The sequence below is a fragment of the Trichoderma aggressivum genome (assembly GCF_033847375.1).
Source record: "Trichoderma aggressivum f. europaeum strain CBS 100526 chromosome Unknown scaffold_030, whole genome shotgun sequence".
Lineage (NCBI taxonomy): Eukaryota > Fungi > Ascomycota > Sordariomycetes > Hypocreales > Hypocreaceae > Trichoderma > Trichoderma aggressivum.
This window is the reverse complement of record NW_026946396.1, coordinates 195,442-446,858: the sequence shown is the minus strand read 5'-3', so window position 1 is coordinate 446,858 and position 251,417 is coordinate 195,442. Positions and strand designations below refer to the sequence as shown.

The 251,417-nt window shown below is 50.9% G+C and overlaps 69 protein-coding genes across 69 annotated transcripts in view; 34 read left to right on the top strand and 35 right to left on the bottom strand.

Annotated features, from left to right (window-relative positions):
• Positions 1-10,849: 10,849 nt before the first annotated feature.
• On the bottom strand, positions 10,850-12,109 carry Triagg1_7176 (uncharacterized protein; the record flags this gene model as incomplete). Its single annotated transcript, XM_062901882.1, has 3 exons — positions 10,850-11,607; positions 11,669-11,795; positions 11,876-12,109. 3 exons carry the CDS (start codon positions 12,107-12,109, stop codon positions 10,850-10,852), a joined length of 1,119 nt encoding a protein of 372 aa, XP_062753998.1.
• A 1,475-nt stretch (positions 12,110-13,584) lies between these two features.
• On the bottom strand, positions 13,585-14,336 carry Triagg1_7175 (uncharacterized protein; the record flags this gene model as incomplete). The annotated part of the gene is made up of 5 exons (XM_062901881.1): positions 13,585-13,629; positions 13,699-13,892; positions 13,954-13,996; positions 14,056-14,234; positions 14,330-14,336. The coding sequence occupies 5 exons, from the start codon at positions 14,334-14,336 to the stop codon at positions 13,585-13,587; spliced, it is 468 nt and encodes a 155-aa protein (XP_062753997.1).
• Positions 14,337-15,260: 924 nt separating this feature from the next.
• Triagg1_7174 (uncharacterized protein) lies at positions 15,261-17,431 on the top strand (the record flags this gene model as incomplete). Its single annotated transcript, XM_062901880.1, has 4 exons — positions 15,261-15,530; positions 15,597-16,686; positions 16,791-17,304; positions 17,371-17,431. 4 exons carry the CDS (start codon positions 15,261-15,263, stop codon positions 17,429-17,431), a joined length of 1,935 nt encoding a protein of 644 aa, XP_062753996.1.
• A 1,732-nt stretch (positions 17,432-19,163) lies between these two features.
• On the top strand, positions 19,164-19,895 carry Triagg1_7173 (uncharacterized protein; the record flags this gene model as incomplete). The annotated part of the gene is made up of 1 exon (XM_062901879.1): positions 19,164-19,895. The coding sequence occupies one exon, from the start codon at positions 19,164-19,166 to the stop codon at positions 19,893-19,895; it is 732 nt and encodes a 243-aa protein (XP_062753995.1).
• A 4,220-nt stretch (positions 19,896-24,115) lies between these two features.
• Positions 24,116-25,013, top strand: Triagg1_7172 (uncharacterized protein; the record flags this gene model as incomplete). The annotated part of the gene is made up of 2 exons (XM_062901878.1): positions 24,116-24,522; positions 24,605-25,013. 2 exons carry the CDS (start codon positions 24,116-24,118, stop codon positions 25,011-25,013), a joined length of 816 nt encoding a protein of 271 aa, XP_062753994.1.
• Positions 25,014-28,873: 3,860 nt separating this feature from the next.
• On the bottom strand, positions 28,874-30,004 carry Triagg1_7171 (uncharacterized protein; the record flags this gene model as incomplete). Its single annotated transcript, XM_062901877.1, has 1 exon — positions 28,874-30,004. One exon carries the CDS (start codon positions 30,002-30,004, stop codon positions 28,874-28,876), a length of 1,131 nt encoding a protein of 376 aa, XP_062753993.1.
• Positions 30,005-31,220: 1,216 nt separating this feature from the next.
• Positions 31,221-39,228, bottom strand: Triagg1_7170 (uncharacterized protein; the record flags this gene model as incomplete). The annotated part of the gene is made up of 6 exons (XM_062901876.1): positions 31,221-32,114; positions 32,174-32,494; positions 32,552-37,870; positions 37,922-38,518; positions 38,573-38,986; positions 39,040-39,228. The coding sequence occupies 6 exons, from the start codon at positions 39,226-39,228 to the stop codon at positions 31,221-31,223; spliced, it is 7,734 nt and encodes a 2,577-aa protein (XP_062753992.1).
• A 570-nt stretch (positions 39,229-39,798) lies between these two features.
• Positions 39,799-40,644, top strand: Triagg1_7169 (uncharacterized protein; the record flags this gene model as incomplete). The annotated part of the gene is made up of 4 exons (XM_062901875.1): positions 39,799-39,840; positions 39,889-39,907; positions 39,954-40,034; positions 40,091-40,644. 4 exons carry the CDS (start codon positions 39,799-39,801, stop codon positions 40,642-40,644), a joined length of 696 nt encoding a protein of 231 aa, XP_062753991.1.
• Positions 40,645-41,167: 523 nt separating this feature from the next.
• On the top strand, positions 41,168-42,962 carry Triagg1_7168 (uncharacterized protein; the record flags this gene model as incomplete). Its single annotated transcript, XM_062901874.1, has 5 exons — positions 41,168-41,362; positions 41,428-41,559; positions 41,613-42,385; positions 42,444-42,737; positions 42,797-42,962. 5 exons carry the CDS (start codon positions 41,168-41,170, stop codon positions 42,960-42,962), a joined length of 1,560 nt encoding a protein of 519 aa, XP_062753990.1.
• Positions 42,963-43,606: 644 nt separating this feature from the next.
• Triagg1_7167 (uncharacterized protein) lies at positions 43,607-46,805 on the top strand (the record flags this gene model as incomplete). Its single annotated transcript, XM_062901872.1, has 4 exons — positions 43,607-44,473; positions 44,853-44,993; positions 45,069-45,638; positions 45,711-46,805. The coding sequence occupies 4 exons, from the start codon at positions 43,607-43,609 to the stop codon at positions 46,803-46,805; spliced, it is 2,673 nt and encodes an 890-aa protein (XP_062753989.1).
• A 973-nt stretch (positions 46,806-47,778) lies between these two features.
• Positions 47,779-48,576, top strand: Triagg1_7166 (uncharacterized protein; the record flags this gene model as incomplete). Its single annotated transcript, XM_062901871.1, has 1 exon — positions 47,779-48,576. One exon carries the CDS (start codon positions 47,779-47,781, stop codon positions 48,574-48,576), a length of 798 nt encoding a protein of 265 aa, XP_062753988.1.
• A 1,694-nt stretch (positions 48,577-50,270) lies between these two features.
• Positions 50,271-51,774, top strand: Triagg1_7165 (uncharacterized protein; the record flags this gene model as incomplete). The annotated part of the gene is made up of 3 exons (XM_062901870.1): positions 50,271-50,676; positions 50,746-51,282; positions 51,350-51,774. The coding sequence occupies 3 exons, from the start codon at positions 50,271-50,273 to the stop codon at positions 51,772-51,774; spliced, it is 1,368 nt and encodes a 455-aa protein (XP_062753987.1).
• An 889-nt stretch (positions 51,775-52,663) lies between these two features.
• Triagg1_7164 (uncharacterized protein) lies at positions 52,664-53,773 on the bottom strand (the record flags this gene model as incomplete). Its single annotated transcript, XM_062901869.1, has 1 exon — positions 52,664-53,773. The coding sequence occupies one exon, from the start codon at positions 53,771-53,773 to the stop codon at positions 52,664-52,666; it is 1,110 nt and encodes a 369-aa protein (XP_062753986.1).
• Positions 53,774-54,761: 988 nt separating this feature from the next.
• Positions 54,762-57,121, bottom strand: Triagg1_7163 (uncharacterized protein; the record flags this gene model as incomplete). The annotated part of the gene is made up of 5 exons (XM_062901868.1): positions 54,762-55,392; positions 55,455-56,295; positions 56,355-56,740; positions 56,804-57,020; positions 57,082-57,121. 5 exons carry the CDS (start codon positions 57,119-57,121, stop codon positions 54,762-54,764), a joined length of 2,115 nt encoding a protein of 704 aa, XP_062753985.1.
• A 2,396-nt stretch (positions 57,122-59,517) lies between these two features.
• On the top strand, positions 59,518-64,095 carry Triagg1_7162 (uncharacterized protein; the record flags this gene model as incomplete). The annotated part of the gene is made up of 3 exons (XM_062901867.1): positions 59,518-61,111; positions 61,171-61,265; positions 61,324-64,095. The coding sequence occupies 3 exons, from the start codon at positions 59,518-59,520 to the stop codon at positions 64,093-64,095; spliced, it is 4,461 nt and encodes a 1,486-aa protein (XP_062753984.1).
• Positions 64,096-64,744: 649 nt separating this feature from the next.
• Triagg1_7161 (uncharacterized protein) lies at positions 64,745-65,752 on the bottom strand (the record flags this gene model as incomplete). Its single annotated transcript, XM_062901866.1, has 3 exons — positions 64,745-65,079; positions 65,162-65,494; positions 65,575-65,752. 3 exons carry the CDS (start codon positions 65,750-65,752, stop codon positions 64,745-64,747), a joined length of 846 nt encoding a protein of 281 aa, XP_062753983.1.
• A 1,065-nt stretch (positions 65,753-66,817) lies between these two features.
• On the bottom strand, positions 66,818-67,498 carry Triagg1_7160 (uncharacterized protein; the record flags this gene model as incomplete). Its single annotated transcript, XM_062901865.1, has 1 exon — positions 66,818-67,498. The coding sequence occupies one exon, from the start codon at positions 67,496-67,498 to the stop codon at positions 66,818-66,820; it is 681 nt and encodes a 226-aa protein (XP_062753982.1).
• Positions 67,499-68,658: 1,160 nt separating this feature from the next.
• On the top strand, positions 68,659-70,692 carry Triagg1_7159 (uncharacterized protein; the record flags this gene model as incomplete). The annotated part of the gene is made up of 5 exons (XM_062901864.1): positions 68,659-69,330; positions 69,399-69,631; positions 69,716-70,261; positions 70,327-70,452; positions 70,512-70,692. The coding sequence occupies 5 exons, from the start codon at positions 68,659-68,661 to the stop codon at positions 70,690-70,692; spliced, it is 1,758 nt and encodes a 585-aa protein (XP_062753981.1).
• A 2,019-nt stretch (positions 70,693-72,711) lies between these two features.
• Triagg1_7158 (uncharacterized protein) lies at positions 72,712-74,440 on the bottom strand (the record flags this gene model as incomplete). Its single annotated transcript, XM_062901863.1, has 2 exons — positions 72,712-74,199; positions 74,258-74,440. 2 exons carry the CDS (start codon positions 74,438-74,440, stop codon positions 72,712-72,714), a joined length of 1,671 nt encoding a protein of 556 aa, XP_062753980.1.
• Positions 74,441-76,661: 2,221 nt separating this feature from the next.
• Positions 76,662-77,908, top strand: Triagg1_7157 (uncharacterized protein; the record flags this gene model as incomplete). Its single annotated transcript, XM_062901861.1, has 3 exons — positions 76,662-76,684; positions 76,760-77,367; positions 77,463-77,908. The coding sequence occupies 3 exons, from the start codon at positions 76,662-76,664 to the stop codon at positions 77,906-77,908; spliced, it is 1,077 nt and encodes a 358-aa protein (XP_062753979.1).
• Positions 77,909-78,148: 240 nt separating this feature from the next.
• On the bottom strand, positions 78,149-78,772 carry Triagg1_7156 (uncharacterized protein; the record flags this gene model as incomplete). The annotated part of the gene is made up of 1 exon (XM_062901860.1): positions 78,149-78,772. One exon carries the CDS (start codon positions 78,770-78,772, stop codon positions 78,149-78,151), a length of 624 nt encoding a protein of 207 aa, XP_062753978.1.
• A 527-nt stretch (positions 78,773-79,299) lies between these two features.
• Positions 79,300-80,321, bottom strand: Triagg1_7155 (uncharacterized protein; the record flags this gene model as incomplete). The annotated part of the gene is made up of 3 exons (XM_062901859.1): positions 79,300-79,723; positions 79,781-80,100; positions 80,160-80,321. The coding sequence occupies 3 exons, from the start codon at positions 80,319-80,321 to the stop codon at positions 79,300-79,302; spliced, it is 906 nt and encodes a 301-aa protein (XP_062753977.1).
• A 1,874-nt stretch (positions 80,322-82,195) lies between these two features.
• On the bottom strand, positions 82,196-83,371 carry Triagg1_7154 (uncharacterized protein; the record flags this gene model as incomplete). The annotated part of the gene is made up of 2 exons (XM_062901858.1): positions 82,196-83,251; positions 83,336-83,371. The coding sequence occupies 2 exons, from the start codon at positions 83,369-83,371 to the stop codon at positions 82,196-82,198; spliced, it is 1,092 nt and encodes a 363-aa protein (XP_062753976.1).
• A 1,327-nt stretch (positions 83,372-84,698) lies between these two features.
• On the bottom strand, positions 84,699-85,933 carry Triagg1_7153 (uncharacterized protein; the record flags this gene model as incomplete). The annotated part of the gene is made up of 3 exons (XM_062901857.1): positions 84,699-85,019; positions 85,079-85,343; positions 85,398-85,933. 3 exons carry the CDS (start codon positions 85,931-85,933, stop codon positions 84,699-84,701), a joined length of 1,122 nt encoding a protein of 373 aa, XP_062753975.1.
• Positions 85,934-87,237: 1,304 nt separating this feature from the next.
• Triagg1_7152 (uncharacterized protein) lies at positions 87,238-89,085 on the top strand (the record flags this gene model as incomplete). The annotated part of the gene is made up of 1 exon (XM_062901856.1): positions 87,238-89,085. The coding sequence occupies one exon, from the start codon at positions 87,238-87,240 to the stop codon at positions 89,083-89,085; it is 1,848 nt and encodes a 615-aa protein (XP_062753974.1).
• A 343-nt stretch (positions 89,086-89,428) lies between these two features.
• Triagg1_7151 (uncharacterized protein) lies at positions 89,429-90,333 on the bottom strand (the record flags this gene model as incomplete). The annotated part of the gene is made up of 2 exons (XM_062901855.1): positions 89,429-90,091; positions 90,238-90,333. The coding sequence occupies 2 exons, from the start codon at positions 90,331-90,333 to the stop codon at positions 89,429-89,431; spliced, it is 759 nt and encodes a 252-aa protein (XP_062753973.1).
• A 527-nt stretch (positions 90,334-90,860) lies between these two features.
• Positions 90,861-93,119, bottom strand: Triagg1_7150 (uncharacterized protein; the record flags this gene model as incomplete). The annotated part of the gene is made up of 4 exons (XM_062901854.1): positions 90,861-91,829; positions 91,879-92,194; positions 92,301-92,877; positions 92,939-93,119. 4 exons carry the CDS (start codon positions 93,117-93,119, stop codon positions 90,861-90,863), a joined length of 2,043 nt encoding a protein of 680 aa, XP_062753972.1.
• Positions 93,120-94,412: 1,293 nt separating this feature from the next.
• On the top strand, positions 94,413-96,741 carry Triagg1_7149 (uncharacterized protein; the record flags this gene model as incomplete). Its single annotated transcript, XM_062901853.1, has 5 exons — positions 94,413-94,457; positions 94,735-94,972; positions 95,038-95,228; positions 95,287-95,398; positions 95,456-96,741. The coding sequence occupies 5 exons, from the start codon at positions 94,413-94,415 to the stop codon at positions 96,739-96,741; spliced, it is 1,872 nt and encodes a 623-aa protein (XP_062753971.1).
• A 1,044-nt stretch (positions 96,742-97,785) lies between these two features.
• On the bottom strand, positions 97,786-98,919 carry Triagg1_7148 (uncharacterized protein; the record flags this gene model as incomplete). Its single annotated transcript, XM_062901852.1, has 1 exon — positions 97,786-98,919. The coding sequence occupies one exon, from the start codon at positions 98,917-98,919 to the stop codon at positions 97,786-97,788; it is 1,134 nt and encodes a 377-aa protein (XP_062753970.1).
• A 299-nt stretch (positions 98,920-99,218) lies between these two features.
• On the top strand, positions 99,219-100,285 carry Triagg1_7147 (uncharacterized protein; the record flags this gene model as incomplete). Its single annotated transcript, XM_062901850.1, has 4 exons — positions 99,219-99,244; positions 99,304-99,449; positions 99,569-99,771; positions 99,935-100,285. 4 exons carry the CDS (start codon positions 99,219-99,221, stop codon positions 100,283-100,285), a joined length of 726 nt encoding a protein of 241 aa, XP_062753969.1.
• Positions 100,286-100,341: 56 nt separating this feature from the next.
• On the bottom strand, positions 100,342-102,643 carry Triagg1_7146 (uncharacterized protein; the record flags this gene model as incomplete). Its single annotated transcript, XM_062901849.1, has 4 exons — positions 100,342-100,581; positions 100,640-100,810; positions 100,873-102,472; positions 102,525-102,643. 4 exons carry the CDS (start codon positions 102,641-102,643, stop codon positions 100,342-100,344), a joined length of 2,130 nt encoding a protein of 709 aa, XP_062753968.1.
• Positions 102,644-103,288: 645 nt separating this feature from the next.
• On the bottom strand, positions 103,289-104,392 carry Triagg1_7145 (uncharacterized protein; the record flags this gene model as incomplete). Its single annotated transcript, XM_062901848.1, has 6 exons — positions 103,289-103,346; positions 103,408-103,535; positions 103,597-103,902; positions 103,968-104,136; positions 104,204-104,213; positions 104,284-104,392. 6 exons carry the CDS (start codon positions 104,390-104,392, stop codon positions 103,289-103,291), a joined length of 780 nt encoding a protein of 259 aa, XP_062753967.1.
• A 1,470-nt stretch (positions 104,393-105,862) lies between these two features.
• Triagg1_7144 (uncharacterized protein) lies at positions 105,863-106,902 on the top strand (the record flags this gene model as incomplete). The annotated part of the gene is made up of 2 exons (XM_062901847.1): positions 105,863-106,192; positions 106,249-106,902. 2 exons carry the CDS (start codon positions 105,863-105,865, stop codon positions 106,900-106,902), a joined length of 984 nt encoding a protein of 327 aa, XP_062753966.1.
• Positions 106,903-107,852: 950 nt separating this feature from the next.
• Triagg1_7143 (uncharacterized protein) lies at positions 107,853-108,707 on the bottom strand (the record flags this gene model as incomplete). Its single annotated transcript, XM_062901846.1, has 2 exons — positions 107,853-108,496; positions 108,551-108,707. 2 exons carry the CDS (start codon positions 108,705-108,707, stop codon positions 107,853-107,855), a joined length of 801 nt encoding a protein of 266 aa, XP_062753965.1.
• A 2,377-nt stretch (positions 108,708-111,084) lies between these two features.
• Positions 111,085-112,775, top strand: Triagg1_7142 (uncharacterized protein; the record flags this gene model as incomplete). The annotated part of the gene is made up of 2 exons (XM_062901845.1): positions 111,085-111,145; positions 111,202-112,775. 2 exons carry the CDS (start codon positions 111,085-111,087, stop codon positions 112,773-112,775), a joined length of 1,635 nt encoding a protein of 544 aa, XP_062753964.1.
• A 1,147-nt stretch (positions 112,776-113,922) lies between these two features.
• Triagg1_7141 (uncharacterized protein) lies at positions 113,923-115,481 on the top strand (the record flags this gene model as incomplete). Its single annotated transcript, XM_062901844.1, has 2 exons — positions 113,923-114,171; positions 114,342-115,481. 2 exons carry the CDS (start codon positions 113,923-113,925, stop codon positions 115,479-115,481), a joined length of 1,389 nt encoding a protein of 462 aa, XP_062753963.1.
• A 612-nt stretch (positions 115,482-116,093) lies between these two features.
• On the bottom strand, positions 116,094-118,807 carry Triagg1_7140 (uncharacterized protein; the record flags this gene model as incomplete). Its single annotated transcript, XM_062901843.1, has 3 exons — positions 116,094-116,934; positions 117,023-117,600; positions 117,662-118,807. 3 exons carry the CDS (start codon positions 118,805-118,807, stop codon positions 116,094-116,096), a joined length of 2,565 nt encoding a protein of 854 aa, XP_062753962.1.
• A 2,254-nt stretch (positions 118,808-121,061) lies between these two features.
• Triagg1_7139 (uncharacterized protein) lies at positions 121,062-122,618 on the bottom strand (the record flags this gene model as incomplete). The annotated part of the gene is made up of 5 exons (XM_062901842.1): positions 121,062-121,089; positions 121,164-121,831; positions 121,901-122,179; positions 122,303-122,334; positions 122,411-122,618. 5 exons carry the CDS (start codon positions 122,616-122,618, stop codon positions 121,062-121,064), a joined length of 1,215 nt encoding a protein of 404 aa, XP_062753961.1.
• A 2,578-nt stretch (positions 122,619-125,196) lies between these two features.
• Triagg1_7138 (uncharacterized protein) lies at positions 125,197-125,705 on the bottom strand (the record flags this gene model as incomplete). Its single annotated transcript, XM_062901841.1, has 2 exons — positions 125,197-125,349; positions 125,445-125,705. The coding sequence occupies 2 exons, from the start codon at positions 125,703-125,705 to the stop codon at positions 125,197-125,199; spliced, it is 414 nt and encodes a 137-aa protein (XP_062753960.1).
• A 949-nt stretch (positions 125,706-126,654) lies between these two features.
• On the bottom strand, positions 126,655-129,610 carry Triagg1_7137 (CAZyme family GT2; the record flags this gene model as incomplete). Its single annotated transcript, XM_062901839.1, has 4 exons — positions 126,655-126,722; positions 126,773-126,872; positions 126,937-129,447; positions 129,497-129,610. The coding sequence occupies 4 exons, from the start codon at positions 129,608-129,610 to the stop codon at positions 126,655-126,657; spliced, it is 2,793 nt and encodes a 930-aa protein (XP_062753959.1).
• Positions 129,611-132,350: 2,740 nt separating this feature from the next.
• Positions 132,351-133,690, top strand: Triagg1_7136 (uncharacterized protein; the record flags this gene model as incomplete). Its single annotated transcript, XM_062901838.1, has 4 exons — positions 132,351-132,605; positions 132,715-132,766; positions 132,820-133,188; positions 133,251-133,690. 4 exons carry the CDS (start codon positions 132,351-132,353, stop codon positions 133,688-133,690), a joined length of 1,116 nt encoding a protein of 371 aa, XP_062753958.1.
• A 2,949-nt stretch (positions 133,691-136,639) lies between these two features.
• On the top strand, positions 136,640-137,977 carry Triagg1_7135 (uncharacterized protein; the record flags this gene model as incomplete). Its single annotated transcript, XM_062901837.1, has 2 exons — positions 136,640-136,691; positions 136,755-137,977. The coding sequence occupies 2 exons, from the start codon at positions 136,640-136,642 to the stop codon at positions 137,975-137,977; spliced, it is 1,275 nt and encodes a 424-aa protein (XP_062753957.1).
• Positions 137,978-142,041: 4,064 nt separating this feature from the next.
• Triagg1_7134 (uncharacterized protein) lies at positions 142,042-142,993 on the bottom strand (the record flags this gene model as incomplete). The annotated part of the gene is made up of 2 exons (XM_062901836.1): positions 142,042-142,650; positions 142,889-142,993. The coding sequence occupies 2 exons, from the start codon at positions 142,991-142,993 to the stop codon at positions 142,042-142,044; spliced, it is 714 nt and encodes a 237-aa protein (XP_062753956.1).
• A 6,475-nt stretch (positions 142,994-149,468) lies between these two features.
• On the bottom strand, positions 149,469-150,275 carry Triagg1_7133 (uncharacterized protein; the record flags this gene model as incomplete). Its single annotated transcript, XM_062901835.1, has 1 exon — positions 149,469-150,275. One exon carries the CDS (start codon positions 150,273-150,275, stop codon positions 149,469-149,471), a length of 807 nt encoding a protein of 268 aa, XP_062753955.1.
• Positions 150,276-157,041: 6,766 nt separating this feature from the next.
• Positions 157,042-161,561, top strand: Triagg1_7132 (uncharacterized protein; the record flags this gene model as incomplete). Its single annotated transcript, XM_062901834.1, has 2 exons — positions 157,042-160,486; positions 160,543-161,561. The coding sequence occupies 2 exons, from the start codon at positions 157,042-157,044 to the stop codon at positions 161,559-161,561; spliced, it is 4,464 nt and encodes a 1,487-aa protein (XP_062753954.1).
• Positions 161,562-162,456: 895 nt separating this feature from the next.
• On the top strand, positions 162,457-163,413 carry Triagg1_7131 (uncharacterized protein; the record flags this gene model as incomplete). The annotated part of the gene is made up of 1 exon (XM_062901833.1): positions 162,457-163,413. The coding sequence occupies one exon, from the start codon at positions 162,457-162,459 to the stop codon at positions 163,411-163,413; it is 957 nt and encodes a 318-aa protein (XP_062753953.1).
• A 229-nt stretch (positions 163,414-163,642) lies between these two features.
• On the bottom strand, positions 163,643-164,587 carry Triagg1_7130 (uncharacterized protein; the record flags this gene model as incomplete). The annotated part of the gene is made up of 2 exons (XM_062901832.1): positions 163,643-163,993; positions 164,096-164,587. 2 exons carry the CDS (start codon positions 164,585-164,587, stop codon positions 163,643-163,645), a joined length of 843 nt encoding a protein of 280 aa, XP_062753952.1.
• A 960-nt stretch (positions 164,588-165,547) lies between these two features.
• On the top strand, positions 165,548-166,415 carry Triagg1_7129 (uncharacterized protein; the record flags this gene model as incomplete). Its single annotated transcript, XM_062901831.1, has 3 exons — positions 165,548-165,577; positions 165,617-165,683; positions 165,733-166,415. The coding sequence occupies 3 exons, from the start codon at positions 165,548-165,550 to the stop codon at positions 166,413-166,415; spliced, it is 780 nt and encodes a 259-aa protein (XP_062753951.1).
• Positions 166,416-167,242: 827 nt separating this feature from the next.
• On the bottom strand, positions 167,243-167,467 carry Triagg1_7128 (uncharacterized protein; the record flags this gene model as incomplete). Its single annotated transcript, XM_062901830.1, has 1 exon — positions 167,243-167,467. One exon carries the CDS (start codon positions 167,465-167,467, stop codon positions 167,243-167,245), a length of 225 nt encoding a protein of 74 aa, XP_062753950.1.
• Positions 167,468-170,483: 3,016 nt separating this feature from the next.
• On the top strand, positions 170,484-171,650 carry Triagg1_7127 (uncharacterized protein; the record flags this gene model as incomplete). Its single annotated transcript, XM_062901828.1, has 3 exons — positions 170,484-170,702; positions 170,813-171,130; positions 171,222-171,650. 3 exons carry the CDS (start codon positions 170,484-170,486, stop codon positions 171,648-171,650), a joined length of 966 nt encoding a protein of 321 aa, XP_062753949.1.
• Positions 171,651-172,268: 618 nt separating this feature from the next.
• Positions 172,269-175,178, bottom strand: Triagg1_7126 (uncharacterized protein; the record flags this gene model as incomplete). Its single annotated transcript, XM_062901827.1, has 7 exons — positions 172,269-172,420; positions 172,481-172,963; positions 173,029-173,275; positions 173,355-173,482; positions 173,563-173,786; positions 173,878-174,616; positions 174,845-175,178. The coding sequence occupies 7 exons, from the start codon at positions 175,176-175,178 to the stop codon at positions 172,269-172,271; spliced, it is 2,307 nt and encodes a 768-aa protein (XP_062753948.1).
• Positions 175,179-177,207: 2,029 nt separating this feature from the next.
• Triagg1_7125 (uncharacterized protein) lies at positions 177,208-178,104 on the bottom strand (the record flags this gene model as incomplete). The annotated part of the gene is made up of 2 exons (XM_062901826.1): positions 177,208-177,613; positions 177,692-178,104. The coding sequence occupies 2 exons, from the start codon at positions 178,102-178,104 to the stop codon at positions 177,208-177,210; spliced, it is 819 nt and encodes a 272-aa protein (XP_062753947.1).
• A 2,596-nt stretch (positions 178,105-180,700) lies between these two features.
• Triagg1_7124 (uncharacterized protein) lies at positions 180,701-181,673 on the top strand (the record flags this gene model as incomplete). The annotated part of the gene is made up of 3 exons (XM_062901825.1): positions 180,701-181,115; positions 181,172-181,344; positions 181,398-181,673. 3 exons carry the CDS (start codon positions 180,701-180,703, stop codon positions 181,671-181,673), a joined length of 864 nt encoding a protein of 287 aa, XP_062753946.1.
• A 1,424-nt stretch (positions 181,674-183,097) lies between these two features.
• Positions 183,098-184,636, top strand: Triagg1_7123 (uncharacterized protein; the record flags this gene model as incomplete). The annotated part of the gene is made up of 2 exons (XM_062901824.1): positions 183,098-183,549; positions 183,610-184,636. The coding sequence occupies 2 exons, from the start codon at positions 183,098-183,100 to the stop codon at positions 184,634-184,636; spliced, it is 1,479 nt and encodes a 492-aa protein (XP_062753945.1).
• A 1,048-nt stretch (positions 184,637-185,684) lies between these two features.
• Triagg1_7122 (uncharacterized protein) lies at positions 185,685-187,105 on the top strand (the record flags this gene model as incomplete). Its single annotated transcript, XM_062901823.1, has 2 exons — positions 185,685-185,856; positions 185,943-187,105. 2 exons carry the CDS (start codon positions 185,685-185,687, stop codon positions 187,103-187,105), a joined length of 1,335 nt encoding a protein of 444 aa, XP_062753944.1.
• Positions 187,106-187,566: 461 nt separating this feature from the next.
• On the bottom strand, positions 187,567-188,512 carry Triagg1_7121 (uncharacterized protein; the record flags this gene model as incomplete). The annotated part of the gene is made up of 2 exons (XM_062901822.1): positions 187,567-188,022; positions 188,081-188,512. 2 exons carry the CDS (start codon positions 188,510-188,512, stop codon positions 187,567-187,569), a joined length of 888 nt encoding a protein of 295 aa, XP_062753943.1.
• Positions 188,513-189,800: 1,288 nt separating this feature from the next.
• On the top strand, positions 189,801-190,247 carry Triagg1_7120 (uncharacterized protein; the record flags this gene model as incomplete). Its single annotated transcript, XM_062901821.1, has 1 exon — positions 189,801-190,247. One exon carries the CDS (start codon positions 189,801-189,803, stop codon positions 190,245-190,247), a length of 447 nt encoding a protein of 148 aa, XP_062753942.1.
• Positions 190,248-190,395: 148 nt separating this feature from the next.
• Positions 190,396-191,898, top strand: Triagg1_7119 (uncharacterized protein; the record flags this gene model as incomplete). The annotated part of the gene is made up of 1 exon (XM_062901820.1): positions 190,396-191,898. One exon carries the CDS (start codon positions 190,396-190,398, stop codon positions 191,896-191,898), a length of 1,503 nt encoding a protein of 500 aa, XP_062753941.1.
• A 391-nt stretch (positions 191,899-192,289) lies between these two features.
• Triagg1_7118 (uncharacterized protein) lies at positions 192,290-194,414 on the bottom strand (the record flags this gene model as incomplete). The annotated part of the gene is made up of 4 exons (XM_062901819.1): positions 192,290-193,544; positions 193,598-193,822; positions 193,944-194,105; positions 194,395-194,414. 4 exons carry the CDS (start codon positions 194,412-194,414, stop codon positions 192,290-192,292), a joined length of 1,662 nt encoding a protein of 553 aa, XP_062753940.1.
• A 2,193-nt stretch (positions 194,415-196,607) lies between these two features.
• On the top strand, positions 196,608-201,758 carry Triagg1_7117 (uncharacterized protein; the record flags this gene model as incomplete). Its single annotated transcript, XM_062901817.1, has 5 exons — positions 196,608-196,724; positions 196,829-197,143; positions 197,199-197,338; positions 197,547-200,577; positions 200,670-201,758. The coding sequence occupies 5 exons, from the start codon at positions 196,608-196,610 to the stop codon at positions 201,756-201,758; spliced, it is 4,692 nt and encodes a 1,563-aa protein (XP_062753939.1).
• Positions 201,759-219,425: 17,667 nt separating this feature from the next.
• Positions 219,426-223,988, top strand: Triagg1_7116 (uncharacterized protein; the record flags this gene model as incomplete). Its single annotated transcript, XM_062901816.1, has 2 exons — positions 219,426-220,757; positions 220,848-223,988. 2 exons carry the CDS (start codon positions 219,426-219,428, stop codon positions 223,986-223,988), a joined length of 4,473 nt encoding a protein of 1,490 aa, XP_062753938.1.
• Positions 223,989-224,427: 439 nt separating this feature from the next.
• On the bottom strand, positions 224,428-228,030 carry Triagg1_7115 (uncharacterized protein; the record flags this gene model as incomplete). The annotated part of the gene is made up of 3 exons (XM_062901815.1): positions 224,428-227,558; positions 227,613-227,837; positions 228,009-228,030. 3 exons carry the CDS (start codon positions 228,028-228,030, stop codon positions 224,428-224,430), a joined length of 3,378 nt encoding a protein of 1,125 aa, XP_062753937.1.
• Positions 228,031-229,969: 1,939 nt separating this feature from the next.
• Positions 229,970-230,843, bottom strand: Triagg1_7114 (uncharacterized protein; the record flags this gene model as incomplete). The annotated part of the gene is made up of 4 exons (XM_062901814.1): positions 229,970-230,052; positions 230,107-230,315; positions 230,392-230,596; positions 230,666-230,843. 4 exons carry the CDS (start codon positions 230,841-230,843, stop codon positions 229,970-229,972), a joined length of 675 nt encoding a protein of 224 aa, XP_062753936.1.
• A 1,266-nt stretch (positions 230,844-232,109) lies between these two features.
• Triagg1_7113 (CAZyme family GT62) lies at positions 232,110-233,630 on the bottom strand (the record flags this gene model as incomplete). Its single annotated transcript, XM_062901813.1, has 6 exons — positions 232,110-232,258; positions 232,325-232,459; positions 232,514-232,594; positions 232,656-232,703; positions 232,762-233,390; positions 233,458-233,630. 6 exons carry the CDS (start codon positions 233,628-233,630, stop codon positions 232,110-232,112), a joined length of 1,215 nt encoding a protein of 404 aa, XP_062753935.1.
• Positions 233,631-234,921: 1,291 nt separating this feature from the next.
• Triagg1_7112 (uncharacterized protein) lies at positions 234,922-236,154 on the top strand (the record flags this gene model as incomplete). Its single annotated transcript, XM_062901812.1, has 1 exon — positions 234,922-236,154. One exon carries the CDS (start codon positions 234,922-234,924, stop codon positions 236,152-236,154), a length of 1,233 nt encoding a protein of 410 aa, XP_062753934.1.
• A 4,288-nt stretch (positions 236,155-240,442) lies between these two features.
• Triagg1_7111 (uncharacterized protein) lies at positions 240,443-241,786 on the top strand (the record flags this gene model as incomplete). Its single annotated transcript, XM_062901811.1, has 3 exons — positions 240,443-240,503; positions 240,557-241,397; positions 241,471-241,786. The coding sequence occupies 3 exons, from the start codon at positions 240,443-240,445 to the stop codon at positions 241,784-241,786; spliced, it is 1,218 nt and encodes a 405-aa protein (XP_062753933.1).
• A 545-nt stretch (positions 241,787-242,331) lies between these two features.
• On the bottom strand, positions 242,332-244,051 carry Triagg1_7110 (uncharacterized protein; the record flags this gene model as incomplete). Its single annotated transcript, XM_062901810.1, has 4 exons — positions 242,332-242,445; positions 242,515-242,598; positions 242,678-243,399; positions 243,451-244,051. 4 exons carry the CDS (start codon positions 244,049-244,051, stop codon positions 242,332-242,334), a joined length of 1,521 nt encoding a protein of 506 aa, XP_062753932.1.
• Positions 244,052-244,630: 579 nt separating this feature from the next.
• Triagg1_7109 (uncharacterized protein) lies at positions 244,631-246,279 on the top strand (the record flags this gene model as incomplete). Its single annotated transcript, XM_062901809.1, has 4 exons — positions 244,631-244,875; positions 244,938-245,423; positions 245,487-245,724; positions 245,785-246,279. The coding sequence occupies 4 exons, from the start codon at positions 244,631-244,633 to the stop codon at positions 246,277-246,279; spliced, it is 1,464 nt and encodes a 487-aa protein (XP_062753931.1).
• A 3,005-nt stretch (positions 246,280-249,284) lies between these two features.
• The window catches only part of Triagg1_7108 (uncharacterized protein), a gene marked incomplete at both ends in the record, with an annotated part of 6,919 nt that continues 4,786 nt past the window's right edge, over positions 249,285-251,417 (top strand). The window contains 3 exons of the mRNA XM_062901808.1: positions 249,285-249,356; positions 249,425-249,503; positions 249,569-251,417. The exon at positions 249,569-251,417 is cut by the window's right edge and continues 4,786 nt beyond it. Of these exons, the coding sequence (XP_062753930.1) occupies positions 249,285-249,356; positions 249,425-249,503; positions 249,569-251,417 (2,000 nt within the window). The remainder of the gene's footprint in view (positions 249,357-249,424; positions 249,504-249,568) is intronic.

Below are 251,417 nucleotides of genomic sequence, written 5' to 3'. Positions count from 1 at the left end.
ATAAATTATATATATAATATAAAAAACTATTTAATAAAATAATATATTATAAAAGTAATAAACCCTTATAATAATTAAAAATAAATTAATAATTAACTAAAGTCTATTATAAATAGCTATAATAACTAAAGGTAATAAAAAATTAATAGTAATTATTACTAAGATAATAGCTATTATTATAAAAACTTATAATCCTAATATTATTAGCGCTATAAAAAAGGTTTACTAAAGCCTAAAGAATAAATAAAGCAAAAGAGAGTAACTTAATGTAACTGCGCTAGATACTTATTATACTAGTACCCCGCCTAGACAGCAAGATCAGTGTTATATACTGCTAGTTAGTATACTATACTGTGTAATAGGATTATAGTATTATACTTACCCCTATATATAACCTTAAACTTACTACCTTTTCCCTATATATTCTCTTACTAATCCTTTTTTTAAAAAGATTAAGTTTAAGTTTTCTTATATTAAAATATTTACCTTAATTACTATTTATTTAATTTACCTTATATTTTATAATAATTCTTAAACTTTTTAAAAAATTACCTAGATAATAATTATAATAACTTTTTACTTAGGTATTACTAAACTAATATTATAAAAAAAGTATATTATTATTAATTCTATTATTAAGGTTATATTTATATAAAACCCTTTTTTTATAAAAAAACTTAATTTTATATATTTTTAAAGGGATATTACTATAGTAAAAGTAATAATTATATAATTTAAAATATTATAAAATTTATAAAAATAGTAATAGTAATTAATAATAATAGTTTTTAAAAATATAAGTTTACTTAACTTATTAAAGTAATATAAGTAATATAAAAGTAACTTTTTTTTTAATAATTATAGAAAAGTTTATATTAAGAATATTTAATAAATAATTATTAACGCTAACTTATATACTTAAGATAAGTAATTTAATAATTTATATTATATTTTTAATAATATATTAAAATTTTTTTAAAAAAATATAACTAAAATTCTATTAAGCTTAAATAATATAAATAATAATATTTATATAATTTAAAAATAATACCTTAATAAATAAAATAAAAACTAATAGTAATAATATAGTAATAATTAAAAATACTTTAAAAAATAAAGTAATTTTTTTTTTAAAAAAGCTATTTACTAAAACTTAATAATTTTAAGTATATTTAAAGCTACTTAATAATAAAAATATTAATTCCCTTAGGAATTTTATATTTACTTAAATTTACTAAAGAAGTATTTTTTTTATATTTTAAAAAAGTAAAAAACTTTTTTTTATTATAAAAAACTTTTTTTTATATTTAAAAATAAAATTAAGTAATAAAATAATAAAGTTTTTAAAACTAAAGAAAAAATAATTACTTTTACTATTTACTACTAAAAAAACTTATAATATTAAGCTTTAAAAAAGAAGCCTAAGGAAAGTTATTTTTTTTAGCTAAAATTAATACTTTACTTATAAAAAAAAAACTATTATCCTTAATATAAGTTTAAAAACTAGTTCTAATACTAAGACTTTTTAAATAAGTAAGTAAATTTTAATAATATTTTTATTATATTTACTTTTTAAAGTAAAACTAATTTATAAAAGTTATAATACTTTATTTACTAAAGTATTAATTATTAAACTAATAAATATTTAAACTAAGGCTTAAGAAAAGAATATTAATTAAAGTAAATACCTTTACTATAATTAAAATTATATTTTTATTTTAAATTATAAAATAATTATAAATTACTATTATAATTTATAAGTAAAAACCCCTTAATATTAATATAAATTTTAACTTATATATAAAGGTAAATATTATTAATAAAGTTTTTATATAATAATAAGGCTTTTAAAAAATACTTTTTTTTTTTTTACTTTATTATTATTAATATTAATAATATTACTTTTTTTTATTATTATATATAAAAGGTTTTAATTATAATAATTAACTTCTAAGGGATAATATATTAATTTACTTAAGTTTATTTAGGAATTAATTATAATTTTTATTTTTATAAAGCCTTAATTTTTTTAAGGATATTAATAATTAAGGATATAAAAATATTTATTTACTTTATAAAAAAGTAGTAATTTTCTTATTTAATAAGTATTATTAAACTAGTTAATACTTTTTAATTTTACTAAGTTTATAAATAAAAAATATAAATTTTTTTAATTATTATTTTACTTAATAAGCTACTATTACTTAATAAAAATAAAAAATTACTTATAAAAAAAGTTATTAAACTTTTACTAAAACTTTATAAATATATTAATATTTTTAATAATATTAATTTTAATATTTTATTACTTTATTATAAAATTAATTATATTATTAACCTACTGCCTAATATAAAGCCCCCCTATAGAATTATTTACTTTTTATCCCTAGGGAAACTTAAGAAGCTATAGGAATATATTTAAGATAACTTTAATAATAATAAAATCTAATTATTAAAAAATCTTATAAATATTTTAATTTTATTTATTCTAAAGAAAAATAAAAAGCTATACTTATATATTAATTATTAAAAACTTAATAAAGTAATAAAAAAAAATTATTATTTTTTTTTATTAATATCTAAGATTTTTAATTATATTAATAAAGTAAAGTATTTTATAAAAATTAATATAAAAAATACTTACTATTATATTTATATTAAGGAAAAAAATAAATAAAAAACTATATTTTATATTTATTATAATTATTTTAAATTTTTAATAATATTTATAAAGCTTACTAATACCTTTATTATTTTTTAATATTATATTTACTAAGTATTATATAAGTTACTTAATATTATTTATATAATATATTTTAATAATATTTTTATTTACTTTTATATAAAAGAGAAATATATAGCTTATATAAAATAAATTTTAAAATAGCTATAAAAAGCTAAACTTTATATTAAACCCTTTAAGTATAATTTTTATATAAGTAAAGTTAAATTCCTTAAGTTTATTTTATTAATAAAAAGATTAGTAATAAACTTTAGCTAAGTTAAAACTATTACTACTTAAAAAGCCTTAAAAATCTATTAAAAAGTTTAGGTTTTCTTAAGGTTTTATAACTTTTATTATTAGTTTATTTAAAACTACTTTAGTATTATAATTTTTTTTACTATTTTAATAAAGAGAATAAAAAATAAGAAAAAGCTAGATAGCCTAAAGCTAAACTTTATTAAAACTTAAGTATTTTAATAATTAAAAAATACTTTTTAAATTATATTATTATTATAGTATTTTAACCCTTTAGCGCTAGTATATATTAAGACTAATACCTTTAAATTTATAATAATAGGAATTTTATTTTAATTTAATATAAAAAGGCACTATTACTTTATAACTTTTTAGTTTTAAAAATTTACTAACCTTAAGTTAAATTATAAAACTTTAAACTAAGAAATATTTATAATTATAAAATTATTTATATATTAATAATACTATATTAAAAAAATATTAAATTTTATAAAGGTTTTATTAAATTATTATAATTTATAAATATTTATAAAATAGTTAAAATTATTTAAGTAATAAGCTTAATAATATATATACCTTTCTTTATTTAATTTTATTATTAAGTATAAGTTTAAGAAAAGTAATTTTATAAATATATTTTTAAAGTAGTTTAATTATAAAAGTAAATTTTTTATAAATATATACCTTTTTCTTAATTTATAAAAAAAAATAATTTAAGTTTAATTTATATATATAAAAATATATAATTTTTCTTAAATAATATAAAGTATTTTTATTCTTTAGTTTAAGTATAATAAAACTTTTTTATTAAAATAAAGACCTAGAGTTTATAATTAACTAAAAAGTAAGCTTAAAAAAGTTAATTAACCTTTAACTAAAGGGGATAAAGGTAAAATTATACTAATACTTAAAAAATTAATAAACTAAATTATAAGGATAATTAATTATAAATAGTTATTTACTTAATTATTTATAACTTAAAATATTACTAAAGAAATAGTATATAAAAAGTAAATTATAAAATTAACTTTAACTTTAATTAAATTATTATAAAATAAAAACTTAAAGTTTTAAAAGTAAAAAAATTTTAAAATTAAGGTAAAGTAAAAATAATTAGTTAATATATAGTTTATAAATATATTAAATATATTATATTATTATAATTAAATTTTTATTTTTAATAAAAGTAATTTTAAAAAGGAATTACTATATATTTATTATAATAATCCTTTTATAAAATATTTTAGTATTAACTAAATACTAGACTTATTATAATATAAATTTTATTAATATTATATAAACTAAGATATAAAAAATTATATTTATACTTATATAATTTATTAAGGGAATATATTTAAAAAGTATAAGCTATATAATAAGTTTAAATTTTTATTAATTCCCTAGGGACTTATATAAAAGTTTTTAATAGATTTTATTACTAGGTTATTATTAACTAAGTTTTAAGAAAAAGAAGTTAATATAATTTTAGTAATTATAAACTATTTTATTAAACTTTTTTTATTTTATTTTATATATATTATTATTAACTTAATAAAACTTATTATTTTATTTTATAAAAAAGTAAAGTTAAGGTTTAGTATACTAAAGGGTATAGTAATAAACTAAAGATTAGTTTTTATAAGCTAGTTTTAATTAAACTTATATTTTATATTTAAAATTAAGTAAAAGCTTTTAATAATATTTTACTTATAAATTAATAAATAAATAAAATAAATAAAGTAAATACTTAAGTATTATTTATATTATTTTATAAATAAAAAATAAATAAATTAGCTATAATTATTAATTATAATAACTTATATATATAATAAAGCTATAAATAATTTTATAAAAGTATTCTTATTTTAAGTATTATTAAGCTTTAAATTAGAATTTTAGAATAATATTAAGGATAGTACTTTAGAAAAGAAGATTTTAAAAGCTTAGGAAAAGATTAGTAAATTATAGTAATTTTATAAAAAAATAAAGATTTAATAATAAATTACTATAGAATATTAGGTAATATATTATAATAATTATTACTAAGAACTTAAGTTATATAGTAATAACTTAGTGGGATTATTAATAAAAAATCTAAAAATTAAGAAAAGAAAAAAAAAATTAATATTTAAATTTATTAAGCTATTTTAAATTATTAAAAAAGTAAGAAAATAAGTATATTAACTTACTTTTCTTAAAAAATACTCTTAATTTTATAATATATTTAATATTAATTTTTTAAAGCTATAGGTATAGTAAAAAGGAAATATAACTAAACTATTAATAATACTAAATCTAAAGGACCCCCTTAATAAATAAAAAGTAAAAGAAATAAAATCTTATTAAAAAAAAAAAGATATTACTTACTTCCTAGTTAAATAAAAAGGGTAATTAATAAAGTATAATTAATAAATCCCTAAAAAAAATATAGAAAACTCTTAAAGCTTAATAAATTAGTATTATATAATATAAGTAAAAAGAATTTAAAATACTAAAAAAGTAAACTTAAAAATAGGCTAATAAAATTAGCCTTAAAAAAAATAAAGGAAAACTTAAATATTAATTTATAAAAAAAAAGTAACTAAAAGGCTTTATAAAAATTACTAAAATTTTCTAGCTTATACTTAAGACTTTTTTAATAAGGCCTAAGGCTACTATAATATATTATTAAAACTAACTTATACTTTTTTAAAATTAAAAAAAAAATACTCCTTATACCCCTCCTATATTTAGTTAAAAAAACTTATATTATTTACTAAAAAATTTAAATAAACCTTAATAGCTATAACTATAATAATTTACTAAAAAATATACTCTAAGTTACTAATATTTAAGTAAAATACTTTATAATACTTCTATTACTTAATTATCTTTTTTTAGTATTATATTTTTATATACTTTTTAATAATAGTAAAGGGCTAAGGTTAAGTAATATATTAATAAAACTTTTATAAAAAATTAAAAATATTTAAGTATTTATAATAGGGGGTATATATTATATAAAGTAAGGAAATTCTTATAATAAAAGCTATTAATATTAAATTATTAACTAATTATAAGCCTTAAGGCCTTTAATAATAATTTTCTTTAAGCTTAAAATTTTATAAATAGTATAATAAGTTTAATTAAGGTAATTAAATACTTTATATAAATTTACTAAAACTATTATAAATCTTATATATTATATATATAAAAACTTAAGGCTAATATTAGCCTTATTAAGGCTGCTTAACTTAGTTATATTTATATAATTAATAAAAAAATTAAAAATATTTAGTTATTAATATAATTAAAAAGCTATATACTTAAAAAGGGCTAAAAAATTAAACTAAGGTAAATTATTAATAAAAATATAATAATTCTATATTTTTAATTTTTACTTATAATATATAATTATTTTTATTATAAATATATTAAAAATATTATATAGTGCTAAGTTTAAACTAAATATAATTAATTAAGGTAAAAGTATTAGGGTATTTTCCTAGGGGTTTCTTTAGCTTATTAAAGTTAGTTTAAAGGCTAACCCTAAAATAATATATATATTATAATTTATATATAAAAAATTATATATAATATAATTCTTACTTAGTAAAAGTATTTATTTACTATTTCTTTTTAATAATATAAAATAAAGCTATAATAGTAATAATTAGGAAATAAAATAAAGTTTTATTAATAAAATATTAGTAATTTATTATTATAATAATAGATTTTATATTAACTAAATTAAATTTAGTAATAAAGTTAAAGAGATATAAGAGGTAAGAGAGAGTAGGAAAGGAATCCTTAAAGTTTACTTAAGAAAAATAAAGTAAAGTATATACTTTAATATATTATAAAAATAAAAGCTTAAAATTATAAAATAATATACTTTACTTAGTAATTAGTAAGGTATAGCCCCTTACGTAAATAAATTACTAAGGCCTAGCTTTTTAAAAAGGGGGATAAATATAATAAAATTATAGTATTATACTTACCCCTATATATAACCCTAGACTTATTATTTTTTCCTTATATATTCCCTTATTAATCCTTTTCTTAAAAAGATTAAGTTTAAGTTTTCTTATATTAAAATACCTATCTTAATTACTATCTGCCTAATTTACCTTATATTTTATAATATAATTATAATAATAAGTTTATAAAGTAATTAATTATAAATAAATATTAAACTAATTAATTAATTAAAAATAAATTATTAAAACTTTAAAATAAGTTATAACTAAATTATTAATACTTATTAATAATTTAGCTTAATTAATTAAGTATATAAAAGTTATATTTATTATTAAGAGGTTTAATAAAGCTATAATAACTAAGTTAAAGGAAAACTATACCCTAGCCTTTAGTTTAAAATCTAAAATTAATCTATAGCTTAACTTAATTAACTATAGTTAACTAAGTTAAATTTTAAAAATTTAAGTTATAAAGTATAATTACTAATTAAGGTTTAAAACTAAACTTAAAATATATAAAAAAGCCTAAATAATAAAGTTTAAGTATAATATAATTAACTTTAAGCCTATAACTTATAGTTTAATAACTTAACTAAACTAAATAAGCTAATTATTTTATTAGGTTATAAAAGGCAGTAATAATCCTACTTAAAAATAAATTATATATATAACACAAAAGATTACTTAATAAGACTATATACCCACTTATAATAGCTATAACCTAACCTTAATATATAGTAAAATAGCTAAGCAAATAACTAAATTTATAATTAATAAAATTATAGACTTATAATTAAAAGCTCTAAAGAAGGAAAAACTAAAGCTAGGTAAGGCAAAGTATAAGCTAAACTAGCTAAAGGGCACTAAAAACCCTAAGCTAGGCAAAGGGATTAAGAAAATTATTAAAAAAGCTAATAAAATAATATAAAGGCTTTTTTATAATTAGTTTCTTTTAGGCAGTTTATTCTCTATACCTAGGAGAGTTAATTAAGTATATAAGTTTACTTTATATTACTTATTAAAATACTTAAATAATTAATTATTATTATAACTATAGTATTTATAATATAATTAAATTAAAACCTAAATATTTATTTTTATTTATATTAATTAATAATAAAATTACTTATTTACTAACTTAATTACTTTACTAATATAAACTATAGAATTATTCTAAAGTTTATCCCTTAGGAATAGCTAACCTATATTAATCTATAGGACCCAGTTTATTATAAATATAAATAAAGGAGATTTTCCTAAGTTTTCCTATATTAGTAATCATAAATTAAACAATAATAATAAGTTATTTAAAGCTATTTATACTTTATTATACTTTTTTACCTTAATTACTAAATTAGTAATAAAACTAACTACCCTATAGTAACCTTATAGTTTTATAATTATTTAATAACTTAATTAAATTAAATAAGTTATTATATTATTTTATTAAATTATAAAAAATAATAATAATTTTTAAAAATATAATAAAATTATAGGCCCTAAAGGGCACTATAATTTATTACTTATTATATAGGCTATTATAAAGGGAATCTTAGTATAAAATACTAATATTATTAATTTTTTAATTATTAACTTAATTAATACTTTTTTTAATTACTATTATAATTATATTAATATTTTATAAATTTTCTAAAGGTTATAAGTTTAAATTTAACTTAAGGTAGTAGTAAAATTAGCCTAGTTAAACTAAAGGCCTTTTTAAATCTTTTATATTAAGCTTATAAATAATAATTTTCTAAGGGTTAATATTAGCCTATAGGGCTAATAAGCCTAAAATAAAATATTTTAGTTAAGTTATTAAGCTAGTTAAGCTAGTATACTTAGGTAAAATACTTTATATTTTTTATTATAAAGTTATTAAGTACTAGCTTATAAAAGGGGAGGATAATTATAATAGGATTATAGGCCCTAAAGGGTATTATAATTTATTACTTATTATATAAGTTATTATAAAGGGAATTTTAATATAAAGTATTAATATTATTAATTTTTTAATTATTAGCTTAATTAATACCTTTTTTAATTACTATTATAAAAAATAAATTATATATATAATATTTTTAAAATTAAAAAATTACTTAATAAAATTATATATTTTAATTACTTTTTTTTATATTTAAAATTAAAAAAAATAATTTTTATAAAAACTTATAATAATTATAATTTAACTTTAATTTAAGTAAAATAACTAAGTAAATAACTAAATTTATTATTAATAAAATTATAAATTTATAATTAAAAACTTTAAAAAAAAACTAAAGCTAATTTAATAAGGATCCTTAATTAAGTCTGTGACCAGTGGTTAATACTAGCTAGGATAAATAACTAAGCCAGGCTTTAGCTAGCTTAATAATATAAAATAAGGAATATTTCCTTTAGCTAAATAGAAAAAATTAAAATATATTATTATAACGAAAATAACCCTAGCTAAGACAGCGGCTTTATTCTAGTTAGAACAAGGCCGCGGCAGCTAGATTAAATAATGCTGTAATCTTATTCTTGCGCCGTGGTCCTTATAGTGGCTAGACGAGCTAGGTAGCTTATAAAGGTGTTTAGGTGTTAATAGCCCAGTTTAAAGGTGCGTTCCCTAGCTGTTAATAAACTAAGTAAAATAAAGTATAAGCTAAATTAACTAAAAAGTATTAAAAACCTTAAGCTAAGCAAAGGGATTAAGAAAATTATTAAAAAAGCTAATAAAATAATTATATATAAAATTCTTTTTATAATTAATTCCTTTTAAGTAATTTATTTTTTATACTTAAGAGAAATAACCTTTTTATAATTAAAAAATAAATATATAAAAAAGTATATTATAAATTAAAATTTAGTTTTAATAAATTAATAAAATTATAAAAGGGCTTAATTATATAACTTTTATATTTTATAAAAGGGCGCCTATTATAGTTACTTAATTAATTATTCCTTTATAACTTAATAATAACTTTTAATTATATTATTATAGTTTACTTTATAATTAAATTCCTTATACTTTTATTTATAAAATAATTTATATTTTTTATTTATTAATATTTAATAAATTATATACTTTTTTATATATTAAGTATTAATATTAGTAAATTATAAAAGTATATAAGAAAATATAATTTTATTTAAAAATAAACTATTTATTTAACTTAGGTATTACTTAGGTTATACTAAAGGGCTATTTATATTAAAGTAATATTAACTTAAGTATTTAAATAAAGAAGGGAATCTAAAAAACTAAAATTCTTATTTTATATTTGACTATTATAAAAAAAACAATTAGTATAGTATTTTTATTATGGTTAGTTATATGGATTTTTTTTTCTTTTGGCAGTAAGGGTATTAAGGGGAGAGGAGGGATTGGAATAAGCCAATGATTTTTTTCCAGATTGCCCCTTTCCTTCTTACTTTCTAGATCAACTTTTGTTTTCTTTCTTCCTTCCTTTCTTCTTTACATTCGTCTCTACGTGACTTTTATATCTCCTTTTTGATCGTGCTCCTGTGGTGTACTTCTTTCACTTGGCTTTGTAATAAGCTCTCTCTCTCTGTCTCCTTTGTACCCACGACACTTTGTTCACTGGACGACGCTTTTTTGTTTCATTCTTCACTTGACACGTAACATCATATAAAGCTAATCGAGGCAACACAATTTGAACTTTTTTTTTTATTCATGTGTGGGTAAATAAGTGTGCTGGTGGTATCTTCCCTCCCTCTTTCCACGGTAAACTTATCGCAGCACAGAGTCTGCTGGTTTTCTTGCTCTAACCTTTACGCCTCCCATGCTTGATAAATATGTGTTGTTGTTTTTCAACCACTTGTCCGCCACATCTCCTGTTTTTGCTCTCCTTTCTCTCTTGTACATTCGCTGGATTTTTCATCGTTTTTGGATACTAAACATGGTCATTTACTGAAAGAACTTCTTGTACGCGGCCTTCTCCTTTGCCGCCTTGGCAGCGGCCTTGGTTCGCACGGCGTTGAGCTCGACGTTGACTGCGGAGTCGTTGGGTGCCAGCTTGTGTGCCTCCTCGAGATCCTTGAGGGCCTCCTCCTCGTCCTTCTGACGGACGTTGGCGAAGCCACGGCGGTAAAAGGCCTTTGCCCGGTCGGCGGGGCTGACGCCGGCAATGGCGAGGGCAGAGGTGGCGCTGCGGACGGCCTCTGCCCAGGCCTCTAGCTTGAGGTGCAAGAGGGCAGCGTTGTTGTTGAGGGAGAAGCGGAGGGCGTCGAGCTGGGCCTTGCCTTCGGGCCAGTCATCCAGGTCGGGCTCCTCATTAAGGTACCGCAGGCCCTTTTCGTACTTTTCGAGGCCGAGGGTAATGTTGCCGGCCTTGAACGCCTTGTTGCCATAGTCCTTGCAGTCTGAGGCAATCTTGTGGGTAGTCTTGGCATCGGGGGGCGTGGCGCAGTCCTCGGGGAAGTCTTCGTGGGGATCGCCCAGAGCATCGGGCTGCTTGACGTCGGCGCTCAGGGCTTCGTCTCCGGAGAGCTCGCCACAGTCGGCGATGACGGCGTCGCGAGAGGGCCGGTCGCCAGCCTCGGTGCGGACGTTTTCGATTTGGCGGACGATGGACTTGCCGTTGAGGACTTCTCCAAAGACTACGTGCTTGCCATCGAGATGAGGCGTGGGGACAGTAGTGATGAAGAATTGAGAGCCGTTGGTGTCTGGGAGAAAACACATTGATTAGAACGAGCTAGGGATCACATGGAGAAAGAAACAACATACTAGGGCCGGCGTTGGCCATGGATAGCAGGAAGGGCTTTTCATGCTTCTTGGGGAAAGCCTCGTCCTCGAACTTGGTGCCGTAGATGGATTCGCCGCCAGTGCCGTCTCCAGCTGTGAAATCACCACCCTGGAAAATCTCACGTTAGAAAAGATTGCACGCAGAGGTCGTGCGACCGGAACAAGAGAGCAATGTAGGTTCGGTCGTACCTGAATCATGAACTGCTTGATTACTCGATGGAAGACGGAGCCCTTGTAATGCAGGGGCTTTCCTGACTTGCCCACGCCCTTCTCGCCAGTGCAGAGAGCACGGAAGTTCTCAGCCGTCTTGGGCACGAGATCAGAGTACAGCTCCATGTTGATTCGGCCAAGAGGCTTGCCTCCAAGAGTGATGTCGAAGAAGACGCGGGGGCGCGCGGCCTTGGTCTCGGTTTCGGAAGCCATAGCGAGAGCTGCGGAGAGAAGCCGGATGTATTAAGGGGGAGAGAATTCGAATTGGAGGAGTCTGGGGAGTGGCGGGGAGAGACAGGGAGAGGGAGAAAAGAGGTTTAAAAGCTGGGCGAGTCGTGGAACGGGAGAAGGAAGCACGTCTGCCTGCAAAGATTCCTTGGGCTTCTTTTTCCTTGGAGATGACGATGCGGGGTCGAGCTAGCGATGGGAGCTTTGGCCAAGCGAGGCGGACAGAAGCGGGCTGGAAATTTGGGAAGAATTGAATTGCGAGAGGAAGAGAGAAAGATGGTGGAAGAGGGAAGAGGGAGAAGAGAAGAAGAAGAAAAATCAGGTTGATGGAGAGGAGATGGAGAGGAGAAGAGAGAGGGGAGCTACCAAGCTACATTTACAGTACCTAAGGTACATGGAGAGAGCCATGACCGGACCTGACCAGACCAGAGGCAGCCAACAATCAATCACTCCATCAATCACAATCACAATCAATCGATACCTCACGGGATAGTACCTGCTACCTTGTGCTATACGGACCAAAGTACCTGATTGGGTTGTATTGACTGGATTTTGCCTCAATTCTTACATTACTCTTGGGCTCGTGCTAGCCTGGAGCTCGTACCTGTAAGCCCAACTACCTTACCTAACTTGCTGCTGACATCGGCTCAGGTGCATCAATCAACCACTGCCGGTGCCCCTCCAACGCTTCCCGGCTCAACTGCCCCTCCATCGGGAGTCAGGCATCATTCAGTGCTTGCAGTGGGGATTCGCCAATCATTGATGGTTTTTAGTGGCAGCGTTAGTGTCCAGCCCCCGCTGCCGTGGAAGTTTCTAGCAGAGGTGACTGGCTGATGCTTCTGGGCCGCAGCGCATTTGCATGGATGGATGCGATTATGGATGATGTACATGCGGCACACAAGACACCTACCACCACATCAGGCCGGGCTACACATAGGTAGGCTATACGAGTACAATCAATGAGAACTGCTGTACAGTACAAGGGAGCAGCATGTGCATAATCTACAGTAGCTATAGCATCATGCTCGTGAGTACTAATGTACTACATGCATCGGTACATGTATGCATGGGGGTAACCTTGTCACCAACAACTGCGGTGCAATTACCCACCACATAGCATCAGTTGGGTGATTAGGCTCACGATGAACAGCCCCGTGCCCGAGCCTTGAATTGTATCTTCTCTATCCATCTTACCTCTGTACGGATCAGCACTCAAATTTGAAGTCAATGCGAGTCGTCAGTCACCTGTCGTTGCCTAGGTAGAACCAACATGCCTCCATTGAATAAATCATCATCAGCTGTACCCCGGCACCTGTTTAGGCATCAAGTACCCCAATCGCTCCATGTTGCCATCCTGTATCCATCTCAAACAAGGCAATCCATATAGTCTATAAACTGTATTGAATTCTATCCCATTCATCGTATGCGTCGTGCCGCCATCATCGGGCTTCACCTTCACACTACCTCTCAGACACTGGTGCGCCGGCTTGGAGCTCCAAAGTAACCTGTCAAGATCAACCGACATCAGCATCAACCATGAGAGACTGGCTCTGGCCCAGCAGTGAGTGACTTACCGGTCCATCGTTAACAAGGGCAACCTCCATCATGGCCTGGAATTTACCGTCCTTGACTCGGTCCACCTGGTACATGTCCTTGACCTTCTGGACAAAGTAGTGATACAGCCGGCTCGCCTCTTCGGGATTCGCCGCGCCGTGAAAATCTGGCTTGGTGCCCTTCTTCGTCTTTGCCAACAGGGTAAACTGAGATACTGGATATTTTGTTTCGTCCATGAGCTTTGGAACATGAAGCAACTCCGCATTATTACTCACCACACAGAACCTCGCCCTCAATGTCTGTTACACTCCTTTTCCACTATCGCCAATCACCGCCATCAGCTGTGTCTCACACTCCAACAGGGAGCCTTCACTTACTCGTCCTCCGTCTTCGTCATCCCAAAGCTTCATCTTGACAACCTTGTTGGCCAGTGAATCAGCCTCCTTTTCTGTGTCACCAGGCGCAACCGCTGCAAACACGAGCACGCCTCGGCCAATGGACGACACAAGCTCTTTTTCCACCGTCACAGACGCAGAGAGCACACGTTGGATTATTGCTTCACATTGCAGGTATTAGATGATATTGTCATGCTACTGTAACTTGTGTACATGGAATCTTGTCCAGAGAAAAGAGAAGCATGGTTTTACCTACCCTTCATTGTGATAGCCGGTGTCGGAACCAAGCGCCTTGTGTCACCAGAAGCGCAAAAGGCTGGAATGCTGTAGAGGAAGAATAGGGTAGAAACTTTAATTCGACGGCCTTGCTCCCCCTCACTCAGCGTCAACCAAAAGAGAGACAGGGATATTTATCCACTGGGCGGGAAATATCGTTGAAGAGCACAGATACAAAAGAAGGAATTCTGTGGCGAGACCGGCGAGCTCTCGACGCCTTGGGAGAACAAGATGCCTTAATCACTACATATAAATGCCCTGAATCGCGTATCATGGAAGTTTGTGTCATGTGAGTAGCGGCGTAGCCACTTATCAGACATCCCACATGGCGCAAGTACCCATTGATAGAGTCAATTGAGTTTAATGGAGAAGACTCCATTCAATTCCAGAGGTTTATGTACTTAAAATAGCCAATTGTATCATCCGAATATTTTTTAATCGATAATCGAATTCAAACGGGGTTATTCCAAGTTTTCAATGATTTTCCGTCACAATCCTTGTTCCATCGGCTAATTGCCGCACAGCAATCGATACATGCCACCTGCTAGCCCGTGCAGCCTCGCGACTTGGCCTCACCAACTTCAATCTCGCACGTCCAACGCTTTCAAAGGCTTTCCCAGCTCAATATCGCCACCACGAACGTCTGGACAGCGTTCCGGAATCCCTCTCGAGACGGCCGACTCTGCCACTTCTTTGCCGCGCACTTGTGCCTCGCAACTGTCACGTGGCGCATGCCGGATCCCGCCTGCATACCTTTGGCCATAAAGGTTGCCCCACGAAAACGGACAGAGTCTCGACCTCCCATCTGACGAACTCTCACTTTTGCAGGACCGCTGCGAAACCTCATAGGCACAAAGCATAACCGGAAAGGACGCCGCTCGGGCTTTTCTCCCCCTCCCCCTCCCGACAAAATGGCGGCGAGGAAGCTACAACAAGAAGTCGACAAGTGCTTCAAAAAGGTGGCGGAAGGCGTTGCCGAGTTCGAGGCCATTTACGAAAAGATTGAGCAGTCAAATAACCCGGCCCAGAAGGAGAAGCTGGAAGACAACCTCAAGCGCGAAATCAAGAAGCTGCAAAGACTGCGCGACCAGATCAAAACATGGGCCGCCAGCAACGACATCAAGGACAAGGCTCCCTTATTGGAGCACCGCAAACTGATTGAGACTGTTGGTGGACCCCCAGTAATGTTGGGCATTGATGCATGTTCCGGCGCATACTGATGTACTTTTTTCTCTCTCGCCTTTTAGCAAATGGAAAAGTTCAAGGCCGTGGAGAAGGCCATGAAGACGAAGGCATACTCCAAAGTGGGACTCGAGGCCGCCGCGAAACTGGATCCCAAAGAACAGGCCAAAGTAGAGGCGTGCGAGTTCTTGAGCAACAAGGTCGATGAGCTGGAGCTACAGATCGAGACGTTAGAGGCCGAGAACGAATCCATACAAGCCACCCTGAAAAAGGGCAAGAACAAGACCGCCCAGGAGAACCGCATGGCCGAGATTGACCAGATCATCGAGCGACACAAGTGGCATCAAGGCAAGCTGGAGCTGATCCGGAGAACGCTGGAGAACGGAGGCATCGACACCGATCAGGTGGAGGGCTTGAAAGAGCAGATCAGCTACTATGTGTCCGACGGCATGAACGAAGACTACATTGACGACGAAGAAATCTACGACGAGCTGGACCTGGAGGAGGAGGAAGGCGTCTTCGGCATGAACCAGGACATGGAGAAGAACTCATCCCAGGACACCCAATCCATACAAGACGACATCCACGATCTCGAACCGCCGCCCAAAGCCAAGAAGGCCGTCAAGGACACCGACTCCGTGGCGTCGTCGACGCGGGGGAAATCGACGCAGTCCAAGTCCCCCTTACCGGCACTGGCGACGCTGCATACGCCGTTATCGACGATAGGGAACGGGGGAAGCGGCAGCCCTGCCATGAAGCCTGCTTCCATCCCCACAAGGCCGGCAGGGGAGGGGCTCAAGTATGCATCTGCCGCGGCCGCAGCGGCCGCCAGCGATAAGAACAACGTCGGCATTGCTCCTCTGCCACCGCCGCCTGGCTTCAACATGGGCATCTCGCCGCTGCCCCCCGCGCAGTCGAGGACGAGCGCAACCAACTCCCCCGCCGTCTCGTTCGTCCAGCCCGTCCAGGCTCCAACGCCACAATCCTCCGAACCCAAGCAGCCCGCGCCTGTGGCTGCACCGGTACCGGTACCGGCTCCCGCACCCGTGGCCAACGAGAATGCCGAGCCTCCAAGTACGAAGCCGACGAAGAAATCAAAGGCATCAGGAAAGCAGCCGGCTACCTCGGAGGCATCGCAGTCAGATTCTACCAACGGTAAGTTGTTGAAGAGACAAAATTTGATTCATCTCCATCCCTTCATTGACCCCCATCTCCACCTCCATCGTCGTCTGGCGTCTCTGCTAACAGTCCAAACGCAGCCCCTCATACCAACGGATCCACAAACGGCGTCAAGTCTATTACGGAAGAGCGTGAAGAGGAGTCCATCTACCACCTACCTGCATCTTTACAAGACCTCGTTGACTCGTATGAGACGTCACGAAAACGACCGTACCAGCCTTTGTCGCAGTCCACTCTGAGTCTTATGAAGTCGAGCCAACTCAGCTATCCAAGTGCTTTCGAGGCCGACATCCCGAGGACGTATCGCCCTGACCTACCTGTGCCGCAGACCGGGTCCGGGTTCCCCACGCAGCCATTGCCCATTTTCGACGACCCTCGGCTTTACTCGAGGATAGATCCCGACACGCTGTTCTACGTATTCTATTACAAGCAAGGAACAGCACAGCAATATTTGGCTGCAAAGGCGCTGAAAGACCAGAGCTGGCGGTTCCATAAGCAATACCAGACATGGTTCCAGCGACATGAGGAGCCCAAGAACATCACCGAAGAGTTCGAGCAGGGCACTTACCGGTTCTTTGATTATGAGAGCACTTGGTAAGACTACCTCTCTCGCCTATACCCGAGTTGAACTTGAGCTAATCTATATACCCCCTACAATAGGATGAACCGAAGAAAGGCAGACTTCAAGTTTGCTTACAAATTTCTCGAGGATGACATTTAGGACAGCTGTTGGCTTTTATGATGGGATGCACGGGCTAGGCTGGGACTTTGATGTTGTTTTCGCTTTCGTTTCCGTGACTTTTCCATGAGGGTTATTTCTTTTCTTCTTTTCTTTATGGGAGTTCTAAGAGAGCATCATAGTAGCCGCGAGTATGCGCTACCAAAGTTGGGTTTCTCAAACGGGAATAACTAGTGCCAGAATAATCCATATGAGGCGGCCTTTTTTCCATCCGCAACGGGAGTTTGTTTGCCCTTTTTGGCTTCTCTTCCTCCTTCACTCTTTGCTTGTTAGAGTGTGAATGATTCGGCACCTGTGGATAGAGTTTTGCTAGGATACTAACCGTGTTGATATAGTAACAGGGATCCCATGCACAGCACTCAAAAAGGGACTCGAAAGCGGATAGAGACGACAGCTGAGCTCGAAAGCTGAATGGTTCTCATAACAGCAGTTGACTGGGGGTTCTCATTAGCCCAAAGGCATAGTCGTGCGCTTGGCGGCAGAAGATGGGCTGGTGGCACTATATCGAGAGATACGAAAGTACGACGGCCTATCTCGCCCCCCCACAGAGTCTCGCCCCCCCCCAAGAGAGTCAAGATGCTTGCCGATGCCTATCCCGAAGACCCTCGCTCGCGATTTCGGGATTTAGAGGAAGCGGGGAAAAACGTACGGGAAAAGGGGGGCCTGAATGCTACTGCATCATGTATGTCGAGGCATGACTCGCCAAAGTATAATCTCACCACGAGCAAGTGGAGATGTGGTATGTGCGCTCGCATCGCATCTGTGTGCGTATGGTATGTGTGTATATACATTCCCCGATATCTGATCCGCATATTCCATGTTTTATGCTGTCAGCGTCCTAGATCTCACATCTGAGATATAGTTTCCCGTTCGCGTGTCATGTCCACTGCAGGTACGGGCCGAAAGAAGGCTGTACGAGTACATAATGTGACAGAAGGGAGGGTGATGGGATCCACATGTCATCGAGATGGCATATCGGGAGCTAGTTTGTTTCGAGGAACTGTTTGTTGTTTTATATGTTTTTTGATTTGTGTGGGGTGTTGAATATTGGGCATCTCGAGGTTCAACTATTCTAGAGGCGGTTCATTATCAGCGATGGGTTCATGTGGGATGAGATACTGAGGGGTTTGGTGAGTGGTATTTTCCGTACTAGTTCTCTATTGAGGTGTTTGGATGGCTAAACTTGTGTGTGTGTTGATGTCTGTTTGGGTTGGAGTTGGTTGGATGTCCTGGCATGGTAGCATCCAGGGGGGAGAATTGTGGGTATGATGGAGGATCGTACGATGAAGGCTAGATCTGGCAAACGGATGCGATGTACTTGAGTACATTGGGAACGTTTTTCTACATTGGGAAATCCTGCTATTGGAGACGAAACTGTAGAGTTCCGAGATTCTGTTTGCAGAAAGGGGGGGGGGGGGTTCCAATGGCAACTGCTGTGATTCACTACAGGATATCTCTTCCGTTTGGTGTTGAGGACTGGATGAAAACGTTTTGTGGCTGCTGTGTTTGCGTCTGTTTTCGTTTGCTCGATCCCAAGAGGATATAACTCACATCTTTTTCTCGAGTCCATGAGGCGATGAAATTTCTTCCTACAACCACTTTCACTACTCTCAAGAGAGATCACAACCTGAACCTACTTCACGGTGAGTACATTGCTCTGCTGCAAAGAGATTTTCCACAATGGCTGATTTAATGGATTAGGATCATTGCAACGATGGGTGGCGAATCCAAGGCTGTGTCGTGGCACGACAACTCGTACAAGAAGAAGCAGAAGACGGGCTCTTCCGCCAATCAACAAGGAAAGACGACTCCAACCTCGACTGAAAACGAGAACAACTCTGACGAGAACGCTGAAATCACGGACCCCAGCACCGTCAACCTCAAAGCCAACGTCTTCACCAAGGTCGCCAACACCTTCACGCTGCTCTTCAACAAGGACAGCAGCCGCTACGACCGCCGCCCCGAGGCTCCCGTCGGATGGACCACCACGGGCGAGCTGGGCTGCCTGCGCGCCGAGCAGGATGCGCAGTACGAGCTCATGGAGGAGCTGGAGTCGAAGATTGAGCAGCTGAAGAAGGAGGTTGAGCAGCAGAAGGTGCTTATCAAAGCGTACGAGACGAGGGTCGGCCAGAACGAGGAGTATCTGCAGCACTGCATGCATTGGATCAGCATGGCCCAGATCTTTGGTGACGTGCCTGTTTCCAAGGAGAGGATGAACTGGAAGGCTGGTCGAGACGCGGCGCTAGTTGGGCCCGCTGAGGATGGTGATGATGATGATGATGATGGCGATGATGACGATGCTGGCGGTCGTGACGGAAGAATTGTTGAGGGTATCAACGGTGCCAAGGAAATCAAAGATATCAACGATACCAGAGATGCCCAGGATGGAAGGGCTGCCAAGGATGCCAACGTCTTCAAGTGCATTCACGCAGACAAGGCCGTCTAGAACCGGCAAGGCTTGTCCATCTCGGATCGAGCGCGGAGGTTACTGCGGAGGTCACGGGGGAAACAAGGCAGAGACGAAGACGAGCCTTTTTCATTCGTGGTTTGTTCGGGTCACTGCCGGATGCCACCACACCATGCAAGTTCGTACAGTAGCACGCAGGTAGCATTGCATTACGACCAGGTATACAAGTAGTAGGCCAATTAGCCTGAAAGGAAAAGAGAGACTAAAACATTTGCAGTCTTCCAGAACCGCCCAGATACTGAAACCCACGTCATAGCGTCGGCCGTACTCGCTGTTGTCCATTAGAGTCTGATACAGTCTAGTACATCTGCATCTGCATCTGCATGGTTTGTTATGGGTGTTTGTTAGTTATTGCCGGTTTCTCCTAATTTGATCAATTAAATCAAACCTTGTTTTTTCATTTGCTCTTTCCCATTCCCATTTTCCGCCAGCGCTTGCCGAATGCTTCCTTCACTTGCCGTCATCCAAACCGTCCTAGCGCTCTGGGAAGGCGCAACATCGTGCATCCTGTCAAAATTTGTTTTCCACTTATCGGAGGTCGAGCCCCCAAGATTGCTGCTCCTTGCTGGATTGGAAGATTTTTTTCTTTCTTTCTTTTTCCCTTTTTTTCTTTTTTGCTTCTAGCTGCCAACCTTACTTATGATAGTCGGGCGTTTCGGGGGGAAGTTTTCCGATGCACCTTGATGTGCTATTTTGCTCGTGCTGCTCTTTCAGACCGCCTCCGGTTACATGGCACGGCTTCGCAAGCTGTTTCCTCGATCGATATCGTGGCGTGCCCAGGTTTATTGGCGGCTGAGGGCTAACCTAATGCTAACCTAATATTGATGCTGATGGATATGCTGATGCCCGTTGTCCCAGCACGGCATAGCCAGCAGAGTTCACACAAGGCAAAGTCTGGTGCCTCTCTTCGGCCGCTCACAAACCTCCATTTCTCCGGCATTGAGCCCGGGAAAGGACTGGTGCGTTGTCGGCTTCAACTCTCGGGAGGCGGCCGGAACAGTCCATCGGCTTCGTCGCCCATCTGATAAGCTTCGGCGCACGAGGCAGCGGGCAGATCATGTGTGGTGTTGCCGCTGTAAGTCTAGGTTTGCGAGATCGCCCCTGGCAATGACTGTCCTGGCCTGGTCTTTTCCTGCAAGACGGTTGATAAAGGGGCTAGGTGCAGGTGATGAATTCTCCCCCTGTGTTGCTCTGCTACTCGTCCGCCGCCCGCCCAGGCCCATATCACCACCCATGACGGCAAGAGTTTATGCCCGCCTGTGCTAGTATGGCTTGCCAGGCCACGAGAACCAATCAATGGGCACGCGCGTACGCAAGACTGCATGACGATCACCCAGGCTTGCTTCGGAAACACTCCTGATCTACGGCCAACCACCCCCCAACACCGAGGCATGCCGTTGTGATGGCTTCAGACTGCAGAAATTTCCTTGGTACTTTGGCACGCCACGTTGTAGAAGGGTGGGGGACATAGCCTGTCCGCTTACCCCATTACTTGCCCGGCAGCACGAATAGGCATTCAACAGACACATTATTAGTGACGGCCCCTTGTTTAGAGCCCGAAATGAGAAGGAAAGAAAAAAATTCCATCCAGTTTCGAACCCGTACGCCCGATGAATAACGTCTTACACATATCAGCCATCTCGGAGCACGCCGACAAAGAAGGTTCAGTCATGAGTGATGCTCTCGACGAAGAAGCAGTCTAGAAGAGGAAAAGAATGGTGGTGATATGTGTAAGTGCAGCTCTTGGCTCACAGTGCCAACCGCGGTGGTGCAAGGCTCGAGAGATTGACTTCAACCACACCCTTCTACGAGATGTCGGGTCATCCTGCATCATGTCAGAGATGGGGTACTTTGCATTGCACTGCAGTGCTTCATTGCTTCATCGTTGTATCATCGCTTCCCGGAAGCCCGCTCTGTTGCAACATCGAGAGCTCAAGGTGGCCCAAGCTCGGCGCCGGCAGATGTTATAGAGAGCACTTTCGAACCGTTGATTCAAGAGACAGCCGCTCGTTTGTTGCGGCAACCCATCTGGCGCCTACTCCTCGTCTTGTAGTCCCACTGGCGAGCTGCAGTACGACCAATATTTGATAGACAAGCGTCTTTCTCGGGACATCACCACACCAGGTAACTCGTACCTGGACTGGCGCCACTGCACACACCCCCTCCCGAGGCCAACGGTTATTGATCCATTATTGGCTCGCTAGTGGAACAACATCTGTTGCCGAAAGAACTGTCCAGCCGCTAATACTGGTAGCTGCATCTTGAGGCTCACGACCCAGGCCCCTGCCCCCGTGCTGGCCCTTGGGATTCGGGATTCGTGAGCTGCATGCTCGCACATAAGGTGGGGGTTGAGAGGCCCCAGAGGTACTTTTCTTTGCAGCCCAGGCTTTGTGAGGACATGTGCTAACCCCTACGTAGACTAATCATTTTACCCAAATAGGATCGTTCCATTCAGAGGCATGGACTTGTTGCGTGCTCAGAACATCTGCCGAGCTGGTACAGAGCAACACATATCTTTGGAACAGGGTTACTAGCCATCCGGTCATCTTGAGCCGTGTTGGTGGTTGCACTTCTCGGTCTGCGAACACGACGTTATACTCGTATACCTACTTGGGACGACCTTGTGGATACACCCGTCAAGACTGCCCGCGTTTTGTATGCATGGTTTTGGAATCGCAAACCTAGACCTGGGTGCCTTTTCCCTCCTTGCAACGGTTTTCTGTATCGTCTTTGGCCTCGCTGGCCAATGGGCGTTGAGCAACAGACAGATGCCTAGCGTTGCCGAAAGAGCCGAGTCTGAAGTTTTCACGATGAACACAGTGACCTCGATCCTCGCTAGTTTTAGTGCCCGGCAACTCTGCAGTCGCTCCACCAACTGCTGTCCTGGGTGGGCAGGCCAAGATGCCGAATTCGAATGCCTATGCTGTATGCAACATTACGCATTGCCATCATTGCTGATAGTATCGGATAAGAAGGGGCAGGCAGGGGGGTAAACCTGGGAGTGGAACTCCCCAGCTGCTATGGCGGAGTCTGTGCTGCTGCCAGTTTTGAAAAATCGGAATGACCCTCCGGCAAATATACACGACGTCCTACACGACATCCTCGTACTGTAACTCGATACTAGCGGGATAAGAGTCCAAGTCACCACGTTGAGACAACAAACTAGCACCACGGATGGAAGTGTCGGGTTGGATTGGATTGGCTTGGCTTGAAAGCCATTGCCAGCCATGGTTCAGCCGCACGGGCTGTCAAAATCGCGAATTAGGATTAATTGGCAACTCCAGCAACGCCGGATGCGGGAACAGCGAACTCAGAAATAGAGGTCAAATGGCATTAGCCACATGGCATTGGCCCAAGGTCGCGTTGGCTTTTGGAGGGCATGTGGCTGCCGAGATGCTGCGTGAGAATAGAGTGCGGCCTGCTTCATGGATCTTCTCTCGGCTGTCCCAAACGGTTTCCAGGGTCTGACCATCCATCTCCACATGGCTCTGACCGTTCTGCATGTCGCACAGCGTCCAGTCCCTGCCAAACCTACTATACTGGGCGGTACATTGCGGAGTCCGGTTTGACACCAAGTTTCCAGGCCCGATACCTCGACTTGCTTGGACGCCCCTCTGCAAAGCTGTGTATCGACTAGCGACTTAGTGTGTACTGCTTCTCTACGTCACGCTTTGGAGGAGGTACTTCTGACGAGCGCCACGTTTGAGACCCATTTCCGCCCTGCCGGGTTCCATAGGCGGTAAATCTAGATAGCTTCTAGAAGCTTGGCACAGATGTTACCCCGAAAGTACGAGGTTCAAGGTTCGTTATCTGGGTTGCGTCGAAATAAACACAGGCCTCCCCCCTGGTCACGCCCAGATTGGCAGGCCTTGCAAATAGACTACCCGCTACATCGTTCCCTCGAGCCATTGGACTCATAAGCCACCGACTGCCCTCGTCTCTTGGCTCTCGGTGCCGCCCTACAACTATTCCAATTCACATCCTCATCTGTCTTTTACTGCTTCCAAGAGTCGCTGCTTCGACTTACTTGGCAATTGGGTTCACCCACATATACACTACACACTACACAGCTTCACCGGACTTACACAAGCAATTGCTTGCCCCAGCTGTCCAAACCCAACAGGACGACAAGCAGCTCGGCCTGTTTTTTTAGCCATTGTTTGCTCCGTCATTGACGTACTGTGGTATAACCGGACACCATGACCGATGAACTGCAGCTCAGCACGTATAGCCAGCTCTGCATCGAGGCTCGGCTGTACGACGAGAGTCAGACGTATGAAGAGGCGCAGCTGTTTGAAGAGAACCTGCCATATGGCGACTGGTTTTCCTTTGACGCCAAAGACTACAATTCCATGGCAGATGTCCCAGAGCTCTGCGATTCACAGCCTCTGTCCCAGTACGGGGGCTCAGAAATGGGATCAGAAGCGAGCTCCCCCGCATCGCCCATGTCTACAGACTCCTTCTTCACACAGCAGACCTCGCCGACCCCCAGCTTATCTTACCTCCCGCCTTATGCAAGCGCCAGTACGCCTGCGACGTCTGCTTACAGCAGCCCGGATGCCACTCCCGGCCTGGAGGTGACCTCGCCAACAGTTGAATCGCCAACGTAAGTTGTTCCTTGTGCATTGGGGAAAGGGGGGGTAAAATGGCCAGCAGAATTTTGGTGTGGTTAACCGATTTGAGCATAGATTTGCTTCGAGTGGCCGTGACTATCCAGTATGCTGCCTCCACCCCGGCTGCGATGCGAAGCCCTTCAAGCGTCGTGCCGATCTGGACCGTCACTACAAGCACAAGCACGCTCCGTCGTCTCAGAAGGACTCGTATCATTGCGATTACGCCCGCTGTGGGCGGCGCCGAGATCCGTTTCACCGTCGCGATCACTTCCGCGACCACCTGAGAGACTTTCACAAGGAGGACATTGAGAAGCGTGGAGTGGCCGCCAAGGAAGATTGGTTCGAAGGCCGCAATGCTTCACACACCTGGTGGCGATGCACCAAATGCCTGAAGCGAATCTACATCAGCCGCCATGGTTACGAATGCCCTACCTGCAAAACATCCCTGCAAGCGAAACGAAAGGAGATTCGCCGGCGAGAGTAACGAATTCGAGAGCTCAGAAGCAGAAGGGCCCAAATTCGTACTCGGGGAACAGGTGCGGTTCAGTTGAACCGCACCCGGCGTCATCAAGCACCGAGCACCCCTGTCCCCCTACCTCCTCCCTCTGACTACATGCATCCACATCCCACCAAACAGCAGCTGAGCTTGGATCCGTCAGAGTTTTCGACTTACATCTGCCGACATATTATTAGAGCGGTTTACTTCCCAAAGAATCTTACGAATGGGTGTATTTTTACCAGGTCATTTTTTTTTTTACACACACGTTAGCCTGTGTTATTTTTTTTCATGCAGGCCGACCCATTGGGTACAGTTGCTATACAGGAAAGATACCTACCTAGTATTACTTACTAGCACAAGCAAATGTTGAAGTTATCAAAGTCTCTCTGTCTCTCTCTCTCTCTTCTACTCCGAACTGAGTGCGGAGAAATGGCTTGCTTTGGTACATGCTGCGACGTGTCTCATACTTACGCGAGAGTGCCACTACTGCTCAGGCTAACAGTATTGCGACATGCCTCGCTCTCATCAGCTACAACAGCCAAGTCTCCGCCTTAGCCTTTCAGCTGCCAGCTTTGTGGCTCCGTTGGAGCTTCATGATCCCTCTCCTCACCCCTCCTGGCGTTGAGATTGTCATCTGCCGAGCTTGGAACACCGAGACAAAGTACAATCAACCAGAGGTATGGTTACATGGTACAAGATTGGGCAAAAAGCGGGGGCCATGGCTGAAGAGAGGGCCTGCGAATGATGTTTGCACACAAATGAAAAGAGAGAGAGAGAGAGACAAGAGGAAGAAAGAAAAAAACCGGGACTAGGGATTCATTACACGAAGCTTGCATCGCTAGCGTTTGAGCTGGCAGCCTCGGGAGGAGGACATTCTCGGAGTGTGACTGGACAGGACGGACTTGCGCCTAGGGGGGGTGGGTTTTACTATTACTGTATGGCTGGGCTGGGCTGGGCTGGGCTGGGCTGGGCTGGGCTGGCAGCAAGGTTATCAAAGGCACACACCATTGGCTTTTCGGGGCTTGATGGAGATGGAGATGGAGATGGGCGGACAGCCTATTGGACAGCCTTTACGATGTGCTCGATGCGGGATAGATGCCCACATGGACATGGGCATGCATGGGCGTTTCGGTTTTTTTTCTTTCAATCTTTTGGTTATTTTTGTTTTGGTTTTCCTTGGTGCGGTGGCTTTTGGGCAAAAAGGGCTGAATGGTGAGAAGCTCCAAAGAGCTATTGATTTTTTTTTTTTTTAACCATACCATATGCTTGGGAGTCCTTATTCTTGGAGGGGAGGGAGGGATAACGGCAACCCATTCTTCTTTGGCCAAGTCCTATCTTTGTATCTACATACCTACACAAAAGTTGTCGGCGATTCTGTTTTACTATTCTTTTTTGTTGTTTTTTTCTCTAATGGATTTCCTATTTTGTTTTCTTCATGGGGGGTTTTTTGGCGGGCTTTTTCTTAACCCCCATCCGAAATAGACTAGAACACACAAAAATGCACATGCACATCACATCATCAACCCACGGAACAAGCACAATCTCGCGACGTCACATCTAAAGGAATGCAAATGATGCGATGATGAGCTTTCCTTTTCGACGGGTATCGGGGGCTCGGTTTCGGTTCAGCAGTGGCGGCTGCGTTGGTGCCGGGTTAATATTGGCACGAGAAAAAAAAACCGGGGGAGCGCCCCCCCGGAGCTTCTTCAACGGCCTTGCTGCTCTATTCAAGTGGGAGCTCGGTTTCGGCTTGCCTAGTCTCGATGCGAAAAGCCTTTTTGGTTATCAGAAACACACGCAAGGCACCAGACGGCTTGCTTGGTCTCTCGTGGCCAGTCTCTCACTCTCATTAATTTGCTTCCCTGCCTTGTGCGGTAAGAGAAAGGCCTCCCCCCCCCTCCCCCCATCCCACCCCGAATCCCCTGTGCACCGTTTCATTGATCCCTCCCCGTCCCGATCAATTCCCGTGAAAATTCCTCCTCCAATCGACTTTAATCTTCTTCCCAGCTATAGCTCACCTGTCAACTTAGCCCCCATCATCATCCCTCGAAGCCCGGTTGCTTGGCGCCGCCATAGCAAAACTGACTTTGCACCGGCGCACAGCTTGCCTCGCTGCATCGGCTCAAACCCACGAGAGCGACGGCGCCCATCGCGTGGCATAATCTAGACTTTTGCAGATTCGCGCTTCTTAAACTCTGTGCTTTTCCCGCGTCTGCTGTAGTACACATTAGCCCAAGACTTGTTGTTCCATCGTGGCCGGTTGGCTGGCAGCGTTGGGTTGGCCAGGGCATTAGGCTCGTCGCAGGCGGCATGCACCCAGGCCTTTTGGGGCTGGACCTCGGAGCTGAAGTCAAATGACACGATACAGGATAGGCCGGCAAAGTTCCCTCTGTCTCTAAGGGTCCTGGTGCAGTAGTCTTGCTCCTTTTGCCGACCGTCAGGCAAGTGAAGTGCATACCTTCAAGGGACTTTTTGGCCTGGACGACGTGGTGGCATTGGAGAAGCTCTGCAGCGTTCAAAGTGCTGCAGCCACGTGTGCACTAACAAGCGCTTCCTACACATGTCTGACAGCAACGTGTGCAGGGTCATTGTCCACGGTGCTTTTCTTCCTCTTGTTGTTGTTTCTTCTCGGGGAGCTGCCGTGGAAAGCCATAGGACGAAAGGGAAACAAAACTTGTTGATCTCTGACCTAGTTTTGCCTGATGCCTGTGTTGCTTCGGTACCATGATAACTCCTCGCTTGCAGCCGCCAAGCACGAGGCAGGCTTTACATCAGGAACTGGCTTCAGCTGAAGGACGCCACTGTGATTTGGAATTTGGAGCTTCCTGCCATCGCGTGCGATGTGCGCTCTAACAGCTATTTCTTCATGACCCTTCAGCAGCCCAAAGTGGCTGGTGATGGCTTCAACGGCGAGCTTGGCGCTCGCTCCTCCGGCGAATCGATAGGCAGGGTTGGGCTCGTGAAAACCACCTGGCCTTCCCGGACCAGGACAAGACCAAGACCCCGCGATCCATCCAATGGAGCTGGTGGCCATTCAGCCTCCCAAGGCTCAGCGCCCAAATCTACCACCGGCGCTTTGTTCGGCCAGACACACACGGCCTGCGGTGGATGACAGCGAGCCGTCGGGGCTCTGGCGCCGGAACCGCGGTCTTCGGCACGTGGTCCTGGATTGCCTGAGATTGAGCCCAGATGGAACTCCACCTTGCCACTCGGAACGGCGGCCGGTGGAGAATGGGCAAGGGAGCTTGCCGCTCTGTCGAGTCTCCGCGAAGCGTCAGAGTCGCGGTACAGCACGGTCCCGTCTCGTTGGCATCACATCGCTCGTCCATCCTGAAGTCATCATTTCCCATCCAAGTCCATGGCCAGATTCTCACCTGCTCTTCATCCTTGCCGACGGGTGGCCTCAATCCCTTGACCCCCACTTCTTAGCTGCGCTCGTCTGAGCACGTCGTGGTGCCTTTGCAGCTTCTGACCGCACTAAAATTTCGGCAGTTGTGTTTTTCAACTTCGTGTGGGTCTGCTCGTCCCTTTACATGTGGTTTTCCGTATCACCCCCCGAGCGCTGATGCTGTTGCTTGTCCACCACTTCGGCTATATGCTTCGAAAGGGTATATGATACGCGATTTGTGGTCAATCCTCCGCCAAAGTGACTTTCGGCATATCATCTAGCCTCTGTGAATGGGTGGAAAAAATCTGTGTCGCCGGCGCGGTATCGGCATCCTCGCGGTTGCCAATCCCTGGGCTGCTATCAAGCACGAGTGATTGTTCCATAGGACTCAGTCAAAATCTGACGGTACCTGTAATTTGGCCTCGTTTTTCCGCTGGCACTGGGTTAACCCTGGCTGTCACCCCAGCCACTGCCTCCAAAGCCGTTCATCCTCCGTCTCGCCTTCTGGCGTGATTTCGACATCACCAACCTGTACGGCTATGCTGCCCGTAGACTCAATTTCGGACATTGACGATGGCTTTTTTGCCCCTCCACAGGCACAATCTAGTAGCGGGCGCTGGAATTCTGCCGAAGGCGCCCCAACGATTTTCTTTGGTGAATTGCACACATTTTTACGTCGAGCCGCTCTGTTCCGGCATGGCGACGACAGTAGCACATCGCTGCTCGTACTCGGCGGAGAAAAGCCTGTAAAAGACTCGCCGGTAATGTAGGACGCATCATTGGCACCTCCTGGCCGTGTGGTGTGCCTTGTTTGTTCGGCTTCGGGTACGATGCTTTGGTCTGCCGAGCCATCACCGAAAGTGGGATTTCCGATCGTTTTTTGGATGGTATCTTGGATAGATTTTCTGGTTTCACTCCATCGAAAATCTTGACTACCGATACGTATTCTTACCGACCTTGGGCTAAGACAAGGCGTGTTCTGGATCACCTTTCTTTCTCTTACGTCTCTCTGTCTGTCGAATTTCGACCGGAGTTTGTGGTGTCCTCCGAACGGTTTGTGCTGCTGATCCAAGATATGCCTCGAAAGGGATGGACGCTCAAGAATCTGCCGCGTGGGCTCCTTCGCTGAGAGTTTCGGCAGTTTGACTTTTGCAAAACCTCCCTGTTGCAAAGTTCTCCGACGCTCATTTCCCAGATTAGAAGCACCCATGGGGTGATTTTCCAATGACGGGTCCGGCGCGGGAGATTCACCTCTCTCGCCTGACGAAGCAAGTAATGGCAGTTCAGTCACATCTGCTCGCCATGGTTTTGACGGATCATCCAAGCTTCTTGATGCCTCATCCGCAGCGCCTGTGGGTTTACTGATCGGCATGAATGATGGAAATGCTACTTCTCCTAGGCTCGTGGTGGCTTCCGGAGGTGCATAATTGGGGATGAAATTAGCTGCAGAGAGAGGTACAGGGCTCGATTTTGCACCCTCACGCTGTCGAGAGCGGGCCTTGGCGAAGTATTCCTTTTGCCGTGCCATTTCCTCCTTCCAGCCCTTTCCCCGGCGGTGCCGAGAGAGATTCCCCCCCATCCAGTTCATGCCGATCCGTGACAGAGGAAAGACTTGGCGAGGCTTCGGCGGGTGGAGGTGAATACGCAGAATACGCAGAATATGCAGAGGATCGAGACGTGGCGGATGGAGATGGAGAGGGAAAGATGAAGATGGCAAGCTGCAGGTTTGAAAGTGCAGTGAAAGAACAAGGTACGAGAATGACGTTGAAGCAGAGGAGGAGCAATTGTGTTGAACAGACCTGCTCCAAGTCATGTGTTTGGCAAGATGCAGAGGCAGGAAGCAATCCCAACCATCACAGCATTCCCAACCTACCCCTGATACAGTACCTAGTACTCAGTAGGTGCTTCAGGTGCCTGTGCTCTAAGGCGTGTGTCCTAGGAGATACATGTACTCGGATGTACCTGCAAACTTGCTGGACACGTTAGGACATACTGGGGTGTCTTTACATGCAAAATAAACAGCACCTAACCAACAATATCAATTCTCCACCTGCGGTTAATGTCAATATGGTACACTATTTCGATGTTTTGTTTTCGAGAACCGATGTGGTGTCTCTGGAGCGGTGGCGATAGAACGAATAGATACAAGGTATCAAAGCGGGACTGAATTAAATGGTTGCATCTACATCAATGACAGCGCCTATCTACCAGGATAGCATCGTATTTCAATCATGACTATAGATTAACATGGCCGTTTGTACATATTCCTAGCAATCTATGGCGAGATATCCATTGCAAGACAATTTGCTCTTATCCACAGACCTCGTCCATGAACACAGTATGATAACACAGTGTTGACCAGCAGCACTGTATGAGCACCCTAGAAATGCACGCCCTGCTTCTTCTCCCGCTTCTCCTCACCCGTCTTGCCTCAACCGAAAAGCTAGACACTCGCCCGCCGTTATCAGAGTGACTATGCCCTTTGAAATTTGAAAGTCATTCATGTTAGTGATGGTTCACTGGAAGGCTGCAAGGACTTTTACCGCCGCCAAGATGAACTGCTGTTTCAGCTTCAATCACTGCAAAAGACAGTACAGACGGGAAGATGTGTTAGAATATGTGCTTCTTTGCTCTAGACCGACCTCTTTTTCAGCTTCAGCCACATTCTGAATCAAACATATCAAGGCTCGTCACATTCACAGGGGTGCTCGTAATGTGGCTGTGTCCGGCCTTGTGCGAGTATCGCTACATGTATGTAATCATCATATGTTTCCCAAAGTTAAGATCCATGACATTAATTAGCTCTAGTCTTCCGCCTCTTGTTCATCCAACTCGATCAAAGACTTGTCCACAAACTTTGTCTTGGCTGCAATCTTCAAGCTCAAACCCGTAATGGTACTTCCTCCCATAATGTCAAACACCGGCACATCTGCGTGATAGTCCCGGAACAACCAATACCTAATCACCACCGCCACCAGCGAGTCCACTCCATACGTGTACAGCGGCTTGTTCACATCAAGATCATCTGGATTGATGCTCAGAACCTTGCACAGCTTAGCCACAAAAGCGACCCGGATCAGTCCAGCCGCCTCATCGAGAGATTTCGCCGAGCGTAGAGCGGCGATGGTCTGCGCAGTCAGTTCGCGCTCTTGGTCGTCGCCGCCCAGCGCAGCCGAGTTCTCCTCCCTGTTGGCGATCTGAAGGTGGCTGAAGAACGGATCCTTGAAGTAGTACGGCTTCTCGAGACCCTTGGCGCGCATCAAGGCGGGATTTTCGATGCCGGTGACTACTTGGCACGTTATGGGAGTCGGACGAGGTGTGCTGGGGTTGACGCAGTACTCTATGATGGCGAGGAACTCCTCTTCGCGAATGCCCATGAATCCCCATGCGCTTAGGTTGTTGTCAATCTCGGCATTGCCACCCTCGGCCACGTATCCAACAGAGAGGACAAACCCGAGGTCGATGGCGATGGCGTGTTGACCTTGGCTAACTCGATGGTGTGCCACTGCATCTTGGAACGTGTTGCCTGCAGCATAGTTCGCCTGGCCACGAGTTCCGTTGATGCCAGATGAGGAAGACAGGATGACGAAGAAATCTAGCGAGTCCGGCAGCATGCTGTGGAGATTCCAGGTGCCTGGAACTTTGCTGCGAAGGGGCTCTTTAAAGTCATCGTACGACATGTTTTCGAAAGTCGAGTCCTACAGACCAATGTGAGAAACAAAATATCACCAGTCATTGCGAATGTCTCAACACTTACTCGTAACACCATGGCTGATTGTATGCACCCTTTGATTGGTGGCATCTTCCGTGCGCAATCCTCCAACACCGCAGCAAGTTCAGTGGCGTTGCTCACATCACAAGCATAAATAGCTGCATTCACGCCTCTCTCCCGCAGCTCCTTTGCCATCGCTTTGCCCTTGTCACTGTTTGGTCCTGATCGCGAGCATAGAATCACATTCTTCAAGTTCTTGTCAACCATCCATCTCACCATGCTCCGAGCAAGGCCTCCAAGGCCACCTGAGATCAAGTAGGATGCATTCTCATCAAAGTATCGTGGTATCTTCATCGGAGGGAGTGCCTTGAAAGCAAATTAGCATGTTACCAGGAGAAGAGGGGGGTTCGTCTCGAGACTTACCGGTACGACGTCGCCGTCATGAGGTTCAAGGATAATCTTCCCGATGTGCTTGGCCGCCTGCATGAATCGGAAAGCCGCCTCCATTTTCGAATATGAAAAGAGATTCAAGGGTTTTGCAGGAGAAATCTTCTTCTCCTTTGCCAGATCCATAATCTCTCTCAAGATTCGACCGACCATGTCGCGATTGTCCTTGAGGACCACGGCGACAGATGAAAAGGTAGCGCCTCTAGCGAACACACTCATCTCAAGACGCCTGTTCAGATCAATATCTCGCCTGCCAATCTCGACGAATCGACCCGATGGAGCCATGAGTTCCCATGACTGCCGAAGTGCTTCTCCAGATAGAGAATTGAGAAGAACGTCAACGCCACGTTGGTTCGTCAATCGCATGACTCCTTTGGCAAAGGAAAGGTCTCGACTCGAGAAGATGCGGTCTTCTCTGATATTGTACGTCTCCATCAAGAAATGTTTCTTTTCCGCCGTGCCGACAGTGACAAAGATTTCCGCGCCAATGAGCTGAGAAAGCACAATGGCCGCTTGGCCAACGCCTCCCGCGGCAGCGTGGATCAGCACACTCTCGCCCTTTTTCAACCTAGCCAGCTCGAATAGGGAGTAGTACGCTGTCCAGTAGACGAGCGGCAATGCGGCGGCTTCCACAAAGCTCATATGCTCCGGAATCCTCTGGAACAAGCGAGCATCGTCCCTGTAGAAAGTTCGGAATGTTCCAACACCGACGCTGCAGACCCTATCTCCAACCGTGAAGTCACTCACATCTTTGCCAACCCTGGTTATGACACCCGAGCATTCATTGCCCAGCCAAGTATCGCTAAGCTGGCCCATCGCGATCATCACGTCCTTGAAGTTGAGTCCTACAGCTTTGACTTTGACCTCTATCTCATTGGGGCCAAGTTCAAAGCCATATACATCATCGTCTTTGAAGTGAAAGGTACTCAGTGTTCCCGGAGACGAAATGTCCAATTTCAGAGCTCGGTCACCCTTGCTAAATGGGAGAGGCTGAGTCTCCGGCTTCGCGTACAAGGAGGTGAAGGTCTCAGCAAATTGATCGTCGTGAACCAGTCTGGAGATGAAGAGGTTTCCGTCCTTGACCGCATACTCATTCTCGGTGATTGCAGGCGACGTTGAGAGGCGTATGTACACTTTGGTGATTGAATCCGCTGCCGACTCCGTGGTCACATCCTCCTCCAAGTCAAGCCTGACAAACCGGTACCCTTCGCGCTCAGCCCTGACATTGCGTCCAAAGCCATTTGACAGTGCAGACAGCGGGTTTTCCGTCTCAAAGGTGCCTCCTTTCGTGACCCAGACTATAGCTGAAGCAACCGCAATCATGTGTTGCAGGTCTGCATATTCATCCTCTTTGAGCTTATGAAGCATGGTGTCATGGAGCTCAGCAACACATATGACTGGTTTCCTAGCAATGTCATGCTCCCTAATCGATGTGAAAGGCAAGATAGTGACTGTTTGCCCCTGCTTCTGCAGCCTATCTTGAACTTCTGATGCGAGGGCCTCCTGCGAGTTGCCAGGGGATGTGACCACTACGACATCTGTTCCGGAGACTTGACTGTCAGGCATATAGGTACTGATCAGAATACTAGCCTGGTGAAGAATAGGATCTTCCATGTCCTTGATAATATGGTCGCAGGCCTCAAACCCGTGGCGCTGGAGCAAATTATTCCACTCGTCCGCAGTAATGGTCGGTCCCCATTTCCTGTTCTTCTCTTTGGACAGCCACCACCCTGGAAGCAGGCCGAAGAGAAACGGCGAGCGTAAGAGGTCCTGGTTCGTGATTTCCACCAAGATGAGCTTACCGCCCGGTTTCAGCAACTTTTTGGTGTTTTCCAATGTGACGTCCAGTCGCGCGGTGGCATGCAAAACGTGAGACGCGACAACCACATCGTACTTGTTGAGCTCAAAACCTTGCTCCACTGGGTCGTTCTCGATGTTGAGAGTCTTGTATGTCATGATGTCGATCCAGTCTTGGAACTTCTCTTTCGCCTTGTCGAAGAAGCCGCCCGATATATCCGTGTACATGTACCTGGCAATCCTCACCATTCCGTCGCTGCTAAGTGCGTTGAGGATGGTCTTGGTGGCAGAGCCAGTGCCAGCTCCAATCTCGAGGATATTCATGTCTGGATTCTTAAAGGCGGCCGTGTCCAAGTAGGTGGCAAGGTGTTGATGAAGTGTCTCGCTACCAATGGCGAACTCGTAAAACCGGTCTAGAAGCTGATCTTCGGCCAACAGCTCCAGGAAACCAGTTTCTTGCTTCAGGATCCGGCCCAGGTTTCGACCAATCCTCGTCATGGCTTGACCGTCCACTGAGGACGCTTCAACCTTTTCTTCTAGTGCGGCTCGGTCAACCTCTTGCTCTTTACCCTGTCCAAATCTCTCCACCTGGAATCTCATCCAGCTGACGTATTTCTCCAAGTGTGGCGGCAGATTTATGCTCGAGTCCTGCTCCAAGGCGGCAAGCGCCTCCTTGATGAAGCTGATGCCCAACAACTCCAGGTCATGCGTTTCAGTTGTCCAGTCTTTCTGTTCTGCGTCTCCCGACAGTCGAATAAGATGTTTCGTGTCAACAAAGTCTACGTCTGGCTGCCATGCAATGTTGAAGGAACCAACTTGTCTGTTTTGTGTCGCTTGGGGTGCCGTGGAAAAGTCCGCAGAGTGCACAACTTTCGAGACAGAGTCTCTGAGGATAACCTGAGGCGATTGGCGAGCTTCGTCCATGAGAACACCCCAGCCTCTGGCCTCTCGGGCACTCATCCACCTTGCGTTACCATAGCCCGCGAAGCTGTAGTCTGCCTCGGTAGATATTGAAGCTGAGACCCAAAGCTTCCCGATGAGAGTTGGTATGATGGGCTCGTCCAAACTTGCAATGCCACGCCCCATGGCAGGAAGCAATAGTTGCAGTAAGTTGTCCAGTGTAATTGGGTGGATCACGGGCTGGTGAAAGTACCCGTTTGGCATGATTGCCTTTAAATCTGGGTTCTTAATGTTTCCAATGGCTTCATTGTCTTTGTCAGTGTATCTGATGTTGTGGATCGCCCTGAACGTCGGACCGTACTGCAGCCCAATGGATTCGTAGTGATCGTACATCTGTTTCCGACCCAGCTCTTTCTGGCAACGAGTCTCTGCGCCTTTGACGAGCTCTCGGAGCTCCCGCGCCTCAGCTTCAGCTTCGCTTTCTTTACCAAGGGAATCCGTCGGCTGGGTCTCGTACTCAACGGAGACGAGTCCACGGCAATGCTCACGCCATTCATATTCTTCGCTGTAAGAATATACGTGGAACTCATTCCATGTAGCAGAGCCTCCGAAGCTGTTATCACCGTGTGGCCGCATACAGAACATTGTCTCCACGCCGTCGGCTGTTTTAGGTATTGCCAGAGCTTGATGAAGAGTTATCTCGCGTAACTGGTAGCCAGATATTGTCCGAGTAACATCAGCAAGTTGACGCGATGCTTCGATGGCCATGACGAGAGATGCCGCAGCTGGATAAAGCACCACGTCCGCTATCACATGGTCCACAAGCCAAGGATTCTCAGAGACCCTGAGGACATTCCGCCATTGAGGCTCGAGAGGATTCCAATCGGAGACGGGCGCACCAAGGATATCGTGACGTGGGAATTTTCGGAACCGAAACCCCTTGCTCATACGGCTCTCGCACCAGTACTTGTTCTCATGATTCCACGCGTAGCTTGGTAAGTCAACAAGCATTTCCTGAGAGCCAGGATTGTTGATGAATTGGAAATCCAGTTTCGAGCCGTGCTTGTAAAGGTTTCCCGCCAACTGCAACGCAGTTTCTACCGCTGACCTGCTCCGAGATAGCATCGAGAAATACTGCATACCCTTACAGCTGCTCTCTGCAGCCATTGTCTGCTTCGTCGGTCCTTGTAGCGCCGAGTGTGGCCCAACCTCGACGAGGATATCCAAGGGGCTATCTTGGCTGCCAATCGTGATTCCCTTCTTCGTCGGCCGCTGCGTGCACATGGCCCGAGACGAGTGATGAAACAGGACTGGGGAGACCAGATTGGACACCCAGTAATCCGGTGTCGCAACGGACGCCTTGTCGGCAATGGTCCCCGTGACCGACGAAAACATGTCGATCTTGTTCCCCTGGCCGGACGATGCAAAGTCGAGGGTTTCGAGTTTGGCCCTGTATGCCTCTTCGGCTCTGTTCATGTATGGAGAGTGATACGCAGCCTTGACTTGAAGCTTGCGGGAGAAGATGCCCTCTTCATCGAGGAGAAGCTTCAGCTTGTCAACCATGTCCTCGTCCCCCGAAACCGTGACATTGGTAGGGCTATTTACGCATGCGACGACGAGTATCTTGTTGCTTTCTTCGAGTCTTGTGATGTACTGAAGCGTCACTTGTTCAGATGCTCCGACCGCCATCATTGCGCCAGTGTTTGTTATGCCCTCGGAAGACACCACTTCACCACGGTAATAGGCTATGCCCCAGGCACACTCTCTGCTGATAACGCCTGCTGAGAACGCTGCAGCTATCTCTCCAGACGAATGACCGACGACCCTCGACGGCGCCAATCCCCAGCTCGAAAGCAGCGCCACGAGCGCCACTTGCAAAGCCGTGGAAAGAGGTTGGCTAATGGCCGGATCGTGAATCCTAGTTGTGTTTTCGTCATCCAGGAATGTGTCTAACAGGAACCACGTGGCGCCTAGAGATTCTCGCAAGTAAACATCAGCTGCCCTTAAGCTGTCTGCAAAGATGGGATATCTCGAGTACAGAGCTCTTCCCATGCCTTGCCACTCAGCTCCCTGGCCCGTGAATATAAATCCAACATTGGGCTCTTGACTAGAGCGAATGGGCTTTGGTAGAGAGCTGTCCATTTCCTGGACGAGTTCATCAACTGAACTTGCCACCGCGAAAGACTTCCAAGGCAGGGATGTTCTCTTGGTAGAGAGGGTGTAGGCAAGCCTCTCCAGAAACGATGTCTCTCGTTGTTTGTCGGCGTCGTCCCGAAGGAATTTCGAGTATTCCTTCACCACTCGTTCTATTCCCTTTTGATCCGAGGCAGACCACAAGAATAGGTTCGCAGAGGAGAAGTCCGTACCATTCACAGCAGTGCCATTGTGCAAGTCGCCGTTTGTATGCGTTCCGTTGATCCCATTCAATGGGCCACCGGGATTTGCAACTGTGTTGTGCCGACATTCGAGCCTGTGCTGCTGCAGATAGTGGTATGCATCGTCAAGAATGACATGAGAGTTGCTGCCTCCGTAGCCGAAAGAATTGATCGAGGCCCGCCTCAATCCGCTGCATGGCCACGGGGTATTGGACGTGGGAAACTGCAAATCATGTTAGTAAGATTCTATTCATTACTCAGTCCAAATTCTTACCTTGAGTTTCCATTGCTTTGCTGGAATCTTCGGGTTGATTTTCTCCATCCAAATGTTAGGAGGGATATTGCCAGTCTCCAACACCATAATGGTCTTGATCAGCCCAGCTAAACCACTTGAACCTTCAAGATGCCCGATGTTGGATTTGATTGCCCCGACGATGAGTGGTTCGCCGTCATCCTTTGTTCTCGCCTCAGCAAAAGTCGCTGCTATGGCTCCAGCTTCCAGAGGGTCACCGGCCGCTGTGCCTGTACCATGTGCTTCAAAGTATCTGGTTTGCCCCAGCTCGAGCCCAGCTTTAGCATATGTTTCTCTAATCAAGGCCCTTTGCGCTTCTTGACTTGGAAGTGTAATGCCTGGTGTGCGACCATCTTGGTTGACGCCTGTCCCTCGCACCACGGCGCGAATTGTGTCGCCGTCACGGATGGCAGCGGAGAGCCTTTTTATAATCACCGCCCCAAGCCCTTCGCCTCGAGCGTAGCCATTTGCGCGGTGATCAAAAGAGTAGCACTTGCTATCGGGGGAAAGGAAGCGCATGGCTGTTGAGGGAACCATCTGGTCGGGATTGTAGAAGAGATTGGACCCTGCTACGACTGCCTGTGAGTGTGTGATTAGTGAAGGCATCGTTACGGACTACTTGGTGGCTCTGACCATTTCTGCTTCCTCATGTTGCAGGCTTCGGCAAGCTAGATGGAAAGCTGTCAAGCTGCTCGAACACGCCGTATCGAGACTCATGCTGGGACCCTTGAGATCATAAAACCAGCTGACTCTGTTGGAAAGCATCGCCATTCCATTGCCCGTTGCCTGATATGCCGAAAGATTCTCCGGGTCTCGACCCAAGAGTCCTTCGTAGTCGCGAGTAAAAGCGCCGACATAACACGCTGTACGCGAAGACACATACTTGCTCATGGGAATGCCCGCATTCTCAAAGCCTTCATAGACGACCTCGAGCAGCAACCGCTGCTGCGGATCCATCGTCTTTGCTTCATCGGGGGAGATTGAGAAGAAAGGGGCATCAAAAGCTGATATATCCTGCTGTAGGTAATGACCACCTCGAAAGTTCACCTGCGTTGCGTTTAGTCAACTCCAAAGCGCCCCCAAATACAGGTTTTACTTACGGTACCGCCGTGATCGGCGTTTGGGTGATAGAATGCGTCGACATTATATCGGTTTTTGGGAGTTGGTGTAAGAGCCGAGCGCCCATCGCATAACAATTCCCATAGACCTTTGGGGCTTGAAGCGTCTTGAGGGAAGCGAACTGAGAGGCCGATGATAACAACGGGATCGTCATTAAGAGGAGCATCCATCTGAAGAAGAACAAATATAAACAGGACACTCCACTGAGACTAAGTGTGAACTACAGATAAGAGGATTAGAGATGGTTTCCTCGGACTCAAGCAGGTTGGTTATAAGTCAAGTGAACTATCTGATGTCTTTAAACTCGGAGTTGTCTAGAGACCGCAGTACTCTGGTTGGACGGCTTGGAATACTCCGTACCTTGTCAACCACTCCAGGCGGTCTGAATTCATCTAGTGCTTACCAGCTCCATTCCGCTTGTCAAGCAATGCAGGTACTGTGCTTCTAGCGTGCGAGTAGTTATCATATATCTCACAAGTAAAGCCTGACTCTAGATAGTAATGTAACATGAACGTTTGTTCGGATCAGCACCAAGTACACAAGTGCGCTCAGGAGCGGTGAACACTGCAATCAACGCTCTAAAGCCACGTATCTAGTGATTCTCGCAAATACTACATTATTACCCCTAGATGATTATAATAGCAGCAGTTTGAGATCTACTCGTAATCTACTAGTTCGTGTCTCTCAAAGGGGAGAGAGACTGCTGAGATTAGCAACGATACCTACCCAGCGGGAACAAGATGAACATCTTGTGCCTACACGGAACAGGAACTAATACATCGGTGAGGTTCATCACATAATCTCGTGGGTGATTCTCTAACAAGCAGCAGATCTTCCAACTGCAATCTGGTAAGTCTTCAATGGCAAGTCCAGAAAGCCTGTTCTAACCGATTAGCGGCTCTACGACACGAACTCGAGCGAGATGGCATGTCCTTTGAATACGCGCAGGGTGGCCTCCGATGCCCCGTGGCAGAAGGTATAAGTGATACGTCCCATTGCTCGAAGTCAAGCTCACAGACCGACACATAACAGAGATAGCGGGCATGTTTCCAGACGTGTCCGACTTTTACACGTACTACGACCCACGAGAAGCTGATACAATCGTCGAAGCGGAAGATCAACTATTGGAGATGCTGAGGGAGCGGGAAGGACAATTTGACGGAATACTGGCCTTTTCCGAGTCCGCCGCGTTGGCTGCTGCTCTCATCATCCGGCATGCTCGAGAAAACCCATTCAAAGCCGAGGGGCTTTTTCGATTTGCCATATTCATATGTGGGCTGGCTCCGTTTGATCATGAGACACTGGGCGTTGCTGGAGGTCCTTTGGCGTCCAAGCCAGCGCGAGTCAAGCCGGATGACAAGAAGTCTGCGGAGGAGCACCTCATCAACATTCCCACGTACCATGTGATGGGCAGCGAAGATGAGTTGTATCCGTATGGGTTGGCATTGTATAACTGCTGCGATCCTGAAATGGCCATCAAGACGATCCATCGGGGAGGACACGAGATACCCAGCCAGGTGGAGCTGGTGAAGGAGATGACGAGAAACATCAACGCTACCATTCAGCGAGCAAATTTCATGTGTTGATGCTGATACTGTACTCGTACACAATTGGTGGCAAATTGTCGGTGCCTTTGACATGACTGATAATACCATGTCGTATTGCTTTAGTACATACTTGTAGACTACTACCTTACTTACCTTATTGAGAGGTTCTTCCCTTGCATCGTTTGTCTAGATGATAGATCGCCATGATGACGTGAGATTCTTGTGGTTGGGATCGGGATGTTGTCAAATCTCCGAAGGGGTAACGAACGCTCGATTCGGCAGCTACCTTATTAGACGAGAGGCTAGAAATCTTCTCTACCGAAGCTAATATAAGGCCAGGATTCATTTGGACCCTGAGGAGCCTCACCGCCCAAGGACCGGGTTGCCTTGGCCGTGTAAGTCTCGTTCGTATTTCCGCTTACAGTAGATCCATGTGATTATAAGGTCATACGTAGAGTTAAAGTAAAAGTACGAGTGCTGATTGGATTTGACATTCAACCTTGGTAGCCTTCTCAAGCAGAGCGACGAGTGTATGGCTACAGCACATATCTTTCTTGGGCCGATGATGCTCAACGAGTATTCAGTCGTTCTGCCAGTCATTGTCTTGTGCCTGTCGCTGTATCTTGCAACAAGAAAGCAGCTGTCTCTGCCCGCGGTCGGTAGATTGACCTCGCCCGGTCTTTTCGGATTCTGGTTTCCCGGCGTGGTTGCGAATATCCTCAGCACAAGGGAAGTCCTAGAAAAAGGTTATAGAAAGGTGTGCCTTTGGCTTTGAAGCTTTGTACAATTCGAGTTGGGATCTGGGCTCACCCGTTTTCGCAGTATAGTCTAAATGACAAAGCATTCTTTATTCCACAGCTCGAGGCAAACAACATCTTGATCCCACCAGCGTGGATCAAAGCATACAAACGAGCTCCAACGTCCGATTTGAGTTTGGATGGAGCAATTGAAGATGTGAGACAACCTTGCTGCCATTGTACCCGATCCTCGTTCTAACCCTTTTGAAGAATCTTCAGATCAGGTATCTTCTCGGCCCTCAAATACGACAAAACTCATACCATATCGAATGGACGCGCGACAGCCTAACCCCCCTCATGCCGTCCGTCTTGGACTGGCTGCACGAGGAAATCGCAGACTGTTTGGACCAGGTTCTGGGCAAAGACAATCATGACTTGCATAAAGTCAAGATCTTTCCGTTTTCGCTTTCTCTGAACTGCAGAATCGCGGCCAGAATCGTGGTGGGAAAGCCTTTATGCCGGGACGTCAAGTTCCAACATCTTTGCGAGAAGCATTCCCAGCTGCTGGTTGTGCTCAGCATGATTCTCAAGCTTCTTCCTGACTGGTGCAAGCCTCTGGTCGTGAGAATGTCGCCTTTGCGGGGGGTCCAGCGTCAAATTACCGACTTGATTCGACCATTGGTGCTAGAAAGCTACAGAACGCTGAAGCAAGGTGATCAGCATTCTAAAGGAACTGCGAGTGAATCACCCGAAGGCACTCGGCAATCATTGATGGATTCTCTTGTTCGCACGGCTGTGTCGAGGACGCCGTCTCTTACTGTTGAGGAGGACATTGTCCACGAGATTACTATGCGATTTCTCAGCATCTTGTTCCTCTTTTCGGGGAGTCCGACACTAACAGTTGCGAACATGGTTCTCGACCTCGTCAGTGAGCCACGAGAGCTATACTTTGATGCTCTACGTTCCGAGATGACGTCTGTATTCGAAAAGTACGGCGACAGATGGACGTTGGAGAATCTCAAAGAACTTGACCTCACAGACAGGTAAGTAGGCTGGGGCTGCCTCGAAGACTTCAAGCACATACTAACAAGGTCTATATAGCTTCATTAAAGAGTCGATGCGCCTACGTCCAGCAGCTTTTACCATCGCCGGCCGCAAAGTCATCAATCCTCGGGGATACACTCTCCCAGATAACTCAACCACCGTGCCGTTTGGCTCCTATTTGACTCTTCCCATGTACCCCATACATCACGATCACGACCACTACCCTCCTCGAGCTGGACACGGGTCCGAATTTGATGGTTTTCGATTCAAGGGTACGGAGAATAACGAAGCTGTGCCACTTGTGGGAAGCAGTGAAACATTTCTGTCCTGGGGCGCCGGCCGTCACATCTGGTAAGCAAGTCTTTTTCCTCTTCAGCGTCGGAGTTCTACTTTTAACATGCTGTTACTAGTCCGGGGAGATTTGCAAGTGCTGCAATACTCAAACTGTGCCTGGCTGAACTCATCCGAAAATGTGATTTCAAGCCTCGTAGTCGGATAACCGATGTCACGTTTGCAAATATCTATGTACCGAGCAAGACATTGACGGTCGAGATGAGGAGGCGAAACTCGGAGTGAACATAGAGGGCATCAAATTAATAGACTCTAGTATACCTTGGTATCTAATATCTAATGTATAATAAAACAACTGTCAAATTGATGGGCAACGAAGTAAAGGGGAGAGCTCCCCGCTGTTAGTTTAGACAACCACAGACTTGACTAACATCAATACCAGGAGACAAGTAGAGTTATATCGGCTTCACTACACTTTCTCCGACCTGAGAGCCGTCCTCTGTATTGAGGTTTGCAGCGTTTGTACTCCTTCTCTCTTAAGCTAGTAGCAGACCCGGCGGACTTTTTTCTTTCACCCTGTTACGAGTATCAGTTCCAATAAGCACTAGAATATAGCAACACAATGCATAGACCTAACACCGGCTTTTTGCAGGGTTGTCTGCCCGCTCACCTTGGGGGTAATATCGCCGACATGTAGCCTGCATATGTCCTTTGAAAAGTGATTGACGAGTATGTTCCCCGGCGTGGCGGTGTAAGTGAGATGAATGGAACGTCTCATTACAAGGCCCAGCACATCCGCCTTGATAAGTGCCTCCCCACCGCAGCCAACAGTTGCTGGTAATACATGAATGGATTCCGTATGACATATGCCGTCGTGAATCAACATCCTTACGATTGGAGGTTTGGTCGACGACACACTACCATACGCTATGGCTGCGGTTGACGTTGAAACATTCACCACTGGCCAGATCGGCCTATGGAACGGAACACAGGACGGCAAGGATGGCATCGTCGACTACAAGAACGGGCAAGCAAACGCCGAGACGAATCTCCTGTTTCCACGAGACGTGAACATCACGGTCCAGGACATGCGACATCTGCGTCCTTCGCCGCAACTCATGACGAATGGATATCAGCTCATCACAAGTCCAACGGCCGTATCGCAGCAAGACTTTGAAACCGCCGATTCAACGACCAAACACGTAATCGAGAGCGACTATTACGAGGAAGTAGGCAAAGTGGTTCGAGAGATGACACAATGCGGCCATGTGTTCCCGTACAACTTCGAGACTCGAAACCAACAGGCCAAAGTGCAGGATTACCTGAGAGACGCAATAGACCAGCCAGGACCGCGCCCCGTCGCCCACGTCGACCGAGATCTACCAAACGCCATTGTATCGCTGCAATGCGCCCTGGGCAAGGAGAAAGCCGACGACCTCTTGAAGCGACATAAACGGTGGGCGCAGGTCAATCTCTGGAGGCCCATCGGCCGCCCAGTCGTCAAGTGGCCGCTCGTCTTTGCGAACCACGATGCGATTCCAGACTGGGACTACGACACGCACATGGCACGCGTCTACAGCGTCAACGATCCCCGGATTGCCGACCGAGGGGGCAAGAGTCACAACTGCATCTTGATCGACGACGAGCGATACGCCTACCACTACGCGAGCAACGTTGCGCCGGAGGAGGCGCTGGTGTTTTTCTCGTTCCATTCGGATCCCAAGATGGTGCTGCCGCATGGAGCGTTTTGGGATGACAAGACGCCGGATGATGCGCCGCCGAGGCGATCTCTGGAGGTGCGATGTTTTGTGTTTTTCGATGATGATGTGGAATGAGGAATGAGGAGAGGATGGACTGTGTGGAGGTGATTGATGGCTGGATTATACTATAGTAGATGCAAGGTGGAAGCGGGACTGAAGTAGACAGTAGCAATTGCTTCGATGACAGCGCCTGTTTTCCAGGACAATGTCATTGTTTCATTACGACTATATGTAAATTGAAATGATTATTTATACGTAATTCTGACAATTCATCTATTGCAAGACAATTTGCTCTTCTTATCCATACCTACAACTTCATCAATCAATACAGTGTAGAATCACAGTGTTATTATATTACACTGTATAAGCTCCAGTGGCCACCTATGACGAAGGTCCCGCTAACCAACGGCGACAGGCACCGCGTATCGTCACCAGCAAAAGAAGAGCTTCAAAACCAACTTGCAACAGCTGCCTCTACCTCGACGAATTGGCAATGGCAGACGCAGATGAAAAAGAGCGCCAGAAGCAGGAGAAGCTCGCCGCCGCGAGGAAGCGCGTGAGGAATCCCGCCTCGTTTCCCAGCTCTGTCCATCAAGGTATATATGTTGGCTGACAAGGAAGGCTTCTCCAGGTCGAGCAAATGAAGAAGAAGAAGAAGAAAGATGCGTCCTCCACGAAAGCAGAGCCCAAAGGCGAAGCAGAGGCATCCGCTGCCGACACTGTTGAGGATATCTCGGAGCAGCCCCAGCAGAGCCAGGCCGATGACAACGCCATCGCAGACGACAAGGCTGTCGAAGATGACAAGGCTGTCGAAGAGCCCAAAGTCGAAGAAGAACCACGGCCTGAGGAAGAATCCAAGGCCGAGGAAGAACCTTTGGAAAAAGCCGTCGACTCGCCCCCCTCTGACACACCATCCCTCGCGCAACAATCAAAGCTCAGGTCCACCTCTTTCCGCGCCGGCTCGATCGTAGGTCTAGGTCCAGGACCAATGTCGCCCGGGCCGTTCAGTCCCGAGGGCGACACGGCCCCTGATATCTATAGAAAGCACGTGGCTAGGATAGAAGAGCTGGAGAAGGAGAACAAGCGACTCGCAAAGGATGCAACCGACTCGGAGAAGAGGTGGAAGAAGGCAGAGGAAGAATTGGCTGATTTGCGTGAGTCTGACGGCAAAGAAAGCAAAGATGGTCAGACGGAGAAGCTGGTATGTGACAGAGAGAAAGAGAGTCATCGCCTATATGCGCAAGGGCTTACATACTTACTAACGGCGTCGTAGAAGGAGGAGATTGCGTCTCTGCAGCGGCAAAACTCTCAACTACAGCAGCAAGTGTCTCGCACCTCTGGCCACGCACATCGACAATCAGTGTCAATAAACTCTCCTCCTCCGTCACTCCAGGCTGAGCTGAAGGCCAAATCAGACATAATTGAAAACATGGAAATCGAGATATCAAAGCTCAAGGCTCGTGTCGAGCGGCAGGAGAGCGGGGCATCGTCAGAAAAAGAGCAGATCACCGCACTCGAAGATAAGCTTGCCCGCGCTGAAGCCGCAGCCGGTAAAGCTCAGCGTGAGCTGCAAGACTTGAAGAAGAACCTCGAGCGGACCACCGAGAAGGCTGTCCGCGAAGGCAGCGAGCGAACTAGCGCCGAGACAAAGGCCAAGACGTTGGAACGCGAACTAGACGAAGCAAACAAGGCAAAGGAGGAACTAGAGAAGAAGGTCGAGGCACTTGACAAGAAAGTTACAACATTGACTACGCTGCATAAAGAGCAAGACGCACGATCGCAAACTCTAAGGAAAGACAAGGAGAAGGCAGAAAGCGAGGCTCAGGAGCTACGGTCCAAGGTTGAAAAGCTGGAGAGCGAAAACGCCAAGCTTGCAAGCCGCAAATCAACAGAAGGCGGTGGCGGCCTCGATGACGAAGGCGTTGATGAGCTCGAGGACGAGGGCAGGCTCAAGCTCGAGAAGAAGATTCGCAGCCTCGAAGCCGAGATTCACGAGCTTCGCAGCGGTGCCTGGATCGAGAGACGGCGCGAGATGGAAGCCACCAGTCCAGGGTTCGACGACGTAGACCTCTCGGGCAACAACCACCCTCCTGCGCACAAGAAGGGCTCGACGGGTGGCATTGGTGATTTTATTGCACATGGCCTGAATGCTCTGGCGGGAGGAGGTGACGATGAACTGCTGGCTGATGACGATGTGGAATTCGATGAAGAGGCTTTCAGAAAGGCGCACGAGGAAGAGGCCAAGAGGCGGATAGAGAGAATCAAGGAGATTAAGCGGTCGCTGAAGCATTGGGAGGGATGGAGGCTGGACGTTGTGGATGTGCGGAGAGGCGGAGGGCAAGGGATTGGAGATATATTTGACATTTAGTCATTAGTTTCTGCTCCGATTTGAGAATACGAATAAACAAGGACAAGTATATGTCAAATCTTGAAAACCCCGGTTCAGTAAGATGCTATACCCAATAAAGCTCCTTGATCAAAGTGGCACAGATGGTTCAAATTCCAGCTGATCAACCATACAGCAGGAGTCGCCCATGAATCCATCATTATTTCAAACCAGCCCAGTTCCACACGACCATGAGGATAAACAAACAGCCTAGCCGCAACGACTAAAGATGGCAAAAGCCGCGATTCATAATACCGCTGATGCCAACCCCAAGACTCGCAATTCCAATACTATAAATAACGCAGGCTTCTTAGCGAACTCATCGAAGCGGGATGAGCAGCGGCAGCGGCGGCAAATCGCTAACAACCCTGCGCCATTGATAGTGTTGTGATTGCGAGTCGTGATGTTGGAATCATCGGCATCCCATTATCAACAGCTTCTTCCTAGTATTGGTCGTTGCGGAGGGACTGGTCGTGCAAAAAGTGTCGGAGGATGCAGATGCAACTTTGGTGTGTGAGTGCAGCTCGCGGCCTTTTAATACCTTGATGAATGAGCGCAATGTGACTCATGGAACCACTTGTGATCCTTGCCGAACTTTAATGCTTGTGCCTATCGACGGCTGCTGAACTCTATTGCTTGGGTCCGGAACGAGAGTTGGTTGAGTCATTGCCGAATCTAATGAGCTAGGCCGACAAGACAGTTGGCTTTTGATATCGCTGTGGTACTGCTGACGAGTCGTCCTTTAAAGTCATCATGCTCGAAAACTCTACGTTAGTACCTGTGTAAAAATGTTGCGATGGGAATTGAAGTGCATGTTGGATATGCCAAGTGACATCATCGGCCGTGTAAAATATGTAAGCGGGGAGAGGAGTAAAAGCTTCATTCAACTTTCATCTCACAGTTTCCCATCTCCACTTTGCGTGGCTTTTTCTCTCCCACCTTCAATCCCCAAGCAATGGCAGCATCGGGCCAAAAGACGTTCCTCATCACCGGCGCCGGGCGGGGCATCGGCCGGGGCCTGTCCCGGATCCTGCTCCAGACCGGCCACCGGGTCTTCCTCCTGGACAGCAACAAGGCCGAGCTGGACCACACCGCCGGGCTGCTGGCAAAATCGCATCGGCGCGGACAAGACTTCGAGACGGCGCTGTGCGACCTTCGACAGCCGCGGGAGATTGGCGCGGCGGTGCAGCAGGCGGACAAGCTGTTTGCAAGCCGGCTGGATTGTCTGGTCAACAACGCGGCGTACACGGGCGGCGTGGGCGGCACGAGCCTGGCGGACATGACGCTGGAGGAGTGGAACAAGAGCATCGAGACGAACCTGACGGCGCCGATGCTCATGACGCAGGCGTGTCTGGGGATGCTGCGCGCGGCAAGGGGCTGTGTGGTTCACGTCTCGTCCACCCGGGCCGTCATGAGCGAGCCCAACAACGAGCCCTACTCGACGACAAAGGCCGGGATGCTGGGCCTGGCGCAGAGCATGGCGGTTTCTCTGGCGCCGGACGGCATCCGCGTGAGCGCGGTGCTTCCGGGCTGGATCCACGTCTTGAACGAGAGCCGCGAGGCGGATGAAAAGGGCGTCAAGTGGGAGGACGGGTTGAGCGAGGCGGACATGCGGTGGCAGCTCACGGGGAGGGTGGGAAAGGTCGAGGACGTTGCCAAGGCGGTGCTGTATCTGGCGGAGAGCGAGGGCGTGACGGGGGTGGAGATGGTGGTGGACGGAGGAGTGACGAGGAAGATGGTGTATCCGGAGTGATGGACATGTGGACAAGATGCGGGTGCGAGGGGGGGGGGGGGGGGGGATTTGACAGGTTTACGATGGTGGCACAATATCATCTCATGATGTTGGAGGAGCAGAACCAGGCCGAGGCAAAGCAACTAGCCAAGTTTGTGGTGCAACAGAAGATGCGAAACAGCGTGCAGCAAGCAGGCCATTATGACGACGGCGGAAGACTCGGTGCTGCTTCCCCCTTGCATTGCCTCGCATCACTTTACGCGAGAGGAGGAGGGGAATTTAAAGCACGGCTGCATTGCTGCCATCTCCAACACAGGACTTCCTCATTCGACATGCGACAGGGAACCCCGCACGCGCTACACGGGCTGGTGTGCTTGTTTAGAGCAGCTGGTTATTTTGCTTGGTCGCACGACTGAGCCCGGATAAAGGGAATGTGTGTGGTGGGTGGTGCATTGCGCGAGTTTGGGGGGAGAATCGGGAAGTTGGAGAAGAAGAGGACAAGTTGGCGTTTATGGTGTTTTGAGCCTCACGACAAGAACAACAACAACACGAGCAACCGTTACTCGCCTGTAAGCTGTGCTGCCTTGTACTGTACTTGCTATTGACGTCAGTTGCTGCTCCATGAGGTATTCAAAGACTGGCTCCTATATCGGCGTCGATGGAGACATGCCCTTTCAAAAACCCACGCCTCACCCTGCTGGAAGCAAGTAATAATAAAATCTTGTCGAGTTAGTAATGACCCGTCCCTTGCAGTGGATCCTCCAGCTGTGGGGGAAGACACACACACACAAGGACAAGGACAAGGACAAGGACAGGCGTGAGAAGACGGAGAAGCTGGACTTGGAGTAGTAGTCCGATGCCAGGCGAGGGGGGAGGGAGAGAGACAGAGAGAGAAACACCTCAACTCGCTTGTTCCTCAAGTTTGCTGTCCAAAAGCATTGGCATACTGCAGACAATACCGAAGCAGCCAAAGCATGAAAAAGATGTTGTAATTAGTAGTTCATAGTAATACCGAGCAACATCAGCGTCGCCGTAGTGAAATTATGGGCTTCTCATGGGTCCCAGCTCCGTTGTTCGGCGCCCATCATATCGATACCAACTAATTGATAACAACGATTGCTTCTCTCTTCTCTTTTTTTCTTTCTCTCTCTCTCTCTCTTATTCCCGGTTCTTCGTTTGGCCAAAAGGGTATGCGTCACACAATTAGACATATAAACCCCCATCGAATCCCGTCCATCCTTTGCTAACCTCGACATTTCTTCCTAATTGAAAGTCGATCTCCGTTCGGCTCCCCGCGCGTTCTCCGATCCGGTTGCTGCACCCCACCTTTTTTTTTGATCGCATCGCATCGGCTATCGTTTTGTGCTTTCGGCTTCGCCACCAAGATAAACAGCTTGGGAACCACAGCTTGGTCGCAACAACGCTTCCGGTTTCGCCTTTGATATACGCGCTGTCGCGAGACAGAACCAGCTCAAAGCGAATCGTACCAAGCAAGTTTACATCTTAAAAAAAGAAAGCCAAAAGAGGAGGAATACAAGCAACCTCTGTGGCATCTCCCGGCTATATCATAGATCGTCCCGCTATCGGCTTCAACCTTTGCGACACTTACCTCGGGAAACACGCCCATTATACCGAGCCTCTTGGGTCCCAAGGCTAAGCAGCCTCTATATCATTGAAATAACCCATTCGACATCCACGTCTTCTTCTCGCCCACCATGAGTGCAGCTCCTCGCCTCCTCGCCTCCCTCTCCCGCCGCGCCGCCCTCCGTCCTCTCCAGCCTCTCCGACCTCTTCGATCCTCCTTTGGCGCCGTCCAGACGCTGTCCGTTGCCGCTCGCACCATGGCCACCGCAAGCAAGATCAAGGTCCAGAACCCCGTCGTCGAGCTGGACGGCGACGAGATGACCCGCATCATCTGGCAGAGCATCAAGGACCGCTTCATCTACCCCTATCTCGACATTGACCTCAAGTACTACGACCTGGGACTCGAGTACCGTGACGAGACAAACGACCAGGTCACTCTGGATGCCGCCGAGGCCATCAAGAAGTACTCTGTCGGTGTCAAGTGCGCCACCATCACCCCTGACGAGGCCCGCGTCAAGGAGTTCAACCTCAAGCAGAGTAAGTTTGCTTTTCTCTTAGAACTCTTGTAAACTCGTCTTATAAACTCGTCCAACTCAATGTTTCTAGTGTGGCTCTCTCCCAACGGCACCATCCGAAACGCTCTCGGCGGCACCGTCTTCCGCGAGCCCATCGTCATCCCCCGCGTCCCCCGTCTCGTCCCCGGCTGGAAGCAGCCCATCATCATCGGCCGCCACGCCTTCGGCGACCAGTACCGCGCCAAGGACCTTGTCGTCCCCGGCCCCGGCAAGCTGAGCATGGTCTTCACTCCCGAAGGCGGCAAGCCCCAGGAGATTGAGGTCTTCCGGTTCAAGGAGGGCGGCGGCGTCTCCCAGACCCAGTACAACACCGACGACTCCATCACCGGCTTCGCCCACGCCTCGTTCAAGCTGGCCTTGGACAAGAAGCTGCCCCTGTACATGAGCACCAAGAACACCATCCTCAAGAAGTACGACGGCCGCTTCAAGGACATCTTCCAGGAGCTGTACGATGCCAAGTACAAGCCCGAGTTCGAGGCCAAGGGCATCTGGTACGAGCACCGTCTGATTGACGACATGGTTGCCCAGATGATCAAGAGCTCCGGCGGCTACATTATGGCACTCAAGAGTAAGCATCCCCCCCCCCTGGATTCATAAAATGAGCTATACTGACTGACTTTTTTCCTCTCCCGCAGACTACGACGGCGACGTCCAGTCCGACATTGTCGCCCAGGGCTTCGGCTCCCTCGGCCTCATGACCTCGGTCCTCATCACCCCCGACGGCAAGACCTTTGAGTCCGAGGCCGCCCACGGCACCGTCACCCGCCACTACCGCGAGCACCAAAAGGGCCGCGAGACATCCACCAACCCCATCGCCTCCATCTTCGCCTGGACCCGCGGCCTCGTCCAGCGCGGCAAGCTCGACGACACCCCCGACCTCGTCGCCTTCGCCGAGAGCCTCGAGAAGGCCTGCGTCGACACCGTCGACGTCGACGGCATCATGACCAAGGATCTCGCCCTGGCGTGCGGCAAGACTGGTCGCGAGGATTATGTTACTACGAATGAGTATATGGATGCTGTTGAGAGGAGGCTCAAGTCTATGCTTGGCGCTAAGCTGTAAATCTGGGATTTTTTTGATATCTTGGTTTACTTGAGACGATGAGCGTGATTTTGAAATGAAGAAGAAGAAAAACACAATAATCAAAACCTCTATTATAATGGAGAGAAAAAAAACAACACAGGAGATGATGTATAAAGGGAGGGGGACGAAATGAGCGCAATTGTATACCACTATGTATCAAGTATTTCGATAGAGATGTCATCGTACATAGAATTGTTTTGTTCAAAGACCATTTGTCGAGATGTCTAGGAATAAACCACAGCGTCGAAGAAGCAAAAAAACAAAACCATTCATCACAACACGTCCAATATTATCGTCTCACTTTCGTGTATTAAAAAAACAACATCCATCACTTCGCTTCATATGCAGCGCAGCCTAATTTCTCGTAGTTTAAATTTCTATTTTTTTTTTTTTTTTTACTAGAATACATCTATTATTACCAACACATTCCAAGTTGTTAGGGAACAAAAAAAAAAAAAAAAAGAAAGAGAAAAAAGAAAACGGCATGAAGAATTACACGTCAAGTAAAAATCCATCCGACAGTTCCCCCCTTCAAAGAGGACATCCAAACACATCCGCCCTTCCCCCTAAAGCCCGAGGTTTCCATTGGCCTCCCTCCTCCTCTGAGTCTGACAAATGCAAAGGTTGGTTCTTCTTGGTTTTGGGAAAACAGAAAAACGTCGTCGCTTTGTTTCCATGCCCTTGGCAGGATAAAAAAATCCGCGAAAGAGAGAGAGAAAGCAATTCTGATTCCTTCCAGACGTTATGGATAGAGCCGAGACCAGATAACAGCATAAACTTTTCATCATGGTGCATACCCTTATGGCTGCGCAAATAACCATGTCTCTCAAGTGCGTAATCCCCAAAGGAATAATCATCAGGGAACTCCTCATTCGTCTTTGCTCGCTGCCGCAGCGTCCTTCTTGGATTTACGCGCCGTTGGCGTTGCCTCGACATCGCTCTTGCGCTTCTTCTTGGTCGGCCGGCTTGAAGACCCTCTAGGCTTGTATCCGGTATCGTCGTCCCTCTTGCGCTTGCTGCTGCGGGCCGCGGGTGTCGCTCCGAAGTCGCCATCGTCGTCCATGCTGGCATCGCCGTCTCCGCGCTCAGCCGCAGCACTGAGCCGCGCAGCCGCGCCAGCCTTCTTGCCCTTGCCGCTGGCTTTACTGCCGCCACGCTCGCCTTTAGCACTTCCGCGTGGCTTTCGCGCGCTGGCGTGACTGCTTCCGCCGCCAGCCCCCGTACCAGCCCCCGCAGCCTCGTCGTCGCCGTCGCCATGCGTCTCTCCGTCTTGGAGGAAGATCTTTGGTGCATGTTTCCGCAGCCAATTTGTGACACTAGTAGGGTTCTTGGTCTGAGGATTTGAAGGGGGACGCGCAATGGGGTGGGCGAGCGGCGCCATCGTGGGCAGGGTCGAGTCAGGGTCGATTCCGGTATCGACGAGGTAGATGTAGTCGTCAATATCGTCGGCCGAGAGGAAATGTGCAGGATGGGACTCGCCATCGGGAGCACCCAAGTCGGCAATGAACGAGGATTTGGTCTCTTTAGCCGAATCATAAGTCGAATGAGGGATGTCGCTGAGCATCTGCTCGAGTTTCTTCATGGCAGCCTCCTTATCCTTGCTGCGATCACGGTCCATGGGCAAGCAGAGGGCGCCGTCGTCTGAGGGAGGCTTGAGAGACAGGTCTATCCGTCGGTCTGGGGGAATCTGCGGAGAATTGTTGACTTCGAGAAGAAGGTCCAGTAGCCGGCTGCAGATAGCAAATGACGGGTTAGATTCGTGGAGACCAAGGACAGCAGGGAATTGCACATACTCATTCTCTATGGCCAAGCGCTTCACCGTGTTGGCGGCCTTGGCCTCTTGCTTGTGCAGCTCCTCGCACTCGTGCATCTTGTTGTCGAAGACGATACGCATCTTCCGATACTTCTTTTTCCACGACTTGTAGCCCGCTGGCCTCCGCTCGGAGCCGCCGTCGGCTTTGGCTGGGGAATCAGCCATCGCGGCGGCTGGATGGGGGTGGATTGGCAGGGTTGATGAAGCTATCGTGAATGCGGTGCGGAATGCGCGATTCCGGCGTGTGTTCAAGAGCAGTCGCGCGATGTATCCGGAGCAAATGGGTTGTTAAAATGAACGACTAATAAATTCGTAGCAGGCCCGAGAAGAGACGTGTTGGCCGATGGCATTGACGATGGAAGAGGAAAAGAGAAAGGAAGAGAGAGAGAGAGGTCGTTAACGCATTATGGACAGGAAAGAAGAAAAAAGTGGGTGGTAACGAAAGGAAGAAGCGTCAAAGGAGGCTGATGGGAAAGCAAAGGGGCGTTCGGCGCGATGCTGTTCGTTAGCATCAACTCATTGGATCAATCGACGGACTCGATCAAATTCTGGGCAATCAATTTTTGTCTTCCGACGCGCTGAAGGTTGGCGCTACTGGCGAGCGCTGCAGGTGCTTCAGGGCCTGCACAGGCACTAAAAGGCGCTGTTTCAATGGACGGCATTTCGACGCAGCTCGTGTCATTGGGGCGATGCCAGGTTGCAGTAGCGTCCGTTGGCCAATTCAGTTTTGGATCAACAGCTTCCAACGGCGCGATTACAGGGTAACGAAGCAAACATTGATTTGCAGATGACCAAGAGACTGGATTCACACTTGATGATTCCATCAGTAATGGGTATGACGAGTTGTTACGCGTGTCAATTAGCAGGTATTTGTTGGATTTTTTTTTTTTTTTTTTTTTTTTTTTTTTTTTTCACATTTACATCTTCAACGCAGACAACGATCATTGCTTTGAACCTTACTTCTTTCTTCGTCGGCTCTTCTAATATTATTCATCCATTACTGTATATGCTTTACATAGTGCCCACCAACAAACCATTTTCAACCTGACATCAACTGACCCGCCATTGGAACTGTTTCTTGTGCCTGTCATTGTTTTTTCCCGTTGCTCTCCATCTGCCGTAAATGCAGCTCATCCCAACCCCGTCTCATCAATCACGATGAGACCTCCTTGCCCAGTCTTTCCAGCTCTTCGCTGATAAATTGTGAAGCGTTAATCATCTCCGTGCTGCCATATACTACCCGCTTGCGGGCACGATCCCCGCTTGTTCTGCTAACCCACTCGTGTAGGTTTCCGTATTCCTCCATGCTGCCGCCGCCAACTGTGAAGACGACTGCTTCACTAAAGCCCTGCCGTCGTTGTCCAAAGCTTGCTGTTTGGCCAGCTTGCGATCCCGGGAGGCCGCCCGGTGCGCTTCCTGCCCCGCCTGATCGGACGGCGCTCGGTGGTGGCACGGTACCTCGCGCATTGGCAGAGCGAGGATCAAAGTACAGGTAGTTCTCCGTCTTGGCGATCGCCGAAGATGAGGCCGTGGAGGGCTCCATGATAGACTCGACAATCTTGGTAATCGTGAGGTCACGATCCGCTGGTAAAAAGTTCTTAACTCCGCTAATCAGAGAATCAAAGTTTGATGTTAGGCCAGATGGGACGCCAGTCTCCTTGAGGCGGTCTGTCAAGCGGGAGGAAATGGAGGAAAATCGACCAAATAGGTCGGACGAGGCGGCCTGCTGGTTGGAGTTGTTGTTGATCGTGGTCAATTGTGTCATCTTGGTAGTAGCCCGCACCCTGATCCATCGTTAGCGAAACAATCTCGTAACCATACTTGCCATAAGCCATCTATAACTTACTGTCGAACGTAGGACAGGGATGAAACATCTGCACCCGCTGCTTCCAGAGCCTTCTCGAACGACTCGAAATCGGCCCGCCCGACTTCTTGTTCCGTGCTCAGGAACCAAATGATAAACAGCCGTAGCTTGTCTGTAGGCTCGTTGCCCTTGTTCTCGTCCTTGATGATTTCCAAAATCTGAGCCTTTGTTTGCTTCATAACGTTTTCCTCCGTCTGGAAGTAGTTGTCCAGCTGTCGATCCTTGATACCAGATAATAACGCCGCCAGTATGTTCATGTGCATGTCCAGAATGCTTTTACGCTCCCGCATCTCTGGCAACAATGTTATCGCGGCCTTGAGATGTTGTGCGCTTGCACTCGTATCGTTTTGCAAGTCTTCCAAGCTCGACACTCCCGTCGTCTTCGTGATGGCAGCAGTCTCCTCCTTATACTTGGTTAATTCTGCGTCGATGTCCTCTGCCACCTGTGGGAACGGGACGCCGGCATTCTTGATCCAAAAGAAGTCGTTGGCGGTCAAGTCGTAACCCTTCTTTGATGTGCCCCTGGCGGGGTTGCTCTCGTCAACCGGTGACTCGATTGTGATGCGGTTAAGTTTGATAGAGAGAACATCGTGGACAAGAGACTGATATGTCCATGAATGCGACAACATGGGTATCAAGTCAACGTTGCGGTCGAGGAGGATAAGTACGGGCCTGGAGCTTGGTGTGCCGGCTGCTGTAGGTCGCGCGTTGGAGAATAGGTTGTCTTTTGAGTTTAGAATATGATCTCGGAGTTTGCGGTCGAGCCGTTGCGCAACCATCTCCGCGGCGGCACCTTTGGGGCAGCGAATGATTGGAATGACGCCTGTAACGATGCAAGTCAATATACGGATCCTCGCAATGTGCTCAATTGCCTCGACTCACCCATGGTCACCACGACGCTGAAAAGACCACTGACAATCCTATCCACCACCGCGTCCAGCTCGGCATCGCTCGTCTTTGCACTGTTGAGAGCCCAATATGTGTGCTCGTTTTGCATCCCCAAGCTGAAGAGATCCGGCTCGGCAACAATAAAGTTCAGATATTGGTCAAAAAGCTGCGCAATCTTGTCCGATGTCCCTGCTTCAGCCGTTTGTGTGGCGAATTCTTCCAGTAGGACTCGAGGGAGAGAGGACAGGAAGTTGACGTAAGCCGGCGAGTACAGTCCCTTTTGTAAATCTTCAGTCATGAGCTGCAGGTTCCGCGCATTCGGCTCGAGCAGATATATGACTGGGACGTCGGGTATGGGATATCGCGGAGTGCCAATATGCCTGCGTGGCGAGCAATTAGACGTGGTCTCGCATTGGCGTAGACATCAAACATAGGGAACTAACATGTGCATTGTCACTCCCATAGAGCGCAAGTCGCTGACGCGCATGACACTGCTGATGACATCTCTACCAAGGTCATCGAAGACGAGGACTTTCCAGATGGGGTTCCCTTCAGCGTCGAGGATCGGGGCAACGGGGGCCAGCAATCCGTTGGCATGGGCTTCTTCCGTCTCGCTCGACTCGATGGTTTCGTTGAGGTTGAGGATCTTTTTAAGAGAGGCTGCGGCACACCGGATTATCAGAATTGGACGTTGTCCACCAGACTAACTGAACATTCTCACCTATCTGGCGATCCCGCAGAGAGTTTGATTTGGACGCCATGGTCGGAGAGAGCTCGAGTTGTCGTATTTAGTAGATACGTCGGTACGGGGAGTACTCTCGACTTGGGAGGCCACGCAATGGGAGACGGCCGAGGACTCGCTCACTGCTCCACAACTATGGCAGGATCAAAATCAATCGTTGGTACGCATGCGCATGCGATTTCCGAGCACAAAAGAAGAGGAATCCGCAGCCAACTGGAGTTTGCGCCGATTGTTGAGCAGAGTCTGAGCTTGAGGCCACGATATCGAATTACCCCCCCAAAGCCAGCTGCGAAACGGAGCTCTCCCGCTATAACTGCCCCCCCGGCAGGTCACTGACTTGCACGCTAAGAACTGAACACTTGCTCTACTCGGTAGCTGCTGCTGTGGTCTGTCGCGGACCGACTGAATGGCCGAGCTGCCCGTCCACCTTGGAACCTTCCAAGTGGAGCTCCACTATGACATGCCCCCGGCAAAGTACGAGTACGATTCCGGGCGCGTGTTGGTGCCTGACTTCTGGGGCGGCCAGCCAGCACGGCTTGTCTACCAAACACGACTTTTTACAAGCATTGACAACGCTCCGTCAACATCAATCTCCCGTCTCCATCGGGTTGCGACACGTCCAGCATCGGTGCCATCGAGGAACGGCGTGTCTAGACCTCTGGTGCTTCGAGAAGAGGGAATTCGCGACCAATAACTCCCGCGACGGCAATTTTCTGTTGTTTCCCACCCCCCCTTACTTTCCTGGTGCGTCTTGCACGGCTGGGACAGGGCGAGCTACATACGTGTTCGCCTCCGGATAATACTGTAAACACCTGGCGGCAAAGGGGGCCATGAAGCTTCTGTTTCTACCGAGTACGAGTACAGAGTAGGCTGCGAACAGGATAGAAATCTGCTGCGTCAAGTGCAGCAGCCGCAGGGTATGCCCACCTCCTCCTCCAATCCCCTCCTCCAGCACTCCTTTCCCCATCATGCAAGCCTCTTCATCTTCTTCCCGAGAGCGATTTCTTTCCATCTTTCTTCTTTCTTTGCCTGCGCAAGCGTCTGTCTGGTGTTGGCGCGGCCTTGATGTTTGGAGCGACCCTCTTGTATCGCGTGACGGCCATGATCAAAATCCATGGGCCGCGCTCTCTATAATCCTTTTGTTACCATTAAAATGCGAGACGTTGAGCAAAGCGACTTGCGCGGCCTCGGCCTTGAAATGGTGTTGGGACATGGGCCTCTCTGTAAAAAATCAGGGAGCTCCCAGCTGCCAAGAGGGTGTGTTATCGTTGAGGCCTGACGAGCAGTGTTCCGCCGTGCCTGCATCCTAGCCGCGCCCGGGTCTAGATGTGAAAGGCCGCGAGATGTCGGCAAGGCGATTAAAGTACCGTGCTGGCTGTTGCGCCTTGTCGCAGCCCATCGGCAGGTTGCCAATCACGCGACGCCCGCCTTGGGCTGTCGTGGCGGCGTCACTTGGAGGCTTTGGGGATGCCTCTTGTCACAACCGGGATCGGGACATGCCTGCGCTCCGTCTGTCAGCACTCCGACCGGCATTTTAAAATGGGAAGGGAAAAAAAGAGAGAGGGGAGAAAACAAGAAGAGCAAAAGAGGCTATTTCGAAAATCATCGTCCAATTGTTTTCGATCCACGCAGCTCTTTTTCTTTTTTTCTTGTTCTTAATCCGCCTGGCGCCTTGTCACCTTGATGGCGGCACACATGCTCTATGTTTGCTTGCCTTGCCGATCCTTGGCTAGCGACGGCGCTCCACCCTCTGCCTCTGTACGAGTACTGGCAACTTTACCTTTGCATCAATTGTTTCGCATCGAATTGCGCACTGGCGGTGTCGTCTCGCCATTGTTCTGCTCATCTGCGTCATACCGCCGACAGCTTCAATTTTCTTTTTCTTGTTTCTTTTTCTTGTTTCTTTTCCCGCATGAAGCCATGACAATTCTCTTCTACTTCATTTTTTTCTCTGCAAAATGCTAACCCACCCTCTTTTTTTTCCTTCAACAGAACTCGCCCTACCACCCCTTGTCCATGCAAATTTGCCCTTTCCGTACTAGCGCTCTGCTGCCGAACTCTGCCGACAATCTTCCGCTAGGCCTCGAGTGGCTTGTGCCAAGTACTGTCGCACATCAACTCTTCGGGTGAGTACTTGGAGCTCTGGTTGCACCGCCTCACTTCCCCCCTGCAGCACTTCTGCATGAACGCCACAGCCACACCCACGCGACATTGGCAGCTCGCGTTTCCAGCATCGACGTCACATTAACAGACCAAACTTCCCTTTGTTTTCCCTTGAATACCTTACCTGCCGGAGTAAACAGAACCAATCATCTCCTCGGTTGCTGATGGAATCTTAATAGCACTAGAAACTGATCCACCTGTTTTCTATGATTTGCGTATGTTGCTGCCTGTACCAGATATAATTGTCCGAAAATGCAGTCCTGGTCCGGCTCCGGCCAGAATGGCGCAAATGACGGGCATAATTCCTGGCAGTCCGGCTACACATATCAAAACCAAGGCAACCAGTTCGATCCGAACCAGGCCTGGTCACAGCCGGCAACTGAGCAGACTTCATACTCGCATTTAAATCAGCAGGATCCATCCACGTCCAACTTCTTTGAAGCGTCCCACCAGGGAAATGCATTTCTTGCCGGAGGCCTTCACTCCGCCGCCTCCAGCCAAGCCCCGTTCCATGCTGGCCATGGCGCTCTTTCTTTGAACCAACAGTACTCGCAGCCGAGCCAAGATGTGATGGATCCTGCCTTCAGTAATATTCACCCTGATCTATATGGGCACCAGCCAAAGGTCAACCTGGGCGGAGATGGAATTGGCCACATGGGACAGGTTCAGAGCCACCCGCACACGTCATCTCAGTTCACGCAACATGAGTTTGCCTTTGCTCCCCAGAATGAGCAGCTGTACGATGCGGCTGTCCCGTTCAACCGCCAGCCTCAGCAAGTATCCCAGCCAACTCGTCAAGGAAGCCACACTCCCGTCCAGCAGTTTGACAACTTGCAAGGCGGATATCCCCAGGGCCATCAGTTCAGGCAGGCACCACAGTCAGTGCCGGTTCAACACCAACAACAGCAGCCATATCACCAGGGACAGCCCTTCCCGGCTGCTGTTGGTGGACAGGGTGACCAATACCAGCTGAATAATAACATGGTCTATCAGCAGCCAAATCCTCAGTATAACTCGCAGCAAGGATACGCACCTCAAAAGTCAAATTCATATGCTACACCCCCTCAGGGCACGCCCGTACAGCAACCGGCGCAGCCGCTTCAGCAGCCTTCCGCAGCATCCTCCAGCCATCCGACGCTGGCGACGAATGCCAGTGCTGCGCCAGGTATACAATATGGGGTATCCCAGCAGCCGATTAATAGCGGCATCGCAGCCACCTCTGCTGGGGCTCCTTCCATCGCCCAATCCGTGATGGATGGCGCGCCAAAGAAAAGGAAGCGCATGACGAAGAGCGCTGCCGAGCCGATAGTTCTGGAGCAGCCGGCATATCCCATGGATTTCCCAGTTGATGCTGTTGCAAGAAGAGGCGAAGAGTTCGAATTCCTGCCCGTTCCTGTACCGTCAGAGGAAGAGGCGCAACTCATCGCCCAGTTTGCGAAGCGGAACAAGGCTGCACAGATCAAATATCCTTCGATTAATGGACTTCCACACCTAGTTTACGATGGGACTATCAAAATTCCAGGTACGAAGCTGCCAAGCACCATAAGCTCTCTTCCTCCTTGTCTCTCACGTGTAGCTAACATCCTTTTCCTTCACACAGCACCCAAGAGCTATGACAAGTTGACTCCCTGCATTGCGCTGCCGCCACGCCACGACGGTCCCGCGATCCCCGAGCTTGGATACCTGCCCTGCGAGATTCAAGGCAAATTTAGTATTCAATATCGGCCGTCTGCAGAAAAGGGCGGTTTGGACGAACGACGAGACGAAGCAAGCCAGTTACTGGATGAATATGATGGCTCTATGATGGCTCTCGGTAAACGCAGACCAAAGTACACGGAGTATCCACGTATGTTGAAGAGAATCTTGCATTTTTTGTGACTGTACACGATACTAACTTATCTACAGATGCTTTTAAGGAACAGTTGAAATCTGACGAAGCTTCGAAGAATAAGGCGGAAAAGAAGGCTAAGAAGGAACAGGAGGATGACCGAGCGAAGCCGGTATGTGTTTTTCTATTGCAGAGCTGAATGAATCTATGCGCCGCTAACAATTCTCTAGATCCGTTCACCCATCCGCCCAACTGATCCTGCCGAAGCCGCTGCCTGGGATGCCATTGGAATTGTCCATATTGAGGCCTCGGTTGCTCGTACAAATGCTCTCATCGCTGGAAGAGTTCAGCAAGCGGGCGAGTTCTTTATCAAGCTCCGCGGCGAAATGAACAAGGCCAGGTTGGACGTGGACGCTGCTGTTAGGAACAAGGTGCCGGATGCCGAACTTGCAGAGCTCAAGAACCAAGCAGAGCAGAAGAAGGAGGCCTTCTACCGCGCTCTGGATGTCACCATTGAGCATGCCGACGACAGCGTCTTGGATAACCTAGGAGGTCACCAGAAATTGGTTCTCAGTCTTGTCAACGCCATGATTTCGTCAATCAAGGCAGGCGACTTCTCCGGGAAGCTCCCCAAGGCATTACTGGAAATTTTTACTCATTTCCGCATGACAAAGAAGATTGCCGAGACGACGAATTTTGAAACGGTTAGAAAAAGGTTCGAAGACAAGGGCGATGATGAGGTCAAGGAGATGGCACGCGAAATCGCCGCGAATATGAGAAAGGTCACCAAAGCTGCAGAGTCAGAGACGGCCACGGGATACACCGGAACCTCTGCAGCTAGCAGGGCTAAAGCTGGCGTCAAGCCATCTACAGAGGCTCCTTCAGGCAAGCGAGGTCGAGACGACGACATAGACTCTCGGACCGTGAAAAAGATTGCCGTGGAGCCCGGCAACAGCTCTCTCAGCAAGAAGCTGGCCCAGCCAAAGATTCACCCGCCAGCCGCATCGAAAATCATTCCACCCAAGGCGCCCTCGTCGATACTACCTGGTAAAGCACGACCTGTACCAAAACCGGTGGTCAAGTCAGAGGCAGACAGTCCATCTGCGTCTAGTGATGATAAGAGCAAGATAGACGTCAAGAAAGCGGTGGCAAAGACGGAAGCTGGCAAGCCGGCTGTTAACAAAGTGGAAGCCAAGCCTCTCGCCCAAAAGGCATCTTCGACACAAAGCGCCAGCGCCCTGTCGGGAATCGCTTCTCTGCTCGACTCCATCAACGCTCCTAAAGCGACAGAAGCTCTTGTCTCGGTGGTAAGAGAGACTAGGGAGTCTGATACACCAGAAGCGCCCGAAGAAAAAGCCAAACGACTCCGTAAAGAGGCTCGTCGAAAGCTTAGGGTCAGCTGGAAGCCTGAATCAGAGCTTGTGCAAGTCAAAATTTTCCACAAAGACGACGAAGAAGATGAGGGCAGGGAGAGTAACATGATCCGAGACGCAGCTGATGACCGCTCCGAGGGTATGGTTCTAAAACAGCGCGCAAACGTGGAAGAGGACGAAGATGACGACGACATTCCTTACCAGCCCTGGTTGGGACCGATCGAGATGGACTTTTCAGTACTGGCCGACGACGTACGGGGTAAGAACTACGTTACGCGTGGCGGCACTGTGACTTTCACAACCGATGAGCAGCAACGAATCGCAGAGAGGGAACAGAGAGAGCTCATGGCCATCTACACCGACATTGATGATATTCCTCCAACGCCTAAGTCCCCTATTCCGGAGACGGCAACTACGAATCCCGAAGCCAAGACTGGCTATCTTCCCCGAGAAGATGCCAAGTATGAAGAAATCCAGCTTAGATGGCGAGATGAACAGCAGTACGGACTCGATGAGGCGCTACGCTCTGCTATGAAGCGGCTCGACGCCAAAAATAGTCCGTCTAACAAGCTTGACTCTATTCTCGGCCGGCTTCAAGGAGGTGTATCGTCGTCATCTGCACCCTCCTCACAACTCGTATCCTCCGTGCAATCCCGACAGACGTATCACCAGCTCCCGCTTCTCTTGGGCCCCCAAGCCGAGGCACTTGTACTTGCAGCGCTCGAGTCGGATAAGACCAAGGCTTGGCGCGACACCAACCCTGTTCAATACGGCGATACTGTGCGTCCCTACAACTATACCGACCCTACAGTACGACTCAATGGAAATGCGGTCGAGAATGCTGCGAGGAGCTTGATTAGCAAGCCGTTTCCCGCAACCGCACCACCAGACTGGCTTTCGTTTGATCAAGAAAGGGTCAGGGAATGGTGGTTTGGATATAACAAGGAAGTGGCGGTCAGACAGAAGAAAGGAGAAGAAGCACGGGCAAGAGCTGAAGCTGAAGCAAATGCGCTTAAGATTGCCGCCGCTACTGCTGCCGCCGCTGCCAATCCCTCGAACAATGTCCACGCTCAAGACTGGGCGGCGTCGCAGTTTACCCAGCAACAGAATTACGCCCCGTACATGGCACTGCTGCAACAGATGACTGGCGGGCAGCATCAAGCCGTTCCCCAAGTTCCATCGACAGTAGCACCAGCGCCATCCCAAATCCCCGACGGCCAACTACAGTCGATCCTCGCAGCCATCAACCAGCCTCAACAAGCTGCGGCGATGCAAGCTGCGAGCATCACCAGCTACCTGAACCCAAACGACCCCTCGTACCAGCAGCTAATGATGCTCACTCAAATGGCACAAGGCCAGCAGCCGCCTCCTCCCCCACCACCACCGCCATCATTTGGCCATGGGGCGGATCGAGAGAGGGAGCGAGAGCGAGAGCGAGATTGGGATCGAAACGATAATTCGAGAGGAGGCGAGAGAGGAGGCGAGCACGGAAAGGAGGGCAGGAAAAAGAAGGGCACGCTGCCACCCCATAAGCCTGCTAACAAAGCTCTCATAGGAACCAAGCCATGCACTTTCTGGCAGCAAGGCAAGTGTGCTCGAGGTGATAAGTGCACCTTTAGACACGGGTGAAGAGAAGTCTGCAATCTGTTTTTTTGTTTCTCTCTTTTTTTTTTTTCAATTTCTCTTTTCGTCATTCTATCAAGGGACTGTGCCGAGGCACATACAAAGCAAACGTGGCATAAACGCTCGAATAAGTTTATCATGGACAGCGGGATAACTGGAAAATCTTGAAAGGCGTTGAAGTTTAGAACGGTGGGGGAATAGGGCAACACTTGTTTCAACAAAAACAGTTTGGGCGTACCTGCATGCCTGTATATTAGATATGAGTCGTCTTATTGCAGAATCCTCGGATATTCTTTGTTAAAACACAGATATATAGTCTGTGCATAGGGAGCAGTGTTCTTTATGCACATGGCTTTTATTCCTAAGCCACGCGTAAAAAAAAATGCATCATGATCAATCACTTGGGTTGGAATCCAAAAGTATATTCTGTGAACAAATCGTAAGTCTATGAAGAGTTGTTTATGCCAGTTATGATGAAACAAGTTTGCTATATTCCATTACGTTTCGACTCTTTTTATGGTTTTTGATGTGAGTAAGAGTAAATACGCGGGTTTCATCATTATAATGAACCGTAGATGAGCGCAACTGTTTTCACGTGAACCATTTCATGTCAGATGCTAATTATCCGTTCCATCTCAGTCGTCTTTCTTTCCTTTTACTCAGCAGCCTCCATCTCCGTATCCCCCGCGGCCCCAGGCCTCTGCACCAAGCCCCTGAGGCTCAAGTCGTAGACAATGTCCTCGACCCTCTTGACCTCGTACTTTACGCCGTCTGCGCGCTTGCGGATGATGTCGTTTTTGAGGTTGAGCAGCTGAAACCCGGCAAAGAGGTCCTTGACGAAGGCGCTGATGGTGAGGGGCAGCTGGAAGTCGCCGAGGGTGACTGCGTTTGTGGCGAGGCGGGAGAGGTCCTGGGTGAGGTCGACGAGGGAGAGGAGGTATTCTTCGATGGTGATGTGGAAAGCGTCGCGGTCTTTGAGGTTGGTTGGGACTTTTTTTGGGGGGGTTGGGTTAGTTTGTGAAGGTTTTTTTTTGGGGGGGGGGGGGTGAGAGAAGAAGGGGGAGGGGTTTACTGGAGAAGATTGTGCCGACTTCTTCGAGGGTGAGGAGGCGGCCGATTTCAGCGGAGGGTGAGGATTCGGATTCGGAGGTTTGGGATGGGAAGCCGCCTAGCCAGGCAGTGTAGATGACTGTGCCGATGGCGTGCTGCATTGAGCGCGACCATTTCTGGTTGTATCTGGAAGAAGGGGGAGTTAATTTTGGTGGTTCATTGTGAAGAGAGAGAGGGGGAGAGGGAGGGAGAGCGAACTTGTAGTAAGGGTGCTGGGAGGCGACGGTGTTGAGCTCGCTGATGATGGCGGCTTCTTCTTTGACGGCGGCCTCGACTTGAGAGACTAGCTGAGGGTCTGCGAATGGCGAGTTAGTATGAGGTTATGATGCCGTGTTGAGATGGGTATGATGATGATGTGATGAGGGAAGCATTTACAGCGTGAGCGAGGCGTTGAGTGGACTCGTGAGAGAAGGCCCTGAGCCGTGGCCACGACCCGATCCAGCCGCTGGATGAGCTGTGAGAGCGTGTCGCGGATCTGAGTTTCTTCCTCGAGCTTGGCTTCGAGGGAGGCGAAGATGGAGGGGTCGAGGAGAGCTGGCGGAGGGGCAGACATTGTGAATGCGAAGGGCTTGTGGTTTTGTTTTGTTTGTTTGTTTGTTTTGTTTGTGGTGAGATGGGCAAGGCTGAGATTTGGTGGCTTTGGTTGGGCAAAAGTTTTTTTTTTTTCTTTGTTTCTTTCGGCCCTCTCTATCTCTTTTGCTTAGTGGCTGGAGGTTTTGGGATCTGACTGGGCTTTGAGGATGGAAATACGGCGTTTCTCGCTACGGGTGGATTGATGGATGGATGGGAGCAGGATTTTACGGATTTGGGCGGATGGCGAGGCTGCGTCAAAACAAGGTTGCATCCATATTTTTGGTCACATCGCGAGGCTACAATTTGGGAGCACAGCCAAGCAAATCTACGACCCAACTTCAACCGCGTCACAGCACAAATATTCTCGGAAAACCATCTACGGGAGGAATCTCTTCTTCACCACCAGGGCAAGCCCCAGCAGGCAATGAAAAGAAAGATGGTTGTCGCGTCGCCTGGAGGCAGTGTAATACCAGGGACACTGTGGGCGGAATCATGTGCAAGCACAGAGGAAACCGCCCCAAAAACCAAAAATAAGAATAATCACGATTGGTCTCCTTAGAGACCTTTCAGAGATTAAACTGAAAAGAACAGATACTACACTTGATCTAAGCCAAAAGGCAAAGAGAGCTAAAGAAGAAAAGAAGAAAAAGGTTCTAAAAGGCGGGCGGGCGGCGAGGAGTTTTATAGCTGGGGAGGTGGGCGGTGGGAGGGGTGGGGCGGCAGAATGAGAATGGCAAAGCGGGTGGGGATTGGCTGGGTTGGAGCGGTTGGGGGCTGCTGCCTGGGACGGGCTGAGAGCTCCAAGTATCATTGTGAATTCTGCCTTGAATCTCTTGACTTCTTGTCATTATACGAACACAGAGCGGCACTGTCATGTAAGTACGAGTACGGTATCGGGGATTCTCGACTAAACTTTGAGACTTCAGTACCTCCCAGGTTATATATACACGCAGTGGATGGTAGGTATCTACTCAAGATTCTCGCCAGCCACTGTGGAAACCCGTGAGCTGTACTCCGTATTCACCATGCCGTGAATCAAGGGAGCTCAGAACCGCCCTGCCTCGTCTCCGATATTCCACGTTGGCCCAGTCAGTTTGTGACGGCCAAAGATCTCGACGGCGTCGCGCACAGTCCACTTCTTCCAGTTTGCGTCGGCGTGGCGGCCGTACCACTCCCTCGCAAAGTCCCAGACCTGCTTGATCGGACGCACGTCTCCCTTTGCGATCCCTCTCGCAACACACCATTCGTCCACCTCGGCCTCGTTGCGAAACAGCAGCTGGACCGAGCAGGTGTAAATCACATTGTCCCAGACGTTGGTCATGGGCACTGGAAAGTGAATCACGAAATCGTCCGTGTCCACCAGCTGTCCGTCCCGAGCTGTGATTGTCACTTCGTCGCCGATGGCGCCAGTCCGCGTCGTCAAAGTCGAGGTTCCGCCTGCGAGGTGCATCGCGCCGAATGAGCACCAGGCACAGTTTCCCCACCATTTGCGATCCCCCGAGGATACGATGCAGGTCGTGGGTGCTGCGGAGAAGGGATGGCAAACCCACACCTCGTCGGATTTGGGGTGTAGCACGACCCCATGGTATTCTGCCAGGGCTTGAAGGCCGTGCCTCGTCGTAGCTGCATCGCTTTCGAAGCGGGTGGCGATGTCGTTGACGGTGGGAGCACGTTGGTTCTCGAGAAAAGAGGAGATGATGAACTCGTGCAAGCTGGAGTGATCCATGATTGCAGGCACCGAGTATACTATATGTGGCTTCAGATTTTGAATGCTGAGGCTCAAGCAGAACTTGAATCACACGGAATGCCGGAAAAGGCCTCTATTACAAATTTATATACTCTGTATGTCGGTCGTGATATCACCTCGATTGGGTAGTGATCATGTAAGATGGCTGAATCAGCATGATTATATGATGGCGCGGGCCGTGGAAAGGCGCGCCCAAAGGCTCAGGAGAAATAGTCGAGTGGAGAGTTCCACTGCTTTGTACGCCATGTTGAGTAATCAAGAAATGAAGCTGTATGCTGATCTCAAGTGGGATGGATTGATTCCGTGAACCAGAAGGGCACAAGATATGTTGCTCTTTGCATGCATCTTGGATGTGCGAGATCAATGGCATCTTTGTACGGAGTACTACCTAGGTAGTATATAAAATGATACCAAGGCAGATTCAACAGGATGTGTGAATGTAAACAACAAATGCTGCAAGACGACAATGAATCAAGCAATGTTGTGATTTAGATAGTATCCCACTAATGATTCATGAAGCGAATTCACTTCAAATTGCGTTTCGCGGAGACATTGTTAGCCGCGGGACCGTTCCCTAAAGGCAGCAGGGAACATGAATTGATTCCCATATCACATTTAACCCCAATTTCAGTCATCAATAATGCGGTATTAATTTATTGTCGCGGAGATTTGGCATAGACGGGACCTAATGGCGGTCTGTGCCGATTCTTGCGGTGTTTCAAGGTTTTTACAACCAACTAGAATTGAGGTTATTCCCCCAGTTGGATCGCGAAGGGCGGATCCAACGGGTGTTTAAGGAAAACGAACGGCTAATTATAGCCTATAGCAGGTACAAACAGCGAGGCCATCTAACCAACCAGAGCACCGTGCTTCCTTAAACCACCGACAACAACAAAGACAACTTCAGGTCGTTATCAGAGCGAAAATGCAATACACTACGGGCTTTTATCCCAGTACCAGGTACTCGTACAGGTTGTTTACGGAGAGATTTTCCATTATAAATATGAAGCTATAGGCTATAGATGTACGAGTATATTAACTTGGCCTCCAACGTGTGTTGTTGTGTTTGCAACGTCAACACTCTTCTCTCCAAGAACCAACCTCTTTAAACGTCCAGAGTCTTGATAACAGCACTCAAGATGAAGGCATTTCTGCTGTTGCTCGGTATCTGCTCCGTCGTCACCCCACACCCGACGGCGGAACCAGCACTCACGACTCGAGACGAGGTTAAGCCAGCAGAGTTTGCCTTTGTTTCCATTGCTTTGCAGCCAGACGGCCGCCAACTCCTCGAGAAAACTCTCCATCAAGTCTCTGACCCCTCAAGCCCGCAATACGGGAAATACCTCAGCCGTGAAGACGCCAAAGCTCTGCTCCGTCCTCGGCAAGGCTCTACCGACACCATCAAGAAATGGCTGTCAAAAGCTGGTATTGCTGCTGATGATATTGAGACTGATGGACAGTTCATCCATGCCCGGATCAAGACCAAACAGGCTCAGTCTCTGCTGGGGCCCGGTTACAACGCGACTCTGGGTTCGCAGACGATCCCAGTCCCTTCTCTGCCAAAGGAGATTGGAACCCAAATCACGACCATCCAGTATGCTCCCATCGAACTGCCCCCGGCATTCCCCATCGACAATCTGCCTGTCGGAAGCCCGGACCCCAAGCCCGTCAACTACACAGAGATTCCCGATGATTTGGAGGCGTGCAAGTCGGCAATCACCCCCGGCTGCTTGAGAAAGCTGTATCATGTCGGTGATTATCGTGCGCGGCCCGAGGCAAAGAATCTCTTTGGTGTAGCTGGTTTCGTAAATGTAAGTCATATCAGCTTGAACATTTTACCATGTAATAGTAGAGAGAGATACTAACGTATTGATGTTAGCAATCGGCTCAATTTGATCAACTCAGCATTTTTCTCAACAACTTTGCACCCTATGCAGCCAACGCCAGCTTCTCCGTCGAAACTATCAATGGAGGGAGGAACCGTCAGGGGAACAATGAGTCTCAAGGGGAGGCAAACGCCGACATCCAGTACGCTATTTCGATGGGATACGACATCCCGGTTCGCTATTACGCAACCGGCGGTGAACTTCACGACCTTATCCCGGACCTGGAGTAAGTTTTGCTTCTCTTCTTTCGCGACCGCCCACTTCTACTCTCACCTCAAACGACTCTAGGCACTGACAACTACAACTATAGCCTACCTGATACAAAGAGCGACTCGCTCGAAGCCTACCTCGAATTCGCCAGCCACCTCCTAGATCTCGACGACGACGCGCTGCCCAAGGTGGTCACCATCTCTTATGGCGCCAACGAGCAGCTGTTCCCCAAGGCGTACGCCCAGCAAGTCTGTGACATTTTTGGACAGCTTGGTACCCGTGGCGTCTCCATTGTCGTGGCTTCTGGCGACATCGGCCCCGGTGTGTCGTGCCAGTCGAACGACGGCTCGAAAAAGCCAAAGTTTTTGCCGTCGTTTCCCGCATCGTGCCCCTATGTGACGAGTGTAGGCGCCACTTCCGGGATCAACCCCGAAACAGCAGCTAATTTCTCGTCCGGTGGCTTTTCCGATTACTTTGGCCGCCCGAAATGGCAGGATAAGAGTGTTGGAAGTTACCTCGAGGCGCATGGAAAGGAGTGGAAGGACTACTACAACCCTGCTGGCAGAGGGTTCCCCGATGTGGCGGCTCAGGGGATCAACTATCTGACTTGGAGTCATGGAAATGAGAGCTCATTCACCGGAACAAGGTATGTTGTTTCCTTGCCCTTCTTTTACACGCGAGGCACTCGGGTTGGCTGACATGAACATGCAGTGTGTCCGCGCCAGCCTTTGCAGGTCTCATCTCCCTGCTCAACGATCATCGACTCCAGAACGGGGAGCCTTCCATGGGATTCTTGAACCCTTGGATCTACAGCATTGGCAACAATGCATTCACAGAGTACGTCGGATCTGAGTCTCCCATAATACTTGAGAGTCATGCTAACCCGAGAGTGATAGCATTACCGAGTCCAAGTCGCTGGGCTGCGACGGCACCAGCATTTCAGGTCTCAAGTCGCCCGTGATTCCCAACGCAGGCTGGAGCGCCGTATCGGGATGGGATCCAGTGACGGGATGGGGCACGCCGTTGTTTGACAAGTTACTGAACTTGTCGTGCGTGAAGAACATGGTTAAACAATGAGAGAGGAATCGGACGGGAGTTTTAGTTGGGCGAAGCATCTGAAGTTGGTGTAACAGGACCTTCAGATGGCGTTGTCACGTTACTCTTATTGAAAGCTTTGAGACAGGCACATCTTGCTCGGTTGCCATTCTGCCGTGCATGCATACACACTTTTGGTTTACTGGATAACATACACATTTGCAAAGGCAATATGAGAACCACTGGGAGTAGTATCCAGAATACCAGCAGCACTTATGCCAAAGCCCCTCATCACCATTTGAGGATTCATTTCCCCAGGGATTATCGGGCAAAAGATGGCCAGAGGTGTGACGGGATCCATCCACGGGTGGATTTTTTCACAGCACTTTTAAGCCCTCCCGGCACCTTGTCTGCTTAATGTCGATGGGGGATCACGTACAACAAGGCTGAAGATGGAGGATCGAAAGAGATTAAGAATGCTGTGAAAGTGGCAACAGGGTGGCAACAATGACAAGAGTTGCAGCATGTTTCAGAAGACTAAAGATGCTGTGAAATAGCACGTCAACGGCCGAGTTCGTGATGGCGTGCAGTAGGACGGGGCGTGAGATGAAGCCCTCGGGTGAGGTTCAAAATGCTGTGAAGGCGATTCATCCAATGAAAAAAAAAGACTAATGAGGTCATGGGAATAAAACGGCTATGAAAATGGATCGTCTTTTACAGATCGGGTAAGGGATGTGAGGTGCATCATCTCAAAACGCCATGATCAGACTACATGTATCTAGTATACTCCGTACAGAGAGGACGGCAGAAACAGTTGGTTCCATCACCACTACCACTGAGGACAGAATCCGCAAAACTTGAAGCCCATGAGCAAAGAGAATCCTTACGAGGCAATCCATTCACTCGCCGTTCTACTAGCTGCATATCTATACGAGCTACGCATAAACTCCCACCCGTTCAAATAGATCAGTAGGCAATACAGCACTACATACAATGCTACAGATGGGCACTCTCTGCCACTCTCTCTCCTTTTTCCTAGTACCTCTTACTATAACTATATTCATCTAGTATCTGCTACTACAGCTTACACCCTGTGGTATCTGGTATTATAGCCATATTCCTCTAGTATCTGGCGTTATCAAAAGGCACCTTTACATTTGAGACATAGCATGCTGCATGGCAAACTGAGCAGTTGGCTGCAACATACCTTTGCATATTCTCAACCCAACAGCCCACGGCAAACCGCATTTCCCGTTGACTTTGACCAAACTCTAAGCTTCCAATCACGACACGCCACTCGCAAAGGTTCAACTTCACAGGGCTTCCCCCCCTTTTTTCTTCTTCTTCTTTCGCACCTATACTTCCCGGCGAGTCTGCAACTTAATCCTCTTCCAGTCTTTTTTTTTAATGTTCTTCTTATCGACTACAATCCCGCATATAAAGAGCCATCATGGACCCCCCGCCGCTCGAGGATAACATACGCGAGCTGATGTCGAATCTCGACGAGAGCCAACTGAAGAAGCGTTAGAAGCTTCGCAAGTCGACGAGTATTGAGGAAGACCAAGTGCAGGAGCTGCAGAGGCTGCACGAACGCCGTGAACTGGAAGGTCTCATCGAGATAGCCCAAAAAGCACCTCGCAACATCAATTATCTGATATGCGACAGCCTCAATAAACAGCCCGTTGATGATTATGTGACTGAATTCGAGATTCGAAGCGGCATTTATAGCCAAATTAGACATGTTGCGTGCATGTCTACATCCTGTAAGATTAATACAGCACTATTTGCAGTCCTCATGGTGGCCCCGGTGCAGTGTAGAAGAATAAATGCTGTTACGTTGGGCTGTTGGATGGCCTATTGAGGAAGCCGGATAATCACTCTGCGTTATAACAGACTCGAGTGTAAACAAGGGATGTTTGTTATGAGTCTCAAGGAAGTACTGTCAACCCCAGTCCATTTACACTCACTCATCCATTCACAGCGTAAACACAACGTCTTTAGGGTATTGATGATATCATTGTATCGTCATACGTAAACCATAGCAGCCAATATCCTTCAACCCTAGTTGGTGCCATTCGGAGCTGCCTTCTTCTTCACCTCAATCGCCGCATCGAGCGCATCCTTGAGTGTGTCAACCAAGTCCTCCGCATCCTCCAACCCGGCAGAGAGTCTTATACTTTCTTCAGCCGCACCAAACCCTTTGAACTCTTCCCTTTCCTCGGCCTTTTTGCCAAACATCATCATATTGTATGCCAACATAATGGTGACATGGCCGCCCAGGTGTGGGCTAGAGTAGAATCCGCACTTGTCATAAAACGCCCGAGCCGTGTCTACGCTCTCAAACTCGACGTTCAAGAGACAGCCGTATCCAGGATTGGGGAGTTCAGTGGTGCTGCGCCGCAAGAAGCGATCATAGTTGGCCTTGTCAGCTAGTAGACTAGGATACTGAACCCTGACTATGGGAGAATCATCGCGGCCAATTGTTCTGTGAAGGAAGGTTGCCATGGCTTCCGCGTTGCGGTTCAAACGGCGTGTACGCTGGAGGTAATCGTGTGAGTTGGCAAGCAACACCTTTGCATCGTCGGCAAAGAGCTCGTTGTTGTGTGACTTGGTAAATCGAGAAGAGAGTTCGTTATAGTGAGGAGAGAGAGGGTTCAGGATAATGGAACCGCCAAGAACATCAGCCCTGCCGTTGAAGGACTTGGTAAGAGAAGTAACGAGGATATCCGAATAGGCCAATACATCGACGTTTGCAAATCCCGCCAGCGTATCATCGAGAAGCAGCACAAACCCGTGTTTTTCAGACAATTTCTTGAGGCGGGGCAGGTCGGTGCTTTCCAGGGTCGGGTTTCCAGGAAACTCAACAATGATAAAGCTAATCTTTCTGCCTTCTTTTGTCTCTCCGTCGAGCCATGTCTCCATTTCGTCTAGGCCTTGTTTATCAACCTTGCCAAAGTGCTTGAATCCATTGGGGCTCTCCTCATGTAAATGATGGTGTGTGTTGTGAAAGACGACGCCAAGAACAACATTGGTTCCGGTGCGGTATTCCTGGATGAGATTTGTAGTGTGGAAGATGGCAGCCATACCAGTGGGAAAGAGGCGGATATCACTGGGTTGGCTCTTGACCAACTCTGGGTTAATAGAGGCGCGGTGGACGAGCTGGTGGATGCGCTCGCGGAGTAGCTGATGAGCCGGGCCATCAGGAGTGAAAGTTGGCTTGGGGGGGTTCTTGTAATCGTCAAATGGGACTTCAACCAAAGTATCGATGTTTTTCAACAGGTACTCGGCAATACGAATAGAGAGTCCAAGGCCTGGAGCTCCCCAGCTAAGCATGAGAGCTTTTGTGTGCATAGGCTCAAACAAGACAGCGTAAACGCGGTGGCCAGCCACATCGATGCACTTGAATGTTAGCTTATCAGGGCTAATGGCGGCCTCATCTCGGGCCTCGTTCTGGACATGACCAGCCGTAAAAGGCCACATGATGGGGTTGAGATAGAGCATGCAAGACTTGCCCTCGTGGCCTAGTCTCTTTGCAACCTCCTGGCCAATCTATATATGCATGGTTAAAAAAGTCGACCATGGTTGGCGAATAGGCTGTGAAGCTTACCTGAGCAGCGAATTGAGTTGGACCAAAGCGCGGATAGACGTGGACGATCCTGGCGAAAGGAGACATGTCTCCATCACGGACGCCCTGAAGCATATTCCATCCTGGCAAGTTGGAGATGATGCTGTACGGGGTCTGAGGAGGCGGCGCGTGGCCAAAGTCGGACTGTGTTCTGAGGACGACCATCTTGTCTGTACTTGATGGACTACCTACCTATCACCAGAGCGATCCTGAAGGAATGTGAGGTAACACAAAGATGGGGAGGTGTTTGAGCCCAAGGTAGCAATTCGGGGACATGTGTTCCTATTTAAACAACAGCAGTGCCCCCTTCACCTTGCATACTCCGGGAGAGACCAATCCCACGCTTGGTAGTTTCCGAGCTTATGCGCCCATAGCCTATGCATTCAGGGCTAGCGGACCAGCTCCGATACTCGTCAGACATACAGCATGCGGCGCTGCCCCAGTGATTTGTTGGCGCTAGCGCTGCTCGCTTGTGTGGCGGCTCACGTAGGATGAGTTGGGATGATGCTTGTGCTGTTTACAGCCGTCATCACCGGGCAGCGTTTGGCTGGCGGGGCAAGGCCAAAACGGGCTGTCTCGACTCATGTTCGGTGAAAGGGGCAAACGCTCAATCCACGTATGGATCCGACGTATCCCGCCACTTCTCTGTACAATTTCGCATTGGAGGCTGGCCGTGATTGGCGGGATGGAATGGAATAACTGTTAGCAGCTGTTGGTGGGGTGTGTAAGCTGGTGGTGAGACCGTATATAGCGCCCTTGCAAAACATTTCGACTAAAAAGGCCCATGTTAATATATGCCCGCAAACCCGGCGGCAAAAGTTCCGCATAAGCAAATCCCATGGCTCGAGAACTAGTGACCAGAAATGGAAAAATCTGTCGCGAACTGGTCCGAAAAGAACCCACATGGCTCTCGGAGTTGTTGAAATATGCGCCTGCGTGTGAGGTTTAGCTGAACGTCGTCGACTCGGAGATGTGGGCCGCTCCGTGCCGTTGCGAGCGGACCTTTGTCGAGTAAGCCCGCTCCGGGGTGCGGCAGTCAAGATGAATAAACAATCATCTCCGTAGTGTGAAGCAGGTCTATGACGGCTTGGAACAGGATGAGAGAAAAGTTTGAGGGATGGCGGTTGGTTTCTCACACGTGATTAGAAATCGAGAAGGGGGGCTGCCACATTTAGCAATGTAGGACTGCGACTTCCTTGCGATGCGTATGATGGGTATGCTTGAAACGGTTGTAGATAAGATTGGAATGGGCTTGGTGTATACGATAAGCAACTTCCGCATACCTAGGTAGCTCCCCTAAATATCGACAAATACAGTAGACTGGTAGCTGAGAAAGAAACAATGTAATTGGGATCTGATACGAGTATCGAGAAGCGCATCTCTCGTAGGCTGGGAATGATGATCGATAATGAAAGCTGGCCGCAATATAGTTCAACTGAATTATTTATGCTAGAAGGCCAACACTGCACAGAGACATATCTGTATGTTGCCATCACGTGAAACTGTCCATTCTCCGTCTTAAGAATTGAACCAACATACTGAGTTTGAGCAACGGCGATCACAAAATCTACCTGGAATATTACGGTCCATCATTGTTAATCCAACTCATGTCATTCGTCTTTGCTATTCTGGTGGAGATACGAACTGCTAATGAGCAGTTTCTATGTACACGATCCGAAGTGAGGACAAGGGCAGCATACCAAAGTCAAGAATACCTTAACTTTGACATGGACACAAAGACACATGTGAAGGGCATCCGCTATATAAGCATTTTCGCTACGTAGCCCTTTTCCCCCCCTTTTAGTAGTACATGCACTTTTCTCTTGTGATATATCCGAAATCAGGCCACAGTTTGTCTCAACGCTGTAAAATGGCGGCTTTGACACGACGACACCCATCCTGCCTAGTAGGCGCTTTTCCAAGCTCCAAACCAGCCCATCCGCCCTACTTACACCTTAGCCAACATGCAAGAGACCAAATAGTTTGCAAAAAATTAATAATAATAAAATTGACAAGCCTAGAGAGCCCTCACGACACCCTCTTCGCGACACCCCGTCAGGCCGAATGATTGGCCGCCTCAACTTCCCGATCTGCCCAACTCCACCCCCCGCATCCAAGCGCCGAGACTCGGAGGCCGGGTCTCCGTAGAGGGCAGACTCGAGACTCGCCGCATCAACAACTTGGAATTGACGATGGCTGCGTCATCAGGTGTGTTATCGGAGTGAGAGCTGGAATGAGGCTCAAATTTGGTGTAACGCTGCCTGTTGATTATATGCAAACATACATATATATGGCCGTGTTACAGAGCCTGCGATAACACCCATAAAAACACATCATCAGCCCACCTCTCACGACTTACACCCACAACGTCTCATCTCAAACCACCATGTCCGACATCATCGTAATCGGGTAAACCCCCCCAATCCCCCCTCATCCCTCCAAATCCCACACAAACTGACCAAAAAAATCTTTCCCACCCAATAGAGCCGGCGTCATCGGCCTCAGCGCCGCCCTCCGCCTCCAACAAGCCGGCCACAGCGTCACCATCATCGCAAAGGACTTCCCCACCCCCTTCGAAGCAGCCGACAAGCGCGCCCTCATCAACTACACCTCGCAATGGGGCGGCGCGCACAACCGCTGGGTCCTCCCCACGAATCCCGCCGAGCAGCGCGAGCACGAGTTTTCGCTCGCGACGTATCGCCACATGGAGGCCACGCGGGGCCAGTTCCCGGAGGCGGGCATTACGTTCATGAAGGGCATCGAGTACTTTGAGAATCCTCCCCCCGTGCATCGTGATTTGACGGTGGAGAAGGCGATCCAGCTCGGTCTCGAGGAGTTCAAGTTGTTGGAGAAGAAGGACTTTCCGGATGACAAGGTGGCCTGGGGGTGCGAGTACAAGACGTGGTGCGTGAACCCCATGGTCTACTGCTCGTTTCTTCTTCGCCGGTTCCATATGCTCGGGGGCAAAGCCGTGGCCATGGAATTTCGGAACTTGAACGAAGCGTTTCTTGTCAAGGCTGTGCCTGGCGTCAAAACGGTTGTCAACTGCTCCGGCCAGGGATTCAACGACCCAGCCGTGTTTCCCACAAGAGGTAAAGCCGTTCTTTCACAGAATCCTCACACATCTCTCCATATTCCCGCTTGTATACACATAAAAAAAGACACTCAAGCCTTACAAAATCTCTAGGCCAGACCTGCCTCGTCGCAAACCCCTGTCCCGCCACCGTCACCCGCCAAAACGCAGACGGCTCGTGGTCGTTCTGCGTGCCCCGAAACTTCCACGGCGGCACCATCATCGGCGGCACCAAGGAGCCCGACAACTGGGACCCGGAGCCCAGCCCCGAGACTCGCGCCCGTCTGCTCTCCACCTTCGCTGCCACGTATCCGCCCATCGTCGCAGATGGGCCTCTGCAGCCGCTGGGGGACATTGTTGGACGGAGACCGACTCGTCGTGGAGGGATTAGGTTGGAGAGAGAGGAGATTGCTGCTGATGAGATCAAGGGATTGGAGGATAATGAGGCGAGATCGATTGTGCATGCGTATGGCCTCGGTGGGAGGGGCTTTGAACTCTCATGGGGCGTGGCAGAGGAAGTATTTGAGCTTGTCAAGCAGCGAGTTTCTAGTCGTCTATAAATCGGCCGCTGCGCTATTCAGAAAGCAGCCTCCTCCCTTTTTTTTCAACATGTAATAATCGTACAATCCCCCGTTATCTATATCTGTACATGCCCCCGTCTGGTCAACTCATACTCAAACAAAAAGAGCCATCAAAGTCTTTGGCCCATGCAAAAAAAACCCTTCCTGCGCCAACATATATGAAAAAACGCCAACAGATATCACAGTTTTCTTCTTCTCTCTCTTTCAATCAGAGCCACCTTATTTCGTGCTAGCCTCGGGTCTTAGAGGCGGTATCTTCTCTCCTCGCTTCTCCATCTCTTTCTGCCTCGACAGCCTCACATCCTCCGGCAGACCCCACCACTCCCGCATGAACTCTTCTTGGGCCGCCGCCATCTTGGTTTTCCTCTCGCGCTGCCGCTGTCGTTCCATTCGTAGTGCGAACCATTCCTCTCGCGCGGCGTCCTGTTCTTCCTGTGTAGCGCGGAGCTTCATGCAGGCATTCATGGCGGTGTGTTCAGCTCGGCAGGCAAACGTGACGCTAAACGTCCGACCAAGGGCGCAATCGGCAAATGCTATTTGGCTCCTATTAGCAAAGGGGCTCTGTGACAGCTCCGAGGGGGATTGGTAGCAATTGGATACGAAAAGTGAGGGGCGATCATGCCACTTCCACGAGGGCTTCACGCTCTCTCTCAGAGCAGCCAAAGAAAGATTGCACAAGGTTATGATACCTTTGATTTCGTCGGCGCATTGTTTGCGCACCCTAGCATAGTATATATCTCGCACTTGCGACTCTTGCGAAGCCGATAAAGGCAGCGGATTCCGAGACGGGACGCCGAGCCGCTGCTGAGGGATGTTGGGGGTTTCCGCGGCCATCGTGGCCATTGAGGTGCGCAATCTCTAAGGCGCAATAACCAAGTAGCCAGTGAGGCAGGATTCGAGCTAGGGATTCCGTCGCTTCGAGAGTGGGCGTGGGTTTTTATGCAATGGAGGCTGGCTGAACCTGAGCTTGATCAGATCTCGAATGGTAATCGTCAAATGGGGTTTGAGCTGGGCCGATAATGTGGCAGAACGCTCACCGCCTGCCCACTTTGACTTACAGCGAAATCACCACAATATGTGCCTTTTTATTTTTATTTTTCGTTTACTGCGCTCGTAATTCACATCATTTCACACGAGATGAAACAAAAAGTTCAATTTAGAATGAATGTAATTTGGCTCTTAAGTAGCCCAAGATGCTTCGTTATATAGGTATCTACCGTGTTCCATCCAGTTCATTACGTTAACCCAGCCATTACCCCATGGGATATCCATAAACACATTGCGCCCCACATATCGTATACCCAACCTCATCTGCATCCCCAGACCCAAATGTTTGATTTCGTTTTCGTGTATGGATTGTTTATTTGGGACTAATAAGAAGTCTGTTGAGGAGGAGGAGGTGAAGCCGTATCATGAGAAGGCGCCTCGTGGTAAGTCTGCTGCGGCTGCTGATACTGCTGGGGAGGATATTGGTTATATGCCTGCGGATCCTGAGGAGGAGGAGAATAGGCAGTCTGGGGCTGGTAAGGAGACTGAGCAGGCGGGTAAGGGCTGACAGGCTGAGGAGGATACTGGTCCTGCGGGTATTGGCCCTGCGGGGGGTATTGAGCGTTGGGCTGAGCAGCACCCTGGGGTGGGATAAGCGTCTGCTGCTGCTGGGTTTGCTGATCTTGCTTAGGTTCCATGGCAATCGTCTGAACAGGGGCAGACTCATTGTCAAACAGGAATCGACCAGCCTTGCGGCCCTGGAGGAAGCTGATCAGAGTCCAGACAAAGGTTGCGATAAAGAGAAGCCTTTGTACTTGGTTAGCAAGAGATCGGCCAATGCAAATGGGAATTATTCAAACTCACCAGACCAAGGCTCCGAGGCCAGCGATGGCAGCAAGCATGTCACCACCAGACTTGAAGAGGATAACGTCGCGCCTATTGATGTCACGCTTCTTGTAGCATGTCTTGCTGTTAAACAAGCTGCCGTCGTCGAAGCAGCCCTCAACGCTGACACTGAAGCGGAACTGGGCGCGCTTGGCAGCCACGGCGGCAAAGGTTGCAAGCCAGAGGATCATCATGACACCGTCCAGGACGATGACGGCAACGACATGGTAGAATTGGTTCAGAGTTGGCAGCTTCTCGCTAAGGATAGCGTACAAGGAGACGATCCAGGTGATGATGGCCTGATTTGTTAGATGGTTTGAATTTCGCATTGGGAATAGGGGGGCAAAGAGTTACTTACAATAGCCAGAGCGAGACCTTCCTCGTCAAGGTAGGCATCATGCATCAAACGAGCAGCCAAGGCGAGGATGACGAGAGAGAGGAGAACCTGGAAAATACGGCAAACGAAGACCCAGAGGGGTGAGACCAGCACGTGGCCGGATTCGTTTTCAGGCTGCTGCATGATGGGCGAGTTTCTTTCCCAAGTGTGAAGCAAGTCACAATGAATGCTCTCTTGAATATCCTGGACGGTCAGAAGACGGGACTTTTACAGGGTGAGTCGAGTGAAGAGTCTGGCCTTACAACAACCGAGGAACCAAGGCCACCTCCGGCAGCAGGACAGCACGGCATTCTTATTGCTGCCGCCAACACTGCTAGAGCCATAGCCGAGCAAGTCCGCTTCAACCCCCATCTCCGCCACCGGCACGTCTATCAGCCTGGGAGCGGTCGGTGAGGCAGACTGCCGGGTCTTGGACTCCATCGCCTGTCGAGGTCGCCCCATTCTGCCCGCGCCAACGATGTGACTAGCTGTCTTGGTGCCCCCCTCGGGTTCAGCCGCAGGCCAGGGTGGTGTTTAGGTTTCTTGCTTGAGAGAGCTTGGACCAGGCTGATCAGGGACTCGGATGCCAGTCACTAGCCGTGCGGCTGTGGCAGCCCAAGGGCGTTTTGACGGCGTTCTGGGCCCGCATATGAAGCGTCTGTTTAGCTCTGATACTACGGTGTAATTAGGTGGCACAAGTGCCTGGCTGCAGTTGAGCACAGGATCGTGATGTGGAGCGACAAAGAAACCCCATCCCGAAGGCCTTGCACGCATCGATGCAACGGAGCAAATGGTGTGAGTGGGCGGAACAGAAATACGCAGACGAGACGCGGCAAAACGTTGAGGCCAGGGTGGGCTGGGTTGGAACATGTGGCTTGCATACGAATCGCTGGTTCTTAAATGAGAGTTGTAAGCCACGGCCTCGGATCAAGCTACTGGCGCCGCACAGATGCAGCCGATTTGTCAGTTGAGAGGGCGGGATGAGAAGACTATCGAATATCAGAAAAGAAAAAAAGCAAGAAAATACATACATACATGTAGAGAAGTGGCACACCTATTATTATCGACTCTCCCTACATACCTATTACTCGGCACAGTTACATGGGCGCTTTTGCCACCCCTGGCTTCAATCTTGAGGGCACGGCCCAGCAGCTGAGCCTGTGCCTGTGCCTGCGCTACCACCACTGGATCGATGTGCTTGTGTTCCGGCTTTTGCTTCCCAGCTTGGACAGAGTTGGCAGCTCGTGAACGGGGGTCGATCAATATCGCACCGATCGGCAGTGGGCGGGATTGGTTCCGCCGTCTTATGCCTAAGCTCTTTCAGCACGTGGAAGCGCGGGCCTTTGGGCATTGACAAGCAAGAGACAGATTGGGTCGTCAGATGTCAGGCAGGGATCCGCCGCGGAAAGCTGCGACTGTGACTGTGACTGTGACTGCGACCTTGTCCAACTCCTCAACTAGCCCGATCGCAGCTCACAACTCAGCCTCACTTTGTCTAGCGTCCTTTAGCCGCTTCTGTCCTGTTTGTGCGCTGTCCGACTGTTCGCCAAGGCTAGCATGATGGTGGTGCTACCGTATTGGCTGCAATTCCTACATGCTCGGGGATGAACTCCGTAACACCACATACGAGCAGGTACTCGTACATGTAGGAGCAGCGCTGCCATCTCTCAGAGGCCTGTGATAGCCGACGAGGAAATACATAGCCCAGGGGCGCTTCTGCGTACGTGACTTGACTGGCGAGCCGTGAATCCACAGCCAGTAGAGCCTCAATTCTGGGGGTTCCCGGTGGCCGCCGCTCGCTTTCAGCACTCGCATCACCACGCCATTTTCGCCTGGATCGAATAGAATGGAATTGATCGGTTTCACTATGACCACGCTTAACGCTGCAAGAATCTGCATTACTCACATTATTTATTGTTTTCCCCGGCTCTCCTTTAATTTCATTGAAATCTTTATTTTTAAACTTTTTTTGTGCATTGTGTGGTTTTTTTCCCCTTTTATCCTAGCACAATCATGACTTAGACCTTCTCGTTGGGTCCGGCAATCAGAATCTTGATAGCTTCCCCGGTCTTGACCTTTTGGAATGCCTCCTCGGCCTGCTTGAAGCTGACAATGCCCGTGATCAGCTTCTTGACGTCAACACGGCCCGTCCTGACAAGCTCAACAGCCAGTTCGTAATCTCCAGCGCCGTAACGGAACGATCCCCGAGCCGTCACCTCCTTCAGGCACATGGCCATGATGGGGAATGTGATCTCGTTCTTGCCCATACCACCTTGCACGTAAGTGCCTCCCATGCGAACGACGTGCAAGCTCGTCTGGATTGACGGCTCCGCGCCGCTGGCATCAATGACTACATCAGCACCGATGGGCAGGTCTGCAAGCTCCTTGATGGCCTGGGCGTTCTCCTCGGGCGAGACTCTCTGAGACACGTAGGCGTGCGTCGAGCTGAAGCTCTTGGCAAAGTCCAGCTTGGACTGCACAATGTCGACGCTGACCACCTTGGTTGCGCCGTAGGATTTCGCCACGGCGGCACAGAGCAGGCCCACGGGCCCAGCTCCCATCACCACAACAGACTGGCCGGGCTGGATCTGGGCCTGCTTCACAATGTGAACCGCCACCGCCAGCGGCTCAATCAGGGCGCCCTCCTGCAGGGACACGTTGTCTGGCAGCTTGTAGCAAAAGTCGGCTGGGGCCGCCCACAGCCCGGTCAGGGTGCCGTGGTATGGCGGCGTCGCGGCAAAGACCATGTCCGCGCAGAGGTTGTACTTGCCGGCACGGCAGAAGTTGCATCGACGGCATGGGTAGCCGGGCTCGAGGGCCACTCGGTCGCCCACCTTGAGGCTCTTGACGGCCGGGCCAACCTCGACAATGGTTCCGGCAGACTCGTGGCCCAGGACCATGGGGTCCTTGACAACAAAGTGTCCGATGGCGCCGTGCACCCAGTAGTGGACGTCTGAGCCGCAGATTCCCGTGTAGTTCACCGCGACGAGGACATCGTTGGGGTCGGAGATGGTGGGCTTGGGGCGCTCCTCAAAGGTGACGTCTCCGGGCTTGTTGAGGACAAAAGAAAGGTTCTGTTTTCCGTCGGGGCCAGCCGTCAGTTCCAATGCTCCATGTTCTCAACACCGATCGCCTCTCCACTGGGTGAGTCCTCTTACGCTGATGGCATCCTTGTTAATCGTCTGAGTCGCCATTTCAACGGTGCTGGAATTCACTGAGCAGAACGCTTTGGCGGGGTAGCTCTTTCAATTCAGCAAAAGATCCTCAGTCACAGTGACGTTGAAGCAAGAGTTGAGCGAGAAAGAAAATTCGTCTCGCACCCCGATGGCAATTCCATTATATACGCAAATCTCATCCCCGCATTGGGATTCAGCCATATGACAATTTCCATCCGCGACGAGTTTCTTCCCAACCGACGCCCCACGATGGCTCATTGGAGAGCCACGGATCACGCTGCCAGACCAGCCTCGAAGGACCCCGCGCCGTGCTACTCTGCGCGCCTAGTATTTTGGCAGAGGCTCCAGGTTCCCGAGCGACGAGGAACTTTCAACACTATTTGAAGTGCAACCCACAATTATAAGAGGACCAATGGCATTTTAACCGGTGACAATAGCCGCACCAATGGGAGAAGCGCTGGAGAATCAATGGAGATTTTGGTCCAGCGATTTCGGTGGTGTAGTTGGGCAGACATTGGTTTTTCTTCTTCTTGCTGAACCACGTGCTGTAAGAGGTCCAAGAGTTGGGATGGAGAATAGCATGACCATGGAATGCTTGTATGTGTTACGCCAATGATGTACACACTCGGAAGCTTTCCGAATGCTTTTGCCAGATGGATTTAATACCATCACATGCCCATATCATCGTATGAGATCAATCCTGTCTCTTGGGCAACACATCTGCACCCGATGTACACCTACCTAGTATTATGCCTACCCTGTAGCAAACAGCTCATTATCTTGGCCATTGACGGAGAGTGGCTCTTGATAGAGGCTGATATCTCTTCTCTATTTTATATCACTATCCGTGTAAAGTTATGAGTGAGAGTATCTCCCCAATCTGCGTCATAAGTGGTGGACACCGGCCACGATTCTATACTTTGCAAAATACTTCATTTCATGGATGCATATCATGAACTCATCCCTCAACCATTTTCACATTTACTGATACGGATAATAACTGGCACTCGCTTCTATGTATGAAGAAGGCGAAAGATATTGATTGGGTCGTAATGAGCCCAAATGGAGGGTGCCTCTCAACGATAGCCACAAGAGAGAGAAAAAGGGAAAGGGAGAGAGAGAGAACTTCGTGACACTTGTATACTGGAAATATTGTCACTTTGACGCACGACATTTTCCAAAAGAAGAGCTTGTTAAGTACTTATAAAGATGTAAATGCTTCAATATGCTTCTCATCACTGAGATGAAGTAAAATATCTCGCCCAGCAACTAAAACGCTTCTATACATCAAAACTCAGAATCGATACATATCGCCTTCACAACATAACAATCATCATCATCATCATTAAATAGCACGGTGCTTAAGCGGGATAAAATCTGGGTCATCAACAACCGGTACCCCCAATGTAGAGGCTACCTGTAGATCACCTTCATGTCGACAAAATTTTGCATCTTCACTGGAGGTATTGACTGATATATTAGAGAAGCACGTCTCGCCCATGGGCTCTGCCAGCATCCACGTAAGCATGATGAGGCCGTCGGCTGGTATGCTGCCGTCTTCTGTAGGAAATATAAGCTGCCGAGAGGCTCTGACTATGAAGTATCCATTTTCGGCGTGCATCTGCAATATGCGAGCTCCTGTTTCGTGGAAGCTCAACACCAAGACCTAAATTGAACGTGAGCCATGATATCACTAGGCTATACAAGTGTTTTTATCGCCCTTACCGGAAATGTATGGTGCTCGAGCCATGGAAATAGAGCAAGGTTTCTGCGGAGTATGCTGACAGCCAGTAACAATTCACTCCTCAAGATTCGATCATCGGGTACAATCGTATCGTAGGTGATGATAATTATATGAGGCACTTGTGGATTAGGTCCGTATCGGGTTCCGCCTTGATAAAGGAGCGTAGAGGTTGCATGAAACTCATTTGCTGGACCTGTGTAAACTTTCCCATAACCCGTGGCCCCAGTCGGATCTACAGAGTATAAACTAGTAGATGAGCGAGATTAGCATATGCCTTGGGCTTGATGAGAGCACACATACCGACTGGTGATCCACCATGGGTTCTGTTTTACAGTGCCACCATCAACCCAGGAGTCTGTCATCTGCCAGAGTGCATGGGCATAGTAATTGACACAGCAAATGTCCGGCACTCGATTTCCATTCTCGTCAATGACCCAACGCGACTCCTTTTCAGGTTCTGGCCATACTTCTCCCTCTTCGAGATATTGTTCGGCCAGCCATTTTGCCCATCTGTGGCGAGTGGGTTTGGAAAAGAAGAATCTCTTTTCGACGTCGATTGGGTCAAAGTCGTCAATGTTCAGTGGGGCACCTCGAATGACTCTCAGTTCCTCCAAATCCTCGTCGGACAACAGCGGTGTATCCTCTCGTATCTCCAGGCAGCGCTTCAGCCTGGTATACTGATCGTACAGCCGCAGATGCCATTCTAGCTGAATGTCAGGATGTGGTCGCGGCAAAGACCTGAGAAGCCTCCGGAATCTCGACGAAGAGCCGTATGAAGGACCGCCCCAGAGAAGCGCTATGTCATAAATCTCCGTGGGGCAGTTGTGCCAAAGCATGGCAAATTGTGGAGTAAAACGATGATGGAAGCCACCCGGTCAGGAAGCTCTTATCGAGCACGCCTCTTGGGAATATAAAGCTATTTGTGGAGTTGCAAGTCCGAAACATGCGGCAAAGTTCCAGTGGGTTGCATCTGTCAGTTCAATCGGCCAGCTTTGGGCGATTGTTTGATGCTAAAGTTGCTGCTAAATAAAGAGGCGGGGCTCTTCCTTGTATCTCCCGAAACTTTGCCTGTAATAAGCGGGGTAGCGCTGCCTGGAGGTACCTGTCGGAACTTGCAGGTTGCACGAGTTACTCAGGTCGTACTTGCCCAGACACCACACACGTGAGATATGGAAGGGGCCACCAAATTTGGAAGCCAAAAAGGAAAGCACAAAAGGAACCGAATACATCACCTAATCATGTCAAAGATCTGACGCGGCGACTTTCAATCTCAACTTCCATGTTTCCCTCCTTCAATCTCATCCCCCCCAAGATCCTCTTCTCGCTCGCTGCACGCCTGACAGACATTTCGCCCGCCCCAATAAATTAAGCGCCCTTCCTGCCGCGGCCAACGTGCTCCAGCCTATCAGAAACCCACCTCGATGCGACCAGACGCGATGCTGCAGGCAGTGTGAGTGGCCTATGGCGTTCGTCCAGTGCCTTCAAGCTTCAACCCACCCCTGCGTCTCCAGCGCTTAAGTACGCCAATGCAGTGTGATTTGGCTTCCCATTGGCCCGCCGGGGTATCGATGGCGTCCACCCTTCAAGATCAAGGTGCTATTTTGGGGCGCAGAGATCATGGTGCCACCCACTCTCTCTCTTGGTTCGCCGCGATATGTGCCTTCGCCCGTCAACACCGGCTGCGATTCTCATGCCGAGTCGACTAAGCCGTCTAGCCAAAGGCGCTTAATCGACTGATTCGATGGCGGCACCTTTTGGCTATCTGCGAGTAGTTGGGTCGCCGACCTCCTCCCCACCCATTCACAAGGCTGGCACACTTGGACAAGAGGAGTGCCTCTCTATTATATCTGGTCTGGTAGCGCTGTTTTTTCTATTCCTGCCCTTGCATAGTGTTTCTCTTGTTGTTGTTCTTTGTTGTGTCTGCTCTGCTGGTATCACGATGCGACGCTCAGCCAACAAACAATGAAGCCGTAGCATCTTGTCAGCGTTTGCTCTCACCCTTTGATACCCTAGGCGTTTCTTTGTTTCTTTCGGTGCTCTGGCGCGCCACTTCAACTCGATACCCCACGCCTCTTCCGTGAAGAAGGCCCTTCTTGGGCGCTGCGGGTGTATACTAGATACACCATCTCGTGCTTAAACAATGGCCTCACATCAGTCGTCTGGCAGCGCCAGCTTCTCGCTCTTCCCCAATCCCAACTTTTCCAAACCTCACCCACGCGGCCACCAGGCACCTCGATCCCGCCGCTCAGAGTCTCATGAGCGTCGAGCGGCCACGCCGCAGCAGCAACTTCAAGATAGTCGCGCTGCAACACCTGTTGCTTCACCCTCGCCGGTGCTTGCTCCAGTATCATCGCCGTCCCAAAATGGCCGACAGACTCCACAACAGAGGACACACACACCTCTAGAGTTCAATCCTACAATCGAGGAAGCATCAGAGGTTGTCTCAGACCGCAATGTTCTGCCAGCCATGAACACAGAAGAGCAACTTGATGGACCTGGCGAGGGTCCTAGTCGCCCACGATTGACCATCGAAGTTCCTAGGGATGGTGCACTTCCACCACCACCTCCGATATTCGTAGGTAATAACGTTCACCAGCCGAGAAATTCCATCGCCAAACCCCCTCTATTTTTCGACCCTCCCCCGTCTTCTCAACCGCCGCCCTTGCGATCCATGTTCCCAACATACAATCCGGATTTACCTTTGGATCAACAAAACTACGGCCCAACTCAAATGAACCCATCTGGCGTGCCTCGGGCTGTTGTCAGTCGCCAGAGCTACTATGAAAGTGCTGAACCTGCACCGGAGCAACCTCCGGCCAGAGTCCCCGTTCGCCCTCAAAACCCCCCAATCATTCCCGCCATCTGTACAACCGAGCAACTTCAAGATCTTTGGAAAGTCACAAACGGCTGGCAAGCATCTGGCTCTGAGGGCCGCGTTTACTGCTTGAAGTTGACCCAGCAGAAAGATGCCCCCGTTTATACACTCTCTTCCACCTCACAGCCTTTCTATAACCTCCGTCTGGATCCCACATCTGCATCAGCCTATGTATCACTAAATAGATACGATCCCAGCAAGCCCTACAAAGTTCCCAAACCAGCGTCAAATTCCGCTGCAAGCATTCTAAATGGTGTAATGGGTGGGGGCAATCGTTCTTCCGACGGGAAGTACTGGCAAGAGGCGCTGAATACAACCCTGGAAGAGGAATCTCGAAGACATTTTCCAAATGATGGCCTTACTGCTCTTCTCATGCCCTGTGCCGCAACAAAGATAGCCATGGATAGGGCAGGCGATCCTAGCACAGTTGCGGCTGCAGAGAGAGAGTGTGGAAGGCTTGTGTGGGATGACGATAGCGCAAGTTACTATTTGGTGCATCCGACACTGGCGACACCTTTCTGCCTCACAATTGAGCATTCTCCTGCCTGGTCTCGTGTTGAGTATACACTAGAGCACCATGAATCGCCACAGCACCTTGCCAAGCTGACGCGAGATGGTACTGGTAGTGGGTGGTTGGAAGTCGATACTGGTGTTGCGTCTAAAATCGAGTCATTTTATATTGTCGATGTGGCTGTTACGGCATTGCTTCTTGTGGCCGCCATGGATGATCGAAACTCGCCGAACACCGTTATAGAGGCATTCGAGGCACCGCCGTTACCAGAGCCTCCCAGACAATCACGAAGTCTCAGCAGCGCTCTGAGCCGACATCGTGACTCTGAAGATGGCAAGAAGAAGAAGGATAAAAAAGAAAAGAAGCGCACAAGGATGGAACAATTCGAAATCGATCTCGAGAGCCAAAATGACAGCCTGGGCAAGGAGCTAGGCAGGGCGAGCAAAAAGTCATCGGAGGACAAAGGGCCGTTTATACTACGAGCCATTGCCAAGCTGGCGAAGGGGATATTTAACTGTGTTATATGGATACTTACGATTGGGTTTGCATGTGTCAAGGGAGTTTTCAAGGTCTTTTATAAATGTGTGGGATCCAAGTATTAATACGACAATGCATCATGATTAACGATGATAACGAGCGACGGGAGTGCTTCTTTCAATGTAATCGTGAACATTACCAATCCACTGTATTTAAATGCGGAAATACCTAGTAGTATAAGCCTACCTCACAGTTATTTCGTGTTTTTAATGTCAAGAAACTTGTTCATAACAAAGTATAAGTAGAAGAAAGGCCGTTTTAAAAATCAATTTTCAGGATGATCTAACATCCGCATATATATACGCATTAGGACCATCTCGCAATTGCACAATATAATGCATTAACAGCGCTCATGATTAAAGAAGCCTCCATTTCTCCCGTCGTTCTCTTCACTCGCTCGCCTCACATCTACCGCTTCCTCTTCCGCACCATAATCTTCTTCCCTCTCCTCGTCGTCCCGCCCGAAGTGGCCGTCTTGGCCATCTTGGCGCGCTGGACCTCAAGCTGGGTCTCCGCGGTCCTGAGCGCCTTGACCTTTTTGCGCGAGTGCTCGAGCTTGCGCTTGAGTTGGCCGAGGTTTTCTGATCTTTCGAATGCTTCGTCTTGGTCTTCTCTTTTCGTGGTTTCGTCTTGGGCTGCTTGTAGGGCTTCGTCTCGCTCGTCTTCGTTGTCTAGAAACACGATTTTCCGGGGAGCGTTTGCGCTTGACCGCCGTCTTGACGAACCGTCAATTTCGTCGTCGAGATCAAAGTCGTCGTCGTCGTCCTCATCATCATCTTGTTCGTCCAGCTGATCCAGGCCCTTTGTTAAAACGGCCTGCTGCTCTAACCGCGCGAGCTCCTTGACGGCGACCTGCTTCATCGTGCGCACGTATCCCAGATCCTGCGTCTTGAGCAGCCGCACCGTGTCCTGGTCCATGCCCTTGTTGTTCCCGCGATCGCCCTCGACTCTGCCGTTCCACTTCCTGCCGACGTTGATCTTGGCGCCGGGGCCCTTGCGCGACATCATGCCGAAGTAGAATTCATCTTCGTTGCGCTCCGAGGCCTTTTCGCGGAGGGCCTTGAGCTGTGCCTTTTTCTGGTTGTAGTCCTTTGCGCGCTTGGAGTAATCCTGAATGTTTTTTTTTTTTTGCCGTTAGCATCAGATTCATCAAAAGCTTTTCTAAAGAGTGCTCCCAGGGTATAAAGATGGAGCATTTTGCTGTCTTTGTCTCGTACCTTGTGCTTCTCGAGGAGACCGAGGCGGCGGCGCTCCAGAGGTTGCGCACGCTCCCGATGGGGGCGCCGCTGAATGGAGTTTCGCAAAGACGACATCTCCGCAACTACTACGACGTTTCGGGAGAGATATTTGGTGGAAAAGGAGCGTTTTGGCGGCTTCCAATGCGAGGGCGTCGCTACGATCCGAAGAAAGCAGTGCTTGGAAGTGGCAGGGCGGCAGAATTTTTGAGATTTTTGGCGGTGAGAGTGGGCGTGGCTAGTGCCTGGTGGCGCCGTTGAACCCAAGAGTGGCGCTAGAGAAATGGCAATGATTCTGTTGTGTAAGGGACGAGCTGAATAAAATTATTAAAAAAAAATTTTTTTTTTCAAAAGACATAGCAAGAGATTGAAATTGGTTCATAATGCCATTGACTGGAATATATGTTATCTAAATGGTGTCGTGATTGGAAAGTTATTATACAAGATTTTGCGTCCAAGGCTTTGCACGCAGTGGTCATACAGTTCTCTCTTACATGATCGGTTCTTTTTTTCTAGATGCCGTCCTTTTTAATCAGTCATATGAATACTCTCGAGACGATCTCAGTGATCAAATTATTAGTGGTGTGGAATAGTCCACTCTCAACTTATGCAGATTTTGAGCGGAGTTGCAGGCCATATGGAGCAAGCTGCTCATTGCTGAGCTTGCTGGGTGACTGAACGAAAGGATCTTCTCCCTTCATAGTCTTCGGAAAGGCTATGACGTCTCGGACAGTCGGTGTGCCGGTCATCAGGGCCGCAAGGCGATCAAATCCGAGAGCAAAGCCGGCATGGGGAGGACATCCTGAGCGGAGAGCTTCAAACAGATGAGAAAAGTCTTTGATCCTCTTTTCAGTCATCTTCAAAACGTCCCGCATGATGAAATCTTGAACGTCGGCAATGTGGTTACGCACACTACCACCGCCAATCTCAATCCCATTGAGAACCAGATCATAAGCAGCGCTCTTTGCCTCTAGGGGATCGATAAAGAGTAGCTCTAGGTCTTTTTGGGAGAGGGGGGCGGTGAAGGGGTGGTGAGAAGCCGCAATTCCTGCTGCACCCTCCTGGCCAGGCTCACCCTCTTCAACAGGCTTGAACATGGGAAACTCTGTCACCCATACAAACTGGAGCGATCCTGGCTTACCAAGTCGTGGGGTTTCCATGTAGCCTGCCTCCACAAGTGCTTTCCATAGCAGGTTGCGGACATCTCCAATCCTAGTTGAGCCTGAGTAATATTGTCCAACAGGCTTCTCACGGGCTTGGAAGACAACAAGGTCTCCGTCTTGGAGACCCTCCTCTTCTGAAACTAGGTCCAGAACGCTCTCATATTCAAAGCCCAACGAAGAGAATCCGCACAGTGGCTTGCTCGAGTCGTGGATGAGAATTTGAGGTTTACCGTCTGGATTGTTTGCCAAAGAGGGAGGAAGTTCGTCCATAAACTTAGTAACGAATTTTCGCGCATCCGAGGGAGAGCAGCCGTTTAATGGCAATGTAAAGGCCTCTATAAGAGGGTTAGACAGATGGGTGATCATGCCAACAAAGTTGCGAAAAGGCTCAAGATCCGGTAAAGCGTGTATCTATGACACGTTAGTATATGATCAACATGGTTAGGCCTAATTGTCTCACCCTCAAGGGAATACGCAAGTCTGGCTTGTCAGAGCCATACGCCGCAATGCTCTCCGCAAAGGTAATATTGGTAAACTGATGGGCCACAGGTTGGTCTGCTGGCGGTGGAGTAGAAGGTATATCAGCAACAACTGGAACCACCTCTCCTCGAATCTCCTTGTAGCTGTGTGCAGGCTGCAGGGCGGCTAATGCTCCTAGGATGATATCGTTGATATCTTTTTGCACAGTCTCGGCTCCAGCAAACGCCCACTCCATATCGAGCTGGTAGAAGTCGTCAGTACCAAGTTGCCAGAAGATATCTTGAGATCCAACTTGCCTGTGAGAATTCAGGTTGCCGATCGGCGCGGAGATCCTCGTCGCGGTAACAGCGAGCCCATTGCATATAACGCATAATGCCACTGGCCATGAGGACCTGCTTGTACTGTTGAGGGCTTTGACTTAAAGCATAAGCGGTGCCCTTTTGTCGGGTAGGAACAAGAAATTCTCTGGCGCCTTCTGGCGTGGACTTGAAGAGAGTCGGCGTCTCTATATCGGTAAAGCCCTTCTGGAGCAAGCTTTGGTTGAGCATTCCTTTCAGCCATGATCTAAATTGAAGTCTGGCTTGTAATTCTGGGTGAAATCGGATCTGAAGATGTCTTTTTGTTGGCGGGAACTGGACTTCGGGCGTTACTATGAGATTTTTCGGAATGCCGTTGAGGGCACGTATGCTGTCAAGGTAGACAGTTCTCTTTGATGAGCCTTCACTGGCAGTGGACTCGGCGGCGTTTACAGCCTCCTGTTGCTTTATACGAATAAGCACGGGACTGAAAGCTGGAACCTGACGGAAATCGTCATGGGCTTCACTGTCTCTTTCTGAGCTAGAGCAGACCTGAATGATTTCACCGGATGGCGTGGTGAGATCTGCGAATGAGAGGTGTTTTGAGACATTGCGACTCTTGCCCAAGAATCCCACGCAGACGTCTTCCGACCCGGGCCCTAGTAATTCATCATTGGCCTCGTCTGTTGCAAGTCAGGCGTTTTTAGCTTTTAAAAAAAGAATTCTTGCATTGAAAAAGCTCACATTTATGCCAAAGATTTAATAAACTGGTGCGCTTTGACGAGCTTTCTGCCTCATCCTTGGCTCCCTGTGAGTAGAGTCGGCTTTTCCTGTAAATCACACGGCGTGGAATTGCTGCTGCAAAGGCGTTGATGCAAACATGACGACGCAATGTCAGGCTACGGGAACCAACAAGAGGCCCCATTGCCCAATATCAACCAGAGACCGGCATTCAACAATAGAAGTATTCAATGACTTGCGCAAAGAAATATGGCATGACTGACGCCGATAAGATAGAAGATGGACCTTTGTAGAGCAGCCGCCCAATTTCCCGATGAATTCCCGGATACCCCACGCCTGCACAGAGCTTTAAATTTCTGCCGGCGTTTGGCGAGCTAGAATTTTCTCTTTTCTTTTCTTCTCTATCCCTTCCATTCAAATAAACGTACGCGCCCCAAACCGCCGCGAGACTTGATGATGCGTGCAATTGCTAACTGAGATTGCAGGTGATGAGATTGCGTGTATAATATGATGCAGGAGCCGCCTTCCTGACCTTTCAACACTCTTCCTTCGGGGCTTCAGGGTTTGGGGGCGATGGAGGGCTGGTTCCATGATATGGGCGTTCGACACACCGACCTTGTTAATGCATCGGACGCGATGAAAAAAAGCTCTGATTTACAAAGAGTGGAAGTTTTTCTTTTTTTCTTCTCTTTTTGTCTGTTTGCTTGTTTTCTAGTTTTCCCCCTACCCATCCTTTGAATTTTGCGTTTTCTCGTTATTTGTTTGTCCTGTCTGGATTTCGCATTTGTAGCATCTTGCTTCTTGATACGGAGAAGGGCTTAGCTCTTATCGTGTCGGGATGCTGTCTGTAATAATTAAACAGAACCTGGTTCGTGTTCCTTAATTTGCTATTGGCAAAAAGAAATAAATATCCGTGCCGTGTCCCAAATTGCGCCTGAGTGGAACGTCATACGCACTGACTGATAGGTAGTATAAAAACAATCAATGCATCTGCCGTGTTTCGTGATCCCCTGCTGCTGCTGCTGCTGCTGGTGGTTGGAAAATAACCGGTTTCCATCCATGGCTAATAAAGCGGCCACTGTAGAACTTGCGCAGCCTTGCATATGACGCCTCCTGCACGGTTGAATCATGTACATACAGCGCATCTACAGTAAAGTCAATCGCCGTTAGTGGGTGACCTTCTCGTCTCCCTGCCCAGCCACCATATTTCCGCTGCTTCCGCCGCCACGTGCCGCAGCGCTCGGGGTATCGCCATAACCTCAACCCAACCCTCAGATTTAGCGGTGCCCAATAGCAATCCAATAGCAATAGCAATACCAGCATCCTCCCACCAACCCCAAACCAAAGCTCCGCCCGGCTGCCGGTTCGGCCTGACCTCCGTTCAGTCGCCCAACTTTCTTATCCACCGACGACTTGACGATTGTCCCTCAGCCGGAAGAATTCCCTCGAGCACGGCCCCCGACCACAGCTTGCAACCATGAGCTCCTTTGAGAAGTCCGTCAAGGGGGCGACCAAGATCAAGGTGAGTGCAGTGCGCCTCCAGCTCAGCTCAGCCCAGCCCAGCTCAAGCGTCACTGTTTGTTGGCAAGCAATGACGACGGCGACTGTTGTTTCTCTCTTTCTCTCTCTCTCTGCCTCTCTGCCTCTCTTGTTATGGGCCATGGGGCATCCATCTATCCATCTATCCATCTTTGGGCTCCCAGCACCAGGCCAAAACCAAACAGGGGAGACAGAAGCAGGGCAACCCCAAGGCAGACCAACCAGATGGCTAACCGCTCCTCGTCCATGTGCGCCTGCAGAATGCTCCCCCCAAGACCAAGTATATCGAGCACATCCTCGTTGGTACTCACTCCGGCGAGGCTGGCATCGCCGAGGTCCTTCGCGCGCTCCAGAACCGACTGCACGACTCAACATGGACCGTCGTCTTCAAGAGCTTGATGACGGTCCATCTCATGATCCGCGAGGGTTCCCCAGAGGCGACGCTGGCGTATCTTGCCCGACATCGAAACATGCTGGCCATTAGCAACTTCGCAGACGGTCAGTTCCAACTGAAGCCATCAAGAAGCCATGACCACACCAGGGAACTGACAGCGTACAAATAGCTCAAACCCAAGGCCGAAACATCCGCCACTATGCCAATTACCTCATCGAGCGAGTGCGCGCATATCGCGATACAAAGACTGATTGGGTGCGCGCCCCGGAATCAAGGCTGGAGAGACTCACTGTTGAGAAGGGCTTGTTGCGAGAGACGGAAGTCGTTCAGCATCAGCTTACGGCCTTGCTGAAATGCGATGTGCGTCATATTTCAAAGACTTCCTTGGTAGTGGAACTGAAGCTTACCCTTCTCGCAGCTCCTCGACCAAGAACCAGAGACCGAGATCACGATTGCCGTATTTCGATTACTAGTCCTCGATCTTCTACCTTTGTTCCAGGTCTTGAACCAAGGACTTATCAACATTCTTGGTCAGATTTGAGTACCTTTGCTGGATACTGAGTCCATTCTAACGTTGATTACTATAGGTCATTTCTTTGAAATGTCAAAGCCGGACGCCGACAGAGCGATGGAAATCTATCGGACTTTCACCAAGCACACAGACTACGTCGTCCAGTACCTCAGCACTGCCAAGCAGTGGCAGCATCATACCAGGGTTGAGGTTCCCAAGCTCAAGCATGCGCCCGTTAACTTGGGTCGCCAGCTTGAGGAATATCTCAACGACCCGGATTTCGAGATCCATCGGCGGCAGTACCTGGCAGAACAGGAGGCAAAGAAGGGCAGCAAGGGATCCAAGTCCAAGGCCACGAAGAGCGGAATCGACTTCCCCAAGGCGCCCTCCCCTGCGGCCAACAACCCGTTCCCGCTCCCCAGCAGCGGAAATGCGACTGCCAAGGTCGAATCGAAGCCTCAAGCTAACAAGGGACCGGACCCCGACCTCATCGACTTCTTCGACTCGATCGAGCAAAACCAGATACCGATGCAAGTCACCGCCCAGCAGCCTCCTATGCAAGTGCCCATTCAAGCTCAGGGGCAGGATTTGGCTTTCCAGACACAGCCCGTGGGGTTGGGCTTCCAGCAGGGCAATTTTGTCCAGCAACAAGGCTTTGTCCAGGGCAATGGATTTCCACAGCAGGACAATGGATTTATTCAGCCCCCCGCACAACTGCAGCCAACCATCACCGGCTTCAGCGGCTTTGGGCCACAACTGGGCTCTATCCCTCAGAACACTGTTGCCAATTTCCAGACCCCTATCCAGCAGCAACAACCACCCGTTGGTCTCCAGCCCACAGGTCTTCAACCCGTTGGCCTCCAACCCACTGGCCTCCAGCCATCACTTGCCGCTCCGGGCATGACCAATCCTTTCCGCCAGTCCATGCTGGTGGCGCAGCCGACATCCTCGTCATCTCAGCTGTCAACACCGACGTCGAGTACGCCTACCCTCAACCGCCAATCAACCAATCCCTTCGCCAGGTCGACAAACTCTCCAGGCCAGAACACGAGCCCTTTCCAAGCCCAGCCCGTACAGCCCCAGCCCACGAGCACCAACCCTTTCGCTCGCAACGTTCCCACCGAGGCTCCGGCGCAGCAGCAGCAGCAGCAACAGCTCCAGGATCAGCAGCAGCAGCAATCTTCGGGGCTTGCTCCACAGCCGACGGGTGTTACGAATCCGTTCCGCCAAGGCGCCTTTGTCAACCACGCCACCGGTATGGGCTGGCAGCATAATCAGACTCCGATTGGTGGCGGTATTGATCACATCCAAACTGTGCCGGTCTTCCCTCGCCCGGCACAGCAGACGCCCTGGCAACAATAAATTTCCTTTGCTCTTCAATATTTTTTGAATCATGTAAAGCTTTTGCGATCTGGTAATCTGGAATTTGTCCTTCTTTCTTTCATGGGTCTATTCGTTGCTACGGGGGGGGGTTTCCGCTTTTTTCTTTTTTTTTTTATATTACTCTTACATATCGCATCAAAGCAGCGAGGCGTTTATTGGCTTTTGGGTGTTTTTCTTCTTCTTCTTCGTCCTCTTTCTTTTTCTTTTTTCTTTTTTAAAGTCGAGGGGGGAGGATTCGGCCGTGGAATCATTATTACTAGTCAGAATTCTGGAGGAGTTATTTGTTTAGCATGCAAATTCACACAGCTTTTACTACGGGGTGGATGTCTTTTAGCGCACAAGGAAGCAGCAATCTGCTAAGAAGGTGAAGACGTGACGGAAAGAATTTGGGCAGACTGGAATGATCGGATTGGTAGCATCGCGTGTGTTGGGCAGAGGGTTTTCGTTTGGGGGGAGCGAAGGATGCAAAGAGTATTCGTTAGGTTTATAAATGCATTTTCTTCATGGAAGGGGGGCCAACTATCGTCGAGTTGGGGTAGTATTAATACTGTAGCGATATGCAGAGGAATCAAATACCTATTTACTTATAAATTCAACCATTCATCTGGTTACTTATGTCTAGTATCAACGTATATATCACTGCTTCATCACCTCCCAATATATTAACCAAGTGGCTAGGATAAAACTTGAGATGCTGGATGGCCAACTCTCTTTGAATAAGTTGTCTAGATATCTAGCTTAGTGTGATATGTCATGGTATCGACCCTGATTAATAAAAAGAAAGAAAGATCAACAAAACAAAAGCCCTCTTATCTCCAAACGCCTACCCATATCGCCTTGTTATAACTTCAGTCCATATGTGCCCCTCGCTAGCGCCTTGAAATGCAAAAAAAAAAAAAAAAAAAAAAAAAAAAAAAAATATTAATACTCTGGTAAAGGTCGAGTGAGTCGTTTGAAACCGGTATCTTGCAGTGTCGAGATGTTCTCAATCGCGGTAAGGGACAGCTCTCAAGAATTCGTTCCTCAAAATGGATCGTCCACGTCCATCTTCCCGCTCACTGGCACCGCCGCACCAGCCTCTAAAGAAGCTGCCACAGTTGCTTCCTCTCTGATATCCTTGTCTTCAGCAACAAACACACCCAGGCCAGAGAATGCCTCGAACAGAGCCCTCGTAAGGTACTCCTCGGAGCTGTACCCGCCCACAATGTAATCCTCCTTGGTGCGCGTAATGTCGAGCCACTCGCTCTTGTACTGCGACAGGTTCTCGCTGGCCAAGTCAACTCGCTGAGGCGCGAGATCCAGGCCGCCAAAGGGATCGTAGGGTTTGTCGTCCAGCACGGCAGTACGCTTCTCTCTCAGACCACGGATCGACAAGCCGCTGCCTCCCAGCGCCGCAACGGCATCCAGCGTGGCGTCGCGCTTCTGCTGTCCTCGTTTCTTGAGCAAGATCCGATCAACAGTCTCTTCGGCATGGCCAAGCTCTGCGTTCTGCAGCGAATTGAGCATCTCCTCCCGAAACCGCGCGGCATTGGCTCTCTCGTCGGCATCCTCCTGTAGTTCCTGGATACGGCGCTGTCGAGCAGCCTCTTGTTCCAAAGCGAGGCGTTTCTGTCGCGACTCGTCGGATTCGCGGGCGAGTTTGCGGTTGCGCTCGATCTCGGCTTTGTGCTGGGCCTCCCATTCGGAGAGCTGGACTTCGGCCTTCTTGCGAGCCTCGTCGGTTCCGTTGACAAGATCGTCGGTGAGGCATTCCACCATGTAGAGATAGTCGTTGTACGCGTCCAAGCTCTCAAAGTCGTCTTCGGCCTTGTTGAACACGGCCGCCACCCTTCTCCTGATGTCCACCTCCCGCTCGACGCCCAAGTCTCCAAAGAAAGCCGTCTTGAAGCCTCTTAAGCGGAGCGTCTTGTGACAGCCCGCATAGGGGCACTGGTTCGGACCGTCCTTGAAGATTCGCTCAACGCACGTCTTACACATGCGGTGGTAGCACTCGGTATTAATTCGGAACTCCATGTCCTTGTTGAAGTAGCGGGTGGTTTTGCACACGGGACAAGCTTCGTCTTGGTCTGCGGGCGGGAGAGGGGCGGAGACGAAGGAGGCGGAGGAGCTGGAGGCATGGCGCACCGAGATGGTGCTTGTGCCGCCTGTACGAGACATTGTTTCGGGTGTTGCGAGTTGTTAATGGAACCGCAATCTGAGAATGCGAGACTCGAGCTTCGAGACGGGGAGTGCAGATGGCTTGACGCCTGTCAGACACGGCGTTCGCGTCGGCACTGCGCAGCCAAAATTGATTCGTATGGATCGTTTATCTGGCTGTGGCGATATTCGATGCGGTCTGTGTCTTTGAATCAAGGACAATCGCCTTGGAGGCACGCGACGTGTAGAGGAGAGAGAATGGAGAGAATGATTCCAATGGCTGACAATTCATTATCGGCCGGATAGCTTTCCGCCCTTGCATGTTAAGCTTCGGGGGCTACTGGGAGTACGTAAGCAGGCTCCCCGCCATGTCATTGGCTTGCGGGCCTGTTTGGCGTCCTCCAGGCTCATTGTTAGCGCATCTGCCCCTCCAACGCAAGCTAAACTTCCACCAGCATCCATTGTCTACCATTACCTCGAGTTCAGTGCTTTGATATCACAGGCAACGAAGTCTTCACAAGCTTCACAGTGCTTTGCCATGGCTGACAAGGGTAAGTTGCTACTGAATTCACAGCTATGCTATCTTTTTCTTTCATCTCCATCTACTTCTCTACCTTGTGTCATACATCTTGATGATTCAAACAGCTAACAAAGCTGCGGCTACCTGCAGATCCATCCCCCGCTGAAGACGCCGCCGCGCGCAAGAAGGAGGCCGAGGAACAGGCTGCGCTGCCTTACAAATGGACCCAGACCATCGGCGAGCTGGATCTCTCCTTCAACGTCCCCGGAAACTTCAAGTCGAGAGACCTGGTGGTCGATATAAAAAAGCTGACGCTGACTGCGGGCGTCAAGGGACAGGAGCCCATCATAAGCGTATGACATTCCCTCCGCTATAATCATGATGCGCCATACTCGCTCTCTGCAAGATCGACCTAGACGCTCCCCTTTCTTCTTCTCCCTCTATACAAAGATGAAACGGAACGAGCCAGAATCTTTCCATCTATGTACACGTACTCATTCTGAGTGTTACCAACAGGGCGATCTCCCCCATGCGATCCGCGTCGACGACTCTACTTGGACCTTGTCCACCAACTCCGACGGCACCAAGAGCGTAGAAATACACCTCGACAAGATCAACAAGATGGAGTGGTGGGCACACGTCGTCACCAGCGCGCCCACCATCGACGTCACCAAGATTCAGCCCGAAAACTCCAAGCTCTCCGATCTCGACGGCGAGACCAGGGGCATGGTTGAGAAGATGATGTTTGACCAGCGACAGAAGGAGGCTGGCCTGCCGACCTCGGACGAGCAGAAGAAGATGGATATCCTTAAGAAATTCCAGGAGCAACACCCAGAGATGGATTTCAGCAAGGCCAAGATCCAGTAGGGCGAGGGGGTATTGTACAAAATAATGAATAAACAATTGGTTAACAACAAAGGGTATCATCGTGATTCAAGTGCCATAGCAGCCCGCTCTAAGAATGAGTTGAACTCCTTGACCTGTTTGAGCATCCCGCCCGTGAAGCTCGACGAGCTGGCTTGCTCTGATACGCGCGATACAAGCAGCTCGAGATTAGCCAGCTCGGCTTCCCTTTGTGCGGCTCGCGAAAGCTCGGGCGCCTCCCTGCCCTGTTCTACAGCAAGGTCTACGTCGTGCATGAGAGAAGATGCGTCGAGACAATACTGTAACACGCTCATTAGTATATGGAAGCTTTGTAACACCTTAATAAACAGGCCTTACCTTTGACTCTCTAGAATCGGCCTCGTGTTTGATTCTAATAGCATCCATTCGAAGAGCAACCTGCTCTCGCTCGGATTTGATACGCATAATCTCCTCCCGCAAAGCCATTCTCTCTTTCTGTACGTGTCGAACCCGCTTCCGCAGCGAATGCCAGTGGTTCAAGTGAATAGCCTAAGGACGCCTCGTTAGTAATTTCCTCATATGGTCCAGACTCGCATTTGCTCAGTACATACGTGTTGAAGGAACCGAGATTTGAGCTCCTCTCGGTAAGCCTCAATGGCTCGCGTCTTGATGCGATACTCCTTCTTTTTCGCTGGATCCTCTGCACTACCGGCCACCTCCTGGAGCTGCTCCAATGTTGAGGAAATCACCTCGTCGCAGACCTGAGCAAAAACATCAATTACGCTTTCTCCTCCATGATTGACGAAAGCCATCTCGTTCTGCAGAGGATCTATATCGTCATCCTCATGGCCGCGTTTCTTGTGGTTAACAAATCGCTGGACAGTGATTTCAATCGTCCCGCCGTCGCCCTCGCTCTGGTCGCTATGTCGCTTCTTCGCTTTAGCCTTCTTAGGCTGCGGTTCTTCTTGTTCATCGCTGGCATCTCGTGGCTGTGCTCCAACGCGTTTTCTCGGCTTAACGGGTTTCGACTTGGCAGTAGGTTGCTTTTGAGCAGCCGGGCTCTTGCTGGGCCGTCCGCGTTTTCTCTTAGGGGGTGTTGGCAGGACTGTCACCTCTTCTTCCTCTTCTTCGGCCTCAGTTGCTTCCTCTACATCTGGCTCGGGTTCCTCCTCTCGTTCTGATTCGGGCTCGGGTTCGGGCCCTAATTCCTCCTCTTCTATTTCTCTTGCATCCTCCAATTCCTGGGATCCCAGTTCCGGAGATGGTTCCCGTGGTAATCTCGCACCTCCCCTCTTTAGGAGTTTAGCCACTTCTTCCACATCAATACCGTCAGAGTTCTCTTGATCTTCTTCTTGCTCCTCTTGTTCGTCCTCATCTTGTGCCAAAGTGCTCTCCCCAATAACCAAGTCGGTAGCCTCGGCCTCGGCCTCCACAAATTCCTCTTCCTCATCTATTCCTGCTAATTGAGGCAAGTTATCTGACGACAGTTCATCCGCCAAATGTCTCGCATCGTGACCACCGTATACCCTTCCAGCTGATCTCTGCGAGGATCGGGCTGTAGCTGCACCACTGCGACGTCGCGCTTTATTCTTAAGGGGGGACGAGGGCATAGGAATCCCGTCATCGGATGATAACACGCCCATTAATTTCACGGTTGAGCTGAGCGTCTCGCTCATAGGTACCCGACGTCGCTTTCCACTTCCAGGTGCATCCGCAGGAGACTCTGAGACTTCTTCCATGATAATATCGGATTTGTGCGCCGGGGTAGGTGATCGCATAGGTACGGGCGATACTGCGCGAGGATGTGGAGGCAAGGTCTCAAGCTCGTCCTGAGCCTCTTCAACCGACTGACCGGCTGTCCGCACCGAACTTATAGACATTGGTACTCGATACGTCCTGCTAGCCTTGGGTGTAGGGCCGTCATCTTCGCCATCTTCTTCCATCGGCTCGCTGGGTAGAGTAGGCAGTTCGACCGGCGGCTCTATAGGCCGGGATCTGACCCGTCGTCGTCGAGGGGTGGAGCTCGATTTAGGCTCTGGAGGAGCTGTCGCATCTTTGTCCAGTCTCCTCCTCTTTGCTGAGGTAGTGGGAGAGTACTTGTTCCGGGTCGCGGGACTCGAGGCGGATGCGATAGATGATGCAATGGCAAGACCTCCTATGTCGAGGCTATTGATGTCGAGGTTGAAGGACTCGTCGTCTACATTGGCGCGCCTGCAGAGCAATAAGCGAACTGGCCATTAGCAGCTGTCAAGCATCAACTCACTGCGCGCCCCGAAGACGCTCATTCAAGCGGTCCGCGCGGTTTTGCCGTCCTATGTGCTTGTTAGAATGAAATCCAGATGGCGCAATGAAGCAGTTTTGGTGAGACACGCCTGTGGCCATCGTAAAGGCAGGGAGGGAATTGCGCTATACAGCCTCTACATGTGGGATCCGGGATTCATCTATCGGTCGGTGGATGGATATCTTCTTGCGCGGGTACGAAGAGCGCTGATTGTCGTATATGAAGAGAGGATTTGGAGGTTGCGATACTAGCAGATGCAAATCTGGGAGCTCCAAGCTGGAGGCGTTAAAAGTGGATTCCAACGGTAGCTTAGTAGGACGCGACTGTTTCGAGACACGCGTTGATTAATGCAGTGGGGATTCTCGACACGGTAGGGCTGGTAATCTTCAGGTATCTGTACATGATGAGACGCATAATCATTGCGTGATATAGAGTATAGATACTCGAAAAAAGAAACGCATAAAAGAGTAAAGGCATCTCGGTCATGGCACTCATCCGCCACGATGATTCCATTTTTCTGTAATCGTAAACAAACATCACCGTAAATATATATCCCAAGCACCTTTGATGATTTGACTTTAACACCTCGCACGTGGTATTCCGTCATTATCCCTGCAGCTATGCACCGGGCCCGCCGGTTATTCTGCCATCATTCAATGCTCCAGTCGGCGTCAGATGCCGACACTGTCTGTTGAATATCGAGAGGACCAACGCCTACACATGCCAATGCAATCCATATGGGCAAACTATAATTCTTCATCCGGTTTTTCAAAGGGAACCCATGACCTTGTCGCGTTATCGAATCTATGGCTAAATTAAATGTCAGCCGAGCTGCCTGGGTAAAGATAAAAGACTGCCAACATACCCGTGATACTCTGTATTAGTTAAAGACCTCTTCCCGTATTCTGCTTGCAGCATGTCCTCGTATCGATAGGGAATCTTGCAGGGCACTCCCTCAAAGGTCGTGTCTCGCAGCGGGAAGACATATGTATCCTATTGAGCACATCAGTGTCTTGTGAATGACGAGTGACCCAGAACCAAAACTTGTCCTTACGCGATATTCGTGGCCATATTTGTCGTACAAGACCCCTTGGCCCTCCTCATGATCCAGAGCATATCTTGCCGCAGTAATATCAATGTATAGCCCATTTTGCATATCGATCCACCGGGCATCGATGACATTGGACTTATCATCTTGATCTCGGTGAACGAAATACGGGTTGACCTCGAGCTGGAAGTAGCGACCTTTTTCCATCGTGCCGTACTTGTAGTAGTATATGGTCATGTTGTGATAGGCGGCTAGAAGATACATGTCTGCCTCTGTGACTTGGACATCCGCATCATAGTCCCACGGCATGACCTTGAGACTGCAGGTTAGAACGAGAAAGAACTATAATAAGTGTAAAGGATCCTAGGTAGAAATACCTTCTTACCCCACCACCATCCAAGAAGAGTCCCATGCATCAGCCATGTTTGAATGCCCAAGTCTCGGAAAGTTGCCAGATACGTCTGGACTAAGACTTTGATGGCCTCTCTCTGCTCTGGGTCTTCAAGTAGAATGAGAGAGTAGCGATCATCATAGTGAACATCGTAGCTGTCGACGATGTGTTAGACATGAAAGCAACGAAGACTACTTACATAGCCCTGGCTAAGATACTCACCGATTCTCATCTATAGGCGGCTCTCGTCAGTATATGGCAACTGCTGAGTAGCCGCGTCATCACTCATTTTATCCACTCACGGAAATATTTTGGCTCAGGAGCCTTGTTGGGTTTTGCCGGGGCAGCACTAATACCCCAAGCCAACGCTGTCCACGCGGCTGCGATGATAATGCTCTTGCAGGACTTCATTTTTGGGGGTTGAGTTGATACTCGTCGGTAGAGGCGCAACCTCTCTTCTTGTCTCCTCAGAACCCCCCCCTTTTGAACGGATTTCAGAAACACAAGAGAGAATATCAATTAATAAATCCAATCCAGGGTGGAACTGGTGACGCTTTGGCGTCGGCAATTCGATGCCGTGAAGGGGGACTAGAAAGCGACCACTCAGCAGCGACTGTTTCGGCAGCGGTGGGAAGAGTACATGGGGGTTGACGCGCGTATCGATCCTATTTGGGATGCTAAATAGATTGAAGATGCAACTTGGGGCTGTCGATGCGGCGCGCTGTTTGGGAAGCTGAAGAAGTCATGTTGTTGTTTGTTGATTTTGAGTCTGATAATTCCACCCTTTGTTGAAAGCCCCCTGGAACTAATTGACAAATTCCGGCTCCAGCGGTACCTACAGGTAGAGAGCACCGCTGTGGTGACATCACGCGACACCGGTTTTGGGCTCCCAAAGATGTACCTCTGGAAATGGGGCTCTACAGGTACAGTGCAGTACAGTGGAGGCTTTACACTAGCAGACCTTGTGCCTCAACGCCCTGTATGATGAGGCTGAGCCATTGCACAGACGCAGTCTGACGAGATTTGGATGTGAAGGGAGAGGGTTGGGAAACACTTGTCTCAAAATATCAAGGTGTATCATGTCGTAACATGGAAACATCTCCCTGGTAGGTACCTTGCGGGGAATTTCACGGGGAAATTGCCTACAAGGTACCTGTACTTAGCACTACTGGTTTCACTACTACGGGTTTCAGTACTGTACAGATCCAACCCTTTACTTTCAGATAGCAAAGCAAACACTCACGTGCAGCAAATGGCAAAGCATAACGTTTTCCAAGCCGTCACACTTTGAGAGGGAAATCTGACATTACGGTGTAAGTTTTGCACTGCCAAAAGATAGTTTTGTACCGCTGGATATAAAGCTTCGTCATGGCCATGGCTGAAAACGTTCAACAAACTCAAGGTACTTTGCGTCAAAGCAATCGACGCTAGCAATCTCAGGTACACGTTGCCCATACCCGTACGCAGCTACCAAGGCCGGCCTCGTCACAAAAGTGGGGCTGTGTCGTGCCTCCTGCGACTCGGCATCTGACGCAAGCTCAGCTTCAGCTCCATGCTTTTTCGGCTTCTCTCCTCGAACCTTGAGCATCTCCTTATTCAACGGGCTTCGCGATCGCCCGGATAGACTCGATGGTTTTCGTCCTATAAAAGCTCTTGACTTTGTTTCTTTCTCTGCAGTCTTCTCTCTTCCCCCCTTCTTGCTGCCTTGGTTTCCTTCCTATTTCGATCCTGAAGCAGCGGCGAGGCTGTGCCGCGAACCTCCATCATGGGAGCTTGGAATGTACGATTGATCCCCCAATCTTCCTCTCGCAACATAGTAGAGAATGATGCAGGCTGACTGGTGCGGCTCAGATCTTTCGCCTTTTGGGCGACATCGTCCACATGCTCTCCAAGGGCATCCTAATCTTCTCCATCCACAGAAACCGCAGCGCGGAGGGAGTGTCCCTCATCACACAAGGCCTCTACGCCGTCGTCTTCTGCACGCGATACCTCGATCTATTCAGAGAACAGTCGGCATGGAACGCGATATTCAAAGTGACATACATTGTCACATCCTTCTACATCCTCGGTGTTATGCAGTGGGTGTTCCCCCGCTCCCGCGAGCGTGAGGTCTCCTGGAAGCTTGGCGCCATTATCCTCTTTGGCTCTCTTGCTCTGTCTCCCTTTGCAATGTTGATTTTCGAGAAGAAATTCCGTTGGGGATTCTTGACCGTATGTCCTGGCCCGCTCTCAAAGTGGCATCGTCTATTTACTAATTGTCGTGATAGTGGATGTGGTCCTTCTCAGAAATCCTTGAATCCGTGTCTGTTCTTCCCCAGCTGCTGCTGTTGAGGCAGACCACTGTTCCGACCGTAATCGACTCGTTCTACCTCTTGGCGCTGGGATCCTACCGGGCTTTTTACTGCATAAACTGGTTCATTCGGGAACTCGATGTCAACGACAGGGCGCCTGATGCCATTGCCGTTATTTTCGGCATCATCCAGACTGCCTTCTACATAGACTTTGCTTGGGTCTACTATACGCGACAGCGGGTTAAGCTTCGCGGCGGCGGCGTGGTTGATGCTGATGATTTGAACCGTGGATGGTTCTTACACCGTATCTTTGGCAAGAACGCTCATACTGCCGACGACGAAGAGAGCAATGTGGCAGGCAACGGTGGTGGTCGCGCCAGGTGGGGATCTCGCGGCATCTCTGTCAGCGCAGATGAGGGTGTTTTGGACACTGGTCGACACGATGACGACGACGAGGGACTTCATGGAGCGGTGGACCCCGATGCCAAGATGCGCGACCCCGATGACCTGGCCAAGGCCATGGATGACGACGACGATGAGGAGGATACACCACTGCGTGCTGGGCAGAGCTCCTCTCGCTCGAACAACACGCCGCCAGGCATCCGGAGCGGGGACGAATGGGACGATTAAAGGAGCTGTGGTTTCCTGGATATCGTATATCTTGGTGAGATGTACACATTCGCGGTCATGGCTTCGACTCCCTGGGGATAGGTGGTGGCGGCTATTCAGCCGTTGACCGTTGATTTACACTGGGGCATTGTTTGGGATATTTTCCATTTGATTTGTGGTTTTGTATCTACGGGATTCACGGAGCTGTGGTGGGGAGTTGGATGACGAGAGGTTGGTTTAGTATCACTTGATTTCAATAGCTGGGCCATGTACGGCCAGTGGCATGAATGTTCGGAGTATTGCAATGGAATTTGTTCTCCCACCCGTGTTTCCGGGACTCTTTGAGCCGCGGGCCGTTGATTTGTTTGTCGTAGCCGAGAAAAAAACCCGAGAATAGAGGAGCACAAGCCAAGGGCCCTCGGCCTGGTAGTGGAGTCTCGGTACCTGTCCCGGGAGCGGAGAAAGACGGCAAGCATCCGTCTAGCTGGCCAAGTTGCACAGCAGGCATGTGAACGTCAGGTCATTTTCATATACTACAAACAGTAGCAGCATGCGCGGTATTAAAACTCCGATGAAAATTCAACGCCGGGGACTTTTCGTCACCCATATGTACACTATTCGCACACTACGCAGAAAAATAACCAAGGTAATAAGGAAAAAGAAAAGCCCAACACCAAGGGCGGAAGAAGACTCTCGGCAATTGCTCCGTCATGGGGTCCTCCTCTCTCGTCCCTTCCTCGACACGAACACAGTAACCCAAAAATAGTTGAAGCCCAAGGACGTCATGTTGTTTTCCCAACCCCACGTGTAAACTCCTGTTAATAGCCAAACCCGCAAAAAACGTTAAAAAAAAATAAAAAATAAAAGAGTCGCCGAATCGAGCAAAAAGCCAACCAAGTAATAATATCAAAAAAGGCTGTTGAAACAATAATAAAACGTAGGTATGCCGTGATTCAAACAGGGCGGGGCTTTCACCGAGCAAAGCGCTGTTCAAAGGCTTCGTACAGCTTGGGGCTGATCTCGTCGCTGCTCATGCCTTCGACTTCGAGCAGGACGCCCTTCTTGGCATAGTGGTTGAGGATGGGCTCGCTGTTCTCCTGAAACTTCTGGAAGCGTGCACGGTACGTCGCCTCGTTGTCGTCGGGGCGCTGGACGAGGGGTTCGCCGGTGACGTCGTCGCGGCCGGGGACACGGGGCCGGTTGAAGCTTGTGTTGTAGACGCGACCAGAGGGCTCGTGCACCCATCTGCCAGCAATCCGCTCGAGAATGACGGAGAAGGGCGTCTGGATGGAGACGACTAGGTTCATGGGCACAATCTTGTCGAGCGTGATGGCCTGGGCGACAGTTCGGGGGTAGCCGTCTAGCATGAAAGAAGCGTTGGGGTCCTCTGAAGCCTGGGGAATGGTGTGCTCGTCCATTTGGAAAGGCAGCGAGTTGAAAGCATCCATGGAGGCGCTGGAGTGAAATGAGCCCTCGGTTGAGGTTGCTTCGGCTGAGAGCGTCATGATGGGGGGTCGCAGCCAGCCTCGGGATCGAAGCTCTCCCGAGATGAGACGAAGCATCAAATCGTCAGCCACTAAGCCTCCCGCCTTGATGGTATTTTCAGCCATGATGCCTGATTGAGCGGTTAGCTACAGCAGCATCAAAGTCTTGTTTCTATCTTGCTCACCGAGGGGTGTCCTGTTCTTGACATTGTGACGGAGGAGGTCGCCGGTGCTGATGGCCTTGAGTTGGGGGAAGCGCTTCAGCAGCCTGTCGCTCTGGGTTCCCTTGCCCACGCCCGGCGCACCAACTAGGATTACTCGCGCTGCTCTCTTGAGTTGCATTGTCTATTTGAAGCCGAGATTGAAATAGGGACGTAGAAGAGAATCCTTTGGGAATGCCCAGGAGCTTCGGACGGCAAGGTATTTGAATGCAGACAGTTGCTGCGTAAGCAATGCCCGAAGACGGACAACGCGGAGCCCTTTGGGGAAACCTGGCCAACAAGGGAAAAAAGAAAAAAAAACCTTCTTTACGTAGAAGAGGGAATATCAGCCAGACGTGGCCTTGCGGTGACAAAAAAGGACGTATACGAGCTTTCTAGAAGGAAGAGAAAAGGAAAAGGATTATTATATAAATGTAACAGAAAGCTAAAAGGGACGGGAGAGGAGCGAGCGCGTGGGACGAAAAGGTGTTAATAATGTTGAGTGTTGATAATGGCCCGGTCTTTGCCCATGGCGGGACGGGCGGGGGGGAGCCCAGAACCGTTGAATGTGCGAGCCGAAGAAGCGCCGCACGGCGTGTGCAGGCAATCCATGGGCGCAATGGCACAGTTTCTGGCCCGGACGCGGCACATTGTGGGCGGCGTGGGAAAAAAAGATGGTGGGATGGGATGGATAATCTGATGGACATGCGATGGGACGTTCTCAACCAACTAGCCCCAAACTCCGGTTCGATTGAGGTCGAGGACACACGAGCTTGTTTGTGCTGGACCCCGCCGCTCCGCCCTGCAAATGCGCCGAAAGAAACGGAACACCCAGCGGTTGAGTGCGCTGAAAGTGCGCTGGAAACGGCCGGGCACGTGTGCTAAATCCGGGGACGAGGGGGTGCCTTGGCCCTGCTGCAGCGGAAAGGGTGGGCGCTAAGCGGCGACTTAGCCGGCGTCTGCCTGGTTTCATGGCGCCGCTGCCTGGGCGAGCATTCGGCTCAAAGAGCATCCTGGCCTGGATGGCAAGTTGTAATCTTCCCGTTTGGGGTTGAAAGCAGTAATTATCACAGAGAATTGGCTCTGCTGCCAGGGCGGACAAGACGGTCCGCGGCGGTCCGACCCCGAATGAGCTGATCGATGTCCAGGTTGAGGATATACAGGTATGCAGTCTTACAGGGACTATCAGGCACGATTACAGGTAATCAAGCCCCAGGTCGATGATGTATTAGACTGCTCCGTGTAGTACCTACTAATATATAACATGGAAGGCGGTGCCCCTACGATTTTCTGTTTACACCTACGGGCACCTCAGCTGATTGGACCGGATCCAGCTGCAGTGAATGAGGTGAATGTCCTGGGCTGTTGTTACTGTTACTGTTACTGTTGATACCAAGTGCCAACAGAATCAAAGTTGAGTCTTTTGCTAGATGCTAATTGGCCGTTGGCACAAGCAAGGCAGTGCATGGATGCTCTGAGACAGCCGTGCTTCACTTCAAGGTCCGATGGATCATGGGGACCAGTTCCCGAGCAATCTCCAGCAAAGAGCGAGCAACGCCCGACGTTGTCCAAGATGGGCCGGCCATATACGCTGTCGAGGGGCTGGGCAGAGCTCTTGCGAGTTTGAGTACTTGTATTAATCTATGCGCAATCCCCGTCACGGATTTGGCTTTGGAGCCTTTTGAAACCCGATTCGATCCATTGACATCTCGTTTGCCGCCTGGGAGTCTGATGAATAAACGTACCCTGTCACTATCAGGGATCGTATCCTCTTCACGCTTCGCAATCGCTGCCACAGCATGGCCATCGTCTGAGGCATCGTATGTTCACGCAACTTCATTGAGGAACAGGTAGGGCATCGACCATGAGCAGCCCAACGATGATTGTCGTGCATGTTCCTCCACGGGTGACGGCGTCTGCCAGCGTTTGCGACTCGTACTCGTACATGCATCCGCAGGCCCTCTCACAACCGATCATGGCACCCATCCCCCACGATTCAACGTACAAACCAGCATATGCTGCCAGCAAAGCATACATCTGCAGTACAGTGCATATTGCATGCATTGCCCCCAAGCCCGACGTGTCCGACGCCCAAAACGCCCAATTCAAAGGCAGCATCAAATCAGCGATCGCGACTCAGGGCACGTTATGTAATGCTACAGGCCCCTTTGACTTTTGCGCCAGGAGAGATTATGTCACGTGATTCTGCATGCCGGATGGCTTCAGCCCAATCGCCCCACGTAAACTCTGATCCAGCCAATGGCATGCCCGCATCCGCCTCTGACATGTGGCGCACCAAAAGCCAACGGCCGGTACGTACCTCCTGATCGACCCTGGTTCAAGGTCTGTTCCATGCCGGCCTGGGCCCATCGATATTCTTTCCTTCATCATCCCTCCATCCACCGGCTTCGACATCAATTCTGTCTCCTTCATCTCTGTTCTGCTCTCGTTGTGTCTTTGCTGTGTGTCGCCATCATCTCGTCGTCCGTGCCGTTCTGTAATTCCCACATCTGCTCGCAATGAGCGCCTCATCCAGCCTTGCCCGCAGGGCAGTGGTTCGCAACCCCCTGCTGGGCCAAGGTGAGATTATGCAAAACCCCTTACAGACCGCCATGGTTTCTGACATCTCCCCATAGCAAGAAACCTATCCCGAGGTGCATCGTCAGCTCTTATCACCAGACACATTGCTCGACAGACTCAGATCCCTGCCTTGGCCCTGCTGGTCCCATTGCGCCAATTGGGGACCGAACCTCATCGACCGGATGCGCCGTCTGGGCCGCCCCCCGGATTCAACGCCGAGTTGGCTAAGAAACCGCTGCCAAAGGATCCCTCGAGCGCTGCCAAAAAGTCCGGTGCAGAGGCAAATGCTAAAGATGCATCGGCCAATGCTACTGTTGCACAATCCGACAAGACCGCCGACGACGCCTCATTAACCGAACTGGCCGCAAGGAAGGGCGAGCTCTCCGGCCAAAAAGAGCTGGCCAAGAAGAAAGAAGACGAGGTCAAGTTGACAGTCTGGCAAAAGGTCAAGAAGGAAGCTCAGCATTACTGGGATGGAAGCAAGCTTCTTGCTACAGAGGTCCGCATCAGCTGGCGGTTGGCCCTCAAGATGGCCGCTGGCTATGAGCTTACCCGCAGAGAGAACAAGCAGCTTCGACGCACTGTTCAGGATCTCGGTCGGCTTGTCCCCTTTTCCATCTTCGTCATTGTTCCCCTTGGTGAGGCCTTGATTCCTCTGGCCTTGAAGCTCTTCCCCAACATGCTTCCCAGCACGTTTGAGGGGCAAAAGTCCAAGGAGGCCAAGGCTAGTCTCTTGCGGTCTACCAGGAAGGAGGTCAGCTCCTTTATGCGGCAGACCCTCAAAGAGACTGGTCTTCCCCTGAGCCAGGCGACCGCCACTGCTCAGAAGGAGGAGTTTGCCAACTTCTTCCGCAAGGTCAGGTCTACCGGCGAAGCGCCCACGGACCAGGACGTCATCAAGGTTTGCAAGATCTTCCGGGACGACATGACTCTGGACAATCTGTCACGCCCTCAGCTTGTGTCCATGTGCCGATACATGGGCCTCAACACCTTTGGCACAGATTCCATGCTGCGATACCAGATCCGTCACCGCATGCGGCAGATCAAGCGCGATGATAAGGCTATCGCCTACGAGGGCGCCGACAGCCTGACCGTCGCGGAGCTGCAGCTGGCGTGTGCCGCTCGTGGTATCCGCACGCACAGCGTATCCCCCGCTAGGATGAGGGCCGACTTGCAGACATGGCTCGACTTGCGTCTCAAGGAGGGTGTTCCCTCCACACTGCTGGTCCTGAGCAATGCTTACATGTACGGTCAAGGATCTGGCGAGGGCTCAAGCCAGATCGAGGCTCTTGTTGGTGTTTTGTCCTCCATTCCCGAGGAACTGTTCCACGAGATTGAGCTGGAGGTTCACAATGCTGAGGGTGCCGCCACCAACAAGCAGCGTCTTGAGGTTCTGAAGGAGCAGCAGGAGCTCATCGAAGAGGAGGAGCAGCAGAATCAGGAGAGCCAGACAACCGGCTTCGCCACTCCTCGTGATGTCGACGACATTGACGAGAAGGAAGAGCGACAGATGACGGCTGCTGAGAGCGGGCTCGAGAAGAAGCCTGCCGGCGAGATGGTTGATGCCGAGCTGGAGCAGATCAAAGCCGTCGAGGCCGAGCACAAGGCCGCTGCCAAGGAGCAGAAATGATGACGGGCCAGCAAATGTATAAAGCATAAAAAAGGAGGAAGCTCAAAGCACCAAAAAAAAAAAAGGTCATAAAGGAAACAAATTACGGCGTACACAAGAGCGCCGGCAGTCAAACGACATGTTATTCTTAGCAATTTCATATGTACAGTGGGTACCGCATACCCGAAAGGATAAGGGAAACATGTTTACAATAGCCGGATGATGAGAAACATGGGAACTACTTAGTTTGGGAGAGGGGGCGGCATAGACATCTCGACACACAGGAAACAAACAAATAGACTACGCATACTATTAATGATCTAGAGGAGTGAAGGCCAGTATAACTATCGGCTACCTGCCTATCTACTTAGCAGTAAGTACTACTAATCTACTACAGGGCACAAGGTACTATTCCAAGTGCACAATAATTCGAATATGAAGTACTGCCTCGTGTGACCGTTTTAAAGTGACTGATGGTCATACAGTAATCATCATGAAGCCAAGAATTAAAGAGTAGGGCCTTGCATACTTTGAAAGGGGAAAAGATGCAGGCTACCGTGCCAAGTTAAAAAGGGCTGTCTGTCTGGATGCGGCCGGGCTGTTGCGTCATCAGTCCCTTGCAGGTACCGAGGCGGCGGGAAGTGACTTTGGAGACGAAGCAGCACCTCGCAACAAACATGGACTTACAGCTTCAAAAGAGGATACACCTGGTTTTAAATTATTATTTTCATTGCCTTTTCGGCTCATTTAGTGTCTCAAATACCATCTGATACAGCACATAGATGACTGGAGTCTCAACGAGCCCCATCTTGTCCATGTACCCGAAACAAGCTGCAGCTGCTGCATGTACCTGCTAGGCACTTTGAGCCCTGCTAATTGCGCGCATCTTTCCACACCAACCGCCTGTAGCCCAGCTGCCTGTCCACGCCTCTCGACTAGCCTCAGACATACGCCACCTTTGAATCTCGACTCAAGCCCGCCGTTTCTTCTCCCTTTACTCACTCGCACCGCACCGCACCGCACCGCACCTCTACCGAAGCCGAGAGAGAAGCCTTGAATCAATTGCCGCAACATACGCCGTCAAGCATCTCTCCAGGCCCGCAACCCCCTCCCGCCAGGCGCAAAACTTCCCGGATCCCGAACCAAAGAGTCGTCTGATGCTTCGACCATGACGACGCACCACGACAACGACAACGACGACTTCTCCAACGTCACTTGGAGCGACCATGTCCACGACCAGGCAGCGCGATCTGCTGCCGTCGCCGCTGCCGACTCACCCACTCGCGCCATGGACGAGGCCGGAAACAGCTCCTCGGGGGGCATCGGCCGCGAGAAGCTCGAGTGTACCGTTGGGTTGCCCATCAAGGAGAATGACGGCACCAAGGACGCCTTTGTCTCGTATCTCGTCACTACTCACGTACGTCCATCTTCATCTACATCTAGTCGCGATTGCAGGCAACTCATTTTGGCTTCCACCATGTCTCTTCGTCTCCCCTCGTTACCCCGCCTCGCCTCACCTTGACGCTGTTGCGAGGCTATGAAATCGATTGCTGTTGAGTGATGCCTAGCTGACGATGTGGTCTTTAGTCCACGTTCCCGTCCTTCCAGAAAGAAGTCACCACCGTACGGCGGCGCTTCACCGACTTTGCCTTCTTGTTCAAGCAGCTGATGCGAGACTATCCGGCTTGCGCCGTCCCGCCCATCCCGGACAAGCAGCGCATGGAGTACGTCCGCGGGGATCGGTTTGGTAACGACTTCACCTCGCGGCGCGGCCACTCGCTACAGCGCTTCCTCAACCGCCTGTCTCTGCATCCGGTCCTGCGCCGGAGCACCATCCTGCACAGCTTCCTCGAGAGCCCCGACTGGAACGCGACGGTCAAGAGCCGCACGGCTCGCGGCAGCATAACGAGCGACCCTGGCGGCTCCAGCGGCGTTTTCGACAACTTTGCCGACACCTTCATCAATGCCTTTACCAAGGTCCACCAGCCCGACAGGCGCTTCATCGAGGTCAAGGAAAAGAGCGACAAGCTCGACGAAGACCTCGGTCATATCGAAAAGGTCATTGCCCGTGTGGCCCGTCGAGAGGGCGACCTGGAAACCGACCTTCGGGATCTAGCAGAGCAGTTCCAGAAGCTCATTACCCTTGAGCCAGGCATCGAGCCCGCCGTTCACGCCTTTGCCGCTTCCATCGAGGATACCGCAGCCAACCTCCACCAGCTCAAGGAGGTCACAGACCAGGATTACCTTGGCTCGCTGCGCGACATGCAAGCTTATTCGCTCGCTCTCAAGAACCTGCTCAAGGCCAGAGAGCAGAAGCAGCTTGATTACGAGCAACTGACAGAGTACCTGAACAAATCCACATCCGAGAGAGACTCTTTGCGCTCGGGCCACGGCGTCCCCAGCGGGCCGGGCGGCTTCATCCGCGCCAAGATTGAGGATGTGCGAGGCGTGGATCACGAGCAGGCCCGGCGCGAGCGGACCAGGAAGCTGGAGCTGAGAGTCGAGGAGCTCAGCACCGAGGTCGAAAACGCCCGCTTGACGAGCGATCGCTTCGACGACGAGGTCATCCGCGAGGTTGCCGACTTTGAGCGCATCAAGCGCATCGAGATGAAGGCGCAGCTCGGAGGTTTGGCGGATGCCCATGTCAAGTTCTACGGTGACGTCGCTGAGCTGTGGGAGTCTTATGTCATGGAGATGGAGAAGGAGGGTGTTGTTCCTGTAGCGTGAACTGTTTGATCATTTCCTTTTCTTTTCTTTTCTTGTGTGTGAGGCTAAAATACACTTTTGATGGCGGATTTGGCTGAGGCGTGGGCATGGCTTGACTTGGAACATGAAGCGTAGATAATGACGGGAGCCGACTAGGGGAGGGTCAAGAGCGTGGTGTATCGAGATTTTTCTGGGGCGTTTGGTAATACTATGGCGGCGTTGTAATAAAGAAGTGCTTGAGAAAAACAAGAAAATGAAGTGAACTTGTGAATGCTACCATGAGATGAATTGTTTTGATGGACAAATCTGCGATGACGTTTATACACTACGCTCATCGCCATTCAACACATCACTATATATACTCCGATCAAGGGCAAGACGAAGATGACTCCTGTTATATCCAAAGAAAGCCTCTCGTCTTTGACAAACAAGAAAAAGCAACGCATCAAGTCAAAATGAGTGATGGATAAACAGTAGCATGTAAGATACGACATACGAGATATAAAATATAAACCAAGCCAGATGAAATGTACTCCGTCTAATGAATACTGAAGCTTTCAATCAAACGTCCTTCCTCTTCCATGCAAGAGAAGAAAAAAAAGTCAAAAAGTTCAAATGAGCAAACGTCTATGTTCACCGCCGTAATCCTCGCTTTTCCTCGATATTGTCGTCATCACTATCTTCGCCAACGGCATAGTGCTCCGGCTCATCGGGATTATGGCCCGCCAACCTGTCGGCCGATCGATCCCTATACTGGTCAAACTCGTCATCGTCATCGCTCCCGCCCGCAAAGGCATCGTAGAGCTCTCCGCCGCGAGTCCGCCGGGCCTTCTTGCCCGCATTGGGGCCCTTCTCCGCGCTGTTCAGGCCTTCAGTCTCCTCCTCGTCGAGGAGCTCAAACTCGTAGTTGTTGCGGGAGTTGTTGCGGAGGCGGCGGCGGGCGATCCAGAGGTAGATGCCGAGGCCGCAGCAGAAGGCGGCAATCAGGCCAATGGCGCCATAGATCCAGATCTTGGCCTTGGTTCCAAAGGTCGGAAGCCAGGAAACCCACGATGAAGATGCGCTGGTCGTGCTGGATGGCTGAGCAGATTCCGTGCCAGGTTCGGCCTCGTGCTCGTGTGCGTCGGATGGCTTGTCATCCCCAGAGCCCTCTTGAGGCTTTGTTGACTCTGTGGGCTTGGCTCCAGGCTTAGTCGGTCGTACAGGGTGATCGGCAGGGTTCGTCACGACAGCTGCCGTCTTAGTTGAGCTTGTTGCCGCGTTGGTTTTCGTCGAGGCTGCACCCGATACAGTGGACAGGGTCTGGTCGTGATCGGCATCGTCATCCTCTGATGGCATGGGCGAAAGCTTGGCCTGGCTAGCATCAATGCTCTCGCCCCAGAGCTTGAGGTGCCAGTCAATAAATTTGCCCTTTTCATTGTTGACCTCAGTGTCTCGGATGACAAGCGTCCATCTGCCAACGCCAGTCTCACCCCTGATGAAAATTATTAGCACCAAATGGCGGATCACGGCAACACCTTGAAGAAGATTGTTACTTGAAAAGGAAAAGGAAAAGAACCTACCAATGGGCGACACTCATAAACGTCCAGTCATCGTAACCGCCTTTGAAGTTGTCCTGCTTACGAGCGACGGAAATATGGCTGATGACGTTCTCAGGGCTGACCAGATCCACGCTCAAATCGCCACGTCGAGTATGCTCAACATTCATGGTGACGGTAACGTGCTCCAGGCGAGCCAAGTTGGCCTTCTTGAGCATCTCGGGGGTCACGTCAAAGCTCACGACCAACCCGTCGTTACCTTCGGGGATGTCCTTTTTGATGTGCAGCCATGGAGAAAAGTACCAGCCCTGGGGCTTCACCTTCTTCCACGTCTTGGCCTTTTCAACGAGAGCGTAAGAGTCTATCTTGCCATAGCCAAAGGTGTGGCTAAACTGTCTCCCGACAGCAGTTTGCTGCCACTCAGCATCCGTCTGGTCGTCAAGTTTGACAGCCGTGTCCATAGCAAGGTATTGGAGATCTCGCCACGTCAGGTCCGGGCGAACTTGCATGACCAAGGCAAAGATACCCGCCGCAAGGGGTGCCGCGGCTGATGTACCGCCATGCATGCCGTAACAGGCGTTTTCTCCAACATCGGTTGTGTGCTGAACCTGGTTAGCTACCGACATTGATTCTGGAAAGAGGGGAGAGGGATGAAGAACTTACTATACCATCACCGCCACCGCTGCTGTAAGTGACAACTAGCAGGGCAGAGCAGTGCTCCGAATAGTAAGGGTGCTGGCCAGCACGATCGACTGCACCGACTGTTATGCTGTAGATGGAGTTGGTGTATCCATCAAAATTGCAGTTGTCACCGCTGGCCGCACCGTTACCGCTAGCAAAGACGTAGATGGAGCCAAGGCCCCCGCGGCCCGCTTGAACGCCCTTGAGCATGGCTCGTCGAATCAAGATATCAGGGGCTTCCATGGATCTACCATCGTCCGGAGGTCCCCAGGAGCAGGAGTAAATTTGGTTGTCTTGATACTTGTAGATCATGGCTTCGGCTTCGTCCGCATCGCTGATAGGGCTGCTCAAGATCCGAATGCCTGCAATCTTGGAGTCGTATGCAACGCCAACGCCGCACGCATCGTTGCGCACTGCAGAAATCTCGCCAGCACATCTCGTCCCGTGCCTGTCGTCCGACAATTCTGGTTTCGGCTCCGGGTCGTTATCGTTGAAATCCCAAGAACCTTCGGCAAAGTAGTTGTCTTTCAAGTCTTTGCTGTGCATGTCCAGGCCGTCGTCGACCATGGCCACAGTCGCGTTCTTGCCGGTAATGCCCTCGAGCCAGAGCCCAGTGACGTTTACGTCATGGCCAAGCTGCACTGTGTTGAACAGGTGCCATTGGTCTTTGAATATCGGGTCGGCAATGCTCAAGTCCCTCATGACATTCTCTTGCGTACGGACCGCCGTATCGTCTGGCTTTTGAGGGAAACGGGCAGCCATGTCCCTGGGCGGACGTGGCGGAAGGATTCTCTTTTGCAGACGGCTGCGAGCCTTTTGCTTGGTAGTCAAAAGGACGCCGTCCAGGACATCGTGTCCGCCAATGTCTCGCTTCCTCCTCCTGCGCTCCCGAACCTCATCTCTAACAACATCTCGCTCGTGCTTCTCGGCGCGGAAAACGTGGTGGTCGGTAAGCTCTCCAAGCTGGCCCTCGTGCGTCAAGCCCAGGCGCACGGCGACATCGCCAGGCTGCACCGACGGCTCGAGATGCAATACATAGTAGTCGTTCTTGTCGTAGTCTCGAGCGATTCTGGCACCCTGCGCCAAAGCCGCCAGGCCAGCAAGTCCAAGAACAGAAGCGACCTTCATGGCAGCGAAAGCAATGACGGTGCAGGAAAGGGATGGACGCGCGTTGGAGGATAGAGACTGGAGCTACCAGCACATGGAGCTGTCTGGATTTCTTTGTCCCCTGCAGATGGGCCGATGAAGAGAAATAGCGTCTGCGCAATAGCCGTTAGTGAAAAGGGACGAGCCGGAATACAAATGCAGGGCTCGATTGCAAATGCAAGTTCAAGAGACGAAGATGCGTCGCAACTCGCCACAGTTGACTCGGAACGGGGCTGCGCCATCCGCAGCAGAAGTGCCAATTACTCAGGAGAAAACGAAACCATTGAAATCAAGTGGGTAGATGGTGCCGAGAGCGACGGTTCCGAAACTCACCAGAAATGACAAGAGGCCGCAGGCTTCTCTTCTCCTGAAACAGCCAAGAAATGCCTGCAAAAAATAAAACAGCAAGATATAACGATGCGCAGGCGAAGACGCAAAGAAGAAAAAAAAAAGGATTGGCACTGGAGGCTTGGAGATGCAGGTTGTCGTGGCCAATCCGTCGAAACCGCCATTGAATAGAGACGCCAATCCCTCCGCTCTCAAGTACAGGTACACGCAGCCCCTCGCATTCTCGCCGGGCCCTCCCCCGCAGCAGCGACACGCCATCTGTACTGCTACCACACGCCTGTAGGGGGCTGCACTAGCAGGCTGGATGCCGCGCCACTAACGCAGCTTTAGAAGGTCTGAGCACGTCCAAGTTGCCAGAAGGGACTGTGCATGCCATGTATCGGATACTTGACTTTGGCCAGTCTAGCGAAGGGTTTGGCGCGGCGAATAGCAGGCTGATAGTAGTCGATACTTTTGGCTTACGAAAGGGCCCTTTTGCTAAGGTGCCAAAACACGGGCCCCCGTTTTAAGGCCTCGATTGACGACTGCTTGGGCGTCTATTGATCTCGACCGTCGTGGATTTTAATGCCACGTTGCCGTATTGATGCTCTCTTTCTGACCAGCCATCACGTGTTGCTATTTCCAACCTTTCTCAGGTAGCCATCAATACCTTACTTTGATAGATTTGTACCTGTACTCGTACGGATGACGACGCCGACATTAGCCTGCATACTCCTCATTCGTGTCAGCATCACCGTCTTGGGCAGGCATCAGACAAGAATAGCATCAGTGTAAGAATGAAAATCGGTGGACAGACCTGAGTAGGCCTAGTACAATCAATAGACACCCAGAAAAGAAGGGAAAAGCGCCCATCCATTCTACCACAGCCTCATCACACACATTCGAAGTCAATAAACGGCTTGCATACAATAGTAAAGTAAGATGTGCTTAGTCAAAATGAGAAGAAGAAAAAACGCCCAACTCAAGCGCCTCTCAACACCGACAATAGCGCAAAAGTAGCAAACACACACAAATACTACCTAACTACTAGGTAATAGTCCGCCATGAAAAAAGACGTCAAGCAGTCCGTGTACATCAGATACCTTAAATAAGAATAAAATGACGCAAAGAATACCTATGTAAATATATATGTAAATAAATATAGTCAACAATATAAACGCGCTTCTACAACCACTGCTATATTAATCCACCTGTTCTTCCCCCCCCCCCAAAAAAAAAATTACTGTTGCAAACCAACTGCTCAAAATACTACTCCGGTTTCTCATACCACAGTTGAACCCGGACTTGGCATGCCGCCGAGACACTCGAACCGGGCCGGCCACAAAGTCGCGACATCCGGCCCTTCGGCGGCAGGCCGATGGATGGATTCGATTCTACTCGTACTAGATCTACCTAAATCCATGAACCCCAGTCTGGCAGCTTCTGCTGCTCCATATCGCGACATCGAGTTGAGAGGCCGAAGCCGGAGAAACCAAGGCCAAGAGGACCCGCTTTGTACCTTGCTTCGACTCACGGAAAAAAAGTCAATCGTCAGCTATCCCAGAGATCCAGCGGGAGAATACGGAGAGAGAGCGCGCAAGAATTTTTTTTCTCTTCTTTTTTTTTGGTGTGCCAGTCTACAAGCACGTGCGGACGCGTGGGAGCGTGTGTATGTGTATGTGTATGCGTGTGTGAAACGAGAATTCATTGTCTTCCCATGCGCGGTATCGTAAAAGGCCCTAACTTTTTAAACTAACACAACAGCATGCCCCCTCGTCAAACCCCAGATCTCCAAGATCTTTTGCCGAGAATCCAGATGCAAGTACAAGAGAAAGAAAAAAACCACATTTTTACCATTAAAGATTCCCCTCAACACCCATCAACCCATAATGCGCCGAGTTGCGCAGACTTATTTCTGGTTCTCGGGTCGCAGGGAGCTGTAAAGAAGTGACAACGTTAGCAAGCTTGTCCAAATGAGTGTAGTATAATAAAGTGAAGGTCCATGACTTACCGGACGGCCTTGCCGGCTCTCCAGATCTCCAGGTTTCGGATCTCCTCCAACTCGGCCTCGTACTTCTCACGGTAGTCGGGCTGGCTGTTGTACTGGAGGGATCTCTTGGTCTCGGAACCATCCCGGACGCTGTCGTACAGGTTGTTGAAGACGGGCTTCAGGGCATCCTTGAACTTGGGGGTCCAGTCAATGGCACCACGACGGGCAGTGGTGGAGCAAGCCTCGAACATCCAGTCCATGCCGTTGGCGCCAATCAGAGGGTACAAGCTCTGAGTAGCCTCCTCGACGGTCTCGTTGAAGGCCTCGCTGGGGCTGTGGCCACGCTCACGGAGAACCTCGTACTGGGCAAGGAACATGCCGTGGATACCACCCATCAGGCAACCACGCTCACCGTACAGGTCAGAGTAGACCTCCTTCTCAAAGGTGGTCTTGTACAGGTAGCCGGAGCCAATGGCAACACCCAGGGCGACGGCCTTCTCCTCAGCCTTGCCGCTCACATCCTGGAAGACGGCGAAGGAGGAGTTGATGCCACGGCCCTCACGGAAGAGAGAGCGGACAGTTCGGCCAGAGCCCTTGGGAGCGCAAAGGATGACGTCAATGTTCTTGGGGACATCAACCTTGGTGAGGTCCTTGAAGACGGGGGAGAAGCCGTGGGAGAAGTACAGGGTCTACAGTCAAGAGTCCGTGTTAGTCACAATTGAGGCTGCCATGGCGCCACAAATTGAGGGGATACGTACCTTGCCCTCAACAAGCTGGGGCTTGATGGAAGGCCAAGTCTCGGACTGGGCGGCATCACTGAGAAGGTTCATGACGAAGGTACCGCGGCTGATGGCATCGTCGACCTCAAAGAGGTTCTTGCCAGGAACCCAGCCATCCTGGATGGCGTCGTTCCATGACTTGCCGTTCTTTCGGACACCAACAATGACGTTGAGGCCGTTGTCGCGGAGGTTAAGGCCCTGGCCGTGGCCCTGGGAGCCGTAGCCGATGAGGGCGAAGGTGTCGTTCTTGAAGTACTCCTGCAAGGCAATTGGGTCAGTCATGCAAGTCATTCCATTGGCCACCCGTAGATGGTTTCGAGATCAATGCAAGTCCTCTTGCTCGAACCCGTTGATGACTCTTCAGAACCGCCAGTTACTCACCAAAAGCTTCTCTTGGGGCCAGTCGGCACGCTCTATACAAGCAGTCGTTGTCAGAACACAGCTCTTACGCCCGCAGGCTCTCGCACGCAGAAGAGGAATTGCACACACCATAGACTTCCTCCTTGACACCGGCAAAGTCGACGGTCTTGAGGCCACGGGTCTGCTGCTGAGAGACGCCAGCCAGAGCCGGGCGAGCAGCGGCGACGGCACGAGTGGCGCTTCGGGCAGCGATGTAGGAGCGTTGGGCAACGCGGGGCGCAATCAATTGACGAGCAATTGGCGCCCGCAGGGTCTTGGAGAAAGCTTTTGAAGCCATTGTGGATGGAGATGTGAGTGAGAAGGATAGAGGGGAGAGAAGAACAGAGCCGCAAGGGAAATTGTTTGAAGAAGAAAAAAAGTTCAAAGCTTGGGATGAGCAACAGAAAGTCTACTTTTGAAGGGTGGGTGGGGGAAAAGCCTCAGCTCTCAAGGGCCCGATCTCGGTCACAGCTCCAAGCAACTCTGTCTCAACAGCGCCGGTTCGCCCCTGTCCCACCACATGTGAAAAGCCCCGGGTTTATCAAAAATACAGTTAGTGCGATGATTACTCGGAGGGTTAATGAGTAAGAAGCAGGCCCCCTAGCTTACTGTACCCAGATGGATTCAACTGGAGGTACGGATATACTGCACTCTACAGGTACTCGACTTTTACCATCTACATAGTAGCACATCCGTTCCAATGCACCCCAATTCACTTGGTACAGAAGCCAATTCGCTGGCAGGACAAGTAAAACCTCTGCACAGCACGCTAAATTTGCATCAAACCGTATTTCTTACTTAGTATATGGATAGGTAGAGCTTGTGCGTTGCAGGTCAGAGAATCGCACAGCGCCGGTTTTTCCTTGGCCCAAGCCGTGAGATGACGCATCCATCCAGCTGCACTAATACCCAAGTGCCAGTGCTGCCGGGGTACGGAATAGTGGTTGAAGAGCCCCACGACAGCCGCCGAAATCTGGCTTCTTGACAGTCCAGCACTCGTAATACATGTTCGGCCCGACCAATGGAACGTTTCCGTTTTATTGTATGTACGAGTATGCTGATCTCTACGGAGTAGATGGACCTCATATTCCCCCATCCCACAATTCAGTCATGATTGCTACGAGTGCCGCTCGAGTGATCCCCATTTGCCCATGTAAATACGCCCAGTCGTGTTATATCCCATCATCCATCATCCATCCCAGTTGCAAAAAAGCCCCGCCAATCCCACATCCGTCTAATCATCTCCCGAGCACGCACTCCATCTCACTCGTGTCAGGCTCCGTACGGGCTCCGTACGGGCTCCGTAAGGCTCTGATGCTTTTCGCATAATTTCAAATCAGCCGGCTTATAAGAGTGCTCGTGCTCGTACTTGTACTTCTGTTTTACTTACCTGAAGTGAAGGGGCCGCAAGTACGATCTCTCAAATCTTTGTCATTTTTACAATAGCTTTTGTTAACCTACCTTACCCGGTAACAATACATGACCAAAAACACTACCTACCTATAAACTACCTATAGCTGCTGCCCAAGGGCTTGATTCTTTTGTATATGTATAGATTATAACTGTATTTTTAATTTATATCAATTTATATCCGAGTAAAAAAAGTTGTGAAAAAAGGGCTGGCTACCTACCTAGTAAAATAAGTATAGCGGGCGACTTACCTGGGAAATAAAATCAGCCGGCTTATTTGAAATAAGGCGAATTGCATCAGAACCTAGAAGCAGAGTCGAACATCTAATACCCGGAAAGCTCAACTTCCCAACAGATTAGTATTACAGTCCAGCTCGCTAGGTGCCTTAGTAGCCTAGCGAGTTTACCATGGATGCAAACTCCGAGTATGACAGATGGACTCTTCACCTCCCTCAGGGGCAAGCATATACATACCTACTAGAGTCACATCTTTCTGGATCTAGAGTGTCATCATGTATCCCCCGTCCTTGCGTCTCTCCCTGATAAATGCATGGAAGGGCTTCCTTTTAGTTGGATGCACGTCTTCGTGGGCCAATGGCATTGTCCAGATCTCCTATTTCGCTGCAAGGCGAACGCACGACTTGCATATGTACATGTACCTACCTATGCTGACGTGATACGAAATACACCGGGCTATATCGGAACACATTTAAATTACAAGACAAGGCTGGTCATTGTCATAGTAGCTAGATATTGCGGAACCTTTAGAAATACATGTTGCAAGGGAAATTTGATTGTAGGAGCGAGCGTCAACGTACACATCATCTCATATTGGGCGTAGGGTGGCTATGATCTATACTCGTACGAATATTGATGGAGTAGCTAAACGTCCGGGTGCCGTAATAAGATACAGAGAAATTCCATTCATCCACCTAATCACTTCTTCTAGGATCTGCTATCATCACTCTACAATCTCAGTGTAATGCTCAACTTAAAGGTCCTGGATAGCAAACCATTTCACATCTACCAAATATATGTGATGGTTTTACAATGCAGCTACGCCACCACAAGTCACCATGCCCGTCTTTCTTCCTGCAATGAACGCCATGTATTTCTATGCTGTACTGTCGACTTAATGAAAGGTAGTATATAGATCGGGTAACCCCGTAGCTAGGCCCGGGCCAAAATCACAACGAACGGCAACATGCCATTCTTCAACCCAAGCACTAGCTGAGATCGGGATTCTTGTTATGGCGCCATCTCTTCGATGAGAGATGTGCCGGGTGTTGGATGATGTACAAAAAAGTACATCCTCTATGTGAGGTAGGTATGTGGGCTGCTCGTCGTCGTCGTCACGTCCATCTTCTCTCCACTCGCCCCAAAAACCCTCCAGATTGTGGGCATCGACCATGGACAATGCATACAAACCTGTCCCCTGGATTTTTTTTTAAACAAAACACCAGCATTTATTTCAGTACCCGGTCATATGGCGCTCCCTTAACAGATCCTCCGCTCATTGCCGTTCGTACGTTTCTCTTGAATCCTTCTCGGTTGCTTCTCAGGTCGTCAGCCGCCTCCTTGTTCAAAGGATCCGAGGCGTTGGGTTCCAAGAACAAAAACTACATTCCTTCACGTCAGTGTCTTGGCTCAAATCTGAAATCTGTTTCCCGCTTCCGCCAATCCGTGAAGCGCAAGAGCATGTGCGGTGTCATACCTGCAACCCCACAATGACAGCATTCAGGTTCAACACCGGCTTCCAGTCCTCCCGTAGAATGTTAAGGCACACCTTGCCCTCGAGATCGATATTGGGATGGTAAATCTTCTCTCTGCACAGCACCTTGGGAGGCTCGTGCGGGAAGTTCTGGTTGATGGCAAAGTCGAATGTGAATTTTCCGCCGCGGTACATGCCCTCGTCCGGCTCGATCGACAGGATAAAGTTGAGGATGTTGTCGGGGTCGGGAAAGTCCGTCTTCATCGTTGCGCCGAGAGATAGTTCTGACAAATCTGCTGCCCGTTAGCTGTCCCGCCCGCCCCGTTACCGGTAGACCCCGAGACGTTGGAGAGAGAGGCACCTTTTTGTACTCGTAGCTGTGCCGCCGTCACCTTCTTCCTCTTCCCTCCGGCAGCCTGACCCTCAGCATTCTCGGCCTCCTTTTGCTTTTTTTTCTGCGACTTGTGTTAGGACTCTCGGTGGGCGGTATAGAAGCTGGCGCAGTTTCCAAATACCATAGACCATATGTTCAACATCTTGGGCAGTCGGAGGTCGCCGGTGAGGACGAGAGGCGGTATCCTGAAATGCCTGATCGAAGGGAGAGAGTTGAAAGAAACTTTGCAAGGGGTGGGAAGAGAGGCCTGGACCGCCGAATCGGAGGGGCAAGAGAGCTTTCAGCTGTTGCACAGGTGACGTTTGTAGACGGGAAAAAAAGAAGCCTTATCCGCGGGGAGCGCTTCGGTGCTCGTTGCCTGTCTGCCGAAGATGACTGAATGCTGTCACACAATGACGATAAGATAAGGCGGGACACAATAAGCGGGAATGCAATTAGTAGTACTGATTCAGTGGTCTAACCGAATTGGGATCCGTGGATTGAATTCCATTCCATGGGCGCTGCTTTATTGCGAGTTCTCCCCATTACAGTGGATGGCGCACTATAAACACACCTGTAAGTTATCAATACAAAGACATGCACCGAGCGCCAGATTATCCGCGTTTTGATCATCAATTGAATAGGTTCCCTTGTTTCCTCTATCCCTCCGTTTCTCTACTCTGTAGTTACACAGCAAACATTCTTCCAAACTATCTGCAAAACTTTTTTTGTGTCTCAAGTCGCCTATTCCATCCCGTGAACAAAGAAACATGCTAAAAACATTAAAGCCCTAATAACGTTACAAGCCAATGTAAGGTATCTGTATATGAAATAATTTGTCTACTGGGCAGGCCCGTAATATTCCTGGAAAAACCACCACCCACGCAGCCGGTCGGGGCCGAACCCAACTTTGCAATAATTTACCTTCTGGCGAAGCAGCACATGAGACCCGTCTTACCCAGGAACCAGAGGAAACCTATGAAGCGGATAAGAGACAGCACGGCCGTGGCGTAAAGAAGGAACTTGAAGAAGTTGGCAGTGCGGTTGGATGCGGTTCCCTGTTGCAGTCAATTAGTATATAAAGCTCAGCCGTAGAGAATCAGTTGAGAGAATGTTACTTACCACCAAACCAGACTGGGCAAAGTCGTCGGTAGTGACACCGATGATGAGAATAATGTTGGAAAACAGCCAAGAGACGACCAGACCGGTACGGAAAGACTTGTAACCGTCTTCGACGTCCTTCTTCTCGACCTCTTCCTCTTCCTTAAAGGGGGCCAGGGCTCGTCGGACGGTCTGTTCGAACTGACTGTCGATATCCTCCTGCTCCTTCTCAATTTCTTCGACGACGACTTCGTTCTTCTCGCCCTTTTGGACGTTGGCAGACGGGAGAGCCTCAGCCTTATCGGAACCCTTGGTACCCCAAGACACATCGTGCCAGTTGTTGAACGCGTAGACCATGAGAATGTTGATGTAGGTCGACATGAGCAGCAGGTAGTGGGGGAACGAGTGGAACATGTGCCAAGGGTCGAGATAGAGGAAAGAGGCGATGAAGTACAGACCGTAAATGGTGATCAGGGCAATGATAATGACACCTGCAGCACCCGCTCCGAAGAAGAAACTCTTGACAAAGTCTTCTCCAGAGTCAAAGTTGATCTGGTCTTGGATAGGTGTGTTGAACGCCTGAACGACCAAGAAGACGGAAAGAACCAGAATGTAGCCCTGAATCAACGCAAAGACCATGAAGGAAGCAATGTAGGTGAACTTGGAACCCTTTGGTCTGTTACCCAGGGCAAGAATAAACTGCAGGATAACGAATGCGAGGTAGAGATACTTGAGAAGCGTGTTGATGATGGGCGTCGCCTCATCTCCAAAGGGCCAGCCGTGATGCTCAGACGAGTTGGATGAGGCAATAACCGGGGTACCCACGAGGTCCATGATGACGGTGGTGGTGAGATAGTAAGAAGCCAGAGAAAACCAGGAGAAGATGACGTTGAGGAAGTTGTAAATGAGCTGAATGTGCAAGAAGAACATGCGGATGATGTTGTGGCCAGACTTGTACATTCGGCCGAAGTGCATCAGCGCATACAGAGAGGCGGCAAACGAACCGTTGAGCCAACGACGACGCTGACTGATGAACTCGGCAGCACCTTCGGGAACGTCTGTCTCACCCTTGGCCGCCTTGATGTAGGTCAAATGCCACTTCTGGCCGGCCTTGGCGACCAGCTCGAAACAGAGAATACGATCTTCGGCCAAGAACATGTTCTTCTTGAAAATGTTCATGCCGTCGATACCCTTCTTACCGAGAATCTTGGACAGGGTATGGTCACCGTGGAAATACTGCTCCAGAGGGCGTCCCATGATGGCTCGGAATCGGTAGGCCGAGAAGGCACCGGGCAACACAGAGACGTAGCCAAACGAACTCTCAAGAGGCTTGTCGAGAATGTTGGAGATCTTGTACTCAAAGTTCTGCACAGCGACCAGGGGGTTGAGCAGCTTCTTGCCGCCCTTGCCCAACATGGCGTGAATCTCACCACAAGCACCACCGAGATCCTTGTCGTTGTAGAAGCCCTCCCACAGAGCCAGCAGGGAGCGCGGGCTGGGCTTGGTACCGGCATCGAGAAGAATGCAGACTTCGGGGTTCAGGATTCGGCCAAAGGCGTTGAACAACCAACGATGGGAGTTGATCTTCTTGGTGTTCTGCCCCTTCAAGCAGAAGATGAACTGAACGGGAGGCAGATTCTGAGGGCTGTCACCAGAAGGTCGGATGAGCTGCTGGTTGGGCGTGACGGAAAGCTGACTGGTGTACTCGAAGATGTGAGCGACGGTTTCCTTGCCGTCGACATCCTTCTTGACGACACCGTCCTGGTACACACCAATGGTGGCGAGCACGTCCAGAGTGTTCTTGTCGGCCTTGTCGATACCGTCGAAGACGAAGCACACGACGATCTTCTGCCAGGCAGGACCTCCCTTGTTCCAGAAGGTCGACTTCTTCAGGTTGACAATGTCGCGGATGTTCTGCATCACACCGTGCAGAGTTCTGGCAAGCAGAACCTTGTCTTCGTTGTAGTATGTAATGGCAATCAGGAGCTCGGTGTGACGGTTGTACATTCGCGGTCGCAAGTCGTAACCGTTCTTCAGGGTGAAGTCATTGGGATCACAGGTGGCCGCCGTGTATCGCATCTTGACAAACTCCTCGTTGCCGCCTTCAACGTCGCGGTACTTGGCCTCGACCGCGTTTTTGATGGCGCTGGGCACGGGGTAGTCGATGCTCAGAACGGAACCCTGGACGAGCTTGACCTTTCGGGTGTTGTAACGCTTCAGGCCACCACCGGCGGGCTGCTGCTGTCTCTGCACCCAGCTGTCGTCATCGTTGTCATGGACAGTAGACGCGGGGCGAGGGAAGTCGTATCCTTGGCCCTGTCCGTACTGGCCGTATCCGTTGTCACTGCCCAGGCCAGGAGTGCCGATGGGCGAGGCTCCAGGAGCATAAGACTCGGTGAGACTGTAAGCCGAAACAGGACGGTCGGGAGGAGTCCCGGCACCGAGTCGATCATGCTCGTAGCCATGCGAGCCAGGCTCGTTCAGCAGATATCGTCCGGCTTGCTCTTCCTCCTCGTGAGGGGGCAGGTGATACTAGAAGAGAGAAAAACAGGTCGCGTTAGCCCAGCCTTGTCCAACTTACCCTCCCTTCCCACGTTGACACTGGGTTTTGGTAGTTACTCACGCTACTGCCCGAGGGAAGATCCTGTAGCGGGTGTCCCCCGCCTTGGCCACCGCCAGGACCGTTGTATGCCATAATGGTCCTATTTCTAAAATGATATCAGGAACGACGGCTTGTTGGAATCGGAATGCTAAAGAGCGTCTTTTGGTTAAGGTTGTTCGTAATTCGTGTCTAGATGGCTCCGCCTAGGTCCTAATAGGTTGCAACGGAGGAAAAAAAAAAGGGGACCCCAAGACCAAGAGAGAGAAAAAAAAAATCTATTGAGCTCAATGCCAGCTTTGTTTGCGGAAAGCAACCCGACCCCTAACGATGCGAGCAATGAGGCACCAGCCTCGAAGTAGGATTGAAGGTTGGGGAAGATGGAGGAGAGAGAGTTGTCGACCGACGAAGCTTAGTGGGCTGAAAAAGATAATAAGGGGAGGGAAAGGCTCTCGCGAACGATTCAGGAGATGCCCCAAGTGCAGCTTGCTTCTAGGATCTTTGTTTCGGGACAGTACGAACAAAGGCATACAGTGTCCAGCCAACTTGGGCAGTGGCCCAGAATAGGGGAGACTGGCGCTAAGGGGATTTGGGGGGAAGCTGAGCCACCTCACCTGCACTGTGCCAGGACGGACTCTCAAACAGACCAACGTCCACTGGGCAACGTTTGGGTTAGGGTGCGTTATCAGCCTGACTTAGCGTCTGCGGTGAGACATCCGTAGTGAACCAAAGGCTGCTCTGCTCGCTGTAAGACGCCGTCCAGCGCAGCTCGGTTTGAGGCCGGACGCAGGACGAGTACCTAAGGGTATCACCTGTCGTCATCACGTTGCCCCTCCCTTGTGCAGGAGGGTCCAACGGCTCTCGTGTCTGGTTACATTCGGTCTCAACTTGTTTTGATACTCGTACTTGTACTGTATAATGCCGACGTTGATTGATGTTTTCTTCTTTCTTGTTTATTGGCAGCCCTCCCACATTCCAGCCCACGGTTTGCCCGCCCAAGAGGGCTGAAGCTCATGTATACGGCTCGTGCTGCGTCCCTTTTGCTCGCACGAGCCGCATGTGTCAAAATCTCGTATGTCTGTGGGCACAAAAAAACAAGGCGGTATCCGCTTTGGAACCCAGGCCAGTTGCTGACGGCCAATCCTTGGATCGCGGCTGACTGCGTCCCACTGTATGCTGGAGAACGATGCACAGTGTTGGCCACTGTGCATTCTCGGCTCATCTCACTAATAATAACGGACGCTCCTTGATTCCAGCCACAGCGTGGTTTATGGAATCCGAATATCTATATTTACCTGGGCTTCCCAGCTGCTGCTGTATATTAGCATCGCTGCTTAGCGATATTCTTCATTTCTGCTTACTCTCCGGCCCTTGGCTATGTCCAAAGAGGTAAACGCAGCTCGGGAGCAGCCAGCGCAGCCACAGGGCCATTCTCATCTCATCATTACCGATTCCTTCTTGACCATTACCAAAAATAGTACCAGCTAAGGCCACGGCCAATCAGCGCTCTGCGCCCGCAACACTGTGGAGGCGGTGCAGCCTCAGTACCAAAAGGGCTATTCTCCTAATGGAATGTTTGCTGCCTTGCTACGCCGTGGTGGTAAGGCTTTCCGCTGATCTGACGGGTATTTCACACAGTGCGTACAGTGCACAGCGTCCGTGCACAGTATTCGATTTGTCTTCCTCCTGCTGGCCAGGCCAGGCGCACCTCGAAGACACAGACAAAGGCACTGTAGACCAATTGCTTCACTCGGAGTAGTATCCCAAAATACGAGAACACATTGCTGAGCTACAGGGATGCCTTATTACTCCGCACAGAGAATTGGAAATGTAAACAATCATCACATCAGTCATATACAAGTACCCTCGAAGTGGCTCGCTTCTGGCTTTTGCGTGCAACTCCTGCACTGATGCCGCATCTCAGAGGCATCGATGCCCGGCAGTTGTTCCAGGAACCTGTAACAAGGCATTTTCCCCCTCTAGGGGCCACATGCCAGCAGCTGCGGGACAGCCGAATTACCACCCTGCAGAGCACAGCACATGAGCCCGCGACTAATCTCAAGTGCTCGGGGCGATTAGATTGGCTCGACCCCCGCCAAGTGACTCTTGTTGCAAGGAGGGGAGGGAGGGATTACGGGTGATGGTGGTGTTGAAGACGGATGGAGGGCAATTGCAGTCACTAATCTGTGCCGGCTCGCTTCACTACTACTTATCCAGCATCATGGCCGGCCTCATGCATGAGGAAGATAAGAAGCGGGTGCTCAGTCAATCAGTGTGGCTCGTCGCCTGCGTCTCGCATCTCGTACCTCGTGCTTGATACACCACTGGTACAGTTCCATCCATCCATCCGATACGAGCAGCGAGGCCTTTTGCTTCAATCCAATCGCCACCTTGTGAAAAAGCCTCCCAAAAACGTTCCTCGTACGGAGCACATTGTGTGAGGCGGTGCGCCCATCTCGCTAAGCCCCTTTCGGCCGGGCAGCCCCACAAAGGGATCGAGATGAAATTTCCCAACCTTGGACAGGATTTGTTCTCCTGAATTGTATGTACGGAGTTAGGAGTAGTCTTAGGGAGTACGTGTTCTGGCAAAGAGCGGTCTTCACACGCGTGCGCCTCTTGCATAGTCTTCATCTCTTCAGTTATTCTAGAAGAAGCCTCTCGTTTGACACTTTGTCCTTCTCCCTTTGGACGCAGATCGCGCCATCTCTAGCAACCCCGGGGATCCTGATTCTCTCGCGTGGAACCCACCCTTGGCGACTCTTGTCTGTCCAGCCTTTCATTTCACTCACTCTCCTTCTCACAGCACAGCGTCCATCTCATCTCGGTGAGCCTCAACATGTCGGACAAGAAGAACGACGACTATGGCGTCCGGGACATGGAGAACGGAGATGTCGGCAAGGTCGAGACGGCCTACTCTCGCTCACCGTCGCCTCGGGCCAAGTCTGGCGGCTTTGACTTTTCCAAGATCGACAACAGCCCGGGCGCATCTGTTCTCGGCTACTGCTTGTCGTCTATCAGCATGACTGTCGTCAACAAATTCGTTGTCTCTGGCTCTTCATGGAACATGAACTTTCTCTACCTTGCTATTCAAGTAAGACCTCTTTCTTGTTCTTTCCCTCTTTGAGACATGGTATCCTAACCGGCAAAAAAAAAAAAAATAGTCCATTGTGTGTGTTGTTGCCATTCAAGCCTGCAAGCAGGTTGGCCTAATCACCAACCTTTCTGCGTTTGATTCGGAGAAGGGAAAGAAATGTGAGCATTTATCCTCTAATCTCGTGGCAACCAGAGTTGCTCATTCTGTCTAGGGTTTCCCATTTCTGTTCTTTTGGTTGGCATGATTTACACTGGTGCCAAGGCGCTTCAATACATCTCCGTGCCCGTGTATACCATCTTCAAGAACCTCACCATTATTGTCATTGCTTACGGAGAGGTGCTCTGGTTTGGAGGAAGCGTTACCCCCACCATTCTTCTCTCCTTTGGCCTCATCATTTTCAGCTCCATAGTTGCTGCCTGGGCTGATGCCGATGCCGCAGGCCGTTCAGCAACGGCATCTCAATCCTTTGCCACCATGAAGATTGGCTACACCTGGATGGGTTTGAACGTCTTCTGCCAGGCTGCGTTTGTGCTGGGCATGCGCAAGGTCATCAAGAAGATGGGCTTCAAGGACTGGGATAGTGAGTAGCCCCTTATTAATAGGTACTGAGATGTATCGACCGCTAACGTTCTTCCACTTTAGCCATGTTCTACAACAACTTCTTGACTATTCCTGTCCTGATCGTTGGATCTCTTCTGGTTGAGGACTGGTCTGCCGAAAACTTGGCACGAAACTTTCCCGAGGAAACGCGAACCAACCTCATCCTCGGCATGGTGTACTCGGGTCTGTGTGCCATCTTCATCTCCTACTCTTCCGCTTGGTGTATCCGCGTTACCTCGTCTACGACCTATTCAATGGTGGGAGCTCTGAACAAGCTTCCCATTGCCGTCAGCGGTCTCATTTTCTTCGATGCCCCTGTTACCTTTGGTAGTGTTTCCGCCATCTTCATTGGCTTCGTCAGCGGTCTGGTGTATGCTTGGGGCAAGATCCGCCAGGGCGAAAAGGCCAAGATGTCGCTGCCAGTGACCAAGCCCGTCATGAGCGCCAGCTCCCAGAGCAACAACGACGCGTCCAATGCGTAAACCCCTGGATCATGGAATTTAATAAAAGGACTTGTCGGCAGAAGGGTCGGGGACAGGAAGGGATGTTGGAGTTTGAACATTGATGCTACTCTTGGGAAGCTATAGATTTTGTGGGATTTGTACTCTAGATTTTTGGAACCCATGTGTGAAGAGGTCAGGAACTTAATGATAGCAGTGTCTCGTCATGATAATTACGATTGATTCAATTTCCAAAGCACCTTTGTCTTGTTCAACATCCACACAGACATCATGCGAGTACTCGTATCATGTAAAGTCTGTAGATTGGATAAATCCAGTAGGTAAACGCCAGCCCCGAGTATATCTGTAACCGGCTTGTCCCAAAAATGAACATTCTCCGCTGCAATGAGAAAGGCGGGCGTGTTCCAGACCGAAGGATCTGCACGATACAGCCTGGTAATATTTTAGAGTCGCAGTTCTTCGGCACGCCAAATTGGCTATCCAGCACGAAACAGCATGCGACAGAAGTGAAGTCCGGGCGTGTTATTCAGGTACTCCTCGGCAGTTCTAACACTACACCTCTATTCCTGAATTATCTGGTATGATAGGTACTATGCAGCTTTAAAAGTGAGACAATGGGATGCTGAATAGCTGCTCTCTCATACGTACGCAGCGCCGCAGTCAGATAACGATGCGGTGAGCGCTGCCCTCTCCAGCAATTTGTATGCTGTAAGCAAATATTGGGAAAAAAAAACGCCCCCTAAAAAAAACCTCGCTCCATCTTCTGTTGAATGTACCCAGTACTCCGTATCGAGTACCTGCTAGGCGGTGTTAGTGCACTTGCACGTGCGAAACGTGTGTCTGCGGAACCCCTGCTAGAGGGTTGGTTCATTTGCGAGTGTCATGCTCAGTGATGGCGGGCAGCGAGCGTGATTTGCTGTGTTGGCAAATTGTTAATTTACGGGGACTGACGGCTGCAAGTGGTTTCTTTTTAGCTCCAAGACGGAACAAGCAAGAGATTAATGGGAAAAGCCAAGAATGATGGGAAAAGCCAAGAATGATGATTGTTTTTTTTTATTTTTTATTTTTGTTTTTAATTCGGTGGCAATAGTGGTGACCACGAATCTCACCTTTTACTTACTCCGTACACGCTCGCCAATTGAAATTTCTTCATCCGCTCCGTACTGTGTCACTGCTCTAGAAGCCCTCAAAACCCTCACGGGCCTTGATTGGAGAAGCTCGCGCAGGGCTCTCCCTTTAGACGAGCACTCGTTGGATCCAGAGGGCTGGGCTGAATCAGTGCGAGCGTCTCTCGTCCCACGCGGGCTGCGAGGCGCTGGGTTTATGGATATGGGCTTTGGGTAGCACCGGCGTCGTTTGTTCACTGGCACGCGAGACACGCGTCCTTGGCGCGAACTGTCTCTTCTCTTCTCTTCTCTTCTTCTTCTGGTTCTGTTTTAATAAGTAGTTTAATCGGTATTTTCTTTTATTTGCTAACGTGATGGAAGCGATAGCCGGCGCCTCGGTGATGCGAAGAGTCAGCTTTGCCGGAGAGGGCGATTGATTGCATTACGTGTCCACGGAACAAGACTCTTGGCCCGTCGGTCTGCATGTACACGCGGAGTACCCTGGCACCCGCAAAGTTCCGTGCTTTCCACGGGTACTTATAGGTATTCCGGGTGTTTGATTGTCTGCACGGAGTACTTGCTTGGTTCCTGGACTAGACGCACACACTCACACGGGAGCTGCGGATCCATCCCGCACCGAGTGAATCCGCATTGCGGCAACGCTTGATGAAGAAGAAGAACTGAGGGGAAAAAAAAGAAAAAAAGATCCATCCCGATGGTGCATTGTCGTGAATCTTATTCGATGCGAATCGGGCAGGCCACTAGAAAATCCACACCGTTGCAACGCTTCAAAACAACAGTCTTGGAGGCCAGTAAACAAGAATGGAGGAGCGGAGGCGGGCTACAGTGCACTCCTACAGTATAAACACAGTCTGTCAACCAATCAGACGCCCCACATGCCTCCGTGCCGCGACCATTCAGCACATCGCAGCGCCACGCATTCACCCCCGGCCGCCCCAAAACAGCCCAAAACAACGGGTGGGCACCGGCACAACATGCACTGTGCGCGGCCCTCTGCTAAACTCGAGCGGCTAGCCCCAACGCGGCTCTAGCTCCCTGATGCTACCCCTGGCGCCAGGAAACGCCCATCGTCAACCGGGGGGGGCTGCTCCATCTTTCTGCGTTCTTTGCAGCAGAATCGCCATTGCAAGGGCAACTTGGCGCTGCTGATGCCTGTAGAGCTCGTACTTTTAGTGCCTCCAAACGGGCTTATTCGTATGTCGCTCTGCCGCAGCCCCCAAACAAGCGCTGTTCCCTCTTTCGCTTCTCAACCACCCCGTTGCTTCGCCTTCTTTCTTGCCTTGTTCGAGCGACAATCAGCACCAGCAAGGGAAAAGAAAAAACCATCGACGAACAGGAACCACTGCAGTTTTTCTCATCCGTTCGTTTCTTATCTCGACTGTCGCCAGGGCCGATTATGTCTTTCTATTCGTCTACGATCTAGCATCTTGTTGTTACCACTCACACTCTCGTTTTCCTCTTTGTGGTTTTATTTTTTTTATTCTCTTTTTTTGGTTTTGTTTTGTTTGAGCTAGACTCAGTCCACTCCTTTCTCTCAATTTCCGCCTGTCCTTCGACCTCTACACGACGAGACAAGCGCTCTATTTTTTTTTGCCGAAAACTGTTCGCGTTCAAGAAAAGATAAAAGACGAAAAATCTTCAGATATTTGCTAGTCTCGGCGTCCCAAAGTGTCGGTATTGTCGATCAGCCGTCAGCCGTCATCCATCGCAGCTTTCCTCGACTCCCTGTCCGGCAGCCCGAATTGCAGCTCCGATTTGATCGAACCAGACTTGCCAACATCCATCGCCGCGTGTCTACTTCTCATTATTATTATCGCCCATCGCTATAAGCAAATCGTCAAAGATGGATACGACATCGTACCTCGTTGCGAGGGATCTGACAGAGCTCAACCAAGGTGAGAAGGCAATGGAAAGAGCTGCGTCTCGTTCAAAGTCGCTAATGCTAACGGCAATGTCAGTGATGAGGCTGGTTCCCCGAAAGGGCGAGTGTGTGAAATGCGACGATACGTCCAAGCTTCAATGCCCGTCTTGCGCCTCCAATGAGAGCTGCCAGTTTACGGTTCCGCTCGATTGCACTCAATGCCCACAGTCCTTCTGCGCGGTCAACGATTCCCCTACTCCCAGCAACGGAGGCGGAGGAGGAGGCGGACCCAGCGCCGGACCTATTGCCGGTGGTGTCATCGGTGGTATTGCTGCCATCGCCATCATCACTTACCTGGTCTGGAGATTCCTAATCAAGCCCAAGAGGCGGCTCTCTCAGTCGGTGTACGGAGTCGAAGAGGGCACTCCCCAAGGCGGCGAGAAGAACGGCAACCGGGTCACCCGCCGCGGATCTACGCATACCGTCCACTCGATTGCCTCGACCGTCCTCACGCGGGCCTCCAACATCATCCAAATCGCATACATTCCCGGCGTCACCAACCGAGCAACGCCTGCGTCACCCAACGTTTTGGTCCCCCCTGTTCCGCCGATCCCCATGCACCACACCGAAGGGTACCGCGATTCCGGGGCTGACAACCCCCATTTCTTCGTTCCCGGCAACCTGCGAGACTCGACCTACTCCGGCATCTCCGCCTTCTCGGACAGGACCTCGTTTGCCCCGCCTCGCTCTAGCATCGCATCTACCATCTTTGGTGGTGGCAAGCAGCAGGTCCTGACCCCTGCGCAGACCGTCATGCGTGCCAAGCCGACAATGGTGAGCGTCAAGTCCGGCGCGAGCGCCCCCGGCACGCCTCCTGTCCCCAGCATCGATTTCGACAAGTTCAACCCTTCCAAGACGCTTCGACCTCAGAGCGCGGCAAGCAACTTTAGTGTCGGCTCAACGTTCCTCAACAACGCCAATACCGTGACCCAAGCCCGTGCGCAAGTCGTCAAGGTGGGAGGCTCTGGGTTGAGAATGGTAGAGATTGCTTCCAAGCCAGAGAGCCAATCTTCTACGACGCTTGGCAACAGATCACCAAAGTCAACAGACGACACCACCCCTCCGACAAGCCGTGGAGAGTCATCGACAGTAGACCAGGGCCCATTTTCTGATCCTCCGGACCAGATCAGCCCCAAGATCTCCGTCGAGGCTCCTCCTGCTTCCCCCGGCAGAGAAAGGGGATCCGTCAAGGAGGGTGATTCTGGCTCACAAAAGCGCGACTCCAGCCCTTTTGGCGATGAGCATGAAACCAAGGACTGATCAACTGCACGGGTCAATGATGTGGTGATTATTTTCTTTGTTGTCTTTTTTTTTTATATATCTGATTTCTACTTTTCGTGTTATACTTTTGGAGACCCCTGCTTTCTTCAGCGACGAGAGAATATCTTCAATTACGGGTTTATGGCGTCTTTTATCGGGACAAACGTGCAGGGATTGATATGACAGATGGCGGCACGGTTTGAAGCAGCAAAATGTGGACATCTTTTGTGTGCTCGATTTCGATTACCACTTGAATAGAACATGATTTACTTTTACTTGCCTCTCTTGTAGTATGATGACTATACCTGTCCCTGTGTGATGAATAACTCGAGGCCGGTGCTTTGTTACGCTTGATGTTTATGTAGACTGGGTATGAGGCGAGTAGGGAGGACCAGCGATTGGCGGCAGTGGTTGATGAGTTGGCTGCGATCTCAAGTATTGGCTATCGCAGCTGGTAAGCCGTCGATGGCCGATGAAGCTGCTTAGACTTGCATAATCGTTGGCACATGAGACGCAAGTTTTGCCCCTTATGTAGGGGGGAGACTGACTGAGACCTTGAGTGATTTGCCAAACTTTTGACTTCCTTGCATGGGATACGTACGTGTAGGTGATTGGATGGTCTAGTGAAGCAGTGAGTGAGGGTGAGCGAGGTCGTAAAAGAGGTTTCTTGAAATCACAGCCCAATACCGTTTAAAAACAGAGACGACTTTACATGAATGGATGTAGCGGAAGTGTAGAAGAAGAGATTGTTGCTGTATGAATGGAAATGTTAATAAGACTATGACGATTGTCTCGCAGGGTTACTTGATGTGGGAGCAGTCAAATCCGTGGGAATAGTATACCCTATATCCTTATATGAGGCTCTATCGTGATGTCACCTTGATTTCCATAAATCTGATGGTAAGGAAAGATTCCGGAACGGGATACCGATGAAGACATGGGCATTCATCCGGCCAAGTGCAAGTCATGTAAGTGAGTCCTCATCTTAAGATCAAGGTGCTTCCAAGCTGAAGCAATACCTTTATCAAGCTTCGATGAATACCTATGCAGTTCGACTTGTATCAAATGACTGTACCAGATGTCTATATGGAGAGACTCTCTCCCAATTGTGTTTAATCATTGCTCTCGCTTATCAATCTACAATCTCATTTTATCTCGTCCATCTCATTACGGGCAACCACAAGCCATCATGTCTCATGCCTCATCAACCAGCTGCTTGGTATAGCAATACGCGTAACGCAGACTGTTATTCATCTTTGTTTTCTCTACTCCGTACTTCATCCCCCCTCTCTCCCTTTAGTACTAAGTGACCCTCATACCGCGGCACACAACACCAGATCGAGGGGGGGGGGGGGATGTCACCATGAGCAAGCAACGTGCTAATTACGTGTAAATTAAGTCCCCGAGGGGAGGGGGTATTTTGAACATCCCATCCCATTGACTTTTTTAGTAAACCGGCCCAACAGACACTAAAGTGACAGTTTGAGCGTCAAACGAAATACACAAGTTCCCTACCTAACGTGCAAACTAATTGCTTACGCAAGCCAACAAAAACACCCGACTCTGATGGGATAGGCCGCAAAAAGTCCTCGTAGATGAAAGAAAAAGGGACATGTAGATTCTTTTCTTTTCTCTTTTTCCCTCTCATGTAAAACCAGTACCCCGCTCCTCCGCAGCGGCGTTTCAAACTGCAGCAGAAAACTTACACGCCATCGAGAGGTTTCTCCCTCCTTAATGCCGTTTTGAAGGCATCCACTTTCTGCAAGTCTTCGGTGTCTAGGAGAAGCTAGGACAAGGCCGACGGAAAAAACAGCTGCCTATTTTTTTTTCTCTCTTCTCCCTCTTCTTATCATTGAATCTTGGAACAAAACGTGCCGAGTTCCCGTTTTTAGCCAAAAAAGACATAGTTCTGCAGGGAAACTAGATTGAACAAAAGTTTGTTTTACATTTTGTGAGAGAAGCTCGGTTGTAGCAGACGGTAGATTGGTGTAATAGAGGAGGAATGTGAGGAGAAGGATTTCAACAGGTTAATGCTTTATGGACGGAAGATCGTGTTATCCTCAAGAAAAACTTGTAGACAAGAGTATAAAACTGGTTGAATATGAAAATTTATGTGTATTTGCGCTTCAACTTGTGGTCTCACTTGTTCCATCCAGCAATAGGCTCAGCCATTGCGAACTTCTCCTCGCTCGAGTCCCCAACAAAGCAACCCATGTCAAACTCCAACTTACAAACACAGCACATATCAAGTCCAGTCAACGGACCGACCTCGAGCCACAAACCACATAGTCAAAGACACACAAGACAACTCCTCATTCACAACTCTCCCTGCGCTTCACAACGCCCAAAATCAACTCCACCAATAAGTAAAAATCCCCGTCGGAACGGTCTGCCGTGCATATCACTACTCCTCCAAGACTAGCACTACTTTCGTCCCCCCTTTGCCGGCTTGTTGCGATATGTACATCCTCACTTTTTTTTCTTCCTGTGTAGATCGCCGTTTTAGGAGCTCCAATTTTTTAAATGCTTCGCCCTGCCTTTCCAATTGCCGGTTTTATGACACATCAAGCCTCTTTTTCACTTTCACTGTATGCAAACTTTTTACTCTAAATGATCAAGCAAGGGGGGGAACGGACTCATGATCGAAAACCGCGTACACCGATTCACATTATTACATCATGGAGACTTGCTCGTCTCTCTCGGCACCTTGTATACAGACCGCTTGTGATACCGGTCGGTTTCGTGGCGTTGGCAGTAGTTACACATGTAGAGTGACGGACACGAGAAACACTGGAATCAGGTCAATTTCAGGTACCGTAGTAGTAAAGCTACCCAGACCTCGCAAACACCCTCCCTCCCATTGAAAAATCCCGTCACCGTCTTTGAAAAAAAACATCAATGCAGTTTGACTTTTTGTTCTTGCTTTTTCCGTCGGCCAAAAGGCGGCAATGGCCGTTCCCAATTTCGCTCTCGTTTACAAAAAAAAAGGAAAAAAGAAAAAAGGAGAGAGATAGAGAAAAAAAGACAGCTTCTTTAAAAAACAAACAGAGAAAAGTAAAACGAAAAAAAAATAGTAGTAGTAGTAGTAGTAGTAGCTTCTAGGCATCCAACATCCCCCTTCTTCCATACCATGTGCGTCTAGAAACCAGATTCTCCGGATAGTATAACGGCAAATAAGCACTTTGTGGGATAATAACATGTGAAAAAAAAAATGTAACAAAATTCTGACAGATCCAACAAGATATCGCTATCAACACCCCTCCATGACATGTGCCAAGACGTGTACGGTGATTTACTTTTTATAACCCAAAAGGAAGAGGGAGCAGTAGAGATGAAATTGTCGAAGTGGGAAACAGAAAGGGAAAAGGAAGGGGGAGAAAAAAAAAAACAGACTCGACCAAGACTCCTGGAACACCCGCGACCATCCATCCCGTATCTGTCGGGAAACGAACGCAAAGAGAGAGTAAGAATTGGAATGACGCAGGAGATGAGAGGTAGAGGCGCAATTGGCACCGGCCGGCGCGTTGTCAGATAGTCAGGCAAGCCAGAAGAAATAGGTCGCTGCCCCTCAAAAATCATCAATGAGCACATCAGCTTGTCCAGTAGCGGTATAAACATCGTAAGAATCCAGCGCCGCGGAAATGATGCCACCTTTTGTGTGATGTGCGTTTGAGCGTCCGTAAGTGAGTGGCCTTACGCCATGCGCCAATCGAGGGGGCCCGTGAGCTTGTAAAAAATAAACAATAATAAAAAAAAAGATGCTTTTTTTCTTGTTGCCGAATGTCGTCGTCATCATGTAACAATATCGCAAGCCCACCCAACAACCGAAAGAGGGAGCCAAAAATCAGAGCGCCAGCTCTTCTTGCCAGCGTATGACATATACCAAGATGCATTCTATGGGAATGAACAATGTCCTGGTAGATAGCATGCCAAATTCGATAAGTAGAGACGAGCACCAAAAACAAACCAAGCATCTGGGGGACCAAACACGCCGCACCCAACATTACCCAGCCATTCAACAAAAATTGATGGGGAGTTGGAAGACGTGACAAGCCGGAGCTTGCTCATAACACGATGCACTTGGACTTGCCCTTGTCGCCGTCCTTGCCGCGCCGGTACTTGTGCGTGTCTCGGCCCCCGCCGCCTACATCGCCATTGCTTGTTCGAGTGCGGCCGCTTGCGCCCGCAGGCGGTCGCGAGGCCTGCTGGCGTTGTCGGCGTAGAATCCTAACGACGTCGTAAAAGGCCTTTTCGACGTTGATGCAATTCTTGGCCGAGGCCTCGACAAACTCGCAGCCAAGCTCCCGAGCCAGGGCGTGCCCCTCCTGGGTCGAAACCTCCCGCTCGGTGACTCTGTCGCTCTTGTTGCCCACGAGCATGATGGGCACAGGCAGCTGCGGGCTAGCGGCGGATAGAGGGGAGCCCGGATAGGAGGGCGAGGAAGCTACAGACTCCTTGACGCGCTGGATCTGGTGGTGAAAGCGCTTGATGCGGGTAAAGGACGAGCGGGATGCGATGCTGTAGACTAGAACAAAGCCTTCACCGTCTCGGATCCATTGGTCTCGCAGCGCTGTGTATTCCTCCTGGCCGGCCGTGTCGAGAACCTCAAGCATGCAGGGCTGGCCATCGATGACAACCTGCTTGCGGTACGAATCCTCAATTGTCGGGTCGTACTGTGAGCGCAGGACGTTAGCAAAACAAAACGGACATGAATGTTTTTTTTTTTCGGTGGACGGAGCTCCTGTTTCTGCCCCTCATGCGCTACCGTCGTTGCCCGAGGCTGTCGCCCAATCGGTCAGGAGAGGGGAAAGCAAGAGTCGGTGTTTTCTCTCCCTTGGCCCTCTCGCGCGCCTCTCTCTCTCTCCGCCTTGTACCGTGGTGTTTGGGGTTTGAGAAGGGCGAACTGCTTACCGTCTCGACGAAATGCTGCAGACACAGCTGGATGGTCAAGGCCGTCTTGCCAACACCACCGTCGCCCAGCACCACCAGCTTGTACAGCACCATTCTGCCCGCCATGATGGGCGCAAAGTTAGCGGTTGAGCGACCGAACTAAGACAAGCAATCCTAGGGTATTTTGGCCGGCGATTCCAAAGGGTCCGCTAGCGGCGCTGCGAAAGGAGGAGGGGAGACAGCAAAGGTTGAGCACAAGGGCAGCCCGAGTCGGACGACAAACGCGCGGCGGATGTGCAATGGGCGAGGAGCAACGGAAGCTGTGCGAGCGGTGCAGATGCAATTGGGATGAGAAGAGTGCGGTTTGGGGAGGGATGTTTGTGCCAGTGCTAGCACGGCCAAAAGACGAGATGCTTTGGGCGTCCTTGGAGCTGGCCGGGTGGACTTTTTGGTGCTCGCGGTGGAGAAGCAAAAGGTGGATTTGGCGGGTCCGGCTTTGGATTTGGGATTAGCAGGCGTCGAGGTTGGTGGCAGAGGGCGCTGATAGGGGGTTCGAGGCAGGCCGGAGCAGCGGTACCTTTAAGGGCTCAAGCTCAGGTTAGTAAGGTAGCAGAGCCGTTCGCAGTGTACAGTACAGGAACAGTACCGGTACTCGTAATTGCAGCCGTATGGGGATTGATGGGGCCTGGAAGGCAAGTCGATCAATCAATCAATCAATCAATCAATCAGGTCAATGCAACTCGTGTGCAAGTCGCATATGCACGGAGCGGAACAGAGCAGGACAGGACAGGACAGGACAGGACAGCGCATGGCATGGCATGGCGAGCTTTGGAGTTGCTGCTAATGTATGTGCGGAGAGGCTTAGGTTAGCACTTGGTTGGTCTGGTTTGGTCTGGTCTGGCCTGGCTAGGTCGATTGGAAGCGCTGAGGAGGATGAGGGGTATAGGTACCAGCAGAGGTACAGGGTCAGGTACAGGTACAGACACGGATGCCGCTCCGGAGTAACGAGGTCAGGTTGGCAGTCAATTCAAGTCCAGTCTGGCCCCCGAATCCAAATAAACTCAACCCGACGCAGCAAAACGCGCGCTGAGCGCTGCAGTAGGCCGAATGCTAGGAAAATAAAACGGGTGTTGGGCCGGCCAACTCGATCAATGTTTCCATCCCTCCCTCCATGAGCGTCTGCTAAGGTAGCAAAGCCTCCACTACAGGACCGTTGTTGATCCATCGATTAATGTTGACCCCATCGCCCAATGTACCGTACCGTCCGTCCATGGCACCTCCATCCATAACTGCCCGCCCAGCCCAGCGCTGCCACTAATCACTCGACGTGTGCCTAGTGCATGTACATGGCAGTTCTTAGTGCCATTGATGGGCATTTGATGTGTACCTTAGTCGGTGCAGTGCTGATGCTGCAACTGTAATGGGTTCAATCAGGTTGAGATCAAATGGATGAGGTGAGTTCGGGTGCCAGCCAGCCCGCATCAAGAGGTCGAGGTACCTGTAGCCTACAGACGCAGGTATAGGTACATGCGCTTGCAGCCCGCTGCAATCCTATCCAATCCAATCCAATCCTATCCAATCCAATGCAAAAGCCTGCAGGCATCTCGGCGGCCAATGATCCCCTATTTTCTCCCCTACAGGCCCCCAGGCAGGAGGCTGGCGTCCGTCTGCAGCCTGCGTCCGCCGGTATCGTATCACACCCGCCTCTGGGCACAGGGTTTTTCGCAGCAGACATGGATTGAGCTTGCGGCCCCGACAGCCATGCGGTCAAGGCGTCTGGGGCGGGCTTTTTGGGGCTTTGCCTGGCTGTTTCGCGGACGCTAGCTCCAGTAGCGGCAACGGGGGGGGGGGATGCTCGCAGCCATTTATAATGGATAGCGAACGAGCGGCGATTGGTGTTGTTGGTGTTTGTACTGTGCAGGACGGAGTTACGAGTCTGGTACTTTACGGGCATGCAGCGCGCAAAACTAAGGTAACCAGACTCACCGTTGAACCCTCCATGTGCTGTGTACTCGTACATGTATCCGTACTTGTACCCAGGCGCCTGGATTATGTCAGAGTGCGCGGCACGGGAAACCATCGGCACGTCGGACCAAATCCACGTATGCACATCGCAGGTGCCATTGATAGAAAGCGGCGCAAAAAGGATCTGCCAAGGTTATAGTGTCTATTAGGTCAACAGGCATAAGAGACAAGGACGAGTATTGGATAGTGCTGCCAAGTGCTGGAACCGCTTCATGTACGTACCAACTCATACCGCAGTACGTGCTACTGCCTGTACGAGTAAGTGACGTCCGTTGTAAATGTTTAGGATGCAAAATGGGTTGCATCGAGATAAAGTCCGAGCCGGAAACAACCAAGCCATGGACGAGGCCTGTACAGGAGATACATTGGTCCTGCTGGCACTACCTCAGGTAGTACTCAGGTAGGTAGTATCTGTCTACAAGGTGCATGTACTCGTGCTATTGAATTGATCCATTGATCTTTTATCAGTGGCACGAATATCAAGAGGCCCTCTCCTTGGCTTTACGATAAAGGCACTCCCTGATAATTGTTTTTTCTTCCTGGTTCTCGCCCTTGGTAAAGTCAAGGTACAACCAACATCTGTAACATCAAATTGGAGGATCACGGCATGCACTTGCAATCAATGTACCTAATTACAAAAGTAAAATGCGGCCGTGGTAGGAGCTGTACCTGGTGGGTTAGTAGATGCCAGGTATACTGCACCTGACGGAAATATACCGAGTACATGTAATTTGAGTCAATCAATGCTAAATGGGCGTGCAGCCAGTACCAGTACCAGTACCAGCAGACAGCGCAGTCTCTACCTGTCTCGGCATGCTCTCTTCTGTTAGTGGCTTGTACCGGTACGGCATTCCGGATCGAATTTGAATCCAAAATCCTTTGGCACCAGACCTTGAAGCTTTGAGCCACTCTGGCTGGGCAGCACTTCTTGCCTCATCCATGCCTGGTTGGCCAACCTCCAACCGCTGCCTTTACATCATCCAGCAGCATATTAGCCAACCGCCATTGACGCCTCTGCGAGCCGAACCAGTCGGAAGCCTCTCATGGGAGAGATGCTGCTATCACACGAGCACGATATGTGCCAACCTGCGGGGCCCGAAGCCCCAGCCTACATGTATGTACGAGCATGTACGAGGACTCGTAGGAGCCAGTCCCAGTCGTCCATGTCTTGTGTCGCTCGCAAGCCTGGCTGCAAATCTGCAAGTCTGGCGAGCGTCCATGTCCATGTCCATGCCCATGCCATGGGGGATGAGATGAGCCCTGCCGGGGCGACCCGATGGCAGCAACGAGCGTTTGCCTGCCGCTCAAGGTCAGCATCCAGTCCAGTTCAATCCAATCCAATGGTTGACAGCCTCGATTACTGCAAGGCCGACACAGTACATACGCTACGCTACTGCTGCCCTCACTTGTCCGCCAGAGCAGAAAGCTGCTGCTCGACACAAGGACAAACGAGTTGCGGCGGCTTCGTTCGTACAAGTCCAACGGGCCAAAGCAACGCTGCATCCGTAGCGCGGAGCGACTGCGGAAGCGACATGCTCCATGCCAGCAGAGCCGGAAGCATGGCTGCAGCTTCACCAGCGGGCCTCTTGGAAGACGTCGATCTGCAGCGCCGGCCGAGCTAGCGGTCGGAACCGCAGCTTCACACGCTCGGCTGTCCGTTGAGCGCTTGCTTGTACTATTACGGCACTAGTCGTACTCGTACATGGACAGTTGAAGCCGGTGCTAGCAGTGGCAGCAGTCGTGCTTCGTACTCCAAGACTGGCTACATTCGCATCCCGAGATCCCAGCAAAGCCGCTACCACGCGCGCGGACAAGGACCATGAGATCAATGGTCTGATCTCCTTGCTGCTTGCCCTGCAGGCCAGCGTCGACGGGAAGAGGCTAGACGAAAAAGAGAGACGGGGGTGGAAGAAACCGCTCTCTTGTCATATCTGGTGAGCTGAGCTGAGTGCTCCGGACAAGCACCAGCAGAATCTCATGGCAGCCCTCCGGCTACGGACAGACAGCGTTTCGCCACATCAACGTCTCGTTTTGGAAACCATTCCCGCCCCAGCACTGACGTTTGTTGCTGACGTGCTTGACTGACTTCTGGAGAACATCAAGTCACTCGCATCGCATCGGCTTCGCACATTTATGCATATGGCCGTGCGTGAACGGGGGCACAGAGCACGAACCCACCGCAAGAGTAAGCTGTGGATGCAGTCTCCTCGCTCATCCCGCCAGAGTCGGCATGTAGCCTGCCTCTCTTGTGAGATGACAGCTGCCATGTCCCTGCTCTGGAGATGCCCGCCTATCAATTCGTCAGCTTCTTACACGCACGACGTGCTTGGTGCCCCATCCAAGCTGAAGGCTGAAGGCTCACGAGACAAGCGCTTCCGCAGTCAACACGCCGCACTAGTCCGGAGTACAGAATATTGGGGCTCCGGGTTGAGAGATCAAGGCCGTCGCAGCTTGGCGCACCCAGCCCATCAAGGGCAAAGACAGACCACGGCGCCTCGCCCTCAGCCAGTAGCATGGCATTCTTCTCCCTTTGTCCCCGAGAGGCGGATTCTGTATCTGGGCTCGTATGCCCCCCAACCTCCCGCCGCGTGCGTAGGAGCCTAGCCTAGCCTTGCTGAGCACATGGAGCACGACCCGCAGCGGCAGACCGCAAACTACATCCGCTCAACACGCAGTCGACCAGAGGAACGGTGGATACGATGCTCTACTGTACAAGCAGTCAGTCTTCTTAGTACGATGCTATTCCGGGCGCCAGTACGATTACATGGCCAACCTTGCGCTTGTGGCTACCGGTTTTGCAGTATACAGAGCGTTGCCAAATCACATCTGCTCCCTTTGGTCGCTCTTCCACTCATGCAGATGGCATGCTCAAGATAAGTTAGACCTGCATAGCCTCATCCGATATACTCTGTTCCAAATCAGCACCCAAACAAGTCACGCCCGTCGGGGATTATCTGCATCTCTCGCTTATGGACAGAGCAATATTTGCCACTCTTGGTTGGCAGCTATCGACGGCCCTCCTCACCGATTGGTCGCGCAATACTCGCCGGAGGACGTGCTAGTACAACATGCTACCATTGCTCACTCTTACTCTTAGTCTTACTATTGCCTCGAGCATCTCGTACGCACAAGAAGCCTGCATTCTCTGCTCTGATTACTGTACCACTGCGTCAGCGCGGGGAAGCATGTCGTCCGGTCAAGGTCCTTTTTCCCGGCCTGGCCACCGAGCTTATCCGGCGACATAGTGTTTGGCTAACCCTCGCATCCCACGTCTTTCCTGCATCCCGGCACGCGGATGATGCTTACCCGCGGGCAGCAAGTCGATCCCGAATGCAAGGTTCACCCACCCGAAGCGGCCGATTCCTATCTCTCGTGCTAGCATTCGGACAAACTGAGATGCCCCAAGGATCACTCCGACGTCGCCGGTCACCTCATTGAGACGAGTAAGCTGCGTGGTGGGGGTCACGGATATTCTTTTTTTCGCATTCTTGCCAAGGTTGGGAGAAAAAGGATGGATGACTGTCCTCGGTATGCGTACAACAAATGCGATGCATGTCTTGTCCAGCTGGAGCAACCTAACTGGCCGTCGGCGCAATACGACCAACCTTGTATCACACGGGCTTGACGTGAACACCAAGCTGTACGAAAGAGCCCGCCAGGAATCTCCACAACACCTGCAGTGAGTATCACGTCTAACTAAATTGCATCAGCGGTAGTATCCGAAAAGCCCTGCCAGGGTTCCGCTCCGCCCCAGGATCAGGATCAAGAGCGTTTCTTGTAGTTGCGGGAGTTCCCGAATGGGAGCCAATGGCGTATAGCACTATGAATTCGGCAAGTCGGCTCGTACCGTTTGAGCTTTGGCTTCCAAGACGAATGGCTGTGGGAGAAAAAAGACGTCTACCAATGAGGGCTCGGGAGACACAGCCCGTTGTGATGATTGGGAGCAAGCCCCCCGTCTTATAAGTCAAGCCAGGAGACTGTGGCTCATTAGATCCGTATCATGTATCATGCAGTGGCTGAGTTGACCCTCCTTTCCACTTGGCAGTGTAGACACTCGGATATGTCTTGCATCACACTGGAGTCACGAATTGGTACAAGTTAAGGGGGCTGTGAGCTTGGATTGCCACGATCTACTGATCCTGAAGCCCACGCTTTAGGATAAATGAGATCTATGCTCTCTTAAAATCCATACGGTGCTCAATCAGCCAGTGTCAGTGGACGAGTAATACTAGCTAAAGATGCATAATGAATGTTATAACCAATTTATCCCGTATCCCACCCCAAGGTTATCAGAATGAATGCAATTCAATAGTCTAGCAAAGAATAATGCAACTACGCAACCGATACTCGAGCAGTCTTGTGAGATATACTCTCCAAATCGAGTGATTATCGTCACTCAGGTTTAATATACGTTTCATTATCATGGCAACTCGTTACAAGTAAAGACATTGACCTCGTATATCGACACGAAGACTTCAATCCCCCCCACCCCAATATACCCCCAACTATCCACTCAGTCCCCAAATGCCGTATACACTCGCAACCTGAGATCTCCGTCATCCATCATATATCCTTCCTACTCTAGTTCCCCCAACTTCTCTGCAACACCAAGCAGCCCCTTGTCCCCCTCCGTCACCCACAAGTCCACCCACGTCTTCGCCTCGCTATATCTCTCCTCCTCCCGCCCCCACGCCTCCTCCCTATCCCTCTCGACGTATATCGTCCGCAGTCCGCAGCCCCTCGCGGCATCGAGATCCCCGAGATGCGTCGCCACCAGGGCCACCTCCTCCGGCCGCAAGCCCAGCGCTCGCACGGCGCCCAGGTACGTTGCCGGATCGGGCTTGTACACCTTGAACGTCTCGGCAGAAAAGATGTTTTGGAAAGACAGGCCGCCAAAGTCAACGAGATCGCGCAGCAAGCTAGTGTTTCCGTTAGACAGCGTGCCAGTGGCGTATCTGCGGCCCAGCGCCGCAAGGCCATCGGGCGAGTCCGGCCACGGAGCGAGGCGATGCCAGACGAGGCTCAAGCTCTCAATCTCCGTCTCGGAAAAGAGGCCATCGAGGTCCCATTTCCCGAGGAGCTCGACGAGGCTGTCGTGGTGGTGCTGGTCGACGCTCTTCCAGGGATCCGTGTCCGGGTTGAAGGATCTCGTAAAGGCGCTGTACGAGTCACGCCATTCCTGGATGAAGCGGTCCCAGTCCTGCTGCGTGAGGCCTTCGAGACGAGCTTTCAGGGTAGGCGCAAGGGTTTCTCGAGAAGAGAGTTTGCGGAATGTGCGGAGGGAGATTTCGTCTGTGACGGAGGAGCGCCAGTCGACGACGGTGCCGAAGACGTCGAAGAGGAGGGCTTTGATGTTGCTGAGGGGTGAGGTTTTTGAGGGCATGTTGGTTTTATTCCTTCCTTCTTTATTTTTTTGGTGTATTTCGCCGTATCTTTATATGAGAATTCTTGCTAAAAGGAAGTTGGATGAAGAGATTTGTCTCGGCATCGATATACTTGAAGCCGGCGTTGCGTTTTGTTTGAGTCACACACTTGGGGTTGATGAAGCGTTCACCGAGGTTAAAGTTTAGATCTATAAAATCACATGATTAAATGTCGCCATCGACAACCCAACAAACCTCCCTTTGAACACAGCAGCAATAGAAATGGAAATAATACAACCAATTATACGTCATGAGATGCCGAAATTCTCACATGGGAACAAACATGCAGTGATACTGATGTCTTTTCTGCGTCGTGTTGTTGTTGTTGTTGTAGGGTAAGAAGGGAGGCGTCTCGCGGCGTGTATGTGACCACTTCCTCCATTCATCTATGGATCTATACCAAATAATGCAGATTATTTTTTGACGTGAGAAAACTAATTGGTATAGCAGTATAAACGCCTTTCATGAATACGAAATAGAATTGATGACAAGTGGTTGCGATACGAGTTCCTAGACGGCGGCCTCGGTATACCAACCGACACGATACGACCTTTCATGCGCAACATACCATCACCACACTCATTGGGTAGGTGATATTGCAAACGCAATGAAACTATCAAAGTTTGATACGAATCGTAATAGCTTAATAGCAAACCCCGGCAAGCTTTGGCCAAAGCCACCATGCACTCCCTACCAGTACATAACCGAGTTTCAGCATCTGCAAGAGATATTGCTCGGAACCAACCCGTAGCCGAGTGTGACGCACTTACATCAAACACGCCACTGTGATGAATGCATCTCATTGCACATGGCACATTTGCCACATGTATTTCGGCAAGCCACTATCACGAACTGAGGCTTGATAGGCGGTCGGTCAGTCGCAGGATGACGACCAGTCTGGGATACGATATCCGTAGAGCATTCTTGATGTCAGAGGGAGCATTACGTGCCAATCTGCCAAGGAGATTGCTCCGCAAACGCAAGCGAGAGGAAATAAAGCCACTGGCGCAAGGACCAACCATTTATTCGAAACGCCCGCCATCGCACTGCCGCTGGACTGGAGGCTATCAGAGCCACGACAAGTCCCATTAGGCTCGTGGCCTACCTAATATTAGCAGCCAACTCCCAACTAGTCGAGGCTCGATGAAATAAGTTGACTGACATGTGGATGCCACTGCGGCTGTCATTTGTTACCCTTGTCCACCAACGCCCGCCCCGTCAGAGTGTGTTCGTAACTGACATATGAAAGTGACTGCCGGCATTATGATATTGTAGAGCTTCCCAATGCCAAAAGTAGACTTCGTGTGCGGCTGGCAAGCTGCCAAGATAGCTGAAAAGAAAGCTACGCTCTTTGTAGACAGAGGTACAACGTACCTACGGACTTTTTGCTTTATCAAAAGAAAGCTTCCCTCAGTACCCATTGTAAATGTTGTGTTACCCTGATAGTGATGGCTAAGGTGTGGATCCTTTGTGATGAGAGCGCGTGGAGCCTCGAAAACAACAAAAAGGAACATAGATGGCAGGCTTGCCAGCGGCAAAAAGGGAAAAGACGTATCATCATCCAGCTCTAACAGTCCCAATGGAAATGAGAACGTGATCGTGCGGGGATGTGCAAGGAGACTTAGCCGGATACCAGCCCCAGGCAAGCGAGGAGAGGTGAGCACCAACGCAGACAAGTAAGGAGTACATGTCCAGAACCTTGTACAATGATGTTGTCGACACATCTCCATACCAACGGCATCTCCGGGGATACATTGCTATCCCTAAGGTGGCAGCCCAGTCCACGCCATAGCAAGTGTGGAGGGATACAATGATATCAAAAACAGGCACCACTAGGAGGACGCGGATGGGCGGCCCGGAACAATGGTGGCCAACGTCCCGCTGTGCAGGTGGCTGATATACCCAGTATGAGATGGCCCAGGTTTCATTATCATGTCTCGTAGCTTCAGCGGCACATTTCGATTGAGGCGATTGGCCCATCAATTGAGTGAAATATTCAAGGCAATGCCCGCTAGGTCGGCTATTGCTGCCGGCATGCCGCTATGTTTGGGTTGGTCTCTCCAGACACCCTTGCCCCGGGTTATGTGGTATTCATGATCTGCTATCGCTTTGCTCGGTGGGCACAGAAGTTATTGGCTGTGGTAGCATATGAAAGATGGCATGGTAGAGTACAGAGTGGTTCCCTGTACCACATACGAGTACTACGTGCTGAGTGGTGCGTCTTCAATGCCCAGTTCAGTTCAGCTCTGTCTTGTTTGTACTCAGCTGAATGTAAGAAAGTAGCCTGTGGCTTCTATTGAATGCTGATCTTTCCACCCTGGGAAAGTGATCTGGATCCCCGAAGCGTTTAAGAAGGCAATAGTTTATGGACTTGGCGGGCGGGGGTAGTATCTCGCAGCTTTCTCTGTTCCTCTCGGTACGTCTGGAGATTGGCCGTTTGATGCTTGAGCCCTGGACATCTGTCAGTGTTGACAGATTCAACATCTATTAGAACCTCTCATATTCCCGCCTCTGTGTAAATGGGACATGGAGAGACTACGGCCGATATGCTATAGCCACAACCGTATGAAAGGCGACGGGGGTTACCGCAATCGTCTTTGTACTGGACAAGGCTCAACGGTACTCGTAAATATCAGATCCAGCGGCCCAGCAACTTGACTTCCTTGTTCCTACTCTTTTCCTTTTTTAGGCATGTAATAATTGGCGAGCAAGAGACAGTACGCCGGACAGGACTTGTTGTATTAGTGCTGTAAGTCGTTCGGTATGGAGGTGGAGTAGCAGTAGAAAGCGGAGAAATTGCAGGAGCATGGCAATCGCCCTATCACCCATCACATCTCAGGCTAACCTGAGGGAGCGAGCTCGACTAGCACCAAGAGAGCTGATGTGGTAGGTGGAGTATGCTGCATTTGATAGTGGGATTTGAGAAGCACGCAGCTGTGCTCTGGTTGCTCATGTTCCCCTGCATGGCCCGTTGAGCTAATTAAGCATCGGTTGGAGAGATCCTTCGATGACATGAGGCTTGCATGAAGGAACAAAAAGGTCTGGCGATTCCGTAATTTGGCGGTAGCTTGGTTGCCAACAGCTAATAGGCCTACTAGGTGGGTATAACTGAGTTGGCTAGAAGAGCTGATGATCGGCGTCCGTCTTCTGTGGAGGGACTACCAACGGCCTAGATTCGACAGCAGACGGGGGAGATAAAAAAGCAAAAATCGTCCTTTGCCACTGATCATCTTGCCCAAGTCAGCTGTCCGTGCCATTGAGGGGCTTCGACGAGACGCCGGCGCCATCTGTCAGTTGACTGCTTCCGTGGAGAGAGCCTCAAATGCCGTGCGCACGGAGCAAGATTCATATCGTTTTGTTAACGTTCTGATGGCGACTAAGCCTCGTCATGGATAACCTAGCTGTCAGACAATTAAAGATCATCACAGGAATATCCCGTGTACGAAGCTTTCACTCGTATCTGCTCTGGTTTCGGCCATGCCGACCCCGATGAACATGCGGGCCAAAAAGAAAAAAGAAAAAACCATCAGCAGGACCTTATCCCCATGTCTGCTCAATTAATTGGGGATGGGCCGTACCAAGTAAGGTTGGTTCCCCTAAAAGAGCACGAGGACCGGGCTGGTTTGCCAAGCTCGGCCCGCTTCCTAGGCCAGCATAGTTTCGGGCCTCTTGAAATCGAAGAACAGTGACCCTGGTCGCGATTAATTTCCAAAGCGGCCAGGGAGGCCAGCTAAAGTAAATGAGCCAACCCGTACCCCATACCAGTGGCCTCCATACAAGCGCAATGCCAGGGACGTGTACGATGTACCAGCAGTGCTGTACCCCCTACGGACAGCATTCCCCATAACATTGGAAGGATGGAGCACAGCAAGTACTGTGCAAGTAGTATCGCGGAATCTGCAGGACGATGCAAGGTACGCGCTCAGGATTGTAGAGCGTGGAAAATAGCCGAGTACCACTATGGTGGAAGACTTGAAAATAAACCCGGCACATGCACTTGTGTGTACTCGTACTCTGTTGCAACATCACACCCGTGTGCTTCAGTCGAGAGGGCAACTGACACAGCAGAGTCTCACCATAGTACCGGGCCGTAGCGCAGGCGACTCGGCGGCGTGTACCCGAAAAGGGGGAGGAAATGGGTAGGTAGGCACAGTCCATCGTATGGGGTACCAATAGTAATGGCGATGACGCTCGCAGGCCTTGAATGATGACCCGAATAATGAGACTAACTTTGGGCCAACAATTGCGAATCCTCTCATCATTTCCTGGAGAAGCAATGTAGTGGCTGCCCATCGGCCGCCGTGGCGAGTATCATCCCGGGCCTGGAGTTCCATACGAGTACTTGTACGAGTACAAGCATGGTAGTCTAGAAACATTCGCTCTAGCCAGGATGCTCCTCCTATCCGCGCATACACTTGAACAGGCGCGATTTCGGATAATGTCGTGAGGGTGGTCCTGACAGGGATCCATCCAGGTGACACCGGTAGCCTTGCATATGTGATATTGCCGTGCATCCACGCTGGCTTACATGAGTGAATGCCTCCGCAAGATCAAGCGTTGCCGTCCACTTTCAACGGTACATAGCCGAGAGCCCTCCTAGGTGCTGTTATTATGTTATGCCATTCCAAGACTGTTGGGCTCTTTACATAATTTAACGTTGTTCCCTCATAAAAGAAAAGGCCGGCGCAATATCCCATACAAGGTAAGAGCAGGAAGCCCCATGCTGGCGACAATTTCTACCAGCCTTCAGTCCGTCACCAATCCGGGCGCGTTGATAGTCAACTGTATTCCGTACGAAGAGCGGGCACACTCATGTTGCCGTATCATATTCGGTCTCGCACCGGACAATGGTGAAACAAAATAAAGAAAGCCACTGGCCGGATCCTACGCTTTGCGGCCGGGAATGAGACGCCACAGCGCCATCTGCCAGGCCAACAGCAGCTGTAATACTGGTGGTGCCTCTGAGCTGAAGGGGGAACCTGACAGGCCATCGGGTTATTAGAACTTGTCTTAGCCAGTCGTCTGGTGGGCGTTTTTGGCGTTGACTGAGGACCGCTAATCAGGACTGGGAGTAGCATGCTGGGAGTGGACGCTTGGGCCCTCGCGGATGAAAGAACCGATGCAGGCCCCTGGCCAATGATGCAGCGTTGCTCCGTCTGCAGAGGGGGAACAAGCTTGCAGGGGGGCAGGGTGAAGAGAGAAAGCAAGCAAGTCCTTTGCCTTCAGCTTCCAAGGAGGGATAATCTTGGCTGCTGCGGTTGATTTAGGAGGGCCCTTGGAGATGCCGGCCGGACAGCTTGCAGTGGTGTGCATATGCGGCCATCTGCTGGCGTATTCTCGTGCGAGGCCAAGCCCAGGTGCTGCATTGTATAATGTTAGATTGCATGAATGATCTGAGAAGAGTCCAAGATGCTCTGGGGGGAGTGGTTTGAAGACTTGCCTTGCTCGAGCACCAGCAGCACTTGACCCCAGACTCAAGGAGATGCACGCCAGCAGGGCAGTACGAGTACTCGTACAGTAGCAAAGCCTCTCTCCCCTCTGCTTGGGCGAGTCCGTAGCCAGTCCAGACAGCCCTCCATCTGCCTGGCCCTTGCAACCAAGCTTCCAGCGTCCTGGGATCGCCTCAAGCACGGCCCACATGGGCACAGTCGACCCCGATCGCGCGTCAACCAACCAGGCAAAGTGGATGTGGACAATTAATACTCCCTGCCTCCTGTTCTCCCGGCACCCCGGCGGAATACCTCGTCATTATCTTTTCGTCTCGCCGTCTCCTGTTCTGTGCTCGTCGTTTCGTTATCGCCGTTTTGCCGTGTCTTGCTGCTGGCTGCTCCAGCGACAATCTTCAGCTTCGTACGCCACGCAGTTTGCAGGAGCGTTGTCCGACTAGAAGCCGGCTTTGCTTTGCTTTGCTTTGCTTTGCTTTTCTTCCCTTTCGGCGTCTGTTGAGATTCAATGGACTAAGAGACATTCAGAATCACCCACGAAGCCTTTTCAGGCGGTTTTGCTTCTTTCCTTTCTTTTCTTTTCCCTTGCGTCCAAAGGTGAGATTCATGTGGCAGGAGCAGGCGACGCCCTCTTGCTCTTGTTGCCAGCTGCCCTGCTAGCCCTACGAATCCCAAAGACAAACTGACGCCTTTGATTGCTTCAGCTCTCCTCGTTTTTATCTTATTTTAAATCGTTGCATTAGCACTTCATTGCGAATACCGGCGTCGAAACCCTTTTGCTACCGTTCGGCATCTCCGTGTTTCATTCCGAAATCCCCTTCACATTCGACTAGATCGAATAACCGAACCGTTTGAGAAATCACCGCCTCGCATTTACCCGCCTTCCTATAATCAATGCTTTTTCGTTGTTGAAACGGATTTCTTTCAACAGTCTCGACGACTTCCCTTTTTTATACGAATTGCGTGTTTTAGACTTCGAAAGCAAGACGTTAGTACCCAGCCACTGGCTCACATCAATTGCGGCGTGCACAGTAGCCAGAGGGATTGCCGGCCAAACATTTGCGCAGTCTTGTAAGTCGTTTCCCCTTGCATTGGATGTATCGCGGCAGCGAACCCTTTAACACCATTGAACCCTGAGACATCTCAGACCAGATTATGTCTGCAAAATACTAATGCTGAATCAAAGGATTACCGCCCATGACAAAGGCTGGTTATCAACCGGCTGCTACCCGTCACATACTGGCCTAAAACTAGGTAGCTGCATTGGCTCAACTTCGCAGCAATGTCGGCCTGGACAGACGACGAGTATATGCATGCGCAGGCCGCAGCCTCGCTGCCTGCGCGAGAGTACGTTCCTTATAGAACGCCTTCGACCAAGTCGAGGAAGTCGAGGCGTTCTGCACGTTCAACCACCCCTCCAGCAAAGAAGAAGATTTCGCCGTCGAGAAACGGAAACGCCTCCAAGCGTTCCTCAAGGGACATAACAACCGACGAGCAAATAAGCATTCTCGATCCACGACGCTTCACCCCCACTCTGCATGCCAACTTGGTGTCCGAAATCTTATCACTAAGGAGGGACCAAGAAGAAAAAGTCAAGGTTATTGAGAATCTTGAAAGTACACTCCAGACTAGCAGAGAGGAGCAGGACGCGCTGCAAGACAGTGTAAATGCAGCAACCAAGGAGACCCGCTCGCTGCAACGGCAGCTGTCGTTGCTAGAGGGTGGAACTTCTTCAGCGTTGGGAGATCTTTCACGAGAAAGAGACGAAGCTGTCGAATCGGCGACTGATACGAAGAAGCGCCTAGACGCAGCCCTGAGGAAACTTCGTATCCAAGAGGAAGATTCTCTACGAGTTCATGAACAGTGGGCCGAAGAAAAAGAGAACTGGGAAGATGAGAAGCGCAAATATGAGCGGCGAATCCATGTGGCGGAAAGCCGCCTAAAAATGGTACTCGATGAGGTCGCAGCCTATCAGGCAAATCACGCAAATGGAGCCCCTCAACAAGGCCGTGGCCATGAGAGCGATGCAGAAGACAGCGGTAAAGAGAATGACACAGGCAGCGTGAGAACAATGAGTCTCACAAGCAGCATTCGTTATTCCCTGGCCAATGGACTTGGCTTTTCTCTCAATGGCTACTCTCTGGCAGATGAGCTCAAATTTGATGATACGGATGACCAGACAGACCTTGACGGACGCGAAAGTGTCTTCTCAAGCCCCCGACAACAACAGCACCGGCGAACATACAGCCGTGAGAGTGTCATTAGCAAGCTTCACCGAAGGACAAAGAGCATAGAAAGTGTGAAGCGTCCTGGCAGCGTTGCACGTGGCAGACTTTTCATGAACCAATCAGTTCTAGAGGCTCTCGAAGGCGAAGACGAAGAGACAGAGGGAGAAGATTCTGCTCCGCCCCGTACTCGCGCTACCTTTAAGCCATCGTACGCTGATGCTGGAGTCCAGTCTTCTCCTGCTTCCGAAACTTCATACAATAACGCTGGAGTCCAGTGCTCTCCCGTTTCTGACTATACATACAGCAACACTGGAGTCCAGTGCTCTCCTGACTTTGAGCATACATACAGCGATGCAGGCGTCCAGTGTACTCCCCCGGCCCCGGCTCCCATTCCGGCTCCCAAGCCTCTATACACCGACACTGGAATTCAATACTCTCCTGCTCCTGAACCCTCATATGCCGATGCAGCAATTCAACACTCCACTGCTTCCGAATCTTCATACACTGACACAGGAGTTCAAGATGCACCTAACGCTACAACCTCGTATGCTGATACTGGAGTTCAGTACACGGTTACTTCTGAACCCACATACGCTGATACAGGAGTTCAGCACTCACCTGCTCCCGAGCTCTCTTACGCTGATACAGGAATCCAATTTTCTCCACCACCTTCTCCTACGCTGGAAGTGGTGCCATCTCCTGAACTGGAGCCTGCCATTTCCGAGGTAGTCGAAAAGAAACCGTATGAAGAGACACCCCCGCGATCGTCCGAAATTGAAGCAAATCAGCGAAAGAAGAGAGTTAGTCTACCCCCTACTATTGAACCGCCTACTACACCCCGACGTATGGTGTCATCAGCCTCGCAGACGGTTGAGATTCCTTTAACCCCTCCGAAGACGCCAAATTCAGTGTACGAGCTGCGCGAGGCTTCACCTGTGGAGGTCGAGACGCCAAAGCCTGAACCGAAGATGACGACTTCGTCGACGCAGACCGAGGCTCCCGCTCCCGTAGTTTCTCCTATCCCGCTACCTCCATTGTATATCCCGAGCATCAGCATTCAGCCGCCGACTAGCCGGCCTACTTCGCCGCATACTCCGAAGCTACCCCAACACTTCAAAGACTTTGGCTGCCAAGTCCATATCATTGTTAAAGGCGATATGGTTGACTCGAGCTCTCAAACAGAGGCAATCCAGACAGACAAGAGACTGGCTCTTCTTCCAGCCCATCTTCAGCCGTCTTCTATCACTTCCCGTCCTACCTCGCCTCATCCTTCGGGCATTGCTATTCCCGACAAGAGCGCCAATCCTCCTGCTGGCGGCTTACCTCCTCGAAACCCTCGACGGCTGGAAAGCAGCCGGTATAGCACCGAACTTCCGGCTTCCCCCATCAGCCTCCGAATGGATGACCATGATTTACACGACTACAACGATGATCTTCTCCTATCGAGCCAACGCGGCCCAATAATACCGCCTCGCCGTTTCAGCAGCCTGTTCTCCGGCTTTTATACCGACTCGGATGAGATTGACGAGTTTGGTGAGCTGGACATGAGCGATTCTGAATACCGAACTGCCTTGACGGCCCCCAGACCTCCATCCAACTTGAGCCGAACCGGTAAGCGAAGTTCAGTGGGTACAGTCGCAACTTCGCCAGATCAACATTCCAAGCGCTCCGGTAGGACATCTGTAAGATCAGTAAGGAGCACCGATCTGTATAGTGTTGGTGAGAATGAGCCTGAGTCTGGGAGATCAAGTCGGCTCAACGAAAAATCACCAGCGCCTGCACCGGGTCCATCAAAACGCAACAGCTTCACGCGAAAAGCTACCATGGCCCAGACAGGCTTGGCTAACTACCCTACCATTGTTGAGCCCAAGAATCAAGCACCATTCCCTATCCCAGCCCGAGCCAGCTCACGGAAGCCATCCATCAGCACCAGTATCCCAAGCGATGGACGCAGCACTCCATCGAGCATTAGCGGCCATCGCCGAAGCGGTAGCCGTACTTATTATGCCAATAGCGTTCATGTTCGTCGTGTTCGTTCCGCAAACACTCTGCCACACCATGAACGTCACCGCAGGACAGGCAGTCGAACACCGCCTCTATCACCCTCCACTGAGGCCCCTGAAAGTCCTGGTCTCCCTCCCCTGCCCCAAAATGATATCACGACGCCGCATAACCGGGAAGGCAGCACCTATAAAAGGCACCGCCATCAGCTATCCAACAACACTGTCATGACTGCCAAATCAGAGGCCGTGTCCCAGGCAAGCTCACAAACGCCCGGAGTCGTGGATGCGATTGCTCAGACCATGGTTGGAGAATGGATGTTTAAGTATGTCCGCAGAAGGAAATCGTTTGGCGTTGGAGACGCGGGGCATAAAGATGAGAACAGCAACGACAGGCACAGGCGATGGGTCTGGGTGGCACCGTATGAGCGAGCTATTCTATGGAGCAGCAAGCAGCCATCTTCCGGCAGTGCTTTGCTAGGAAAGACAGGTCGCAAGTGTAAGTGTATAACCCCTGAAGTGAGAATTTCCGTTGAGTACTAACATACTGAATAGTTGCTATTCAATCGGTCCTCGATGTGAAAGATGACAACCCGGCACCTCGAGGTGCTACAACGCCCATCTTCAACCGATCAATCCTTATCCTCACACCACAACGAGCACTCAAATTCACAGCGCCTACAGCTGAGAGACATTATCTCTGGCTGACGGCATTGTCATTCCTGGCCCATTCCTACCAAGCCGTTCCCGAAGTCCTACCTGCTCAGCCCCAACAACACCTCTCGGTTAAGCAGCGCCCTCTCCCGAACTTTGAACCGCCGCGCCCTACGAAGCTGACGAGAGGAGGAATACGAGATTCTATTCGACTGGCCAAGGGTCGAGCAGCTCCGCCAAAGGCAGAGCTGGCGAGCATGCCCAGCATCCCCGACGTTCCCACCGTACGGATGGGCGATGTTTCTAGGTTTCGAGTGGCAGAGTCCGTGACTGGAGCCGGGCACTCAAGGGAAATCTCGGTGGATGCCGCCGAGCCACCCATGATACCTCGCTTCAATGATCGGACGGGCCACACGCCAACGAACCATGGCCGCAAGCGTAGCAACACAGGAGGTCGTGTGCCCCCGCCGCTATCTTTCCGAGGCTTCTCAGGGCCGACTCTTGGTGAAATCAGCCATCACTCTTCAAACAGCACGGCTGGTGCCAGTATCGAGACGACTGGCTCCTCTGACCTTTACCAGTCACAAGGATCCCCTGCCAGCTGGGGTATAGCCCAAACACCATTGTCGACGGTATCATCTCAGCAAGGCAACTTCTTTGACGCAATAGGTACTGTGCGCATGGAGGCGTTTATTAGCCCTCATGCATACCAGCAGTATAACGAATATCAAGAAGAAGGGGAAGATGATTACAGAGCGCTTGCGCGAAAGAAGAGTAAAGAATTCCGCCGACGCAGCAGCCGGAATCGCCGTCGTGCCCAGCTGTCAAGGAGCACCCGGGGATCAGACGAGTTCTTCAGCGGAAGCAAGACAGCAGGAGAGGAGGACTTTTTCCGAGACGACCCATTTAGGGGCTTTTAAATGGTCTGCAGTGGCCACAACCCACGAAACACATAAATCAACCATCAACCACACGCTCATTTGTAATATACCAACGGTCCAAATATAAGGGATCAAACAACACCACGACGGGATACCCTCTTTCTTCGACATTATAAACATCTACATTTTGCTTCAAGCCTTGTATTGATATGAATTACGGTCATTGCCGCATTATTTTTCTTCATTTCTGCCGTTCCTTTGTTGCTTTCACCATTCATTTTTGCGGTGCGCGGCGCTGATTTTCTTCCTGAATATATACGTCTGTATTAACATATTTTTTTTTGTCTGGGGATGAATGTTGGGGTCAAGGGGACTCCGAAACATATACAAAATAGGGGTGTACACAAGGCAAGAGGGAGCAATTTCCACCATGATCTCACGCTTTTGGAGGCGTCTTTGGTCTGGATACAGCAAGATAGACTTGGAGATGCGGTTGGCAGGGACGGCGGGATGAATGCCCTCTCAGCAAGGAAGATTGGGCGGCCTTTCTCTGGCAACATGGAGATGTTGAGAGAAGGCTAATACTAGATAGTAAAAACTGAGATCAATACGCTCGTAATACAACGAAATTATTACTCCATCTCGAACATGATTTTGCTATGCTGAACAGTTTGTCATGTGCTTGCTTCATGGTCGGATCCGGGGCAAACACCGGCCCCGCCAAAGAAAAAAAAAAAGAAATCCGTTGAAGGCACTTTGACTGACCCCGCCATTAACACCTACCTGTGCCACCACTCAAGCTTACGACTGTTTTTCTTTCTGGCTCTGCACATTCGTCATTCATTTAGAAAGGGGGAAAAAAGAAAGAAAAAGGAAAGATTACGAGCAGAGAAGACGGGGAGAAGCCGAATAAACGTATAAACAGGACGGCAAAATGGAGGGCGAGACATTGGAGCAGATGCAGACGCGGCACCGTCGTGAGCTCAAAGACGTCCAAGGAAGAATCACCAGCAAGAAGAAGAACGCGACGAAGAAGACGCGCAAGGGTGTCAATGACGAATGCGCCGAGATGGAACGTCAGCTAAGAGAGAAGCAAGCTTCTGAGGTTGCGGCCATGAATGGAGAGGCGGGAGAGGATCTCGAGGAGGAGGAGGAGGAAGACGAGGCACAGCAGAACGGCGCGACGACCAACGGGGCGCAAGAGCTAGAAACAGCGACAGCGAAGCTGAACCTGGAGGAGAGCAGCAACGAGTCAGCGCAGCAGCAGCCCGGCAAGAAGCGAAACCGACAAAAGGAGCGGCTGGCGCGGCGCGCTGCCGAGCAAGAGGCCGCGATGCTCCACGCCGAGCAAGAAGCGTCCAACATGACGGACCACCGGGCGCGCGAGAGCACATACATGAAGGGCGAGTTCAAGGCGCACGGTCTCAGCGAGAAGGACATCCAGCCGGACGGTCACTGCCTGTTCGCGGCGCTGGCCGACCAGCTTGCGCATAACGGCATCCCGCTGGGCGCTGACGACGACGACAAGGAGCCGGCGTATCGGACGGTGAGGAAGAAGGCGGCCGGGTTCATGGAGGCGCACGCAGACGACTTTGCGCCGTTTTTGGAGGAGGACCTGGAGGGGTATGCGAAGAAGATGAGGGATACGGCGGAATGGGGCGGGCAGCTGGAGCTGATGGCCGTGGCGAGACAGTACGGGGTCGAGATTAGAGTGATTCAGGACGGGAGGACGGAGAAGATTGGAGAGGGAGAGGTAGAGGGAGAGGGAGAGGGAGAACAGGCAAAGACGCTGTGGCTGGCGTACTATCGGCATGGGTATGGGCTGGGAGAGCACTACAACTCCCTGAGAAGGGCGGCGGCGGCGGCGGCAACCACGACGGCGGCGGACTGAGCATTGCATCATGACGATATCGTGAGAGTCTTTTATTTTGCGTATTCATGTTATATCACAGGTCTATGGGGAGAGAGCTTCTCCTCGTGGAAGAAGAAGGGAGCTCATGGGGCGCCAGCTTCGGTCCTTACCGCTGCCCCCGTCCTACCTACACATCTATATACGGAACTCTCGTCACCTCGCTTCAACAGAGCGACACATCAAACTTCAGCATCCTGCAGTGGCGTTACTACCGAGACCACACGGAGATGAAGTCCCTGACGCTCCCGTCCTCGTTTGTGCCCGCCTTGTGCGTCCTCGGCGGCTTGACGAGGCACACGCGGTGAAGCGCATCGGGGTGAGGCTGCTTGGGAGTGGCGCTGGGCTTGGCGTTGCCGTCGTCGGTGTACTCGATGGGCTCGCCGGGATTGGCGAGGAGGGCCTCGTAGACTTCGGGCCAGACGCCCCAGGGAGGGCCGTGCTGCGAGAGGGGCTTTCCGGAGGGGAACTCGAGGCAGATGAGCTGGCCGCCGGGGGCAAGCAGCTGGGCCATGCGCTTTGCCCACCGGGGGCGCTCTGAGGGCTGGAGCGCGCAGAGGAACTGTTTCGTTGGGGGGTTTGGAGCCGTCAGCATTTTCCATCTTCATTTTCCATAGAAGCGGCGGGGGGGCATATTATAGAATTTTGAATTCTCGTTGCTCACCGTGTAGTCGTATATCAGGTCAAATTGGCCCTTGCCGCCCTCCCAGGCATCGCCGAAGAAGTCGCCCGACACCCACGTCACGCGGCCGCACTCGACGCCGTCCTCGACGGACTTGTACTTGCCGTCGGCGGCGGCCGTTTGCTGGTTCTCGCGGGCGAGGTCCTGGGCGCGGAGGCTGTAGTCGAGGCCGACGACGTCGTAGCCCAGCGAGCTGAGGAGCAGCACGTCGTGGCCGAGGCCGCAGCCCGGGATGAGGGCCGATCGGCGGATGACGGCGCCGGCGGCGTCGCGGAGCGGGTTGCCGCGGGGGTCGCGCTCGAGGGACGGCGGGATCAGGTCGGTGCGCTGGGCGAGCAGGTCGGCGAGGGCCAGGGACGGGCCGGCGCGGTCCCAGGGGTGGAAGGATTGTTGGTAGAGGGTGTCCCAGGTGTCGTTGTGCTCGGACACGGGTTTGGAGGCGAAGGACTCGCGGAGTTTGGAGGGAGTGTCCATTGGTGGTTTGTCTTGTGACTTTGTGTGTGTGTGTTGTTGGGGATTTTTGATCAAAAGGGGAGAGAGAGGGAGAGAGAGTAAGGGTAGGTGGGATATGGGAGGGGGGATATATATGTTGCTAGGAGATGGTTGGTTTATGCAAGGACGATGCCTGGGTTTTGGTGTAGTGGACGAGGCGAGCTAATTGACTAAATAGGTGCAGCATTAGTTTAGTACCGCTGCATCACATCATCGCGGCGGGTGAATGGACACTAATACAGCAAAAAAAAAAGTATTCAAACAAGCGCCACTCGTCAATCAATTCACTGCTGGCGGAAACGAGAGTTAGACTGGTTTGGGAATCAAGTGAAGATGCAGCGTTTGCACAACATGTTTGTCGAAAGAGTGCAAGTGAATTGATTTCGTGGGGATGCTTATGATACTATAGTAGGTAGTTGGCGGGGACGGACGGATCTCGGGGTACGGGGATGTCCATTCTCAGGGACTTGTGTTTGTATTGAGATGGATTGTCATCATATGTGAGAATTCAGAAATATGAATGATACATAATGCCGTATAATGATACTACATGAGATTTTATTCACATGTATACAATGCGAAATAAATGCCATCGTCCGTGTCTATTCCAATCACAAGCCATCAGACGAAAAAACAGTGAGTGAAGCTGTCAGTCAACCTACCAAGAAAAAAAAGAACGAAGCTGCGTATCGATAACGCCACGGGCTTGCTTAGGTGGGGCCCCAGAAAGAAGAAAGCCAGGATACCGCCTACCCAAAGCGGGCAAGCTCGGCACTACCGCCGTGAGCCTCGGCTCGAATGACATAACCGCCATCACCAAAGGTTGAGGATAATCTTACTGTTTTTCTTGTTTTCTTACCTCTTTGCGTCTTCTTTCAAATCAGACCAATTGAAAGGAGAATTTCTTTATAATAAACAACATAGTTGCACTGTGTCGTCATCATGGATGTCACCAATCTGTTCAGCGTCAAGGTAAAGTCATCCCGCTAAGAAACCTCCCCCCCATTATAGGCGCCCGTCGAACTAACTCACCAACGCGTTTCGCATAGGGCAAAGTCGTCCTCGTCACCGGAGGCACGTTTTCCTCACCCGAGATGGAAAAACCCCTAAAGCTGACCCGTCCGCAGGCGCCAAGGGCATCGGCCGCATGATCGCCGAGGGCTTCGTCGCCAACGGAGCCAAAGTCTACCTGACCGGCCGCGACGCCCCGGCCTGCTCGTCCGCGGCAACGGAGCTCACCAAGGTTGCCGGCCACGGCGGCTCCGCGCACGCCCTGCCCGGCAACCTGCAGGACCTCGCCCAGTGCCAGGACCTGGTGAGGCGCCTGGCGGAGCTCGAGCCCGAGGGCCTCCACGTGCTGGTGAACAACGCCGGCGCGGCGTGGGGCGCCGACGTCGACTCGTTCCCGGACCACGCGTGGAACAAGGTCCTGACGCTCAACCTGCACCGCGTCTTCACCCTGTCGCAGCTGCTGCTGCCGCTGCTGGAGAAGACGGCCACGGCGGAGGACCCGGCGCGGCTGATCCACATCGGCAGCATCGACGGCATCCGCGTGCCGACCGTGTCCAACATTGCCTACGCCGCCAGCAAGGCCGGCTTGCACCACATGTCCAACGTGCTGGCCAAGGAGCTGGGGCCGAGGAACATTACCAGCAACGTGCTTGCTTGCGGGCCGTTTGCCACCAAGATGATGAAGGCGACGCTGGAGGTGGCTGGAGACATGATTCGGAGCGAGGCGCCGTTGCGCAGGATCGGTACGCCGGAGGATGTGGCGGGAGCGAGTTTGTTCTTGGCGAGCCGAGCTGGGTGAGTATTTTCTTCCTTGCTTTTTGTCTTTTTTCCTTGCTTTCTTTTTTCCACGTGTTTGTGAGTCGAGGGGACTGACTTTTGATGTGAATTCAGAGCGTTCTGTAACGGAGCGTTGATTAGGGTGGACGGTGGCGTGTCCCATGTATCCAAGCTGTAAACGGGGACATGTGGATTTGATCACTGCAGTTGCTTTGATTCAAGCGGGAGAGGATGACGATTAATTCAGGAGGCGTCCATCGACAGCCTCGTACAAAATTCCATTAGCGTAGGTGCGGGTATTTATAGCTGGCTATATATATGCAAATGTGAGAGGGAAAAAGAAAAGGAAAAAAGAAAAGATGACAAGGGGGGAATAACACAAAAAAAGCAATGAAATCCCAACACAGCAGCCCGTATATGTACAAAGTCCTGACCTCCCTGTAGATCCAACACCGTCCCATCCATCTGATAGAACCCGATTAACCAAGTTTAAAAATAAAGAGACAGCACAAAGACTGAGCGCGCACCAAACTTTCTGACGCCGAAAATCTTCCCGTGTGTATGGAACGGACCCCCAAAAAGGATGTACCGCAAGTTGTAAAAGAAAAGGGGAGGAAAGGGGAAGCAAGTTTATCGGAAACCCATACGATGCTTTCGTGGGGGACGACCATCTCAGCATCGCACTCCTTCGCACCCGTTCCAGCAAGCCGAGCCGAAGATTGACGATAACCCGTCTCTTTCGGCCGACACATCTCTCAGCACAGGCGGCGTCTTGGGCGGCGAAGAGTTATTTGAGATATGAGATGACGTCAAAGGCCGGGTTTTATGTATTTGAACGATGCCACCAAATCAAATATTGAAATCGGCAAAGTCGCGCACCATGACGGCGGCCTGCGCGCGCTTGGCGGCCTCGGCGACGAGGGTGAAGTCCTTGAGGAAGGGCTCGGTCGAGGGGGCCTTTGTCTGGACGGGGGCGGGAGCCATGATGGCGGCGGAGGAGGAAGGGGATTGCCTGGTGGATGAGGAAGAGGACGAAGATGCGGAGGCGGCGTTGAAGGCGGAAGAGGCGTCCATGATGGTGTTTTGTATTTGAGGAGTTTTGGCGAGTGTGTTTTGGTTTGGTTGTTGCATGTAAGAGCGGCGATGATGAAACCAAAAAAGCCGAGAGTAAAAGCGACTAGACGTGGAGAAAATATGGGGGATCTGCGCTGGGGGAACGTTCGTCGTTACGAGTCCAGTTGGGTTTTCCAAGTAGTATGTATGATGGACTCCGGGGGGGAGTGTGGAAAGCGACGGCTTTTTATCCCGGACAGGGCGCTTTTTGGATGAATTCAGCCGGGAAGCTCGTTCGTGTGCCTAGTGACCGTTTTTTGCGTGGTGTGTGTGTGTGAGTGTGTCTGGTGGGGGGTCGGCTGCAAGCAAAGATGCTGAATCAGAATGTCTCACCCTTTGTCTAGAAGCGATGGGTAGAAGAAGAAGAAGAAGAAGAAGAAGAAGAGAAGGATTGAATGGTGATGGAGAAATCCAAAGGGGATTCAACAGTAACGGAGATAATATGGGGGGAGTGTGAATGGAATCAGGTTTGGGGAAAGAAGGGGAATAGAGCCAGTCTTTATCTAAACTTGACGAGTTCTGGATTTGTCGGCAGTGGACAGCGGAAACAGTGGACAGTGGACAGTGGACGGTGGACGGTGGGGGGGATTTTAATTCGGGTCGGTTTTCTTACCATGGGCTGGGCTGGACTTCTCACGCACGGTTATGACGACAGCGGTAGCCGCTAGCACGGGAGTACTTGAGCAGCGGTTCTACGGGGGAAAGGGACTTGTAGGGCATCCGGCCTTGCCTCGGCATGTGTTGTGCCGTATTGTGGTGGACGAGTCAAGATTAAATGGGAGATGGTTTATGGGGAGGGATTTGAATCTTGTTTTGTACTGATTCATTTCGTTATTTGCTTCCGAGTGAAGTGAAGTGATGTTGTTTGGGAGAGTGTACTGCACTGCTTACTCGACCGAGATGATACATACGCGCATCGATTCAAGAACAAGAACAAGAACAGACAACATAGAGACAAGAGACAAACCCCACGTTCTTCAGCGCGTCTTACAGCGCAGCATCACCGCCTGCTAACCACGTCGGTGCCCGTACCTACGCAGCCAACAGCAGTGTGGGGGGAGGTGGTTTCCAACGTCCATTCACAGCAGCGACTGTTTGTCATATCCGCATTTCCTCCTCTGGACTCCTTGTGCTTGGATTCGTTGCGATTTGAATTGTCACAACTCGGCTGCCGTGACACGCCGCGGCTCGGCCGAATGAGACGAGGCCACATTGTCCGCCTCTTGCATGAAGCCCGTGGGCAAAATGGGACGATAAACTAGACATACATGCGTCCATACCTTGCACAGTACAGCACATGGACATGGAACGTACAACGTGTAAGAAATCGAAGTCAAAGGCGAGCCTAGAAAAACGATCGGACAAACCGAACCCGATCTTCGGAGTACGTGTACAGCCAACAGCCAACAACAACGAACGAGACGGACTACTGTAACTCTGTAGGCAGAAGCATTTCCCATACCCATACAGTACCAATACATATCCTCCTCACCACAAACTTTGACTAGCCTCGTCTACTTGTTATGCGCCCATTGCTGGCAAACAAGCTGCTAAAGCCAGACTAGAATCCGGCCGGGCGATCTGCGAATGGCTGGATCCGGTCCAATGCAATCCAGGGTCCCCCCTCGGACTGTCCCTGCATCTCAAGTGTTCAGGGTCTGCGCTGTGCTGTCAATCTTCTTGCCTTGCCATGCCCTGCACGTGCATGAGCTTGTAACTGTACTGTAGCATCCGTATCATCGTATTACCGTACCTAGTAGTTGGTGGACGTGCCCTGCACTTCCAAACTCCGGCCGCTGCTATGCGAACGCAGTCTTCAAAGACAGCAATACCTACACACATACTCAAATCACGGACCCCAAACAACGGATCGCCAAGGAGCGGTCAAGGGCGATATTACTGTTAGTTGCTACCATCTCCCCATTCCCGAAACTAAACCTGGAAAATGGAGAGTCGGGGGGAGGAAGCGAACCAGGGAAGAAAAAACTTAGACAGCTGGGCCAACCACGGAAAACCCTCTCTCGTGTTTGTGTGGAGGTGAAAACGGAGTTTCGACACAACGATATGGCTTCATCTAGGGCCGATTGCAAAGGGGGTGAAGAAAGAAAGACAGAAAGAGAGAGAGAAAAAGCGACCAGCACATGCGTTTACACGACTCGCGCGGGTAATTTTTTTTTTCCCTTATTCGGCTTTCTTTTCTTATGACCGATCGTGTTGCATGGTACATGATACGGGCTGCTGCAGCTGTGGGTTGCAGTCCAGTTACATGACCTGATTTCTGATGCCGTGCTCGACAACCACGATATGATGCTGGCACTGCTGTAAGCAGCTTCAAACACCCAGCATCAAGCGATCCATGCACTCACCACCATTCTTCATCCCCCTCCAAATATGCCCAATACCTAATACAGTACTCAATTCTCCAAGTACTATCAATAATAAGCAACAAAAAATCATTCGGGGAAAAAACAGAGACCCTTGAAATCTTCCCCCCCACTCGGCGCCCGTCAATCTGCTTCCATCGCCCCACTCCCCCAACAAGACGAACGGAAAAAAAAGTTTCCTTTTTGTTTCCCAGACATGCAACGTCACCGGCCCCCGTCTCTTCTTCTTTGTTTTCCCTTTATGCTCCGAGATTTCTCCCGAACCCAACGCAAAGCTGGGTATTTTTTTTATGGACCCCCCCTTCTAGAAGCTCGGCCTTATTTTCCCTTTTTTCCTCTTTTCTTGCTGCCTGGTCTACTCACCAACAACGACTCAGCCTCAGCCTCGCATCGCCTCGTCGATTGTAGTAGCTGAAAGAGAGCCCTCCCCGAGAACGGAATTAGAAAAAAAAAAAAAGAGGGGTGCTCGTTCTTGAAACTCATCATCTCCCCCCCAATCAAAACCTCTCCAATACACACCCCGCCTCGGTATCTGGAGTATCAAACAAACCCCCCCCCCCCCCCCCCCGGACTTTTCTCTCTCTCTCCGCCACATGGCCGGCCCCCCGTCTCGCCCCGGCTGGTTCGCCGTCCCGGCCCCCGTCCGCGAGCTGTTCAAGCTCTTCCCCCTGACCACCCTCCCGGCCGAGTCTCTCCCCGAGCGAGCTCCCGAGCCGGCGCGTCCACGGCCGAGCCTGTACGTCTTTGCGCGGACGCTGGAGGATGCTCGCAGCGGCCGGCCGAGCTTCAACCCCCAGTGCTTGAAGTGGCAGGTGAGCACAAAGCATACAAACTATACAAGCCCCCCCCCCAACTTCAGCTCTTCGTTATCAATGGCAATATCGTGTAATTGCTCCTAACGTCTGCATCCCAACCCAACCAGACATTCCTCCGCATCGCCGGCGTAGACGTCCACCTCGTCCCCTCCAACAACCACGCCTCTCCCTCCGGCGCACTACCCTTCCTCCTCCCCCCAACAACAACAACAACAACAACAACACCAACAACAACAACATCCACCCAAGACAAGCAATCGACGAGCAATGCCGTGACAAAACCAACACTCCCCCTCACGGGCTCAAAAATCCACCGCTACGCCAAAGACAACTCCCCCAGGCAAACAACAACCTTCCCCGAACCTCCCCCCTCCCGCACCGAAGCCTACGAAGCTCTCCTCTCCCAAAGCCTTCGTCCCACATGGGTAAATGATCCCCAGTCCTCATCATTCATAAAAATTAAAAAAAAAAAAAAAAAAAAAAAAAAGCCTCTAGCTAACCTATTCTTACAAAAAGCTCTACGCCCTCTACCTCCACGACGCAAACACACCCCTCCTCAAATCCCTCTACCTCCCTCCCTCCCCCATCCTCCACCTCCCCTCCCTCCACGCCCTCCGCAACGCCGCCACCGACGAGATCCTCAAAACCACCCGCCGCCCCCTCGTCGATCCGCACCAGCTCCTCCTCGACGCCACCGACGCCCTGCGCTCGCTCTCCGCGCTGCTCGCTGACGACAACTGGTTCTTCGACCAACCTGAACCGGGCCTCTTCGACGCCCAAGTGTTTGCCTACACGTACTTGATCCTCGACGAGGCGTTTGGTTGGGCCGATGATTATTCGCTTGCGCAATGCCTGGCCAAGTTTGACAATCTAGTCGACCACAGGACAAGGCTGTACGAGAGGTGTTGGCCCGAGGCACTGGGGGAAAAAGTAAATACCAATTAAAGCACTCCTGCAATGTACAATAAAGAAACGCCATCCAAAGTAAAAAGGAGCAGGATGCTCTTCCATGTAAGGAAAAAAAGCGAGTGTAGCTCATCAATGCATCCATATAATCAACCAGACCCCTCGCCCTTTGGTCTTCAATAATACATTGGCTCTGTCTGATAAGAAGCTCAAATGTCTACCTTGGTCCTCAAGAGATCAACCCAGCCCAGCTCACCTTACCTTTCGCGACAGCCTCTTCCCCTGTAGCTTATACACAATGGCCCCAAGATCCCTCCACCGCAACCACACATCAGCCATTAATTTGACCCGTGCCTTGATTCTCCATTTGACGGGGGATGAACGCATTGCGTTGCGTCCGCTTGCTACCGGATTCCCGAGATCTAAACGCCTAAAGCAGACCAAAAAGAATGAAAGAAGGGAGGGGAAGAAAAGAGACGAAGCAAAAATTCAGATGAGAGAGAGGAGAAGAAGGGGAGAAGAAAATAAAATAAACCATCCTGGCACCAAAAACTCCAAAGATGCGAAAAGCCACACGAGGGGGCACCTTGAAAAGGGGGACGAGGAGGGAAAAAATTCGCTGTGCCGGTCAGCGTTCCGGCAGGAGAAGTCGTTTCTTCACGCCTGTTGAGACTGTTGAATGCTATCTACCACATCCTGTAGCGAGACAAATGCTCCTGGGCCGCCATCCTTTCGTAGTTCTTCCAGCAGCACGCTGGTCTGCGCATATAGCGTTTCCAGCGATGCCCGCGATGACTTCCCTAGCGATGCTAAATGACTCAATGTTAGATGGTATCTCAAAAGCATGGACAAAAAGAAAAGAAACCCACAGAGTATGGCAGAATTCAGCTCTTCTGCAACCGTCGCCCGCCCTTTCCCATCCAGCAGGTGGCTAACTTGCGGCTCCTTAAGCGGGTTTTTGTATGCCACCGAGGCCCAGATTTCGTTGAGCGACTTGCCAATCTCCTTCCTAGGGTCTTTAGCATACTCGGCCTGCAGGGCCTTGCCATAGTTTAGCATCTTATTTTCCAACTTGGTCAGCTCCGCGCCGTGATCCCCTCCATCCGTCTCCATGTTGTCTCCCCACCCGTGGCTGCCGTTGACATCCAAGTCCATCTCTTGGCCCAGCTCAGTGCCCCGTATGGCGTCGTACTTCATTCTCATCTCGGCAGCCCTTCGCACCATCTCGGTGAACTTGCGACACCGTAGCTTGAAGTATACCTGCTCGTTGTCGCAGAGGACTGTCGGATAGTACGTATTGGTGTAATCGAGCGCTTGGTCTATCTCTCCGTCGAGTATCGCTCGCCGAATCCCTGATCAAGGCGTCAGCAAAGACTTGACAGAGGCACGCTCTAGCAAAAAGGCGGCATGGACTTACGTTGTCTGTTGTTTGCGTCCTCGTCGTCCTTAATGTTGAGGCCGTCCACTGTCACGTTTGGATTCAGGTTCAGGGCCTCCTTTTGCAGCTTCATATCCTCTGCAAAAGCCCGGGCCGTCTCCACGTAGCCATCGTGTTGGAGAAACTGCAGCACTAGCGCTTGAATGAGATCTGTCTCGTTCATGCCTGGCTCAAGTTGCGAAGTATCTGCCTGCTGAATGGCATTCTGGATGGTTTCTCGTTGTTCCTGTTACACGCCGTGTTAGTGCCCTCTTGTGCAATCGCCGAGACGTTACAAAGCAAAGGTGGCTGGCTTCTGTGCATACATTCATCATGTCATCAATGTTGTAGACAAATGGCGACTGCCCAAAATTGACGGAAATTTCCTCGCCCTGCTTTTTCAAGCTGATGGTCGGGTATAAACTGCTCCTGGTGACGTCGTGAAATGCAACCCCTGTTTGGTTTCAGGCATGTCTCGTTAGCCATTTATTGCAGATATGCGGGCGGCACCGCAGACATTTCGCAAACACGTACCAAGCATCTGTCCGTTTTTGGTGAAGAATGCTGTGTGGTCTCGAAAGTTGACTCCGCACCCGATCACGTCACCACTGTTAAACACCGGGCCAAAAGGCCTGCCAATGTTTTGGCCTGTAAAACACCGGCCGTCGTCACCGTGATATCCCCAAGATTCCGGCTCCCAACCGACAGGCCGTGATAGTGCAGCGTTTCTGGTAGAAAATCCAACGGCAATCGTCGTGCTAAATATTGGAAGAGTCACGGTCAGTGGTACGCTTATCAACGGCAAGGCCCACCTCCAAGGCAAGGGGGAAGGAGCGCCCTGTTACATACTCGTCTCGTTTGCCCGAAAGAATCGTCACCTCGTAGTAGTATATCCCACATTGGGGAGGCATGAAATTGTCTGCCCGGATAGCGCTTGCCTCGTGGTCGCGCTCGTGGTGGCTCTTAGGTCCAGCATATTTAAGCCCGAGCAAGTTTGGCGTCACCTCTATCGACGTCCACATATCGCCTGGGTTCCAATGGATCGGCAGAGGGGCTAGGCTGTCATCGCCATCGTACGGCGTTCTCTCCAAGACGGAGTGCAGTATGCCTCTATGTCCGCCGGGAGGTAGGGGCGTCGTGCTAAGACCAGGAGTGCTGAGATCCTGCCCGTTCCCTGTGGTCCGCTTGCCCTCCTTCTGAGCTTCTAGCTTGGTATTGTACGCCTCCTCCAACTTCTGAACGTATGTCGACCCCTTGAGATACGATGGCACAAAGAACCGGTCGTCACTGGCATCCACAGAAAACATGTCAAAAGCTCGAGAAAAGGACGGCAAGCTGCCGGTCGGCCTCCACACGTTGGCCATGTCGCCTTGAGCTGCCGGATTATCCATTTCAGTCGAGGTTGCGGCCGGCGCAGGCCCAAGACGGAGCGAGGGGTCGAGGAGCAATTCACCGGTGGCGTCTAGCACGGACGTTCGGGCAGGATGCGTGTAAAAGTTGTAGCTGCCTCCCTCACCGGGAGGAACGGGGTCGTGGGTGGACGTATACTGGTGTTGGTAATCGAGGGATTCAGCAGACGATTCCGAGTCTGTGAAACCAGATGAGCCATGCGGTTCCGGACTAGACATGACGAGGCAAAAAGGAAACAAAGGGAGAAGGACAGGCAAAAGGCAAAGGCTCAAGGGGGGGGAGGAGAGGGATTGGGGGGGTCGTGCCTGGCAAGCGAGCAGCTCAGCTACTGAAGCAGCTTCCAACAAGCTTCAGTCAACGCGCCGCTCGTTCCAGGTCCGGCGTCGGTATACAAGGCCCCGTATACAGAATGTCCGGAGGGATGCAGTGACGCTGGAGGTGGGATTTGCAGCGCAACCACGAAGGCAGGGAGGATTTTCCAACTCGGTGATGTGCAGTATCAGAGGAGGCAAGGAGAGATCGGCCGGGCCAAGATAACGGCGTATCGAGGGAGGGGGGAAACGGCGAAGCGGGCCGGCACGCTGATAGTTGAATAGCAGCCGCCTTTGCAGCACGAGTTTGGCGCTGGACTCCAGAGGACGGCAATGGCTCTGGGCGGTCTCGAAGGGAGCAGAGGCGGAGGGCTGGCAAAGGCTCGACAAGCTGGCTCTGCTGTTGGGCGGAAGCGTCGTAGTTGTCATTGATCGGGTGGAGTTGCAAATGGAACGGCAACTTTGCGGTACGGGTAGCTGATCAAACCACGTCGAGACGCTGTCATGCACGCTCTAGCACTATCACTCGGGTCCTGTTAGTGGAGCCGCCAGTGGGCAGCGTCTCGCCTGAGCCTGGCGCGGCGCAATTCTGTTGGCAGCTTAAGCTTCAGGCGACGCATCACGGGGACATGGAATGCTTCAGCGGCCCGAGACATTTATTTCCAAGGAACTACTATCTACAGTATACTCGTGCTATGATGTGAATGCCTGTATGTGTGTATGTACATGCATTTGATCCGCTATCCGAGCCGGCATCAGAAGCTCAAGTTGCTTGCATCGGCTGTATGCTGCACTACCCGGAGTACATCCAGACACCACCTACAATGGTGGCGGCCGTGAGATTTACAGCTAAGGTACTCGTATGACGGGCTGATGGGGACTAAGGTTTGGATAGTTCACAAAATCAGCCAAGTGATTTGTTAGTATATTATTATTTTTCATATAGAATGAGCGTTTACTGATAAAGTAAAGGCAGTTTGATAGATGTCAGTACCTGAGCAGACAGACGGCATATGTACCTAGTTGAAATTTCATTTTTGTCAAGTTACAACTGTGTGTCTGTAGGTACTGTCTTTTATCAGCATGCCTTTCCTCGCCTCATTGCAAGACAGGCAAGCAGCAAAAGCAAAAGCAAAAGCAAAAGCACATGTCTCAGCCATTTGCCAGCTCGCCAGCCACCTCCGCCTTATGATGGCATCCCTCAAATCGGCATAGTCAGCCACACCAAATGACTAAGCCGCATAAAAGCACGCGATGTCCAACTTCCGCTCACTCTCTCAAAGCTCTCACAATCCCAAGCCAACTCTCAACAGTGAATCACGAGCAACTTCCAAAACAAAACATTAAAAACTTAACTGAAGCAAAACCCTCCTTCAACAACCATCCCGCATATTAAACGCAGGGGAAATCATACAACAAACGAGAGAGGCCCGAAAAGGCGACCAACCGCCGGCATGGGCAAAAAAAAAGAATTGTGACTGATAATGTGATGCAACGTCGAGCTAAACCCGAGTGAAAAACTGAAACTAGGAGAGAAAATGCTGGTTACCTTGCCTGGGCCACGACGCCACCCCGTTCGAACGAGCTGAGCCAAGAACGTGTGAACAAGTGTCGTGTCGATAAATGGCTCACCCCCGGCGCAAGGTAAGCTGGGAAGTTCAGGCAAGGAGTTTAGATTGAGCTGAGGCGCATGCCGACGGCGCGCTTTAGCCTACTTGTGCAGATACATTACAGAAATGTGAATGTAGATGTAAATCGAAATTGAGGCGATGGACGTCGGCCCTTGGCTCTCATGGGAATGATGATGCCGTCGTGGTGGTATATGTTCCTGATTAGAGAGACATGAGATTGCACAGCGCTGCCTGCCTACCTACCAAAGTATTCACCGATTCCCATGCAGCGTAACACAGCCCGCTTGCAGCGGCCTGGTATAGTAGTATTTAAACATTTACAACAAAGACATGTCTTCACCGCTTCTATTCACAACAATCAACCTGGAGAAAGCGGCGGAAATAAGCCATAAGAAAAATAATTGTGTTGCCGCAGCCGGCCAACAATGCCATCGTATCTACTCTTGAACCCTGAGCATACCCTTACATACATGCAATTACGCCGACAATGATCCCGTTACTCCCGTCTGCGCAGATCCTTCGAGGACCGGCAGAATGTTTCCCCCCAGCCAACGCCAGCGACGGCAGTGTCGCTTTGTAAAAGACAGGCTATTATCAAAGATACCCGAGTGTACCGTCCTCGGAGCCAATGAAACAGAAAGCAGAAACCCGAGCCCAATTTTTTTTCTAGGTTTGGAACAAAACAGTGCCCAATGTAGGACGGAAGAGAAAGAAGAGAAAAACAAAGATGGGGGGATAAATCAAAGACAAAATGAGTAGATGAAGAAAGTGGGTGGCGCGTAGGCTAGAGTGAAAGAAAAGAAGAAGAAAATCTCGGAAGCCAAGGATTATGATGCTGCCGCCACAGCAATGGGCGCTGGCGACGAGTCTTGGATGCTAGGCGCGCTTTGCATCTCGACGTCAGGACCGCTGTTGCTGTTGGCAACACTGTTGCCTTCGTTTCCGGTTTCCTCTTTGTTCTCCTTGTTGCTACCTTCAGCCGACGGGGCAGCAGAGTCTTCGGCGCTGGATCCGGGATTGGTTCGCGGAGGCGCAGTCCATCGTGGGATTTCCCAGGCAACTCCTGTAAAACTCTTTAGTTTGAAGCCGCCCCTGGCCCACTTCCGGCAAGGCTTGCCAGACCGGTCGAGGGCTCGAAGGCCCGCGTTGATGGCTCCTTGGTTTGCCTTGGGACCAAGCTTATGGGCAGACGGGCGAGCCGCCGCACTGCTGTGGTCGATGGTGCCATCCTCCCTGCATTGAGACGACGAAATTAGCATGCTGGGTTAAGGATTCATTGCTGTTGAACGCCGTGGGCGTGATTATACTTACAATCGGGGTTTCTTCTTTGGGCCCGGCTTGCCTCTGGGCTTGGGAATGCCGTCTATGGTGCCATTTGCAGCCGCCGCAGATCGCTTGACTCCCTTCTTCTTCGTTCCATCGGGGGGTCCCATTGGCGTTGGAGCAGGTGTGGTTTCAGCGGCCGGCGTAGCGGCATTTGAGTCGGATGCGTTGTCGACATTCGAGGCCGCCGTAGACACAACCAGCGCGCTTGGGCTGGCCGGCGACTCTTTAATTTCCGAGTTCTCCTTTGAGCTTTTGGAGTCTGGGGATTGAGTCTCCTCGTCAATAGACACCGAGGGAAAGAGGTCGCGTAGCAAAGCCGGCGACACGCTGAGGGTGACGAGCAAGCCGTGTTTGGTCGCCGATTTGCGTCGGCCGTCGGCAGCCTTGGAGGGAGGCATCGCGTCTTGGTGGAGGCGTTTGGAATGATTATGATTCTGCAAGAGCGAGGAGCAGGCAAGGCAAGGCAAGGCAAGGCAAGGCAAGGCAAGGCAAGCCTGTCTTGATGATGCCGATGGTCAAGCGGCCCGACGACGATGAAAGATTTTGCGTCGGCAATGGCGTGGTGGAGCGATGCTGACGGGTGCGGCGGTGGTGATGGCAGAGGGCTGGTGATGATGGAGAGGAGCAAAAGTACGGAGGATGACGGGAAGGCCGCGCAGGTTTTTTGGCGGTGCTCTGAACCACGGGCGATGGGCTAATACCTAAGGTTGGTGGTGATCCGGCGTGGTGGTCAGGGGGTCTGGGGGCCTTGCGTGGAGCAGCAGCAGAGAGGCAACTCTGGAACTCTGGACTATATTAGCAGGCCGGCGGTGATAGTGTCATGTCCTGAGCGCAGGTGCATCGCGGTCTGAGAGAGAGGAGAGGCGAGGGGAGAAAAAGAGGCGGGAGGCGGAGGGATTTTCATTTTCTGGGGTCTTGTCTCGTAAGGTTCGGGGCTTTGGTCTCATCCTCGTTTTTTTTTTTCGGGCCAGAAGGGCGGCGGCGCACAACGCAAAAAATCGGGCAGCCCAGAGGTTTCTTGTTCGTCAGGACCGTGACGCTCCAACACAAAGGGCGAGGGGTGGAAGATTCAGGTGCCGCGCTTAGTGGCGACCCCGAACAGGACTAGCGCAAGCGGCAGGCCAGTCCTGAAGGGGTCCCATTTGGGATTTTAGGTGGCAGCTCAAGCAGTATTTTTGATTTTCCTCGCAATATCCAAGCATCCGGCGGGCCAATCAGGAGCTAGTCTGGCTAGCCCTGCGACGGACTGGGAAAGGTTGATCCTGGGCGCGTCTGATAGGTCGCGTGGGATTAGGTAAGGCGGCTTGTTGGAGCAGCTCCTTTGTACCTTTCCGTTGAGCTCGCAGGGCAAAAGTACGAGCACAGCGCAGCCTCGAGGATGTTTCCCTGGAAGTTTGCCTTGGGCATCGCACTGGATTGGATTGGATTGGATTGGATCCTCTCGCCCTTCTTTCTCACCACCGCCAAAAACGGGCTTATTCCAGCCCTCTCCAGTTAACCGAAGCCGGCGTCCCACTGGCAATCACAAGCCGCCGTTCGCCAAATTTCGGTTTCGGTAGCGACGCAAAAACGCTTTCTCAGAGAGAAACTCGAGGTGCTGCTTTTTCCTCTGCCAGTAAGCCTAATACCGGGCTGCGAGCTTCGCTTTGCTGCTTTATCCGTCTCCCGATGCGCAGAGTGTGTATCTACGGTCGCTGTGCATTGGGATGGGGCTTCATGGCGAAAGCATCTACTACTACCTAGGTAGGTAGATGATTGCCCGCGCCATTTTGAAACTATCGAGGCCCATTTCGCCTCCGTACAGTGCTTTTCTTTTCCAAACCAACATAACCTTGGCTCTCGGGATAGTGTTGCAGCTAGGCGCAGTGCATTGCCGCCAGCATGGCTTTATTTCGGGAGCATCATCATCATTCTGCATCTCCTAGGCGGGGGTTCCGAGTGTGTATCCGTACCCTAGGCAGTTCTCCCACGCGGACACGCAGCCAACTTGCTCATTGATGACTCGTCCAATATTCCACCGGCTTCTACACGCAATCCGAACTTACCGACGATATCTCACCATGTGCGCTGCCCAATCTGTAAAAGATATCGACGTCATCTGATGCGCTGAGTAATTAATTTGGTTCCAGTTTGCGTTTTTGGTCAATCATCTCCCAAAGTCCGTTGTGCGATAATGGGGTGGAAATTTGTCCTCTGCCGACGAATTGGCCGTAGTTGAGTCTTCATCGACAAGAACTGAAACCCTACTCCGTAGTCACTGTTACAATGGTTTCGAAGAACAGGTGCTCGCGCGTCGAGATGTTCATAAAAAGGCTTCTTCCCGACCTTGGTAGCCATCATATGGTCGTAAATCTTGCTGTAATAACTGTGAATTCAACCAGCGAACCAGACATGCTTGATCAACCAAAGGGGTGTGATCGATGGGTAGTTTATTTATTGGCCCTCCCACAATCAAGGACCTGGCTTTAGAATTAGTGCTAGAGACGAAAATGCAACCATCAAGGACGTGCCAGGCGCGCAACCGATTATTTGCTTTATAATAAATAATATAAAGAGGTTTTAAAGTAGCTGTTCTAGATATAAACAATAAGTTGACTTACTTAACAGCTTCTTTAACCTACTACCTCTACTACCTCTACTTAAGGCCTTTCGTATAAAGGAAGAGTGGGCAAAGGACTCTATACGTATGCCAGCTGCCATGCCCAAACACCCAAACGAATCACAGATTGGCAATTAAATTGCTTCTTCCGAGACACTGTTTCATCCAACGCATCGTCGTGGATGACTGGAATCCAGGGTCTCGCAACAAAATGGAGTCTGGTCGCCATCCCAGCTGCTGGAATGTTGTTGCTCCTCACAACGGCCCACCGGCCTCAGAAGGTATATATCCTGGGTAAAAAGGCTCTCGATCTGAACGACTGCCAAGCCGATTCGTTGCAACTACTTCTTCATCTTTCTGGACCTCAATTATAGTAAAGCTCATCAACACTCACCATGGTTCTTCTTGAGCATCTTCCTCTCATCGGGCTCGCCTTGAGTCTTGCCCACCACCACAACCACGCAAGATCATCTCATCATCATCCATCTCTCCCAAACCACAAACCCGCTGCCCAAATATCTGCCGACGCATCACCCTTTCATCAAGCTCCGAAGCTAATTGCTGCTCGAGCATCAGATGAGGCCCAAGAGACCACAATCCAAGTTTCTCAGCACCACCTGCAGACCATCCTCGATAAGATCAAGACCCTTGAAGAAGAAATCTTCAACATGATGTCATCCAAAGCTGACTCTTCTCTGAATTTAGGTTCTACGCCCGCAAGATATGCTTCAAAGGATTCTGCTGCTACGGCGCCTGCAAAGGCCGAAAAGCTAGTCGTAACAACGCACGAACCAGAGACAAACCCAGCAGGTAAGTTTCGTAATGGGAAATGACTTGTCGAGTTTAGATGCTGATTCACGCTCTAGTAGCCATCTTTGGGGGCTTATTCAAAGAAGCTTCCGTCGGCCTGGACACTCCAGCTATATCTGACGATAAATCCACCACGATAATCACATCAACTACTCGGATCACGCGAACAGTCACCGTAGTGCCCACAGGAATTGTCACGGTGACCACGTTCCCATCCCACCTTGCAATGGTGAGTCCGTGGATTGCCGTCTAGAAGGGCTAATGATGCTAATGCGGGCCTAGGAGAGCAATCTCAAGGCTTTGATTCCCTTTGTCAATGCGACAGCAGACGCAGACCCGCCGAGAACAACCTTGAGTATTGACACCCTGAGCGGTCATCGTGTCCGGCTTCTCAATCTGTCATCGATATCGACATCGACATCGACATCGACAGGCGTTGATGCGGAACGGGGACGGCCTACAATCACGGCCATGGCTTTTAATGCTTCAGCAAGCTTTCATCGGGTATCGCTGTCGGCTGCTTCAAGTGGGTTCAGAACCCTCCGGAGAGCTGCTTGAGGTGCCTTGGAAGACGATGGAAGGGATGGTGGGATAGCGGGGAAGAGAGGGGGGACTTATGAAAGGAATGATAGGAAAGCAAACATGAAAGAGAAACTGCGAGAGAGAAACATGACGAGAAGGCGTTTGGATCGGCACTTTGTTTCCTGTCAATGTACGCTAATATATGTTCGGAGTATTGGTTGATTCTTTTCACTCTTCTTTTGCTTCTTGTTTCTTGTTTGTAATGTCTATTACCTTGGTCTCATGTATATTTCCTGTGGGACCAGGAAATCTTTTTTCCACGCTCTCCATCCAACAACTTGCCCGATTCTAAACGAGCGAATCACGTCTTTTCCATTAATCAACGCTCCGGCCTAATCACCGACTGCCGGAATCTTGTTACGTTTTAGTGCTCCCCTTTGTGCCTGTACGAGCAACGGAAGGCGCACTCGGGGGTTGCACGGAACCCGCCCACTTTTCGAGATACCTCTGCTGCGCGCCACGCACGCTGCGGACAGCTTGTACCTGGGTTGGTCGACGAAGCAAGGGCCGGGTCCGATCTCGTCTGTGGCCGGAATGATTCCGGCCAATGGTCCAGTAAAAAGGCCGGTCAGTATCGGTAGCCTGTGGGGCGAGCAGTGATGAGGCCGGCCCCTCCCCCACAAAAAGCTGAAGCTTGTCTTACTGGCTTTTAGGGGCTTATCAGGACGGGACGGGAAGTTCTGCAGGGACAGAGCGGAAAGGGCAAGGAGCATATCACAATGTTTCACGTGTAATCGGTTGTAGCCTTGGGTGGATGAATGCGAGTCCATCTAGAGTGCCTTGTGCTGCTGAGCATCCATATCCCTACCGAGTACCTATTCAGTATCTCATACACACTCACAGTTGTATGTGTACAAGGACATGATGTAAGTGTGTGTAAGAGACAGTATCTGCACAAGCCCGTCACACACGGCCCAACGTCGCCCTTCGCTGGTCATGCTTCCCCCTTGCCCGCCCCGGTGGTCGGTGTCGAGCACAAGAGATAACGGCGCCTGCTCGTTTCTGTTACGTGAAGTTACGCAACTAGCTTCTCCGACACCTTCCTCTATCAGTGCCAACAAGAGTCTCGACCCGCTTGCGCCGCCGTGCGTCGTGACCCCATCCCCACCCAGTGGCCGGAATCCATTCCGGCCACCGGGTACTTAGGCGGCGGCGCGGACCCGGACTGACGATGAGAGAGCCCCGAAACTCTCAGACTCTTCAGAGCGAGCTTGACTCTTTGCCACCTCTTGTTGATACCACTCTTTGGCTTTCTTTGGCTTCGTTGCCCTGAAGACTGCGCTCTCAGTCAGCCGTTATACCACTTACACCACATCACTTACACCATCAACCACTTACACCTTTTCCCCCATCGCCTCACACTACCTCACATTACCTCGCCACAACATCACCATTACACAATGGGTTCTCTCTCAACAAGCACGCCTCCCTTCGAGGTCCTCACTGATGCCCGTCCCGATGACAACTCCCTGCCTGCCTTCTTGGTGTCTACCACCAGAGGCTTCCTCCCTCGTGCAGATCCCATTGTCACCCTCCCCAAGGAGTTTGAGCCTCTCGAGTCCATCCTCCAGCGCATGCCCGTCAAGACTCTGTCTGGCGAGCCCGGCCTTCTTGCCCATGGCAAGCTTGGTGATGAGGTTGACTCCGGTTTCCCCGACCTCACTGATCACATGGATCTCTACAAGGATAACCTTCCCCTGATGAATGCCCTGTACCGAGACTACTCTTTCCTTGCCTCAGCATACCTCCTCGAGCCTTGCCACCTGCGCTTCCTCAAGGGTGAGAGCTATGGCTTGGGACGTCAGACTCTTCCCAAGAACATTGCTCGTCCCATTGCTCGATGCGCTGAGCTGTAAGTCACATCTCGTATACGCCATGTCAACAGGGAATGCACGCTAACCTATCATCATAGCACTGGCTTCATGCCCTTCATGGAGTATGCTGGCTCTTATGCACTCTACAACTACCGTCTGGAGGATCCCTCCAAGGGGCTGGAGTATGACAACATCCGTCTGATTCGCGCTTTCGAGCACGGTCTCGACCCTACTTCCTCCGAGGCTGGCTTCGTTCTTGTCCACATTGACATGGTCAGAAACTCGGGCCCCCTCGTTGCGGCTACAGTCCGCTGTCTGGAGGAAGCCTCCAAGGCTGCTTCCGGCCCCGGCAGTGTCGAGGAGCGCAAGTCTTTCAACGAGGGCCTTTCTGACATTGTCACTTCTATGAAGAAGATCAACGCCGTGATGGAGACCATGTGGGGGAAGTCCCGTCCCAGAGACTACACCAGCTTCCGCACCTTCATCTTTGGCATCACGGCCCAGTCCATGTTCCCCAACGGCGTCGTCTACGAAGGCCTCTATGATAACAAGCCCATGTCGTTCCGAGGCGAGTCTGGCGCCAACGACTCCATGGTGCCCCTCATGGACAACTTCCTGCAGCTGCCCATGCCCGATACGCCTCTGACCGCCATCCTGAACGACTTCCGTGAGTATCGTCCCAGCAACCACAAGACCTTCTTGCAGTACGTCAAGGGTCGCTCTCTGGAGCTGGATCTCAAGACGTATGCTCTCGGCTACAAGGGCGAGCCCGAGTCAGACGAGGTCAAGGAGCTCCTCCGCCAGTCTCGCAGCCTGTGGATCCAGATCCTCAACGAGGTGCGAGACTTCCGCTGGCGCCACTGGTGCTTCGCCAGGGAGTACATCCTCAAGCAGACATCTCACCCAACCGCCACTGGCGGCAGCCCCATTGTCACTTGGCTCCCCAACCAGCTGGAAGCCGTGTTGGCGGAGATGGTGGACGTGCACGACAGGACCAAGGGCCACCACAAGAACGGCTTAGGCAAGGTGGCCGAGGAGATTATGGAGGCGGCACTGCGACAGAGGGATACCCTGCGGAAGGAGGTTGACAAGTTTGCCGCTGAGAGAGGCGTCGCCAGAGGGTAAGGGAAATTGGATTAGGATGGATTGATTATACCAGGTTGGATTTCTTTATGAGTGTTTTGCCAGAAGTTGTATGATAGGATGGCCATGTTGGTTGTGGTTTAGGTATTGGGTTCACATGTGTAAGCTGGTAGTTTAAAAAAAGACTGAACTTGGGTGTCGTTACAAATGTTGAAGCTTGTGATGTTCCTCTCTGTCCTTTTGCGTAGTGAAATAAGCACTTGCTCCTAAATCGCCCAACACGGATCGCCTTAGCAGTGCACCTATTCCCAAACACACCTAGAACAATCACCATCAGCAAACACATGTGGTTCGTCCAGAAACCAAACGTCGGCATCCGGAAAAAAACCCTCCCATTTGACAAAAGTGTCTCGTGAGCGTTGAAGCGGGGGTCCAACACCAGGACAGACGCCCGTTCATGCAACAATAAATGAAGTCGCATCCACAGCACGCCCCGGCCGCATCCACTCGCGAATCCATCCACAATCAGCATCCTCTTTGGTTTTTTTTTTTTTTTTTTTGATGGGAGGAAGAGGGGAGCCAAGAGGCCGAGCTTCCGTTCGATTGAACCCCAAATTCTGACCGAAGCAGGAAATCACGGCATTCTCAGCAGTGGCCAGCGTGACTTGCTCACCGCATCCTTGGCTTCATTTGGACGGGACGGATTCCATGTGCAGCGCAGTGCAGCCCTCGGCCTTTTTTCTTCTTGATTCCCTTTTGCAATGGTGCCCTTTTTTTTTTCAATGAGGATGCAGCGGCATGCATGGATGAGCCGCCGGGCTGGCTGATGTCGGGGTCCCTCTTTACATTAGTCTGCTGTCGTCTATATGAATCCTTGCACGACAAGGGCCACAAGGCTGGGCGCGCAACAATTGCCAACGTAGCACTCACTTTTTCATCTTTCCTCTTTCACCTCTTCTTTTTTCTTTCTCCCCTGTTGGTAGAAGCCTTCTCTCTCTGCTGGGAGGAATCGATCCGAGCAAAAGCGAAGAGGTTCATCAAAAACTCACAACGGGGACAGGAAAAGGATGCCCCCGTCGCCCAACCAACGATGAGGCTCCTCCTCATCCTCCCGCTCTGCGGCCTCGCCATTGCCAGCGCCGCCAGGGACCGGTACGCAGCTCTGCAAATCGTCCCCGATGGACTGACGCCGCGATACTTTGTCGATAAGTCGCATCCGCTGTTCAAGCGCGAGGGATCATGCGGCGACAACGCCCACAGCTGTAAGACGTTGACAACCTCTCTCTCCAGTTTCATCACCATTGGATTTTTCATCATAACTTGGACATTGCTAATCTCACTTGCGCAGGTCTTGACATTGGTCACGGTGATCGCTGCTGCAACAACAACAGCTACTGCTACAAAAACACCTCCGACGAGCCCAGGTGCTGCGCAATCGGCCAGGCCTGCACCTCGGACAACCCCTGCCCGGCCACCGCCGTCCGCTGCTCCGTCACCCGCACAGTTACCATCACATCCACCTCGTCCGCCGCCACCACGACGACCTCCAGAGCGCCCGTCGTCACGCGGACAACCACCACCGTCCTCACCGGCTGCTGCGGCCGCGCCTGTCCCCAGACGAGCTTCTACCTCTGCGCCTCCTCGCTCGGCGGCAACTGCTGCCCCTTCGACTCCAACTGCCAGGCCGGCGGGCACTGCGTCTCGACAAAGACGAGCCCGCCCCCCGGTCTAACTCCCGTCGCCGAAGGCTGCACCACCGGCCAGTTCCGGTGCGCTGACGGCAACGGCTGCTGCAACAACGGCCAGGCATGCACTTCGTTCGCCGGGTCGGCCTACTGCTCCACCGCAACCGGAGGCCCGACCAGCACCCTCGTGGCCGGCGGCGACGACGGCTCCGGCTCCGGCTCTTCATCGTCCGGGGGCCTCTCGCCCGGGGCGGAAGCGGGCATCGCCGTCGGCGCGGTGGTGGGCGGCGGCCTCGTCGTCGCGGCAGCCGTGTGGTTCTATCTCACCAAGCGGAGGGCCGCCGCAGAGCATCACGTATACAACGACGCCTCCCTACAATCCGGAGGCGCAAGCGGTGCCGCCCCGGGCGAGATCCCCATGACTAACACGCAGCTGTCGCCTCAGGCCCAGCAGCAGCGCTGGACAATGGTCTCCTCCGTCACGCCGTCCGGCGCCGTGACCGACGCGGGCACAGTCAGGTCTCCGTCCTCGGCCCCGGATCCCGTCGAGCTCGCGACGGACCAGCGGATGGAAGTGGAAGGCTCCGAAGTGCTTTCACCCAAGTCCGGCGTCAGCAGCATGGCTTTGGCGGACATCCGAGCGCCGGAGACCACAGACGGACGATTTGAGCTACACGGGTCGGACGGGTTATGGCCACTCCCTTCGCCAACCAGCCCCTTGCCCAGTCCGCCATTAGACAGTCCGCCATTGCCCAGTCCACCATTACCAAGCCCTCCAATGCCGGATCATGATCCAAATTCTCGCCCAGGCCATGAACAGCCTTAATAGCTCAAGGAAATTCTTAATGATTAATGGAGAGAGAGATGTTTTGGGGTATAAATGCCCATCTATTGAGTAAAACGCCTAGCCTGGTAGTACACAACACCTTCCAAATTCATATCTTGAAGATACCCTCCCATCGTAATGGGAGAGAACAAGAAGGCAAAAAAAAAAAAAAAGAAGAAAAAAATTGAACAAAAATTCCTTGCATGAATCTTTCTCATGCTCGCAGCCATTCCATGTAAGTGACTGCAGATCCCAAACGCCACAAACCCCAAACCCAATAGCGAGGCTAGCTCGGGGTATAAGAAAAGAATAGAATGCGATGTGCTGAAGCAAGATGCTCCAGGGGGCATTGTGATGATGATCAATGAAAAACAAAACCAAAACAAAAAGAAAAAAAAAGAAAAAAAGAACTCAAACGTTTCCTTCAGCCCTCATCCATTGCGTCGTATGCTGGTACCAGCTCAGCATACAATACCGCCAAAAGGCGCGCAGGTTCTCAGATCCTTGACCAAGTCTTCCACACTACTAAGATGGCGACTCAGGAGCTGCTGCTTCTCCGCCGTGGTCAGCGTCATGACCCCGTTGCTGTTGGCACGCTTGCGGCCGTTCCTACCGTCGACACCATAGGCGCCAACAAGCTTCGAGGGGCTGCGCTGGAAGACAGATTCCCGCTGGTCAGGGCGGGGAGGCGAGGGTGTTTCGGGCATGAGATAGAAGTAGAGGAATTCGACAAGCTTGAGCTTGACCTCACGAGAGGTGGATCGCGATTTGAAGAGAGACGTAACGGTCATGAGGCCGTCAAGCCCTTCGAAAGTGCGTGTGTTGTTGGGCGTGTCGATGAGAGCGACGACGAGAGTCAACAGAGTAGCGGACTGGATCGCCGGGCAGTTGTAAGGTTCGAGGAGATCCAACAAGAGCTGCGAAAGGGTAAGCTCGGATATTCATCCTAAGAGCCTTGGAGGATTCACGGCTTACATTCATATTTTGTTCCCGCGCAAAGAGAGACTTGCTAGGAGGGTGCAGCAGGGTGACGCCTTGGATCAGGTCAAGCGCACTGAGGATGAGCAAATCGTTCTGGCCGTCGCTGCCCTTGGCCATGAGCCTATCCAGCGTGCTGATGAGGCGCATGGCAACATTCCACTCGAATCCCTCCTGCAGCTTGAAGAACTCGCGAAAGGCCGGGTCCTGGGTGAGCTGGGCGAGATCCTTGCGAGGGGCCACGGCAGAGGCATCGTCGTCGTCGTTGGGCACCGTCGAGGACAAGGAAGAGGATCGTCCTCGCCCCGAGGATGCGTTTGACAGGCAGATTTGCGCCAGTAAGCCTTCTACCTGGCGCAGACCCTTTCGGATCTTGGGTCCATCGTAGGAGGAGAGGTTGTCGAAAGCGAGTGACAGGAGAGCTTCCATTGGGGGCGGGTAAATGGTAATCTCGGTAATCGATGGCGGGTAGGTATTGACTATTTGGTTAATAAGGACTGGCTAATCCTGTGCTGTTGATAGGGAGGAATAACAACAAGAATCTAAATAAATTGGGGAAGAAGTAAAAAAAACAAGGTTATGTTTTTTGTTTCTTTGTTTGCTTTGTTTATTAGTGTGGGGAGGTGGGCTGCAGTTTAATTTTGAGAAACGAAGGTATCGGAGTGAGATATGCTTGCTGGCAAATTGGATGCCAGGATATAGCGCGGTGATGTTAATACAAGGCAAAGGAGAAGGTGTAAAGCATTGGAGGGGGTATCAAAGGAGGACTGCCGGCAACGACATGAAAAGAGAGAGAGAATAACAAGCAGGGAGAGTTGAGGTGATGCGAAATGCAACTTGCGTCAATCAATGACAGTGCAATGACAAAAAAGCATCTGCCGGGAGGTTCCAGAGGGCTGGTTCAGCCATCATGTGGCTGCCCGCTGCTCATTTCCCCGGCAACGGCGAGCAATCCAGGGAGGACGGGGAGCCTTACGGAGGCACAGGCACGCAGGAAATCGAGAGGTTTAGTGGCCTACAGGCGGGGTGGCAGTGATTAAGCTCCACTGCGAGGTCCAGCTAGTGCTTCGCGGGAGCGCCGAAGGGACCTGGCCAGGCTCTGAAACTGTCAGTGCTTGCAGCGGACGACGGCTGCACGCCATTTAACTCGACCAAAGTTGCACCCGCGGCGTCTGGACCCTGGACCTTGTCATTCAAGGTGCCCGGTAATAATGATTCGACCACAACGATTTGATGTCTTGGAAGCTGAAGCTCAGCCCATGGCTGGAGATTGGATGACTAACATTAAGATTATACATGCGAGGATCCAATTCTCTCCTCCACCAATGGCAATCGTGAAGACGCATTTCGAGAGTGCATGTATTTTGCCATGCAGGCTTTACCGCGGACATGCATATACATCATGTACTCCGTCCGTAACGCCCGTATAAGCTGAGAGCTGGGTCATGTCCTTGATTTTGTCTCCATCACAGACCCCAGGCATCTTTACTAAGGCGCATGCATAATCAAACCAAGGCCATCCTCACTCAACCATGCAATGGCGGACGAGTTGAGCCTAGAGCTGAAACTAAGCCCCGGCACGTCACATGTTGGTATGGATCAATCCCATCAAGTCAAGTCCTGCTTGTGATGTGATACCCGTCGACTCCATACTCGCACTCCTCGCTTCGCAGCCCTGCTCCACGTTTCGTCGATCTAATTCTGCACCAATTGCCATATGACGCGTTTGCCCAAGAACCCAGTTGACATGAAGAGCCCATCCCTTCTCAAGACTAGTCGGGACGGGCGTAGCATCAAATTGCCTCGATTCAAGTTTACAACTCCCGTCTTGATATGGCCCGGCGCCGTCTTTGGCAACTGCCTGATGCCATCACAAGCACACAAAGCATCCTGCCTACTTTCGCTCCGCCAATCGTCTCAACTCAACAAACATCAGGCTGCCATCAAAGACACCCCCACTAACCAGGCTGCAGCCCATTGCACCAGATCCTCTCCATCCTGGCGCAAACTCCTCATCTCCAGCCTTGCCGAATCGTACCACTTCCCAAGAAGCTGCGAGGACAGGCAGCAAGGCTCGGCCAACTCAGCGTCGAACCCGGCAAACCGGCGACCATACGGCCTTTTGATGCTTCCCGAAGCTCTCGACTGCAGCCAACATGCATAAACCGCATCCCCGTCCTGCGGTCCGGCGTCGTTCTGATAGGGTCGCGGGCATCGCTGTCAACTATCATGTCTTCTACTAATCACTTCGAGCCCCGCCTGTAGTCCAGTAATAGAGCTCCGGTGAACCGTTGGAAACTTGCGGTATGCACATGTACTCCGCACCTCGACTTTTGTTCACCACCAAGAACCCCGCCACCTCGACCAGCTCCACGGCCCTCAGCTGGCGCCACAGCAGCACCTGCAAGTATAAGACCACATATAATTCGCCTCTGGGAAAGCTGGATCCAATGCAGTCCGAATTCACAGTCTCCCCAGGCGCAATCCCTCCCAGGACATCCAGCAGCGGGCTTCGGCCTCGGAGACAGCGCCAGAGCCAGAGCTTCACCTTTGCCAACGCCTTTGCCTCGTCGCTCCCGCGTCTGGACCTGGAATCTTCGAGTGCCGCTTCTGCTTCCGCTTCCGGCGCCGTTGTCGAACCCCTAATCGAGCTCCCAAGCGAGGCCGAGTGGCTTGACCCACGCTCCAGGCTAGGCAAACGCCCAGAACAAATGGCGAAGCGGCCCTTGCACCCTCAACCTCCGCCCCGGAGAAGCTCCAAGAGAGTAAACCACGGCGAGCTCAACAGCACCACCGACAACAACGGCAACGGCGACAACGACAACGACATGCAGCACCAAATCAATCGCTCGGCGCCTCCCGACGTCGCGCGCTTCGCCCACGACGACTTCGACTTTCGCAGCCGCGGCACCTGGACCGCCGACAAGGAGCACATCGTCAGAGGCCCGTTTGAGTACACCGTCAGCCACCCGGGCAAGGACTTTCGCTCCCAGATCATCGCCGCCTTCAACGCCTTCCTCGACGTGCCCCCCGAGAGCCTCAAGGCCATCACGAGCGTCGTGGGCATGCTCCACGAAGCCTCGCTGCTGGTCGACGACGTCCAAGACTCGTCCGAGCTGCGCCGCGGCTTTCCCGTCGCACACAACATCTTCGGCGTCGCCCAGACCATCAATTCCGCGAATTACATCTACTTCGCCGCGCTGCAGGAGCTCGTCAAGCTCGGCAACCAGAGCGTCATCCAGCTGTTCGCCGAGGAGCTGCTCAACCTGCACCGCGGCCAGGGCATGGACCTCTTCTGGAGAGACACCCTCACGTGCCCCACGGAGGACGACTACCTCGAGATGGTGGGCAACAAGACGGGCGGCCTGTTCCGCCTCGGCATCAAGCTGATGCAGGCGCAATCGACCTCCGACGTCGACTGCGTGCCCCTCGTCAACATCATCGGCCTCATCTTCCAGATCCGCGACGACTACATGAACCTGTCGTCGAGCGAGTACAGCCACAACAAGGGCATGTGCGAGGACCTGACGGAGGGCAAATTCTCCTTCCCCGTCATCCACAGCATCCGCGCCGACCCCGTCGACCTCCAGCTGATCAACATACTCAAGCAAAAGACCACCGACGTGCAGGTCAAGCGCTACGCCGTCTCCTACATGGAATCCAAGGGCAGTTTCGACTACACCCGCCAGGTAGTCGGCACCCTCATCGAACGAGCCCGCAAGATGGTCGCGGAGCTTGACGACGAGTCCGGCAGGGCCGCTGGCATCTACAAGATTCTGGATAAGATGACCATATCGTCGTCGGAGGGAGTATAGTCTCGTCTTTTTTTGTGCGAGATGAAAGGGGTGTTAATGATGTACACGAAATGAATGCAAGGAACAGCTACAACGCATCGGCGCCAAAGCGAGGGGTTTCATGACTTTTTTTTTTTATATTTTCTTCTTCATTTGCATTTTGTTCTTGTTGGTGTTGTAGGATGGGTAAGAAATTGCATATCAATCAGCTCGACCTGATTCTCTCTCTAGCGTAACATAGCGGCAACATTAGCCTGTACAATAAGCATCATCATGCATTTCAGCAATACAATATCATATGGACGTGTATCAATCAATTCGCCTTCACAAAGCTGGCTAGCTCATGTGAATATAATAAAGGATAAAAACTAAAGCAAAACCCTGCTGATCCCATAAAATGATCAAGATGCTATTATGATCCAGAAACAGCCGCTGAAACCTTTCTCTTGACCAACCTCACCCACCGCCTCCGTCTCCATTCCCCCTTCTTGCCGATACCGTCTTCGCCTTCTTCCCAGCTCATATGCGCCCCGGCTCGAGTGCTCGCCTTCTCGGGCTGGTCGACAAGGCCGGTGCGCTCCTCGCGATCGTTGAAAATATCATACACCCACCGCTCCCCTTCCGTCTCGACCTCGACCCCCGTAATGATGCGCTCCTCGACCCAGTCCCTGCTCCAGAGATCCAGCGCCCACTTCTTCTCGCTCCACTCCCAGCCCTCGGGCGGCATCACATCCTCGAAGAAGCGCGTGCCGCGTGGCCGCTCGCCAGCGATGCGAGGCTGCGACAGGGGATCGTACGGCGACGGGCAGAAGAGCCAGGCCTCCCACTCGCCCGCCCCAGAGGCCTTTTGCAGCTCAAAGATTTCCACCTCGCGCGTCTCGGGGGCCGAGTCGAGGATCACGTCGGTCGCGATCCAGTCGTCCATCCACGTCTTGGCCTTTTCCTCCCTAGGCTGGATGTGCTCCTCGCGCGTGGCAGCCAGCAGACGAGAGACGGCGGGATGTCCCGACCCGATGGCGGCCCATCCACCTACGAGGAACACGAATCTCCACGGGATCATGTGCGCGGCAATGGTCATGAAGACGCCCGCCGCGAAGAGGAAGAGAAACACGGCCGACGAGAGCGCCTCGTTGCTGAAATTGCTAATGGGCACAAGCAGCGCCACCACCATGTCGTGTCCATGCGTGAAGTCGTCCATGCAGTTCTGCAAATCGCCCATGTTTCGGAAAAAGTCCTTGCTCAGCTCCTTGGCGGGCCGAACTGTCGCTGCCGGTGCCAGTGGCGGCCCCCTTGGAGAATAGCCCATGCTCTGCTCGCTGGAAAGAGTGCCCTTTGGTGGTGCCGGATGCCGTGCCAGAAATCCCGGGATGAAGGCGCCCAAGAGGATTCCCACAATGGGCAGCACGCAGAGGAGATAGGGGTCGAGGCAGACGAAGGTATATGTGGCGAGTAGAGAGAGCGTGTGAGAGGGCTTGCGCCAGGATAGAATGCGCGTCATTCGGGCCTGGAACTTGAAGACTACGCCTATACGGGCGTTGAACCGTCGGAAGTTGTTGGACATGGTGGTGAGGTTGAAGCCAGGCCGCTGCGGGAATGCCGCACCGTCTGACGATATGGAGACTTCGGGGCCATGGCTGTCCTCATCCGGGATGACTTGTTGGAGGAGTCTGCACGCAACAGCATTAGCATCACGACTTCTCGTTTGCAACGACATACACACTTTTCTACTAGGCGATCTTGAAGGTTGGCCTTCTCTCGGAGGGCCGCAAGACCGCCTCGCAGGCCGGAGCGCTGAGGTGATGCCGTCGACGGATCGAGTTCCGCAGGTGCCTTGCGCTCAGGCGGTCGCTCCGGCGATTCATCGCGGCCGGCGGCCATTAGCTCTGCCGCGAAGTCATCCATGGCATGTGATGAGCTGGCTAGTGCTGCCGCATTCCTTCCAGGACTATTTCATGTCGCAGAACGATGCGATGCGATGGAACGACAGCGATAGCTCGATAGCAACCAGGAGAAGGTTGAGGTTAAGCTCGGCATGTGACGCGCGAGGCGGCAGGCGATGATCTCACTCGTGTGGCGTAGCGGCGCCACACTCGTCAAGCCCAGATTTGGGACGGCACTTGGAACGCTCGCCTCCAGAGCTACTGATTCGCCGGCCGTTAATTCTGGGGATTGCGAAGAGCGCTAGCCAGCGGCCGCTAAAAGATGAAGGGTTCAATTGGTAGCTCGCCCTGATATGCAGCGTAGCATTAGAAAGCACGCACAATATTGGATTGGATGCTCAATCGGCTTTGGGGCGTTGCCTCGACAACTGTGCCCGGTTTACTCCGGGTAAAGCAACCACAGTGCTTCGAGATGAAGCAACGAGTTATTCACGGATGCTGTATTTCGACCAATACGATGAATACTGTAGACAGACGGACAAATTAATAATACGCGGAACCATTGAAATCCCCCCAGCGATACTCGTATCGTACCGTACAGTACAGAGCTCCAACAGCAATGCTATGCTATGCCTACCCTGTCTGGGCATGCAGCATTTATGGAGCTGATCTGAGCAAGTTGATAGGGTCCAAGGCGGTCTACAGGGCTCTCACCGCAAAGGAGCTATTTACGTCAAGTGATGCATGCACGGCGACGGGTTTAGGCTTGGTGGATAAAGGTCAACCGTTGCTATGGCTCCATCGCAACGATACGTGGCGGACCGATGACACAACTGTGCAGAACCGTCTTGTGGATGCTATGGAGCAGCAATCAATCTTTGGGATCTGTCGATGCTCCGCACTCTGCGTCGAGTCCAAAGCCCGGCCTTGTCCCTGTACGAGCAGGTATGTAGTCCTTGTAGCACAAGCGGAATGGGCCTTGCAGCACTCGTACTCCGTATATGACGGCGACTTAACCTGTACAATGGGGGACGAACTTCCAACACAGGAGAGCCATCAACGACTGGACCAGCAACTGGTTGTCCAGCGTCTCCCGCCACTCCGCCATGACAATCAGCCGGAGAGGGATGACAGTGGCAACCCAATGCGGCCCATAGGGCACCCAAGCAATACCCAACAATGGAGATGCATGGCCGGAGAGGAACCCCGACGTGAGAGCTTCCGTACTAGGAACGGAGCACTGCCAGCTGCACCACTCTAAGTGCCTGCAAGATCTGACAGCCTGCAGCCAATCATGGCACCACTCTGCAAGCCTCAAAGCAGTCCCATTGGCACGTTGGGAAAGCCAGAGGCGAACAAGAATCACTAACACCAAGCAGCGGGCTCTTGGAAAACGGAGAACTCGAGGCCATTTCCTAAACGGGACACGGCACACAAACAAAACACATCCAGAGCTGAATCCTTGCAGCGGCAACTGCAGCAACGGGCAAAGCAGCACGACAGGATACCTGCATTCTACCTGCGGCGCCTCTGCCAAGGACACTGTCGGCACCTGTATGCTGCATGTATCTCATCAGGTGGCTATTGGCGTTGGCATCGTGGGCGGACGGGCATAAGCGAAGCCCTCAAATGTCGCCTGTTCTAATAGGTGCTGACCATTCTTGGATTGATGCAATACGTGGACGCACCTGAGTCGGCCAGACGAATGTGCGGCATTCATCCTGAGTGAGTACATACATGCTCGTACATGACAAATAGGTACGAGTATGTACCTATGGTGATGAACCGCATGACCTGCGCGTGGTGATATACACAACCGAGCATGTGCAGAACGCCTGCAAGGGCATGTCTTTTCTCTTATTTTGTTTTATTACACATCATTTGACTGTCCTTTTCGAACTCCTCCATCTGTCATTGCTCATCAAGCAGAGTCTATGGCCGTGTTCCATAATACGACGTGCCATTACATGGAGGGGTTGGCAGTGTGGAGATGCCCAAATGATAGGCGAGATAAAGCGAGCAAGATGAAGGAGAGAAGCCGGCATTCTCCTTTTCCAGTGCCACGCAAAACCACGTCGTCATGGGGGTTGGATGCTGCTTCGTACTTGTACATACTTGTGCTGGACACTCGATTTGGACCGATGAGGCGGGCGCTTAAGCAGGGTTGGAGGCCAATTGAGGCAGTACCCGCTTTCACGAGTGGCGCAAAAACTTGGAAAGGAACTGAATTCTGAGGGAGAAAAGTCAAAGGAAGGAAAAGAAAGATAAAAAGGGCCTATTAAGGTTCGATGCGAAAAAAAAAGCAAAGAGAGAGAAAAGTGGGAGCGAACGCAGCCCTGGCAAAAACCCCGTTCGATCGTCGTCCTTGTGTCGTGTATTGACTGCAATCTACAGGTTTCTTGGTAATAGTAAATTGACGGGGTGGCCAATTGTTCATCAATAAAACAATAAAACAAGGGGAATGATATTAGAGAAAGGCCAAAGTGAGATGGGATGGAGCTGAAATTGATATAAGGCTGTTTCATGCTCCTCATTTTATAAAATGGAGTGTTTTTGATGCTCAAGCTCCCAGTATGTAGCATCTGGCATGGACCTGGAAGTAGTAGCCATGTAATTACCCATGACACCGCGTGTAATTAGTTGATCGTGGTCGCCACCAGAAGCATCAGGTATTGATATTGAATTCCATAATACTGAATCAATATTGATCAATCAAATAAGAGCAGCACAGGTGTGCATCAATACTAGGCGTCCGAGTTTCTAGGCTTCAATGCGACATGCAGAGCACTGCCTGGCAGGTTCCCCCCAACTGCCATCGATCAATTGACTTAGGCCGTGCATCCATCGTCCATGTCAAAACACACAAAACAACCGCCTCGCCGTACCGGTACCTCGCCCGCTCGTCTCTTCCCCTCGCGCTACCGCAGTGACACCACCCAAATCCTCACGCGCGCTCCACATCACGAGGTACCGGAACCTCCCCACCCACACTTTTCCCTGGGCTGGCCGCCCAAGCACTAACCGCTAAGTGGCTACCGCGACTCAGGCCCTGGACCTGACCGACCTTGTAGCATCAATTCAGCGGCCTTGGGGCTAGTGCGGCAGTTAGCACGAGCGTTCCTAGGTGCTGTACCAGCGCTGTAGCCAAGCCCAAGTCCACTGAAAGCGTGCAACCCCCGATCCTCGCAAAACAACGACCTGACCTGGACGCTTTCTCCAAGCCGCCCCTTTCGTTTTTTTCTCCCCTTCGCCTCACGCATCGTCGGCAATCCGTATTCCCTGGAGGCAGGCTGCCGTTGGCGTCTCGCAAGCTTCCACCAGACCCGCGCTTGCCTTGCAGCCACCGACCAGAGCCCAACAGAGACCAAGGCCCGGGTCGGGATGAGGTAGCCATTCGCACGCTCTCAGCTCCCTGACCGGACTGAGGCTTGACGCTCCCAGCGAACGACCCTCTTCGTGTGTGCCAGACCGCAGCCGCACACCCGCATCGTCCGCTGCCCGCTCGCGACAACTGCTCACTCTATGACCCTCAAGCACAAGGCGCCTGCTGGGCCTCGACCAGCAAACACGTCACCTCGCCTGTAAGATCTCGAACTCCCGCCGACGGCCCAGAAATTAGAGGAGAGGAGAGGAGAGGGAGAGGGAGAGGGCCTCGGCTCGTCATTGCACACACTCTCTCCTCTAGGGGGCCAAGCAAAGGCCCGGGTGAAAAAAAGAAAAAAGAAAAGAAAAGAAAAGAAAAGAAAAGAGGCGAACAAGAGTACTGACTTGATGCTATGGCAACTGTAGAACATATACCAGATCATCCAGTCGTGTACCGACGGCGACCTCGAGGAGCAACAGCTCGATATCCAATTCTCCAATGCTCAGCACCACATCATCCACCAACCGCTCTCATTTTTCCTACGGTCGAAATGGACAGGCAAGCCAGGCAGAACAAACAATCACCACCACAGGCTCTTACGATTTTCTACCCTCTGTGAGCTTCGACGACCTCCACACCAGCATCGAATCCGCCGGCTCCAGCACTGAATTCCGCCGCAACAAGTATCCTTCTCCAGCGGCGTCACGGAGTGACGTCGAATCTTCGTTAAGCATGGCCGACAGGAGGATGTCCGACAAGTCGGCCGCCAATCCCAATGGCAGTGCTACGCGCGTGGGCGTTTCGGGCTCGTCTTCGCGAGCCACGAGGTCGGGATCCATTCTCCACAGGCCAAGCGCGTCGAGACAGAACAGCGCCTCATCCATTTCAACCACGTCCGGCTCCATCGATGCTTCCACGGCGACTATTGGAGTACGCACCCGCCGCCAGAGCCAGTATCCTCCAGTCTCTGGTTCCAATGCCGCCGCCAAACCCCCTCGAAAATCTATCGGGCCTGGCGTCGTTGCCGACGCGGAGACGGTCACGCGGAGCTCCTCGAAACGCCGTCCCAGTCTCTTCTCGGAGAGGACCAGCGATATGACCAGAGCCTCCCTTGATATAGCAGATGCCACCCACACCTTCGCCACTACCGCCAGGAGCGTCAAGGCCAAGTCGGTGCAGCCCTCCCCGGTGGTCAGCCAAACAAACATTTTAGCCAGTACCTCGCTCACGCCAGAGCAACTTCGCCCTGCTCCCAAATCGCCGCGCCCTGGGAGCAAGGGACTGACGCCGTCATCCTCGGGGCGGCGGGCATCCGTCATGCCTACGGGCCATGCCTCTCATGCAACCGGCCTAGGTGCCCGAACCATAAGCCCAACCGATACTAGAAGATTGAAACGTATGTCCATGATGCCACAGTCTATGAGCTCAAGCCAAGTTTCAAATGTGCCAGCGAACCCGCCGATTTCGATGGAGACGCGAGCCGCCTCTAGATCGCCATCAATGATTCCTAGGAAGGCCTCTGCCACGCCATCGTCGTCCCGGACCACGCCAGATATCAGCAGAAAATCGTACAGCTCTGGTCTTTCCGTTGGTTCTACCATTAGCTTCAACACCGTGAGGACGTCTACTGGCTCTCTGCAGCCGCGCTTATCGCAGTCATCCTCCGTATCTCGACTACCCGCTCCAAAGCATACTGCTACTCACGGCTCGTTGCCCTCGGGCGACGAAGAAGACGTGCCCCCTGTTCCTGCAATCCCCAAAGCATTTGAATCTCCAAAGGACAACGAGGCCGATGCATACTTTTTGGCCAAGAAGAAATCCAGCCTCGGTACTCTCGACAGCATCACCATCAACCTTGGCACCAGAGACTCTACCACGAGCCAGGCGGCCCCGGCGCCCACAATGGGAACTGTCAAACTGCAACGTAAGCCGAGCGTCAAGACAGCGGCATACGCGCCCGTGATGCCGAGACCCGAGGAGAAGAAGAACACGCAAGTGAAGAAGAGTTTGGAACCCCTTCGATTGCCACCACTGAATCTTGGTCCGTTGAGCATACCTACAGCAGCCAAAGTGGCCGCATTGCAAGACGAGCGAAACATGAGCCCACCGGCCTCACGACAGCTCCCCAAGACGCCAACGACTCCGATGACAGCATCAAAGAGCTCATTCTTTGCAAAGACGCGCTATGATGATAACATTGAGCCATTGCCGCCCATCAGAAGCAGCACTTCGGCACACCGAACTCATCGCAGAACCCCAAGCCCACCAGACGCGACGACCTCTTCTTCGGACAATTCTTTGGTTTTCAAAGATTTGACTACCAAGTCGAACATGACTCCGTTTTTGTCCTCATCTCTCCCCAAGAACAATCCCACACAGGGATTCTCGAAGCACGCTAATGTCAATCGAACACTGTTTGATGACAAGACTCCTCACCAGAAACCTGCTGGGCCGCGCCCACCGAATACAGACAAACCCGTACCCAAGTCTCCTCCGCCGAGTCTACCTGCTGAGCAACCTCAAACGCCTTCTTCGATGAGCACGCTCAGGAGAAAGCTTAGCCTGTCTTGGAAGAAGGGCAACTCAAAGGGAGCCATTGTTCCACCCCAGGATGTCGTAGACAAGGCGCAGGGCATGAAACAAGACAGTATACCGCCTCCTCGAATACCCGCATCTGCCACGTTGAACTCTCTCCCAACCGGGAAGCATTCTGGTCCGAGCGCATCTGTTCCCCAGGGACTCTCTGAGTCAAAGAGAAGGAAAAGCTCTGCTGGCAGCATGAACGCTGCCTATGTTTCCCACGATAGAACTAAGAGTGACCCGTGGGCAGCCAAAAAGGATGCCGCCGCCGCTGCCGATCCTACGACCATGCCCCCAGCGCGCAACCCTTCGGTCATGGCCAAGCTCATGAGACCCAAGACGGCCTCGAGCGCCATGTCCAGTTCAACCTCGTACGTTGCCGAGATCGACAAGGACGATGTCATTGCCGAAGAAGAGATGCGCAAGTTGGGATCTCGGCGCAAGGAGACGGAAATCGCGGCCAGGACGCTCGACGCCTTGAAGAAGAGGGCTTCACCTAAGGAGCGGGTTGGACCTCACGAGGCGATTCGCATTGCCATGCTAAACATTTATGAGCGTGGTGAGATTATCGACTACAACGACGTGTATTTCTGCGGCACCCAGAACGCCAACAAGGTCGTCGGCGACCTGTCGTCGGACGCCCCGAACTTTGGCTATGACGATGAGCGCGGAGACTATTCGATTGTAATCGGTGACCACCTCGCATACCGCTACGAGGTCATCGACGTCCTTGGAAAGGGAAGCTTCGGTCAAGTCGTTCGATGCATCGACCATAAGCTCGGCGTTCTCGTTGCCGTCAAGATCATTCGAAACAAGAAAAGATTTCACCAGCAAGCTCTTGTTGAGGTTAACATTCTGCAAAAGCTTCGCGAGTGGGTGAGTATATCCATTTGAGCATCATGAGACATGCTTTCCCTTGGTCAATTTGAGTCAACGTTTTGCTAATCAGCTTTTGTTTCTTTCCACAGGATCCTCATAATAGACACAGCATGGTAAACTTCACTCAGAGCTTCTACTTCCGTGGCCATCTCTGCATCTCCACGGAACTGTTAGACATGAACCTCTACGAATTCATCAAGGCCCACTCCTTCAGGGGGTTCTCTTTGCGGATCATCAGACGCTTCACAAAGCAGATTCTCAGTTCTCTGATTATACTGAAGCAGAAGAAGGTTATCCACTGCGACTTGAAGCCAGAGAATATTTTGCTACGTCATCCGCTCCACGCCGAAATCAAGGTCATTGACTTTGGTTCCAGCTGCTTTGAGAGCGAAAAGGTCTACACCTACATCCAATCGCGATTCTACCGGTCACCCGAAGTAATATTGGGCATGACCTACGGTCTGCCGATTGACATGTGGAGCGTGGGTTGTATCCTGGCCGAGCTGTATACCGGTGTGCCCATCTTCCCTGGTGAAAACGAGCAAGAGCAGCTAGCCTGCATCATGGAGGTTTTCGGCCCCCCTGAAAAGCACCTCATTGAAAAGAGCACGAGGAAGAAGCTCTTCTTCGACTCCATGGGCAAGCCCCGACTGACAGTCTCGTCCAAGGGCCGCAGACGGCGCCCCTCATCCAAGACTCTGCAGCAGGTGTTGAAGTGTGACGACGAGGCGTTCCTTGATTTTGTCGCCCGGTGTCTCAGATGGGACCCTGATCGCCGGCTGAAACCTGAGGATGCTGTCAGGCATGAGTTCATCACGGGAATAAAGGTGCCCACCCCTATCCCCCGCTTACCTATGCGCGAAGCATCCCCGGTAAAGCGCCACAACACCATCTCGGTGTCTCGTCCTTTGCCCGATCCGCCTGGCATTTCAGGCAAGGCCAATGCCAGCCCCGGCAAGCCAGTCCCCGTCTCCATGCGTAGAGCGTCAGGAGCCACGGCAGCCACCACCGCAAGCCTCAACAGGCGGACAAGTGCCGGGCCCGCGAGCCATGGGCTGACGGGTCTGACTGCCACATCAAGCACCAGCAGCTTGCCGCGGGCTGCGGGCCGTATCGTGAGCGGAACCCGGGACATTGCCGCCGCGGGCGCAACTGCGGCTATGAATCGACGAGCTTAGGACCACATATTCTCAAGTGACTCGAAGAAGAAAAAGTGTGTACGAACAATAACATATTGGGAGTTTAAGAGGGTCATTCGCATTTTACATTGATGATCACCATGACTCATTGGTTATTCGCTTTGATTTTTTTCCATTCTATTTTTTTCCTATTTTCTTTGCATTAGGGTCGGGGTGAGATGATACACATTCCACTGTTGTTCCGGTCAACCAGACGAGCCACACAAGTCCCGGTCTTGGAGTTTCCCATTCTGGTAGCTGAAATTTATTCTTTTTCTGTTTCTCTTACGACATGAAGGAGAGGGGAGATGAAAGGGGGGCGACGTCGACAACGGATGGGGGGAAAGACTATTGGGTTTAGTGGGCTCACGAGAGTTGGTTGGTCGAAGGAGAAGTGTTTTGTTCAACCAAAGATGAGGGGGGTAAAGATGAAGAAGAAGAAGAAGAACAATAAAGGGAGGCATGATTTTATACGTCGTTCTTGTCTAGTATAGCGGCTCTTTTTTACGTGCTTGCTGGCAAAAGGCTTTGAAGCGTGCCGAACATGTATATTCTTTTTTTTTTCTTGTTTAAAACTCCTTTTTTTCTCGGCCCTTCCATTGCGGGTGTTTCTCTTTTCTCTTTTTTCTCTTTTCTTTTCTTTTCTTTGCTATTCTTTTTATTTTAAAAGGCCTTTTATTTTCAACCGATTTCAAAGACGAAACGAACAACGCAAAGGGGGGCGGAGGCGTAAAGCAGGTACATGTTAGGCTGGGATAACCAAAACCAGTCTTTGTTCTTTGTATTGCGAGTGTGTTTTTTTTCTCTTTTTTTTTTGCCGATTCCATTCTTCTATTTCGAAACTGTTTTCTTCTTTCTTTCTTCTTTTTTATTTTTTTTCTCTTCATTTGGCGTGCGATAACTCACCTATTCGGATCTCAACTACATTCCGAAGCTACGCATGGGGGTTCATGACATTTACATAGAACGCTAGAAAAAGGACAAAGATGAAGAAAAGAGAAAAAAAAGGGGGGAGGTTGTTTCTTATTCGCGAAGAAACGTGCCATCGATTTCTTTTTCTTCTTCTTTCTTCTCTCTCAATGTCGTGTAGTTCTACTTTGCCCAGTTTACACGGGGCTCCTTGAATAGAAAAGGGGGAGGGGGGGAGACAAACAACACTACCTCTTCGCCTCTACGACGAAAGTGTAGATAATAATCAACTATATACATCGGAAATGAGTAATTTGAGAGAAAAAAACAAATGACCTTTAGTTTAAATTGACCCTCCCGCCGTAAGCCAATCCCATGTCTCCGTTGCCCGTTGCCGCAACCCAAGTAAACAGCCGTTTCGAACAAGGAGGACACAATGTTGCCTGGTAATAGGACAGGACGAACACGAAACTTTGTGCCGCATGACTCTTTTTCATTTTTTTCCATTTTGCTTCTGGGTTTGGATTGTTGGGAATATTACCTGCATGCAAAGAGAGGCCAATCAGCGGTGCGCAACGGACTATAGCCAAGGCCAGAAGAAGAAGCCTAGAACGGGAGAGAAGTAATCCGATGATACGACAACCCATGGCGGTGGGGTTTCCCGTGAGACGGGGCCTAGAATTGATGGGAATAGGTTTAAAGCAAGGGGTAAAAGAGTGGGAAGGGAAGAAACGAAGAGGGTGTATGTGTGATAATGTGCCATGTTTTGTGATGGGATGTAACACCACGATGGAATGAGCGTGTGCATATATGGATGGAGTTGCAGTTGCATTGCTTAGCCCGAGATGACAAAAGTACGACGGTGGGGAATTGGAGGGTTCGTGCCTAATCTGCACCGGCGAGTAAACTCGTCTAATTGCCAAGTCAGGCGGGCATTCTCTAACAAGCTGAAATGCAGCTGATAGAGTTGTTTGATAGTGCAATCTGCAAGATGGCCTGTTTGAGGCCTCCTCGCTCTAACTGCTGCATGCAGCAACGCCAAGCTAGTGAGCGCGGCTGTTTGTAAGACCAGCTATGGATACATGTGTTATATGGCCGATCTAGCTCGAGGGATGGCGCGGCGGCAAGCCAACTCTGACGACGAGAAGCGAGAGGTTTAAAAAACAAGTCCTGGTAAAGTTATAGCCGTGTTAGGTGATAGCCTCAATGAGTCAGTCTTGATGGTGGAGATGGCATCAAGTGTGTGCAGATGATAGAACATGGCCATTGTTTCAAGTGTCGATGTGCAAGGCGGAAAACAAACATGGGGGAGGGGGGGTGTAGGACGTTGCATGTTTGGTCAGATTAGGCGCCCGGATCAATGTCAGTAAAATAAAATAAGACAAAACAAAATAAAAATGATCGAAGCCGGGGGTTAGGAATCCCAGGAATCGTCATCCCGGACTCGATATACTGATGCGCCACCGTTGCAGAGATCATTGCTCGATTCTGGGTTGCGGAAGCTGAGCCGCGGTTGGTAAGAGCGGCACTTAGTCCCTTGACTGGGTATGAACATCACAAGCATGATGACCAAAATAAAGCAAAAGCGGCCAAGCCAAATCGGGGGCTATCTTTCGCAAGAGAATGAGGCTCATTCGTCCCCTAAAAAAGCCATGGATCTGCTAGGGCATTGACATGGGATGAGAAGGAAAAGACAAGGGGGTGTATCGAAGAAAATCCAATGATGCGGGATAGCGGGTCGCTGTTCGCTACACCAGCAGGGGAAGACCAACCAGGGTGTGGATGCGGATGTGGATGAGAGAGCACGCAGAGTCGCACGTTTCACAGCTTCAGGCGCGAGAGCCTACAGCAGATACTGACACCAGGTGTCGAGAGCCGGGAGTATCAGGCTGCCGGTGGGCAAGGCAAGCAAGCAGGGGATGGCAATCGGACATTGCTGACAAACTATGCAAGGTGGAAATAAGGTAATCAACCGTTTACAAATATGCAAATGCGTGAATCTGTCCGCCTTTTGTCTGAAAATCGACGTGATAATTGTCAGCGTCCAATATGGTGCGGGGGCCCAGCGGCTGCCTAGCCGACCAAGTACGGGGAACAGCTGTTTCTCCTGGAGTAAGATCAGCCCGGAAGACGTTGCCAGCGCCGGAGTTTGATGCCTTTGGAAACATAGGTAGCCATCGTAATCCGCAACGCCGTCTGCGTATCTGGCGGATGTGGCGATTGACGAGCCCGCCGAACGTAGATGCCGACAGATGGCGCCATGGAATCGCTCCGCCGGCTGGAATCATCGAGTCATTTGGTGTCTTTGCAAGCTTCGGAGCCCGCGACAAGTGTCACGAACGACTTGATGATCTCGCCGTTCTGTTTCGTCGCCGTCCATTGCTGGCGTGCCCGGCAACTCCGGGGCGGATACCGGATGCGGACATGGACGGGCGACCGGGGGGAAGCAAAAGCGGACCTTTTTTCCAGCAAGCCACAGTGAGAGGCGCAGCGAATACGGGGCGTCGAACCGCCGGATTGCTAGTCACCGCTGATGCTCGCTAACGCTGCGCTCGTCAAAGGGACGATTGAATCATGAGAGGTGTGTGCAGTAGGTGTCGAGAATGAGCAATGCGCAGAACATGATAGAATCTCTTGAGCGCGCAGGCACGGAGGCACGCAGGCACATCTTGGGGGGTAGCCTGTCTCTGGTAGCACGACAGGGGGAGCCCAAGACTGGCCAAGATGACGACGCCGCGCCAGTTGATACAAGTCACGCGCGGACAGCTTCGGGAGCAGGGCTAGCCACCGATAGATACATATTGCAAGCGACGGGTGACGGGCTCCATGAGGTCATATGCGCTACAGTACTGCCGTACCGTACCGGACTTGCAAGGTGAGGCCAGAGACAGATGGCCTTATCGACCTTGTCACGGTGACCGGTGCGTACGGCTTGCTCGAGCCAGGTGACGGGCCAAGAGGGCGGTGAACACCCAGGTGAAGCTCCCGGCTCGCCAGTGACATGTCGCACATCAAGCATCAAGCAGGCATTCGCGACTCAAGATGCCAAAATAAACCCCTAGGCCTCGTCGATTTCGGCAGGTCGCCCTCTGTCCTGTGCTCCATATTGACGGCCCGGTCCCGGTTGGTGTTTGCGCCGACGCCGACTTTGGTCGAGCTACTGCTTCACGAGAGAGATTCTGTTCTTCGGCCGTTTAGATCCTCAGCTCCCTCTCGCCCCCACCAATGAACAGCTGGGAGCGCGTCTGTCGCTTAAACATCTGCTAATCCTCTCGTAGCATCGTCTGGTTTGATTGACCACTGGCATTGACGTTTGGACCTGGGGCGGGCTGACAGCCATCGGGACCCAGCTCATCCGGGCTGGCTGGTTCCACCCCGCCGACCCTAAATCACTCCCGAGACATGTTTTAGAATGCCACGAATCTGAGTGCAAAGATGAAGATGGACTAGGGGAACACGCAGGCAGTACGAGCTCTCATGATACGAATCCGCGGTGCCGATGTCGAGCTGTCTGGTTTCTTCTTCTTCTTCTTTGCCTCATTCTCTCTCACCCTCACTTTCTCTGCATCATTTGCTCTAGAAATAGAAACCATCTTCACCTCAGCCCAAGCGCTGGTCAGAATGAGCCTCTCCTTCTCGCGGTTGAGCACGTTAGTCTCAAACTCTATTTCTTTTTCCATCGGCAGGTTGTCCAGCAGATGGAAACTATTTTTACTCCATATTGCCTGCTAGTAGTCGTAGTAGACCGTGCCGATTGCCAGGGCGCTTCCAAGCAGGCAGTGTCGAGGGCGTCGGAGGCAGCATCAGATGGAAACCCACGTAGGGAAAGGTGCGTTTCGAATAGACGGTAGGCCCCAGCAAACTGGGACGGGAAGGGAAGATTAAGGTAGGAGCCAAAGTGGAAGAATAAACGGAAGGGAGGGTAGTGATACCAAGGCCTTGGGTTTAGGCCAACAGGCGATCTAGTGTGGTTCCTATATTTGGTATCAATCTTACGGGGGTCCCTTGCAATCGTCCAAAGCCAAATCCGTCATCCGTGCGACCGTTGCACGATCGCCCGTCAGCGGTGATACGATAGATCTCAAAGTTGCTCTTCGGTATTACTTGGGAGTCGAGCGTGCCGCGAAACGGCCTTGTCTGTTTGTCGCTGGAGGCCACTTTGTGATGAAACCGCAGCGCTTTGCTTCGTAAAGGATTGACCTTGGCAGCCTTCCTACCAAGCTTGCCGCATTCGCAGGTGACCGAAACGGCGAATTGCTCATATGCCTCACGTGCGATGTATGAGTCTTGGGGTTACCGTATCATCGCCTCCCGCAGCCCCCAAACTGCATGTCTAAGACAAGGCAGCATAACCCGCGAGTGTGTGTGTGCTATTTATTCTCAGCCAGAGAATCACCGTGTTGGAGATGGTGGTGGTGGTGTCCACAAACTAACGCGCAGGTACTCCTGTAGCCATGGGGTGGTGTAAGTATCTGTGGGTGGTACGAGGGACCCTTGGATGCTCAAGTTCTAGAGGTGTACAACCATTGGCGCAAAAAAGCGAGGCTTTTCTCGCCAACTTGTTTGCAAGCAGCCTTTACCAATGAGGCTGGGCCTCGGCACAATGTACAAGGTAATTGAGTCCGACCATTGGTACATGCGAATTCGGCTGGTGGTCTTCCGGGGCGCGGGAAACATGTGAGATTTTGGACGCCGGCTGCCTCCGCGTCTTGTTCGGCGCAGACGCCTGTCCTCAGCCGACTTCTCGGGACGGTCCTGCTGGTGGCAGCTCTGGGGAGACCATGCCGTGGGAACAGCAGGTCGGGACGAGAACACAACCAAGCCGGGCCAGAGGCGGCCACCTTGTGAGGCCGCCTCGTGGCCTATGGAGACATGACGGGACGGGATGCGCAGAGATGCGTTTGGTCCCAAGTTCAAGCGTTGGTGGTTGCCGGCTAAAACGTGCTCCAACCCGCAGTGCAGCAACAGAACCCCGGAGCACTTTCTCTGCATGTCCGGCTGCAGTGCAATGGCTAAAACGTGCTCCGTACTCCGTACCTAGGTATGCTGCAATCGAGAGGGCCAGTCGCGTAGCGGGACCCTGAGACATGCAGCATCAAGTCCCCACGGCGCCCATCTCCAAGCATGCGTGTTCCGTGGTTGAATCGCCTACCCTGTTGGAACCTACCCTCGGCGGGTTTCCCCCTTCTTCCTGGTGTCTCGCAGCATCCTGCATTTCATTGCCTAAATGGGCCGTAAGGCTGAGGCTGTTCTCCCACCTCGTCCCGATTAGGATGCATGCAGAGCCCATCTCGCGGCAGAGAATATGAAGAGAAGCTTCTCAGCCGTGGCACTGCATTCAATGTGGAACATGACATTTGTCGACAGACGGCCACCACTTTGGCTGGCTCTTTGTCCAAGTCGGGAAGTGGATCTTCCTTGGTTGACCCCCTCTAAGATTTAAGTTCAATGACAATTGCGATGGCCCGATTCGCATCGTCACAGCTTGAGCAGCAAGCGAGATATACGACAGGCGCCTGCACATCAATCAGGCCTTCGGCTGGTAAGAAGAATTCCGCTTGTGGGAGGTGAAAAGTCTGTGCAACCTGGAGGGTCACTGCCGTCCGCCTGGCAAGGCCATGGATGACGATGCTGACGGATCAATCAGTATGATTTGAGTGCATCATAACTACATCGCCCCGTGACGGCGGCTAACGAGGCATTACAGAAATACCTACTTGTACTCCCTCGTCACAGCCTGCGTGGAGCCGAGTGAGATGTGGGAAACAGGAACGCTGTTGAATCCACGATGACCCTTGTGGCTCAGCACTTGAGAGAAGGACAGGCTGCTTTGTGGCTCTGCGCTGCTTGTGATCCACATTTCGCTCGGCTCGTGGTTGGTCGTATCGTATGAGCATGGATGGGCATGGAGTACCCTGCACCGTCGCACTCGCTCTCGATGTCGCCCACATTATGCGTAGAAACGAGCAGATGGGTGAATGAGTAGGTAGCTAGGTACTGGGTACGACTCTCAAGCTCAACGACGACTGAGTCCTCCTTGTCGATTAGCTTCAGGAGCGCTGACCACAGAGCGTCACTCGGTCGCATCGCGGCATCCCTTCATCACCAGGAGAACAGTAGATCGTCGTCCGCAGACGAATTCCCAGGGAATTATCGCGGCAGTATGACGTGCTGCCTCGAGAGCCACGGCCGTCCTAGCGCCCTGGCGCATCCGATTCTACCGTCATCTGACACTCCCGTCTGGACAAAAACCTGGCTGGTCTGGTCTGGAGAGGCGACCCTGGGACCGTGGTAATTGAGAGATGAGATTTTCCGACTCCATCTGGCGTCTAGCGTAGCAAATGTCTCACGGCAAACCTGGGCGCAGGGTTCATTTTCGCCGATTTCTTTTCTTCCTATTTGCCGCCTGATTTGCAAGGTCAAAACGAGCCTGCACGGGGAGCACATCTCCGTCTGCTGATGCTGACCGCCGACGACTGCGGTCGCATGGCGGGGCCGCGATTCCATCGTCAGGGACCGGCTTGACGGCAAGGATGCAGGAAGTCGTTTAGATGCTGAGAGATGGTACTGTTTGGGGAAGAAAACCATCATGGCATACAACATCACAGGCCTAATGAGGGCTCATAACTCGACCAGTCTCAAGCTGGTATTGCATGAAGTTGGTAAGCGAGCGTGAGAAATGGGCAGCTAATACTGAAGAAAGAACTACCTCGTTAATACGGAGTCCCTAGCACCAGATTAGGAAGGGTGATTTTGATAGTGAAGCGTGCCTTCCAGGGACAAGTAGCTAGAAGAAGTCAAGGGCGCGCGCCTTCTCCTACACTGGTAGTACTGGGTAATTTAGGTAGTCCAGACAAGAAGAAGGAACTACTAGACGAGACATTGATGGAATCTCGGCAGCTGCAATGCTCCGTGTCTCCAGCGCTACTTCCATCAATTACTTGACTGTATAGATACCTACTAAGGTAGGTACAGGTAGCCAGCGCCTTGAGCATCGTCATAATCTGCGCAGCGCAGCGTATTGTTGCGTACTCGTATAGGTGCAGGTTAACCAAGCCTCAATGATATCTGGAATTCCTCTGCAGTACGAGGCAGTAAATACAATACAGGGCTAGGTACTAATCGTACCGTACAGGTAATTAATTGATACGCAGTGGTGTATTTACTGCCTGTGCAGGTATGCCCAGTCCTGCCGGATTACACATGGTACTCGTAGGCGGTTGACGGACGTTGATCCCATTGAAATGTCTCGCTTCTTAATATCTCATGATCTGCCCGTATCCTCCGTGCCTGCCTCGGCACCGTCTGGGGACATCGGACATCGCCAGGCCGCGGAATCGGGACGGCCAAATTGCAGCCTGCATACATGTAGCACTCGTACACCGCGACCAACATGGATGGCGTACAGTGACCCTAACAGGAAACAATTCCTAGGATCTCGGTTCATCAAGGGCCGTGAGCCTGTACTGCCACAGCGCAATGACTGTACATAGATGCACCATTGATGAGGTGAGGGATGCCGTGCAGCAAGCAAACGGTTTCCGCTGGTGTGGAATCGTGACATCACAGCGCCAAAATGGCATTCAGTAGGTATTCAGGCAGCATCAACAGCGCTCCCGAAGCCCCAACCCCACTGTGTCGGCTCCCCGTTCCCTTGTTCCGCCGGTCCGCCACTTGCTGCATCAATTCCACACCGAGACGCTCGCCGCATATATTTGGAATTTCAATTTCAAATGCATCGAGGGTAAATGCCTCTACGGAGCACCTCTGCTCGCTCTGCTAGCAGTTCCTTTGCCTCGTCGCCTGTCCGCTTTTCTTTCGACTAATTTGTCCCGATGCAGAAACACTGGCGCAAAACCCCCCAAGGCTAACGCGCCGCGCCGTTCTGGCCGTGATGCTGATGTTCGCTGCCGCTGCCGGTTACCTCAAGGATGCGATGCTGATGATGCTGATGATACTCGTGGCCCCTTGCAGTCTGCAGCGTCTAGCGGGCAATAGTGTCGACATCTCCTCCAGAACAGGTACCACTTGCAACGACGCAGTCATGGACACACGGCGAGCTGACACGCCGCACACCTCCCCCCCTTCCCCCCTCCCCCCCAGTTCAGCCTTGCTGCAGGTCAACTTTGAGGCCCCCAAAGGGCTTCTTCCCACGCCCAGGCAAAGGCCAATGACCCGTGCGCTGGGTGACTCTTCGAGGCCTCGAAGCCCTGCCCGTCCTACCTGCTAAACCTTGCCTTGCTCAGGACACCCCATACGCATACTTGTGCCTACTTACGAGTAGACTTACTTGGTGAATCCCGTCAAGTCCCTTTCCAGACATGCTCGCCGGTGGGAACTGCTCCGAGGACCGCCACACTGCCTTTTCCGCAGCGGACCCTGCCAGCCGGTTTGCAGCCACGACGCCTTAGGTTGTGCTCCAGCCATGGCCCTTTGCAGTCACCTGTCAAGAAGGTTGAATGCTCGCCCTCTTGCGTGGGTTCGCTTTCGGGGCGCCATGGTTCGTCCGCTACTGGCTGATCCGCCGGGTTGGCATCACATCACTCACTGGTGCCTTGCACCTTGCAGGCCCGTTTCTGCACTCTGCACTCTGCAGTCTGCAGTCCGCTGCACTCTGCCGATACCACCACTCGACGGCACAGAACATTCCATCTCGACATGAAACCCGCCAGCCAGCTTGCAGCAAGATACGGTCCCCTTTGGCACCCGTGTTTCTGGGCCACGGTACTTCACTTGTTCTGCCCTACTGTACTGGCCAGCAGCGCGACTCATTGTACTCCCGAGAACCCTGTTTCCGGTGCTGACCGGGCTCTGCATGGCTCGCTCGCTGCCCACTCCAATGCTTACATTACAGTACGGTACAAGCACAAGCACCTTGCCGACTTGTTTCTTTCGTCTGTTTTGTTTTGTCCGCCTTGCCTCGCGCTCCACCAGCCAGCCCTCCCGCAATCCACGCGGTCCAGTGACGAGGGTTTGGGTCCGGCCCATGTATACCCCTGCTCCCCAGAAGCGTCCGATGGGCTCGAGTGTGGGGGCGTGCTTGTATCATTCCTGTCCGCTCCCATCCTAGCCCATGCACGCCTCTCGGCCCTGTCTGTTCCTTTTTCCAGTCGACAATACAAGCAGAGCCCTTGTCCTGCACACGCCTCTGTCCTGGACATGCTCTCCTACCTAGTACCAGAATGCTCTACCGTACACTACCGATCACTCTTGTACCTGGACCTTGACACCTTGACTCCCGGCTCCCGCTCGTTGTCGACTCTAGGCTACGATGCAGAGCTATAAGGCTGCGATGCCTCGTCTCTCTTCACCCTACCTACATCCACATCCACATCCACAGTCACAATCCCATCTCCTACCATAGCCATCCGGCAGTTTCCTTTAGAGATCGGTTTCCTTGCCTAGTTTCCTATTCCTATTTTGGTCCTTGTCTGTTCTTTCATCCGTCCTACTCCTTTCCCTTAGCATTGCTCGTCTTATAAAGAGCTATCCCGCCATCTTGGAAACCAACCGCTTTCTGTCAAGGCATCAACTCCCACCAACACATAACAGCAAACAAACAAACAAACAAACGAACAAAAGCCACCTCTTGCTCGACCAACACTTAGACAATAACACCCCTACTATACACTTTAACAACACTTGTTGGCCCACGACACAGACCCGGAGATCGTCTGCCGGCTTCACTTTCTCATCGCCTTCGCATGAAGCCATCTCCAATTCGTCAACCAACACTATATTGTCCCGCTTCCAGACCAGCTTGAATCATCATGTGCTATCAACTTGTTGAGCTCTACTCGGCTTGCCGATGCCTCTACTACCAACATGCCATTGACCGCTGCGCGGCATACGGAAGGCCGGGTCACAACATTGAGCAGCGCACAATCTACGTCGGTTATGCCTGCAGCGCACACACTGGTCATAGTGCCCATCACGCACACGACTTTTCCTACTCAGATTCGGGCTACGGCAGCGGCCACTCCAGCCGCAAGAGCTACCGATGATGGGTTTTGTCTTCGGTAGCGGGCCCTCTGGCATGGCGCTTCCCGCGGCTGCTTCGCTTCGAGCTGGACGACTGGATCTCATTTCTCTACTCTGCCAATCCGTCGTCCATTCTCCTCATGCTCGTACGCGAGGCACGTCGAAGCGCCTTGTCCAATCGCTCTCACATACATTCACCTTGACCAGACATGTCAACATCCTCCTCGCCCGTCCCCTCCTCCTCACTTCCTCAACCTACATCACGACGTTACTGAAGACACGGAAAATGAGACAATGACGACCTTTCTCCCTCATCGGAGTCTGTTCCGACGATTTTTACGATGCGCCACAGCGATGACTCCACTTCTTTCCCGGCGTCATATCTTGGTTTGGGCATAAGCGACTTATGCGAAATGAAGCGCCGAGTACATCACTTTCTCACCTACGACTTGCGATAACCCTGTTTCTGATCGATCGCGATCCTCTCCATTGTTTTGAGTTTCGTTTTGCATAGCATCCGGGATTGGGACCTTTCATTTGTCCTGTTTTTTTTTTATTGGGGGGCTTTGGGTACGATAATGAGAGATACGGCTGCTCACAGGCAAGCGATTGCTTCCTCTTTTGCTTTTTACCTTTTCAATCTCTTTCCCTTTTCTGCTTTTTTGGCTTCTCAGATTGCCGCAAGGCAACCCCGAATGAAACATTGTCCACTTTTCTTGGGTCTTTGGGCCAACTGGATTGGCTTCGGAATACACGGCATGGCATGGCAATTAGACTACCTCATCTCGCCCACTCTGATTTACATCTTTTGTTTGCTTTTCCTTTTCTTCTGCCTTTTCTTCTGCCTTTTATTTTCTTCATGTTTGGGATCTGGGTTTATATCTTTTTTTGGACGGATTATATTGGGCTTTGGGATCTTCTGTTCGTGAAAGAAGGGCCACGTCATGCGCCTGGTGTTGCATACGTTGGCACTCGGTAATGTCTTATTTGGGCTTGCTTTTTTTTTTGACTATGCTTTTGGCCTTTGGCCAAGCGTGCACTGAGGTGGACGCACATGATCTCTGCTCAAACAGCCATTGTTTTTCTCTTTCTTCTTTTTTCTTCTGTTTTGTTGTTTTGCATTTCTTTTCAAGCAGCTTTGTCTTGCTCGTTTTTTCCTTAGTTGTACCATCACCAGTTGATTAGATGAGTTGCGCTGGGCGCAATGTCTCGGTGACACCGGTGGCGGGCACCACCCATCTCTTAGTCATACATTGCCAGCATCAGGATGCTGCAAATCAATAGAACAAAAAAGTCTTTTGATAATTGTCTCTTGTGTCTATCTGTGATTTGTTGTGTGTTTTCCTTGTGTTTCTTCTTGTTTCTCTTTCACTTTGAAACAAGTACTCCGTAATATCACTTAGTATATGGGTTTCGATGGGGCGGCTTCGGCGTTCAAGCTCTAACGGGCTATTGCATACCGAAAGTCCCGTATCAGACAAGCCGATCTGTTTGTCAACTCTTTCACATGCTTCATTAAAATCTTGATACAATGCCGTAGCGGCATAGTTTGCTACATCTGATGTGGAATCTCTTTTCTCCATTGTCTGGATAGAGCACTCCACAAAGCTTTGCTTGCAACTTGATTACAGGGATTGGCCTAGCCAGATGTGATGCCCCGCTACACCATGTAATTTCACTTCCCTTTGAGTCTTGTCTGCCTCACAACCCTTTTTCTTGCTAATTTCTCTCTCTCTCTCTTTTTTTCGCCCAGTTCTCTAGCAAACTCATCCCCTGCTCAGTCGAGTTTTCCCGTTAGAGGGGAGGGGGTGAGTGGGAACTACAGTATTACTATGTGTGGGTTCATTTTCTTTTCCCTTCCCTTTTGTTCCCTTCTTGGGGGAGTGTAAGATGAGAGCAAAAAAAAAAAGAAAAAGTTGCCCGGCCGTTTGTTCAAATTTCAGCCAACCTTTTGCGTTTAAGCGAGATGGAGGGGGGCCGCCGCTATTGTACGCCCGTTCGCCGCTAAGAGAGAAAGCGTGGGATATAATCCGCCATTGCGGCAAGCGGAAAGAGGACGGAATAAAAACGAACTACCTTGCGCAAAACTAGAACTACTACTCATACGCATTACGGTATATTACCATCAATGATTTTATTTGGAAGGGGTGTTTGAATTAATCCTTGACAGTAGGTTTTTCGGGATGGGTAGATGAAAGTCAGCACTGGGCCGAGCGTTTCGATGGGGGCGCAGTATGCTTGGATCGATAGGTACCTAATAACCTTGTTTCCTCGTTTGTGTGAGAGAGAGTGGTTTTTGCGTTGAAAAAGGACAAAAAACGACAAAACAAAGAGACCAAAAACGGGGAAAAGCTGAGGCTGGAGCTGGGTGAGCTATAATTAGAGAAACATTTCTGGTGGCTTTCGCTGCCGAACCGAACTCGGCGAGGGGTTTTGCCTAATCGGGCGAGGCGTGGCGCGTGGTTGGCCGGGGGGGGGGGTTTAAAGCAGAGAAGGGAAAGAAGGAAAAAAAAAAGAGGGCAAGGGGCGGCTGCGCGCTTGACGGGATCGAAGGAAAAGAAGAAAGAAACGCAAGGCAAAGAAGAAAAACGTGGCATGCTAAGCAGAAAAGGGGTGGGTTCGAAAAGAGCTTATTCGTGTGAAAATTGGAACAAGTTGCTTTATTTAGAAATCTCTTCATCTGACCTGACCTTGCGACAGTCGGGCCTGCTTCTCGCGTCTAATATTCAATCAAATCGTTTTTTTTTTAAATTTCCGCGCTGCGGGTGATGCTCATTCTCATGCTACCCAAGTCGGGCGAGATGGATGCGATTCAGAGATGAGCGCAGGGCCCAAAGAGGAAATTGTTACCTCTCGTCTTATGTGTAAGGTACTTTGCTCGACACAGGATCGAAAGGGGAGGGGGCCGCCTCATTTGTGCGGTGCGCTACGAATTGCTTGATTGGTTCCGGGGAGCTGGGATAGGGAGGGTAGGTGTGAGATTTGGCTCTGGTTGGGGGGGGCAAGACACACATGGGAGATGCATGATGGGATGATGCTTGTACATGAGATGGCAGACATGGAGGTTGCAACGTTGGCCGGCCCTTTTTTGTCCCTCCCAGTCGCACGAAAAGCAACTTTGTACGCAGGGCCAGGGCGGACTTGACAGGCGCGTCTGTTGCTAGGCGCCTTGGCGCGGGCGATCGAAGGGGGGGCGAGATGATGATGACAAGATGCGCCGTATGCGCGGGCGCGCCTGTTTTGCCCAAGCAGGGCAGCGTTGTTTTAGCCTGGTCCTAATTTTATCTGGTAGGTACTCGTAGTTTGAAACGCGGTCGTTAGACTTGTGCTCTTGGTGACATGGAAGACAAGACTTGGCTTGCGGCTAACTCAAGCTTGAACTTGCTTTGGTGGGCTGAGCCGAAACGGGTAACCCACTGACTGGGCTGATGACCGGAGTGCCTTGGCTTGGGAACCGGGGACGGGGAACCTTGCAGAAATGCTGGGGGTCTTTTTCCCCGTTGGCTGGGGTTTGGCTCTTCTCTTACTCCGTAGAAACAAACATCCATGCACTTACCTGGCCTGGTAGGCAGCAGATACCCGGGGTTGGGCACCTTTGGTGGTATCCAAGGCAACTCTGCGCGACAAACCTTGTACAGAGTACCACCGACGAACGGCTGCCCCTGGTAAGGCTGCCTGTCGTGTGAGGCTCTTCGCGGAGGGCAAATGCCCACAGCGCGGCAACTTCCAAGCGGTCGCGTGGTGTTTGCCAGCCTGCGGAGGACAGGCAGCGGCTCATGCGGCCAAGTCACTCGCCTGCTTATCTGGCGGCCCTTGCTTTCCGAGCACCTTGATTCCTTAGGACTCTCGCGCATCACGATACCTTAGTACCTAGGTAGGTATGCATGTCTCAAGCCGTTCAGTTCGCGGAATACGTATCCGAGGTCCTACCCTTGGCCGAGGGGCTTAGCTAATAGGCTGGTATTCACCGGTTCATCTCGCAGTCATTCGTGACAGGACTTGGCCTTTGGAGCCTGCTGGCCTAGGCAGAAACTGCGGTATTCCGCACACAAGCAGGGCGTAGGACTGTTGGGAGTCATTGCGGCGGTTAGTCACGCCTCGAAAGGAACATTCTCGACTCTTGCCTCTCTCTTTTTTTTTTTTTTTTTTTTTTTTTGCTCGCCCCGGGATGCATTCTGTACACGCAGCTTCCAAGTACGGGGACGTACCGAGGCGGCAGCATTCGGCAGCGCTGCCCCGGGAGGATCGCGGGCTGCAGGCTGAGAGGGAGGGGGAAGTCGGCACAAGTGTCTCGATTCGGATGGACCTGGTCGAGAGGGCTCTGGTGCCTGGCGAACTGCTGCTGGAGGTCAGAAACGATCGGCATTAGGGCGTTTTGTGCGATGCCCGGCGACCAGTTTTTCCACTTTCTTCCTCCAGTCCCTTATTTCACCGAGCAACCCCCAAAAGCCACGCTCTCGTTTTTTCTTCCCCTTCACGTAAGACCGGCATGGCTAAAAAAAGACAACACGATGAGATGATGCCTCAGAGGGCGTGGAGGAGAGCAAAGTCCTTGGCTGTGATGGTGTATGTAGCACCGATCTTGTCGTATCGTAGTAGACAATACGAGGGGAAGGATGCGGAGGGCGAAAGCGTGGAGGGAGGGGCGTGTCTTTGTTTCGCTGGGGATTTCAGCTCAAGTGTGCAGCGTTGCGTGAGGCGCTCGCTACACAAAGCTGCACGGCCTTGCAGTATGTGTCAACCCGTTAATAAGGATAAGGCTGATGGATGACTGGTGGTGCTACCTGATTGCATTTAGATGTCAATATACCGAGTGCAGAGTACGGGTAGGCAGGTATAGGTACATGTCCAACTTGTACGGGCGTGTGCGCAGCAGCCGTGACACACATACACGGCGCGGTCTGGATTTTGCAGAGTTGGCTCCTGCTAGAAGCAGGGCGTAGATGCAACTGTTGGGAACTCGTGCTTGGAATAAAACGACCGGATATGAGCGAAGGCCGACAGGGCAATGCAATAACACGGGTAGGGGCCGAAAGGAAGGTTGAACAACTAGCGTAGATGGGTAAGGTATTAGGTGCTGCCAGGTAATGTAAAGGAGATTGGTGTCAGAAGGAGTTGAACGTTACAGCATCCAGGGACCATACCGAGGGATGACTTTGTACATAGGGACAGAGGTGAGTGAATGGGCTTCGGTCAGTTTCAACAGTCTGGCCGGTAATACCGAGTGGTTGGGTTTGCAGGGGCGTGCACACATATTGAACCGGCAGATGAGCTCTGTAGCCAAGCTTCACTGTGTTTGTCTTGTAAAAGTTCTCAATGGGGACTTTGAGGAAACCGACCTCATCTTTCCGGCGTGCTCGACCAATAAGCGACGTGATGAATGAGTTGCCCCTGAGAGAAACACGTACCGGGTTGCAATTTCAACGACACATCAAAAAAAAAAAAAAAAAAAAAAAAAAACCACGTAGCCTAAATGCAACAGAGGTCTAGTGGACAGAGTAGCAAAGTGCTTTGGTTGTTTGGAATCAACCAGCTCTGTGTGTCTGGTGCTTTGCCCGGCTTCCTCCAGCGATAATGCCACCACCTTTAGGGGCAACCAAGTCCAACCAAGTTGAGCGGTTACCGTAAATTGGGGACTGACACTTGAGTCGTTGGGGGGTTTCTAAGCTGTATTTGCCACGTCTATTTTGCCTCTATCCATGTCAACTCTAATTCGTACGGATACTCGGTATGCTTACAGTCTGTTTACCCAAAGCGGGCATATTATGATTCATGTGCTCCTAGTGAGGCGACTTTCTCCAAGCATCTCGCAGTATTGATGCGCCCTCTAATGAAGACCCGCATCACTGCTACTCTGCCTCTGCCGCCTCGATTATGAGCGGCCCCTTTTGTCCCCTACCGTCCTCTCCCGTGTGTATGCCTGAATCAGCTAGCAGCTGACTGCCTAATAGTATGGACAGTTGAATTCCGGGTTCCGACTCCTTCATCTGGGCCGAAAGAAGAAAAAGATAAGGAGGAGGACAGAGATAGTGTAGGTATAGGTACCTTTTGTCTTGGCAATACTAACCTTGGTAGAGGGAGACACGCAGAGCTGGAGAATGCATTCGCACTCGTACACGCACTTATAGGAGGTACATGTCAAGGTACTTGCAGTTGTAGTTACGATCCAGGGATTCTGGGGAAGGCGCGTCCCAACACTCGCCGGCCCTCGCCAAGCTGGCATCGACGGCAACAACAACAACAACAAAAGCTGCTTTTGACAGGCGGCGAGAAACTCAGCCTCACCACCATATTCCATATTCCATCCATCACCGACCTCATCAATATCCTCTCCTCGCCACGACATCCCTATCTCCTCCTCCCTGTTCTATCTTGTATCTGGAGCTGTATCTTTTTTTAAAACGCAAGAATTCATGTTATGCCACTCGCACACTCATCCGAGACTGCATGGTTTCAACAGCTTTCCCTGCCCTCTTATGCCGAGAGGCCACCAGGGGCCTCTTCCTCCGGCACTTGTTCTAGTCAACCCTTTTACCGCTTACTTACAGTTAGCGACTTTGACCAACAGTTTGAAGTCGGTCGGAAATCGACCCGACCTTGGAGCAACCCCCTGCCAAAGCCCCTTTTCACTCGACACTCCTGCATACTCGAGACACGCCTCTTGGCCAACCTGTGTGTGTCCTGCGAGCACGGGGTAGAACCGGCCAGGTGGCAATGCTTTTGACGTTATCCCACAGCGCCCAGGCCTAGCAGCCCCGTCTCCATCATCAAACTGACATGGACGCTGGCGACTTCGATCAGACACCGGCACCAAGCTGCCGCCCCTCTCTCACCACTCTCGGGCCCGACCAAGACGACACGGCAACCGAAGGCACCGGTTTCTCCACCAGCAGGGCTGTTGCATTCAGACACCATTTGCCAAAGACCTCGACCGCCGGCCCTGCCCTTGTACACAGAGACTCGCCCGCACCGCCAGTCGTCAGCAGATCTCCCCCACTCAAAACACCCTCTCAATCATCCAAGTCAGAGCTTGAGAATCGAGACTCCTCCGCTGTCAGAAACGCATCCGCTCTTGCCCGGCAAATCTCCCCTGTCCATCTTTCAGAAGAAATGGCCTACTCGTCCTCAATAGGGCTCGTCGACCGAGAGTGTGCCAACACCCCTCTGCACAGAGGCGATACACATGCTCAAGTACACCACCCTGGACTGCTGGATGGCGCCGGTTCCTGCGACAACGGGGCCCGATCACCGGGATCTCAGAGCTTTGTCTCGTCAACGCAACCATCGTCCCCAGTATCCAATGAATCCATGATGAGCGGTGAGATGCATCGCGTGCTGTCCAGTGGGGATCTATCAGTCACCGAAGTGACAGTGCCAGTTCATCGGCACAAGGGTCACAGCCTAGCCGTCAAGGTTCGCCCTGCTTTCTCATACTATCCTACATACCACCCTGTGCTCTTGGGAAACCAGCGTGGCTTAGACTATAGTCGCTCTGCCAACAAGGCCCAGCCATTTGACCCTCTGGCCGACAACGCTGAGACTGTGCCGAGTGACATTGACGGCATAAATGCTGTTATCTCGAGAAGTGAATTGCGTCATGGTGAGGTTGAAAGGGGAGATGGTCAGGGGCTGCCGTTTCCAACTCCAAAGCTCCATGCTTTCGAGCCTGAAATTCCTCCTCAAGAGGATGGCCATCATCGTCACGGTCCCATACCAAAGGTCGGGCCATATTCCGGAACGGTAGATGATGGAGCCATGGCCTACCATTTTGTTGAGACAAATCAATTCTCTCCCATAAACGGTGAATCTGGGCGACGTGGATTCACAGAAGATGGCTCGTTTCACAATAACGCCAAACCAGAGAGGATCCTGCCGAAAAGAACTGTGGGAGAGTTTGAAACAATGCCGTCGTATAGCGTTACAGGGCCACAATTTCAGGACGAGGCTGAACAGCAAGTCATCCGAGGCGAAATCCCAGACGAGAACAAGCAAGTTGCTGATCCTCAGCATCGTCTCATCCACTCTCCTATCCCCATTTCCAAGATTCGTCCCATCTTCACAAATGAGCCCTCATCAAGCGGACACGAAAGCCATTCTTCGACATTCAAGGTTAGGCCCGTCCGAGAAGCCGCTGGTTCTACCGCTGCTAAGGACAAGTCATATTTCCAGATGGAATCCGGTCAATCTCTTCACTCTTAGGAAGGGAATTTACAGAGACAGGCATCCGAAAACTCATCCGCGCGAACGCACTCTCTTAGCTCGACGTTGGATTATAAGCGTACTGCCCAGTGGCTACGCGAGATTCTCAAGTATCCAGAGACTTATACCTCCAAGTTTACAGAGTTACCCCCAAGGAGCAAGATCAGAAGGCCTTCTTCGGCATCGCAACGGCGGCAGTCAGAGGCAGCGTTATCAAGCGTCCTCCCATCCCGGCGTATGACGGGCTTATCGTCGCAATCTGGGAGATCTGAGCCCAAGATCGATCCTTTATTATTCCAGCGTGCCGTCAATGATCTTGAAAAACTCATGAACGAGGCTATTGCGCTGGCCTCTGAGGTGGTACAGCGCCCCGACACTCCCTCATGTCCCAAAATTCACCAGCCGTGCGTCACTTTGCACGCTCGCTGCCACAGTGTCCCTGGTGGTCAAGACGGGGCCTCTCAGGATGATGACACATCAGGCCGCCGCACCCACGAGAGTTCGGGTAAAGTCAATGGCGTTGACATCCAAAACGAGGGCCAACAGGAGAGGCCGCCATACCAACATGCGGATACATATACCGGTGCCCCTGAGCGCCCACGACTGAATGAAATCCTTCAGAGTTACTCCAGTGAGCGTAATGATGTGACTGCTAGAGAATTTCCTATTCAGAATGAAACGCCTCCCCAGACTGCGGCTGAAGCATCCTTCAGTGTTCCGGGCAGAAGAGCCAGCATCAATGGGGCAAGCTATACCACGCCGGGCTCTCGCAAAGTCTCAAATAGGACGCCCAAGTTGAATCGCAAGAAACCATACAACGACTTATCAAGAGGAACAAAAGATGTTCCCGCCTTGCAAAGCAAACCACGTCAAAGCAAATCAGCACCAAGGGGCTCCCACGCAAGGCATGCTTCACACGAGTCTGGCGAGGATACTCCCAATCGCGAAGTTGCTGGACGTCGAACACACACCGACCGCGGCATCAGTCTCCGTCGTCGATCTCATGTAAGTCTACGGGGCGCACAAGGGTTCAGCTTGGCCAAGTCACGCAAACGACAACCAACTGCCAGAGACTGGTCACCAGTCCGCAAGCGATTCGTCGCAACGGTGGCTTGTATCAGCACTGCCTTGATCGGTATGATTTTGGGCATTTATGCAGGTTTGGTTCCTTCCATCCAGTACTACATCATCGACCAATCTCATGCTACGGTTCATGGCAACACCGGTTGCTTCCTGGGTTTGGCGATTCCAACTTTCTTCCTGTGGCCACTTCCCTTGCTGCACGGGCGGAAGCCATACATCATGACAAGCCTTGTCCTTGCCATGCCTCTTCTGTTCCCTCAGGCCCTCGCAGTCAATACCCAGAGACTTGCCAACACAGGGACATGGAGAGCCATGCTCCTCGCATCGCGAACGCTTATGGGAGGCTCACTTGGTTTTGCCAGCATGAATTTCCACTCTATACTGATGGATTTATTCGGCGCTTCGCTCATGAGCACAAACCCTCATGGAGAAGTTGTTGATCACTATGACGCAAGGCGGCATGGTGGTGGCATGGGAGTTTGGTTGGGCATTTGGACATGGTGTTGGATTGGGTCTCTCGGTATCGGTTTCCTTGTCGGTGCCTGTGTCATTGACAAGTACCCACCAACATGGGGATTTTACATCAGCATCATCATGATCGCTGTTGTACTGATTCTCAATGTCCTCTGTCCCGAGGTCCGCCGATCTGCCTTCAGACGATCGGTAGCGGAAGTGAGAACTGGTGGTGATATCTCACGCCGCGTAGCCCGAGGCGAGGTTATGATGCACAGGGTCAAGACTGGCCCCAAGTGGTGGGGGCAGGAGGTCTATCACGGCATTCTCCTGACATTAGAAATGCTTCGCCAGCCTGGTTTCCTGATCCTCGCCGTCTACGCGGCATGGATCTACGCACAAGTAGTTTTGACCATTGTACTACTAGGATCGCTGGCATCCAAATTTTACAAACTTCGATCTCCCAACGTGGGTTTGCTCGTTGGAAGCGTCGCTCTTGGAGCCATCATGGCTATTCCTTTTCAAAAGGCCAGCTTCTTTTCAAGATCCCGTCAAGCACAGCTCAACACAAACAAGGCAACGATGGAAAGAAAGATTGCGTGGTCATCTCATCTTGTTCGGCGTACCATCTTCACTATTACACTGCCGTTGGCAGGAGTCTGCTATGCCTCGGTATCATCCGGACCACCAATGCATATTGGTGTGCCAACAATTTTTGCATTTTGCATAGGACTCTTGTCATGCCTCGCTATTGCAGAATGCAATGGCCTGGTGATGGAGTGTTTTGATACTTCTGATCTTTCACCCGGAATGACAGGGCGTCAACGCAGCAAGTCGGGCAAGTCCGAGAAACGAACAAACTACTCTTCTTTCCCGAGAGTAACTGCTGGCTTTGCAGCTATTCATACTCTGGCATTCGTCTTCGCTGCGGGTGCCAGTGCCCTTGGCGGTCTGGTCACCAGAACACTGGGTCAGCAAGTAGCTACCGGAGTCGTGGCAGGTATCCTGTTCATACTCACCGTCATGCTGCTGTTAATCTTGGCTCGGTTTACAAACGTCCAAATCATACCAAATTCCAAGATGGCGGAAATGGATCGGCTGATCGAAGCCCGTCGGAGATCAACCATACGGCGTGCCTCTATGCCTGATGATCACCAGGCGGTGGTAGAGGAGGAAAAGGCATGGCGACCTGCTATGCTTGGAAACCCCATTGGCAAACAAAGAAGAATGAATGTCTTTGAACTTGGAAGCAAATCGCGGTGGCAAGAGATCCGCAAGAAGAATAAGCTGGTCGACGAAAATGCCCATCTGAATCAAGCAGCGTGGAATCAGGGGCTGGAGGCTCTGGATGACAAACTCAGCGATATCCAGAGTGACGTGGAAGATTTTTTCGGGCTGGGGAGCGTAAAGAAGAGAAACTCGAGGCGTATGCGCCCTTCGGATGAGACCAGCGAATCGGCACAGGACATTGAGATGACCAACTTGGGAAATCAGGCATCTGGGTCAAGGCCATCCCTGAGGCGCTTCGTCGAGAGAGAATGCGTCATGAGTCAGACTGTGGCAGAGGAGAATGAGGGCTTGGATGACCATAGAAGGAACCGTTGAAGTTGTTGTTGGTAGCGACGGGATTGGTTGGAAAGTACAAGTGAGGAGGCAAAGACGTTTGAAACATGAAATACCTAAGGTGACCGCTCGTAATATACATTTGCGCATTGCTCCCTCTTTCACTAAAAACTAAAACAAAATAAAATGCTACGCGACATTGTACGTCGCTGTAGGTGACACGTGTCTAGTCCTCCTGCGCTGTGATTTTTAATGTACATGATGCTCGATGTGTAGAAAGAAAATATTAGCTAAAAGTAGACAGACGTGTACTCTTTAATCAGATGTCATAAGAAGCATAACACGGGGGGGTAATTGTCAGATCATAGAAAGGAAAATAGAGAAAACAGAAAACATCATCATGAGCCCCTCTCCTTTTTATATCCAAACAGGGGGGGGACAATCTCTCCCTCTTTCTCTTCACATCATACAAAAACATTGCTCACTGAGCAATCAAGAACAAGTCATCTCCGCGCCGGGTAGGAGTCAGCCGAGGCTTCCACACCGGCGTTGCGGGCAACTCGGTGGGCTCCTGGGGCGGGGGCGGCATCCTCGGGGAGGAGAGCCCGGCGACAGCGCCTTGGCCCTGGCGGAGCCACTTGCTCTGGGCGGAGGAAGAGGCGCCGCCGGGCTGGGGCACGGGGATGGCCATGTTGGCGGCGCGGGAGGTGCCGAGGCGTTTGGCGAGGAGGGACGAGGCCTGGGAGTCGGCGGAGTGGGCGCTCGTGGTTGTCGCTACGGAGTTGCCGGTGAGGGGCGCGGCCGGGGGGAGGGCGTCTGGGTAGTATGATGGGGCGAGGGGTTGGAGGTTTTGTGGCTGCTGTCGCCTTTGTTGCGGTTGTTGAGGTTGAGGCTGCGGTTGTTGAGGTCGCTGGGCTGGCTGTTGCTGCCTTTGCTGTATCTGCTGGAGCTGCTGTAGGTGCAGCGAAACTGGCCGGGCGGCGGGCTGCTGCTGCTGCTGCTGCTGCTGGACAAAGGGGGGCTGATGGTTGCGGGGGTGGTGATGCGGGTATCTATTTGGTTGGGGAGGATGGGGAAGATTGTACGTCGAAGGGCCCTGGCCGTACTCTGGGAGGCGAGTTTGATACGGGTAGCCGGAAGAGTCGATGTTGGGCCTGTAGGCGGTTGGGTGGGGAGGGAGGCGATAGGGGATGGAGTTGTTGTTGTTAGACGGCGGCCTTTGGTAAGTTTGCGCAGGATATTGTTGCTGCTGCTGCTGCTGTTGCTGAGGGGGATAAGGCCGTGAAGAGGAGGAGCCTGGCTGGGATGCTGGACCAGCTTGCTGCGGTGCTTGATTGCGCGCCCCCTGGTAGTATCTCTCGTCCGGCTTAAACGCCGAACCTTCTCCCCGCATCATGGGGGAGCCGGTTCTGATGGCGCCGGGAGATTCCATAGCGCGAGGTCCCATAAACTTCTTCCCTTGGTTCTTTGGCATGTTGCCATCCGAAGACATGGTGCCGGCGGCAAGTGGTCGCCCAAAGCTCGGGCTTGGCTGCGCAGGACGATCACCCGGGGCAGCAGGCTTAGCATATCCCGCGGCAACGGTTACGCCTTTGGCAGCGGCCACGTCAGAGTTCAAGTTCCCTGGGTAAGGCATCACGGCACCCAGGCTAGCTGGAATCTTGGGGTATTGAGTTGGTGACTGACCCCTTCTTGGCCGTAGAGACCGCGGGGACTCAACCACGGGCGAGAGATTACTTGGCTGCTCCAACGGGGGAGGGGATCTCAGATCAGTGTCATCCGTAGAGGTCGAAATAGTCGTTATGCCACTATCAGTAGACGTGATTCGTGGACGAGTCAATGATCGCGTCGAAGACCGGCGATTAGTTAACGAACGACGGGGTAAGTTGTTGCCATTGCCATTGCCGGAGAAAAGGGGCCGAGGGGCATAAGGCTGCAGGTCCTGCTCCTGGATCTCCTCGTCTGAAGAAAGCGACGGCTCGACGGCTCTGATGGTCTGCTCGGGTGGCATGGTGATGCCTAGGGCACCCTGTCTGGTTTCTTCAGCAGCTCTAGATGCCTCGCCTGCCCTGTTATCCCTTCGCTGGCTTGCGGCTTTTACAAGTGCCAGAGCACCAGCAGCACCAGTAGCCAGTCCCAGACCAGCGACCAACTTGGGCGCCGCAGACTTGGGGGCGGCAGTCAATGGGCTGATGGATGCCTCAAGCTCTGCAATCTCTTGAGCTCGTGCCGGGTCGCCAAGCCTCCAGTTACCACTCCTATCCGCAACATAGTAAGGGGCCGCCTTGTGCGGGTCAGCCGAAGGTGGTCTCCAAATCTGGCCACCTGGTGAAAGTGACGACCGGCCATCTTCTTCAAACTCCGTGGTTGAGCTATCGTGTCTAGTAACGACGGGGACAAACGGCCTAAAGTTTCCTGTCTTGGGGATGATGAGCTTCAACGGCGAAGGCGACTGAGGCTTGCCTGGAGGGGTGAGATTTCGCGGTCGAATGGATGGCTCGGGCATTACTGGTTGACGCATTGCAGGTCGTGCCACGGGCTTCGTTATAGGTTGCATCTTGGGTTGAGCCGCAGGCTTTGGTGATGACGACGCGGCGACTGCTCCGCTCATTATCGCCCCTGATGCTGCACCGGCCGCCGCCGCTCCCATTATTACCGCAGCACCGAAATGGGAATCTCCATCTCGACTGGGCAGTGATACCTCTAATCTCGGCGGTCCCTGATTCATAACAGGTTTGGCTGGAAGTAGCTTGGACAAAGGCCTGGCGGAAGTCGGTGTCGTTGCGCGAGTCACGTCTCTTGTGTTGGCAGGCGATATTGCCAACCCAATTGCACTGGGCCTCCAGCTCGCTCTGTTATACCACGACTTTGTCGGACCGGGCATAGGGCCTGGATCGAGGGGCGCCCGAAGCTGGTTCGCGATCCAAGAGTCTGTGCCTCCACCACCGCGAGGACCCTTTTCTGCACTAGAATTCCACGAATCCCTCAGGGGTCGTCCTCCTTTTCTCATCTTTCTCCCGAATTGAGACCTCCTCTTGCGGAGGCATCTGCAGAAAACCGCAATGCCAAACCCGATGAATCCTACACCGGCGATACATCCAATTGCAATTCCGGCTACTTGTCCAGTGCTGAGAGACGCTGACGCCTTCTTTTCTCCTTGTCCACCAAGTACTCCATCGGGAACATCCGTGGTAGTACTGGTCTCGGTTGCGAGCGTGCTAGTCTCAGTGAATGTTGGGGCCACAGGATCGGTCGTGAGAATCTCAGCAGGAGACGACGTCGATGACTTGACCGAAGTTGACGATGATTTAGTCGTAGGTTTAATAGTAGGTCCCCTCGTGGATCCAGTCCTGGAAGGTCTAGAGCTGCTAGAGAATGACGTGGGATCTGTAACGAGAGTCGTTGGAAGAGAGACGGACGATAGCGTCTGGCTTGCAATCGCCGTAGGGATCGAAGTCCCGTGGCTCGTCTTCGTCTTCGTCTCCGGCGGAAACGTAATTGGTCCCGTGCCAAACAGCGGCACAGCTAGGGTAGCTGTGATGACAGAGTGAGTAGGCAGGACGGCACCAGGCTGGCCATAGCACATGAAGAAGGCTTTGTCAATCACCGCGTCTATTCAACCGTTAGCCTTGAAATCTCATTCCCTCTCAGTGATTCCTAGCCTACCGCTTGCCACCTGCTTAGAACAAGCCCCTGCCGCCCTCTCAACAGCAAGACACTGGACAGCCGCCTCTCCGATTGTGAATCCATATGCTCCGATGCGTGGGCAAAGCGCTGCCAATGTTCTCGCTGGGTGGTCTGCATAGCTGACGTTAAGGAATGAGTTGAAGCACTGAGCCGCGCAGCTCGGGATGAAGGAGTCAATGTCTCCCGATGAATTCAGGGGCGCTGCTGTCACGGTGTAAATGAGTGTAATTAATAGGAGTAGCATATAAGAAGGAAGCCTTCTAGACATTCTATCAGAAAACATCTAGTGGAGTCAAGCAGAAATTAGCATCAGGACGAGATGTATGTGTGGCGTCTTCCATAGTAATCGATTTGTAGTAACACATAGGAGCACACCCCCATTGTTGAACTTGTCCATGTCCGTATACTCGACGACGCATCGTGGCGAATAGTATCGACTTCACATAAAGTCGGTGGAACTGACCTAAAGAAAGACCCGGTATTACGAAAGAGACGACCAGCATCTCAACATGACTCGACACAGTGGGAAAAGAATAGAAGGAATATAACGAAGGTGTGTTTCTCGCTCCAAATCAGGCACGTCGTACAAAAAGGGAAACCGAACTGAAACGAAAACCGGAGACGAGAGCAAAGAACAACAAAGGAGATGAACAACAAAAAGAAAAAGATGAAAAAAAAAAAGGAAAAATAGAGTTGTTGGTAGAACGAAAGAGAGGGATCTGCCGGGGAAGAAAGGGAAGACAAAACAAATTTCGGGGAGAGGGGAGTCCATCATAGAACTACCATCTCCATGAAACAAGAAACACGCGCCGGCCAAACCAAAAAAGCAGAAATCGTCTTCCCTGCCCAAGAAAAGCTGCATCTTGGCCCGCGATCCGCCTGGCACGCAGATCAAATCAAACCGCCATCACAGCCGCCCGTCGTCCTGCACGTCCAACGAACCCCATCATCCATGTCCCGCTTGGCTCTGGCCCCGTTTCCCACGTCTGTTTCTCGTCAGCGGGAAACAACCTTCTTTCGCTCATCGCCACTGCCCTCGCGCCATCTCCATCTCCAGCTCACGATGCATCTGGTGGCCGGGCGCTTGACTGCATATTCAGGGCCTCGCCGTCCAATAGACCGGCAGATGCAAGGATGGTTGATGCTGATGGTTGGCGCCTACAATCCCCACTGCAGCAAGCGCGCCGGCTTTCGTTGGCGCTTGGAGCTTCACCGGGGGCGGAGAGTCACGTGCGACGCATCGGATCCCGCCCAATCAGCGGCAATGGCGTGGTGATGGCTCTTCAAGGGCGGAATTACTGTATCGTGGCCGCTGGTCCAATCACTGAGCAACTAATGCCGTCTGGTGCTGTTTCAATAGGTAATGCTACATCTTTTTTAACCAAAAAAAGAATCCTTGTCTCTTCTTCCTCTGACTATCTAGTAGTTACCCAGCAGTCTAGCATACCTATTCATATTATAAACTCAAGGTATTCCAAATACGTCATAACTCAGCACATACCAAGATACCCATGTCCGCATCTCGCTGTTAGTCGTGGCCATCGAGAATGGAGACATCCAGAACAGCAGCAGTCTCCAGCTGAATCCCGCCGACTCAGCCCTCAAAGTCATCATTTCCCGCTTTCATGTTTCTCTCAAGTGCCCAGCCCACGAGGACTATCGGGCCGGCTGCCTAATCAGATCAATCTGCATCACCTCGCCCATATGTAACCGCCATGCTTATGTGATTCCGCAGATACGGGGTACATCGGCGCCAAATGAAATCTACTGATTCCCCTTTTCTAAGATGACTTGATCTTAACCGAAACGTCATTGTGTACGGAGTAGGTGAATGGTGAATGTTAATCGTAGAGGCATCTGGCCTCATCAAAGGCGGAGCATATCGTGTAGTAGATAAACAGAATATTATTCTCTTTAGATTCCATCCTTGGGCTGACTTCTAATTCTCTACCAAAACAACTCGGCAAAACTTCAACTGCCTGGAAGTAGCACCTCCCCTTGTACAAGAAAGCCTAAAGATGTCATCCCTGTAATGAGCCTTGCACGGCCTTGAAAAGGATATTTCGCTTCACCTGTCTCGGGACTGTTCACCACCAGAGGAGAAAAACACACCCTCAAAGACGCCAACGCCTGGGAAACACAAATTGGGTTAAAAGGGAGATGGGGGGAAAAACAAAAACCAGTGAATGAGGTCTGTGTGGGTTAGACGACAAATTTGCTCATTGCACGGGGTGGGAGAAAGTGAAGTGACCATGTCCACAGTAAAATCGATACATGGTCAATTCTAGCCGCGGAATGCCCGTACTGCGAGACTTCTGCGTGTAAGAACAGAGAGCTCACATGGCCATCTCGGCTTGCAATTTCCGAAGCTCGGCTTCCTCGTCATCCTCCTCAACGGCCACTTTCCTGCTAGATATGGCTTTGGGAATATTAGCGCTGCCTTTGTCCCACAAGGTCTGACAAGTAAACTTACGCTCTGCATGCGATGGCGTGGGCAACTTGTGGACTGCGTCTGTCAGAGGCACGTTGCCTGTGCTCAACATTTGCTCATCGACCTGCTCTTGTTGCAGATCCGCCAACTCTCTCTCCAGCTCGTCATCGTCAACCGCCTCGCCAATCGTGTTGTTGGTAATTACGCTGACAATTTCTTCGCTGAGCGCATTCTGTTCATTAATTTTATCCCTGTATCCTTGTCAGTTCATCGTTTCCAAGGGAGCGCTGACATGGAAAAGTAAAATAGGGCAGCAAGGCCACGTACATGATTGCATCCACCTTCTCCGGTGTCAGGCCTTGGTGGATATCCTTGATGGCTGCTGATGACTTCTCCAACACTGCCAAGGTTTCGCGGTTGATATTCGCAGACTCCATGGCGTTGATCTGCTGCTCGAGCGTTGTAATCTGCGCAATCGTCTTATCTAGCGTGCCCTCTGCCATCTTCTTGCGCCGCAGGGCGCCCTTGGCCACTGTTTCCATCCTGTCAACACTGCTACCCCGCTGCATCCGAATGTCTCGCAAGTTTTCCATCTACGTACCTGTCTTGTTTGTGTTGACGTTCTTCCTGGCGATGGCCTCCTGCTCCTCGATCTGGTTCTGGATGTGCCGCTCTCGTTTCTGCAGCATGTCAAGCTGCGACCGCAAGCCGAGGATGGCATTCTTGGCCGAATCCTTCTTCTTCTGAGAGGCGGCGCCGCCTCCAAACCAGCCCCACATGATCGCGAATGAAGATGAACTGCGAGGTCCGGATCTGAGAAAAGAGATGCGGCGATTAAGTAGATTCGATGGACTCGATGAGCGTGGTTCCAAGGAGCAGAATGACGGTGTGATGCCGCAACCGAAGCAGCAGGCTCTTGATGGCGGGGGTCGGCCTAGAGTCGTGGTCCAGGTTAGCAAGAGAGGCGCAACAGCGACTAGGCAGCAATCCCAGCCTCGGTTGGTCCAGGATAACGCACCTCGTGGGAGTTGTTATGCACGCAGCGCCGTAAAAATCGTCGGGATGCGCAGCCAGTCGCAGGCGGCTGATGGGATGCACTCGTCCAGGTTGTACGTGTGCTGCTATGACGGCACCCAACCACCGAAAGCGAGGGTTTAGCCGAAACTCTACCGCGCGTCATGTGCTGGCGTGCTCCTTATCTCGGCGAAGTGCGAAGTGCATGTACCTGCTGCTAGTCCGAGGATGCGATACAGGCCGGGCGTTGGTCGGCTGACCAGACCGTTTAGAACGAGTGACCCTGGCAGATAGCAGCCAAAATACAGGGAGGCCTGAAACATTTTGGCATCACAGGGGGATTCTAATGGATGTCGAGGCACATGCTGCTTTTTGCTTAGTATTTATTTGATGTTACGCGAATATGACCTGCTCTCTCAGAGAATATACCCAAGAGACCCTAATCGTTGAACGGTAGATTTGAGTCAATAGTAGACGAAGGGTTGTCCCTAGGGTATGCTTTGTACAAAGTTTTGGAGGAGAAATTCAAAAGCCTGTCGGCCGTGTGAATGATATGCCATGCCTACTCTAAACTCCCGAAAACACACAAACATACAAAAACTGTTACAGCCTGCCTTGCCATTTGCTCCCGCCTTTACACAAGCAGCAATCTCCATTCCAATAGCTCCAATATACGCAACGCAAGTAACCAGAATCTAGTACCACAGCGGAAAAGCTATACTCGCCGATCGCTTTCCAGGCTCGACGCAAACACGTGCAAGCCTTCCCAGACAAATACCATCATTATTAAGAGTGCGAACAGGCAGATCAATCTGCGGCGGCAGAATGCAGCAGAACGTACTCACCGCCGTCCGGTTGCCATATCAATATCAAGGCTGGTCGTATCTAAAGCGTGAACCGGTCCGCGAGAAGTGTAACATCATTAGTCTTCGTACAAGTATTGGCCCATGTCGCCAATATAACAATCCGAATTATTGCAGAATATGGGACACGTGAAGCGAAAATTAGTTCTTCAGGGTTTGGTGTCGAGTTTACGCATTGCCGCCCTTTTCCTCGGTGTCGATATGCCAAACAACGTAATTGGGGAGACCATAGACTTCATAGCCAGCACGCTTGGCCATTTTGGCGAATCCTTCAGTTTCGGCTTGATTTTCGAAAGCGTAGCAAGGAAAGTTGATGCCTAGAGAGAATCAAGTCTGGTTAGCCGTTGCCTGCTTCATCAGCAGGGTAGCATTTATGGGCATACCGGAGCGGTGCACGTCTGCCTTGACAAGAATATTGACACCGCCAATGCCGTCGAGCTCAAGTTCCACGTCTTTGTTCTCGCGCCAGTCGCCCATTCTCGCCATGTAGGTTCTGCCAGTGGCGTATTGCTTATAGCCTGTCGTTCTGGTAAGCACTATTCAAATCAAACGTCTTGTAAGGGGCGACGTACCTTCGGCGAGAACGACATCCTTGTCTAGGCTATTCGCCAGCTTGCGACCCTCATCGGACTCGACCCAGGAGTTGTAATCGACTATTTGTTTGGTAAGCGACCGCACTTCCGTGTGTTCTCTTCACGGTTGGATATCACTTACATCGGCCCTCGATATCCACACCGTCACGGTAGCGGTGGAACCAAATGTCTTGGCATCGGAGATTAGCAACAGTCTTTCGTCTTTCATCAGATCTTATACTCCTTACTTGGAACCAGAATATCTCGGTCGTGAGCAATAAAGTCCTCCAAAATCCCTGTAGGGCTGTCCACAATGTCTACATCACGCCAGTAAACCCAAGAGTGTTCGGGTTTCAGAGCCGTGTAGAGAAGGTAGTTTCTAGCCCTGCCCATGGCCTTCCGTCGGGGTCCTTGAGCCTCAAACGAGTGTCTCTCTTCAACGTTTTGGCTAAGTTTGAATCCAAAATCTTTCTCAATGACCGTTGCGCTGTGGAAGGGAATCTGATCGGGTCGCTTCTGGATGCGGTCGAGTTCGGAGGCAAGAACGGCGAGGGTGTCGTCGGTAGAATCTGACACAAGGAACGCCAAGTCAATCAGTCGATGGGGATATGTCAGTTCCGCAAGGAGCTCGAAATATTTTGACAGATAGGGCGCGGCATCCTTCAACGGCGTCAAGATGAGTATCCTCTCTTCCTTGGCAATGGCTTGCTTGGTCGAGTTGACGGGGTTGAGGTCGACGTGCTCAATTGTGCTCGAATTGACTTCGATGGGGGCATGGTGGTTGAAGATGACCGGTGTCTGCAAGTGCCCATTCCATCTGTTGTGCTCGTTCGGTGACATTTCCATGGGTGGCTTAGCCGGACCCCGGCAATAGAAGCTATGTGGCATCGTGGGTGGTCAGTTCCATGCGCGTAACCAGCAAAAACCAGCACGCAACTGCTCACCTCTGCATCTCTGACGCCGAGCTAGACACGCCACGCCATAGCAGCAGGATGATTCCCGTAACTCCAACCAGCAGTATGAATCGTGTTCGCGTCACGGCATTCCACAATGCCCTGGTCGGAGGGATCTGCGCCCTCGCCGATTTCCAGCTCAATCCACCCTTGGGGAGCAACATGATGATCTGTCAAGGCGCGCCTCGGTTCCCGGGAGTTACCGTTGCAATTGGCGCCTAGAAAACGAGACTTGTCGAATGTCGCTCAAGCAATGGAAGCGTTTCGGGGATGACACGGAAGGATTCGAGACGGTGGACGGGCTTACGGAACACGGGCCAAGAAAAGGAAGAGCAAGACTTTCAAACGAGAGTGGAGGCGACGCTTGGATCAGGTCAACGATAACAGAACAGCAAGACACAGAGCCGACGTTGGATGTAATGAGAGGCTGCCGGACAAAATGGCGTCCAACGAAGTAGGGAAGGGGGAGCAGTCGAGATAGGGTGTTCCGTACCTATCTTAGCGTATCAGTGTACGGTACCCATTGGAGTGTTGCTGTCCTGTTGAAAAGTTTAACCGTTGGGCAGTGCAGAGCAATACATGCGGGATACTTTCATGTGTCGGCCGCGGCGAGCGAAAAAGTGGCTCCTTCTGGTACCAATGATGTTGCGCTTTAGCGACACCCGACTTGAAGTCGGACTTCAACCCAATTGAATCCTTGTGTCAATCGAGACGCGCTAGTCAGGAGGTCAACTAACTGCAGTACATGCTGTGGCCATAATGCTACCCTGCAGAAAATACGAGTTACGGTGCAGATGAAGTGATAATGCTGGGTATCGTTTTAAGGTTGTTTATTCACAAACAAATAAGCCTAATTGCATCATCTGGCTCCTCTATTTTGCAGTCTGAAGATGACATGACAAGGGAAAAGAAAAGCGAAGAGTTACCGCGGAGAGAATCAAGAGACGGGGGGGAAAGAACAAAAAAAAAAAGGACCAAGGTGGCAATCCCAACTCTTAAGTATCATTAGGTAACCAAAAGTGGTCTTGAGTCGGCCTGCGGAATACCGCACCGTAATCTCAACAGGGAGCAAATCGGATGCCATAACAGATGACAACGGGGGTGCCACATAGGCAAGTTTATTCATGATCATCTTGCCTAGTTTAGAAATCTCGATGTTTTAGTTGGCTGTCTTTTCCTTTGGCGCGGACTTTAAAGTCTTACCACAGCACATTCGCTGCTGATTTTCTTCTCGCATGTCACTGTGTGTTTTTCTGCACGCAATTGCCGTGCTGCTTTGCATGCCGGTACTTGGCCGTGATGACAAACTGCAAACCGACACCAAAGGCGCAAAGTGACACTCAGCACACTTGAATGAATTGGACTTTTGCATCTTCATACACCTCCGGGTAAAGTTTCTAAAGTCGCAAATTGTCAATCCAGCCAATTCTGGACAGCCCATAGACCAAGCAGCGCATGCAATTCCTCAACTACGCAAAGTCTCTAGCCGCTGTATACAGGCCACTTACACTGGGCGTAGCTCGACTCAACCTTTCACCACCGACCTTCAGCACATACTCATTCGCGGCGATGGCGGCCACACGGCGATCCGCGCGCATCAGCAACAAGGCGAGCACCCAAGGAGCGGCCGAAGCAGCAAAGACTGCCACAAAAGCAGCCCCAAATCCTCCAAAGGAGAACAAGCGGAAGAGAAAGGCAGCTCCTGAGCCCGAGCCCTCGGCGCCCAAAACACCAACCAAGAAGCAGCGCCCAGCTGCTCCCCCCTTAACGCCCACCACCAGCGTCGCAGCCCTCAATGGCACCAAAGGCACTGCCCACAAGTCCGTCACTCGCCTCGCAGACCCCAGATTCTCCAATGCGACGCTGCTGTCCCCGGAGACGTCGCGAATAGTCGCCTCGCGCGATGTGGAAGCGGTGTCGCCGTCAAAAGCGCCGTCAATCGGTCTCAAGCCTACGACCACGGCCACAATCCTGCAGGAGGCGTGCGACCATCTGATCAAGGTTGATGAGCGTATGCGGCCCTTGGTTGAGAAGCATCACTGCCGCAGCTTCTCCCCCGAAGGACTTGCGGAGAAGATTGACCCGTTTGAGAGCCTGGTGAGCAGCATCATATCGCAGCAGGTCTCCGGCGCGGCGGCCAAGTCCATCCAGAACAAGTTCATTGCCCTCTTCTACCCAGAGGACGGCGATGCGTCTTCTCAACCTGCCGACGGCGACGCTTCGTCCAAGAAGAGATTTCCGATCCCGTCCGAAGTTGCAGCATGCTCAATCGAGCGGCTGCGCACCGCCGGCCTCTCGCAGCGCAAGGCAGAGTACGTGCAGGGCCTCGCCGAGAAGTTTGCCAGTGGCGAGATCACGGCCCAGATGCTCCACGACGCGCCTTATGACGAGCTCATGGAGAGGCTCATCGCCGTTCGTGGGCTGGGCAAGTGGTCCGTCGAGATGTTTGCCTGCTTTGCCCTTAAACGAATGGACGTCTTTTCCCTGGGCGACCTGGGCGTTCAGAGAGGCATGGCCGCCTTTGTCGGACGAGATGTAGCCAAGCTCAAGAGCAAGGGAGGCAAATGGAAATACATGTCTGAGCAAGACATGGTGGAACTGTCGGACAAGTTCGCACCGTATCGGAGTTTGTTTATGTGGTACATGTGGAAGGTTGAGGAAACTGATGTTAGTACCATGGAGAAATAAGCAGCACGTTTTACGTGTGTATGTGTGATTCCTAGCTGCACAAAGCAAGGTAAGTTAGATAGTTCATACGAGTACTACTACTATGTTCGAATAATAGCATGGGATGGGTCTTTTAAAGTAGGTATTAATAGCATCCTCAACACGAATTCTAAAGAGAGAATCGGCGATCCCGCACATCCTCGTCACTTCAATGTACGAGGGAATGCGTCCCAGATTTTAGGTTCAGGACGGACTTGAGCAAACTCAGGAGTGAATCCAGGCTCTCATATGTGTCTATTGATTTGATTGTCTGCAAGTGGCCCTGTCTACGGTATCACTCGTCAAATCTTATTCTGGACCCGGAAGCCAAGCTTGTTTAGACCTCGATGCGTGACGGCTCGGCGCGGATGACACGTGCAGCCGTCTTACATAAAAAGGGGACTGACAACATTCTGAGTTACATGTATCCGGGGACGGGCCGTTTGATCTTAGACGAGTCAAAATCGCTGGTGATAAGGGGTTATGTCAAGATTACCTTGGGTATGCCGCATGCGGGCATATGTAGATAGGACCGGAGGCACATTGAGCAATTGATGTATAAAGCAGGAATAGCGGCGTCATTTAGTGTTCTAATTAGACGGTTTCAAGGTGAGCTGTAATACGGACTCTAGATCATGACACTTGCGGAGTACCTAATGTACTCGTATTTTTCCTGTCGTACAGAGTACGGGCCATCCGCGTCGACCTCCTTTGTGATGCTCGTACTTGTTTTCGGTGGGACAGTCAAGGCACTTCGTATCAAGATGCTGATTCTCGAATTGCTTGCACGGTCGCCTGTGTCTGGGCTTCGTATTAAAATGATGAGATGAAAAGAGTGTTGAAGGCACGGGGCATGCTTTGTTTGGCCAACTTGAGCTTGGAGGAAGAAAGGCTCTGTGTGATTGGACTACCTAACTACCAGGCGCTGCTTGGATCTATGAGGTACCAAGTTGCTTTTGGGTATGACGCGTAGCTCTGTACCCTAAATTAGAAGTGTAACCCAAAACAATGACAATGCAGCTTTTAGCTTTATCGTTCGGTATGACAATCATAGGTTGCCCAAGAGGGGGTGTTTGCATCACTGGAATTGCGTTTTGCGGTTGTATCATGATGCCCTCATTGTACATGATACGGAGCACAGTCTTGGCCGCTCATGGCCAGGATTGGCTGTGTCTAGCTCGATGGGAGGTCAACTGATATCTAATAATATACAGTACCGTTATGTTGGCCAGCAAGATCCCCATCGGGCTTTTGATGCCCCAAATTGACCAATGCCGTCGAGCTCTACGCGTACCTTTTGAATGTTAGAGTTCTCGTATCGCATCTGAATGAGTTGGTTCGGACACTATTGGAGGTTCGGTAACAAGGTGTGGCACACCAGCCGTGCCAAGAAGCCACAACGACTAAAGCCGCCGTGACGGGCCAATGCGTCAATGCATGAATTTGAGTATCGCCCTCGTCATCGTTCGGCATCATTGCCCGGCCGGCGTTGCCGTGGAGCCGATGCTGTTGCTGCTGAAGAAAACAATCAAACAATCACCCAAGCAATTGAGCACCAAAGGATGAAACACTTCCAACTGCTGAAGAAAGGAGTACCGACAGTGCAACTATGCTCGGAGCGGAGTATGCGCTCCGGGTTGATTAGAGCAAGGAGCACGAGGAAAATACTCGTACTGTCCATACTGTCCTCGTACACTAACTGGCTGGAACTAGCCATGCACGGAGTATGCAGCCCAGGGATTCATGTTGCTAGGCTGACGGGACTCCTTGCGTGACTCCTCGGTAGTGTTTTGAAACTCCTCGTACCGGCGCTCCGACTAATCTTGCTAGCCATCGAGCGAAGGGAAGAGAGAAAAAAAAAGGAGAGCGGGAAAGTTTGCTTGTCCATGGCCGAAAATTCCGCGCCAGCCAGCCAGCTGCAGACGAGCTTCTGCACAACGGTGGGCTCCAGAAAGGAAGCCGTGCCAGGGGCGCTAACAAATTCAATTGAAGCATTTCCACTGATGATCCCTGTTAGCCCGCACATGGTTGCTGAGACGGTGCTTTTGGCGAAGCTGTGCCGGTGCTGTTAGCGGCTGGTTGAACACTGGAGTGGCGCACGACGATACGATCTGCAGCGACGACGTCGTGGTGATGGGAATGATGGCATTCGATGCGCATCGCATGCATGCGGATCATATACAGTGTGAAGGAAATAGTGCATGAGCAGCGAAGACGAGTGCTGAGAGACATGCACTCGGCCAAGATTGCAAAGTACAGGTCGGCCCACGGATTGTTCGATTACGGGCCTTGCCAAGGGCCTCCCGAGGTGAGATTCTTATTACCGTCCAGGACCAAGGCGGTACATGGACGCATGCGGGAACGCCGTACCTACATGAGTACCTTGTTGGTACTGCCCGTAGCGGTAAAGGGCCAGGCACGGAGGGCCGTTTCTGTTGATATTACCTGCCCGACCAGTCTAGCGAGGGAGCTGCGCGCAGCTTTCTGGGTAGGTATTTGTACGGAGTAGGTACTTGTACCTGGCGCGGGGAGCTGCTGCGAGTCAACGTTGCCGGTGCCTTGCAAAATAATCAGGTACAAGTCCACAGGATGGAGCTGATGCTGGCACTGTCTGTCTCTCGGTAATATGGACGGCCCCGTCGATAATAAGCAAAAAAGACAGACGGCACAAGTTGGTCTGGCGCGCTTCAAAACGAGCTCCGTATGCAGCGCACGCGCGTGCACGGAGTACGTGCGATTACATGTAGAGAGTACAGTGTAGCAAGCAATAGGGCTATACGACCTAGGAGCCCGGGGTGGTTTCTAGTCAGTGGTCTGGTCAGCCTTTTTAGGCTGGTAATCGTTATAAGCAATGAAGTTAGGGTAGAAAACCATTACGGAAGTACAAAAACCATTACCAGAGCCCTTACCAGACGCTTTTCACAGTGCGAACCCTTACCCAAAACCCCCCCGGCGCCCGATGGGAGTACTGCTAGTATCAACTGTTCTCCGTATCATTCTGAGCAATTCTATACGCCCATCCCAAATGTTAATCTGCGCCCAAGTGCCCCATCGGCGCCACTGCCATCTATGTACGAGTACTCTAGTCTACAGTCTCCAATTCTGCCGCCAGCCGAGCATCATTGCCTTGTTTTCCCTCCGCCCATTGCAGCTGGAGACGGGGACAAATTTCATTAGATTGATGGCAAATTATGGAGATGAGGCGCGGTGGGGGCGGCCAGCCCTTCCCAATCCACCCACACCCCCTAGAGCTCCATTCCCAGGGGACATTTGCGGCCTCTCTCCCCTGGCCAGGCCCTGTATCCGGCCTGTGGTTGGTGCACGAGGAAGCTCTCGCGCAGCAGGGGGTGCCGCCTGGTTTCGTCCCAGGAACAGGTTCTTCTTCCCTTTTCTCTCCTTCTTCCTCGCTTTTTCGCTTTCTCTCTTGTTTCTTGCTCTTGCTGTCGTCTCGTCGTCGTCCTGCTTCAATTCCTGCCACTCGTTATCAGGCCAAGCAATTTGCGCTATAGCTTTTTATTATTCCACATAACCATTTTTTCTTCCCACCCCATCCATTCCAACTGCAGTCTTCCAGGCCAACCAGTAGCCTTATTTTGACCACCATCTTTTGAGACATCTCTACCCCGTTGCCCAGGAACGTTTCCAGTTTTTCTCGTGTCAGGAAAAAGATCGACTCTGCTACAGTAACAAGGTGTGTGAGCTCTCCTGGTTTCGCTTGTTTTGTGGTGTGCGCGTTGCCTTGCCTCGCTGCTGCTCCTCCAACCTCCGTTTCACCTGGCACTGGCACTGGCACTGTCACTGTCACTGGCACCTGTCACTGGCACATTGCAAACTTTCCTCTGCTCTGCTCTTTTCCTTCCACGCACACTTGACATTGCCGGCTTGGCCTCGATTTGCGCCTCAAAGCTTGCTGCTGGTTCTCCGGTTGCGATTGCGCTGTTCTGCTCTTCAACAACAACACGCTCCCCCCTTCTTTGGCCCAAATCGACGCCCTTCCTTCCCGGACTCGCCTGTTGCCGTTACGAGTGGAAATATTTAGACACCTGGGCCATTTCGAGCGATCGAGAACTGGATTCCGTCAACATCTTTTTGCCTCGTCTCGTGCCTTTTGGACCGGTTGCATAGTTTAAACGCCACAGTCAGATACCCCCTATTTGCGCCAGTTTCACGCCTCGAATCGCGACACTGCCATCTTCACGTTTCATTTTTCATTATTTTGACGCGTTTTCGGTGCACGCTTGCTGACTTTCGTCCTTTTCATTAGATCAGAATGCATTCCTCCAAGCTCTTCTCAGCCATCCTGGCTGCTGGCGCCGCCAGCGTCGCCTCTGGTAAGATCCTTTGCTCCCTGTGGCATGATTGCAAAATACTAACACGACTGTAGCTGCCTCCAGCGCCTGTTCCAAGGACATCAAGGTTACCACGCCTAACCCTGTCATCTCCTGCGATACCGTTGACGCCAACATCATCGTCGATGAGTCTGTTGCTGGTGACCTTATTCTCAACGGCCCCAAGACGATCACTGGTGATCTCATCATCAACAATGCCACTCAGCTCATTTCCGTCCAGAGTATCACAATTGCTTCCATTGGCGGCAACTTCGAGCTCAACGGCCTCGAGCTCCTGAGCTCTGTTAACATGCAGGCGCTCAAGACCTTGAACAAGTTGAACATGGTCAAGCTTCCCCAGCTTAACAATCTGGTTTTTGGCTCTTCTGGTGTCACCAAGGCCAGCGACATCCAGGTTACCGACACCTTCCTCAGTGATCTCAGCGGTCTCAACATCAACAGTGTTGATTCCCTGACCATCACCAACAACAACAAGCTGACCGCCTTCAACTCCGACCTGGTCAACATCACTACCCTTCTCAGTGTTACTAGCAACGGAAACAACATGGAGATTAACATGACCAAGCTTCAGTCCGCTGCCGAGATTCAGCTTTCTAACGTCAAGAGCTTCATCGTCCCTAGCCTGAAGACCATCACCAACTCCCTCAAGTTCGATACCAACCCTCAGCTCACCACTTTCAGCGCCAAGAACGTCACCTCCATCGGCGACAGTGTCACCTTCATCAACAACAACAAGCTCGCCAACGTCTCATTCCCCCTGTTGACCTCTGTTGGTGACTTGACTGTCCAGAACAACACCGTCCTGGATGCCGTTGAGGGTTTCCCCAAGCTGCAGACCGTTGCTGGTGGTGTCATCCTCCGCGGTAACTTTGACACGTGAGTAGCCAGCACATCTCGATTCCCGTATGTATCTATATTCTTTATCGCTGACCGTTACATCTTTCTATAGTGTTAAGCTTCCCAGCCTCAAGGATGTCAAGGGCGGATGCACCGTCTTCTCTACCACCGACATTTCTGAATTCTGCGGCTTCTTCGATGATGCCAAGAAGAGCAAGATCATTCAGGGTCAGGAATCCTGCAAGAGCAACGTTAAGGCCGCCAACGAGGGAGGTAGCGACGGTGACTCCAACACTTCCAGCGGCGGCAAGGGCGGCAGCAGCAGCGACACCGACGGTGATGACAATGACAACGCTGTCGCTGCCCTCAGCGTCAACAGCGTCCTCTTGGGTGTCTCTGCCCTTGCTGGTATGGCCCTGCTGTGGTAAAAAAAATTCGGAGGATGATGGGTCGGAATTTGGCGTCAATCTCTGTTCTCCCAGATGTTTTTCTGTTTTCTTTTAGCCAACACATTGTGGTTTCGTCAACCCCCCCACGCCTTGGCTGTCAACTCATATGTGACCGCCCCTTTTGTGTGTGTTCGCGGCACTAACGCTAGAACTTAATAATGGAAATGTACTTCAAAATGTCGCCACGCTCCTCTTATCCTTTCGACGAGCATCGACATGATGCATGACGCACAAGCTGTATTGCCTGTGACAATTTGGCTATCACTGGCGAGCTCGAGACTTGGAAGGATTTTACGTGTGTACGGTTACTGGTGATATTCTATCACGATTTGCACCTCTCTTTAGACTTTCTTTACCGGTGTTGGTGTATGTTAGACTTAGGGTACTTTTTATACCACTTTTTGCCTTTTTGTTTTATCAAATCAACTTTGCCTAATTACCTATGTGTCTACCTTGCTCCGTGCCTGCGAAAATGAAGTATAGTCGTTTACCATGACTATTAAATGAGAGCCCTGTGAGAAACTTTACGCCGTCGCATCTACGTAGATGCCTTGTTCAAATTTCTCGGTGTCGTAGAACTTTGGGATTATAGTGTTGCCATTAAAAACACGCCCGTCCAGTTCATTGACTGCCTGTTGCTATTGTGTTAATCCAGGATAACTTGAAGTGACCAGTGGGTTGCTCGTTTGAAGATGTATGTGACTTACTCGCAGTGCGGACACTTGGTCCGTGAACTTGATAAAGACTTGGCGAGTGTCTACGTCAATGTATAGTCTCTCGACTCGCCCATACTATTATATCGCACATTATTAGCCATCAAATGCCTCTTTCGCATGATATACCAGGAAAGCCGTTGCTTGCTTTTCGTACCTTTTCGCCGCACTCTCCGCCGATTTCCTGGCCCAGGCCGTCGGCGATCTCGGCCTCGAGGTCGGGCATGTTCTCGAGCATGTTCTGGAGGACAATGACGTCGCTCATGACGCCGAACTTGCCCGTGTCCTCCTTGCGCTTGCCGCCGAGGATCTTGCCCTTGTTGGCGGGATCGGCCCAGCCGCCGCCGTCTGCGTCGGCCTTTTTGCGCCTCTTTTCGACCTGGACGCGGAGCGGGTTGAGGATGCCTGATTCGTTTGCGCCGAGGGCGGTGCCCTGTGTCCAGCCGTATTTGGACATGAGGCGTTGCGCGAAGCCGGCTTGGCCGGGGCGGTTGGTTCGCGGCTGTTCGGTGTCGTCGTCGGGGGCGTCATCGTCGTCTTCGGCGCGGCTGAAGCTGGGGGGCGGTGAGTAGCCTTCGTCTTCGTCGGCGTTGGTGTTGGTGTTGGTTGGGGGGGTCTGGGTGTAGCGGACGGGGGCTTTGGATATTGTAGTGGATTCTGAGGGTGGAGGCGGCGGAGGAGCAAAAGATGGGTTGTTGTTTGTTTGAGGGGGAGGAGGTGGTGATGACTCGGAAGCTTGAGACGGAGGAGCTTGTTGCGTTGTTGAGAGGGCTAGACGACGAGCATAGGCGTCGTCTGCTGTTTCGTCTTGCGGTGGAGCAGCTGGGGGAGATCTTGGAGGCGGCGCAAAGGAGTATGAAGCTGGCGGAGCAAATTGATCTGTGATATGAATTAGTCTTGTCCAAATGATAACGGCGTGGGTGAGCTTACTCGAGGGTGCTGCACGGGGTGCCTCCTCCTCCGAGTCTGAGATGTCGCTCTCTTCCTGTCGCTTCCGGTGTCGATATAGCAAGCCTTTCCACTCCCGCACTTCTTCTACCTTTTCTTCGCTTTTGAGGAATTCGTCCACGTTTGTCGGCCTGGATGGATCGTACATCTCGTCCCAGTCTGTCTCGAACTGCTCCTGCCGCTTCTTCTTCTTTTTGCGACCGCCGCGTTGGCGTTTCTCCCCGACACCGTACATCCATTCATCTTCCTCCGTTGCCGCCCAATCAGCAAGAGTACTCTGATGTGGTATTGACTGCGTAGCTCCGGGGGCTGTTGCGGTAGTTGCCGAGTCTGTGGTGGGCGCAGTCCTGGGGATCGCTTTGGGAAATGTCGGCTTGGCCTTGGGCTGCTTTACTTGTGGACGCCGTATGGGCTGGAACTGAAGCGCGGGATTGAGGGGTTTCTTCGCTGCTTGCTCATCTGCTGGAGACGCGCTTTGCTTGTAGGTCACCGGCGCGGAGGAGATGGTAGCCGATGGAGAGGGATCGTTGGGATCGTGTAGATTGTCGTAGAGGGAGAGTCCTCGCGGCGGAGGAGCCGCCATGTTCCCGTGGTAAGAAAAGTTACTTGGCTATGATGATTGACTCTGAGACATGAGCTGAGTGGAATTGAATAGTAAAAAGAAAAGAAAAGAAAATGGTAAGTTTCGAAATGCGATAAAACTTGGAGATATTCAGAAGTGTAATGGGCTATACAATATTAGCAGTAGGTAGGTTAGTACCTGTAGTTGGTTAGTACTAAGGTAGTCTACATATCTCTGGCGCGATCAATTGGTGGCTGAGAGCTATGGCGCGGTCCGGCAAAATATCGGCACGCCACCACTTCAATCGCAGCTCTGTGGTGGATTTCTGCAGATCACCCCTCCAACCAACCCCACCAAAATTTCCCCCATCAATATATCAGGTCACTCTACCTTGGACCATAGGTAGGTAGCATCTGGTGGCGCTTGGGGAGTACGTCGAGTCACGATTTTTCCTTTTTTCTTCTATTTCTTCCCTCAACATCTAACTCGACTTGAGACAGTTGCAGGCAGACTGTCCTTGAGCATCTCGTTGATCTGCGTGTTTCTTTCCGCCACTCTCAATCCACGAACCCGATAGTCCGATCAACCAACATCTCCAAAATGTCTGACCTCGCGAGTCGCATTACGAAACCTGACGAAGCGGTCAAGGCTGAGACTCAGCCCGAAGCTGATGCTCCGGCCGCCGATTCTTCTGTCGCTGAGGCACAGAATGACGGTGCCATTGAGGAGCTTGGTGGCTCTGGCCTGCAGGAGCCAGAGTGGGATGTCGAGGTTTCCCTCAGCGATCTTCAGAACAACGAAGCCACACCCTTTCACTCTGCCACGCAATGGGAGGATATGGGCCTGTAAGAATTGAACCCCCCCCCTCTGTACTCCTTGTGGATTCTCGCTAATCATGCTGCCAAAGTTCCGAGGACCTCCTAAAGGGCCTTCTGGCTCTCAAATTTTTGAAGCCTTCGAAAGTTCAGGGAAAATCTCTTCCTCTGATGCTTAGCGATCCTCCGAGGAATATGATGGCCCAATCCCAATCAGGAACTGGAAAGACCGCAGCGTTTGTTACTGCCATTCTGTCGCGTGTCGATTTCAACAACCCTGATCAGCCGCAAGCCCTTGCCCTGGCACCCAGCCGAGAGCTGGCCCGTCAGATTGAAGGCGTCATTGGTGCTATTGGTCGCTTCATCAAGCCTCTCAAGGTTGCCGCGGCCATTCCAGGTGCTTTGCCCCGTGACCAGCCAGTCCGATCTGCAGTCATTGTTGGAACACCCGGTACTGTCATGGACGTCATCCGACGAAGACAGTTGGATGTCTCTCAACTCAAGGTTCTCGTCTTGGATGAGGCCGACAATATGTTGGATCAACAAGGAATGGGCGACCAGTGCTTGAGAGTAAAGAAGTAAGGCTGCCCTGGAGCAAAATCACTTTAAACAAATGAGAGATGGCTAACCTGTGGATATAGTATGCTGCCCAAGTCTATTCAAATCCTTCTCTTCTCAGCCACTTTCCCCGACAAAGTTGGCTCATATGCGATGAAGTTTGCACCAAACGCCCACTCACTGAAACTCCAGCGCAACGAACTTACGGTCAAGGGCATTTCACAAATGTTTATTGACTGTGCTGACGACAATATCAAGTACGACGTTCTCTGCAAGCTCTACGGTCTTATGACTATTGGCCAGTCGGTCATCTTTGTCAAGGTATGCTCCCAACGGATCTTGGGCTTTTGAATCGACGAAGCTTTGCTAACGTACACATAGACCCGTGAAAGCGCCAACGAGATTCAGAGACGCATGGTAGCTGATGGACACAAAGTTTCCGCCTTGCACGCTGCTTTCGATGGAAATGAAAGAGATGAGCTGTTGGCTAAGTTCCGACAAGGCGAGAACAAGGTTCTCATCACTACCAACGTCCTTGCCCGTGGTATTGACGTGTCGACCGTTTCTATGGTTATCAACTACGATATTCCGATGAAAGGCCGCGGCGATTCTGAGCCAGATGCTGAGACTTACCTCCACCGTATTGGCCGAACTGGACGTTTCGGCCGTGTTGGAGTCAGTATCAGCTTCGTCTACGACAAGAAGAGCTTCGATGCCCTCAGCAGCATTGCCAACACCTACGGCATCGACCTTGTCCGTCTCGATACTGATGACTGGGACGAGGCAGAGGAGCGAGTCAAGGAGGTCATCAAGAAGAACCGAGCTCAGGCTGCTTATGCCCCGAGCGCTACGGACAACGCGGCCAAGGCACCCTAGAGAGGTGTCCACGACGCATGGATGACTTACTAAATTGGCGGCGATCCTATTTGTTTCCTTTGTCCTTTATTTTGCTTGCTAAGAACGCCGCAATTTCGCACTTGATGATGGATGGTATGATAATGGGGTTTATACAAGTGGATCTGTAGAGTGTGGCACGACAAGATACCAAAATTTGCAGAGTTGTGCCATTGCAGGACGGCTAAAAAAGTTAAAAATGGTGAATATCCTTGCTTTTTTCTTGTGGCGTTTATTCCACATTGTGCATTTGTCTCTATTCCGCTCACAGTGAGCAACGTAAGGCAATCTGCCAAATTGCCTTTATCACACATGAATCTAATTATCTCGCTCTGAATCACCGCGACTGATGGAAACATTTGATTCGAGTGTTTCACCCAGATTTGCATAGTTAATGCAGCCGGACATGGATCGCATAATTCTGTATCGGAGGTTGCATAAAGGAATGCCGTAATCCGTACGCCGTGCTCCGTACCTTTGTAGCATTTGGATGGGGTCCGCGGTTCGTGGATCCACGTTGACTTTTCCAGCACATGACTCTGCATGCGAGTACATAGAGTAGGTAGTTTTGACGGAGAACTCGGTGGCGAGAATCCAGAGCCAGAAATGAGCTTTACTACGAGTATACTTGAGAGACGATGAGCATGAAATTGTACGCGCTGTGTATTGCATCGTCATATGCGTGTTTTTCGTTTACCCTCTCCCCTTTACCTACAGGAGCTTACAACGGATCGGAAGAGGCTGGACACACACCGGTGAAGCAATCGGAGCATTTCTCTGGTGGTTGGAGAGCATTTGCTGCTTTGCCGACCACCTCTTTTTTCTGATTCCTTCTCCTGAGTGGCTCACGTCATGCAGTGCTACAGCACTAAGGCAGATGCATGTACGACGGATGTATGTCTGTAGAGAACTTACTCGTACGCAGGAAAACAAACACTCGGCGCGGATAGTGTGCGAGCACGAGTACATGTGAAAGTATCAAGAGGGGTTGATGGGAAGGCTGGTGCGTGCATGGGTCTGGGCTTACAGGAGGGTTGGATATTCTGCATGTAATTAAGTGGTTGGTATGTCAACGGAGGAGCGGGCAGATGTTACTCGTCCTCTGCATTCTGTTAGAGGTGTAGTGCAGCGCTGGATGTATCAAGTCCTCGGACCAGGTAAGCATGGACGATGGGCTGGTGATGGATGCTGTCTGTCTGTCACACATCATGGCTCACTCGTATCGCCGACGAAAGCAGAGCGTGGGAGCTTTTTGTCCCGCAGATTGAGCCATCATCTCCACCATTATGTCACTGTGCTGCGCCGCCAAGACAGTGAACAAGGCCAGGAAAGCCGCAGCAACAGAAAAAGAGGGAAGCAGAAAACAGAAGAAAAAAAAATTTACGCGGTGAAGCATCTCACGTGTGGTTCCGGAGCTGCTTTGAGGATTGGCGCTCCCCAAGTGCTTCCTCCCCCACTCTTTTCAACTACCACCACACACCGCCTGCTAGAGAGCACTAGCCCTCGCATTTTCCGTTATTAGCACGCCTTGCATGATAGCGCAACTCGAGCTTGAGACACGACAGGGAAAAAACAAAGAGAGCGCAAGACAAGAAAGCCAAAGCAAAGGTTCCTTTCCTGGCCCGAGCCCGGTGGCAAAACGAGTCCCGTCTCGACGACTGTGCTTGTACTGTACTTGTACGACAGTCGGCTGATATTTTCTTCGCAGCAACAGTTGCCGCACCCTGGCCAGAGCTTGAGAATTTTCTCCCACGGAACCGCCCCCTGTCAAGTGTCGGCTGTGGCTCCATCGCCGTAGCACCGGTTAGCCAAAAAGAACCAGCCTCTCCGAGACGGGCAGCGCATACGAGTTGGTAGCTTGGGGTGGCTTGACGGTTAGTACGTGGTGCGAATTCTCTTGTTTTTCCCCCATCTTGTTCGAGAAAAAAGAAGGGGGCCTTCTGCAAGTCATGCTGCTCAAGCAAGTCATTTACTGTCCTCGCCAAAGAGACGAAACAAACGACGACTTGCTCGATCAATCAAGGAATCGCCCTCCCAGATAATTAACGCAATCGCCCAATGCCGATAGATTCCGGGGTTGAGCTGCATGAGGACGACCGCGGGGCATCAAGAGGCGAGCCACGTAGCACGCCTCGAGAGGGAAACCAGTCACAGCATGCATATCCCTCCAGCCTTCGCGGACGCATCCTCACACGCTAGGTCCTGCACGGTGGGCGGTCTTTGATATCGCTCAGAAGCTGGAGCCACTCGGCCCACTGCTAGCCAGCTCATCTGGCCGCCTTTTCCTCATGATTGCTGTTTGTCTGCGTGTCTGATTTGCCCGCCGCCGCTCAATCCCACTTTTCGTTGGTTGATCATGCATGTTCCATTTTCGTTGCGTCGGGCAGCTATCCTGTCAGCCCGTGCGAATCCAAGTCATGTCTCAACCCGCAAATGCGGCCGGCTGGCGACAAGGCCACCTGCTGAGCCCAATCGTAGAGCGGCGTGGCGGGCGGAAAACGACTTCCTTCTGCCAATTGGGCTCGCATGATTGCTATTCAGCCGTCGTGTGGGTATGGATCTCTGTTGCAAGGGGGCTCTGGACCGGAATTTGTGCTCTCTTGGCCTGCTGGGCTCCGCATCGTCAATCTTCTCTGGTTCGCTTGTGGACGGCCATGGGTGTTTTTTTGGCATGGGACGTGCTTTTTTGGATGGGCCCATGCAGCTCGAGGAGACAAGGCTCCAAGTGGTGTCATCTCAAAGCCTTTACTGACTTCCCACCTGTTCGCAGGTTTTAGAGAGGAAAAAAAAAAAAAACCTCCTGCATCATACATACCAAACTACACTCTGAAACCCGTCATCATCCGTACCAATAGGCTGCTACATTCGCCTTGAAGCAGCCACAGACAGCTGTGTCCTGAAGCGCCAAGGCCCAAGAGACCGGCCGTTTTCCTTATTGGCGCTTTTCACCTGCATCTGTCGGATAACCTGATTACAGTGCAGCTTGTATGGAGGTCGATAAAGCAGCCGTGCCCCAACTCGCTCAGTCCGAGGTCTCTGAGGTCGACAGGGCAAAGGAAGTATGAGCACCGCCCAAAAAGTCGAGTACTGTCCCGTCAGGACTAACATAGACTTGTCCAATGTACAGTTCTCAGATTTTTCCAATGTCCAGTACTTCGAAAAGAATGACTCCGAGGTCGGGTCCAAGGTGTCAGTAGACAACAAAGGTAATTGGCGACATTCACCTAGAGCGTATTTCTCCCTACATCTTCCAATGCTAATTTTGCGGCAGAAAATGATGCCCCTCAAGATTCGGCCGCGGCTGAAGAGCAGCCTGAAGAGGCCGAGGTAGATGGCGAAGTTGCGGCAGAGCCCACTTCTTCCAAGAACAAGAAGAAAAAGAAGAAGAAGAAGAACAAAAGCGAAAGCCAGATAACGTCGCCTATACTGTCCTCCGAAAGCTTTGCATCCGAAGTCAAGGCTGAGGGGGAAACCGCCGAGACGGCAGAGCAAGACACAACAGTTACCCCTCCTCCGGAGGAGTCAAGCCAGGTAGTCGAAGACGAGGCTAAGAAAGACAAGAAGAAGAAAAAGAAGAAGAAGAAGAACAGCCCCAAGAATTCGGAGACAGACGTGGCCGATGATAGCGCTCTCGATCCCGCCCAGCCTCCGTCGCCACCAGCCACGGACGAGGGAAGAGGTGAGGATGAGGCTGCTCCGGCTGTAGAGGAGAAGACTGAAGCCGCAGCCGCAGAGCCTGAGCCTGCTGTCGAATCCGCAAAGGAAGAGAACGCAGCCGAGCCCGAGCATTCAGATGAGACCGTTCCTGTTTCCGAAGAAGTCAAGGCCGAAGCGGAACCCGAAGCTCACCACGAGGATGCCAAGGTCGCTGAGGAAGGGGCCAAGACTACGGAAGATCCAGTTGCTGTTCCTGCAGAGCCCGAGCATGCGGAGCCCGAGCCCGAAACCGCTAAGGAGCCCGAGCACGAGCACGAGCACGAGCAAGAGCATCAGCAGGAGCACAAGGAGGAACATGAGCATGCTCCCCAGGAAACCGAGTCGGCAAAGGAGCCAGAGGTTGTACCTGCTGCTCATGAGGATGTTCATGTTGAAGAATCTCACGAGCCGGCGGAAACACACGATGAGAAGCCAGCCGAGGAGCCTACTCACACAGAAGATACCCAGGCACCAGTGGTAGCCGAAGAGCCCGCCGAGCATAAGGGGACTGAGACACCAGAGCACAAGGATGATGCCCAGGTCTCCGAGCCGGTTGAGGCTGAGAAAGTGGATGAGGCTCATGCTGAAGAAGACAAGCCTTCAGAAGAGGTGAAGCCTGCTGAGGAAGTCGCCCCCGCTCACGAAGAGGAGAAGCACTCCGAAGAGGAGAAGCACCCCGAAGAGGTCCCATCTACCGAAGAGACGAAGCCCACCGAGGAAGAAAAGTCTACTGAGGAAGATAAGCCCACTGAAGAGGTCATACCTGCTCACGAAGAGAAGCACGTCGAAGAACAACACTCCGAAGTGCCTGCGACCGAGGAGACAAAACCTGCCGAAGAGGTTGCTCACGTCGAAGAGGAGAAGCACACTGAGGAGGCTACGCCTGCTGAGGAAGAGAAACACTCCGAAGAGGAGAAGCCCTCCGTCGAGGAGCACACCGAGGTTGAGAAAGACACCGCTGAACCTGAGGCCAAGGAAGAGCCTGCTGCCGAGCCTGTCGTCGATAACCACCCTGAAGAGACCTCTAAGGAGACTGAAGAGCATGTCACCGAAGCAGCACACGAAGAGCCTGCCAAGGGACATGAAGAGCATGCTGAAGTCGCAAAGGACATCGCTACGGAGGTGATTCCTGCTCCCGAGGAGAAGGCACCCGAGACTGCGGAGCCCGAACACCACGAGGAGGAAAAGACTCCCGAGCCGCACTCTGATGCCAAACCCGATGTTGACGACGTCGTTGCCGAAGAGCAGGCCCCTCTGACCGAAGAGAAGCCTGCTTCTGATGAGGAGAAACATGATGACTCCGAGAAGCACGAAGAGCCTGCTGCTGAACACGAGCATGTGGCCTCTGAGGTCGAGACCAAAGCCGAAGAAGTCGACGAAACTCCCAAGGAGGAGGCCGTTGAAGAGGCTCCTAAGGATGTGGC